We start from the raw sequence: 286,896 nt of genomic DNA, 5'->3' as shown, positions 1-286,896 counted from the left end.
GGGGACCCGCTGGGATCAGCCGAGTCACTGTCTCAGCTGATGGATATCTTGAGGAACCGTGAGAACTACTTGGGATCTGGGAGCAGCGGGGAGAGGAGGGATAGTCAACTACATATGATAGAGGGCTTCCGCCATCCTCATCCTGCCTTCTGAGCTAGAAATGCAGTCCTGCTGCCAGTCCCCTCCACCAGCCCGCATGGGCTTAGGGCCCAGAGAGCAGGCCTGAGAGCTTGAGGAGAAGGTGACATCTGCAGCCAGGAGTGGATTTTCTGTTTTTACAAGCCCACCCAAACACTACTTGGCCGCCATCGCCGATGAGCTTTCCCAAAGTGAAGAAAGAGACGGGGCACAGGGGGACCAGGCAGACTCTGGAACCCTGTGTTTTCTCAAAGCATCACAGTAGTCCACATGACTTTGGGTTTGAAAGCAAAATACCAGCACAGAGCGGATTCCTGACGAATGTGGCCCAGATGTTTCTGAGCGATTTATTTTTGTTGATGGAAAATGGCTGAGCTAATAATCCTTGGAAGGCATTCCTGGAGGGAGAGCTGAAGTCTGCTTTGCTTCTCTGCTCCTTGTATTTGCTTGTGGTTTTTCTTTTAGGGAAGAACAGAAAGAAACTGGATGCCAGGAAAGCCCAGTAACAACTGCGTCCATTTGACAACTGATGCCCAAATCCCAAACCTAGATTTATTGACCTGATTTATATTGATTATTGAACATTTACTGAGGTCCAAGTACTTCTCATCATTATCTCATTTACTCCCGGTCATCAGGAGGAGACCAAGGCTCAGAGAGGTGGGGTGTCCTGCCCAGAGTCACACAGCCAGTAGAAGCAGGGCTGAGAATGAAACCCCAAGAGTCAGCCTGTAGAGCAAAAACATTCCTACCACATTGCTGTGTAGGGAAATGATGGGAGTGTTTAAGGATTAAAGGGGAGGTCTTTGAATTGATCCTTCTTTTTGTCAGCTTCTCTGTTGTATATTCTGAATTTAGTCAAGAGGTCCTTAAAGGAGAAGCACTGCTTTTTGACACACACCTCCCCTCCTCCCACCGCCCCCCCCCGCCCCCCCGCAGCACCTCCCGGGTAATGAGTAATTGTGCTGTGGTCCAAAGCCGTACTTGTGATCATGTGGAAATGGCTCTGAAGCAGACAGAATTGCGTCCAAATCTCAGCTTCACCCCTCACAAGCTAAGGGACTCGGAGCAAGTCGTTTAAGTTCCCTGCGTTCAGTTTCTTCATTCTCTCTGGCTCTGGCTCTATGGCTATAGCTGCAGCCCAGTAAAGTGGTATTGTGAGGACAGTTTTGGGCCCAGCACTTGGCACAGAATTGGCTCAGTGGATGGTGCTTGGGCCGGCACGGAATTAACCTGGTTCTCTTGCATCCAAGTCTATTTCTGTTCGGAGGTACAATGAACATTCATTGAGCACTTAATTACGCCCCAGCAATGGGAGAAAACAGAGCACTTCTGGAAGACCCAGGATCCCAAGGGGCTCACATGCTAAATATTTGCCAAATAAGTGCCATCTTACCGACACCGTATTTTTGGAACTAGGGCAGATGGAGGACATGCAATGGTGGACAGGATAGGCATGGCTTTGTCCTTGTGGAGGGTACAGGCTTCAGGACAGACATGACACATCTATGAAAAGTAAATGTGGCAAGTGCTCTAGTAGGGAGACTCCTATAGCACGGGGACTCGGGGACTCGCCGAGGGAGTGTCTCTCTGGTGATGATGAGGCTTCCGAGGGAGCAGAGCTGGACAGGGAGGGAGGGAGGGAGGCTCTGAGCAGGGGCTGAAGGGGAGAGACCAAGGACCTCTGAAGAACTGGAGGACATTCAGAGAGCTGGAGGAGCAGGTGGGAGAGGGTGTGGGCTTAGGTGAGACTGAAGAAGTGAGGAGGGTCATGGGAGCCTTGCAAGAGAGGTTAGGAGTCTGGATGTTTTAATGAGGCCGGCATCAAACCTTCAAAGTGGTTTAAGCAAAGGATTTACATCTTAGAAAGATTACTTGGCTGCAATTTGGAAAAAGGATTTGGGGTGAGGGAGACACAGAAACAATTACCAGTAAAGTAATGCAATTGATGTGATGAGGTTGGGAGGATATTCAAGATGTTTAACAATGAGTACCCAAGGGCCATCCACCAAATGGACTGGAGGCTATTGAAGGAAGTCCTGAAGGACCTCTGCCAAGCCCAGCATCATCCCGAAGGGCACCAGCAACGGGCTGGGCTGCTGGATGGCAGGGAGGCGGCACTCATGGAAGGGTCATTGGTAGTGTGGGCAGGAGCGCTTGACCAGTTAGCATGGACTTACTTCAATATTCCAGCCATTGGTCAGGTCATTGTGATACATTCCATTGTGGATGTCAGCCGGGGTGAAGGGAGAAGCGAAGTGGAGCTGGAGGAAGACTCCACAGGTTCTATGCATTTCACCCATGAGCCAGCAATCAAGGAAGGACCCGCTCAAGCTTATGGTCTGAACACCTTGAATCCGGGAACTCCCGGTGAGACCACTATGACTTGGAAGAGGATGTGCCACACAGAAGAATGGGGACACTGCCACTTTGAAAGGAATGTGGTCTCACTGTGAACTGATCACAACCACAGCTGGAGGGAATGTCCAAATCCACTTGCCATAGTCAAGCCAGCTCGGTCTTGGGTTCATCCTGACAACTCCCACTCTAGAGATTCCTACATCATCCCTGCTGTCCTGACCCTGACCAGGTTCTTGGCGAATATGGCCACTCTGTTCATTTTTCTGATTCTTCTTCATTCTTCTGGTTTTGTCCTGGATTCTCCATAAACAGCAGACCTTCCCAGCTCCATTTTACTCTCTGCCTGTGTCCTGCAGTTTCTTCTGCTTAACCTTCCAGCTCAGTGCACACTCCTCATTCTTTGATGGTAACCCCCGTTTTTCTCCAGGGAGACCATGGGATTTAGTGTGGTGTTTGTTGCTTTGCTAACTAAGATAGTCAAATTAGTCAAGAACTTAGTCACTCATTCAAGTTTTCCTGCTGGGAGCACAGTAAACGCTTGAGAGGTTCATGGCTGTTACCATAGCTCCACACTCTGCCTGGGGCCTACGATGCCCTCAGGAATGACTGAGACACATCTGACTGTGTGAATGCTATGAGCATCCACTGTGCTGTGGCTGCTGAAAAATATGGTGTCAGATCAAACTTGAATCTGTTCATTGGTTCATCCTTAAGTCATTCCCTCAGCCATTTAGGGCTGAGTGCCCAGTCTGCGCCAGGCACTGTGAATAAGAAGCAGTTTCTGAGCTTGAGGAGAGAGGAACGAGAACAGAGAGAGGTGTCTTTAACCAAAAGATTGTGTCACCCATGAAAAATGAAGACTGGAATTAAAACCAAAGTTTGTAAAGCTCTTTGAGCATTAGGTATTGATTTTGGCAAGCAAGTGGAGACTGGGTGGTCCTCCTTGAACGATGAGGCCTTAAACCCTAGGCAAGGGTTTTCCAAATCCATCTCGCTTCAGAGGTTTAAGTCTAATGGGGCAGGAGTGTGGGGGGTGCACTTGGGCTTGGACAGCTGAGTGTGAGCCAGAGCTTGAGTTTATATGTGAGACTCATGCTCCACAAAGAACACGCTTGGACCCTTGGCGGCTCATGCAGGCTCATTTGCATCGGCTCTCCCCTCTGGCAAGATGCAAAGCCTAGGACCAGAAAAGGTGTCCCCTCAACACCGTCACAGCCGGACAGATGAAAATATGCGGTGTTAATCTCAGTAAGCATTTATGAGACTCAAGCCTCTGCATGCCTTCCTCATTCAAAAAATATTGAGTGAGGCCCTGTGAGGACCAGGCACTGTATTAGGAGCTCACTGTGTGGCTGAGAGGTAGTCCCTGCTATCTGGGACTTCACAGATGGATGGGGCTCCCAGGGTTCTAATAAACCATGTATGGGTGTGGAAACTGAGGCACAGAGAATTTAACTAACTTGCTCTGAGATAACTGGAAATATACATTGGTCTCTGCCCCTGGTTCCTGGCACAGAGCTCCTGAAAACCTGATTTTCCAAGTGATAAGAGCACTAAGAGCATCTTTGTTCTATTGAGGTAACTTAGGTGGGTTCCTGAGTAGCTTCTGGATGGGGGCTCGTCATCAGAAAAACCAAGCTGAGATTAGAAACCTGGAATTTTCAGCCACACACCCCCACACCCCCTTCCTCTAGGAAGAGGGGCTGAAGGGCCCCTGGTTTGATTCCCTGTCAGGGCACATGCCCAGGTTACGGGCTCAATCTCCAATGTGGTGTGTGCAGGAGGCAGCTAATTAATGATTCTCTCTCATCATTGATGTTTCTCTCTCCCTCTCCCTTCCCCTCTGAAATCAATCACAATATATTTTAAAAAAAGAAAAAGAAAGTATGAAAATATCCATGGAGAATTACCTCCCAACAGCAACCTGGACAGAGCCCGGGCCGACCTCGTGGGGCGCTCTAGAGCAGCAATGCTGGGCCAGAATGCTCTGTCCTGGTGGGAAAAGGCCAGGCCTTCCTACCCTCCCTCAGATAGTCACCAGATGTCGGCCAGCTGGGAGGATGTGCCTCTGCCGAGCCTGCTCTCCACAGTGGGCACGAACCCTGCAGGAGCTCACGGACATGGAAGCCTTCCTTGGCCTTGGACCTGAGTGGTACATGTCTATGTCTGCCACAGCAATACACGTGAACATTTTCTCACATCGGGGACTCCTTGCAGTTGTGTGTTATTTCTGATTACTCGAATTGACGAATACCCCAAGGTTGAGCATTAGGTTATTATGAACTTTCTGCTGTTCCGAATGATGCCATGCATGAACATCCTAGATTACAATTTTGTACTCTTTCCTGATTTCTCTCCTTAGGACAAATTCCTAAAAGTGGGATTCCACAGCAAGGTGTTTGGGTATCTTCAAGGCTTTCGGCCCAGACCCCCACACTGGCCTCCATGGAAGCTGTGCCAATCCCCACTGCCCCGCAGTGGCTGGGTCCTGTTGACACTGATTACCCTGACTCCTGGAAGTCAGCGCTAATCTCATAGGGAAAGAAAAGTATTCTGTTTTTGTTTTTATTCGCATTTTTTAAATGCTGTGGGTAAACACGTTTTCACATGCTGTTTGACCGCTTGATTTCCTGTTTTTCTGAACTGCTTGTTTATATTCATTCTTCATTTTCCTAATGCAGCTTTTTCTTTTCCCTGATTGGAAAGACTTCTTAAACACATAGGTTCACTCTTCCTATCATCTATGCTGCCATTATCTTTCCCAGTTTACTGTTTGCCTTTCGTCTTGTTTACAGTGTTTCTGACATGCACATGTTTATAGTTTGTTAGGGCCAATTCATCAATCTTTTCCATCTTAGCGTCTGTCCTTGTCATTACGATCCCAATGGTTGATTCATCTTATTATCTCGATGCTGGACCTTGATTCTCCCCTATTAAATGTGACCCAGTTAATTTCAATTCACTGTTGCAGGCTGCCTGGATCTTTTAGAATCTTACATCACCCCGCGTCTCCGCTCTCCCTCCCAGCTTTGAGTCAAATGCAAATTTGATCAACGCTCTTTCTGTGACTTCATCCAAGTCGTCTATCACCCCCCCTTTTACATTTCTCTAATGATGCTCATTCAACTCGTCTGAAAAGGAGCCAAATGGAGCCTTCTATATCACCAATGCAGCAGCCAACTGGCGCCAGGCCCCGACGTGGGAGAGGAGATGATCCCTGCCAACTGGACACCTGGCCAGGTCCAAGATGCCTCTTTGGATCAGTGTTTTCAAGCACCTGTCACCCTTAGAACCACTGCTTTGTGGACATAATCATTTATTTATATTTTCTCCTCCCATTAGCATTCTACTTTTTTCCTTTTTTAGCCAACTGAATGCTTTGTGGAATGACAAGGGACATAAATATGTAGAAAATAATCATGTGTTAGGTGACAATGATGAGGCATGAATGGCAGAACAAATAGTCCAGGGTCACACTGGACAAGACATTCAAGATTATCTGGTCCACACCTTCCCACCCTTATCCACCTGATGCTAACATCCATTTTTCCTCATGAAGGTTAATTATAGCTACCATTTATAGAAACCATCTGGAAACCAGACAGTTTTCTTACATGATCTCTAATCCTTTAAAAAAACAACAACAACAACAACACTTTGCGAAACAGGTGTTTTCTCTCTTCAAACACAAGGAAAATAGAGGTCTCTAAGAAGTCAAGCTCTTAGTCCAAGATCACACAGTGTCAAAGTGTTGGAGTCTGGTTTTGAATTTGTATCTCTCTAGATCCAAATCCCATACCAAGCTGCCTCCCCAGCTGATGTCAATTGCCCTGCACTCTTTAAACACCATCAGGGCTGGATCACTCCTGAAAATCAGGAGTGCCATGAGGGGAAGAATTCTGGATATTGGCCTAAATGTCCTTTTCTGTATCTTCTGCCTTTTGAAGACACACAAATTAATCTTCTTGTCCCTCCTCAAGATAGGACTTCTAAGCATCATCTCCTCCCTGTCCCCTCTTCTCAGATCCTTCAACAGTTCCTCATACGATAGAGATGGGACACCTTTCTGGGGATCAAGCCTGCAACCGAGATACATGCCCTTGACTGGAATTGAAATCACACCCTTTCAGTCCTTGGGCCGATGCTCTAACCGCTGAGCCAAATCAGCTAGGTGCACTATATGACTTTTTAAAATCAAGGTCCCATCCTTGCTTGAATGTTCAAAGAAGGCAGGAAGGAACTCCAGGGTAAGACTGGGAGGTAAGAAAAAGCAGTCCTGCCTCTTGATGCCCTGAGGGTGAGAGACAGATGGGTGGGATGAGGAAAGCTCAGAGTTCCTGGGTGAGGCCTCTAAGGTGGGAAACCATCTAGCACAGAGCCAGGAGGGCTTTTTCAAGAATGGCTGGGCAAGTGGCCGGCCTCTCTGCTGTGGATGTGTCTTGGAAGGAGTTGGAAAGGGGGAGCTGCAAAGGTGACATCCAAAAACACGGAGGCGGGACAAGGGAAATATATTTCAACACCCTTCCATGGTTCTGTCTCACTTCTGTTACTGAACTATGTCTTCTTTTTGTGTTCTGAGCCCCGCATGCTCATTTTCCTCATTCCTAACATGAAGATAATAATATTACCTTCCTTGTTGGTTTTTTGCATGAGAATTAAATGATATAATCACTGTGAAGCACTTAGAACAGTAAGTGCCCCACAAATGGTGGCCATTATCATTTTCAGCCTCGCCCTACATTTAATTATTTCCATTAACCAAGCACCAGGCAGTGTGCAAGGATAACGACCTTACTTTTTGATCTCTTGCTTCAGAGCTTTCTCATACACACCTCATCTGAGCCTCACACAACCCTGGAGAAGGGAGCACAGCAGGCCCTCACTGCCCTTCCCGTAAGGAGGGTACAAGGAAGACTTGGATGATGAAAGAGGAACACCAGAGTTTGTCCAGGATCCATCACCACTTTCCCCCCACCATCCTGTTTTGATTTTACTATGGATTGATGACGAGCAATAAGGATCGACTAAGTTGAGTCTTAACTTACATTTAACAGCTCCTACCCCCCTTTCACTCTTCCTTTGCCCCCCTCAGTCCCACATCAGAGACCTGGCAATAGCCCTGAGTTTGAGTCTAAGGCTTATCCCAATGCCTGAGCTGACTGTGAAAATAGCAGGAAGTGACTCAGCCCTGTCTGTTTCTTCATGGTTTTGACCTTCACTACCAACTCTGGACTCAGCCCAGCTCTCGGCTCTGGAATCCCACGCTGCGTTAAGAACTGTGAAGGACCTTGGATTTTACCCTACCTGAGATTTAACAAGTAAACCTACTACAATTCTCAGGTCTGGCAGAAGATGTGAAACGCCTGGGTCAGAGACAAAAGACAGCTTATTACTCACAGTAACATTAGTAGCCAGAATGCCATCACTGGTGCTGGTTCCCTGAACCTGTTCCCCAGGGGCAATGACGTGGGGGCCAGGTAACTCCTCTACACACAGCAGGTTTTGTTACTGGATAGGAATCCAAAGCCTAAGAAACTCCAATCTTTTAAAGGAGCTGTAAGCCAACCTGCCTAACCTTTGCCCCGGAGAGAGACATGACTGGTCAGCAAACAAATCAGCCCTCTGGCCCAGAGGGAGACACTGTGTCGGTGCTCCAGGGCTAGCTGTTATGCAAACAGCCTTGGAAAGATGGTGGCAACAAAAGCTTTCAGTGCCTCTGCTCGCAGATGTGCAGACACTTAAAGAAAGACCCCTGGAAAACTGACTCCTAACACGACCTACCTCTGTGTTCTGTGTGATTATTCAGGTCATAGTTTCTGGGATACCCAATAGCCATGGCCTTCCTGGGCTCATCATAGCAATATTATGGAGGCAAAAGCCAGGTGATTTTTAGAAGGTTAACATGCCTTGTGCTGCGAGCTGGTATAATGGACACAGGTGATGTGCCCGGCTCCTGGAGGAAAGGTGAAATGTGGTCCAGTATGCAAATGAGTATGAAATCTTGGATAGATTAGAGGAGACACTGGCACAATTCGTATAATGATGTCCTGACCCATTTTTCTAATGATGAAAGTCGGCGTGTCTCTAATAATGAATGTTAATTAACTAACTGCAAGGTATAAGCCGTTAGCCAACGTGGACTCTCTTGATGTCTGTGTTTATAGTTTGAAGTTTAGGAATACAGGTGAACAAACACCTGGCTCATCTAAACATTCCTTCACCCTCTTACCCATGAGATGAAGAGTTACTGTAGGGCTTCCTATGGGCTGGATGTTTTAAGCTTAAGTACTGGCCACCACAGTACAGACTGTACAGCACTGTGAGCCTGGCTACACCGAAGTGACCCGGCCTGAAGTGCCTACTGCTCCACCAGGGCTTTGGGAACAGGCACACCCTTTCCTCAAGTAATTCCACATCTAGGGACTTATCCCAGGGAAGGCACCAGAGATGAGCAACATGGCTTTTCTGAGGATTAAATAAGCTAATACAAAGTGCTAAGAACTGTAGCTGGCTCAACGTATTTCATTTACGTGCTCAGCTCAGTTTTACTTATAAGTGAAAAGCAATGACATAACCCAAACCTTTAACAATAAAGGACTCTTAAAGTAAATTATGAAATGTACCTAAAATGAATTGATATGGGTGTTAAAATCGTACTGTAACTGGATTCTGCTTATGTTTAGAATGTAAAAAGTAAGAAAGACCATTGCCCTCACTGTCACAATAAGGAAGCACTGATAAACTAAAAAATGTCACACGCATCTAGGAATAAATTAAGAGCAGGTGTGAAGATCTCTACAGTGAAAACTACAAACCATTGCTGAGATAAATTAAAGAAGTTTTAAAGAGAGACAAAAAGGAAAGACATACTGTATTAATGTACTCAAATATTTAGTTTTGTTAAGATGAAAATTCTTCCCAAGTTAATTTATAGATTCAATAGTGTTCCAATCAAAATCTCAAGAGTTTTTTGTAAACATGAATAAGCTGGTTCTGAAATATAGATGGAAATGGAAAGACCCTACAATAGCCAAGATAATATTAAGAAGAAGAGAGTTGCTGGCTTATATTAACATATTTCAAGAGGTAGTTTTTTGGTCCAAAGTAACTCCATAGTGTGTCACTGGTCGCCTGGTACTCACCAGGAGAGCTGTAGTGGCTGTTTTTGGCTAGCATCTGTTCCAATTAATGAGAATCTGAGTCAGGTGGGTTTTATTCATTAATTAAGCACATATTTACTGAGGTTGTATGTGCCAGGCAAGGACAGATTTGCAATGAAGCTAACCAGTTGTAATGGTCAGGGCCTCTCCTTGGTATGGGCCTCCTTCCAAGAACTCCCATAGTCACAGGTATTTGTAAAATATACAAGAAAGATCTTCACCATGATTGGTTAAGACCACTGTCTCCACTGTAGTCTTCCTTCCTTCCTACTTCCCTCATGTTGACTGACATGGGAGTAATTGCATCATTGGGAGAATTCAATTTAAGTTGAAATGTGGATTTATTTAGTGTGACTTTGATAGGATATATTTATGTGGCTGCAGCCACTTCCAAGGAGGGTTACCTTATTTCTAGCTGTTCCAGAAAGGAATGACTATCAAAAATATTCCTACTGCCCACTAAGCCAACCCACCCAGAGTCATGACACAATGTCCCATGCCAAAAATTGTTTATCAAGATATAAATGGTTTCTATGGTACCTGGCATCAAAAATACGGGGTAACAGAGAAAAATTGAGGTACAAAAGCAAGTCTATGGAAAATCCTTCCTAATTTTATGGCTCATATCTGAAAGAAATTTGATAGATCTTCCCAACTTGGACATGACAAATAGCAGATCGTGAAGGCAAAAGAAATGTTCCTGAAACATTACCAATAAAAAAGCAAATTTCAATCAACCACCGTAGAGAAAAGAACCCAACTGTCTTTATATTCTCTCTATAAAAAAAAATATTGTAAGATTTACTGAGAAAAGTGTTAAAGTTTCTCACTCTGATAGCAAATTTGTGTATTTTTCCTTGTAGTTCCGCCAAATTTAACTTTATACATATTTAAGACTTGTTATTAAGTGTACGCAAATTCAGAGCTGCTATATCATCCTGACAAATTGAACCTATTTTTATTACACAATCTCCTTTTTTATATCTCGCAGTTCTTTGCCCTGAAATCTGCTTGGCCTGTTATAAATATGACGACAGCACCTTCCTTTCCATTTCCCATTCTTTCACCCTAAATACAGTCATGGGCCATCACTCCAAATGAAGGCAGGGGGCCAGGCCTCCATCCTGCTACTGTATGACTCTTGCATTGACCGGTCATTGGGGATGAGTTGCTGGGAGAGAGCGGGCATGGCCTTGAGCCACACAGCTTTCTAAGGCAGGAGTGACGCTTGGGGAGGAGCTCAGCTGTGAGCCATCCGCAGACAACATGGGCAGCCGCCAGACGACTGAATGTATTGGTTCCGAAGGGAGATGGGACAACACCCCAAGGCACCCACCATACACAGTCAACCTCCAATCAAGTTGCTATGGAAACAGACAGACTCTCAGGAGAGAGTACCGGACTGTTAGATCTGCTTACTAGAACCAAAAACCCTAAATATGTTGAATCGGAAAATGGCAACAGTGTGGTTCTCAGAATCTTTGAGCTGGAAGGCACCTCAGACCTGTTAGAGCTCGCCCTCCTCATTTTTACAAATGAGGTGACTGAGGCTCACATGTAGTCAGTTCCTTTTCCTAAGGCCAAGGAGCCATCTGTGGCTCTGGCAGGACCAGAATCATGAGTTTGCTCTTTTGACTCATAATTTATTACACAACTCCAGCCCTGCATTTATTTGGCAGACATCTATGGCTAAAGAATATTATGCATAAGTCGTATAATCTATATTTATGATGTTTTAAATAAGTCTGAAAAAGTACCCTCAAGAGTCTCTTAGTTGTCAAGACTTTTGCATATACATTTTCCATTAGCATAATTGATTAAGCCATAAATGCCCCTATAAAACTAAACACAGTCTTTGTTTTCTAAGTACATTTATAAGCTCCTGACGACAGAATGATGGAAAATTTGGGCGACCCAACTTTTATTTGATTCCAAGTAAGACCACGGATAATGGTTTCATCTGGGTAACCAGTTCATGGTCATTAGTACATTATAGTCTCATAGTTCTGTAGCTTCCGAGTTATCTCATTTAATCCTCCCAGAAACTGTGACGTGGGAAGGGAGCAAAGTAGTAGCTCCAATTTAGAGATGCAACTACATAACAAGTGAAATGGCTCACTGAAAGACACACATTTAGTCCATGGTGGTTTCAGGGCAAAATTCGGTCACTGTCTCATAACCCACTGTAACAAACACACACTACATTGCCCCTTGCCCCCACAAAGAGTCATGCCCTTGTACAATTCCCTCACCTTTGACTTGCTTAGAATATGGGCAGGTGATGGGATATCCCTACCTTGATTAGGGTAAAGATGGTTGTGTGGTTACATTTTGTTATGTAAGACTCTTAGCTGAAGAGAGGCACTACTGCTGACCTAACAACCTGAGTGAGCCTGAGAGCAGATTGTTCCCCACCCACACTTCCAGGTGAGAACACAGCCCAGCTGACACTACACTGCACCTTCCTTGTAGGTTCCTGAGCAGAGGGTCCCTGGGTCCCCATTCACATAAGATATACCCTGACTCCTGACCCACAGAAACTGTGAGATAATAAATGTGTAATGTTCTAAGTTGCTAAGTTCATGGTAATTTGTTATATAATTATAAAAGACTAATATCCCTAGTATTCCTCTCAAGATGGCTCAGTTGAAACCACATATATCTACCTCATCGTACTCCCTGGACTCAGGGGCCAACCTTTTAAAGGCTGAATAATATTACACTGTAGGTTTGCATATACTAGTTTCTTTATCCATCCATCAGCCAATGGACATGTGGGTTGCTTGTACCTTTTGGCTATTGTGAACAAAGCTGCTATGAGTACTGACATGCAAATATCTCTTCAAGACCCTCCTTCAGTTCTTCTGGACAAACACCTAGAAGTGAAATTGCTGCATCATATGGTTTAATTCCAGTTTTAATTTTTCGCGGGCCCACTATACTACTTTCCATAGCAGCTGCACGTTTTCCATTCCCACTAACAATGCACAAGGGTCCCAATTTCTCCAGGGCCTCAGAGGAGCTAGTGTGGACCCTTCTGAAGTGGATGTGAAGGCAGGACAACTGAGTGGAACTGTCCAGGAGACACTGACCACGACTCAGGTGACACGATGGTACTGCCGACAGACTTGGAATTTATCCAACAGGAAATGAGAGAAGCCACAAAAGATAAAAGAGTTCACTGATGGCAGTGGAGGGAGGAGAGCAAAAGGTGAGGATGAAGCCTTGGGCAATGGCCCCGTGGGGCTGGGCGGCACATTCATTCACAAAGGGCAGGGGCTAATTGCTTTTAAAAAGCTCCTGCTCTTAAGTTAAACATTCCCCTGCTGTCCCTGGATTTACTTAGCAAACGCTTTTGCATATTAAATACTAACTTATCTCAGATGGAGTTACCCAAATCAAAATTAGAGACTGCAGTGATAGTTACCATCTGTAGAGGTTTTTAGTTTTCATATATGTAACAACCCTGAAGGTAGACATGATTATTCTTACTACAGTCCTCGGGGGGAGGAGGGGGCAAAGCAATTGAGCCTCCAGGACGGGGACATGCTCTCCTACCCTTATTGTTCGCTCCCACTCAGGGTGGGAATTAGAAAGGACTGATCAGGTCTCGGGCTCTGGGGGTGGTGTGTGCGCTAGTTGGCAGGGACACTGTGCATGTAGAGTATATGCACAAAGATCAGTGGACTTGAGAGTAAGGTGAAGAACAGAGAATTTTTAGGGCAGAAAAAGTACTCTGTATGATACTGTGATGGTAGATGCAAGTCATTACACATGGGTCAAAACCCATAGAATGGGCCACATAAAAAGTGAATTCTAATGTTAACTATGGACTTTAGTCGTGATAACAAACTTGTAAGTAGTGAAGCCAGCACCCAAACTCAGACCTTCTGACCCTAGAGTCTACATGCTTTCTATTATCCCACCCCACTTCTCTAGACAAATAAGGCGTTCTTTGATACCTATTTAGGAGTTTCGAATTCTCTATTAAATGGAAGTCGATTAAAGCGCTCACACATGACATTTGAGTCTCTTGCCCCCAAATCCTATGTGTTTCCAGCTTCTTAAGTCAAACGTTTAACGTGCGGCCAGACAGTGTGCCCAGGGCTAGCCCTATACAGAGTCATAGCAAGAAACACACCAACCACACCAAGGCTAGGGTGAGGACAGGGACATTAAATCACAGGGATATCCAGGGCTTTACGTCCTTAAAGACCATGATCTTTTTGTTTGTGGAGGACCAATAGGTGAATTCAGTCATTCCGTAAACACCTGCTGGGGCCTTGGGAAACAGATGAGTAAGACACAGTTCTTACCTTCAGACAGATCACTTCGGATGGCATGGGTAAGGTGCGTTCACATGTAACTACACACAAGGGTAATACTCTAAACACGTTACAACTGGAAGAGCATGGAAGGCAACCAATCGGAATGGATAGTTCAACCTTCCAGAACATACTCCAGCCATAAACCAGCCACCTGGACATACCTGGACTAATACCTGTGTATTAGTCAGCTCAGGCTGCCATAACAAAATACCATACATTAGATGGCTTTGAACAACAGCAATTTATTTTCTCATAGTTCTGGAGACAGAAAAGTCCAAGATCAAGATTTGATTTCTGGTGTGCACCCTAGCCTAGCAGATAGATGCCTTCTCACTGTGTCTTGGGTACCAATCCTATCAGAGTAGGGGCTCACCCTTATGACCTCATTTAACCTCAATTACCTCCTAATGACCTCATCTCCAGATACAGTCACACTGTGGCAGGGGTCCCTTAACCTGTGGGGTCTGTGCTAACTCCTGTTAGTGTCAGGACTAAATTGCATTATGGGATACCAGCTGGGGTCAGAGAGATTCATGGTGACAGAAGTGTTGGGAGTGTGGGAGTAGAGGAGAAACAGAAGTGGTTATTCCAATTCATCATCTGTAAGATGGAAATACGCATCACCATTCCTACCTCACTGCTTGCTGTAAAGAATAAATGAGTTAGTGCTTAGAATAGTACCTGACACAGAGGCAACATTATCAATATTAGCTGTTATTACCACAGAGGTCAGGCTCTTAACCATCATGCAATATCATTTTAATTTCTCATTCTGATCATGCAAATCAACAATGCATTTCTCCCTCTGTTCAGCCAACCTGAGACTCAATGTTGAGGGTTCACCAATGGCAACTCACTCTACAAATACCAGAAATGAGTACTACTACTAATAAATATTCACTAATATCTATGAATTAGAAAAATGGCTATAGATAGATAGATAGATAGATATGCATTGAAATAAAATGACAAAAATAGACTCCCAAGTGATGACACAGCCTGGTAGGGCCATGAAGGGATTAAGGATATTTTATCTCTTTTCTTCTTCCTGTTGTTCTTGTGTGGTTTTTGTTTGTTTTGTTTTCTTGTTCTCCGTAATGAGACAGTATCTATTTCGTACTCATAAAAGCAATTATAAAAGTTATTTTTAAAATCCTATCTGGGCAAAGGATCTGTGAGCCCAAAGGAAACAGGAACGCACCCCACCCTCGTCCTTTCTCCTTTGCGTTCAGCTCAGGGGATGCCCTGGGGAATGAAACCGCACCAGCTCTTCACCACTGTCCCAAGGTGCGGTCACAGAGGGATGACTCAGAAGTGGCTTCTGGCACCAGGCAGCGCCAGAGCCAGGAAAGAGCAGGAGAGCTGCAGCTGCCAACCAGCCAGCTCTGCAGAGAATCCTCGCTCTGAAGGGGGCGGGGGCGGGGGGGGCTCACAGCACATTCCCACCTGAACCGCGCAAGGCCAGACTCGCCTAATTAATCATACTAATTGCAAAGAAGGAGTCTGAAGCAAACAGGCAGACCCAACACATTGCAGAATTAAAGAATATCCAAGCATAGGAACCCCAGTCAGCTCCTTCATTAGGCTGCTCCACATTTTATTTATTTTGCAATAGAGATAAAAAATGCTCAGCATCAAGACTTCCTTTGCTTCGGGTCCCCCCAGAGCCCTGCATGGACCCAGGTACACAGGAAATGCTGTGCTTTGATTATTTTAATCGATATGTCTTGTTTTCCCTGCCCAACATCCACTGCTCCTTTTCCAGGTAAAACACCTCCCAGTTTCCATTTGAGGAAGCACCCCTCTAACACTCTTGGTGAGCCTGTCAATCAAGGTGACCTTCCCGCCCAGGAGGTGGGCACTGAGCCCAAGATAAACCAATCAGATGCTCCCTTCTTTGAGTAGGGGCAATGGATTACGCCAACAAGCCTTCTCATTGGCTCAGATGGTACCCACATCCCTAAATTAAAGGTAGAGCAGCCTACCAGCTTCCTGGACTGAGCCCTGAGTCACTTCACAAGTATTCCAACTCTCTCACCTTGCCACAGCCCTGTGAGAACTGGCTCTTATGAAGGGTTTGAGGCTTGGAGAAGGGAAGTGCCAAACCCTGTGGCAGACCCTGGAGGAACTTTCCTACTGGTCTCTGTTCTTTCCCATCCCCTCTCTGCTCACGGAGACTGGAGTGAGCTTTTCATTATTCTTAAATTGTGATACAACACACCAATCATAAAATTCACCATTTTAATCATCTTGAACCGTGCAGTGTAATGCATTTAGCACATTCACAGCGTGGCGCGACCATCATCACTACCTGGTTCCAGAACATGTTCATCACCCCCAAAAGAAAACGCCGCACCCCATCAGGCAGTCACGCCCCAATCCCTCTCCCCCAAGACCCTGGCAACTACTATGTTGCTTTCAGTTTCTACGGCCTATGCTAGATCTTTCATATAAACAGACTCATACATACGGCATGTGATTTTCTGTGTCTGGCATATATGACCCAGGACTCGGTCCACAGACCTTTCCTCTTGTCAACTCAGACTCACTGCCCGGGAGATCTCATCTAGTCCCATGGCTTTCAATTCCATCTCCCAACTTTCTCCAGGCAGGTGTCTCCCCTGATCGCCGCCAACTGAGCATCTCTAACAGATATCACCAACAGGTGTTGCCAACTTCACTCCAAAACACACTGTTGTTCTCTGCCCCTCCCCTACGGCAAACGAAAACGCCATCCTTCCAGACTCAGGCCAAATATCTGAGTCCTCGACTTACCTCTCTGTCGCCCCATCCAGTCAATAAATGCAGCCGACTTTGACTTGAAAACATATCCAGCATCACACGGCTTCTGGTCCAAGCGACCACAGCCCCTTACCTGGGTCACTGCAACAGCCTCCCGGTCCTCCCTGCCTCCGCCGGTGGCCCCTTCCATTGGTTGTCGACACAGCAGCTCCAGAGATCCTGTCCGAATGCAAGTGAGATCACACCCTGTTAAATCTGTGTTTCAGGTAAACAAGAAGTCACTGTTTAGTATAAGTATGTCCCATGCAATATTTGGGACATTTTTGCATAGGGCACACTTATACTTTAACGTGATCTGTTGTGCCGGTCTAACCGAGTTCCTGTATTTTTATTTGCTAAATCTGGCAGCCATCATCCCAATCCTGGTAAACTCCCTTTCCTGCCTTTTTTTTTTCTCCTTAGCATATCGCCATCTAACGTATCTCATGTGTTACTTTATTTATGTCTACATTCACTGGAACTGGGCAGTCTGATAAAGTAGCCACTGGCCACACGTGGCTATTGAGTGTTTGCAATGAGTCCCACAGTAAATTAATTTCAACTTTAAAACGCACACACGAATTAGTTATTGGGAAGCTTTTAAGTGTGTTTAGATAAACCTGTGTAAGGGAATTTACTTTTTTTGACTATACGTTTTATGAAATCGAAATACAGATCCTGTTTTTCCCATGAAACCTTAACATTCCAATTGAGATGCGCCCGAAGTGCAAATGACACATCAAAAAAAATGTTGGGGTTTTTTTGTTTGTTTGTTTTTTGCGAGGTAGCACCTTTCAATTCCTGGAGCCGAGCCGGTGGAACCCAGGGGTAAAGGACGGATTCTGAGTCTACTCACCAGCAAGAGGTACAAGAGGACAGCTGGCCTGGAACAACGCGGATCTGAACTGCTGGAGTCCAATTATGCATGACTTTTAAAAAAAAAATAACCATAAAGTAGGCCCTCCACATCTAGGGATTTCGCATCCGTCAATTCAACCAACATTGGCCTGAAGACGCTAGGCGCGGTCGCGGGTCCGCGGGCACAGAGGGCGGCTGCGTGCACTGCTCCGCTGCCGTTTCATAGACGGGCCTGGTGGGGGGGGGCGGGGGGAGGCGCTGCAGCCAATCCCCACACACGAGGGCGACCGCAGCCACGTTTTTGCTGAGTCCAAATTACACGGGATTTTCCACGGCGCAGGGACTGGCGCCCCTGGTCCCCACACTGTCCAAGAGGAGGGAACGGCACTAAAGAAACGACCAGTGCCACTCGGAGACGCGTCCGCCTAAATTACCTCCGAAATCACAGCGTTAGCGACCAGAGGCTGTGGCTGAGCCAAAGCCCGAGGCTCCCGGAAGCCTGTCTCACCGTCCACTTCCCAGGCACGTGGCTAGACGACCATTTCCCAGCAACCTTTGCAGATCAGCTGAGGCCATGTGACCTGTTCAGGCCAATGGGCTATAAGCTGAGGCCATGTGACCTATTCAGGCCAATGGGCCAGGAGAAGCTGAGGCCATGTGACCTGTTCAGGCCAATGGGCTTTAAGCTGAGGCTATGTGACCTGTGCAGGCCGATGGGCGGTGAGGGAAGGTGCTGTGGCACCATGGTCTTTCCCTGGCTGTGGAAGCCCTGGGTTGGGGTTGGTGGCATTGCCAGCCGGGGGCAGGGGCCCTGCAGATGGCACAGCCGCCCTGGACAGTCGCCAGACCGTGTGCGAGGCAGAGAAGCAGGTGCCTGCAACGTAAGTGAGCCCAGCCCGCTCTGGACCAATCAGAGGCTTTTTTTTTTTTTTTTTTTTAACGGTGGCATACAATGCTCAGGAAGCCTTGGTAGTTTTAACATTATATAGTCCAGCCCTAGCCGGGTTGCTCAGTGGATAGAGCGTTGGCCTGCACAGACTGAAGCGTCCCGGGTTCGATACCGGCCAAGGGCACATGCCCAGTTGCAGGCTCCAATCCCCAATAGGGGGAGTGCAGGAGGCATTCGATCAATGTTTCTCATTACTGCTGTTTCTCACCCTCTCTTTTTCTCTCTGAAATCAATAAAAATATATTTAAACAAGTAAGAAAATAAATAGTAAAATTATATAGCCCAAGTAAATGGGAAAACGAGATACAGAAGAGAGGTGACGTTACTCCTGTACGGGCTTGACCTGAGCCTCGGTTTCCTCCTCTGTAAGGGGAATAAAGATCACACCTACTTCAGCAGGTGCCATGAGGTTTTTAAAAAATAATTTAACAAACACAGGGTACTTACCATGGTTACCAACATTAACACACTCACTCCTTGTATTCGTTTCTTGAAGCTGTTGTAACAAGTTGCCACAAACTAGGTGTCATAAAACAATAGAAATGTATCCTCTTCCAGGTCTGGAGGCTACACGGGTGAAATGCAGGCGTCAGCAGGCCCCTGCTCGCTCCTCAGGCTCTAAGGAAGGATGTGGGGCTGAGGACACTGGGATCGGAGGTAGGAGGAAGATTTGTTTTTTATTGTGTGCCTCCCTGTGCTGTTTAAATTTCCTTTACAAGGTACTCGCATTACTTTTTTTTTTTTTAGCATCGACAATAAGACACATGTAAAAAATAAACTCTAACAGTGAAAAAGCAGACTCTCTCCCAAGTGGAGGGCGTTTCAGGAATCAGCAGTAGTTGCAAGGGCGTGTTTGTTTACTTGGCTTTTATTTAGCAGAGGGGGAGGCGAGGCAGGGATTCCTCAGCCCTGAGCTGCTTCACCTACCCAGGAGGTTCCCTGGACAGCCTGTCTCATGGGATGGACATCTCTGGCCACAACTTCGTTCTCTTCTGACGGTTTGTTGGTACAGAATTTGGGGATGATATGTAATTAGAGATGGCTGATTATTTGTTTCCTAACTTGCCCTCTTCTCGCTGTCTAAGTATCTCTCTGCCCACAAAAGACCCCCATGCTGTCACCTTTTTCCCCGGGGATGAGCAAGTTTTGTGTCTAGAAGGTGTTTGGGGCGAATTCAACGCAACAGCAGTGTCCCCATGAATTATCACTGTCCTTGGTGCCTTGGGAGAATCAAGGCTGGACACTGGGACAGCAGCAGGGCACTGTTGTTGTTTTGTTAATCCTCACCTGAGGATAGTTTTCCACTGATTGTTAGGGAGAGTAGAAGAGAGAGGGAAAGACAGAAACATCGATGTAAGAGAAACACATCTATTGGTTGCCTCCTGCACAAGCCCTGACCAGGGCCAGGGCCAAGGCCAGGGAGAAGCCTGCAACCAAGGTACGTGCCCTTGACCGGAACGGAATCCAGGACCCTTCGGTCCATAGGCCAACGCTCTACCCACTGAGGCAAACCGGCTAGGCCTCAACAGGTGCCCTCTTTTATGCCAGTGGCAAAGCTCTGACACTTTGGGTCTGTCCACTGATGGCGCAGCTCAGCCGAGGCCAAAGCAGGAAGACTCTTTCCATGGCATTAAGAATACCGGCTCTAGGGCCAGAGAGATACGCCTGGGTTTCCACCAGCTCTTTTTCCAATGACGACTCACAGTCCCTGTGGTTATGGAGGTTCAGCAAGCTCATGCTAACAGGGTGCTTAGCGCAGTGCCTCTCATGCGCCAAGCGTTTGGAGTCAGAGATGATATTGCTGCTCTGATGGTCATGACTTTGATGATATTGAGCTGGTCCCTTCCTTTTCACTCTTCCCATAGCCTTGCACCTGTTGCCATAGGGCTTTCACAGCGTGGCGTTAATCGTGGAAAACAGAGTTTTCCTGTGGCTGTGATGGTGGTTTTGTTATGATGGATGTTGTTTTAACCTGTAAACAGTAGCTTTCCTGTATGAGGGAGAAGCACCCTGTGGCCAGTGTGTGTGGTGCAACAAGCACCATCTGAACGCAGACAGACCTGGGCCCTAATTTCAGATAAGCCACTGGCTAGTGGGGTGGCCTTAGGTATATCGGTTAATAATTCTGAGCCTCAGTTTTCTTTTCTGTAAAATAAGCATAATGATCCCCAATTCAATTACCTAATTTGTATTAAGTTTTCTTAGGTGCTGCATACTTTGCTAGGTTCTGAGGCTACAAGGGCAGGGAAAATTCATCCCTCACTTCAAAGAGATCACCATCTGGAATTCTCTGCTCCAGAGAACGGTGATTAAGAGCTTGAGCTTTGGAATTAGACAAACCTGGGTTTAAATATGTACTCTGAACTCACTAGCTGTGTGATCTTGAGCAAGTTAATCACCTTTGCTGATCCTTAGTTCTCCCTGTCAAAATGGAGATGGTGGTAACAGCACCTGCATCTTGGGTGGTTTTGAGGCTTCAGGTAAATCATAATGTGAAGCTCTTAGTTCGCCCCGCAGGCACCCAACAAAGGTTGGCTGCTCTGACAAAGTGTACTCAGATGTTGCTGGTGCCATGCAGGGATGTATACTGGTTTCAGTGGATAATTATACACAGAGGTCAGGGATGTGGGAATCGGGAAAGGTTTCAAGGAGACCATGATGTCTGGACAGAGTCTTAAAAAATGAGTAGATATCTGGCAAGAACATAAGGGAGAACCAAGGAATGCATCCAAGAAGCTACAGCAAGATCAGAATGACAGGAACGTGATGTACAGGGTTAGCAAGGCCCAAGTGCGTGGACCTCTTACCGAGTGGCAGTGGTGTAAGAGATGGGCTGGAGCCGGATGTTGGCAGGAGCCAGAGCATTGCAATTCTTAAATGAAATTCCAGGGAACTCATAATTTCATTTACAGGAGACTGAGGAGCCACTGAGTGCTCTTTAGAGTAGAGCAATAATGACATTAGATTATCATGAAGAGACAATGATCTATCATATCCATAGAAGAGTTCTAGGAAAGGCAGAATGGAGGAAAGTCCTGGAGGGGGGCAAGCCTGGTGGCCAGGAGCCCAGTGAGGAGGTGTCACCAGAGCCCCAAAAGAAATGAGGAAAGGCTGCACCTGGGCAGCAGCAAGAGTGGGGAGGAGCCATATTGTGCAGCCTCCCCGGTGAGCGGTGCTGCTTGTGAAGGCTCATGCACTTCCTATGCACTGTTTCTCCTTTCTCCCCTTCTCTGTCGCCTCCCAGTGTCTCCATGTCCTTCGCTCCCATGCCTCCTCACCCCTTCTCTCACCACTCTGTCCTCTCTCCCTCCTCCTCTCTCTTGGAGCTTTGCTGAGAGCAGGGAACTGAAAAACCCAGTTGTGGTTTGATCCAGATGTGCAACATCTCAGGAGGCTGGAGCAGGACTGAGAGAAAATAGGACACGGACATTCACTCCAGTTCAAATTTCTCTTTTAAAAAATCCCTTTGGGCACCAGGACAAACCCCACGGGAAAATTTAGCAACCCTGTCTCGTGATGACTTTGCCTCCACTCACCGCCTTTGGACCTCACTTTGCAGGCTACGTCTGTAGCCAGAGAGCTGGATGTCTAACTGGACGGACACAACAGCCACATCTTCCTTCTCTGCTGGGTTGCCATCTTCAATCTTACCTTCTGGCTGCAAAACATGATGATAAGCTCATGGTAGGTCAGGAACTGGGCAGGCGCTGGACAAACCGGAACAAATGAGCCATGGCGCCTGCACTGGGGAGTTCAGGTCCTATACGAGAGAACACATACACAAATAATTCCAACACAGTGCAGAAAGATCCATGCAAAACCCTGCAGGACCGAGATCATAAGCACCAACTGATTGAGTGCTTACTAAGTTCCAGGACCAGTGTGAAGCCCTTCATGTGACGGACTGAATCAAAGCCCCAGGATACTCTGCTGGCACATGTAGGCACTCAGGCAGCTCATAGATGAGGAGGCTGAGGCTCAGAGAAGTGAGATCTCTGGCCCAAGGTCACAGAGCTGGTAGCACAGCTGTGAATCCCACCAGGTCTGACTCAGCCCATGATCTTGACTGCTGTGCCCTCTGGTCATAGGAAAGAAAGCGATGCATCATCCTAAGGAAGGATGTGGTCGAGAGAGGCTTTCCAAGGGAGGTGATTCTTGAGCAGGCCCTTGAAGAGCAAGCTGGACAAGCAGAGGAGGGGCGTCTGGGAGGGGAAGGTGGCAGTGAGGGCTCGGTCTCCTGTGGCTGGACATCAGCTGCTGCTGGAGAAGCGACAGCAACAGAAAAAGCCAGAGAAGTCAGGGGCAGGGGGCAGATGATCCCCCGGGACACAGATTCTCATCTTCTCCCCTCTACTTCCTTTCTGTGGCTCTGGTCTGGAAGGTTCCTCTGAGTGGTGTAGGCGGATCTTAGGCCTGCGTTTGATTTATTTTATAGTTGGAGTTCCGGAGCTTTTGTGGTGGCTGCAACGTATAATGTGGAATTTCCCTCCCGAGCAATTCTTCATCGTTGGCAACCCAGTGGAGCGTGAGTCTGGCATGCTCTCCCTTTTCCTCTCTCTTGGAGCTTTGGCGGGGGCTCAGCTGCTGCAAGCCCAGGACACCCCACGGCTGCCTTGCCAGCTGCTCAGCCAAGGTTCCCGGGTCCTGCGAGAGGGCCGAGCCTGCTCCCTCCCTGGTGGTGGCATTAGTACTGTGTCCTGTCCATTTCCCCCTTTTCCTTTGGGTCTCTTCCATTGAGAGAGGGAGAAAGTGGGACAGCCACATTTGTTTGTGTCTGTTTCCATCACTCCTGGTGTGGCTTCATCTCTGCTGGAATGAACACACGTCATCTTCTATCTTCAGGTCATGAAAAGGTCACAGGCTTCTGAATCAAAACTCAGTTGGGTTCCAGTCCCAGATCTTTCAGACTGACTTACTCTAGGACCTTGGGGAAGGAGCATTTTAACCTCTCCTAAGTACCAGTTTCCTTATCTGCAAAATTGTAATGATAGTGATACGTGTATCAAAGGGATGTTATGAGGTTTAACAATAACCTGTGTAAAGCATCAGGGGTAACACTTAGCACATAGTAGGTGGTATGACCTGTATGTTGGCATCTCCTCCAAATTCATATGTTGAAGCCCTAAGCCCTTTCTGATAGTATTTGGAGATGGAGCCTTTGGGAGGTAGTTAGATGAGGTCATGAGGATGGGGCCCTGGTCCATTGTGATTAGTGTTCTTGTAAGAAGAAAGACTAGATCGTTCTCTTGCTCTCTTTCTTTCTCTCTCTCTCTCTTCCTCTGCCCCCCTTTCCCCCTCCCTTCCTCCCCACTGTCCTCTCTCTCTCCAAACCAGAGAGATAGCTATCAATAAGAACCAAAGCAGTTGTTGCTTAAGCCACTCAGTCTGGCATTTCCTTAGGATAGCCTGAGCTAAGACAGCAGATGCTCAAGAACTGCCAAATCATTGGGCAGCCGAGAGCCTGAAAGTGCAGAAATGCCAAATCTATGACATCACCAACATCCTCAAGAGCATCCAACTCATCGCCAAGAAGTCCAGGAACCACATCCAGTGGCTACGCAGCCATGCAGTGGTGGGCGTCAGTGGGTCACTTGAGGGGCTGCCTGCAGGAGACTGAGCAGCAGCTGGACCACGGGGCTCACATCTGTACCATGCACCTGCAGCTGCCTTCTGAGGATGCCACAGCCAGTGATGTCCTTGGACTTTCTGGAGGGCCGCCATGGAGGGCAGACCTGGCAAGTTGGGCCGCTCCCAAGTGGGACGAAAGAGGTTACGCCAGGCCCTGGACTTGGGAGAAGGCTCTTGCTTTGGATGCAAGTCCTGGCTCAGCATCTATTCACTGTGTGACGGTGGACAAGTTACTTAACCTCTTTGAGGAAAATCCAATCTCAGCTTTATCTGAAAAGGGAGGGGAAAATCCAATTTCGAAATTGCACAGATTAAAACAAGAAAAGCTAGTACCTGCGATAACAAACATTAAGCACAGTGGTTCAGTACATGGCTGTAGCTTCAGGGCCAGAGATAACAGCTTCTATCTTCATTCACAAAAATAGAAACTTTATTTTACAATAAGCTTTTTAAAAAACTTTTTTGTGAATACCCAAATTATCTTTATAAATTTTGGAGACAACCATTAATTGACACCAAGATTATGGGTGAGAACAAACAAAACAAAAAAGGAACTACCAAATTATCTTACTCACATCTCATCTCCATTCCCCTTGAAGGCAGGATCCGTCTTAAATCTTCCTTGTCTCCCATAATGTCAAGTTAGAGTGCCTTGTGCAAATTAGAGACCCACAAATATTAGTTGAAGAATTAGTGAGTGAGGGAAAAGTGCAAGTGAGTATATGAATGGAAAGGCAGAGATGCAGCTCAAGGAACCCACTGACTCAAACGGCAGATTCTCTTTCCTCCACATCTTCTCAGGGCACAAACATGGATGCACACAGTGGATTGGCCTCCACAAGCCCCTCCTGACTCTCTCGGAGCCCTGCAGGATGGCCTAGCCTGGACACGGCCAGGCTCCTTGCCCAGTGCCAAGCACAAGGCCCTGGAGCTCTTGGTGTGGAAAATGGGGCCTCCACTCAAGCCTAATCAGGGTCCCACACCCTGTGTCTAAAAGGAGGGAACCCTACTCATGTCTAAACAGAGGGGACCTCCCTCCCCGCCCCAGGCCTGCAGAGAGGCGCTCTCACTAGAAGACAGACTCGCTTAAAGAAAGCCCACAGAATAATCAACTGAAAACTCGCTGGAAAGAACCCTGATAACCTGGGACGGGAAGTGGAGGCCACATACAGACTGGTAGGAAGGGTGGAGGCGTGAAAGGGCTGGACAGGCCCCCACAGACAGCAGCTGAAGTTCCAGAGAGAGATCTCAGCCGTGGGGGGTTGCCATTGAGGACTCTGGGATCTAATCCCCAAGCTGGCACCCCCAGCAAAGAGCACCAGAACTGAGAAAGGTGCCCACGTAACATCTGGATGTGAAAAGCAGCAGGGGCGCTGTCTGCCAGGGGAAGAGCTGGAAATGCAGTCGCCCTCTTAAAGGACCAACACACAGAATTCCATGTGCAGCCACTCACCTTGTGCTCCAGCAGCGGGAGGGCAGAGTGAACTGGAACTGTGTGAGCCAGGGTTGGGGGCTCTGGGATTAGAGCTCAGAAGGCAGACACCCCAGTTTCCTGTGCGGAGGTCATCTTTCTCATGAAGACATTTGCTATCCAAGCGGTTTTCCCTGGGGGGAAGATAATTGACCTACCCTATTGCCCCACTGTGTGGAGTTCCTGAGACCTATTAACACATTACGTACTGCATAGAAATCTCTAAGACATACTCCAGGGACAGCACGTTTTTGGGCAAACTGCACGTTATTTAAATCATCATAATTCACTTTAGGTGTTGTTTTTCAATAATTATAACATTTTTATTTACAAAAACAATTAAACAATTAAAGTTCCTAGTACTTTTTTAACATATGGTACTGCGTAAAACATTTTCCTCTATGAAGAGGGACCAAACAAAATTTACATAAGCATCTAGATCCGCTCCTTTTTCCATGGGCATGAAAAACGAGAACACTCGTGAGTGGTCCTTAACAGATGGCGCGCGAAACACGAGAAAACTCCTGAGCAGTACGAAATGTGGTAAGAGACCTAGAATAACAGCCTCCAAGCAGAAGCAATTGCCCCACCCTGTTGGAAATACTCTCGCCACACCTGTGGGAGAACATATTTGGCAAGATACATCAGTTAAAGGGTTAATATCCAAAATATATAAGGAACTCATACAACTTAACAAAAGGAAGACAATCCAATTAAAAAATGGGCAAAGGACCTAAATAGACACTTCTCCAAAGTGGACATACAGATGGCCAAGAGGCATGAAAAAATGCTTAAGGTGTGTTCACCTATTTTAGTTTGAAAAGGTCCCCGGGTTCCCGAGCCCGCCCCACACCCTGCCAGTCAGAGCATTGGCATCAGGTTGTTGGCCAGAAGGCTTCATTTATAAATGCCTTTGTTTTCCTGTCCCCCGCTATCACCTCCTTAGCCCCCTCTCCCTCACCACCCCCTCCGCCAGTTTGCACAAAAAACACCGTTTGTGGGAGCGAGACTCCCAACCCTGGCACAGAGCCACAAAGTGAAGTAATTGTGCAATTAGGACTTAATTGCTGGATTTAATTTCTTTCTTTTTTCTTTTCCTCTGCCTCTCAGTTGTTGCAAATGTGTAGTTCTGCCTTGGGATGTCTGATGAGTTCCTTGTGTCTTGCCCCAGGAAGGGATGAGACTGGGGAAGGGAGAGGCAAAGACAGCTGGCTGGATTTTTCTCCTCAAAGAGAAGTTACAAAGTAAACCTTCCCCAGCTGCTGAAAGCCAAGGAGGAAGACATTTAACTCCATAATCTGGTGGCAAAGGATCCCCACCCCCACACCCCCAACCAGGCCGGACTTCCAGTGACCTTCAGCAAAGGCTGTGCCTGAGCTTTGGCAGATGTGTGGTGTGTCATTGCATTAGGCACCAATCCACAGAGCAGGTACCGTGGATATTCTAGGCAGGTTACATCCCATCTAAATCCTCCCAACAGTCCTACTATTTCAGTGGTTCTTTAAATACAGTTCCTCATGTTGTGACCCAACCATAAAATTATTTTCGTTGCTACTTCATAACTGTAATGTTGCTACTGTTATGAATCGTAAATATCTGATATGCAGGATGGTCTTAGGCAACCCCTGTGAAAGGGTCGTTCGACCGCCAGAGGGGTCGCGACCCACAGGTTGAGAACCGCTGCATTAAATGGTCGCTGTCCTTCTTGTTACATGTAGGGTAACAGGTTCAGAGAGGTCCAGCTACTTGCCCGGGGTCACACAGCCAGTGAATGCTGGTGCTTGAAAGTGAAGGCAGGAGCTAGCTTTTTCAGCCCCTTCTACCCAGAGGGCCTAGCACGGTGCCCCAGGACCCACTCCAGAGAATGGGCTCCCTCTCCCCTCTTCCCTGCTCACGAGCAGAGAGGCTCTACAGTCTACGCCCTCTGCGCACAGCCACTCACAAGCTGCATCACAGGCCTCACTGCTCTGCCCAGTTGTTCTGGGGGCAGCCTGTCCTGTCTCCCAACAGCCACGGCTGCTGCCAACACGTTCCTTCTCGGCCCCATGACCGCAGGTTTGGGGTCCCAGCACCGCAAACCCCACCTGCCTCCCGGGGCGTCTTCTGAGGACTAACGGTGTGAAGAGGGCGCCCCACGCTTGGCTCAGGGACTGTCCCCTCCTGCCTTCCCCATGCACTGGTGGCGGACACCTCGGAAGTCCAGGCACTTGGTTGCTGCCGACAGCAAGAGCTCTTGGAAGGGCGTCTATCTGCACGCTAGGCTCAGAGGACTCGCCTTTTTTGTGCTTAAGGTGCGGCCATGAATGCTAGTAGCCCTGGGGGTTTGCTAGATGAAGTGCGCTCCTCAGGAACCATGCTACTCACTGGGCCCCCTTTTGTTCTCCTCACATTTTCCTCCCCTCACGGTGAAGTCCGTGCATGTTTCAGCACACAAGCCCCAGCTTGAGTCTGTTACGGGTCTGCAAACCAAATCCAGCTTGCCACTTGGTTTTGTTGTTGTTGTTTGTTTGTTTTTTTAACCCTCACCCAAGGATGTTTTTCCATTGATTTTTAGAGAGAGGGAAAGACAGAGAGAAATATCAATGTGAGAGAAACACATGGATTGGTTGCCTCCTGAACACGCCCCAACCAAGATCCTGCAACTGAGGCACGTGCCCTTGACAGCATCGAACCCGAGATCCTTCCGTCTGCAGGCCGATGCTCTATCCACTGGGCCAAACAGGCCAGGGTTGCCACTTGATTTTGAACCGCCTTTAGCCTAAGGATGGTTTCTGCAGTGATTAAGGTAGGGGAGTGAAGGGATGGGAATCAAAAGGAAAATAGTATTTGCAACACGTGAAAATGATCTGAAATTCAAATCTGTGTTGATAAAGTTTTATTGGAACACAGCCACACTCATTCATTTGTGTATCCTACGCGGAGCAGTTGTGACAGAGACCATATGGCCTGCAGTGCCTGAAATATTTGCCATCGGCCCTTAACAGGGAAAGTTGGTTAACTCCTGGTCTGTACCATGCGACTCACCTCTTAGAGCAACTTTGTAGCCCATTTGGGCACCTTCTTTCATAACCCACTTCTCCACCCCATCTGACAGGTACCCGTGGGGTTCTGAGTTCAGCCCATCCACAGTAACGCCCTGCCGTAGGGCGTGGCATCCGAACAGGACACTGATTGACCCAACCTTTGCCCAGTCCCTGCCAGCAGTGACAGTGGCCCATCCAGGGAGTGGCAGCTTGCAGCTTAGACCCCTGGGTATGAATCCTGGCTCCCCACGACCCTCACTCAGTTCCCTCCCTGTACACAGGGCGTAATAATGCCCACAGCACCAGCTCGATGCAAGGATTAGCTAAAAGGATTCAGGTAAAGAGCTTACCACAGTGCCCATCTCATGGTAAACGTTCAGTAAGTGTTAAGTTGCTGATGGGTTGAGCAGGCCAGAACGTGACCCCAAACCCTTTCTCAGAAACCTTTCTCCCTTGGTGCTTGTAGCTAATGTCATTTCTCCAGTTCTGATAGCTACTTCCCCTCCCTCCCTCCCTCCCTCCATCCAGTGCCGGTCTTTTTCCTAACTAGTGAGTAGTATTTACAGCTTCATGGGTGCCCTTGGCTGTCACTTAAAATGTCTTGCAACTCAATTTTTCTGACTGTAAAACGGGCATAACATTTCCTCCCATGTACTGGACAGAGCTGCTGAGCAAATGGAACAAGAGAGAGGGTCTAGAAAATCGATTAGATGTTACTCATGACTTAATATCTCAGAAGCAAAAAAAAAAAATTGAGTTGAATAATGTCCCCCCAAAAAGATATGTTTAAGTCCTAGCCCCCAGTGCCTGTGAATGTAGCCTTATTTGGAAATAAGGTCTTTGTGGACATGACCAAGTTTAAGAAGAAGTCATACTGGACTAAGGTGACTCCTAATGCATTGACTAGTATCCTTAGAAGAAGAAGGAAATTTGGACACAGAGAGAAAGAAGCAGCCATATGATGGGGGAGGCAGAGGCGGGAGGGATGCAGCTATAAGGCAAGGACTGCCAAGGATTGCCTGCAACCATCACAGACTCGGCAGCGACAGGAGGAATTCTTCCTTAGAGCCTTCAGAGGGCACAGCCCTGCCGACTTCCACCTTGCAGCCTCCAGGACGCTGAGAATAAATTTCCGTTGTGGTGAGCCACCAGGTTTGTGGTTATTTGCTATGGCAGCCCTGGGAGGCTAGGACGGAGTGTAAGGGAACTGCTACCGGCTAAGCCCCCAGAGCACCCACGGTGGTACCCGGGCTGCTTACTCTGACCAGGCCGCCTCCTTGCCGGGTTCCCATCACGCAGCCCCCAGACCATAACCCACCACCAGCACACCCAGGTCATGTTTTCCTCCCCCTCAATGCTGTGTCTTCACACCGGCGCTGGTGTGACAAACACAAGGCAGCATGCTGCACCAGGATGATGCCAGGTGGCACGGCTGCTGATGTCGCCGGGCCCCGTGCCAGGGGGTTGTGTGTGAGCAAGGCCTTCCTTGCTGATGGCTTTGTTTAGTTGCCAAGGAGAGAAATGGGAAAGAGCCCGTCCCAGTCAGGGCCGAGCTGCCGCCTGGTGCTTAGATCTCATCAAGCCCTAATGAAACTCAAAAATGATCTCTCACATCCCCCCGGGCCGGAGTTCATCTGTGATTCATAAAACCCGCCCCCAAATCCAGCTCAGAGGAAGGAGGCTTAGTCCTTTATTCTTTTAAAATATATTTTTATTGATTTCAAAGTGGAAAGGAGAGAGAGAGAGAGAAAAACACCAGTGATGAGAGAGAATCATTGATCAGCTGCCTCCTGCAAGCCCCACACGAGCCCACAACCTGGGCATGTGCTCTGACCAGGAATAAAACCATGACCTCCTGGTTCATAGGTCCAGGCTCAACCACTGAGCCACACACGCTGGCCATGCAGTACTTTTTGTTTTTTGGTTTTTTGTTAAAAGAAAGTATCTGCCACTTCCCTGGCATGCCTGCCCACTTCCCTGCCTCTGCCATTCTGTTCCTTTCTCTGAGAAGGTCCCTCCCCAGGCCCAGATGAATCCAGCTCTAATGCCGCCACCTCCATGAAGCTTTCCAGGATCCACTCCAACCAGCACTGTCTCATGGACATGTGTCCTATTGCAGTCACACAGTCCTCTAAATTCAGAAGGACCCACATTTGGGTTAATGCTCTGCTGTCTCCATCTTGAAATTCTTAATCAATGTTGATCAAGCACACTTGTGTCTTCATTTTGCACTGGGCCTGGAAAATTATGTAGCTCAAGCATGACAAACTCGCATGCTTTGTTTAAGGCATGCGGCCCACCGGCCACGAGTTTGATGTGGTTGAAGCTGGTCCTGAGTCCAGCCCTCTCTAGCCAACCAGACGGAGCACTCTCTCCTCCCTCTGGGCCCTCGTGGTACTCTGCTGCTTGGTAACGCCCTTCATTATTCACTCCAGGAGTAGTTAGCAAGCGCCAGTTGGGGTGTCAGACACTTTTCTGGGCAATGAAGAGTCAGCAGCACACAGGACAGGCCTGGTCCCTGCTTTTATGGAGCTGACAGTCTAGCATGAGGGAGACACACACACAAGAAAAGCTCAATGCAATAATGGAAGGTTCAAAATCCCCTTGCTTTCTTGAAGTAATCATCAACTTCTACTTGTGTGTTAATTTCTATACCCTTGTCACTCCTCCAAAGCTAATAATATTTCAGTAGCTCCTAAAATAAGGACCCAAATCCCTACATTGGCCTGGGGGCTGACCCCTCCACACCCTCTGTCTTAACGCATTCTGTCCTCTCTGGGTCTCTCCAGGCCTCTTATACTCTGTTATTCTGCTAGAGCTGCCGTAACAAATACCAGAATGGGGTGGCTTAAACAACAGGCGTATTTTCTCACAGTTCTGGGGGCTGGAAGCCCAAGATCAAGGTGTCTGCAGGCTTGGTTTCTCCCTGCTGCTTCTGTTTCTGTTTCTCCCCACTCAACAGGTGATGCCCTCACCTCCCACGTGATTCCTTGCCTGCGCCCTGGCTGGCTCTGTACCACCTCTAAATACCAAGTCTTGGATGCAAACTGTTCTCCTGTTGCCCCGAGGAATGGTGCAGAGACTCTGGAGAAGGCTTCCCAGTGCAGAGCAGAGTATGCTAATTAAGTGGCTGGGTCCCCACCCACAGCCTCACTGGCTCCCCACCCACAGCTTCGCCCCCCTCCTTCTGTGCCATAGACAGCCGGCTCCTCCCACAGACTGTGGGAAAGGGAGCTGAATGCCTGAGAGCCTGAAATGCCAAAATCTGCACTCCACGGTGCAGTCTGGGAGCTGAAATCCTGCAGCCACAGCTGAAACCCCGCCTGGGGGCTGTGTGTGCGCATGGGCGTGTACTTCTGTAAGGAGGTGCGTGCATGTGTGCGTGCACGTGTGCCTGTGTGTAAGCCTGCTGTCATTACCAGTCCCAGGGCCTAAGCCACATTCTCCACTGAAGCTCATCACATGGCATTAGTGCAGAGGGGAGCCCCAGAGAGGCCAGCTTTGGGCTCCCTTCAAGGATGCATCTTTCTTCTGGTGAATTAACTGAGCTTGCGTCAAAGCTTCTTCCACCACAAAAGAGCAACAGGTAGGAGGTGCCTCTGAGGATAGTCACAGCAGCACCTGTGAAGTAGTCTCCCCCAACATTAAATTCCAATTGGGTTAAGCCTCTCGGTCTTTAAGTGTCCAATAGAAGTTTTTGCACTGATGGCCATGTCCTGTAGTCTGTACTGCCCACGTTGCCTGAGCGCCTGTTTTTACAGCTGGGGTTGGGGGAAGGGCAGCCCTAGGGACCAGAACGGGTCCAGAAAATGAGCAAAATAGAGGAAGCCTGTGGCTCCGGCCCTGGCACACACAGACATGCCTCCTTCTCATTCCTCCTCGTCTCCCAAGCTCTCAGAATGTCCCCACCATGACTGTCCACATCCGGACCTCCTCCCTCATCACAAAAGCTCACTAGAGCTCAAAGGCTAGTCCCAGCCCTGCCGCTGCCCCGAGCCTGATTTTCTCTCTGCAGAGTAAACTGGTGGGTGGGTGGGAATAGATCAACCAAAGAACTTTATGCAAATATGCATAACCCATGGACACAGACAATAGGGTGGTGAAGGCCTGGGGCAGGGAGTGGGGGCAGGCTAGGAGGGGTCAATAGAGGATAAAGGGGGACATATGTAATACTTACAACAATAAAGATTTTTAAAAAAACACACCCTGTCCTGCCTACCTCCTGGTGTGGGTGTGAAAACCACTTTTTGTAAACAGCAATACAACCAGGAGGAGTTTAGGCAGCCGATGGCCCTCCGGCCACAGCAATTGCACTGGAAATGCTGCCTTCAGCCCTCTGGCCAGCGGGGCCTGAGTGGCGCTGTGCGCCTAGAGAGCGATGCTGACAGACTCTCTTCCTGTCAACTGCATCCAGGGTTATGCAACAGGCTCGGGGGATGGGGATGAACCTCCCTGGGTCTGTGAGTCTTGGCTCTCAGCCCCAGAAGCAGAGCCCTGCACTTCCCAGGAAAGAAAAATAAGTGGTAATGGCATTTCTGACCAGCGCCCTGGGGCCTCCGAGGGCAGGACTGCTTTCTTCCAGGGAAAGCTGGTGGAGAAGAGCCTTGAGAGCCATGGGCAGACGCTGGCTGCAGCCACCGTCCAGGTCCAGGCCTGTCCGCCTGCCACTGCCAGTCAGCAGCTCCAACTCTTGAATGGGTGTCTGCAGGGCCAAGGACCCATCTGCTCAGATCTAGGCAGCCACTTCCAAGTTCCAAAGCATTTCTGAAAAGGCAGTAACAACAGGTTGGGAGCGGGAGATGTCTACCACAATTATGAGAGTCAAGGATGCTGTCCTTGAGCCAATTGATAAGGCAGTCATTGAGAGTATGCAGGGACAAGTGGACAAGGACATGAACAATTCCCAGAAGACACGGCCTTTTTATTTAGTCACAGTTGCTCAGTGTTCTGCAAAGAGCATTGAGATTGCTTTGGCAATCAGAGAATTATTTTATTCATCCAGACAGCTGTTTCAAAAGATGCCCAAGGTGTCCTCTTTGCTGTCGTGTTCTTAGGTGCACACCCCATGTGCACTTAAACATCAGAAGCCGGCAGGTACTGGGCACATAGACAAGGAGCCATCCTGGGCCTGGAGGGAAGGCCACTGGAGGAGACAGAAGACAGAACCATGAAGGGAAAGAATGGTGGCCATGGCCCAGGGTCTGTGGTCAGATACCCTAGTGTATGTGCCAGCTCGGCTACTTAGAAGCCGTGTGACCTTGACCAGCACACTCAGGCCGTCTAAGAGTCATCACCTTGTCTATAAACTGGGGGCCACAGTGCGTACCTGTCGGTGTTGTGAGAAGTCACTGAGATACTGGTCTGTGGAATGGACTCAGCCTTGTGCCCGCACATGATGAGTCTTCCTTAAATGGAAGCTTCGGTTTACGCTGTTCTCTGGTTGAAGAAAGCTCATTGTGGGTAGGAAAGAGCATCTGAGATGGTATTTGAGGCCTAGTCTGTGAAGTTACCTTGAGGCCTTGGGCAAGTCATGTCACTCCTGGGTCCCTAATGATCTCTGAAGCCTCTTCTAACCCAGACATTCTAAATCTTGTTCTTAGACCATCTCTGCCGGCCTGCTTTAAAAAAAAATTTTTTTAATTGATTTCTAGAGACAGAGGAAAGGAGAGGGAGAGAGAGAAACATCGATGTGACAGCTAAACATAGATCGGCTGCCTCCTGCATGCCCCACTCCCGGGCATGTGCCCTGACCAGGAATCCAGCGGGCAATCTAACGATGCCCAGCCAACTGAGCCACGCCAGCCAGGCCTTGGCCTGCTTTTTGTTTGGGCCCCTCTGCCATTTCCATGGCGATGAGGGGGCCGAACAAGGTATTGAAGTCCTTCCTTCAGGAAAGGTCTCCTCCCCTCCCCAGGGAGCCTGCATTCCAGTGACTCTGTTTCCTGGATCCACTGAAACCAAAGGGATTTCCCATCCCAGCCGCCTCTGGGGCATTCTGGGCAAGGCAGCGGGGCCAGGCGGCCCTTTGAGGTGCCGCCCTGGGGAGCTGGTCCAACTCCAGTGCGACTCTGTCTTCACGGGCAGCTTTCCTCTCTTTGGCTCCAGATCCCGCCTCTCCTGCAGGTACCTGCTTGTCCTGTAGACAGAGGAGGAATTTCCCACAGTCCCTGCTCACAGAGCTAAGCCCTCAAGCTCCCGAGGACAAAACCTCAAAGAGAAGGCCTGGAATGGATGCCTCTTCTCTCAGCAGAGCTCAGACTATGAGGGCCACACAACCACCGGACAGGGCAGGCCTCGTGCCAGTTCCCAAGGCTCCATCCTGACTCGGGAGCAGTGCCCACCTCGGGCGAGTCCCCACATCACAGTGCTGCCTGGGTTATGCTCTCCTAGCTCCTCTCTGCACCACTGAGCCCTCCCTTGTGCCCAGGGCCACTGCATGGCCACGGGAAAGCATGGCCATTAGAATCTTTGGTTTAAGTACCAGGTCTGTCACTTACTATCTGGGTGACATTAGGCAAGTCATTTACTCGAGTTTCCATTTCCTCGCCTATAAATAGAAACTGCATCATAGAGTTTTATGCATCCAACCTATCCTTCCTGAGCATGTACTCAAGTGCCTGGCATTGTTCCAGGTGCTGGGGACGACACTGTGAGCAAAGATTACCTGAATTCTTATCTAGCTGGTGTGGCTCAGTGGTTGAAGGTCAACCCATGAACCAGGAGGTCACAGTTCCATTCCTGGTCAGGCCATATGCCTGCCTTGTGGGCTTGATCCCCAGTAGGGGACATGCAGGAGGCAGTTGATCAATGATTCTCATCATTGATGTTTCTCTCTCTCTCTCTCTCTCTCTCTCTCTCTCCCTCTCCCCCTCTCCCTCTCTCCCTCTATCCCTCTCTCCCTCTCTCCTTCTCTCCCCCTCTCCCTTCCTCTCTCTGAAATGAATAAAAACATATTTTTAAAAGACTGGGGCCTTGAGTGGTTTGACATATAGTGCACATGCTATATTTTTCATCTATTTTAAGTGTATGAGGCAGTGGTTGTAAGTGTACTCACAAATATGTGTATTTTTTACGGTGTGTGAGTGTGTGTGTGTGTAAGGCTGGAAGTACATGCCCAGGGCTCACAGAGGTAGGACAGGCACTTACGCTGTCCCAGGGCCTCAGGGCTGCAGGTGCGGACCTGCTGCATCTCTCGTTGGTTTGGGAGAAAACTCGGAGCTCTGGGGTGCTGAGCATTTCTGTACAGGACGTGCCTGCAGAGATGAAATAACTCACAGGTGGCTGTTTGCAACAGAGATAGGCTCTCCAGAATCTAAAGAATGAATTCCTTTCTGGTTATGTTTCTCCGAGCCAAAGGCCAAGCTGCTGTCATTCCAGGGTCTCCTGGATCTGGCCCTGGTGTGGCTTCCAGGATGTTTCTCTAAAACGGCCTCTTCACATGTTCCCAAACAGGATCCTGCTGGTCCCCCTGCCTGAATGAGCCCCATCTCATCTTCATATGACTAACCCACCCACCCCCTGGCTAGCCCTCCCATAGTCTCCTGTTGCACTTACAGTAAAACCCAGGGTCCTGCCTGTAGTCCAGGGGCCCCACCTACCTCCCACCCACTTTTCCCTCCATTCTGCCTCAGGCCTTTGCACCTGCAATTCCCTCTGTCTCCCATTCCTTCCCTCCAAACCCTTGCAAGATTGGCTCTTTCTTACCCTTCAAGCCTATCCTGATCACAGTCTAAAGCAGCCCCCTGCTCTAGGCACCATGCATTGCATTAACCTGTTTCATTTTCTTCACTTATTTTATCCACATTTTCCTGTTTGTTACCAGTTCATTTGTATTTTTATCTGGCCTCCTTATACCAGTAGATATAAACTCTATGAGGGCAGTCTTTTCTGCCTTCCCCAGCACCACCTGTCTCCAGCCCCGGGCAGAATTCACGTCCCCATAGCAGCCATATACTAGTATTTGCTGAGTAAATGACTGAGAAGCTCAGTTTAGGTGGAACCGTCCACAAAGCCTTGGCCTGTTCCCAGGCCTGGAACTAACCTCCCTCCTCTGAATGGCAAGGCCACACTCCCGCCCTCCCTTCAGGTCCTCAGCACCGTCTGCCTGTGCAGTTATTTGTGGATTTTTCCCCTCCCAGACCTCAGGCTCCTCGATCCAGCTCCAGGTCTAATCCATCTCTGTGTCTCCCGCCTCTGCCCAGCCCTCAGCGAGGCGCCTTGTGCACCTTCGCTGCTCCATCAGTGCTGAGTGCGTAGCGTTGACCGTCGTCATGGACACCTACGAGTGATTTAGAATTCCATGTCTGCTCATACCTGCCACCGTGCTTGTCACTCTGTGCAAAATGACTCTGACTTTATGAGAACAGGGTTTCCGAAGATGAATATTGCTGGGCGATAGAATCGAGCCAATGCAGGGCTCGGCTGGCAGGTTGCCCTGATGACAGTTCCTCCCCACACTCAGCGTCATCGGAGGGCTGCACCTGGGCTGTTCTGCACCAGCTCTTCGAAGGAGAGCCGTTAAAGGCAGAGGAGAGGGGAATGAAAGGCAACAATGAAGGGAATGGGAAAATGACAGACGTCTCAGGGTCTCTGTGAGGACGCAGTGCAGAGAGGGGCCTTTCTCAGTGCCGATTGGAACTTGACTTCAAGGGGCTTTGAAGGTTGTAACTTTGTTGCCTGTCTAGTAGGTTTCCACCACCAGCCTCGCGGCTGCATTAGCTGGTCTGCAATTTGCCGGAGTGTCCCCCTGGGCTTTCTTGGTCCACGGAGATCTTATCAGTTGTTACCCAGCAGTGCGTGGATTTGGGGATTGTTTTTGCTTCACCAGGAGAAACACAGCTCCTTCTGACACCCACTGTCCCCTGAAGTCTCTTTTCCCACTCTTCCCTGCGGGACCATGTTTCCCAAGCACATCACCTTCTCTTCCCACCGTTAGCGCTCACAGCTCCTTCCAGCGGGGGATGCTCTCTCCCACCACTCCTTTCCACATCCTTCCACCAGACGGCCTCATACCCACCCCTTACGGCCAGCTCCAGCCACCGGCCTCAGCGAGGCCTTCTGGAATTTCACTAGATCTTGTTCTTGCCTTCATCATAGCAGTTAACTGTGTCCATCTGCCTCCCCCACCGGGTTCTGAGATCCCAGAGGCCAGGGCTGAGTCTGAGTTATCTCTGCATCCCTCACACCTAGCACAGTGCCTGGCACCCAGGAGATACTCAATAAATGTTTGCAGAACACGATATAGGACTCGGGTCAAACTGTCCACTACCGCCCGGGAGAGCAGAGTTGGTTCAGGTCCATGTCAGTGGCCCTGAATCCATGCAGTGTTCTCCTCCTCTAGCATCTGTCCCGTGGCTTTCTTACTCTTGGTCCATTTGCCATATTCCTGCCAAATCAGGGCCGAATAATTGTGTGCTGAGTGAATAAGCTTGTATCTTTAAAAAAACAAAACAAAAGGAGTCGTAGTCAAAAGCATGGTTGGCATGTCTCGGAGACAAGGGCATGAGGATGTGGTCTGAAAGTTCAGAGACAAGAAACACATTGATAGTGAGGGGGAGCTGGGAGCTCTCCGAAGACTGGGGAAGGGTGGGATGTGCCCTCCCAATCGGAGGACGCTCCCCTGCCTCCTGTCCTCGCTGGCCACGCAAGGGATTCCTGTCCTATGCGTGTTCTGTTCCACGGGGCTTTGGGTTCTGTCTGGACCTCCCTCCGCTAGACTGTGAGCTCCTACAGGCCAGGGGCCCAGTCTGAGTCAGTCTATGCATCCCCAATGCCTGGCACAGTGAAGAGAAGCGGAGTAAATGCTGGCTGAGCTGAATGGCTGAGCTCAGAGGCTTAGGGATTCCGCCTCACCTGTCTCCAGTCAGGTCTTCCTTCCCTGCCAAAGCCAGCAGGCTCCTTGTCACACATCCAAGGTCTGAACACGGCCCCGTGTGCTTTGCAAGTGGGATAATTTGCTTCTTGTTAGGAGATCTTGTCGGCCTCATCTTTACGGAGGTGAAGTTTAAAAAAATCTTGGCAGAAAGGAGTCCAAGTGGAAAGCGACTTGGAGGGAGGTTAAACAACAATCCAAAAGGTGTCTCTTCCAACAACATCTTACCTGTGTCTCCAAAAATCCAGTGTAACAGCAAGTGCAGGTCACTACCATCTTCCTCTGCCAGGGTGTCATTCAGTTAGCTTTGTCAGTGACCGCTGGCCCCCATGGACTCACAGAGGGTCCATTCATTCCAAAGTACGTTTAGCACAGGAGTCTGTCCTTTGCGGCCACAACCCAGGCAGTTTTGTTTTGTTTGTTTTTTTACTACCCTTTCATCGGTACTGTGTGCCAAGGGTATAAGGTGGATGTTTAATAATGCTCATTTTGCAGCTGTAGGATTGAGGCTCAGAGAAGTCAAGTAACTTGCCCAAGGTCACACAGCAATCAGCTCAGCCAGCATTCACAATGTGCATAACCTGTGTTCCTAATGGTTACACACTGCCCATGGTCCTCACTGACCACCAGCCTTCCCAAGTCCTGTTCCCTGTCTTCCTGGTAAGAAGTCAACATGACATCTCTCAGACCATGGTCTTCAAAGATGGAGGCTCTCTAAAAGCATATGGGTGGAAAAACATTTTTCAAATCATTGAACATGTAACAAATCAGCTGTAAGTGTCTAATCAAATACCCTGCCACTGCCAACAAGTAATAAAAACAGGGAACATTGAATGTCAACTGTAGTTGAAATACAAAATAAAATAAAACAGGGGACATTTATTGAGCACTTATCCAGGCATTATTATATTATTCTAAATAATCATTCAGTGATGTGGGTACCATTATTATCCCCATCATACAGATGCAGAAACTAAGTAAATTTCCCAAAGTCACAGAAGTGGTCAACGGAGGAGCTAGGATTGCCTCTAATTGCCAACCCCATATTCTCTTCCTCTCCTCTCCTCTCCTCTCCTCTCCTCTCCTCTCCTCTCCTCTCCTCTCGTCTCCTCTCATCTCCTCTCGTCTCCTCTCATCTCCTCTCGTCTCCTCTCCCCTCCCTTCCCCTCCTCTTCCCTCCCCTCCTCTTCCCTCCCCTCCTCTTCCCTTCTCTTCTCTTCTCTTCTCTTCTCTTCTCTTCTCTTCTCTTCTCTTCTCTTCTCTTCTCTCTCTCTCTCTCTCTCTCTCTCTCTCTCTCACACACACACACACACACACACACCTGGTAAAGGTGGTGACCTAGAGAGATAGTTGGTGGTAAAAGAAAAGAAGACCCACCAGCTGGTTCCGAGGGAGCCACAGAGTTCACCTTCTGGAAGATGGGTGTGTTCTGAAATAACCTCCGCACCCTGAACAGCTCCCTCCCACCCTGGGACGGTGCCCTGTGAAGCCACTGCAGGAGGCTCCAGGGCCTGGGGAATATCCCCAGGGCCATCCCCTCCATTCTCAACAGGCCTGCTCTGCATTTCATGCTCCCCACCCCCAGTTTCCACCTCGAACCCCGCCTCTGGGTACACGTTTCCCCTGTTGCTTCTCGATGCTGCTTTTCAGCCATAGCTGGACAGAAACAAGTGGGCCCTCAGACAGGCGAAGCATCTCATGCCCCTACAAACGGGCATTCTTGGAGGACAGTTGGCAGTCTGGGAACTTTGAGGAGATCTCCCCTGTAAGTCTTTTGTCGAAATACTTCTTACATCATGTGCTGTATTATTATTTTTTTATTTCAGAGGGAAAGAGAGATAGAAACATCAGTGATGAGAGAGAATCATGTATCGGCTGTCTCCTGCACACCCCCCACGGGGGATCAAGCCCACAACCCAGGCATATGCCCCGATCGGGAATCAAACCATGACCTCCTGATTCATAGGTTGATGCTCAACCACTGAGCCACACTGGCCAGGCATGGACTGTAATCTTCTTGGAAGGAGCACAGGAATAATGGTTTCTTTCATCTTACGTCCCAGCATTGGATAGTTAAGTTCCAGTGCCTGGCCAGTGGATCCCTCCTGCCTTCCCATCTCTCCAAGCTCTAAACTGGGTCCCTATGCTGGGGCCCAGGCTGGGAACAGACTTTTGGAGGCCCCACCTAGGCATAGGAGCTCCCAGGGTTAGAAAGGGCGCTCCAGCAGCTTTATTTCCACAACGTTAACATTTTCGTGATGCATCTTAGAATCAATGTGAATGTCCAGTGCGGCGGTACATCTGGTTGTTCACCCAGAAGCTGTCCCTGGGTCAGAGAATAGCTCATAATCAATGGCGTCTTGGGAGCACTGGCAGCCTTAACGCAGACACCGCCGCACAGCGCACACACCCGGACGGAATCTGCTTGTCTTAGCCCTTTCCCCACAGCACTTTCTGTGCCGGTTGCATAACCCCTGTCAGGGAGCATCATCGCCATGTGTCCTTGTGTGTCTCACTCACTAGACAGCGCGCTCCTCAAGGGCAAAGCCTGTCCGTTCACTTCTGTACTCTAATGCCAGCAGTGTGCCCAGTGCCTCGGAGGCACAGCATTCAATCTGATCGAAGGGGAAAGAGAGTGAGTTCAGAAGACTCCTGTAGGTGAGACGCATCCGTCCTGGAATCTAGAGGTTGTTTTCCCACAGTCAGGGTGGGTGGCCATGGCTCTCTCTAGGGCAGGGGTCAGTGCATCTGTCTCGGGATGAGATGGCCCAGGCAGATGACGGATTTTCGGGGAACCTCCCAACCCTGACATTGGGCCGGGATGCAGGGTCCCTTCTCCAATGCTGCGGAGCTCCCTGTCTGGCCCTGCAGCGGGGCCAGTGGGTGACTCACGCTGGAAACGGGAAAGGACAAGATCTTGTATCACAGAGGCCTGGCCGGCAATTGTGCCATTGATCATGTGGCCTCAGGCTTTCGGTAAAGCCTTTGGGGACTTCAGGGGGGTGAGATTTATGAGCTCTGGCGTGAGAAGGAAGGCTATGAGGTAACGCAGGAAAGAGACCTGTAATCCCGTCTGAAACTATATCATTCTCATGCTCCCTGAGGAGCAGGCCAAGGAGATGTTCCAGTTGCCATTGTGAACTAAGAAGGTTGGACGAAATTCACCTAGCAATTTGCCTCTTTTTAATAATGATAATATTGGCCACCATGTGTTTGTGTTTCTATGTGGCACATATACTGAGTGGCCCATAGTAGGCCCTCAGTACATTACTGTGGACAAAATAGGTGAGCGAATGCTCTCCCACAGCTATTCTCTCTTAAAGCTCACAACTACCAGCAGACACTCACATATTAGTCCTCCAGGGCTGCACAACAAAGCTCCTCAAACTGAGTGGCTTAACCAACAGACATTCATTTCCCCACAGTTTTGGAGGCTGGAAGTCTGAGACCAAGGTGTTGGCAGGGTTGGTTTCATTGGAGGCCTCTCTCCTTGGCTTGTAGATGGTCACCTTCTCCTTGTGTCTCCACATGGTCGTCCCTCTGTGTGTTTCATGTCCTAATCTCCTCGTCTTATAAAGGCACCTGTTGGATTGGATTAGGGCCCACCCTACTGGCCTCCTGGGACTGCTGTCACCTACTAATGCAGGTCTTCACTAAGTACCTGGAGAGTTGGAAAATCTTCTCAATTGGCCTCCTCATCACCCATGGTTCCCTCCCCTTTCCCCCTCCCCCCCTTTCCCCAGGCCAGAGTGGCCAGGTCAGTGTGGACTAGATTGGGAAACGCCTTGACTGTGAATGCTGAGGGGCTTGGCTTTTATCTTATGGCAACAGGGGCATCTGGACTGTTCTTAAGAAGGGCCAAGTTGTCTTTTCAGGAACATAACAGGTCGGAAGAGGGAAGATGGAAAAGTCTAACCCGAAGGACCATTGATGAGACTTTTTTGGACACATGACCATCCTTCTGTGGTTTTCTCGTTTGCAAAAAAGGAGCTGAAAAAAGTGTCTAGCTTACTGTGGTGGGGAGTCTCAAATAAGGCACTGCAGGAGCAGTCTGTGAGGCTGCGGTGCAAGCTAATCACCAAAGAATGAATTAGCCTCCTCTTGGGGGACAGATGCACCTCTGCCCAAGACTGGTCCCGACTGGGTCAGCTGAACAAATATGGTAGGAGGAAGGGACAGGAAAGCCAGTCTGATTCCAGTCTGACATTCTGACCAGAAGCTAGTCGGCCTTGCAGGCAAAGACCCTTCCCATATATCCCAGCAAGTCTATGAGCGGCTCCCACAATGCACTGCTGTTGTGGCCACTCAGGAACCTGCAGGGTGCCATGGCCTTGATGAGACATGAGCTGTCAAGGAGACCCAGACGTCAGGGAAGGGTAAGCGAATCCAGAACTGGTTCTCTGAATGTTCATGTTCCAAACTCAGAGGAAATGTCTGCAAACACCAGGCTATCAACAAATCACAAAATTGCTGTCTGGGGGAAAAAAAACAAAACAGAAACCAACGTCAGTGTCTCATCACCCTATTTCAATGAGAAATATCAGCGAGAGGTGCTGTTTTTGCTACTTGCGCAATTTACTGCATTTCATGTTTAAATTGAAGTACCTAATTATACAATTATGAATCATCCTGATTCAAATAAAGTTCACCAAAATAATGGCCTTATGCAACACTATCTTCCAATATACCTGCTCTCTCCATTTCATTGTGTGCATTTATTCCGCCAGAATCTAAACATCTAATTGTATTTTTAAAGCACCCCATTAAACCAATATAACAATTCTGCTACAATAACCATCATGAGCTAGTCATTCCTGACTTATATTCCATTTTGAAATGTCATGCTTTTTTTTTTAATGGTTGTTTTCCCAAGAGAATTTATAGCTTTTTGCAATTAGGCAGCCTTGTAAAAGCATGGCTTTAAATGATTTTAATGTTTTAAACTAACTAAGCATTTCATACACCAATTCCCTTTGCCTTTTTTTAAACTAATAATAATGCCTTCCATGTAGCTTAGTTCTCTGTAATTGACATGATATATCACATTTGTTGTTTCATTTGATTCTTCTTTCCAGACCTAAGTTACATGCTAGGAAAAGGCATAGATCATGGACAAGGCGAGAGACTCGGGCTAACAGGGACACAAATTCTGAGTTTGGTTCATTCTCTTTTTTATGGACACTTGGGTTATTTCTAGTTTTTCGCTATGGCAGAGTTCCTCATTTATGTTTCTCTAAATTTGTATTGCATGTAGCTGCAGCAACTCTGTTTTCTATCAGTGGAAAACAAAGTAAAGATGAGGGTTTCAAAATATAATGTGAGGCCAGAACTCATATCTTGACAAATTACAAATTGCCACACAAATGCACAAACCAAATATACCAATAATTACATTAAGTATAACTGAACTAAATTATACAATAAAAAGATAAAGATTGCCAGGCTGGATTTTTTAAAAAGCAACTATGTACATGGTACTTTCAAGAGACACATTTTAAAGATACAGAAAAGTAGAAGATGACAGGCAGAAAAAGATAATGTAAACCCTCACGAAAAAGAAGCTGGCATAGCTCTGCTAGTATCAGAAAATACGGACTTGAGTTAAGAAGCATTTATAAGAGATAAAATAGGTAAAATCCACCAGGAAGATAGGACAATTCTAAATTTAGAAACATTTAATAATATTGCTTCAAGTACAGGGTGTCCCACCCCGATGTCCCACCTCTGCTGAACGTCCCCCAACCCCCGTCTCTGCTTTTATGCCTGCTCTTTGCTCACCGTCTTGTGTTGTACAATGGGACCTCAGTTTCCCCATCCCTAAAAGAGGAAATTAATTATAAAATCTGCCATTGATTTAATACACTTGGTCGGAAATTAAATGGTGAGTTTCTTTTGATGACACAGACACATTTGAACGAGGGGAAATTAATGTATTTTCTAGAATGGAGACAATACATCATATAAAACATAAAAGGGGCTGTAGCTCAGGATGAAGTGGAGAGTTGGGGTCATCCACTAGCCTTCCCCGTGGTGTTGCCTAGGCACCTTTACAGAACCCTGGTCAAGGCAAGAGGCTCAGGTTTTGGAATCAGGCAGATGTATGGCCTTGAGCTAGTGGCTTCACCTCTGAGCTCCAGGTTCTCATCTGGCAAAAATAAAATTATTCCACTTACATGGGTACCAAGGTACTGTCTTCGGCATCTCCCGTTCGTAGAGACTGGAAGTAGAAGGGTGGTTGCCAAGGCTGGGGTGGCGGGAGGAGTGGGGAGTTAGTGTTGTTCACTGAGATATCCTAAGAATCAAGAACAGTGTCTGGCACGTTATTGGTGCTCAAGAAATATTTGTTGAATGAGTGAGCCTAGGTGATGCCCCATGAGTACATGAATCAGTGGGGGAATGGGTGGATGGAATGATGCTGTCACCTGGTTTACCGGGTACCACTCTCCAGTGAGAGGCCTTTAGAGGCCCCACGGAAGCCCATTCCACACCTGAATAAAGTGAGGCACAGATGGGACTAACGATTCTTCCTCAGTTCAAGTAGAAGACTGACTCAGAGACGATATTCAGAGAAAATAGCAAATCCAATAGGAAAGAAACAGTGGCTCTCGGTGTCAGAAAAACACGAGATTCACCTGCTAATCTTTTTTTAGCATTTTCCCTCAAGGAAAAACTTGTTCAACTTACAGTTTAAAAAATTTTTCACGTTTTCTAGCAGTATCACTGCTAGATTCCTTTCCCTACCCGAAATCCAATTCGTGTAGAATGGAAAGGAACAGGAAACGATTGGGGTGAGGGAGAGAGATGGATTGGGTGAACTACTGGGGTTTAACACAAAACATGATTTTGTAATGACTTTAAAATATATTTTTGTTGATTTCAGAGACAAAGAGAGAAGAAGAGAGAGATAGAAATATCAGTGATGAGAGAGAATCATTGATTGGCTGCCTCCTGCACACCCCACACTGGGGATCAAGCCTGCAACCTGGGCATGTGCTCTGACTGGGAACTGAACCATGACCTCCTGGTTCATAGGCCGATGCTCAACCACTGAATCACACCAGCCAGGCTGTAATGACTTTTTAAAAATACCTTGAAATTATCAGATAAATTTCATGAAAGTACCTCACTGTATTAGGAATTTTGGATTCCACATGATTTCCTGGATGGGGGACTCTCAGAAGACTGGTTTCATTTCTGCTTTTCACAGTTTAACACTCTCTGTTTAAATAACTTTCCCTGTTGGATTTCAGCTTGTTCATCTGAGTAGAATAGGGAGTGGGGGCACAGGAAATGTGGTGGGTGATTTCTAGGGGTGCAGAGCTGTGCTTGGATCACTGTTTCTGCTTAGTTCGTGTTAGAGACCAAAAGCGGCATAGAATTCAAAGGAGGCTTCCATTCATTCAGCCTCTTGACACCCTGTGTTTGGACTGGGGGTGGCTGATGAAGAGTGAAGGGACAGGAGCCCTTGTGGCCGTCCCTGCAGAAGGGGACAGTGGCAGGGGGGGCCTGGTAAGATGAAGGGTGAACAGAACCAAGTGTCCAGTTTGTGGCTCTGGGGGCACTGTCTGGGTGACATCAGTCTGGGCAGGGACTTCGTGTTTGGTGCCTGGTGCTGGGAGCCAGGGCGGGGCCAGGCACCTGGTGGGAGGGCTTGGAGGGCAGAGGACAGCTACAAAGGGCCTAGAGTAGCGGACCCATCGGAGAGGTCTGTTTAGAGACCCTCTTGGGATCTGAGAAATAACTGGGTTGGAATCTGAGGGGAAGGAGGGGAGATCTGCCAGAGTGGACCTCAGCCTGTGAAATCTGAGACGGGACTGTGAATGAGGTAAGGACTAGAGAGGTCCGGATTCGAAATCATTAACGTTTCTAAGAAATGAGTGAAACGATGTGAAATCTATTGAGATGGCTCCATGGCCAATCATAAATATTCCAGACGATCTGAAGTTTTAACGACATTGGTTGATTGCCCTTTGGGCCGACGGAGGAAGTGCGTGGTTAAACAAGTTAAAAAACAGAATGGATACTGGGATTCATTTCGGGATTCAGCAAATGTGGGTCCACGTCATGGAAATACTGACCCTGCTCTTCTCCGCGCTGGTCAGGTGCCACCTGGAGAACGTGGTTGCTTCGGAGAGCCGTGTTTTACGAAGACGTTAGTGAACTGTCAGGGGTCAGACGAGGGCACCTGTGTGGAAAAGGAGCTAGCACTCTGTTACCCAAGAAGACGAAGACCGGGGGGATACTGGCAGTGGGGTATCAGAACCTGTTGGAGGTCTGAAGAGCTGCTGGATGGGAAAGGGCTGCCTTGCCCTGCATTTTTCCGGAAGGTGGAGTCAGAGCCACAGAAAGGGGGGTGATAAGACAGAAGCCGTGGCTCTGTTGAAGAAAGAACTTTCGATCTGATTCTCTCTTCCAAGGAGGCTGGGAGCTGAGTCCTCTGGATCTGTCGGGGGCAGGGCCCATCAGCTCTGGGAGTCTGGGACAGAGACAGCCATCGGGTCAGAGCCACGTCCGTCTCCAAGTGCCAAGACCACAGGCAGACTAGAGAAGCACACGGGAGAGGGGCCAAGCCTCAGGAGCCAGGCCGAGATAGATAGATGGAGAGCTAGCAGCGTTGGCCCAGCCTCAGCTGGCTGTCACCCATCAGTGAGTGGCTCTATGAAATATGCGCAGAGCCATTATCTTAAAGAATCTGGTTATAATAGAGGCCATGAGCTGGTCCCTGGCAACCTCATCGTCTCAGGAAATGCTCCCACCGTGGAGGTATTTATTCGCAAATGCCTGGTGACCATCCATACTTTCGGTGGTTCAAGTCTTCCTGAAAGTCATATTGTGGTAAAATATGCATGATATAAAATTTACCATCTTAAATTTTCTTATACTGTACCACTTTTTTAAAATATTTTTTATTAATTTCAGAAAGGAAGGGAGAGTGAGAGAGAGAGAAACACTGGTGAGAGAATCATTGATTGGCTGCCTTCTGCAAGCCCCCAACTGGGGATCGAGCCCACAAGCTGGGCATGTGCACAGACTGGGAATTGAACTGTGACCTCCTGGTTCATAGGTCGACACTCAACCACTGAGCCACGCCGGCCGGCTGTACCACGTTCAAGTATACTTTCTGTGGCGTTAGGTACATTCACATTGTTGTGCAACCACCACCACCATCCACCCCCCAGAACTCTTTTTATCTTGCACAGCTGAAGCTCTGTCCCCGTTAGACAATAACTCCCCATCCCCCTGACCCCCAGCTCCTGGCAACCCCATTCTGCTCTCTGTCTCTTTGAATTTGACTTCTAAGATACTCATGGCAGTGGCATCATCCAGTATTTGTCTTTGTGTGAGTGGCTTACCTCACTCAGCATAGTGTTCTCAAAGTTCATCCACATTGCAGCATGTGTCAGAAGTTTCTCCCATGTAATGGCTGAATAATACATGTATATATCACATTTTGTTTATCCGTTCATCTATCAGCAGACTATTGGACCGATTGGATTGAATCAACTGATCCAGCATTGGGTCCGTATTGTGTCAGGCCCTCTGGCAGGCACTGCAGTTAGTATGATGACTTGTGATCTTTGAGGACCTCACAGTTAGTCACTGGGAGTGGGGAATGGGCCGGGGGGAGCATGGCAGATATGTAAACAGAATTTAATAACAACTATTGAGTCATAAAATGGCAAAAAGTCTGTACAGGATAGAGTGGTACTGTGGGTGGTACACAGGGAAGGTTTCTGGTGGGACTATTTCTTAAAGAGGCATCGTCTGAGCTGATGAGATAATACTGCTAATATTTTATAATAAACCTTTTTCTTAAAAACTTGCATCTGAACTACCTTGCAGGGAGTGGCTCCCAAATGCTGGATCAGTTGCATCTAACGCCGTGGGACAGCTTTTTGAAAATACTGACCCCAGTTTCCAAGCCCAGAAATACTGATTCAGTGACTCTAGAGTGGAGGGCAGGAGTCTGTAGCTGAAGCAGTCCCTCCTGGTGATTTTGGTGATAGGCTTGGCAGGCACTGGGCAAACATCAAAGGTTATCATCTCCAGTTGACATGGTAGATAAGCCTGACCTCACTTTGGAGGGGGCACGGACTAGGGCTCAAAAAGAACCTCAGGTGGGGAAAGTAGTTCCAGACCATTAGTACAATATCTCATGGACGGGAGATGCTGAAGACAGGCCGTGTGCTGTGATCATCCTTGCGTTTATTCAGGTAACATCTGGTACCCACCTGCTATTTGCTCCCCGGACAGGACTCCACTGAAAATCCCTTCCATTGATAAAAATCTGTATGCTATCGATGATACTGAAAGATGCTTTGACCAATAGAACGTGGCAGAAGTGGGGTCATGTGAGTTCAGAGGCCAGGCTGTAAAAGACCTTTGCAGCTTCCTCTCTCATTCCTCTCAGACCTCCGCCGGCCAGCTGCTATGTCAACATAACTGCTAGAGGAGGAGCAACCACAGAACGGAGATAAGCCATTTCGGCTGACCTGGGAGGTGACCACAAGTGTAGAAGATCAGAGGACATCTGCCCAGCTGATTCCAGCCAAATTGCCAATCCTTAGAATTCAGGGTCAAATGGTTGTTGTTTAAGCCACTAAGTTTTGGGGTGCTTTGTTAGGCAGCAAAAGCTAACTGATACACTCCCTTTAACCCTAGGGCTTCAGTGCATGTTTTTCCCGCTGGTTAAAACACTTTTTCCTCTTTGCTTGCTTAATTAACTCTTACTCATCCTCTCCCAGAAACATTTTCCCTTATCTTGATTCAGGTAAATCCTTCCACGTTTGGCTCGCATCACACTTTTTGCCTCTCTGGTAGCACTGCGGTAGTTGTAAATTTGCATTTATCTGTGTCTATTTAATTATGGTCTTGCTCCTCGACTAGATCATAAGCTTCATGAGTCAGAACAGTGTCTGTTTTGTTCACCGTTACATTCCAACACCAGTCCAGTTCCTAGCACAGAGCAGGTGCTCGCCAAAGATTTGTTGAATGAAGGACGATGTTATAGCCCTGGAGGGAAGGAGACTTTGGGGTTCTTCTTTAAACTACTAACTCTCACAGCAGTCCTCTCCTCTCCCTACCTTGGGAATTAAAAACCAGGCCAGCGGCCATACGAGAATATGTTGTGTGATTTTTAAACGACCGGACCAATGTTAGTTCTCAGTTGTTAGTGCTTTATTCTGGGGTGGCAACAGCTGGATTTGGGGGAATCCTTTCACTTTCTCATTTCCCTGAAATAGCACCAGGCAGTTTCCTAGCGGCTACTATCAGCTAGATAAGCAATTTACAGGTTGAAAGTCTGGCCTAGAGTTAAAACATGGATATGTAAACACCTCTGTGGCTGCAACCTAGCAAGTAATCTCCAGGCTGGTTGGTTAACTGCAGAATTTGGTGGTAACGATACAATGGCTGAGTTCAATTTAGGACCATTTACAATACCACTCGGGGGAGGATTTTCTATTTCTGAAACAGTAGGCGACAACTAGAGGGGCCTGTTACTTTACGGTATAAATCTATGGCTCAGATACACCATAAGCTCCTTAGAGCTGGAGTCTGCCAATTCCATGCCGTATTTTGATCCTCAGAGCTCAGTTTGCAGCAGGAGAGCACGTGGCCAACAGTGAAATGCTCCAAAGATCATCTGTGTGCAACTTTTCTGAGCCTCAGTTTCTTCATCTGTAAAATGTACGCATTAGTAGTCTTACCTCCTAAATTTATTTTGAGATTAAATGAGATAATCACTGGAAAGTGCCTGAGAATCCTTAGGACAGTGTCAGGCATAGAGTAAGCAACAACTCTTACCGGTTATGATCCTCCTCCTTCCTGTTATTAACACACGCAGCATAGCTGCTTCCACCCTGGACATGGTAGGGGCTTGAGAAGGCTGCTCTGAAATCCTCCTCACCCACCTTTGCTTACTCAGGCAGGGAGGCGGTTTTCTCACGCAGCTGATAGTGGCGGTTTCACAAAGCGTGCAGATACTCATCCCTGAGACATGGGCGGGGTGTGCACAGGTGCTGGGTGTGTGCAGGTGAATAAGAGAGTCCCTGCCCTCAGGGTCTGCAGGGAGAGCTGCAGTGCCCAGCACTCATCCCTAGTGCCTTGGCAACCTAGAGGGATCCACCCCACCCCAAAAAGTCAGGGAAGTCTTGTTTTGGGGCTGCCTGGGACTCCCAGGTGGAGAAGAGGGTAAAGCCCTTACTCATTTGACACAAAAGGGAGGAGGGTCTGCCTTCCTTCAGAGGTTGCTGCAATGACTCACTTGTCTGACCTTTTATCACAATGCTCCATTATAGCTATAAATGAAGCTTTTAAAATTAATAACCTAAGGACAGAAAGCACTTTCCCTGATGCTCAGCATCTCCGGAGGAAATGCCATTGGTTGTGCATCTTACAGGACCCAGGGCCAGCTTTTGCAAAGAGGGGGTCTCAGGAACACTGCGATGGGAGAGACCTCATCACAGCTCATACTCTTGTGGCCTGGGCTCAACTCTGGTCACTCCAGGATTGAAAGTGACTAGATCTAGTATGCTGGCCGGGTTTTCATGGGGAAACACCTCCCTGGCCATTAGGAAATCTTGATTCTGTCCCTTCCCAGCTGGCCACGCATGTGTGACCCTTCCCCAGTCATTGACTTTTGTGTGAATTGGCAAGTTCAACGTGAGAATGTTTAACAGGTATTCACAGCTTGGGGTGGGGGGAGGGAAGTGTCATGGCTCACCTCATGCTTCTGTGTGTCCCTCTGCACTGACTTCTTCTCTTGCTCTCCCAACTCTCTCTCTCTCTCTCTCTCTCTCTCTCATTCTGTAGCTTGAAAAATAATAAAAATGCTTATGCCGCAATTAAAAGAAAAGAAAGAACACTAAACAGTTATTACATTCAAGCACTTTTCCGTGGCTTAATTCCTTTAATCCTCCTAACAACTGTATGATATGGGTACTTTCATTATCCCCATCTTATGGCCAGGAAACTGAGGCTTAACACTTTAAGTTCCTAGGCAAAGTCACACTGTGAGTAGCTGAGTGAGAATTTAAACCCAGGCAACTGAGGGCAGTGTATGCGAGTCCCTGTGTGCTGACCCCACCTCTCCTCCCCTTCCCTCCCCTTGCCACGCCCACTGGGCTTTCTTCTCTGCACCAAGGATCCCCAGGTGGTCCAAAGAGGAACCTCTTGTAGTGGACATTGGTTTGGTTTTGATGTCAGTAGCCACTTCCTCTTCCTCAAAGTACTTGGTTTTCTGGGGAATTACCTCTTCCCCATTGGCTCTTGTTCTGTGGGGCTGAAATGGGGATTCTGGCCCTCTCCCAGCTATGGGATAGGGAGTGATGCAGGCTGGAACCTAAATTGTAAGCAGTGAGGGCAAGGAGGTTGGGGACAATTTGACATTTTGTTAAATCCATCTTAGGGGGCACCAACAAATTCAGTAATCAAGATAAAATACTTTAATGCACTATTTTATATATATATATACATATATATGTATGTGTGTGTATATATATATACACATATACATATATATATATATATACATATACATATATATATATATTTCAGAGAGGAAGGGAGAGGGAGAGATAGAAACATCAGTGATGAGAAAGAATCATTGATCGGCTGCCTCCTGCATGCCCCCTACTGGGAGCTGAGCCTACAACCCTGGCATATGCCCTGAACAGGAATGGAACCGTGACCTCCTGGTTCATAGGGTGATGCTCAACTACTGACCCACATGGGCTGGGCTTAATGCATTATTTCTAAAAAGGAAAAATCAAAATAAAAATCACAAGATGACCAAAATATCAAATTTTAAAATAAAGATAGGTTTAGTATGACTGAGTTTTGTCTTGTGAGCCAATGTGGCTGGACCCAGCACAGCTGAACAGTCTCCCTCGTGGGGGCCTGTGTGTCTTGCCTTCTAGACCTTCGCATCTTTGTTCCACTGATGGTGCACTAGGGTGTAGGGGCTCTGCTTTTACTCTGCATGAGAGGCCCTTTCCCTTCTATGCCACCTCTCTGATGGCTCACCCTGCTTCATCGCTGTTCTTCTCTATGCATCAGTGTGTTCATCTATGAACTGGGGGTAGTAAGTAGCACCTACGTCATAGCTTTGTTGTGAGCATTCAATGAGTATTTTTAAAATTTTATTTTTCAATTACAGTTTCCATTCCATATTATTTTGTATTAGTTTCAGGTGTACAGCATCGTGGTTAGGGAGTCGTCCTCTTTACAAGTGGTCCCCTGGATATTTTAAGTACTCCCTGGCACCATACATAGTTATTGCAATGTTATTGGCTATGTTCCTATGCTATTCTTTATATCCCCATGGCTGTTTTGTAACTACCAATTTGTACTTCTTAATCCTTTCACCTTTTCCACCCTTCCTCCCCAAGCCACCTCCCCTCTGTCCACCATCAGCCTGATCTCTGTTTCCATGAGTTTGTTTCTATTTTGTTTGTCCCTTTGCTTTGCTTTTTAGATTCCACATATCCGTGAGATCATATGGTATTTGTCTTTCTCTGACTGACTTACTTCACTGAGCATAATACCCTCTAGGCCAGGGGTGGGCAAACTTTTTGACTCGAGGGCCACAATGGGATCTTAAACTGGACCGGAGGGCCGGAACAAAAGCATGGATGGAGTGTTTGTGTGAACTAATATAAATTCAAAGTAAACATCATTACATAAAAGGGCACGGTCTTTTTTTTTTAGTTTTATTCATTTCAAACGGGCCGGATACGGCCCGTGGGCCGTAGTTTGCCCACGGCTGCTCTAGGCTCACCCATGCTGTCGCCAATGGTAAGATTTCACTCTTTTTATGGCCGACTGACACTCCATTGTATATATGTCCTACAGCATTTTTATCCACTCCTCTATGAATGGGCATTTGGGTTGCTTCCATATCTTGGCTATAGTAAATAACACTGCAATGAACATAGAGGTCAATAAGCATTGATGTCTACACAGCACCTGACTCAAGGTGAGCACTCAATGATAGCATCAACATCATGATCATTCCACAATAACTCGATCAGCTGATGTACCTCCCACCCCGCAAAGGTCAGCGGATGAGAAATGCACAGCTGGTTCCTTGTCTACATTTCTGACCACCTACATCTCAATTACAGACTCCTCTACCTCCAGCTGCTTAGTGAATTGAGGTGTTCCCTGGGGCTTCTGTTTAAACCTCGCTTCTTTTTAAAAATATATATATTTTATTGATTTTTTACAGAGAGGAAGGGAGAGGGATAGAGAGTTAGAAACATCAATGAGAGAGAAACATCGATCAGCTGCCTCCTGCATACCCCCTACTGGGGATGTGCCCGCAACCAAGGCACATGCCCTTGACCGGAATCGAACTTGGGACCCTTCAGTCCACAGGCCGACGCTCTATCCAGTGAGCCACACCAGTTAGGGCTAAACCTCGCTTCTTTCCATCTGCTCTCTCTCCAGGCCCTGCTGTAGATGTCCACCGCCTCCCCTGTGCCCTCTTGTCTGTGACACATCTGTGATGTCTGTATCTCCAGGCCCAAACTTAAATGCTTGCTTCATGCCTCAGCTGGGCCTACGCAGCTACGAACATGAGCAGTGACGTAAGTGACGATCGGAGGCTGACCGTGGGTGCTCCACACTGAGCAGGCACTTTGCATGGGTGACTTCTCTTCATTCTCTCTCTCATTTCACAGAGGAAAGTCACAAACAGAACAGCCTCAACACCAGCAGAGTGATCAGGATTTAAACCCAGGTCACCTGACTCCACAACGGGGATTACAAAAGCTGACCCAGACTTGCACATTTTCAACAAGGGACGTGAAAAGATGATAGGGCAGTGTTCTCAACTGGGTCCAATTCTGCCCCCAGGGGACGTGTTGCAACGTCTGGAGACACTTTGGTTGTCACAACCAGGGGGGCTGCTAGTGGCACCCAGTGGGTAGAGGCCAGAGAGGCTCTGAATGTCCTACAAAGCGCAGGGAGCCCCCACAACAAAGAACTTTCTGGTCTACTATGTTGACAGGGCCAAGGTTGAGAAACCCTGAGTTAGAAACAAGATTGAGGAGCTAGTGAAAAGGGTTTTGGCTTTTAGGTGCTTACTCCCCCACTCACCAACTGTGCAGGTCCCTGTCTCCCCCATTCCCACCACCCTCAACCCTACCACCCCCTCCTCCCCAGCCCAGCCGAGCCGCACACTCTTCCCAGCCACCCACACTGCCTCCCCAGCACAAAGCACAAACAGGAACTCATTGTCTTCCTCCTCAAAGCCTTCCCATCCCCTGCTCTTTGTCACAGTTAAAAACACCACCCACCCCCCTCCTCCTCCTCACAGGTGAGCACCATTGTCCCCACCTTGCATGTTCTCACCCCCCCCCCCCCCCCCACACACACACACACATACCCCTCTCCAACCATCAGTCACCAAGCTGCGCCTGTTCTGGCTTCTGTGTCTCCCCTGCTCATCCTCTCCTTCCTACTTCCCTAACCTACTTTGGGCCAAAATAGCTTCTTATGCTATTTCTTTTCCAGTGATGAGGCTGAAGTCACTTTTTATTCATCTACATTTCAATGAATTCATTTCACCCAGCGCATGAGTTTCATGAAGAATTAAACGAGGGGGCCCTTAAGAGCCCACCTGACTCCTAGGCTATAAGTTCAGGGTGTGATCATGAGGGAACTTGAGAGTTCTGAACCTTTTCTCCCTCTGGCCCTCTTCCGGTCCAGCGCCTGTCCCCGCCTCCCCACTCTAGATCCCATCCCCTTGCACCCTCAGGACCTGTCCCATCAGGGACCCGCCCTTCCTCCTCAACCTCCCCCTCTCTGGGACCTTCCCGTCAACCACAGATGCTCACTCGCCCACCCTCTTCAAAGCCTCCTCCGCCCGCCCTTACCTCCCACCAGCTAGAGGGCCCATTTCTGCAGAGTTGTCTACACTTGCTGTCTCCCACTCGGTCCTCAACCCACTGCAATCTGGCTTCCAATCCCCCCATTCTCCTGAGACGGCTCTGGCAAAAGTTACCAGCCTTCTGACTGCCGGATAAAACGGCACTTGCTTTCTAATCCTCATTTGATTGAATTTTCTGGGGCATTCGAGCATGTTGGCCATTCCTTCCTTTTAAAAGCAATTTCGTCCCTTGACCCTTGGTTTTCCTCCACTTCCTTTCTCTGACCACTCCCTCCCTTCAAGGGCACCTCTTCCTCTGCTACCTATAGTGTCCCTCAGGGTTCAATCCCTATCCCAGTACCTTCTCACTCTCCACCTCCCCATGGGTGAGCTCACTGTAGCCTGCACCCATAGCCTTGACCGCCAGGAAAGGAAGCAGAGGGTGGTGGTTACAAGGCTGGACTCCAAAGCTCCTCTATGCACTCAGTGTCTGGTCTGGGGCCAGTTACTCAACACTCCTGTGCCTCAGTTTCTTCAGCTGTAAAATGGTGCAAAGCTTTTTAGTCCTGTTGCTTTCTGTGTCTGAACATGCACTGTTTCCTCAGACTGTGCTGAACCTCATAGAGTTACCCAAATATATTATCTGTCCATGCTCAGTCTTTGCTCAGGCCCACAGGGGGTGTCTGGTCAATATCTGTGAATGAATGAATGAATGAATTCTGTCCTGGATTGGGTTTCCCAGAAACAAATCTGGAGGCAAGGAATTGGGTGCAGCTGGGTGATTTGGGAGGTGATTGATCCCAGGGAGAACAAATAAGGGAGTGAGAAAGTGAGGCGGGGAGGAGAGAGAACGCGTAAAGCGTGAGCTACGGGGTTACTGCTGGGATCCATCTGAGGACTGTGCTGAAAGTGCCGTAGGACTGTCCCCCCTTAGGGATGGGCAGCTGGGACATTTGTCCACTGATTGGTTGGGGGCGCCCCCACGGCTGTTGGGCAGTTTGGCGAAGATCCCACCATTTTAGAGAAAGGCCTCGGGCAGAGAGGAGGAGCAGTGCATGCTTCGGGGGACAGTTCCTTGGACAGATGGCACCAATTGCAGCCACAGGTGAGCTCTGAGGTGGGCGCCGGGGACCCTGAGCGGAGCAGCCCCGGCACAGGTGGCTTTTGCTCTGGCTGGCAGGCCTGTGCCTCCTCACCTGGCTAGATCAAGCTCACCTCTTCCTTGAGTCCGAGTTCAAGAGCTCCCACTTGCTTGGAAGTGGTTTCTAATCTCCTGCTTGTGCCCCTCCCACCAATTCATATGTTGAGATCCTAGCCCTCAAAGTGATGGAGTGGGTGAGGCCTTGGAAGGCGGGTAGGTCACGAGGGGGAGCCCTCATAAACGGGGTTAGTGCCTCAATGAAAAAGACCCCAGGGAGCAACCTTGCCCTTGCCCCTTGCACCACGTGAGGGCACAGTGAAGGGAGGCTGTCTGTGAACTGGGAAGCAGGTCCTCACCCGGAACCAAACCTGTCCACACCCATGCCTGACTTCCCAGCCTCCAGAAGTGGGAGAGAGAAATGTGTGTTGTTTAGAAGTTGTTCCCTCTATGGTACTGTTACAGTAGCCTGAACAGGCTAAGACCCCCCTCCCATATAGGAGCCCTCCCCCATGCTCCACACAGCCCATGAGCCTGGACACACCTCTTACACAGTTATCACCTCTCTGCTTTCTTTTGGAGAGGGAAAGACAGAGAAACATCCATGTGAGAGAAACACACTGATTGGTTGCCTCCTGCACGTGCCCCGAGCAGGGCTCATGCCCAAGGAGGAGCCTGCAACCAAGGTACATGCCTTTGACTGGAATTGAACCCAGGACCCTTTGGTCCACAAGCCGACGCTCTGTCCACTGAGCCAAACCGGCTAGGGCACCTCTCTGTTTTCTAAACAGAGCTTTCTTGTCTGTCTTTCTTAGAGAGCAAGATTATCTTTGCTGATCGAGTGCCCAGAAGGTTTTTGAACCCATCACAGGCACTTCACCAAATAGCCTTTTCATGAGTTCAAATCCACATCGCCCAGGGCCCCGCTCAGAGTAAGTGGTCAATAAGTACAGCTCCTTTCCTTTCTCTCCAGCACAGTTTGCCCTCCGATGCAGGCAAGCACTCACTGAGCAAGCATGTAATGCGATAAATACATTCTTTAAGCGAACAGAAGTGCTGGGGGAGCACCAAGGAGGAGCCATTAGGGGACTGTACCAATGAGATGGCACTTAGGTTGGCTGCCAGTCTTAATTACTTACCGTTTTCACTTTCCAGAGCCACTAATAAAGCCGACAGGCGCTTCTGCCATTACACTGGACCTTCCCATTTGAAAGCCTCTCAGCAAAGCAGAAGCTACAGGGAGCTAAGGGGCAGAGCGAACTTGCAGCTCTCATCTCCTTGGCCCCCTTATTCACTGGACATGTCTTTCTGGTTTTGTTTTTTACTAAATATATTTTTATTGATTTCAGAGAGGGAGGGAGAGGGAGAGAGATAGAAACATCACTGATGAGAGAGAATCATTGATCAGCTGCCTCTTGCACGCCCCACACTGGGGATCAAGCCCACAATCCGGGCGTGTGCCCTGACTGGGAATCAGACTGTGACCTCCTGGTTCATAGGTCGATGCGCAACCACTGAGCCTCGCCTGTCGGGCTGGCCATGTCTTTCTCAAGGGTCTCCTATGGGCCAGCACTGCCTTGGCACTGAGTGATGGCGACAAGCTGCAGTCCTGCTCTCATGCAGCTTGCCCACCCAGCGGAGACAGACAAGAAACAGGCAGCCAGATAGACAGGGAAAATGGATCGTGACGAGGGCCATGGAGCAGTGAAGCAGGGCACGTGATGTGGAGAGAGGTGTGGGCGGGAGTAGAGGTCCAAAGACAAGGAGCTCAAATGACCAGGGAAGCCCCTGGAGAAGCTGACTTTTGAGTTGTGGGCTGAGTGCCAAGAACAGCGGAGGGAAGATTCTTCCAGGCAAAGGGCACAGCAGCTGCCAAGGCCCTGGGGCAGGACCCTCTACTCCCAATGCCAACCCAGAGCTCCCACTGCTTCTGGTCACCGAAAAAGAGGTGCAAGAAAGAGTTGAACCCGGGTCTAAAACTGGTGTCTGGTCCGGATACCCAGCCCACTTTCAGTTCCTAGCAGGTTCATTTCGAGCTTTGGTTTTTGCTCATGGGCACATTGTTCCCTCTTCAAAGACTGATTGGGTTTCAAAGGAATTTGAAACACTTACAGCAAAACCACCAAGCTGCATCCTCCACACGGAAAACCCCCGCATGTGGCATTTCCGTGGGGAACTGCAGCGAATGGCTCCCGCTGGCCGCCTAGTCCAGGGCTGACTGCACAGAGATTGACTTTGGTCTTCTCCGCCTCTGTAGCCTCCCCAGACTTCTTCACAACCCCCCCCCCCCCCCCTAGTGTCCTGACTCAGGTTAAGAACAAAATCCCCAGTTCTGTGCGGTTTGCTGAGTTTCAGATTTCACCAGAAGAGCGTCTGCATAGCCACTAACCTTTGCCTCTGCTGAGGGCAGTTTCTGAAACGCTGCAAAGAAAAATAATCAGGTGGCGATTCGGAGGGAAAGGAAGTCCAAGGCTTTGTGCGTAGGCATAGATGGGCACTGTGCGCAGCCCTCCGTGAGAACCCTCCTCTCTCTGAGGTCTGCTGGGAAGAAGGACCCATGGCTGCCCTGGATTGGAGCATTTGCAGGGTGTCAGTCCCTGTCTAAATATTGGGTTCCCAAATGAAACCTGTGAGAGCGGTATTCCCTGCTCAGTCCACATTTGAGGGTAGGGAGGTTCCGAGAGGTTCCGTGACTGACCTAAGGTAACACGGCTGGAGAAAAGGCAAAGCCCGATTCCAACCCGGGTCAGAGTCCCAAGCCCATTCTATTACCGTGGCACTCGCTATACTGTCCCTGGCCCTGGGCAAAATGCGAGGAAATTAGCAAAGTGGGAGAAGGGGAGGGGGCAGACAGGTAAAGTCATTTCTTTTATTGAAAACACGGGAAGGAGCTTGGAGATTGCAAGTTCATCCTCTGCAGGATGGGGGAGAGAGGCCAAGGCCCTTTCCTGCAAATGGGGGTAGGGAGGGGGGCTTAGAAAGGCAACTACCTCCCAAGGCCAAGGTTTTATGCGGACACATCCCATGGCTTCCACCCCTGGGCCAGAAGGAGGCAGGCTGGAGGGGCAGTGAGGCGGAGGGGAGGGTGCCGGCCCCCGGGCCCCCGGCCCAGCTCGCTCGCGGGAATCCGCGGTGCCCCCCGCCAGGTGCCAGCGCCCCGCCTGCCCTCCACCCCCACCCCCGCCTGCGTGCCGGCGGGCCAAGGGTTAAGCGCGGCGGGAGCCCCCGGCGCAGAGCGGGAATGCTTAGTCAGGATCCCGATTTCCTGTCGAAGTGTTTGGATTTCCTGAAACCCGCGCCCTCCGCCGCCGAGCGGGATCGTCCGAGCCGCGCGTCGCTGCGGCCTCCTCCCCTCGGCACATGGTCGCCCGCCCCTTCCTGCGCCCGCCGCCCGCCGCCCCGCGCTCGCCTCCCGCGCCTCGCCTGGCCGCCGCGGGCGGCCACTCCGCGCTCGGGCAGCCCGGCCCGCCCCGCCCCGCCCTCCGCTCCCCGCGGCGCCCCTGCGTTCCGCTCCGAGAGCCGCGATCGCTCGGCCGAGGGGGCCGGAGCGCGGGCGCGTGCGCCGCCGCCGGGGAGCTAGCGCGGAGCCCGCGATGGAATAATGCCCAGCGGCCCGCCAGGTCCCGGTGAGTTGCAGGCGCCCAGCCCGGCTCGGCGGGGTCGCCCGGGGTTGGCGGAGCCCCCGCCCGGGCCCGCGTGGAGAAGAGCCGGGACCGGGCGCTGGGCCGGCCCCCGGCTGCCTGCCCCTGTCCGCGGGGAGGGCTCCAGACCCAGGCTCTGCAGGGCCCCGAGGAGGCGCCGAGGGGGGCGGGGAGGGGGGCCCGGGGTGGCTCCGCACGCCCTCCGAGCAGGGCCGGGACTGCGCGCCCGGTGGCGGGGCGCCGCCGATGGGGGCCCTCCCGGCGCGGAGCGCGGCCCGGGCATTGTCTCCCCGGCGCGATGCAGGAAAGTTCCCCGCCGTTCCTGGAAGCTGGCCCGGGCTCCCGGCCCCCGGCCCGCAGGTCCCCGGACCCCGGTCAGGCGGGGACGAGGCGCTGCCGGCAGACCCCAGGCCACTTGCTTAAAGCAGATGAAAGCCAAGAGGGGAAGGATTCCCGCTCGGGGCTTGGTGTTTGCTCCCAGGAGCCTGGGAAGTGGCTTGTGATTGAACGCGTGTGCATTTGGGGACCTGCTGCATTTTCTAAGAGCGACTTGAAGTTTAAAAGAAAAAAGTCCCCGGCGTCTGGCGTTCTGCGGTTTCAGCCATCCCGAGCATTCCTGACGCGGTTTCCTTTCATAATTTATTTTTCCACTAGGCAGGGGTTGGGGGTGCAGGGCCGAGGCCAGATGATCGTTAACGCGACCTCTGCTTTACCTGCACCAATGAGAAAGAACAAGAACTTTCTCCCGCTTTTCCCACACACTCGGTCAGGTTGTCTTGGCATCGTGGGTTCTGGGATGCCGGGCAGGGCAGGGCAGGGCTGGGCCGCTGAGTAATTATTGTTGGGGATTGCAAAGCGTGACCGAGTACTGAAGCCAGTTTTCTCTCCCTGGCAGCCTTTACCCCAGGGCCTTTCTGATTTGCAATTGGAGGGTCAGAGTAAAGTAGGAAGATGCAGATCTTCTGGAAGCATCAGATTTCAACCTCTAAGGAAGAAAAAAGGATCTTAGAGAACAGCTGTTTGAGCCCCTTCTTGTTATACAGATGAGGCTGGGAGAGGTGCAGTGAGGTACCCAAGGTCACATGGCCTCTCTCCTCTCACTATGTCGGTTTGTGATCTGTCAGACATGAATCACTTGGAAATGTCTTCTTTATATTATCACCTTTCTTGTTTAGTGTCTTCTCTTGTTCTGTCGTATCTATTACCGAAATTTTATAATATAGGCTGTTATCTCAAACCACATATTTTGAGATAAAGAGTCAAAAAAAAATTCTCTAACCCATGCTGTTCAGCCACTAAATGGATTTGGAGATTCAGCCACCAAATGGATTTAGAATATAAAAATGGGTGGCTTATTACATAGGGAATTACTTTTCTTGCTCCCATTCCTTTGTGAAAAATAGAACCTTCCAGGTCCAAAAAAAAGGGCAGCGTCTCAGCACACAATGTACCCTGTGATATTCTCCAGACTTGATTCTCAGCCCTCCTGTATCTTGTGAGCGAAGCAGCCCATCTATTTTCCTCCGAATGGCTGGGTTTTCAATTTTAGTATGTGATAATGTTGGAGAAAAAGGACTTTTTCACAAGCTTGCCATTTGGTGAAGGAAATTGAAATTCTCTCCACCTCCCCAATCCTCACCAGCCACAGTGAGCCAGATTTTCAAAATCAGCCGGAGCCTTTCAGGCCCCCAGATGACTGTGTGCATCCAAACGGGGCCCTCCCCGATGCCTGGGGAGGCCCCTCCTGCCGGTCGGCATCTCCAGGCTGCACCCAGGTGGCTGAAGTCCGGAGGAAAGAAGTGACTTTGCCTAGACCCTGCCTCCCATTCTCATTTTCCCCTCCTGTGTCGCTTCCTCCCACTTCTCTCCCACCCACTGTATCTGCCACGGGCTCGAGAAGAAGCCTTTTCTATGGGATGCACGAGTCATTCCCACATAAGCAATAGTAACAATGACAGCTAGCACTTACGGAGCCCTTGCTGTAAGCCCTAGACATGTTACCTCCTAAGTCCCGAGGAGGCAAGGGAGCCCCTTTGGGAGACTTGCCCAGAAGGGACAGCGTTTTTCAGATTCATCTGGACCGGTCATGCTCCCGTCACCCAGTGTGCATTGCTGAGTGGCTCCCCTGTGGGAAGTGCCAGCTGTGCAAAGATGGATGAGACCCTGGGTTCAAGGCCTTCTATTTCCAGCCTCATCTTTCAGTGTCAGCCTCACACTTTCTCTTTTCATTAGTCTACTCCACATGCTGAGCAGTGTGGGAAGTCCCGACGAACCAGGTAGGCCTGGCCCTACCCTCATGGAGCTTGTATTCCAATAGAAGAGTGAGGCAAAAGTAAAGAAGCAGGTACCTTCTAAGAGATGAAAGGCTGTGATTCTTATTATCGAGGAAACACATAAGGGATCGAAATCATGACCGACGTGAAGTGGGGTGGGAGTGGTCCCAGTTTGGCCAGGGAAAGGCTTCTCCAAGACTGAAGAGTTATAGGAACTGGCCAGGCAGAGAGGTTGCAAGAGAGGGATCAGGATGTGCAAAGTCCTCTGTGCACAGAAAGCTTGATGTGTTCCTGGGAGTGAGAAGGGGAGAAGGGGGAGAGCAGAGTGTAAGGGAGCGATGGGGAGAGTGGCATAAGGTGAGGTTTTAGAGGGAGACAGGGACCAGATGACACAGCGGGTCCTAGGCCATGCTGGGGAGGTTCCTCCCACCAGAACAAAGGGAAGCCTTGCTGAGAGTTGGCCCAGGAGTGGGTTTTGATTGACATTTTTAAGAGATTACTGCTTGATGAACTGTTGATCACAGAGGATGGAGAGTAGAAGCAGGGAGTCCAGCTAAGAGACCATTGCGCTAATCCGGGAGACATGATAAGAGCTTGGGCCCAGCCGAAACCGGTTTGGCTCAGTGGATAGAGCATCGGCCTGCGGACTGAAAGGTCCCAGGTTCAGTTCCGGTCAAGGGCATGTACCTGGGTTGCGGGCACATCCCCAGTAGGAGATGTGCAGGAGGCAGCTGATCGATGTTTCTCTCTCATCGATGTTTCTAGCTCTCTATCTCTCTCCCTTCCTCTCTGTAAAAAATCAATAAAATATATTAAAAAAAAAAAAAAAAGAGCTTGGGCCCAGTGTGAGGGGAGGAGGTGGAGAGGTGTCACCCGTTAGACCTTGGAGATAGAATTGATGGGATTTGGTGATGGATTCAATGAGGGTGAGGCCGGGGGAAGGGCTCCAAGATGATTGTGGCTGGAACAGCTGGGGTCACTTTGGGAGACAGGGGCGACTAGAGGAGGAACGTGCTCCTGCAGAGAGCGAGGCTCCCTTTTGGCCATGCTAAGGCATCCAGGTGGAGTCTGCAGGCACGAGGGCATGTGGCTCTAGATCCCAGAGGAGACCTAGGGGCTGGAGACACGAATGCAGAAATGGTCAGCCTGAAGCTGAGCACCAGGGTGCTTGCCAGCACACGCACTGCGTCTCATTTCTCTTAGGTTCTTCCCCCTGCCTGCGATATGCTTCCTCTCTTCCAGGCTAACTCCCACTCACCCTTTAAAATACACTCGTGTCTTCATCCCCTTGAAGATGCCTCTAACTCCCTCCCCCACTCCCAGATCCCTGTGCCTGCCTTCATCCTAGTGTTCCATGGAAGTGACCTTTTTATAGTATCTTGCATCTATGGAAAACTTGGTAAAACTCTTGGGAAAACTCTGCCACATGGTAAGTGCTCAACACACGTTAGCTTCAGTTACTAGTATCATCATTACTGAGGGGAGTTAGATAGGCATATAATTGAAAATTATGTTAGGACAAGTATGATGACAAATGGCGTATTCGTTTCTTCTTGCTGCTGTAACACGTTAACAAATCACCACACACTTAGTGGCTTCACCAACACTAATTTATTCTCGGACAGCGCCGGAGGTCGGAAGTCTGAACTGAGTCTCGTTGGGCTAAAATTAGGGTGTCGGCAGGGCTCTGCCTTCTGAAGGCTCAAGGGAAGACTCTGTTTCCTTGCCTTTTGTAGCTGCTAGAGGCCTGCATTCCTTGGCTCATGGTCTCTTTCCTCCATCTTGAAAGCCAACAATGTTGGTCTTAGTTTTTATGCTCCTACCTTTCTGGTTTTCCCTTTGGGCTCCCTGTTCCACTTTTAAGATCTTTTATATTATATCAGGCCACACTCCCCCCTCTCCCGGACTTCCCTCACTCCCAGAAACACATCAAGCTCTCTCTTTATTTTTTTTTTTAAAAAAAATATTTTATTGATTTTTTACAGAGAGGAAGGGAGAGGGATAGAGAGTTAGAAACATCGCTGAGAGAGAAACATCGATCAGCTGCCTCTTGCACACCCCCTACTGGGGATGTGCCCGCAACCAAGGTACATGCCCTTGACCGGAATCGAACCCGGGACCCTTCAGTCCGCAGGCCGACGCTCTATCCACTGAGCCAAACCGGTTAGGGCATCAAGCTCTCTTGTGCATAGAGGACTTTGCATTCTCTGGTCCCTCTGCCTGGAACGCACTCCCCATGTAAAACGATGTCCTTGGTTTAAGGTCAACTCATTAGCAACCTTACTTCCATCTTCAGCTTAATTCCCCAAGGCCATGAAGCCTAACGCATTCGCAGGTCCTGGGGACTTGGATGGGGACATCTTTGGGAGCTGGTAAGGGAAGGTGTGCTGGGAGCGCTGGGGAGAGGAGGCCGGGCAACTCTTCACAACAGTAGTGATGTGTGGGAGGGGTCAGTCTCCACCTGTATCCTGACTGTCCTCCCCAAGTTCATTCCTTCACTGCGATGTATTCATTCCTACATTCAAGCTCTTCTCCACCCTGGGCTCCACATGAGGAGTTGGAGTTGAAGATTCATTTCACTGCACTCTTGGGGCTGCAGGCCAAATAGTTTACTTTCAACCCAGGGACGCCCACTCTTCTCACTCAGACTCATGAAAAAATGAATTCACCAGCCCATGAAAACGCTCTCCTGGCCCACCCACCCTGTGCCCACTCCCAGGACCGAGTAGGGCACGTGATGGGTTGGTACTCCCGTTACATGTCTGCTGTGGTTCATTTCCTGCACATCGTGAATCCCACCACCTGCACATTTTGTCCACCTAACACCTTGGTTCCAGAGCCTCTGCCGGCATCCTCAACCTCAGCCAGCCCTGACCCCCAACCCAGGAGAGTCAGGAAAGTGTGTGCCTCTGGCAGGACAAACCCATCCTGACCCTTAGAGGGAAAATAGCTGGAGAGTGAACGGCAGGGAAACACACCATGCCCAGCCAGCATGGATCACTGGTTGAGCAACAACCTATGACCCAGGAGGTCACGGTTCGATTCCCATGCAGGCACATGCCCGGGTTGTGGGCTTGATCCCCAGTGTGGGGCGTGCAGGAGGCAGTCGATCAGTGATTCTCTCTCATCATTCACGTTTCTATCTCTCTCCCTCTCCCTTCCTCTCTGAAATTAAAAAAAAAAAATTTTTTTTTTTTAAAGAAAACACACTATGATGTGTCATGTAGACGTGGCGCTGTGAGGGCTAATTAAGACCAGGTTTCGAACATCCTCTCATTTATCTGGAGAAAATGGGCTTCTGTTTCAGAGACTCCCCAGAAACAGCCGGCTCCCTGAGACCTCAGGCACTTGGAGGGCCACATTAGCTCTGTGGACCACCAGTGGGCTGGGTTGCAGACTCAGGCCCCTTGCTGCCCAGGTCCCCCTGCCAGCCCCTTCCGTCTCCATCCCTTGGAAATGTCACAAACCAGCTTGTCTTGGAATATTTTTGGCGTTTCCTCTTCCTCTCCTCCTCTAAGGCAGGAAATGAGAAAGTGCACAGTTAGAAAAACACAAAAGTTAGCAAGCAGTGCATTTCCAACGGAGGGGTCTCCGTTGGAGTCAGGTTAAACGCAGGATAAAGAAGAGTGGCCGTCAGCGCTTCGCTTCCCTCCAATGCGGCAGGGAGTTCCGGAGACCAGGCGGGTGCAGGCTGCCCCTGGGCAGAACAGGAAGCAGAGAGCGTGGCTTAGCTTGCATTTCCCTCATCAGGGCTAATAATGAATTTCCCATTAAGGATGCTGCCTTAATAACACCCTGTGTGTGGCATACTGGGTGCCTATTTCATTGTAGTTTTGTGTCTAAACCAGGGGTCCTCAAACTTTTTAAACAGGGGGCCAGTTCACTGTCCCTCAGACCATTGGAGGGCCGGACTATAGTTTAAAAAAAAACTATGAACAAATTCCTATGCACACAGCGGCGGCAAAAACACCTGGCGGGCCGGAAAAATGTTTTCGGCGGGCCGCATGTGGCCTGCGGGCTGTAGTTTGAGGACCCCTGGTAAACAGTTATCCTTTGGCATAGAAATGCAGAAAATGATCTAGCAAAAGCCCATGAGAGATGCAACTTGCCCTCCAGTGGATCCAAAAAAAAAAAGATAAATATTGTAAACATTATATGTGAGTGAGAATAAGAGAAAAGAGTGAATGGAGTAAAATACTAATCATAGGTGAACGTGGCATATTGGGGTCCTTTGTGCTATTATTACTCTTGATAGAGAACAGGATGGGTGAGTGGAGTGGCTGGTGACAGGAAGCCAGAGGTTCTGGGGTCCCCCACGGACCCTGCCTTTCCTCCTCCTCTTGCCCTTTCTGTTCCGGGCAGAGAGGATGTAGGGAAAGCCTACCGCACACGGATCCCATTCTCCTCTGGAAGTGCCTTTGCTCAGATGGTTGCCTCACCTGCAGACTGAGCATCTTTTAAGGGGGTTGGGCCTAGGAGGGGAGGGGCTCTGTGTCATTCCTCTTGCCCCCTTGTGCCCGGCACATGCAAATGACCACGTGCCTTGGCTTCCCTTGCTCAGCTGCTTTGTCACATTTGTTGAATTTTCTCATCATTGAGTTTTTAACGCCTCTCCAACTCTGTTTTACTTCTAGAAATGTTCGTTGGTTCTCTTTCAGATCATCCTGGCCTTTCATCCTTGGGTCGAATTCTTTCATTAGAGTTTCTCATTCTTACTTTATGTTTTTGTTTTTTTGTGTTTTTAAAAATACATATATTTTTATTATTTCAGAGAAGAAGGGAGAGGGAGAGAGAGAGATAGAAACATCAGTGATGAGATAGAATCATTGATGGGCTGCCTCCTGTACACCCCACACTGGGGATCGAACCCACAACCCAGGCATGTGCCCTAACCCAGAATTGAATCGTGACCTCCTGGTTCATTCATCGACACTCAACCACTGGGCCATGCGGTTGGGCTCATATCTTGGTTCTGCCCAGGCTGGCACCCTCTTTCAGATTGCTCTGTTAATCGGTTCTCTCATTTCCTGCACCTTCTGGTTTGGGCATAGTGGTGCATACCCCGGAGAGTGTCACTTCTCCTGGGCCCTGGACAAGTTTCTGTGATAACTTTCGGGCTCTGCCCCCAAGCCCAGGGCTTGCTCTAACCGAAGGGCTGCTCTTTTTGTCGGTCAAGAGTTGGGCATCAGGGAGCTGCGCTGGTTCCTGCCTCATGGGATGTTCTTTTCCTCAGAAGGCCCCTCTGGAATCCCACAACTGAGGGCTGAGCGGCAGCTGAGGGCCACTGGGGGGTGGAGCTGGTGAATGGCATTGCCTCTGACCCTTGACCTTTTGTCCTCTGAGGCTGCTCCCCTGGATGGAACTTGGGAGCCTCCAGTGATCTGTCCTTTCTTGCCTGAGGTGACCTGGTGGGTGGAGGGTAGAAGCATTTGTCACGATGCGATGGGGAAACAACTGACTTTGGAGTCAATAAAGAGAGCTAATACTCATTGTGTATTAATACATGTCACTCAGCAGTTTTTGTGCAAGCACTCATTTAATCCTCATAATAACCCTGTGAAGTAGGCATTATCTTTATCCTTATTTGATACACAAGGAAATTGAGATGCACAGAGGCCAACTAACTTCCCCGCGGTCAGGTGACTCATGGGCAGCAAGACTTGAAGCAGTTGGTCTGTGTTCAGGGGCCATGCCCTTGACCGTGATGCATTATTATCTCTAAAGACTTGAACTTGAATTCCATGCCCTCGTTCCTCTGTGGCCTTGGGAAGGGTCTGCCCTCAGCCTTTTGCTTGGCCTCCTGAGCTTCAGCTTCCTTTCTGGTAAATTGTGTGAGAGCGTGCAGGTTTCTGAACACGGTGTGCAATAAAGCAGGACAGTAAGCGGCTGAGTGCCGGGCATGTAATTGGTCCTCACAGAAGTGAGTGGCTTCCTAACAGGATAAGCGTTCTCATTCGCATGATCAATGGGCAGCGGAAACATGAAAGGACGTCAACGTCAAGTCTTCATTGCACAGACCTTTCCTGCTGACCCGCCTCTGTGCCAGGCTCCTAGGGTGCAAGGATGAAAAATTGAGGTCCCCACACATTTCTTACAGGTGATTGATTAGAAGAGAAAGACGTGGAACTGCTTATAATTTAGGACCGATGTCCACATCATGGGAAAGTTACAGAAGAATAGCCACGCGTGTTGCAGGGAAGGGAGACAGTGATCCCGGAGGGGTGGTCAGAGGGGTGGTCAGTTCTGGGGGAGGAGGTACCCGGGAGCTCACTCGTCCCCGGTGGGCAGGATCTCAGTAAGTGGACCGAGTGGGGAAGGTCATTAAGGCTGAGAATAGTCGATCAAAGACTGTGGTAGGAATGTGCTGGTGGTTATCTGGGAGGTCCAAGGCAAATATTTGTCCAAGGGGAAAGGTAAAACTCTGAGTTGAGCCCTAGCTGGTTTGGCTCAGTGGATAGAGCATCAGCCCACGGACTGAAGGGTCCCGGGTTCAATTCCGGTCAAGGGCATGAACCTTGGTTGTGGGCTCCATCCCTAGCCCTGGTCAGGATGCATGCAGGAGACACCCAACCGATGTGTCTCTCACATCGATGTTCTTTCTGTCTGTCTCCTCCCATCCCCCCTTCCACTCTCTCTGAAAATCAATAGAAAAATATCCTCAGGCGAGGATGAACCAAAAACACACATACAAAACTCAGTTAAAATAAAGAAATAAAGTGCATTTGGGGTTTCTCTCTGGAATAGAGTCATCCTTGCTATTTTCTACCTCTTCCCCCCAAACTCCTGATCTCGAAGAGCGAACTGCGTGCGGCATTGTTTGTGGGTCTTTCCAGAATAGCCTGTCGCGTGTTTCCTCTCCAGGACACTTACTTCCTCAGCCCTAAAATAGACCGCAGGAGGGTGGAGCTGTAGGATCTTTGCCCGCTCCTCTCTGTTGAACGGTGCACTTTGGAGGCGAGTGGGCAAGAGGGTGTAGGGGACGCTGTTGGTTGCTCATCGACGCCCCCTTCCCCTTCTTCCCCGCCGCCAGAACACTGATCTTCAGCCGTCCGGTCCCAGCCCCACGGGGAGTCACTGCGGTCCTGTCCCCTTTGACGGTGACTGGTTTAGACACAGTGTCCAGGCTCTGAAATATGAAGGAATGTTTGCTGGAGGTGGTGGGGAAAGAGCTTTTCTCCATTCTAAAAAGAGACATTCAGACACAGCCTCTCCTTTGCTATGGGACACGGTGGGGTTGGCGTGTGATACCTGGCACTGTGGTTGCCGTCTTGGGACCACGAGGGTGAGCATGTTGAGCGCGTCAGAGCAGAAAGGTGGCAGGAATGAGACACCCACCACCCTACCTTTACACTGTTCGGAGTTTTCTGTTACTTGTAGCCCCAAAACTGATAAGCAGTGGGATGGCCACTTCACTTGACTTCTAGAAGATTCTGGGTCCCTGCACCCTTCCCACTCCCCCTGCTTAGCCACCACTGTGTTAGAAATCCACCACCACATCATACACTTTTACAGTCTTGCTCTTTTTAAAGAAAAATTTATTTTTATTGATTTCAGAGAGGAAGGGGGAGGGGGGAGAGAGAGAGAGAGAGAGAGAGAGAGAGAGAGAGAGAGAGAGAGAAACATCAATGATGAGAAATAATCATTGATCGGCTGCCTCCTGCACACCCCTCACCGGGGATTGAGCCCACAACTGGGCTTGTGCCCTGACCAGGAATCAAACCGTGACCTTCTGATTCACAGATCAATGCTTAATCACTGAGCCACGCCGGGCGGGCCAGTCTTGCCTCCCCTCTCCCGCACCTGAATTGCCCTTTCCCTACCTTCCCTACCTACGCTTTCTGTGAAGTCTTTCCTGATACTCCCTGTTGTACTTACTGTGTTCTTTGTGTCCCTATAACACTTGTTACCCTTCCCTCCCTCTCTCCCTCCTTCCCTCTCCCCTTTCATTCTTTATGAAGTGCCTACTGTGTGCCAGCTCCTTTGTGAACAGGACAGACACGCACAGCTAATCGTGAGCCGGTGTGTTAGTGCGCTCACCTGAGAACATAAGGTGTTACGGGTGCTTACGAAGAGGTGCCTGACCCCACCTTGCAGGGCGGGTCACAGACTTGCTACAGGGTGTGTCCTTGAGCTGAGTCCTAGATAATGAGTAGGAATTAGCCAGAAGAAGGGCACAGGAAAGGGAGGGAAATTCTAGGTGTGGGGAATCACCTAAACAAGGACGTGGATGGTAGAAATAGCACAGTTTGTGCTGGGAACTGATATGGCTGGACCCCAAGGCTTGAGGTGGGTGCATTGGGGCGGAGAAGAAGGCGGGAGCCACATCCTGAAGCTTGGGCTTTAATTCGAAGCCACTGAGGGGCTATTAAGGCTTGAGGCAGGCGAATGATCGGACTCCTGCCCTTTAGAAAGATGGTTGAGGATGAACTTGTGGGAGTCTGGGAGTGAGTGGCCAGGATGGACGGGGAGTTCCCTAGGCAGTGGGATGGGCTTGTTTGGGGATTGGACAGATGCGGGGCCTGGGAGGAGGGAGAGCCCTTGATGACCCTGAGTTTTGGCTTGTCCTCCAGGCTGGTCATGTCTGTGTCTGACAAGACTGCCACGCCCCTGGGGTCCTGGCACTGCCAGTCTGTGCATCCCCTCGAGAGCTGGCTTCCAGGTCCAGTGCAAGACGGGGCGACGGAGAAGCGTGTCTGTTCCTCTCTCCTTTCTTCCTTCTCCTCCCACAACCTCAGCTCTGCCGTTCCTGTGTAAGAGGAGGAGGAAATAGAGCGGTGACGGGTTTCCCTGGTCTTCCTGCTTCCTAGGTCTGAGCCTTGAGCAGACGGAGGACTTTCTCAGAGCCTGTTGCCCATGTTACCTGGCTTTTCTGTTGGTTCCTCTCTCAGACCAAACCAGTTCTGCATCAGCCTGGCCCAGCATCCTCAGTCCAGTCCAGTCCATCTGCCCATCCCCACAGTTCCCGCTCAGGCCTGGCTTCCAGGTGACCTCCCCTGAGGCATCTGTCGTTTCCCTAACTCACCGCCCTCCCCTTAGTCCGTTCTCCAAGCCACTGCCAGGGGGGCTCCCTAAAACTTCAGAGGAGGGTCACCCTCATGCTCGACAAGCTTCAGCCCCCCTTTCCAATACCTGGGTGGTCAGATGAGAAAGAAAACAGCTGGCTTTTCAGTAGCTCAGACCTGGGATCAGCCTGGACTCTCGGTGTGCTTGCTGAGTGCTCTTGGACAAGTCATTGAACTTGCTGAGCCTCTCTCTCTTCACCTGAAGGGATGAGTGATGTGTGCGTGAGGAAGTATATTAAAGTGCCTGCCTGAAACACACACACACCCCACAGGTTTTCTTTCTCCCCTGCAGTCTTATTCATTTCAGTGAATCCTTAGTGCCTGCCCCACAGTAGACCAGGTATGTATCTTTTTTTAAAAATTATATTTTTATTGATTTCAGAGAGGAGGGGAGAGGGAGAGGGAGAGGGAGAGGGAGAGAGAGAGAGAGAGAGAGAGAGAGAGAGAGAGAGAAAGGGAAACATCAATGATGAGAATCATTGATAGGCTGCCTTTTGCACACCCCCTACTGGAGATGGAGCCCTCCACCTGGGCATGTGCCCCTGACTGGGAATTGACCTGGGACCTCTTGGTTCATAGATCGATGCTCAACCACTGAGCCACAACAGCCGGGCCAGATGCATCTCTTGTGTTCGATGAGTGAATGATTCCTTCCTTCTCTTTTAGCTGAGAGTTTGACAGCCTCTTTTTTGATAAATTTGAGGAATTCTTTCAAGTTGTCCTATAAGGACCAGAAGGAGTGGGGCCCTGACACTAGGGGGGGTTTAATGTGGAGGATGAAATGGAGTTCAAGACTTTAAAGTGGCTTCCTGACCCCATGGCCCGCCCTATGACTTCCTGGGCCGCCAGGAGCCACCTCCTGGGGCAGGTGCCAGGGTTCCCGGATGTATCATTCTGCAAAAGGGTGGGAGCCCTCCACACAGCTGTCATAGACAAACAGTGGATTCCAGTGTTTGCATAAGTAGGGCTGCATGAGTCAGTCAGTGAGGTACACATGCGTTTTTCTGGATGAATCTTAATGGACATAACATATGTATGTGTGGGGTGTTCCCATCCTGGAACAGGCTGGGAGCGGGTTGGGGTAAGCTGAGTTCAGTGATGATATTTTAGACTTCGAGTCTGAAGGAAGTAACCGCGCTGAGCATGTGCAGAAGGGAGTTGTGTTGGAGCTGAAATAGAAACGGTGCAGAGGGTGGTCCCATCACCGGGAAACAGCTTCTGGGGTGTCGACCATTGGGTAAGATTCTGGGTCCTGGATTTAGGGTTAGTCCTAACTCGGCCTGTTAGTGGCTATTTGCTGACCTCGGGCAAGCCCTGAGCCTCTCTGAGCCTCAATTTTGCTACGTGTCAAATGGAGAGGCCAAGACTCTCACCTCCTGGAGGTGAGAACTCCATGTGGTGGTACCTAGACGGCAGTGGGAATGGTGACTACAAGGGAACTACAAGTGGAGATGTGAGCCCGGCCTCTAGTGAGGATTGTTAGGGGTTGAATCGTATCCTCAAAAAAGTTCAAGTCCTCATCCCAGTGCTTTAGGATGTGACCTTATACGGTCTCTACGGAGGAAATGAAGTTAGAGTGATGTCACTAGGGTGGGTGGGGCCCTAATGACTGGGTCCTCAGAAAAGAGAAGTATGGACACAGAGACAGACACACACAGAGAGAAGATGACTGAGGACAGAGGGAGAAGTGGCCATGGGGTTGGAGTGATGCGTCTCCCAGCCAAGGATTGCTGACAACCCCTGAAATCTAGGGAGAGGCAAGGAAGGGTTCTCCCCAGGACATCAGGGAGAGTGAGGTCCTGCCGACACCTTGATCTCAGACTTCCAGCTGCCAAAACTGTGAGAGAATCCATTTTTGTTGCTTTAAGCCAGTCATTGTTGGTACTTTGTTATGGTAGCTCAAGCAAACTAATGATGATGATGATGGAGATGAGGGTGATGATGAAGATGATGATGATGATGATGATGGAGGAGGAGATCATCATCATCATCATCTGGCCTAAACACTGAACAGAAAGATGGTCACACATGTCTGACTGATAGGCTTGTGGCACTAACTCGGCGAACAATGGTGTGGATATACCTTCCACTTCTATATTCTGTATCATTAGTCTCTAAGGGTCAATTTGAGGCACAGAGGGTAACAAGTGCAAAGGCCCTGGGGTAGCTGCCTGTGTGACATATTTAAGGAACGTCAAGGAGGCCAGTGAGGCTGGAGGGGAGTGAATGATGGGGATCCATTGATAAGGGGGAAAGGTGTTGGGGTAGGAGTGACAAAATGCCTTTTTTTGGGCATTCTGAGGACTTTTGCTTTTACTCTGAGTGAGAAAAGAAGTGCTTGGAAGGTTTTGAGCAAAGGAGTGATATGATCTTGGCTTACCTTTTTTACCAGGATCCTACTGTCTGCTTTGTAGGGAATGGGTTTGAAGAGGGCAGGAATAGAAGCAGGGACAGATTGGGAGGCTGTTGCAAGAATGTAGGCAAAAGTCCAAATATTTACTGTGACAGATTTCTACAGGTAGAATTTCTGGGTCAAAGGGTAGGCATATTTTAGTGTCAGATAGTACCAAACGGCATTCCAGAAAGTATTTTTATCTCTTTATGAGCCATTGTTTTTCCTCACTTATGAGTTATTTGTATAGGCCTTCTACTCATATTTTTATTTGATATCTATTTTTTTCTTGTTGATTTGTGGTAGTTCTTTACATATGAACATTGGCCGCTACCTCTTCAGTACCTTATTCTGTTATATATTTCTATTAAATATATTCTGAATTATTTGGAGAGAACCAGCGGTTAGTTTATTTGATGGTTAGCATGAATATTAAGTGGGGGGGAAAACAGTGACTAAAAACAGAAATCTTGGGTTTGCATCCTCATGTTAGCGCAAACCAAACTTGTATCTTTGGGAACACCATTTCCCCCTCTCAGAACCTCAATTTTCTCATCGGTATAAAGAGAGGGTTGGCTAATGAGATCAAATCAGAATTCTATGATTTTATTATAATTGTAGCACTTTGGGTCCACCTGCATTTATTTAGTATCATTGAGTTAAGCATTCTGCAGTGCCTTTAAATATCAGAATGTCATCAACCTAGTAGAAAGTGGTATGAGTATGGACTGTAAAGACTGTTGCCAACTGGCCTAACAGCGCACTTTCACATAGACTCGGGTTCTACATTCGGTTTTGCCGACAACTATGGCCTCAAGCCGCTTGCTCCACCTCTGAGGGCTCGCATTCCTGTGTGAGGGAGGAAAAGCAGTGGACACTGAGGGCATTTCTAACGTCCCCTTTATAATTCCTTGTTAAGAGTAATAGAATGAAGCAACAGTGAGGAAGTTGAGGCCTTTGCCTGCCTATGGACCTGCTTGCGGTGCCAGAATTAACAAGCAACCTTTAGATTTGAACCCAGGCGCAGTGCCTCCAAGCTCTTTCCCCAGCTCCAAGCCCTTCTATGGACAAGGAGCCCAGATGCCATGACCACTGTCCATCACCAGGCCACTCCCACGGTGCTGGGAATCCCCTCCCAGAGGCTGAGCTGTGGGAGGGAGTTTCGGGGACACAGAGAAGGAGGAAGGGCGAAGATTACAGGGCAAATGTCGGGATTTCTAAGGACAATGGGGCTGGTGGGCAGAAAGAATTTAGGAGGAGCCGCAGAGAAGCCCAGCATAAGAGAGAACATTGCAGAGAGAGAAACAGCACACCGGGCAGGGGGCAGGAGCCAGGAGGTGCTCTGTACGCAGATGCTCAAAATCACCTTGTAAATTAGAGTTTGTGAACAACAGTGGTTATCATCCACATTCACACCGCTTTCTATTTAGTTATGACATTCTGGTATTAATACGGTATCATCAGCCAACCCTCTCATTATCCAAATGAGAGAACTGGGGTCCAGAGAGGGGAAAATGACTTTTTTTCAGTGACTGGCTTTATGCATTTTATTTCTAAAAACCAGAGCTCAAGGGAGGCTGAGCTGGTCCGTGTGTAAGATGAACCCACAAGGCTTCCCCGCCTTGGGTTAGAAAACAAGGCCTCGTCTGGAAAGTGCTAGTTCAGATCATGTTAATTTTTCTCACACTTTTTCCCCGACACAGGCCCCCACATCTTTGCTCAGGTTGGTCCCTCTGCCTCGAATGCCTGCCATGTCCACCTCCTTGATGCACACCTTCTCCTGAACTTGAGTATCTCCCCTTCCAGGAGGCCAATCCTGAGCGTCTCCTTATTGTCCCTCACTCTGTCCTGCAAAGGAATCCAGCCGGGGACCTCTCTGTCCACAGGCCGACGCTCTATCCACTGAGCCAACCGGCTAGGGCTGAAGTTGATATTATTAGCACTATTTTACAGACGAAGAAGCTAAGATTCAGAGAAGCTGAGGCACTTGACTGAGGTCCCAGCCTCAGTGACTGAGTGGGTATGTCAGTTAGGAATTTCCTGCTGCATAGAACGAGATCAGAGCAAATGAGACAACCAGGAAGTGCGTTGACCCCCGTAACTGCCAGTGCACAAGGGGGGGCAACGGCGCTCAGTCCCTGTCCCCCCCAGACACCCACAGCACCCTTGAATTAAGAGAAGTCAAGAAGAATTTCATAAAGGAGTTTTCTAAAATTGAGGTGAAACTGACATGAAATTAACCATTTACCATTTTAAAGCATCGGAGTCAGTGGCGTTTAGTACATTACCTCATCCCCCGCTAATAACAACCCTTCACCCATGAAACAGTCACTTCCCATCAACCCTCTCTTTCCCCCTCTCCGAGATCCAGCGACGACGAGTCTGCTTTCTGTCTCTGTGGGTTTATCTATGTTGGATGTTTCATGTCAGTGGAATCACACAATACGTGACCTGTGTCTGGCTTCTTGCCCTTGGCATCATTTCCTGAGGTTCACCCGAGTGAAGCACGTATCACTGCTCATTCCTTTCTTTGGCTAAATACTGTCCCATGGTGTGGATGGGCCCCGTTTTGTTCATCCGTCTGTTGTGGACATGTGGTTGTCTCCACTTCCGGCTCTTGTAAGCAGTGCCGCCGTGAACAGTCAGCTACAAGTGTTTATATGAAGACCCCTTTCCAGTCCTTTGGGGCATGTACCTACCGATGGAATTGATGAGCCGTCTGGTAGCTCTATGTTTAACATCTTGAGGACCTGCCAGACTTTCCAAAGTGGCTGAACCATTTTGCATGCCCCAGCAACGTATGAGGGTTCTGGTTTCTCCACGTCCTCGCCAACACTTGTTATTGGATGTCTTCTAAAGTCTTAGTATTATGGCTGACCTAGTGGGTATGAAGTGGTAGGTCACTGTGGTTTTGATTTGCATTTCCCTCATGACTAACGCCTTGGAGCATCTTTCCCTGTGCCTGTGGGCCACACGTGGGATCCTTGGAAGGTGTGGGCAGGTGTGGTGAATCTCTGGGGCTGTGCAGTGGCCAGGGCAGGTGGCCCTGGGCTCCTGTGACACATCTAGTTTGAGGGCTAGGAAGGAACAGTTACTGGAACCTGGAGGCAGCAAGGATTGTGCACAGGGGCCCAGCCAAAGCTGGGAGTTGAGTTCACAGTGACCCGCAGAGAGGGAGCGGGTTGGGGGGATGTCAGGGAGACGCAGACCTCACTCTCCCCGCTCTGTCGCCTGGTTCTTGGCTAAAGGTGTCCCGCAAACCAGAGGGGTATGGAGCCCTTGCATCCTTAGTCCCTAAGGGTCCATTTGAGGCCTGGAGAAGGGGGAGACTGGGGAGAGGGGAGCACGAGGGGCGTGCGGCGCAGGGGGGTCCAGGAGCCCGGCTCCCTTTCCCTGAAGTCCTTGTGTCCGTCCTTCCTGGGCTGGGCTCCTGGAGGCTGGTGTGGTGGCACCCGCTGCCGCCTTCTCGGGTTTCACATCTCCATTGCACCGTCCAAGGAGGAAGAGAGAAAAGACCGTTTCCAGAGAAAGAGCTTTCCCAGAAGCCTCCAGCTTCCAGTCTCATTGACCCACCTCGGGTCACGAGACCTCTGAACTAATTCCTGGCAATTACTGGGAAGGTTTGAACCAGTTGGGCCGCAGCCAGGCGCTGTAAGAACATGCGCTTCCTGGGAGAGGGAAATCCCAGATGCACTCAGGAATGAGGAAGGATGCCGGGGGAACCCGCGGTGGCCCGCCCCGAGGCTTCCTTGGAACCGTCTGTTTCATGGAAGCCCACGATTTTTCCACCAGGGACCATGCCGGGGCGAGGCCTCCTGGAGTGACTCACGCCCTCGCGGCTGCAGGGCTGATGCTGGGCCTCGCGCCTTCTCCAGTCCGTGCTGCCCTCCCAGGCCTCCTCTGAGGGTCTCCGGCCCCTGTCATCTCTCCTCTGGCTCAGCCACCATAACAGTCTAGGGAGGGAGGCCTGACTCCATTAGAACCAGAGGCCTGAGCTTGACCGGGAGCTCAGGACACAGGGTCTATCTGTAGATGATCCACAAAAGACAGAATTTAAAAATCCCACCTATTGTATGACGCCATATATATGCCATCTCCAGAACAGGCAAATCTATAGAAACAGGCAGTTCAGAGTTCTGTTTTGTTGTTTTTATTGCCAGGACTGGGTGGAGGTGGAATGGGGAGTAACTGCTGATGGGTGTGGGGTTTCTTTTGGGGGGCGATGAAAATATTCTAAAATCTGATGTGGTGATGGTTGCATGACTCTGAATTATTTTAAAGCCATCGAACTGTATACTTTAAGTTGATGAATTGGATGGAATTTGAATTATATCTCCACAAGGTTGTTATGAAAGAAAGGTACATAAAAGCTTGGTCTGCTTCTGTTCGTTTTGTTTTATTTAAACTTGAAGTTGATTGCTACTGTATTCCCTAATAATAAAAGTGATCTATAGCTTACACCATGTTTTCTTTTTCTTCCATTCTCCTTCCTTCCTTCCTTCCTTCCTTCCTTCCTTCCTTCCTTCCTTCCCTCCTTCCCTCCTTCCTTCCTTCCTTCCTTCCTTCCTTCCTTCCTTCCTTCCTTCCTTCCTTCCCTCCCTCCCTCCCTCCTTTCTTCCTTCCTTCCTTCCTTCCTTCCCTCCCTCCCTCCCTCCCTCCTTCCTTCCTTCCTTCTTTCCTTCCTTCCTTCCTTCCTTCCTTCCTTCCTTCCTTCCTTCCTTCCTTCCCTCTTTCTTTCTTTCCTTCCTTCTTTCCTTCCTTCCTCCTTCCTTCCTTCCTTCCTTCCTTCCTTCCTTCCTTCCTTCCTTCCCTCTTTCCCTCCCTCCCTCCTTCCCTCTCAACCCCCACTCCCACTTTCCTTTGGGAGCTGTGGCCTTTGGTTCTGCCATGGGGTTCCCCTTTTCCCCTTCCATTTTGGCTGCGTATCACAAGCCACCTGAGTCCTGCTCATGTAAGATTTGCCGTGTTTGTAACAAGGTGGAAGGGCCCACGTCAGCAGCCTGCTGTGCGGCCAGAGCCTCAGAACTCAGGTCTCTGTCTGTTCCGTTTCCCTGGAAACACAGCTGTTCCGGAACCCGGGCACTGTGAAGCCAGAGGCTTTCAGGAGCCAACGGCCTTTTCATTCGATGGTTTTGTCTTCAGAGCCGGTATCACTTGCCACATCTTGGAGACAAGCAACATTGAAATAGAAAAGATTGTGATTTTCCTCAAAAGGAAGGAGTCCTCTCCTGCCTTCGGGGAAAGCGTATTTTCCAAAGAACCTTGGAGACATCGGCTGATCCTTGTAAATTCACAGGTAGTAACATTCCCCAGAAGCAGAGACGGGTTTCCAGAAAGCAGCTGGAGGGTTGGGACTGCCCCAGCGCAGCCATGGGAGCTCCCTGCTGGGGCTGACCTCCTTTCCGGGCAAAGCCCTTTCCGTCCTGGTTCCCTTTTCCTTGGGCGGTGGAGGTAGACCTGGGGGTGCTGCTCCCGCAAGGTGACTTCGGGCCTCAGTATCCTCCTGGCTGTCCCTGGGGCAGTGCCCGTGGACAACAGGATGACCAGCGATAGGAGCCACATCCATGGTGCCAGCCTTGCTGAGTCAGGACCTGGGGCTGCCGATGTCCTTCCTAGTTGTGGGTTGTCACGGTGGTGGCAATTGGCCACCACCCCTCTGCTCTGTGCTAGCATTTCTCACCTCCTTGCCTGGGGACTGTACCTCGGATCATTCGGATCATTCGTCCCTGGCCCTTCAGCCTGCCCATGGTGGCCGAGAGCAAGCTCTCAGGCGGGAGTCTCAGGTGAGAAGTCTCAGGCGAGACTTCCGTGGGTGTACTTGGCCTTTAATGGACTTGTGAGCATCAAGACAATGGGTGTGGGCACTGGCATAGTCTGCTCCCATTTCCTTTTTCCAGAAGGTGATACAGGCTCAGAGCGGCGAAGTTCATTGCCCAGGGTCACACAGCCATTACCTGGGCGAGCCCGTGTGGGAAGGTATGTCTTCCTGCCCCAAAGGCTGTTCTCTCTCCACTGCTCGGGAGACTCCCCCAGCTCTAGGCCGCCTTCCCTTCTCACAGTGAGCACAGGGGAGCGGCTCTGTGCTCAGCGTGCTCACCGAGAGTACACGTGTCATGTGGGGAAGGACCTCGACCGCGCTATTGAAACCGTTGGGCCCGGCCAGCATGGCTCAGTGGGTGAGCATGACCTATGAACCAGGAAGTCATGGTTCAATTCCCTGTCAGGGCAGGTGCCCAGGTTGCAGGCTTGATCCCCAGTGTGGGGTGTGCATGAGGCAGCCGATCCATTATTCTCTCTCATCATTGATGTTTCTATCTCTCTCTCCCTCTCCCTTCCTCTTTGAAATCAATAAAAAAGTATTTTTAAAAATGAAATTAAATAGTTGGTAGCACAACAAACCCTAGGCAAATCCTCAGAGACTTCACATTCCCCACTTGCAGCTCTTCCCGGGGGGCCTGAAGAAAACATGCGGTTTGTAGTGGCATAGACTGTGCTGAGTCTGCTGCTGGCTTGAGTGGGGCATGTGACTGGTGAGTGAGCCTCGCTGGCCTCCCTGTGCCCGGTGCTCGGGGTGACTCGGTGGTTTTCTCCTTGTGTCCCCGAGGCTGTTTCTCAGGCCTTTGCGTATTTTAAGAATCACAAAATTCTCAGGATGCGACTTTTTTATATATATATTTTATATTTTTATTGATTTCAGAGAGGAAGGAAGATGGGGAGAGAAAGATAGAAACATCAGTGATGACAGAGGATCATTTATTGGCTGCCTCCTGCACACCCCACACTGGGGATTAAGCCTGCAACCCAGGCACATGCCCTGACTGGGAATCAAACAGTGACCCCCTGGTTCATAGGTCGATGCTAACCACTGAGCCACGCCAGCCGGGCAGGATGCAACTTTTTACAATGCTGAGGATGTACTTATTACCTCTGGTGTGTAGGTTCCTGTGGCACCCAGCACCTCACCTTTTTCTCATCACCTGTGAGGTTAGTTGACTGAAGTCTGGTTCTCTTCAACACGGGCTTTACGCAGAGCCCATCTCTCTTGCTAACCCTCAGGAGATCCTTGATATTTAGCTTCACACATATTTTTTCAGTAAATGAGCGGATGAGCGGATGCGTTTCCCCAACAGAGTCTTCTCATTCTGGGACGTTCCAGCTGGGTAAGGCCCTTACCACATGTTTACGAGGCAGGGCCCAGGACACTGTGTCCACACCCAGATTACATCTGGGCGAGAGTTCATCCTGTCTGTTGTCTCTAAACCTGTTTCCCGCCCCCACTGGACTGTCAGCGCCACCTGCTCGACTCACCTCACTGCCCGGCCCCGCGTGCAGTACAGTCAGCGACAGGATGTAAGGCGTGAGGTCAGTCGTCATGGCTTAGCAAGACGGCGGCTCTGGTGTTTCTGATCACGGGTCCTTCACAGTGGTCTCTTCTTTGCAGAGGAGAGACCAAACCATCTTTGATTGTTGTTGTTTTGTGTTTGTTTGTTTTTTGTTGTTGTTAATCCTCACCTGAGGATATTTTCCCATTGATTTCTAGAGAGAGTGGAAGGGAGAGGGAGAGAGAGAGAAACATCGATGTGAGAGAGACACATCAATTGATTGCCTCCTGCACGGGGAACATCTAACCAAGGTACATGCCCTTGACTGGAATCGAACCCAGGAGCCTTCAGTCCTGGGCCAGTGCTCTATGCACTGAGCCAAACCAGCTAGGGCTGATTGTTATTTTAACCAGTGGGTGAGGCAGGGGCGGGACCCCAGGTCCAGGGGTGTGGGCGTTGCCAGGCAGAGCACGTCAACCTTTCCTGGCTTTGGTGGGTAGGTTTCTGTGGGGTCTGCTTCCTTCTGTGCCATATACCTGGGTTGGGTCATCCTGGGCAGACGGAGTCCGTAGGAGCTGCCCTTCCCGAGCACTTGCTGGTGGGCGGGTGAAGGGGGGTTGGGAGAAATGCCACGAGTCCAGAGTTACCTGCACAGAGGCCACAGGTGCCTAACTTGGGGTTCCTCCGAGCAGGTAGGGAGGCAGGACTTACTGCTTGCTAGTGGGTATGGAAACTGAGAGGCCTGAAAATTGGTAGGAAATCCCTGTCACCCACGGGACATCTCTGGATTCACCATTCAGGAACGCCACAGGAGAGGAGGTTTGACTCAGATGTTTGATACAATCAGAAAGGAATACAGAAGGGGATGTACTCAGTCATAACCCAGCTGCCTTGCTTAGCGTAGTGAGTAAAGCTTCGAGCTTCAATGTCAAGCCGTTCCAAGTCAGAACCCTGAATGTGCCCTCCAACTAGCCTGTGACTTGGGAAATGTCACACCACTTCTGGGAGCCTCGGCTTCCTTATCTGTAAAGTTCAGACAATCAGTTCCTTGCAGGCTATGGTGAGGATTGGATGAGATAGTGAACACGCCCAGGATGGGTCTGGCACCTAGGAATTGCCCAATAAGGGGTCACTGTTGTTATTGTTGCCATTATTAATAGAGTAAGAGATCAGAAGTGGATGGATTGTTGGGCTGGGAAGTTGGAGAAAGCTTTCTGGAAGAAAGGGAATTTCAAGGGGCGGGGGGCTAGACAAGTTGGGCCGCGGATAGATAAGAGGGAGATTGGTGTAAATATGTGTTGGGCTACCTTCTAAATACAGTTTCCATGGAACAGGAAAAAATCACACCATAAATAGGAAGACAGTTTGCCGTGATGTTATGGGAAAAGAGAAACGGTCCAAGCCGAAGCCAGCTGCCGATGACTCAGGCGCCCCTAACATCCTCTGCGAAAGGATGCGAGTCCCAACATCCGCAGAGTCACGCCTGTGAATAAAACTCAGCACCTATTCGGGGGTTTGGCAGCAAAGACGGGTTTGTGCACCAAATGATTTATGCCTCTCATTTCTGCCTGGCACGCAGGCAGCGCTGTCCTGACTGTCACACCGCAGGTCACAGAGGAGAGCCTCAGTGGGAAAGCAGAGAGGTGGGTGGATAAAACACTTGGTCTTGACGGTGATGAATCCTGGTTCGCTCAAGCAGGTAGACACTTTAAATCTCTCATCGCTGGCGGCAGCGGGAATGAGAGGGTGCAGAGAAGACCGCAGGGGTTGGGATCACACCCTCACCGATGTGTTTATTGAGCATTTAGTTACAGGCGCTGTGTGTTCCCTGCCTGTGATGTGAGCCCAGCCCAGAAGGCACCGATAGTGCCTGTGTCTCAGGCAGGCTTTTGGAATCTGTTTGAGCCCCTCCCCTGGCCATGCCCAGGCATGGGTGCATAAATGCCCCGGCTTCTCCCCTCCCCCTCCCCCCCCTCCCCCTCACCGTGTGGCACAGTTCTGAGGTGTGTTCTCCACTCTGAGGGTCCCAGGTGGGATTGTCCCTAGGCTCCTAAGAGGAACCTATATGACCTAGGACAAATCCCTTCACAAACACCTGCGTTTCAGCTTCCTGTGGGGTGGTTGTGCGGGTGACATGAGATAATACCACCACCACGCGTGCCATTTATCCATCTACTCCTGGGAAGCAGTCATTCTGCTCAGTGCTTTAACTGCCTTCCCTTATTGATGCTCACTGGGACTGGATGAGGCGAGAACTTGAGTTATCCCAACTTTTGTGACGAGGGAAGGAAGCAGGAAAGGATAAAGACCTCACCAATGAGCCAGGATCTGAGGTCTAACCCATGGGCCTTTGTTCTGAGGGCCAACTTTTAATAATAAGACAAAAGGTTATAGTGTAGGGTCTAGCAAGAAAGCTGTTGGTGTTATCGTTGGTGTTATTGCTATTGGCATTATTAGCAAGTGCCCAGCATACAGTAGGTGCTCCATATTTGCTGAGTTAAAAAGGCAGTGAATGGATGGCTGTTATTTCCTTGAGATCATGAACATCCTTTTGATATTGGTCCTTCTTCAGGCATCTAGAGGAGTCCCTGCCCTAGGATTGGTACAAGGCAAATACTTATTGAATGATTGAATGAATGAATGAATGAATGAATACAAATGGATTTTTCTTAGTTACCGGTAGTTCCCTGGTTCTATGAAAATCATTTTAATTGAAATGCATTATTTATTTCACCCTGACAAAGTCCCAGAAAGGAAATAACCTTAAAATCCTAACAGTATTTATCTCTAGGTGTTGGAATAATAAAATACTTTAGCTTCGTGCCTTACTATTCTTTGTGATGGACCTGGATTACTTAACTGGAAATAAATTATCTGTTTGGGGGGAAAATCAGTCTCAAAGTATAAATGGGGTCCCAAAGCAGTGGGGTGCGATCCTGACGCATACATAGAAGCTGATCTCATTTGAGTGGCTTCAGTCTCGGGAGCAGGGTGTGAGCTGACTTTGGTGTCACCGCTCACACAGTCCTTTCACACCATCTTCCGGAGGTTCACGCCCGTCTAGTGACGAAGGTGGGCTAAGGTTAGCAGCCTCATCTCACAAACCTCGGGACCTGAGAGCTGAAGAGGTTCACCACCCAGGCCATGGCTCTGCTCAGGGTGGAGCTGGATTGGAACCCAGAGTATCCGACTTCAGTTCAGCCCAGTGGCCTCTGCACTCTGTCCTGGGAGCCTCTCATGGAACAAGGGGGTTGGGGAGATGTGGATCAGGGACTCATGGGACAGCTGTCTCTGAGGATCTGCAAGACCCTTTTATAGAGGGAGAGCCTGGCTGGGACTCTCTGAGTTGGACAGCCTGGGTTGGATCCCACTTCTGTCACTCACTGTCTGGACACAGTACAGCACTCCTCGGCCTCGACTTTCTCATCTGTAAAGCTGGTCCAGCATCTGCCTTGCGGGATTGCTGTGAGGGCATCACACCTGTGGTCTCTGTGTGCCAGGCTTTCATTTCTTCCAGCCCATGTGGATGCTCATTGGTGCCCATCAATTACTGTGCCCATGTGTATTAGTTCATTTCTGCCAAGTAACAAACACCGCAGAATTGCACTGGCTTGCTTGAGGGTGTATTCTTGCTCGTGGTTCTGTGGGTCAGTTGTGGTTTGGCAGGTCTTTGTTGGCCTGGGCTAGCACAGGCTGGACTTCAGGGTGGGTTCAGATCTGTCCCCCCATCACACATCAGTTTGGAGTCCAGAGTGAAAGGCAGCAGTGGACAGGGGCTAGGGAGATATATTCACGTCATGGCCCATCCTAGGAGAGCGATGGAAGGGACCTGGGACCCACACATTGGCACCTCCCCCTTGCATTGGCTAAGCAAGTCGATGAATCCAGTCCAGAATCCAGGGGGACAGAGAAATCACCACCAGTTGTGGGAAGTGCTGCAAAGTCCATGACAAAGGGGATGGAGTGAAGAGTTAGGAGAGTGATCCAGCCCATCTGTCCACATCTCAGCTTGTGCATGTGCATGAAACAGGGAAAGCAAGAGGCATAGTGGCTGGGAGAGGCTGGGACTGTTTTTTCAGTGACAAGGCCTTGCTTTTCGTAGCCGTGTGCTGGGTAAAGTCTTGCCCAGGAGGTGACTGTCACAGGAAGGTCATGGTCTGCAATTCTTCTGGGGAGCACCCTGTGTTGATTACTTAGCTTAGCAGGAGGTTTGGAAATTGGGAAATCTGAGTCCTCCAACATTGTTCTTCCTTTTCAAGATCGTCTGGCTCTCCCGAGTCCATTGCTTTTCCATATGAACTTTGGGATAAGACTGTCAGTGCCCCATCTAATTTAAATACGTGATTCACACTGTCATTAAAAGATTCAGTCAGTCACCATTGGCATCTAAGTTTGAAAGAAGTGGTTCAATCATTTATCTGACAAATATTTGTTAATATTGTGGAAGGCGCTGTGTGATGAAAGTACGGGAGTTAACAAGGAAAAGAGGGTGAGTGAGGGAACCTCCCAGGAAAAGGAGATGGTGTGTGCAAAGGACCTGGGGCAGAAGAGCCATGGCAAGTCCCAGGATCTGAAAGAAGGTCATGTGTCTGCAGCAGTGAGCCCGGGGGGACAAGCAGAAGCCAGACACGTGGGCAAGAGTCAGGCCTTGTTCAGTGATTTGGGTTTTTATGCTGAAGCACTAAGAAGCCCCTGGAAAATGTTAAGCTGGGGGTGGGAAGGTGGGGAATGACAGTCAAATTGGTGTTTTCAATTTTTCATTCTGCATATCATCCAGTTATAAGGTGTGAACCTCGTTTGGATCTGGATTTTTAAAAACGAGTGTTAAATTTTTTAACATTCATGAGACTATTAGAAATTTGAACATTGAGTATCTGGTGAATTGAGGAACTGAACTACCTTTTTAGGTATGACAGTGGTATTGCAGTTATATTTTTTTTATAAAAGACCTTATCTTAGCCATACATGCTGTACTATATATGACTAAAATAATAAAATGGCTGGAATTTTTTTTGAAATAATAATGTTGGGAGGGAGGATTAGGGTACGGATGAGGTTGGATAGATTATGAATTGATGGTGATTGGGGCTGGGTGGCGGATACATGGGGTTCTCGGTACTCTTTATTTTTGTGTTTACAAACATCTCCAGAATAAAACATACATAAAGAAAACAGTTATTCTCGCTTCCGTGTGGGAGACCAGCTTTCCGAAGAAGAAATCAGTTAGGCAGCTGGAGCGGCCCCGGTGAGGATGATGGAGGGATGGTGGTTTGGTCCAGGGCTGGGCCAGTGGAGACAGAGAGAGGGAGATGGGCTGAGAGATCCTTCGGGAATTAGGGAGACAGGGCGTGGGGATGGATTGGATACAGGGGTGACGGAGGTGGCGGGTCAGGAGTGTCCCTGTGTCAGGCCCCAGATGGAGGAGCCGGGGATCTGAGGTGGGGCTCCCTGGAGGAGGACCCCGCAGGTCCCTTCGCTCATCTTGTTCCCACAGCCCCACCTCGACTTCCCATCCATCCTGCGAATCGGAAGCGGTTCCCTTATGCAACACCTTTCATCCCAGACTTCCCGCACTCTGCAGGCTCAGCGGTTAATTAAGCTTCGATATGCACGCATTAATTAAAATCCTCTCTCGGGTTCGGAGGAGCTGAAATGTGGATCTTCATCTCTGTCTCCCTCCTTGCTGGGGCTGGTTCCCTTTGCTGGGACACCTCTGCTGTCCTGTGGGCACACAGCTGTCTGTCTGTCTGTCTGTCTGTGGCACCTGTCAGCACCCTTTGATTTCTTGTTTAGGAGCCTGGGTCTAGGGAAGTTAATGACTTGTAAATTGCTCTGCACTGTAGAGCTAGAAATAGAACGCAAGATGACGATTCCCGAGCCCTCGCGCACTGAGCGATGGCGGTGTCAGCCCGAGCGTGGCCTGCAGCGACGCGGCCGCCTGGCTGTGTCCCTGCACGTGCCTGGGCAGCCCCCCGCACTGGGAGAACACTCCGAGACGCTGCTCTGCCCAGGCCCCTGGATGACTCTTGTCCCTTTCTCCCTGCCCCATGCAGGTCGTCTTCTGGTGCGTGTGACACCTGAGACATGAGATCGTCAGCCTGCAGGCTCTCCAGTTTTTCGAGAGACACACTATGGAATCGGTGAGTGGTCTCAGCCCCGCTGCCGGAGGGCCCGGCCTGGGGAGTGTGGAGGGATTCTTTGGAGGGGCGGGTGGGGGGTTGAAGTGCACAGTGTGACCCAACTCAAGGCCTTGGATGTGAGCATCACGGTGAACAGATTGCTGGGGGGTACTTGTCTACCTGTCGACTTACCCAAGTGCCTCGGGTCACCTGACCTGTCTCCTTTATTCAGAAGGAAAGGTGGGAGGCGGAGGTACCAGAATGAAGTCAGATGTAGGAGCAGCCAGGACCCCGCCAACAATTATGGGCACTATTCTAGCCGAGTGACTTTTCAGAAATATTCCCTCCTCAGCCCACCCAGCGCGCCCACCAGGTCTGAGTGACGCCGTTCATTTTCAGATGAAGAACGTGCCCAGCTGGAACTGAAGTCAGTTTGTCCTGACTCCAGATCTCCAGCCTTTTCCCTCGATGCCAGGCTGCCTCTTGGTAGAAGTATGAATCGCCCCATTTTGCAGCTGGGAATACTGAGTGTAGGGACATATGATGGAGTCTAAGGACTCTGACCTCAGTGGGTGGAGGTCTGGGTTAGAAGACGAAAAAAATTACACTGGACAGGAAGATCCATGAAAACTAGGCAGAGCAAGTGCACGGAGCCTGAGAGGGTCTTAAGGTCACCAGGGCGCCCCACACAGGGTTGAGGTGCTGTGGCTGGTCTTCCCCGGGAGTCAGTGGGGGGTAGAAAGAGTATGGGTGCTGGAGGGGGCTCTGCCACCAACACTCCATCGGACCTCAGGTAGGTCGCTAACCTTCTCTGCACCTTCTGTTTTCTTATCTATGAAAGGCGGTGGTTTTTATTTTTCAGGTTTTGTATGGATAAAAAAAGGTATACAGCATAGCATCTTCTGTAAAGTAGGCACATAAAGTATTGTAATTATTCAAGTTTTAGGAGAAAAGCAATTTTTAAGGATGATTAGCCCAGCAGAAGTGCCCAGAATGGGTGGGAGAGGTGAGTGGCCGGAGGGAGGGAGACCATCCTGAGAGGCTGTGACAGGGGACTGTTACCACCTTCCAGGATGAATGAACTGCTTATCTTCCGAGATTGGCGTCTACAGGGTTACCTGGAGTCATGTCGTATTTGGTTTTGTTTTTTAAATCGAGAGTCCAACACAAAGGTGACATTGATCTCGCAGGTGTCTCTTTTGGGGACGTGAATTATAATTGCAATAACTCAGCGCATGACTCAGGATGAGGTTTTGCTCTGAATGGTGTAAAATCTAAAAGAACATCGACTTAAAGAAGATACAGGTCTATTTCTCTCTTACCTAAACATGCAGACACAGGTGGTGCAGGGCGCTCCAGCGCTGTCTGCGAGACCCCGGCTTTCCTGGGGCAGGGGGGCAGTACTGCCCTGCACAGGGAGTGCGGGAGGCAGGTGGGGGGGCCGGGCTCCGGAGGTTCCGGGTGCCAGTTACATGGTGTAGAAGTTAATTCCTTGGATGGGATACTTATGACATAGACCATTTTATGTACAGTAAGTCCTCACGTACCATTGTCTTTGAGTTCTGCAACTTTAAGCAAAACAACATAAAACAAAACCAATTTCACCATAAGCTCATTGATGCAAATAAGGGTCAAGTTCCGGCAGCATCTCATTAATGTCCTAACAAAATGCCATTAACTGAGGACCTATTATATTATAGTGACATATATTACGAATACAGCAAACCCACACTCTCTTAACTATGACAAAAAGCCCAACACCTTTATCTCAGATGTTTCTTTCTTTGTTGGCTGATCCCTATAACATAGGTCAAGCAATTGCTTATTACTTATGTGCGAGGGACTGGGCTAGGGTGCTTGCACACATGATGCCAGCAGCAGACGGGCCCCGTCCTCAGGGGACTGTCTGTCTAGAGGAAAAGGAAAGATGTCAATCATACAGACTGACAGCCACTGGCCGAGGCCCCGTGTGGGACGCCCTGGGGCACCTAGATCCAGCCAGGCGACTAACTTCTATTTGCATCTCCCCCCACTCCGTGATGGGAGAAGAGGTGCAGTGCCAGTGGGTAAGACTGTAGGCGCATGATGGCTCCTTCCCTCTGGTCTCCGTTAACCGGCCCCGAGAAGGGGTCAGCTTTTCCTTCCCTTGTTGGTCACTGTGACAGACCCCAGCCTCCACCTGGCGTCCTGGGAGCACCCGTGCTGGAGCTCGGAGCTCCAAGCTGAGAAGGGGAACCCACAGGAGCAGAGACTTGCTCCATCATCAAGGCCAAGTCCAGGGGCCTCTTGCGTTGTTAGGCTATTAAAATAAGTGCATGAATGAATGAATGGTTGACTGAATGAATGAAGGAATAAAATCACATCCACAACCATGCAGTTGTCATCCCTGGGGAAGCTCAAGGTGTTTCCTTTATTCACCCAAAATGCTACCAGGCCCAGGAGAGGCGGGGGATGAGCAGCAAATGGAAACTGAATTGAATTCTGAGCCAGCAGTAGAATTCAGTTGGCCTTATTTTTAGGGATTTTCTCTGTAGGTAGAAACGAACTGATCTAAACTTTAGACGCGCCCACACCAAGCCCAGGAGCAACCGTTGTGACTGCCCCCGCCCCCCACCCCTCCACTGCCTTTGCCTTTCCCAAGCTCAAGGCGGACGCCCTGTCATTAGTGTGCCGCCAGCTGTCAGCCAAATTGAATTTCCCTGAGCACAGCTGATGTCCCTCTTTGGCCGCAGGACAGGGGTCAGGGAGTGAGCACTGCACATGGGCGGGAAATGTGTCCCTTGCGCTGACCTCTGAACTCCGAGCTGCATTTCTGACATTGTTGGGAGGGCTGGGTGGGAAGCCTGTGACTTCTGGATGTACTAGTAGAAGGAAAAGAAACGTGTTTTAGAAAAAACACTAATATTCCAGTTCTACCGAGAACGCACATTCACTATAATTGAGGCTGTTAATTCCAGGGCATCGGCCATTCCTCAGTCCCATGCAGAGAGGAAGACGCTTCTGCAGGGACAGATTGGGAAAGTGTGGTGATTCGGGTTTGTTTCCTGCTGTCCTTCCCTCCCTCCCTCCCTCTGTTGTTTCCTGCCGTCCTTCCCTCCCTCCCTTAGCCTTCAACGTGTGTGGAGCAGCGCCCATGTGCCACACCCTGGACGCCAGGAAAACAGATGAGTGAGGCTCATTACAAAGCCTTCCTGAGCTCTCCTTTCATTTCATTTTATTTTTTATTGTTTCAAATGTATTTTTATTGATTTCAGAGAGGAAGGGAGAGGGAGAGAGAGAGAGATAGAAACATTGATGATGAGAGAGAATCATGGATCGGTTGCCTCCTGCACGCCCTCCACTGGGGATCGAGCTCACAACCTGGGCATGTGCCCTGATGGGGAATCGAAGCGTGACCTCCTGGTTCATAGGTCAACGCTCAACCACTGAGCCATACCGGCTGGGCTCTCCTTTCATTTTAAAATGTTTATTCTACAAATGTGTATTGAGCATCTAATTCGCTCCAGTCTCTTAGTAGAGACCAAAGACAGTCCCTCCTCCTGCCGAGTTTATACGTTATTAATTGTTTCGCTCGCTCACTCAGCAAACACTTTCTGGGCACCTGCAGTGAGCCAGGGATGGGGCCAGCTGCTGGGATGCCGAGATGAACAGAGCGTAGCCTCTGTTTCAATGGGGCTGAAGGATGAGACAATATTGTGCTTGTCTCCTAGGGCCCCAGGAACTAAGTAGCTCGGACTCAGTGGCTTAATCGAAATGTATTGTCTCGTAATTCCGGAGGCTGGGAGTCAGGTTCTGCTGTCTTCCCAGCGAAGAGACGAGCTCACGGGGATTGGAGAGCTGTAGGAGGCCCGTGGCTGGCAACTGGCAGGAGTGGGATTCAGTTGCAGGGAGTCTGGTCCTGGAGCCTAGAATTCCCACTGTCCTCACCCGTTATGATAACGTCCCTAGGCCCTAAGGAAAGCCTTTTAAGGTAAGCCCCCCCCCCCCCCCCCCCCCGCCCCCAGTCTCAAAGCTTTGGGATTATTTACAATCCACTTGGCTTCCAGGAGGCATTTGACCCAGCTGACCGTTTCTCCCTCTGGCAGCCCACCCGGATTTCTCCTTGGGACTCTGCCTTCTGTCTTGGTCTCAGAGTAGGGTGCCCCTCGACCCAGACAACTCCAGATGTTGTTGAAAACCCTCTGTAGGCTGACTCCTTCCAGATCCGACCTCCAGCTACACCTGCCCTCTGAGTTCCAGACTCGAGTGTCCCACATGCCTAATTATATCTCCATCTGGAAGTCCAGCAGGCGGCTCCAGCTTATACATCCACCGTGGGTTTTTCTCCCAACATCTCCTTCATGAGATGCTAGGCCTCTGTTGGAAGCCATCTGAGGTCCCAGCGCCCCTGCCGCCTCACCTCCAATGAAGTCCAGATTCCTCACTGTGGCCTGCGAGGGCCAGCGTGACCCAGCCCTGCTCCCTTGTCTGCCCGCCCCGTTCCCTCCCAGGCGTCAGCCACTGGCCTCTTCCTGGCCTCGGGACTCTGCCTCATGTTGCTTTCTGCCTGTGGGGCCCCTCTCCCTGCACCTCCTGTCCCCCTACTCCCTGCTCCCCACAGGAGCAACACCCTTTTCGTGTAGTCCCAGCCTCAGTTTCCTCAGGGGCCTTCCCTCCCCACCCCATCGCCTCCGTGGGCCGCTTCCTAGCCCTGGTGACAGTCTGGAATCATTTGTGTGTTCACTTGGGCCTGTCTATGCCCCTGTGCCCTCCCCACTCCCCCCAGACCACAAGCTCCCAACAGACAGTGTGGTGACTGCTTGTCCACTAACGTTACCCTGGAGCCTGGCCCAGAGCCTGGCATGTAGTGGCTGTTCAGTAACTACATGTGATTGTTGAAATCAAATCAGTGGCCCTGCTAAATCCATCATGAACATAAAAGGCCAATTCCAGGCCTGTTACTTGTACAAGAATCCTTTCTCAAGCAAGGCGGGACTGATTTGGGCGTGCAGGTGACTGAGAATTGGGTGGAAATGAATAAACAAAAACAAACTCATTCTACAGACCACCAGATGGTGGGTACCAGAGGGGAAGGGGGACGGGGAGAAGGCAAAATGGGGAAAGGGGTCAGATGTGTGGCGACGGCTGGAAGTTAGCCTTTGGGTGGCGAGCACACTAGAGTGTACACAGATATCAGATTACAGGGCCGTCCACCTGCAGCTTAGGCAGTGTTGCCACCCAGTGTTGCCTCAGTTTACAAGAGGACGGGAGAAAGAAAAGATTGGGTGGGACCTGGGCTTTTCTATACTCCCTGGTCTCTGTTTTCACGTTTCTTCAAAACATTAGCACTTACAAAGGTCATCTTAGGGAAAACAGCAGCCTGGGATATCCGATCCACGCTAGAGTTGATTTGATTTGGGTTTAAAATGGAAACTATGATCTAATGCAGTGATGGTGAACCTTTTGAGCTGGGCGTGTCAGCATTTTGAAAAACCCTAACTTAACTCTGGTGCCGTGTCACATATAGAAATTTTTTGATATTTGCAACCTTAATAAAACAAAGACTTATATTTTTGATATTTATTTTATATATTTAGATGCCATTTAACAAAGAAAAATCAACCAAAAAAATGAGTTCGAATGTCACCTCTGACACGCATGTCGTAGGTTCGCCATCACTGGCCTAAGGCATTTTACAGAATTGAGTAAAGAACCATTTTCTTTGTAAAAGAGAGAGAGAGAGAGAGAGAGAGAGAGAGAGATGTGGGACGCTCCGTGGGGGTTACCGTCGTGCCCAAAGCTCCTGAAAGGGATTCCAGGCAGATGTTTGGGGTTTGATGCTCAAAAGCTACTTCACAGGTTTCCTGAGAATCGATACCTCCCCCCCCCCCCCCCCCCCCCAGCCACCGCAACGCCACCGCCTCCCCCGGGAGGATGTGCTTGGCAGAGCCAAGCGGAGGGGGCTTTGGCTGCAGACGGGCCATTAGCAGGACTGGCTGCGTGCGCTCTGCCGGGCTCCTCACCGCGCCGCCTCCCCATCCACAGCATCGTCATCGACTGTGAGAGTCTCAGGCCACACACCTTGACCGAGGTGTCTGCTTCTGGCTGCTCCTCCAGGGTGAGTCAGGGTGGTCAGACGTTCCCAAACTGGGAATTTGGTGACAGAGAAGATTGGAAATGGAGTTTTCACCAGGAGATTGCAAGTGGCCGTCCAGTGTCCACCGTGGGCAAGGCTCTGTGGCTGGTGTGGTGGCCCAGGCTGCTGTCTGAATTCCCTTGTGCCCCCACCCCCTCCTCAGCACCAGATAGGAGGTGGGTTCTCTGGGTAGCAGGAAAGGGGAGGTGACCATTATAACCCAGAATGAATGCTTGTCTGCAGACCCGGTTGTAAATTACACAGTGAAGCCGACGGCTTTGATGTTGCACCTGAAAAGCTGTAATCGGCCCATCCTTCGTGCCGGTCTGTCCCGTGCGTGGAGGAGACAGTGGGTCCTGTCTGTATTTTAATCAGAGAAGCCCTTCCCTGCTGGCAACTTGAGATCAGTCCATTTGGTCTCAGAGTGTGTCCTCTGGTTTGAGTCTCCGATCGATCGCCTTTGGATTGCCTTTATCTAATTTGGTGTTCAAGGCCTCACAGGACCTGGAGGGGCATGATGGGAGGTTGACTTACCCTGTGTCAGCTCATGCAATCTTAGAAGATTCTAGTTCCCTCCCCAGGGGCTCAACTGAGAGTCTAGATGAGTGTAGACAAGTGTGGCCTGTGCACGAGGGGCCGTCTTTACTGGGAGCCGTAAGAGGGGGGTGGCCTGTCGGAGGGGAGCCAGGAGACTGGTACCCAGACTGATGGGGGGTTGGGCAGATCCTCCCGCATCCCTAGGGTACTGTTTCGTGTCAGTTGGGCGTCTTTCAGTGGCATGCAGTGGGGCAGAAAGGAAAGTCCAAGGTTAGAGCTAGAGCTGACTTCAGGCACTCCTGGATCCAGGGTCGCCACTGGGGTCATCTGCACTCGGTCCCTTCGTCAGTTACGGTCCTTTGTATGTCAACACCTCCTCGCTCTGGGACCTTGGGCAAGCCACTAACCCCATGAGCTTCGCTTTCCTCCCGCAGCGAGGATTGAACGAGCCGGTTCATGAAAGCACCTAGCACAGTGCGGGTGCAGCCAGTTGTGTCGGGAGAGGTGGACAGTTGCCTCAGCTTTCATTCCAAGTCCTGGGAAGCCATCACTGTAATCCCTTGTCTGCCTGAGTCAGGGCTCCTCGCTGCTGCCCAAACACTGTGCCATATGGTAGCCACCAGCCACAGGTGGCCACTGAAGACTGACAGCTGGCTGGCTGGTCCGAATGGAGATGCCCTGTGAGTATAACGCAGACCAGTCTTTAAGACTTTGAAACAAAAGGATATCAACTGTGATAGTCATAATTCACGGTGAAGTAGTAATATTTTGGATATATTGGGTTAAATGATACTTATTATTAAAAAGAATCCCACCCGTTCCTTTTAACTTTTTAAAATGCAGTGACTGAATTCTTACAGCTATTTCCTGCCCATGTACCTGGGATCATTCCCTGGAATCCTTGTCTCAGGCTCGGCTTCTCGGGGCCCCGCCTGAGATGCATAGATGCCTCATAGAAGGAGAAACAGGGGGGCAGCTGTGCAGCACGTCCCTGGGACACGTGTGCGTGAGTGGAGGGACGGGCTTCCTGACCAGACGTCTCCAACCTTTGGACCTGTGAGCCAGAGGCCAAGGGGCGAGGCCTCTGTGCCCAGCGTGGGCCACAGTGTCTGGCTCCCAGCCGCCACGCCCAGAGCCACAGTGAGTCAGCAGCTGAGTCAGTGAGGACAGCGCTGCCCAGATGAGCTCTGCCCGGTGCGATTCTGCCCGTGGCTCCTGGGAGTGTCTGGCCGCTGCAGGGAGGAGGGAGAGAGTGTCCAGCACATGCATGACATCGAGTGTTTATGGGTGTGATGTCCTTTTTTCTCTAACACCACCTCTGACCCCAGGCAACTTTCCAACTCTCCGGACACCAACGGGGTGTCCGGCGATCAATTCAGTTCTGACACTAAGTACCCGGAGTGAGCACAGACCCACAGGTTAGGGGCCCAGCTCCACTGGAGTGCTCCCTCCTCACACGCCAGTCACAAGTCTCAGGGGTGCTTCTGATTGACAGCCTGTAAATTCAGAGGCTTCCACAGCCCCTCATGTTCAATAATTGGTCAGAATGACTCACTAGACTCAGGAAAGCACTTGGCTTACTGTTACCAGTTTATTATAAAGGATACAACTCGGGAATGGCCAGTAAGGGCAGGTGTTGGGTGAGGAGTGCACAGTTCCCTGTCCTCTCCGGTCCCTGCCTTCCATCCAGCACGTGGATGTGGTCACCGACCAGAAGCTCCCCACCCCTGTAGTTGAGGGACTTTGTGCAGGTTTCATTACACAGTCACCATTGATTAAACCATCAGCCATCGGTGGTTGAGCTCCAGTCTCTCTGCCTCCTGGGGGTGGGGGTGGGGGGTGTCTCTCTGGTCACCATCCTGAAGCTATTCAGGCCCCTACCTGGGAGTCATCTCATTAGCATACAAAAGACCCTCTTGCCTTCTGCAGATTCCAGTGGTGTTAGGAGCTCTGTGCCAGAAACCAGGGACAAAGACCAAATACATGTTTTATTATTCCACAATGGGGCATAATATTAATGCGATCAGATGAGGAACATGTGGGGAGACCTGTGACTGGTGGGTTGCCTGGATCGTGGCATGTGGGAGGGAGGGAGGGAGGGAGGGAAGGAGGGAGGGAGGGAGATGCTCAGTCTCGCTGTATAGAACTGCTGGTGTGCGTCCACTCTTCATTAAGCATGCAAAGCACCTACTGTGTGCTCACGTTGTGCCAGGTCAGGACCAACATTGCAGCCAGATTGAACCTTCACAGCATCAACCCTAGCAGCTCAATTTGCTTTTAAGGCAACGTCCAGTCCTTGGCATGACATCCAAGGCTTTCCCTGGCAGCCCTGCCTTTCCATCCTTGGCTCTGATCCCTGCCAGCATGCGTCCTTCACTCTCATTGCACTGAGGTATTTGCAGGGCCCCACATCTGATGCACCTGCCAGACCTCCACCCACTTGTACTTGCTGTTCCCTCGGCCTAGGACACCCTTTGCCAGCCGTCCAACTTGCTCACTCTTCCAGGAGGCAGCTCAGCATCAACTCCTCCAGGCAGTCCTTCAGGATTTTCTCTGCCATTGCCCCATCGCTTCTCCATGTCCCCTGTACTGATTTCTCCTTGAACTTCAGTCATTTCAACAGACACATGTTGGCACTTACTATGTCGAAGGTACTGCACATTAACTCTAAGAATCCTCTGCTATCTGTCAGCATTGACGAAGTGCCAGAGGCCCAGCTAACCAATACGCGTATTATCTGACCTAATCCTCATGCTGCCCTATGAATAGGCACCAGTGTTAACCCACTTTTCAGGGTGGAAGCTGAGGATGGAAGAGGCTCACAGATAGTAAGTGATGGGCCAGGGTGCACCACACCAGCACTCGGACCCCAGGGCTCTCGTACTTCGCGGGGAAACAGTGCTCTTATTGCATTATCCCGAATCCTCTGCTTTCTCTGCCTCCCAGGTCAGTCTGGGTCCCAGCATTAAGCTGACAGCACATTCAAAATCGGATATTTTGAGCAGAGTTTAATAAAGGGCTCATCCGAGGTGTGGGTGAGGGGCGGGGAGGCGTATGGGATGGTGGGGTGCTCCCGGCTTCTCCGAAGAAGGTTTGAAGGGGTGAGGGAGGGGATGCCTCTGGCAACAGGAGGCAGAGAGGCTGTGTAGGGTCCTCAGACAGCAGCTGAGCAGCAGGAGCCGGAGTGGGAGGCACCCCTCCCTGCACGTTCTTAGTCCTCCAGCTGCCAAACCCAATCCGAAGCCGGAGGACCCAGGAGCCCTGTGATGTGTTGGGAGCAGATCAGGCGCCTGGGGTCTGGAGCAGGACAGGGAAGGCAGTCAGTGGATGGGCGTGGCGGGCCACCTGCACAGTCTCTGAGTGTCTGTGGGCTCCTGAGGGCCCAGCTCAGCCTTGCTCTGCAGCCAGGTGCTGGGGTGTGGCCCAGGAATCAGTAATGGTGACTGAGCTTCAGTGTTTGCTTGCCGACCATGTGTGCACTTGGGATTCTGAGTGTGTGTGTATCTGTCTGTATTATTTCTGAATGTGTATGTATGTGTGTGTATCTGTTCATGCTATTTCTGAGTGTGTATGTGTGTGTGTGGGGGGGTGTCCATGTTATTTCTGAGTATGTGTGTGTATGTGTGGGGGGGCATGTTATTTCTAAGTGTGTATGTATGTGTGGGGGGGGGAGGGGAGCATGTTATTTCTGAGTGTGTGTGTATGTGTGTGTATCTGTTCATGTTAGTGTGTATATGTGTGTATGTGGGGGTTCCATGTTATTTCTGAGTGTGTGTGTGTGTATCTGTTCATGTTATTTCTGAGTGTGTATGTATGTGTGTGTATCTGTTCATGTTATTTCTGAGTGTGTATGTGTGTGTGTGTGGGGAGCATGTTATTTCTGAATGTGTGTGTATGTGTGGGTATCTGTTCATGTTAGTGTGTATATGTGTATATGTGGGGGGGTCCATGTTATTTCTGAGTGTGTGTGTGTGGGGGGGTTCATGTTATTTCTGAATGTGTGTGTGTATCTGTTCATGTTATTTCTGAGTGCGTGTGTGTGTGTGTATGTGCATTATTAGGAAAGGAAAGAGAGTAAAAATTCCACCCAAGGTCTGGAGGAAGGACTGTAATCCATTATAATCTGAATTCTGTCTTTTCACTCACTTACACATACACAAATGCTGCCTGTAATACAGAAGGACAGTAGAATTTTTCACCCTCATGAAGACTGTTTGGGTTATGAGCTCTAGACATCCACAGTGTATACAAAATCAGATACATTAGGCAATGGAATCAGTGAAAAATATTTTCTTCCTCCAAATGTTTTGTCCTTACTTTTGTCAATGTGGCTTGAATTCTTAACCCTAAATGGAAAGATGGATAATGAAAGAAAACCCATTCTTGACCAAACAACACAGTACCAGCCTGCTGTCAAGTTATACATAATACATTGACTAATAAATATCACATCTACCTTATGTAAGTAAATAAACAACAAAACTCTGATTCTATTTCAGCTGTGGAAAGGCCACTGCATTTGTCTTTCTAGCAGGGAAAACAATTCTGGAACTTTAAGGTTGCCCTTGAAGGATGGGGCAGAACATGGATGTTAAAGCACAGCATTCTTTGAGCTTTATCATCCTACTTCCGGTTTGGAATCTGCCCTGTCTCTTCCCTCTTAATCAAATTGTTCAAAGGTTGTATGTAAGTAAAGTTGCTTCTTCAGAAACCCACGCACGGAGCCTGTTGGCTCCTCTGTGGCTGTATTTCTGAATCAATTCCTGAGATGACATTTAAGTGCTCCTAATATGTATTGTCTGTACTTGGTAAATTGAGACCCATCTTTTCAGTGATTCAATAACTTCACAAAATAAGCCTCGGTGACTGTCCTTGGAATAATTCAGTAGACTTCCTAAGCCTCTGAATATAGAATCTAAAACATAGAGAATAAGTTGGGGAAAAGGACTGATAGAATTCTCGTCATTTGACCACTTCTGAGCTTTTTTGTTGTTGTTCATTCTTAGTTGGTTCAGCATGTTCATAGGCCCAGCAGAAGTTAGAATTAGATTTCAGCTGCATATCAACAAAAGTCCAAATAACATCAGCAGTTAGAGTTTTTTCTTCTTTTTCTCAGACTAATGAAGTCTGGAGATAGACCAAAGTCAGGTGGTGCCTCCATGGGCTATCAGGGGCCCAAGCTGTTTCTGTCTCTGGTTTTGCCATCCTCATCATATTACCTGTTGCTCCAAAGTGACTGCTGGAGGGAGTGTCAGCCATCACATCCACGTTACCGGCAGCAGGATGGAAGAGGAGGGGAAGGATAGCAAGGGTCTTTCTCTTGACGAATTAGCTCTTTTTAAGACACTTTCCCAAAAGTCCTGCATCGCACTTCGGCTTGCCTCTCTGTCCCCGGCTGGACTTGGGCGTGCAGCCACACCAGCTGCAGTGGAGGCTGAAGGTGAGTCTTGTAGCCGAGCACATTCCTGCCCTACATCAAAGGAGGCTCCGTTGGTTACTGAAGATGGGGCGCGTGGACAGAGGGTCATGGCTAGGATCCCTGCCGCGTGCAGCAAGGTACTGCTTATACAGACTGCAGTGTGGCAGGGGGGGCTTGCCCTCTGAAGTCCCCCATACTTGTGGGTGGATCTTACTCGGCTCCTCCAAACACAGCTGCAGGGCCACTCCTCTGGGCCTCCATGTCTTTTCCATGGAACAGGAGGGGAATAATCGCCACTTTTGTAGAGTTGTTGTGAGGTTTAAACAAAATCATGTCTGTAACTGTCTTTATACACAGCCGGTACTAAGTGGTAGCCATTCTAGTTGTTATTAATGGATACCTTGGGCCTTAAACCCGTATTACCATAGTGATTATTGTTTAAATTGAGGTATAATTTACATAACATAAAATTTACCCTCTTGAGGTGTACAGTTCAGTGGCGTGTAGTATATTCACCAAGCTGTGTAACCATCACCACACTCCAATTCCAAAACATTGTCAGCACTCCCCAAAGAAACCCCTACCCACTGACAGCCATTCCTCCTTCCTCCCTCCCCCCACCCCCGGCTCTGCGGCTCTGCCCTTCTGAACATTTCCTATAAAATTTCCTATCAATGGAAACACAGAATGTGTGACCTTTGTATCTTTCACTTAGCATAACGTGTTTTCAGGTTTCATCCATGGCCTGTGTCAGTACTTTATCCCTTTTTCTGTGGCCGAATGATATTCCGTTGTGTGGATGGGTCGTGTTCTGCGTGTTCATTCATCTGTTGATGGACATTTGGCTTGTTTCCACGAATTAACTATTAGGAATAACGCTCCTCATAAGCATCCACGTACAGGTGTTTGTGTGGGCGTGTGTTTTCATTTCTCTCCGGCATATACCTCAGTGGGGTCCTGCTGGGTCAATGGTAACACCATGTTTCACCTTTTGAGGAAACGCCAGCTTGTTTTCGAAGCTGCTGCACCATCTCACATTCCCACCCGCAATGCATGAGGGTTCCAGTTTCTCTCCATTCTCTCCAACACTTGTTTTCCGTGTTTTTAATTACCGCCATCCTGCTGGGTGTGAAGTGATGTTTCATTGTGCTTTTGATTTGCATTTCTCTAATGACTAATGATACTGAGCATCTTTTCAAGTGCTTATCCATTTGCATATCTGCTTTGGGAAAATGTCTATTCAAGTGCTTTGCCCATTTTGAAAATTAGTTATTTGCCTTTTTATTGTTGAAGTATAAGAGTTGTATATTTTAGAAACTAGACCCTTATCACATATGTGATTTGCAAATATTGTCTCCCATTCCGTTATGTGTATTATCTGACTGTTTAGAACAGTCCTCTGGGTCGGATATAATGATTCCCATTTGACAGGTGAGGCAGTGACTAGTTTATCCAAGGTAACATATCTAATAACTGTGAAGATGCTACTGGAACCTAGAAAAAGATTAGCCAGGGCTCTCTTAGTTTTATTGCTAGAGACACATCTTAGACCAGCGTATGCTAATATAGAAGTATAGTTGCTCACATCCCTGGGGAGTCCACGGCTGGACCAGCATCAGGGTGGGATAGTTCTGTAAATCTAGTGGTTCAAGTGATGTTACCAAGATTCTCCTTTCCTCTCTCCATTGCTTGCCATCCTTTGGTTGGCATCACTCTTACTAAGTAAGCTCTCTCCTGTATGGCAACTATGGTCACCAGTAGCTGAAGGCTAGCTGAGTCCTTTGAGCTGGACGTTCTAGAAAAAGGGACATTGCTCTTTACCCCGGCATCCATCTCAGACATCCATAGAGCTCCCTGATTGGCCTTGCTTGAGTTAAATGCCTATTGGAAGACCCATCGATGCTGCTTTCAGGAGTCTGGGATGCTCTGATTGGACAGCCTGGGTCCAGCCCTCTGGTTGGGAATGCGGAGATATATGATTGACAGTCTCTAGAGAATCACACGGAATCAAGGAGGGAGGGTATAGTTCCTAAAAGAAGGGGATGTGTAGGGCAGACAGAAAATAGAATGGATGTCCTACAAGTTAAGTCTGAACTGCTAAGTTCAAGATGCTGAAATGAGTTGGGGGTAGGAGAAAAGTCAGTTTGTTCACAAAAGAGAAATGAAAGATATTGAAAACAATCACCTGTAGATCCAGTCAACACTGAGTTCTCTTCTGTCCATTCAAATATAGTAATTTTATAAATTAGTTTGTATAATACTTCTGAATCTTAACGGCCAGAGCAAAAAGACTAAGTTTTCAACCACAAAACAAAATTAAAAACCTGGAACAGCCTGGCTGGTGTGGCTCAGTGGTTGAGCATTAACCCTTGAACCCAGAGGTCACGGTACGATTCCTGGTCAGGGCACATGCCTGGGTTGCGGGCTCAGTTCCCAGTAGGGAGCATGCAGGATTCTCTCTCATCATTGATGTTTCTGTCTCTCTCTCCCTCTCTCTTCCTCTCCGAAATCAATAAAAATACATTAAAAAACAAACCGGGAACAGAAGCTGGATGTGTCTGTCAAAAGGTTTGCTAGCAATTGTAGAGGCAATTTTTTTTAATTGGAACCCCTAATGTGATTCAGAATGTTCACATCTGAGAAAGACGTTAACCAAACAGCGTATGCTAAGAGAACTCTACAGAGGGTGGGCAATTTTCCTTTTGCAAATGGACCATGCCCCACATTTGACAGAATTGCGGGGAAGATTCTGTTATAATACAGCTCATTGTTATGTAGGGTGAAGTACATTTGCAAGTGAAAGTGTGTTTTTGAAAGGCAACAAGTGGACACTGGGACAGATCATATAACCTAGGGGGCCCCTCTTGGGGGCACAGAACTGATGACCTCCAGACTGTCCTTGGTCTGCAAGCAGCTCTGGAGGCCACACTGGGCGCCATGTGGTGTTTGGGGTTAGTTAACCCTTTGAGTGCCGGGGAGCACGATGGCGCTCCTCCTGTCTTTCGCCAAAAGTGCCGGGAGTGCTATGGGCAATTGTTTTTTCTACTAGTATTTTATAATACAATCAGCAAACAATATATGTCAAAGATGAAAACAAATGTAGTAAAGGTTTCCTTAAGTTTTTGAATATGTAACTTCATTTACTTGCGATTCATAATTTTTTTCCTAAACTGCTGTAAAATCAGCAAAAATGCCTTGGCAATTTTTAAAAAAATATATTTTATTGATTTTTTACAGAGAGGAAGGGAGAGATAGAGAGTTAGAAACCTCAATGAGAGAAAAACATCAATCAGCCGCCTCCTGCACATCTCTTACTGGGGATATGCCTGCAACCAAGGTACATGCCCTTGACCGGAATCGAATCCGGGACCTTTCAGTCCGCAGGCCGATGCTCTATCCACTGAGCCAAACCGGTTTCAGCTGCCTTGGCAATTTTAGCATAGTTCCTAGGATATTGGTTGGCACTCAAAGGGTTAACACTGGTGCCAAAAAAGAATTCATCGATGTCAGTGGCCTAGGACAGACCTCCCAGACCTTCTGTCCCGGCTCTGGTTTTAACTGCAAGGAATGGGAAGCCAAAGTAGGTGAGATGGTTCGGCTGAGGAAAAGCAGTTGAGCTCGCTGGCATCCCATGTTCCAACTCAGTGCTGACGTCACAGGTCGCTGCCACTCATGCGATGTTTCTTATAGACCAGTGTTTCAGGTGATCAGCAGTTCCAAAAAATGCTCACGCAAATAGGTCTGACTGGGCTTTGGGCAGATAAAAAAGATCTCCATACATGGAATGGCCCGTTCTTTGGACTTGACACTCACAGGTCACATATTTGAAATGCACATTTATTTTCTGTTTGAGTTCTCTGAGCACTTCATCAGTTCTCCTAACAACTTGTATGTCTGCCTGCATGTGAGGGCAGGGCTATGTCCTGTGTATCTTTTTGGCTCCCGAAGAGTCTAGCACAGGATGTGTATAGAATACAAATAATGATATTAGGAACTAATCTTTCTTGATCATTTACTATATACCAGACACTGTGCTAAGCATCTCGCATGGATTATCTCATTTATACCTTACAACAACATTATTAGAGAGAGAGAGAGATCTTCTCATTATCCCCCCTTTTAAAGGTAAGGAAACTGACATTAAGTAACTTGCCTAAAATTAGCAATCCCTGTTAAGTAGCAGAGCTGGGATTTGAACCCAGGCAATCTGAATCCAGATCGAGTACTCTTAACCACTGGAAAGGTTATAGGGCTGCTTAGTAATATGGGATGGAACTGAACTGATGGGTTCCAACCTAATTCCTCTGCACCCACTGGAGAATGTCCTCAGGGACCGGGAGACCATGATCTCCCACCTGAGAATGCCCAGTGGGGAAGACCTTGCTTGTCCGGACAGGAAAGTGGGCTCACCAAAGGAGGCACCCTACCTATGCTCTGCATGTGCTGTAGAGCTGCTGGGAGTGGAGGTAGGATAGCGTGTTTACAAAATAGCATGACCGACCGGCACTGTTAAGGCCACAAAATATCTCTCTCCTTACTAGTATTTCTCCTGACCTCTTATCTTTTATAAAGGGGCTCTTAAGGAAGGGCAAGGGGTGGGATGGAGGACTTAGGAGACCCTTTCACTGGCATTAATTGCCCTCAAGCACCCCAGCTTCATTGGCCTTGGAGAGCAAGAAAGAAGAGAACAAGACGAGAGAATGAAAAAGGAGGTGGGAGCACTACTCCGGTCTCACTGTACTCACAGTCTTCTTGCTGAAGATCAGGGCCATCAGTGAGGTTTAAATAGCAGGCAAATGTCTATGAGCATTCCTTGATACCGTGATGCAAAGACTACATGTGATCTGCTCTTAAATGGAAGTTTCAGATGTTTCTCTGAAGACAAGGTCTTTAATCCCTTCCTTGGAATGTAGCTGGGAAAGGTGACAGCGTGGGAAAAGCTTTGGGAACCAGGATACCTGGGATCCGGCCCTGGTTCCCCACATATCTGCTGGGGAGCTCTGTGCAAGTCATTCAGCCACTTGAGAATCAGTTTCCTCATCTGGAAGATAGAAGGACTGGAATCCACATTATCCTGCAATGTCTTTGAGGCCCTGGTCGTTTATGATGATGTTAGATGACGGAAGAGACTCGAAGAACCAGGATTCCTCTTTCTAGTTCTCCTCTCCTGAGTCCTCTCACACGCCTCTCTCTATAAGTGTTAGTTTGTTCATTTGTTCATCCATCCATTCATTCACTCTTCCTTCTGTCTATTCATTAATTATCTCTTAAGCACCTGGGACTTCGGGCTGTAGCAGTGGATGGGTAGCCCCCTGGTCTCAAGGAGCTCACAGTCTAATTGGAGAAATAGAAATATTTGGAAAATGGTCCGAGGGAGAAAAGGGCTATATAAGAAGGCATGTTTTCAGTCTGGAGAGCACAGAAGTGGGCATGGCTAAGTGTGATAACTAAACTGAAACCAAAACAGATTCATCAGGAAGGAAGGAAGGAAAGGAAAGGAAAATGGGAAGGGAAATGGAAGGGAAGGGAAGGGGAGAAACCTGGATGTTCTATAAGTTTTTTCTCATTTTTTCAGATTAATGTTTTCCAGAAATGAAGTAAGATTTAAAAGCCCTCGCTCTTATAGATGGCAGGCTTTTAGGAATCCCATGTCACACCATACTTTTTCTTCCCTTTACTTACGCTAGAAATGATGTAGCTCATGGAAAGGAGTTGGTTCCACATCCCACTTATTGGGGGTTCCCAGGAGACCTGCAATAGGCAATACCTTCTACAGGAAAGGAAGAGCCTGCAGGGCTGGGATTCAGACTGGCTGTGAATAGCCATTCCCCACTTATAAGCTGTTGACCTTGAGTAGGTTGTACATGTCTTTGAGTTCTCTCAAGGGCAAGCATGGTGCCCCCTAGGCTACTGGGGAGATTTCAAGAGATGATGTTTGTCACGGCCAAGCCTGGGCTCCAGGAACCTCCTGTCCCTCCTTCCGTTCCTGGGGGATGGAGGTGATGCAGAGACGGATAGGATTTGTTCGCCAGTGCCCTGGAGGATTGACACTGGGAATTCTGTAGTGCAGGTAACTTACAAGGAAGATCTGAGCCAAGCTCTGCCACAAACAGAGCTATTTGGCCATGTGTACACACGTCTGAAGTCCTTCTGAGCCGTGCCGACATCCTCCACTTACAGAGAGGGAGGCTGTATGGCAAACATCCGTGCGAAGATGAATCCCATCTAGAGGAGTGGGGGCGGGGGAGCGCGGTCCAGACCAGAGGAGCTTGCACTGGAGTTGGGCTGGTAATGAGTTCCCCAGGAGGAAAGAGTGTAACACGCAGGCTCTGACAGAAACCTAACCACTGTCTTGTTTGAGCATCTGCAGCGCTGATCACACGGGCTGTGAACTCTCACTGGTCAGCCTCGCTCTACCATCTGCCAAGGTGACCTCTAAGCTCCAGGTTTCCCTCACAAATGAAATGGGAACAATACGGGTACCTGTTTCACTTTATTAGTTTGTTTTTAAATATATTTTTATTGATTTCAGAGAGGAAGGGAGAAGGAGAGAGAAAAAAAACATCAATGATGAGAGAGAATCATTGATTGGCTGCCTCCTGCACGCCCCACACTGGGGATCCAGCCGAACATGTGCCCTGAGCATGTGCCGACGTTCAACCCTTGAGCTACGCTGATGGGTGGGTACCTGTTCTATAGTGTCCTGAGAGATGGTGCCTGCCATGACTCAGAATAGTGCAAGGGCATATACTGCCCACAGCGATGGTTAGTTGGTATTACTCTTTTATGGGACAGAACAGACATACGTTCCTGAGTTCATTCAGTTGATATTTACACTAGGAGCCGAGTCTCCTGGGTTTCCCAGTTCCCTGCCTGCCTCTCCCTCCTGACTCCACCAGCAGGAACAGTCAGGGCGCAGGGAGGTAAAAGGGAGTGGTTTTTGCCTCTCCACACAGACGGTGTTCTCCTTATTTTCTGAGAACACTCTACACAGCCCCTCTCCCGCTGCATTGAGTGCACTTGGGGCTAGACTTTGTATTATTAGTTTATGTGAAACTGCACGAGTGCACTTGGGCGGCACTCACAAGTCTGACCGTAAAACACGTGGCAAACACGTGGTGTCAGATTCATCCTGCCCCCCCCCCCCCCCCCCCCCCCCCCCGCAGCGCTTTCCTTCCCTCTGTGACTTCACTGAGATGACAGAAAACGAATTCCTACGTTACCAGGTGAAATAAGGAAATGAGAATCCTTTCTTTGGTTGTCTGGGTTGGGAAAAATATCTAACAGAGAAGCACAACACACGGTGTAATCAAGAGACCGATTTTGCTGGCGGTGGGAAAGGCCTGGATTTAGTCCGCCTGGCTCGGGGACATTACCTCGCTGGGAGACTTCATTGTGTCTCCGTTTCCATTACTGTAATGCTCCCATGTCGGGACTGTTATGTGAATGAATTCAGACCCTGCTTGCATAACAACCCGTGCAGTGCCTGGCGGGGGACTGGAGCTCAGAAAGTAGGATCCTAGACCGTAGTAGCCTCAGGTTTCTCTCTGGTAAATTTGGGATAATTATTCTTACCTTATGAAGTTGCCCTGAAGTTTAAAGCAGGGCATGTGTGTCCAGAATCTGTACTTAGCAAAAGTGTCTGTTTATAGCAGAACATCAGAATTTTTATCTCCAGATAAGGTTTCCAGTATCCCAGAATATCTGAAAGGTATTGCCCACTTATGTCTCAGACCCTCCTAATGTGCCTAGGCTCATTGAATTCTCAGACATAGGGACCCTTCATTGCCCCCATTTTGCAGATGTGAAAACTGAGCCTCAGAGACATTAGTTACCTTGAAAGGCCTAGTAGCCGAGAGAAGTGAATTGCTTTTAGTGAGGCCTAAGGGCTAAAACGTGACAGAGATGGGAGCCCAAGTCTTTCTCCTGCCAGAGTCAGCCTGTAACTGATGATCCTGCGAACTAAATGCCCTGTTCTATCCTCCAGAAGTTGCCTTGCTCAGAATAGCCTTCTGAAAACGAGGCTCTTTATATTATGACTTCAGCCCACTTCTGCTCTCAGTGTGTTAGCCTATTTCTGTAGATATTGTTTATTTACTTCCCAAGTCCCAAACCGTCTACTAATGGATCCGTTTCACAAAGGATATGTACAAGAATCAGCCAGGTCTCGGAAAATGATTCCCTAATCCGAGATCCCAAACACTGGGAATTGCTGTGCAGCCTCCCCCTCCCTCTCCTTTCCTCCTCCAGGTGACTAATTTAGAGACGTTTCTGAGTCCTGGAATGCCAAGCGATGTATTTATAGTCCAACTTCACAAAGAAAGGGAGTTCAAAGGGAACTAACCCTGGTTGATTATTCACTGTGCGTCAACTGTCTTAGCCACATCTTCTCATTTTATTTCATGTAACAACCTCCAGCATAGTTTTGTTACTACCCTAATGTTGCAAATGAGAAAACAAGGCTAAATAAGTGACGGAGGAGAGATGCCAACCGAGGTCCATGTAACACAAAGCATATTCTCAGCCTGCACTCCCCATTGCCCTGTCCCATGAAGACATGGGGACCCTTTGACGAGGGCTGTAATTCCATCCCATCAGCCGGGGACGCTGGCGAGCACTGTTGATCAGGGCAACAATAACTCCTCTGGGTTTCTTGCACCCCGAGAGCAGCCTAAGCTCCCACCCCCACTCTTCACTCCTGGTACATTGTCAGTCAGTAAATGCACCTCCTTGGTCATTGGTTTGGCAGATGGGTGAGGGACGTCTGCAACTAGAACTATAACTTAGCCAATTCCCTGATGACAGTGGCATCAGTAGTGCAACCACTGTCCCTGAGAATAAGCCACCGCTGTTCTCATGGCCTCTTTTCAATGAGATGAAAACCATTCTGCAAGGACCACTGGCTTGCCCCGTCCACGGCACTCAGAGTAAAGAACTGGCATGAAGAGTCCAAGGTGCTGAATACTCTTGGATGGGGATTGTGAAGATGACAGGGAGATGACACCTGCTTAATACAAAGCCGGGCACACACAAGTATTTGTGTGTGTGTGTGTGTGTGTGTGTGCGTGTGTGCATGTGTGTTTCCTGGCTCTGGAAAGGATGATGTCTGTTCTGAGCAGCTGCACACACCAAAACCCAGCATTTTAAGTTCTGTCCACATCAGACTGTTTGCTTCAAATACCCAGGCACGGTGTTCAGGGCACCTGAGGAGAGGAGAGGATTATGGCCCATGAACCCAGATATGATGTGAACCTTTGAAATCGAACTGCAGACCAGGCGGAGGAGGTATAGCCTTACCGGGGCACAGTATCACATTGCTCACACGTTCCTTTCTTGGCCGGAGGAGATGGGGAGGAGGAGCAGATACATAACATAATCTTCTAATGAAAGTGAAACACCAGTTGATGGCAGCAAGTTTGGGCTCTGTGGTGAATTCAGTCAAGAAAGAAATCCCTGGCTGTTTACCATGGCAGTTAGCTTAGCTTGTACGCACCTTTATTTCCTGTGTCTGCAGAGCCGAGGGTATGCACAGACTCAGCTCCAGCTGGGAGGGATCTTTGTCGTCATTTTGACACATCCCCTTTGTTGTACAAGTGATGGCACCAAGGCCCAAGGTGACAGCATCTGTTATGAGGAGAGGAGGCTCTGGAACCCAGGGCTCCTGGAGTTGAGGCAGTTATTCACTTACTCTAGGCTTTAATAACAGCTCATAGTTACTGAGCCATCGTATGGCTTTTAGGGATGGGAGGAGCTACCAGCCCAGCAGAGGTGACCGGCTTTAGATGACAAGTTGGAATAGAGGGAAGAATAGAAGAAATGCAAAGCCAAAAGTCTGAATTGATTTCCAGCCTAGAGGAAGGCCCTCTTGGAGTGGATGGAAATCTAAGTGTCAGCTGTTGCGCTCTCACCTGCTCCATGGCGCAGCGTGGGGTTGCTGAGACTCACAGGACTTAATTAGCCCAAGCTCGATGGGGCCATGTTTGCTCCCAGGCACAGAACCTTCAGCTGCAGGAGACAAAACACCTCCAACTCTCATAATGGCTTTCCTGTGCACAAAGCACTTTCTCATCCATCATCATTCAACAGCCTCGTGGGGTTGGCGCCCTTATCTTCCCTCTGCATATGAGGCCACTGAAGGCCAAGGTCCCTTAGCCAACGGGATATCAGTGGGATTCAGCCCGTCAATTCCTTTTCTGCTCAAGAGGTCACCGTATCACAGAGGCCTCGTCTGAACATTCCGCACACCTCCATCACTTTCTTACTTTATATGTGATCCACTTTATCTGGCATTTTTAGTCTGTCTGTTGCCCTACTAAGGTAAGCTCACCAGTGTGGGTCTTGTCACCACTGAATCTCCAGGGCCCTCAGGATTTATTTGTTAACAGTAAGTGAGTTATGCATTTTCATTTGACAACCTTTTGGCTATGACCTGCCCCAGGCCCAATGCAAAAAGTAAGGCCCCTTGCCTGGGGGCCTTGCCTAAGGCCCACTATAGTTGGGGTTAAAGACCAGAGGACACACTTAATGGATCAAGATAGCAGCAACTCAGTCCTGGGGGTGGCCGCTGGGCCAGCCTTCTGCCCTCAGGGGGCGCATTAGCGTGATTTTGGTGAAGAGGTGTTTTTTAGGTTTTTGTTTGAGAGAGAAAGAGAAATATTGACCCACTGCTCCCCATTTATGCATTCATTTGTTGCTTCTTTGGGGGGGGGGCTATTTATTTATTTATTCATTTTTAACTTATCTTTATTGTTGAAAGTATTACAGATGTCCCTTTCCCCCCCATTGACCTTCTCCAATACCCCCTCACCCTAGACCCCCCCACCCTCCACCCCCTCCTGCTCCCTCGGTAGGCCTTCACTGTGTACTGTGCATGTAAGTTCCTTGGTTAATCTCTTCCTGCAACCCCTCCCTCTGAAATTCATCAGTCTTCAATGTCTCTGGATCTATTTTGTTCATTTTATTTTGTTCATTAGATTCCACATATAAGTGAGATCATGTGATACTTGTCTTTCTCTGACTGACTGGCTATTTCCGCTTAGCGTAATTCTCTGGTCTGTGCCCTCGCCCCAGATTTAACCTCAACCTGGGTTTATGGGGATGACTCCGCTAACCAACTGCTCTCCCCTGCCAGGGCTGAGGTGAGTTTTCAGGTGGCTATAGAAAGCTCCCACTGGCTGCAATGACAGGAGCCAATCTTGTGTTGCTTCCCAAAAGCCTAGGTTTTTTTTTTTTTTCTTTTGAACCAATTTCACTGGCAATCAATGGTGAGAAATTAAATGGATTCATTGGACTAAGTAGATTGAGCTAGTGAAAAAAATAGCCATCTGCCGGGGCCGAGGAATGAGCAATCTGTTGGTACTTTTCCCGCAGAAATTTGGCATCTGCTTAGCATTGTACACCATTTGCACCTCGGGAAATGCGTTTTACACCCCATGACCCCGGTCTTTCCTCCGGGTTAAAAAAAAAAGGGGGCAACGAAATATTAGAAAATAGTAAAAAAAAAAATCAAAACCCTTTCATTTGTTTTCAGCTGGTATTTTAGCAACTTAAGCCAACTGCACAAACTAGCCTTGCAGTGGCGGCGAGAGCCCCGCAAAGGGAATGCGGACGGGAGCCCGGCCAGCGGGCAGCTGCAAGCCTGGCAGCCGGCTGGCTCCTCGCTCGGCCGAGGCCGCCCCGCGCCCCCCGCGGCAGGAGGCGACTCTCCCCGCTCGCTTCCGGCACCCACGCGGGACTAAAAAAGAACGCGCACAACTTTTTTTGGTGCCGCTCCTCGCCCATCGCTGGCGTAACGAACGAGCCCGCTGGAGTCAGCGCTGGGGGCGGCCCCGCGGCGCCCGCGTCGGAACTTGGCCTGGGAGGCGGCGCGCGGGCGGCGGGGGCGTGGCCGCGGGCGGCGGGGGCGTGGCCGCGGGCGGCGGGGGCGGGGCGGAGGCCGGCGGGAGCGGGGGGGGGGCGGCGCGTGCGCAGACCACTTCCTTGTTTGTCCCCGTGACTGTAGCGGGAGCGACGCCGCCCGCAGCTCGGCCACCCGACCGCGGGAGCCTGTGCTCAGTCAGTCGGTGTCCTCGCCGCAGCCTGTCACAGCGTCTGGGGAGGCAGCGCCGGCCGCCCCGCAGCTGCCCGGCCCGATCCCTCCGCATCCCGCCGCCCCGACCCCTCCCCCGCCGCCCAGGAGCCGCCGCCGGCATGCGCCCGGGGAGGCGGGTCCTCAGGAGCCCCCTGCCTCGCGCGCGGCTCGGAGTTTGAAGGGCCCCGCGCCCAGCGCCGCCGCCGCCGCCGCCTGCTGCTCCCGCCCGCCCTTCCTCCCGCCGCCGCCGGGGCCGGGAGCCGCGCCAGGCCGGGCGCGGGTGCGGGCTGCGCGGGGCGTTCATGAGCCGCCGGACGGCCCGCGGCCCCCGGAGCCCGCGCCCTGACTCACCCCGCGCCTGTGTCTCGCCCTCCCGGCAGGATGCCGGACCAGATCTCCGTGTCCGAGTTCATCGCCGAGACCACCGAGGACTACAACTCGCCCACCACGTCCAGCTTCACCACGCGGCTGCACAACTGCAGGAACACCGTGACGCTGCTGGAGGAGGTAGGTCGCTGTCGGCGCGCCCCGCAGGGACCCGCGGAGCCTCCGCTCGCAGCTGCTGCCCAGCTTGCCTGGCATCTGATCGCCTGGATTCCTGAGCCGGGGATGTTTGGGGCTGCAGAGCCACACCCCCTCCGGGACCCCCGCTCCCGGTGAAAGGGGGACCTGGGGTGTGCAGCCTCCGCCTGCCCCCCATGCCCGGGTGCTGATCCCCGGAGGCTGGAAGTGGCTCTGGACCCCCCCCACACGCCCCCCCCCCCCCCCCGGGAAGAAGAGGGATGGCCTCTCCCTATCTGTCGCCCTTCCTGGGTGTCGGGCAGTCTGCTAGATGCTTTCCACATCATCCTGACCCTGTCATAACCCGAGAAGGAGGTGGCGCCAGGCCACCGAGGGCAGAGAGAGGGGAAGCAATGTGGCCAAAGTCAGCAGCAAGGGGCAGGGAGATGGTCAGTGAATGCACTGCTCCAGGGCTTGGCAAGGCTGAGGCAAAAATCCTAAAGGAATGAGAGGGGACTCTGGCTGGGACTGCTCCCCCCGCCCTCCTCCCCCCCCCCCCCCCCCCCCCCCCGCCCCCCAATCCCTGACCTAGTCCGGGGCCTACAGTCCTGGGTGGAAGAGAGATCTGTGCAGGCAAGCCCCCACCCGGCTTCCTCATCGGAGGGTTCGGTTATGCCTGAGCTGCTGCGCCAGCAGGACCTGCCTGCAGGGCACTCAGAGCGGTGAACTGAGGCCAGAGGCCCTTGCTGCCTGCAAGTGTCGGAGCTGAGACCAGAGGCTGCAGAAGAACAGCTCCTCCTAGGCAGACCCTCCAGAGAACCTTGTTGGGTGTCTGGGGACGGGGCCAAGGTCGGAGTGGTTTCCTTTACAATGTTAAGTGAATTAGTGATAGGGTGAGAGGGGTAGGTAAGGGGGGACCCCAGGGCTGTGAAAGCCTCTGAACCTCCATGAAAATAGGACATTTGCCCTGGAGCTTGGCACCAGCTGTAAGTGCCGTAAAGCACCACTCCCCTCCCAGCGAGCCATACCTATTTCAGCTGCAGAAGACAGCACTGGGGGAAGTTAGGGAAGCAGACCGTGTTGTCCAGATGGATTCTTCTGGGTTGGCTTATTTGAGACTTGGGGAGCCCTCTTTAACATTGAGAAGCTTGGGCTTCTGTGGGCAATGCTCTTGGTACGGGTTTTTGCTGCTGGCTCTTCAGACCAGGTTGCATGTAGCTCTGGTCTTCTGAAGCATAACTGCAGGAACGCATACGCTGCTCGAGGAGGTAGGTCCAGGTAGGTGGTCAGTGCCCCACCCCTGCCCGTCCTGGGACCCCCTCCTTGCCTCCACTTGCAGCTGCTGCCTGGCAGTCAGAGTGTCTTTTTTTTTTTTTTTTAATATATTTTTATTGATTTCAGAGAGGAAGGGAGAGGGAGAGAGAGAAAGAAACATTAGTGATGAGAGAGAATTATTGATCATCTGCCTCCTGCACGTCCCCCCATTGGGGATTGAGCCTGCAACCTGGGCATGCGCCCTGACCTGGAATCGAACCTCGAGCTACTGGTTCATAGCTTGACGCTCAACCACTGAGCCATTCAGAGTGTCTTGAGTCCCGAACTGGGGATGTTTGGGGCCAGGGAGCCACACCCCCGCCGCCCAGGTCCTAAATTTTAAGAGGAGAGATTTCTGCTGGTACTGGGGCCCATCTTGCCTGCCAGGTACTGCAAATTAGTCTGAACGTTTTCTGCCAGTTGAGGATGCTTTCTAGCGTTCTTTCTGAAGTTAATGATGGTGATGGAACTGAATTTTGAAATTCAGTTGGAGAAATATCACCAAACTAGGTGTGTTTGTAAGCCAGAGGTAAATGGATCTTTTTTTCTTTTTTTCTTCTTCTTTGTGAACGGTCAGCCTTGTGCTAGCCTGATGCTCAGTGTCCAGGATTACATGGAGTTGCCAGGCATTCCACCCCATGAGGGCTCAGTCCTTCACTTAATTGTGATGAATTGGAACATGCTGATACCGGAGCATTTTGCATCCTTTTTTCTGTACTAACTGTACATGCCTCTAAAGGATGTCCCATTGATTAGACTGAGCGGTTATTTTCCTTCTCGATAACTTTTTCAGTGCCTGCTAATAGCACTGTCGGTTGTTTTAACTTTCCCTGTCTGCACATTCAGATACTGTTACTGCATTCTGTTTGGGGTGTGATAAGGGTAAGTAGTTGGAGATGCTATTTGTAGGGGTATGTGCCCATAATTTCAGCAACCGCAGAGGATACGATAAATGTTGCTCTTGGTCTTAGTTTTAGGTAACTAAATTTAAAAGCAAATGCAAGGCGGGTGTGTATGTGTGGTGTGTGTTACTGTTTTGCAAGGTTAGAAAAATAGATCAGTCATAATACAAATGTGGTTATCTATGAACTTGAGAAGGAATTGGAACCAGGCTAGAAGTTTAAAAGTGTCATGTTAGAGTACATTGATAATACTCATGGTCTCAAAAATATAACACTAACTGTTTCACTCAGAATGGCACAGTAATTTTGTAACTCTCTTTTCTGAACTTGAGTACAATACTGGTCAGGAAGTCATTGTCCCCAGTCTGTGTCTTTTAACTCTTGAATCATACATAGTCCATGAAGTTGAACTCATAAGTGATTTTCATTTGCATAAATGTGAAACATACCCTTTAGTTTCTTATTGATAGACTAGTGGCCCGGTGGACAAATTTGTTCATGTTGAAAGGAAATTAATTAGAAGAAATATTTTAATATCGCTATTCACCCTTTCTCTATAATAGAAGTGTCAACCAAATTCACGATCGACAATGACAGATGGAAACACGCATGCGATTGGTGCCAGCGAGAGCTTTATATGTATTGTGCATGCACAAGTCATCTTAGCCTTTTATATACATAGAATAAACTTGCTTAATTAGACCTGCTTTCTGTTGTAGTTAAATTTTTTCCAGCCCAGTGAAGCACCCCAACTCCTCTTTCAGGTAATTGTCAGCAACACAGCAGTAAATATCAACACAAAGCAGATTATTATTGTAGATCATGCAGGGAGAACAAAGGGTAAAATATTTAACTACAGCAGTGTTTGACTGTATTCTGCACAGTGAGAAAACCTGAAGTCATTTTCAAGGTCCACCATTTCTTCTTTTCAGTCGGGTCAAGTTTCTGAGCTTTCTAAATCTCCATTTTCCGGCTAATGAAAAGAAAATAGAATTCCACTGAGTCTCCTACCTACCTATTCCAGGACTTCTGTGAGGATCAAATGAGATGAGGCATGGTAAAACACTTCACAGACATTTGGTTAAAGTGTGAACTGTTTGTTTGCACCTCGGTATAAAGCAAGTTATGTTCCTGGGCTGAAGAAACTGCAAGGAGGCTAGTTGCTAGGGAGAGGAAGCTCGGTGAAGCCGTGACATCATTACCCGGACAGACACTTAGCATATTAGCCTTTTATATATATAGATAACCACAGGGTCGAATTCCCCGCCCCGCCCCCCCCACCCCTGCCCCAAGTTTACTTGTATTTCGGGGGTACATTATTGCACATATCTTAAGTGGATCAGAATTCAGCTCTTAAAAAATATGGGCCTTAAGAATATTAAAAGTTTCAGAGCAAACCACCAAATCTTGTTGGTATGTGCTTTATAAGTGAGATACTTGGGACCTTTGGGACAGCGGTCGCCAACCTTTCGGACCTCACAGACCACCAGTTGGCGACCGCTACTTTAGAACACTGTTTGTGTTATCTTGTGGTTATTCTTAGGAATAGAACTTTTGGGTGCTTTTTTGGTGATGTGGAAACTCAGGAATAGATATTAACTTGGGCAGCTTGGAATTATTTCTTGTAAAAAAAATCTTTTCTAGTTCTAGTAATTAAATGTCTTTCGGTTCGTTTACTATTTTGCTCTTTGGGTTCCTAATTAACATGCATAAGTCTCAACTAAAAACCGGTATTGAGCTCCAAGCTTGGAATCTGCGTTTAACCCACTCTCTCTCTCCCTTTTGCTACGTCACTGGCAGAGAGTGTGTTTTGCAGATGTCGGGGCCTTTACTGAAATCTCTCCGTACGAGCACTGTAGGAAGGGGGTCAGAAATACGGTAAAAGAGGCAGAGTCTCCTCTGGTCTTCGCCTCTGGGGGTGAAGGGTCCCCCGGGAACCTGGAGTCAGGATGTGGCTGGCACGCAGTGAGTGGCTGCCTTTGGGAAGCAGGAGTGGGTTGGCTGCCAAGGTTTCATCCTGGTGCGAGAGTGTTTTCCAAGCAGGAAGCCAGTGTTTTGCTTATTCAGCAGCCAGAGCACACTGACGTGCGCTGTTTCACTCGTGACCGTTTGGAAGTTATGAGTAAATGACTAGGAGGCGAGGAGAAGACAGTTTTCCTGGGGATGGAGCAAGCAGGCATTCCAGGACCACTGTCGGGGGAGGCAGTAGGAGAGACCCTCTGTTTAAAGGCTTGGATTGGGCCCTAGCCGGTTTGGCTCAGTGGATAGAGCATCGGCCTGTGGACCAAAGGGTCCCAGATTTGATTCCGGTCAGGGGCACATACCTTGATTGCAGGCTCTTTCTGGGCCCAGGCCCTGGTCGGGGCTCGTGCAGGAAGCAACCAACCAATGTGTTTCTCTCACATCGATGTTTCTCTCTGTCTTTCCCTCTCTCTTCCACTTTCCCTAAAAATCAATGGAAAAATATCCTCGGGCGAGGATTAACAAAAAAAAAAATTAAATAAAAAATCAAGGCTTGGATTGGTCCATGCTTAGTGCTTGGTGAAAGGGAGAGTCCAGCAAAGGTGTGCTTGGTTACTTAATATTGAGCCAGCCTTTTATCCTTGTACCGATGGAGGAGGCATGTTCTGCCCATTTATTGAGCAGCTGCTCTGTGCCAGGCCTGACGTGGGCAGATGGCATGCATGCTCTCATTCAACCCTCCTATGGGCTGTAGGAAGGAAGGGACCATTGTATATCTCCATTTTACAGGGAAGAAAACTGAGGCCTGGAGATGAAGTGATTTGTCTCTGGGGTCCAGTGGCTATAAGTAAATGGAGTTGGGAAATCCTTACGTGGTTAAGACAGAGCATAGACATTCTGAATGTCTGCAAAGACCTATTTCACTGGCTTGGGGGAGGACATAGGAGGCTTCGCTTTCACGGCACCTTCTAATTTCCGTCTCATGCAACAGCGGTGCCTAAGTTGCTAAGTGGCTTAGTTTTTCCTCATGTTCACATTCCAGGAGGTTCTTAATGGCAATACTTAACTACACCATGTTCCCCCACTGCTTTCAAATATTTACTTACGGTTTTTCAGATTCAGATGTGGGAACTCACCTGGGTGTCAGTACATTTTTGGGGAGCACCTGCTATGTACACATCGCTTTGCCAAGCCTAGCTGAGGTATTGGAGTTGTTATCTGGATTGTGTTACGGGGAAACTAATGGCCTTTGAGAAGGAGATAAAAAGGGCTGTCGCTCTTAACGAGGTAGAAAAGGGCAGTGCATAGGAGAGACCAGGGCATTCACCCCAGCAACACAAGCTCGATCACTCCACTGAGCATCCAGTCCCTGAACACGGTGCCTGTGATGTGCCCAGCAGTGTGCTAGGCCCTGGAGATACGCAGATCAACAGCTTTGCCCTTGAGAAGTGGTCTGAGTTTTCTTCAGGGGCCAACAATCAAGGGTGGGCCTTGCGTTAGAGGCTCGCTGGGCTTCATGTGTGCAGGCCAGGTGTGCAGTCTTTCTGGAAGGCATGGGATTTTTGGCTGAATGAAGAACGAAGGTGTAGCATGTAGATTCACCTTCAAGATTCATTCTGTCACAACAACAGTAATTACCAGTTATTAGCTTTCCTACTACGCGCAAGCCCTATTCATATTTAACACTTGCATTCACCCTACTATTATCATTGACCACCCCCCCCACCCCCCCAGCAGATAAGTCTTTGCCCAGGGATGCACCACAGTAAGTAGTGGATTTGGGAATTAATCCCATTCTGTGGCATCTTCCTGCATGCCAGTCAGGCTTCCTCTGTGCTTCCTTTTTACCCCGGCTCTTTGGGGCATCATCCATGCTTTCAGGTCCTCCAGCGTCATTGCGTGGACTCTCACCCACAGGGCCTCTGTGGCCAGGGCTTGAGGAGAGATCTCGTTCCTCGGCTCCCAGTGTTCTGGAATGTAAGCTCTTTGGTTCTCTGAAATGTTGAAAGTGATAAACCTAATAGGAAGTGTGTATTTATATAGCAGCTGCTTGGCTAGGGTGCAGACCTGCTGAGAAAGTGGCCTCAGGAAGGCTTTACAGAAAATGCAGGTTGGCCCTGCGCGTTGTTTAAGGTAAAGACCATGTCCTTGGCTTATCCCTGATCTCTGGAAGATATAACAGCAAAAGGTGGACAAGCCTGCCCTTGGTACACAGTCCCACTCACAGCTCTGGGCTCTGGCCCCACCCTCTGACCCCACCCAGAGATCACCAGCAAAGGTCAGCCCGGGAAGATGCATTTGCCTGCAGAAGCCAAGAGAGAAGGAACTGAACTCAAGCTCTTTCTAAAACAAGGCTGAAACCTGTTGGCCACGTATTCCAAGCTAATGCTATTTGCCCTTTATATGCCATCTTTAGGCTTTAAAAAACATCTTCCATGTCTACCATCCAGTGTCTGATTGCATTCTGTCATTTTCTTACATATGAATAAACCAAGGCTCAGAGAGAAGACCGAGGCCTAATGATGGGAAGAAAATTAGATCTGAATGTTCAGGGGTCCTGACTCCCAGCCCTGGCTCTTTGCACTCTGCTCACAAAGGCTGTGGAGGCTGGAGTTTTTGCGGGGGAATGTGGGGGACTCTTCCCTTGCTGCTCTCTAGAACTTGCTTCCAAGTAGGATGGGCGGAGAGTGAACTTGAATTTAGGAACCTGATCTTGCAGGCCAGCCTGCTCTCTCACAAGACGTACTACGATCCGTGCGAGGCCACAGCATAGATCACAGGACTCCCTGGTGTCGGGCTAAGGCTTTCACTGGAAGCACTGGTGTGGGGTTGGACATTCAGCCACTGCCCAGATCGGTGCCCTTATGTCTGTGAGTCAGGGGAGCCTCGGAGAGGTGGTTTCCATTTACGTAACCTAGTCCCTGGGGACTGGAGCCAGACCTTGGCCTCAGCCGTTCCCACATGTGTTACTTAAACATGAGTAAGTGATGGGCTGGGGATCACTTTGCAGCTAAGCCTCGGTTTCCTCATTTGCTAAATGGAGTTGTTCTGAGTATTGAAGGAGATCATGCAGGTGAGGCACTCAGATGGCTGCATTGCTGGTAAAGTGCGGCCTGGTGCAGGGCGGGGTCCGAGCAGTCACATAGTCAGCCCCCTCCTGTGGGGCGGGCATGGGGGAGGGCAGAAGCATTCCTCCGTGGGGAGATGGCAGTGGCAACATTTGGGTTGAGGAGGAAGAAGTTAATTGCAGGGTTAATTGCAGCCCGGTCACCTCCCAGTGTGTGTCTTTGTTTCCTCTTAGAGTACCTACCTCTTGGTGAGTCAGTGTCTGCCAGGTGCTTAGAGCAGTGCCTGGCACAGTGAGTGCTCAATAAAAGATAATTCTTTTTTTATAATATGTTTTTATTGATTTCAGAGAGGAGGGGAGAGGGATAGAGAGATAGAAACATCAATAAGAGAGAAACATCTTCGATTGGCTGCCTCCTGCACGTACCCCTATTGGGATCGAGTTAGCATCCCGGGCATGTGCCCTGACCAGGAATCGAACCAGCAACCTCTTGGTTCCTGGGTTAACGCTCAACCGCAGAGCCACACCAGCTGAGCAAGATTATTCTTACGTCCTCATTGCTGTCGCTGTTTATTGCTACTGGACTAGACCCTTGAATGTGTAAGTGTGAGGAGGAGACTCGGTGGACTCATTTCCGAAGGTGGGTGGTGAGTCAGGTGGCAGAGCCGGTGTGTGCCGTCAAGCACCTGATATCGGAGGCGCAGATATGGGACTAGAGCAGGGGTGGGCAAACTTTTTGACTCAAGGGCTACAATGGGTTCTTAAACTGGACCGGAGGGCCGGAACAAAAGCATGGATGGAGTGTTTGTGTGAACTAATATAAATTCAAAGTAAACATCATTACATAAAAGGGTACGGTCTTTTTTTTTTAGTTTTATTCATTTCAAATGGGCCGGATCCGGCCCACGGGCCGTAGTTTGCCCACGGCTGGACTAGAGGCACCACTGAACACTTTGACCTTTCGGGGTCATGGTCAAAGCCAGTTTGATCTGAAACAGACTGTCAACTCGCTTTTACTGTATACTCAGTCCTTGTGGGTGCTACTCCCAAGTAAGAGGGTGCGTCGCACTGTCCCTGCTTCCTGTGTCGCTGCCGATTCTTTTTGTTTCCTCCCCTCCACCCCTCCACCATGTCCCTTCCATTGGTGCATCAAAGCCCGGGCAGTGCTGGCCCCTTTGACTTCTGCTGGGGCTTCTGGGTAAGGAGCCACCTTCTCGGTTGCATAATGAATGCAGGTATTTGTGGTTATTTGTGGGCAGGCGCTGGGGGTGCATTTGTGCCTTGGCCCTGGCCATGGCCGCTGGCTTAATGTGCCTTCCCGATTCCAGCGTGAAGCACTGAGACCACAGGAATTCTGTTTTGGTTTGGAGGCAGTGCCTTAAAGTGAATAGGATCTATCCTTGAACTTGAGTCTCTATGTGCCTCATGACTCTTTTCAGTGTCAGTGGGCTGAGTTTTAATTATTTGTGGGGCAGGGGGCAGGTCAGACCTGGGGCACCTGATCCTGTTTGGTCCTCACAGAATCGGGAGTTCACGGCGGGCTCTTCCTGCCTGGAGCATGTCGAGCAGCCCCGGACGTGGTGCCGTTTGCGTCCACTTATGTAAGAACCGAATGTTAATGCGGAGACTGTGCTATAATTTTCCCCAAAGAACTGCAGTATAGCCCCTTGGAGAAGACAGCACCCACTTTAGCCACCCAGGAGCTAGGAAGACAGAAGCAGAACCTCCAGTGCCAGGGAGGAAAAGCCCAAAACACGATGGCATTTTTGGTACCAACTATTACGGAAAGCGGAGTTGGCTACGGTGAGCTAGGCCATCTTTGTTCCTGCCAGATGTGCTTCGGATGGAGGGAAATAGAAGCTCTTCCAAGCTCTTTCTGCTGTGAGTACAGCCCGGGTAGCTTGGATTCTGTAGCACTGTGCTCAGAGGCTGGGCAAGGATGGCCATGTCCCCAATGCGCAGCCTGGCACCTGGCACGGTGACTCTGTTATTACGAAAAACTCGACAGAGCTGGGCAGGGCCTTCGAGACCATCCGTCCATTCCCTCTTTTCTACGGGGAGGAAGCTGAGGCCCAGAAAACCTAAGGGTGTTGGGCTCCTTTGTTACGAGTAACAGGCCCCACCTCACCCCAAGAAAACAAAATAGAGCTAAATCAGGCAACATGAGGGTTCATTGGAAGGACTTACGGAACGTGAGTGGCAAGAATAGGAGGAAATGAGGGTGTTCTATTTGGGGGGAACGGCAGAGGATGGCAGCCCCAGCCCTACGTGCCCCCAGCCCAGTGCCCCACTCCAGCCGAATCTCGGGGAGGATCGTATGGGACCAGCTTAGGTCAGGAGAGCACTTGGCCATGTTGGCGGGGTTAGGTGATGGGCAGGGCTAAGCCTCCCCTCGGGCAGGGACTGGGTGTGGGGGTCGTCCACCCAGAGCACACAGCCAGGCTGGGACGAGGACCGAGCTCTCTGGCCCTGTCATCCTCATCCGTTTTCAGAGTGACAACCTAGTGGAGAAGCCGTGGGCCTGGCCCCCAGCCGCACTGGGAGCGCATTAGTTTCTCTGCCCCCCTCTCTGCAAGTTCCCCCCCTCCCCCTCCCCTGCGCGGTACTCATTTGGGCACTTTGAAGGGCTGTGGTCAGCCCTGTGCCTCTAGCTGCAGCTTTCCTGATGTGGTCAGGAAAGACCAACATTCCGCACAGGCTGTGGGCAGAGGAGAAACTCCCCGTTGCCGCCTCAGTCCACAGAGAGCAAAAATAGCTTTCCGTGGCCGCGAGGTGGACGGAGATGGGGGAAATGGGCCGGGTTCGGGGCCTTTTCTGGTTTGCCTGGCCGCCTCTCTGTGTGAAGTAACAGGCGCTGCTGAAAGGTCTGCCGAGGGCTAACGGCTTTCCTCCCCTAAGTGGCTTCTCCGCTGACCAGTGACATGCAGAATAAAATGTGAGCGTCTTCATTTTCTCAAAGTGTGAGGAGTCTTCCTTTGTGTTTCATTAATCATTTTTTTATGAAGCCCATTTCCTTTTCCTCGTAATGTTTATTCGCATTAATAGCACTTACATAAAATTAGATACTCCCTTCTTATTTGCACAAAGTGCAAAGCAAAATAAGCCTTCACTGCTGGCCCAGCAGCTGCTGCCGCCTTAATAACTGAGATTTTCACAGCCGTGCGGGTGAACACGCTGCCTCCCGGTAAGTATAGTGGTGCCAAGTCCCATCACACCATCACCATCCCAGGCATCTGCATCTGGGAGGAGAGTTTGAGCAAATTCAGGTTATGCGAACACTACAATTAAGCACCTACTGTATGCTGGGTGTTGTGCTGGATGCCCGACACACATCATCTCATTTAATTTAATCCAGCAATTCTGCGGGCCGGTGCTTTCCCCCTGCTGACCGATGACAAGCCAGGCTCAGGAAGGATTCCCAGCCTTAGAAAGGATTCGGCCTACCCTATGCTCCTTCCACCTCCCATGGGGCCTCGAGAAAAAATGCTTGTGAATAGAAGAGTAACAAAGCAGAACCATCAGGGAGTAGGCTTTCGGTGAGGCATGAGGTATTTAGGTTAGAGTTGAATAAGAACTTCCTGGCTATTAAATACCACTTGGATGGCCACAGAAGTAGCATTTCTTCCCTCTGATTGTCATTGACTGGCTAATGAGCTCAGTTATGTACTTATTCATGTTCAAACCTGTCTTCAGTTTAGTACATTGACATTGAAAGTGCCTCAGGGCCATGGATTGCTCCCTCCCTCTCTTTTTTTTCCTTACCTAGTTGGCACTCATAAATTTGACTAAAATGGTGAAGATTGTGGTGAAACGGCATGTGATTTATACTTGTTGAGGGCAGCGCTGGTAAAGGTTTTCCGGATACTGCTGTCTACCTCTCTGGACTTTTAGTTACATGCCTAGCGATTACACAGAGCAGTCGGAAAACCCTCAGTTACTCAATTTGTAAGACATCGGATCACAGACTCATGGCAAACCCAGATGCCCGGCCAAGTTCTTGGTCTGCCTTTCGGGGTCTGCATCCTGCCGCCTGCCACTGGTTAGCCGTGTCTGGGACCGTGGTAGCTCCCGTTTCTGAGTCCCAGCCCTGGACCGAGTCCTTCACATGGGTTGTTTCTAACTCACCCGTCACCCGGTGTGATGGAGCCAGGAATCAAACCTGGGTCTGCGGGGCTCCATGGCCCACACCCTCCCTCCGCCGCCTCCCCCGGGATCCGAGAGTCACGCTTGTTTACTCTCCCAGTGGAAACACACACACACACACACACACACACATAGTCTTCTGCAGGTGGGAAAGGAAAATATTTCCCCCCTGACTTGTTTCCTGCGTGGGAGGCATTTGAATGTAGGTCATTTATAGCTGCTGTCCGGGCAGCCAGTTCATGAGGTGGCACTGGAGGGATTAATGAGAGATTTGGTATTTCAGAGTCGGCTCTCTGGCTTTCCTTTGTAGACGGTGAGCAGTGGATCATATGATTTTAGGAGCCCTGTGCTCTGGGTTTGCTTGCCAGCAAGCATTCTGCTACGACTTACAAAATGCTTTCCTATCACTTGACTCATTTTATCCAGACAACACTTTGTAAGGCAACAAAGCCACCATTTCCTCATTTCACAGAGAAAAGTGAGCCTCAGAAAGTTACCATGACTTGTCCAAGGCCACAGGGCTGACAGCGGCAGGCTGAAGCTTGTGGTCAGTTCTGCCTTTGCGTCTCACATGTCATCCCCGCCTCACACTGCCATAGCTCACCATCGAGAGACAGACTCTGAGAGGTTTTGTCAAGTAATTGCTAACTTAAAGAATACCTTTGGCATTAAAAAAAAAAAAAAGGCTTTTATGATTGGATAATTTTGTAATACTTTGCATTATTAGTATCCCCCATACACATGCATGTACCTTTCATGGTCTTTTTTTCTTAGTGGCTCAGCCCTTCAAGTGGTTTTTCCCTTTGGGCATGCTCCTGTTCTGGTTTGTCGGTTTGTTTTTAGCTTTTACACGTGCACAAAAGTAGAGCGATGAGTATGCATCTCTCACACTTGTCACTCAGCTTCAGCACTGACCTGCCTTGGCCGGCCTTGAGCTCCTCTCTGGCCCCACCCCTGATTTTCCTGAATCAACCCAAGATGGTTTCATTTCATCCATGAATATTTTAGGATGTGTCTCTAAAAGATAAGAACTTGAAAAACAACAACAACTGAACCACAGTACCATGATCACATTTAAAAAAATTTTTTTTGAACATGTTCTCCATATCACTAAATATCAGGCAGTGTTCAATTTTCCCCAGTTGCCCTTTTTGTAATGATGGTCTTTACTGAGACGTGGCACATGGTTTTTTTCAAAGCCAAGTTGTGTTTCAGATGTCCTTGAGTTGGCCCCATCACTGTTGTGCGAATTGGTTACAGGATGGGCTCCTGACTAAGGAGGTTTTCCTGGGCTAACCTGGAACCCAGCCGCAGTGCCTTCTGGGGTGGTGCTTTCTCAATTCCAAAGGCTTTGGAGAGACCCACTGTCAGGTCTGAGACGTCCTCTGAGTGCACTGGGCCTCCGCTTCCTTAGGGAGTCCGATCGGCAGACATGGCTTTCTGGAGCCGTTTTCCAGGGGGATTTCAGCTCAGAGTGGGTTTCTTTAAGTCGGGCTCGACTCTTCGTAGAATGTTCCGGGTTCCAGGCTGAATACTTTACAGGTAGTATCCTAAAGAGTCCTCAGAGAATCCTGAAGGGAAACAGTGCCTACTTCATTCTGCAGATGAGAAAATTGAGTGTAGAGAGAAACGGTGAGGTGACCCAGGTGTGCAGTGAGTGGGAAGCTGGAGTTTGTGTCTCTAAGGCCCATGGTCTTTCCATGATTGGGATCTTCCCTGCCCATTGGGTTCCCTTCTTCATCCTCCTTGTCCCTTTACGACTTCTTGTTTCCTGGGAGGTTCCAGGCCATTCTCCACCCCTCCACCCCACCGTGATTGCCCTGGCTTAGGACCCATATCTTCCTCAGCAGGGTGTCAGCTAACTCTCCTGGCGGAAAACTTACGATGGCTCACTGGGAGGTATGAATGCCTGATAAGGTGCCACAGCCCTCACCTCTCCCAGAGCTGTGTGCACTCTAACAGTGCTGACTCCCTGACCCAACAGAACCAGCAGAGCGTGGGCTCAGGCTTCCTGATGAGGCTTTTGGGAGGTGGTTCTGGGGTTGAGCAGTGTGGCCGTCTCTCCCCATGGCTCAGCCTGGTGAGCCCTTAGAAACAATGCCAAGTTCAAGACGTTGCATCATTTAATCTTTTCATCAGCCTCCGGAGGTGGATGCTCGGGTCCCAGCGTGACCAGTGGTGGAAACACTGGGAATGCTACCAGGCTCCGGGCGTGTATTTTATCGTCAGTCCTCACAGCCTTCTGTGATGTAACGCTTGAATTTTCAGATGAGGAGCTTGGGGCTTGGGGGTGGGCATTTTTCCCAGCTCAGGTTGTACTGTTGAAGGGAAAAGACCAAGATCCAGCCTGGGATCCGTGTGTCTCCCAGGTCTCCAGGCGGTTTGTAGTTCTCACCCAAGGTCTCCCAACGGCTGCTTGGTCAGGTCCACTCGTGGCGCTAGACGCTGTGGGCGCTTCACCCAGACTTACTCTCACAAGCATGAGTGATGGATGGGAGCTTGACATGGATGTGATTCTTGACTCACACATCCATTTTGGGGAACAGGGTGGCCTTCCTGGGGCCCTGCGCCTACCCAGGCCAGCTGGGGTGGGGGCTGAGGATTTAGTGTCAGATTCACTTCCTGCTGTAATGCATCGTCACTGGACTCTGACTTAGGTTTGATCTATCAGCACCCCCGCAGTCATGTGGCATTGCTAGATCACATGAAGTAGTGGTTAAAAACCCCCACTCCATCACCCCCCCCCCCCCCCCCCCCGCCACAATAAAGGCAAACCTACTCTTACTATGGAGCCTTCTGGAAATGTTTCAGCATTCATTCCCACGCTGCAAATCTTGAGAAGCATCAGGAGCCACTACAGTATTGTAATAGCCACAGTTTATTAAACTGCTCTGTGGCGGGTAGGGCTGTATTAATTTCTATACATATTTCTAATCCTTGCAACAGCTTTGCAGGAGCTTCTCCACTTTTTAGGGAGAGAGTAGGTGCTTAGAGCCGATCAGTAAATGTTCCGACGGTACAGCTGGCACACAGTAGAGCTAAGCTGCAAACCAGACCTGTTTGGCTCCTCGCTGTTACGCCACTGCTGGAGGCATTGTAGCCGCTGAAAAATAAATGCATAGTTTTAATATATGTGTACATTTTATGCATTGAGTCCAGGAGTATGAGTTCCACATGTTACCCATCAGAGAGTTCACTTCTGCTTGTGCCCTTCCCCTGGCAACGTCAGTGTGAAGGGAGATCCGCCCTCGCCCAGCACACTGTTACCCAGGGTGAGTTCATTTGTGTTTGTTTCTGAGACGGCAGTGGTTGCTTCCTGAGGGCCTAACCTCGTGGGGCAAATCGCTGTGTCAGTCTGTGTCCTGACTCTCAGCGGAGACCGAGCGGCTCTTCATTCCCTGGGAAGTTCCCCGTGGCCTCGGAGCCTCCCATTCTTCCTCCCAACCGTGCGATGCTTGGAAAACAGGGAGCCCCTGGGGTCAGTGCCTTCTCCAGCTCAGCCTTTCCGTCACAGGACCTCCAGGCTGAGACGTGGGTTCTGAGTCTGACATGTTGCTGTTGGGAGGACAGTAGAATGAACCACATGTGGACGAACAAACGAGCACATGTATGCACACACACATGCACACACGCAGTGGGGTGGCCTTGAAGAACTTAGGCAAAGGTGCACCGAGGAAGAATTGAGAATATGGAGAGTCCGAGGACCGGAGGGGGAAGGGGGGACACCAGGACTTGTAAGGGTTCGGGGGAAGTATATAAACTTGCCATTTCAGAGCCAGAAGGAGCGAGCCCTAGAGAGTGTGGAGGTCAAACACCTACCTCCTTTGGATCTTGAGATTCCTCATCAGCCCTGATTCTGTAGCCGCTGCCCAGGCTGGGCAAGGACCAGGCAGACCTCTCCATTGGTGTTTCCATGGATAGAAACACTGATGCGTCAGCACATTATGTTTTGTGTTTTTGGTCATTGGTTTGGGTTTGAGCCCTGAGATCATTTTGTCAGGAAGGAAGACAATTTTAAAAAATCCCAGAAATGAATCAAAAGGAACACTGCCTTCGAGTGGGAGGGAAGTGCCCCACGCTGACCCTGTGACAGCCACGCTGGCCTGCCCGCCCTTCCTCCTCCCGCTTCCTTCTCAGTATCTTCCCCTACCGCCCCTGCTCTGTTCACAACACTTTTGCACTTGCTGAATCTTCAAACTTGTTTTTACAAAGACTTAAATTATCTGTCCGCATCTCATCCACAGCCCCGTCCTTTAACAGCTGCAAAGGTTGCCGGCATATTTTATTTGTCAGCACTCTACAGGGTCAAAGACTTATCTTACTCCGAGGGGTTGATGAAGAACCATAGCCCAGAGAAGGGAACTCGCCTAAAGCCTCAGAGGATGAGTGCTGGTGAAGTGTTGATTCCCGGTGAGGTGACTCGCTGCCTGTGGTTTTTCCATGACAAAGACCATATATATAGACACACACTAGAGGCCTGGTGCATGGATTCATGCACATTGAAAGGAAATTAATTAGAAGAAATATTTTAGAGGCCAGGGAGGGACCATGGGAGATTGGCCAGCCAGAGAGGGACCACAGGAGGTTGGCTCCAGGGTGTGTCCAGCCCGTCTTGCCAAGTCCCAATTGGCTGGATCCCAGCAGCAAGCTAACCTGCTGATTGGAGTGTCTGCCCCCTGGTGGTCAGTGTGCGTCATAGCGACTGGCCAAATGGTTGAACGGTCAGACACTTAGCATATTAGGCTTTTATTATATAGGACACATACATATATATACACACACAAACACATATATATACATATACATATATACATATAGTCTCCCCAATGAAGCATCTCTATCTGTATCTGTTAAGCCTACTTAAAATTCTTTGGACTTGGGGATTCGTTTTCCACCTTCTCCTCAGGCACTCCCTGATTGCAACCCTGCAAGACTAGGGAGTAGGAGTTCACTGGTACAGGGGTGTTTCTGCTCTCTGCTCTCTGCTCTCTGCCCCCCCACCCCCACCCCCCACCCTGTGAGCTCGCTTGTGAGGCCAGCAGTCCCAATTCTGGAGCCGGCACTCAGCAGGAAGAGCCCAGCTGTGTGTGGGGGGGGTTGGGGTGGGGGGCGCAAGGGGTCTGTGATCTGCTGGAGCCATTAGCCAGCCGAAGCAGCAGCAGGACATCCGTGCTGGTGGGCAGGGACATGCGATTGACCTCGGTTTGCAGCTGAGGAAATCCAGGCTCAGAGATATGGTGCAGCAAGAAGGTGGTGGGACCGGGCCCTGCCAGCCAGCATGCACGGTTCCCCACCCCCACTGCGTGCCTTCCATAGCAGGACTGAAGAAACGTCACAGGTCTGCACGACCAGCTGGAGTGTTGGAGGTAGCGCTGGAAGTTTGCTTGGGTGGCTGTGGGCACGAAAGCTATTCAGTATAGTTGGAAAATGTCCTTACGTACCCGACACATCTGTGCTGTGCTGTGCTGGCTCCTCTTTGTGGCACACTTCCTGTGTGCGTGGTGCTGTGAGCAGCTCATTTCCATCGAGTGCTTGCTGTGTGTCAGATGCCAGTCTGAGTGACCCGGATTCACTCATTTAAAGCTCGAATCCACCATTTAAGGTGGGTGCTATTTAGTACCGGCCACTGCCACTTACTAACTGTGCCATTTGAGGCAAGTTTCTTAGCCTCTCTGTGCCCTGGGTACCTGCTCACACCATCACCTGCGAATATGTGCTTTATTCTCGACCCTTTGGGTTCCTTACGACTTCTTGTTTCCTGTGAGGTTCCAGGCCATTCTCCTCCCCTCCACCCCACCGTGATTGCCCTGGCTTAGGACCCATATCTTCCTCACCAGGGTGTCAGCTAACTCTCCTGGCAGGAAAACTTATGATGACTCACTGGGAGGTATGAATGCCTGATAAGGTGCCACAGCCCTCACCTCTCCCAGAGCTGTGCCCGAGGTGCCTCAGCTTAGTTATACTCTTCTCCTGCACAGGGCGGCCGTGAGGGTGAAGCGAGAGGAGGAAGTGAAGCACCACCAGGGCCCCAGGATGTGATCGAGGGCCAGCCCCTTCAGCCCTCTCAGCCTGTTTCCTCATCTGTGAAATGGGTATAACGTCTATTGAAAGGGTGGCTGTGAGATACCTGGTAGGCACCTGGTGCTCTGCATCGGTGCACAGGAAATACTGGATATGACTAGTAGCTGTGGAGTCTTACTGTCTCCATGGGGAGCTGGTCTTCATCCTTTCGCGCGTAGGTTATAGGACCAAGGAGTCCTGTTAGCAAGCCTGGCCAGTGGCCACTGGCTGCTCAGACTCAAAGCTGAGAATGACTTGGTGAAAAGGAGAGATTTCAGGTTGGGGGTTGCACAGAGTTCAAAGATTTTTATCAAAACCAAAGGAAATACAAGAACAGAGTGGCAGAGAGGCTCTCAGAGACGCCATGGTGGGTCGGGGCAGCCTTTAGTTCTTTAGTTTCCATGGGATGGAAGGAAGCCGCCCAGCAGCGCCTCCATCCACACCCAGCTTTTATTTCCTGACAGGATTAGATTTCTGTCTTAGTTCAGCCTCTGGAACAGTACCTCAGCATGGTGGCTCATCGACAACCGGGATTTGTTGCTCACTGTCTGGAGGTTGGGAGTCCTGGTCCGAGTGCCAGCGTGGTCCAGCTCAGAGCACCCTCTTCTGGGTTGCGCACTGCCAACCTCTCCCTGTGTCCGGCATGGAGGAAGGGCAAGGGAACTCCCCGAGACCCCATTCATAAGGGCACTAATCCCACCTGTGAGGGCTCCATACTCTTGACATAATTACCTCCAGAGGCCTCACCTCTGGTACCATCGGCTTGGGAGGTTAGGATTTCCACATGAATGAGGGAATGCAAACATTCAGCCCATTGCAGTCACCATGCTTTGTTCTGTTAATTATCATGGACACGTTAGGATTTGATCATTTGGGGAGGACTAGCGTGCTTAATTAGCATTCAGAACTTGTAATTCATCCTAGGGGTTATGATACACTCTCTTTGGACTCCTGTGATGGCATCACCCTCAGACAGCTAGTTAATGTGTGTTCTTCAGTTTGGAAAATTTTCTCCATTTTAAGTTCTCTTATAGTCAATACCAATGGATACAACGCACTTTCTGACAGTAGCAAACCTCTTGGGGATTTTCTAATTGTTTAAGAAAGGGATCCTGAGACTAAAATGTTTGAGAACCATTGCTGTGCTGGGCAGAGCCCTGGCCAAGGTGCCCACCTGGGCAGAGAGCATCCCGGCCACTTCTCCCAGCACTGGCCGGCAGTCACCCCAACCTCCGTGTCCTGCACCGACCGCCACGCCCATCTCTCCTGGACACAGGGGGCCTTTTCTTTGTAGATGCAGTGGCTGCAGCTTGTCTTCCTTGGGGCCGCATCTTTTTTGTGAGATACCTCATTTCAGTTACTTGCAAAGAATCTGGAAACAGAAGGACCGGGTGTAGTGGAGTTGGTCTCCTTCAGGCAACTGTTTCGCAAGAATTGTTTTCAGAATGAAAATAAGCGAGGAAGTGAGGAGTTAGCAATTTTCTTCAGCAAGCCAGTGATCCATCCAGGAGATGATGTTGGCCATTGCAGTTCTGGTGGTTTTTATTAAAGAACTTTAGAATTCCTCCATTGTGTGGGCCTGGCCTGCATGGTAGACTTTCAGTGGCACCAACTGCCCACCAGACCCTCTTCCTTTTTCCTCCTTCCTCCCAGGGGTTTGCCATGAGACCATCCCTCCCCCGCCACCTCCACCCCTTCTTTTCTGGTCTGAAATCCTTCCTTTCTCTGACACATATTAGATGTGTGGGCCACAGGGGAGGGCAGTGTTCCCTGTCATCTTCCATCTGATACGATTAAGGGACGCCTTCTCCTAAAGGTGAAGAGATTGAGAAGTACCAATTGGTGGTTACAGAGTCGTCACAGGGATGGGAAGTACAGCCTAGGGAAGATAGCCAATAATATTGTCGTAACTATGTACGGTCCCAGGTGGCTACTTGAAATATTTAGGGGACACTTTGTAAATTACATGTTTGTCTAATCAGTGTGTTGTACACCTGAAGCCAATACAAAATAATATTAAATGTCAAAAAAATGGAAAACACACACAGAAACAGATAGAGACAGAGACAGAGAGAGATATGAAGAGCTGGTTCAGGGTCTCTACAAAGCCCCCCCCCCCCCCCCCTTCAGCTTCCTTTTCAAGCTCAAACCTGTGCCCTCGGCAAACATCAGGGCGCCCCCCACCCTCCGTTTTTGTTGCTGATTTACAGGCCTGTCTTTGTCTAGACTGAAATCTGCAGAATCACTGTGTCTTGCGGCTTTTGTAATTTTACTTACTCGGCTCCTTGGGTACGTGTTAACCAGTGACCTCTTTCTCCAAGTGCAGGGCAGCCTGAGGTAAGGGAACCCTCTCAGCAGCAGCCTCAGAGAAAGAGACCCCTCAGGACTCTTGTCCTGAGCAGTTCTGCTCTGGCCCCAGCTTTCGTACCTCACTCGGGCAAACAAGGCCCTACAGGGGTGAGCTCACCTTCCTCGCAGAAGGCAGGTCAGCGACAGGTGTTAACCTGACATGTCCCATGCAGCGCTCATCGTCCTACAGAGAAATTAAATTACCCTTTGAACCTTCTCAGCTCCACTTAGAACTCCTCTCTGGGAGGATACTAGGATGTGGTTTTTTCCGTGTGGTATATTTTAGGGCTCCTTTTGCATGTCTGCCCTGAGCACTGGTCCGGGTGGCACCCTTGTTTGGGGTCAGCCCCAGCAGTGACATCAGAGTGCCCATAGACATGGATTGCAATGATTGTCTTTGTTTCTGTTTACCTTGTTTCCTTCCTGCATCCTCCCAGCGTGTCTGCTCCCAGCCCAGCACCCGTCATGTAAACAGTTGGATCACAGCACAGACCTAGAATGAATGAATGTACATGTGTAGTGCTTGAGAGCATGGACCACATCCAGGCTGTTCTCCTTAGCACATCAGTGCAGGAAGTTGATCTGATTAGCTGTGGGGCGCCTTAGGGCGGGAGACCTGACCCTGAAGAGAAGACAGAGGACATAGGAAGTCTCTTCTGGATGAGTAGAGTGGGGAGGGAGCAGGAAGAGAAGACAGAGGACATAGGAAGCCTCATTTCTGGATGAGTAGAGTGGGGAGGGAGCAGGTCCTAGAGCAGTGATGGCAAACCTATGACACGCGTGTCAGAGGTGACACGCGAACTCATTTTTTTGGTTGATTTTTCTTTGTTAAATGGCATTTAAATATATAAAATAAATAGCAAAAATATAAATCTTTGTTTCACTATGGTTGCAAATATCAAAAAATTTCTGTATGTGACACGGCACCAGAGTTAAGTTAGGGTTTTTCAAAATGCTGACGCACCGAACTCAAAAGGTTCATCATCGCTGTCCTAGAGCCTCTACCCTCAGGGGCATGGGCCATAGTATCTTTTGTGTGTGTGTGTGTAGATCTATTTTTGGTTTTTATTATTTTTCAAAATAATTTATCTTTATTATTGAAAGAATTACAGATGTTGCTTTTTACTCCAGGGACACCTCCCCCCCGCCCCGCCCCCTGCAGGCTTTCACTATTGTCTGTGTCCATGGGTTATGCATGTAAGTTCTTTGGTTAATCTCTATTCTTGAGGGGAAGAAGGATATTTCTGCATTTCTGTAGTTCTTTCTCAGATCTCTAGGGCCTTGTTTGGGGGGTCTCCCTCCTCCCTATTATCTCTTCTTTCTGATCTGGGTGGCCTTGTGTGTCACAGTTGTCTTTGTTAACTGATGGGTAAATTCTAGGAACTGCACAGAGCCCAGGAGCTTAGTATAAGTGGTGGAGCTGGAAGTTAAACTCTCATCTCGACCCTCCACTCGGTTTTCTTTCCATTAGCCCAGGGCTGAAAGCCAGGAGGAGAGCCGACTCCCTCTCCCATCCCCCAGGGCAAAGAATGCCTATTTGGGGGGAGACGCTCTGTCCACTGAATCATTTCCCTGGAGCTGGCCTCCGAGTTTGCTGCCATATGTTTAGTTGCTAGTGGCTTCTGTGTGGGTGATTTTTCCAGAAAAATGTTTTTGTTTGTTTTGAAGATCCAATGATTTTATGTTAGAAACATTGTGAATTTTCCTGTTCTAGTGCCCAGTTGTGGACTCGGATTAACAGACAAGCTGTGCATTTTGGGTGTGCATTGGCTGTTTAAAAAAAAAATCCCGTGATAACATTTTTCAAGCCACCCACAGGCCATATTTCAAGCCCCTTAAAGTAAGAGGGAAGCTCCCTAGCCTAGTTCACTTATTGCATTATTCATTTCAGCGGAGTGCTGCTTAATTATTGATGTTTTGTTGAAGGCTGGTTTGGCCGACTTGACTGGGAAGAGGCCCCTTTGTCCCATTGCTGGGTCAGACCCATCGGTGCCGTCCCTGCCCGCTCAGCGGCTGCCTCTGAGGGTCACTGGTCAGCTCACTGTGTCCTGTTCTCTTCTGCTGAGACGGGAGGGGGTTTTTGCCTCTAACTGGAAGTGTTCAATAAAGAGATAGTTCCTCTTCAGTGCTGTCTGGTGGCTGCATGGGTGCCAGCTGTTCTTCTGGGGCTCCTGTCTGGTTTGGGTGCAGAGTGAAATTCCCCATTCTGCCCCCCTAGAATCTTTCACTGAGGTTGCAAGTAGCTATTTGTGTGTGTTTCATAGACCGAGGCCCGTTTCTCAAACTGCGGTGTGCGTGCAAAATGCCTGGGGAGTTGGATGAAGTGCCAATTCTGACCTGGTAGGTTTGGGGTAGGCCCAGTCCTCTGCATTTCTAACTAGCTCTCAGGTGATGCCGCTGCTGCTGGGGGACCAAGCAAAGCACTCTGTGACTAGCAGGGATGAGAACCTTGATCTACACGCAAGCATGTCAAACTCGCAGCCGGCAGGCCCCATGCCTCTTTCAAATGAACGTGGCATGTGGTCCGCCGACTGCAAGTTTGACATGCTTGAAGCCTTACACAGGTGCACACACACCTTTGTTTCACTTGGCTGCCTTTCCCCGACTGGGATTAAGTGTGAGGCAAGAATCACTGCCTTGGTTGATGGATCGTTCTTTCAGCAGACATTTATCTTGGGTCATAGGGGGAGGCCTGGTTGTTTTCAGAGGGCTGTTTCTGAGGCTTCTTTCTGTCGTATCTTAATCCCAGATGGGCAGTGATCGGAGTCGAGTAGTTTCCATTGTACGCAGCTTGCCCCCATCCTGGGCCTCCATGCCCAGTGTGTCACCTGGAAATCTCATTTCCCAATAATCACATTTCATAATCATTAAGCTGCCTGGAGTTAGCGATTTTTTTTAACATCCTGAAAACTTATTGCAAGTCGTTGGACTGACTCAGCAGCACCACAGAAGCAGTAATAGTTTCCGTAACAGTTTGGCCAGCAGCCTCGTGGGTAGGCTCTTGCTTGCAGAGCGGTCACCCTGTGTGTTTGCGGGGCTTTCTCAGGAGCTGCGTTTCCCAGCCGACCTCCAACTGTCTGACTCTGGCCAAGGAGCCCCAGGACTCACCCGAGTCGGGTAGGGGGACACATCCCCGGCGGAAGGGTCTGCTCTACCTTTATCCCCCTGAGAGGCAGAGTCAGGCCCAGAACCTGCCTCTGGCTCTTTCTTTCCATCACTTTTCACGTGGGTTTCTGGCCTTGGATCACAGTCCTTCCACATCCCAACATACATGGATTGGGTGGTTCCTGTCATTCACTTGGCCAGTTCTGAGTAGAAGTGTGGCCATGGTTTGAATCGGAGGATCCTGGCCACCTTGCTCACTGTTTGTCAGTGAACTCCATCTTTGTGTGCCCCAGTTTCTTTCAGCCTCAGTGTCTCCATCTGTAAAATGGGCTCCAACACTGACCTTGGTGAATGATAGGCTGAAATGAAGGAGTCTATTTCAAGGCCCGGTGGAGGGCCTGCTGCATGATCGGGGTCCAGTTAGTGGTCATTGTGATGGCGAGCATGAGGTCAGTGTCATCGAGTGAGAAGGAAGAGAGCACAGTCTGAGATCATAGTTTGGAGAGGAGAATGTTCCCAGGGGGTGGGGGAGGGGGGGCAGTAATGGGCAGGAAGGTGGTTTCAGTCTCTGCACCCCAGTCCACTCTGAAAGGGGGAGAGGGAATCAGCCATCTCTGGGCTTCTCGGGTCAGTGATGGAGGAAGCAGTGTGACCGAAGAGTGAGCACAGGAGGTAGCGGCAGAGAAGGCAGAGGCTCCATACTCCGAGAGGGAGGAGTGAAGATCTGGTGTGTGTTTGGATAATCTAAAGGGAGGTTTATTAATGAAGTGCTTTGTTAGTGGAGTGATTGTTCCTGGTCATATTGCGGTTTTATGTTAGTAAATGGAGAGCTGTTGGTGCTTGAGAGATGACCAGTTTTTCTGAGTCTGAAAGGGGATTTTTGTTGATGTTGTAGCATAAAAAGTACTCTGTGAGTGCGGTGCCGGGCTGCCAAAAGTGTGAAAGGAACAGGAAATCACTACACATAGGAAATATAACAGATCTTCCATTCATTGTGCGATCTGTTTCCTCCAAATTGTTAAGTAAAAGTTTATTTTGGGCACACGCTACAGCTAGAAGCCATTTCTAAGCTGTCACAGTGGTTGTGAGAACTGGTGGAATCGTATCAAGATAACTGTCTTTGCGTCGTGGCATGTTCTGCTCCAGTTTGGTTCCTTGTCTTCTGGTTTAAAAGTAAGAAACTGAGGAAATGTGCTGTGTGCTGAACTCTGGCTGAGCGAGTGGAGTGCGGGCCAAGCCCTGGAGGGCTGAATGAGGAGCTGGACGTTGGGAGGGCGTTTTCTGCTTCCATTGCCCAGGAAGCGGACTTGATACACGGATTCTTGTTACCTGGTAATGGAGGTGTAACCCTTTAAGTGTGGGGAGCTTTCCATGGCTTATGGGGTGTGTCCCTTCTCAGCAGCCACGCCTACAGACTGTTCCTCTGCCTTCCTTTCCCGCTGCTCGAAGGTGCAGATCAGCTGCAAAGCATCTTGCTGTTTCGAGGTTCCTTGCTCCCCCTTAGCAGACGAGCCCTGGTCTTCCTGGGTTGCGCTCAGATGTCACCGCTTGGAGAGGCCTCTCCTCACTGTTGTTCTCTGTCCCCCGTCCTGTGCCTGCTCCACCCGTGGTGCTTCGTGGGACTTGCCCGTGGCTGTGGGTGACTTCTGTATCCCAGCTTCCGTGCGATTGCCCAGCACCATGCCCGTCGAATAACGGGCCCTCCAGAAATACTGCTGAGTGAGCAAATCCATGGAGCACTGTGAGAGTGTCATTTTATCAACGTGCTCAGTGAAAATATTGGTCGTTGATTATTGTGACCATTGGGGGTAAACCTTTCTGCTTCAGGATGGGCAGTGCCCTGCCCTAACCTATTCTCTTTTTTAAATATATTACCATTGATACTAGAGAGGAAGGGAGGCGGGGAGATAGAAACATCAATGATGAGAAAGAATCATTAATCTGCTGTCTCCTGCACGCCCCCACTGGGGATCGAGTCCACAACCCCAGCAAGTGCCCCGACCGGGAATCAAACTGTGACCTCCTGGTTCACAGGTTGACGCTCAACCATTGAGCCACGCTGGCCAGGCCAAAAAGAGTTTTTTAATAAGAAAAAGAAAAGTTCTTGCATTCTGGAATACTTCCAAAAATACAAGTGAAGTAAAAGTGAAGCCACGACTGATTCTGACTTGGGGGGAGCTTAGAAGGTCCTTTCCTACCTGGACCGTGGGGGACAGGTGAGCAGCGAAGTCCCAAGTGGGAAGGTACAGGGTGGGATGGCGACTCCCATTGGGTCGGGGGTAGGGGTCCGCATCCCCGTGGCAGCGCTGTTGGCTTTATTTCCTGCCGGTTCGGTTTGATTTGATGAAGCCGTCGATCTCTCTCTGTCTTTCTCTGTTAAACGCCTTCTGTGCTTTATATTTTGTTGGGGGTGCATGTGGGAGACATTCATTTCCAGCTGGGTCCGGCTGCAATGAAAATGTCCTGTTTGACAAATTGAGGAATTAGTTTACAAGCGTCTCTCCCTGAAAGCCGGGGCACGAGCTGTAACATCAAACATCCCTCCCTTTGCGGGCAGGACAGGCGGGAAGTGGTGATTTAGGGCTGCTGGGTGTGTTGACGCGAAGATTGTTAGAAAAAACAGGGCTGTGTTGCTCAATTGATTAATAAATGTGGGTCCTCGCAGAGCCTCGTGGGTTTTTCTCCAGGGAGAAGCGGGATGGTGCGATCTGGGGCTGCCCCAGTGCGGAAGTGGGCAGCCAGCAGGTGGTCAGAATTTTTTTTATGGAAAGAATTGATGCATTTATGTGACGTGCTGTTTAGGCGCTATTTCAGAGCACTTGTTTTTCTTAAAATGTGAAGGACTCTTAACCTTTAAAGTTTGAAAGCTTCTGGAGTTCTGGGTTAGCTACACATTGAAGATGAGCCAGTCGCATACTTGCCTGGGAGAGCTGGGCTCGGACCAGGGGCACTGGTGGCACCTGAGCGGTTGCATAGCCACCCTCCCAGGCCATTCGCGTCATCTGTGAGGTGATGTGTGTGGGCCAGCTGACCTCCAGGGGCCCCTCACACAAGAGCCCCTCGGGAGCGGGAAGAATAAATCCCAGGTCCTGGATCCTTGCTCTGCACTTGGCAACGTCACAACTGTGCGAGTTCACACAGTTGTAAGTGACAGAGACCGAGTCAGAGCTGGGAAGCCCTGTGGTGTCCTCAACAAGGGAGGTTGCCAGCCAGGTCGGCACCACCGCTGGATGCCATGCATGTATTTTGTTTGTTTGTTTGTTTATCTTCACCCAAGGGTATTTTTCCCATTGCTTTTTGAAGAGAGTAGAAGCGGGGAGGGAGGGGAGAGAAAGAGAGAGAAATATCGATGTGAGAGAGACACATCGACTGGTTGCCTCCTGTACCTGCCCAACCAGTGTCCTTGACTAGGACTCGAACCCATGACCCTTTGGTGCTCAGGCCACTGCTCTAACCACTGAGCTCACCATCCAGGGCCAGGTGCATATTTTGAGAGGAACAACAGAGCTCAGCATGATCACAGAGCTGGAAGTCATCTTGCAGAAGTGGCTCAGGGAACTTGTGTCGCCCAGGGAGGAGTAGTGATGGTGGCACTGGGAACACACTGGCCTTTGCCCAGGTGGAGACCCCACACGCCCACAGTGACTTCACTCTGAGGAAGAGCCGCCCGGTGTCTGCTCTACATGGAGATGAGGTTCCTCGGAGAGCAGCGGGGGCCTCTGCGGGAGGATTTAGGAAGATACCATAGTCCGATGCTTAGAAATCGGGTCAAGGAAAGTAATGCCCTGGATTTCCAACCAGCCCAGGAGCCTTGCCTCTTCCAAGTGCTAAGAATCTCTGCTGTCATGACTGACTAATTGGGTTTTTACATGTGTTTGTCTTAATACCGCCCATCTCCCTCATGGGAACAATTTGGTGCCATGTGGTGTGGCCAAGGTGTTCATGCCCAGGGCCCACCACTGAGGGCAGATACTAGAACTTTGTGGTTTTGTTTGGCAAAATTCTAAATCTTCGTTTTCTCCATAATTTGGAAAATTAACACAGGAGTACTATAATAAACATACAAAGGCTAAGTCTCCTCTCATTGCTTAGAAGCCTGCTGGCCACTGTGTTTTAGGCACCGTGGTGAGGAGGGTGTAGGCTCGCTCTGATCGTGCTGGTTGCGAGTCTCATGCCACCACGTATGAGCTTGGTCGGGTCCTTTGTTTCCACATGTCATGGTCATTTCCTCATCCGTCAGCATCGTCTCAGACAGTTGTGACTGTGGATGAGAAGTGCAGGTAAGAGACTCACCAGAGTGGCCATTGGGCAGTTCAGGTGCTCCGTCAGGTTGACCAGCTGGCCTCGTGGTGGTGGAAGGAGAATCGGCGGAAGACGATAAAACTTTGAGTCTGTGAGGTTTTTTCTAAAGGTGGGATTCATTCATCTGTCTTAAAACCTGCCTTTTTTCTTCTTAATGTTATATATTGACCATTTCTGTCATTAGTCTCCCAAGCTATCAATTTTTATAACAGCTTTATGGTGATAGAATTCACATAGCACACGTCATGCATTTAAAGTGTACAATTCAGTAGTTTTTAGTCCATTCACGGAGTTGTACAATTAATTTTAGGACATTTTTATCCCCCCCACCCCCCCCACCCCCCCCCCGAAAAAGCCCTGTACCCATTAGCAGTCATTCCCCATTTTCCTCCCAGGCCCCAGTCTCTCTGAATGTGCTTTTTCTAGATTTAAAATGACCTATATTTTTAATGGCTGCACAGTGTTCTGACATGCGGATGTACATCCCAATCCCATGCTGTTGGACATTCAGGTTATTGTCATTAATACAGGTGATGTTCACACTGGGCCTCTCTCGCTGTTTCAGTAGAGGCACCGGGAGTCATGTACTTCTCATGAGGAGGTAGCGTGAACTCTCATTCGTGTGGTGCTCAGGCCTGTGCTGTGAGCTGCTCCTGGACCTGCCAAGGAAGACTGGCCCGAGCCCCACCACTCTGAGGCCCCCCCTGCTGTTCAGGGGACAGCAGCAACAGTCGGCAAGGGACAGGGAACGACCCACTCACTGAGGGAAGCTGTTGGAAGGCAGACCAAGCACAGGGCCGTGGGTGTCACCAGCTCTTCAAATGGTGCCACGGTCTCAGGCCCAAGGACACATCCCGGTGGAACCAGAGGGCAGGGAAATTACTTGTTACATCTGCACAGAAAGACAGCTCCTGGATGCCTGCCTCTGGGGCATCCATCACTTCCATCTAAACCAGGGGTGGGCAGACTTTTTGACTCGAGGGCCACAATGGGTTCTTAAACTGGACGGAGGGCCCGAACAAAAACATGGATGGAGTGTTTGTGTGAACTAATATAAATTCAAAGTAAACATCATTATATAAAAGGGTACGGTCTTTTTTATTTTTTTAGTTTTATTCATTTCAAATGGGCCGGATCCGGCCCTTGGGCCGTAGTTTGCCCACGGCTGATCTAAACCATCTCCTGTGATGCAGACTGATGGGCAGGGGGGAGTGAGTCTGATGTGCCAGCGTCTGCTAATAAAGGGCTTACGTGGAGGTGACTTGGGGAGGAAAGATCCTGGAGCAACAGGCCATCTCTGTCTCTGAGTCCGCTGTGGGATCAGTTTCACGACCCAGGGCTGGGGAAGGGGCTGTGGAAAGATGCATTCAATTCATGCTTTGCTTTCAAATGCCGGGATTATCATAGGAGAATCTGTTTCTGCACATTGGCCATCTGGCTATCTTAATCCATTCGAGTTTAGAATAGTTTACCTTCATTTGTTGTTCCTGGTGTTTTTTCTGCCCTTTGCTGGTCTCAGATGTACAAACTGTTAGTTCAGTTAGATCAGTGGTGACTGGGTTGCTCAGGCCTCTGTCGGGGAAGGTGGAAATGAAAGTTGTTGCAACAGCAGCTCAGCAGCGTTGCACGGCGACCGTTCATAGTACATCAGTCTGTGTATGCTGTGCATAGAAACTTGTATTTTATTTGGGGTGGAAAATTGCTCGAGGCATTTTAGCTTATTTATACTTAAATTGGGGATGCTAGTGCAGTGTTGACTGTTTTATAAAATCAAGGAATGAAAGTAGAAAAGTGTGGACTTTGCAAGCATCCGAATCCTCAGGCTTTGCAAGCAGGCGCAGAGGACCGTAATCATGGCAATGACAGCAGGCCTGTGAAGCAAGCTCCTTGTCACGGTGGGCGGTGCGCGGGCGAGTTGGGCCTTTCCTCACTGCTCAGGCCACAGCAGGAAGGGATGTGCTCTCGGGAGTGGGCAGGAAGGCACGGCACCTGGTGGCACATGCCATCCCTCCTCAGGCCTCCTCTGATACCCACACCCTCCGCCGCAGAGAAATGGAGAAGGTGGTGAAGGGCACATGCTGTGCAGGCAGTAAGGCGGCTCTGCCGTGTCAGGTTCCTTAAATTCTGTCCGTTTCCTCTTTCGTGAATCTGGGATAATGATAGTACCTCGCTTTAAAGGGTTGTTGTGAAGATGGACTGAGAATTCCGTGTAAGGCGTGTAACAGCACAGTTGCCGGCATACTGAGTGCCCCACGTGGCCTTGGTTACTGCTGAGCTGTTTGGTTTAGAGCCACTCAGACCTCTCTGAGCCTCAGTGTTGTCCTCTTTGGTACAAGGACAAACACATTGGTCTCCGCAGCAGCTTTGTGAGGAGTGGGTGACATGGTGCTGGGAAAGCGTGAGCCACTCCCGACTCGTGTCGGACACTTGGCACGTGAGTGTGTGGTAGTGACGCTTCCTCTGCTTTATGTCTGTACCTAGTGACTGCGGTGGCGGTCCCCATCACGAAACTGGAAGCAGAGGCTGTGCTTTCATCTTTGTCTGTCCCAGAATGCCTAGCTCGACACAATAGCGAGTCAACAGATGGCCGCTCAGACAGGTGTGTTTGAGCTCAGGGAGCACATAGCCTAAGAACAGGTATCTCTGATGTGCCAAGGGAGAGCAGAATGCGATAAACGGCCTGATGTCTTTCTCTCAAAAGGATGCTTGTGGTGAGGTTACCCCGCGCCACACAAGGTCAGCGGGGGCAGCCTTGGCCCCTCTCACTGTGCACTGTTTGAAGTTGGCCTCAGAGCCAGAAACCCGTGTTCCCTGAGCCAAGGGTTAGACGTTCTGGTTGGCTTTGGAATGCTTTGAAAGAAGAATTCTCCAATGTGTCTAATCCCCCCAGTTAAAAAGAAACCACCAGACCTGGTCCCAAAAAGAGCTAGATGTGAACTCATCTAGCTTTTCAGAAAAGGCAGGGTTGGAAGCCCACACATTCACTGATTTGCTGGGATTCCCCCAGCTCTTCCTCCCACCCCGGCACATCTGGAATTCTGGCCCCTAAGTCAAGGTGAAGGTCCCAGATAGGAAGGGATAGCTCACCATTGGAAGGGCCTGGGAGCAGGGCTGCCAGCCCCAGCGGCCGGGCGTGTAGCCTCAGCTGTCAGCCTGTTTTCCAGGTTTCGGTCGCTTTTGCTTGCCTTTGCAGAGTGCAGGGTCCATTGGACACGCCTCGTGCTTCTAGCATCATTGCCCACACTTTGCCGCCACCAGCTAAGGAAGCACGTTTCCACTAGCCCAGGGCTTTCTGTTCTTTAAAGGGGACGCGTTGCAGACGGAGTGGTGAGGATGTGGGCCCTGTGCGTGTTTGTTACAAGAATCTTAACCACCTGGTGAAAACAGATGAAGTTGTGAGCGCCACTGGAACTTCAGAGCCCTATTCAAGCATCCATAGTCAGAGGCCTGCATTTTCACCGATTTTGTGAATTTTGCTTCCTAAATTGATGTAGCGCGGAAAGGCTATAATTAATTCTCCTCCAATACACGAGTCATGTGGTGCAGGTGCGGTCAGCTCCTGGCAGTCTGATGTCCTCGCTTCCAGCCAAGTGACTCCCAGTTCGTGTCACCGCACCTCCATTTCCTCTTCTAGAGAACAAGGGGGTCTGACTTAGCACATCACAGACTTTTAACTGTAGCTTCTTAAAAATTACTTAAGTGGCACCAGCCCCCCAGTTGGGTGCGGGATTCATTCAGCCTCTTGATCCTACCAGCTTTCTGGACAGCCAGGGGGGCTCAGCTGCTCCCCAGTCCCCCTGGTGCTGGCCCCTGAGGCTCACATCCTCCTGCTTCTGGAAAAGAGAAGCTAGCCTCGTATTTCTGAAAGAAAAGGTTAACAAACAGCCTTCAGGACCCGGAGGGATGCCGCCACTGGCCAGGTCTTCCTGATCGGATGCTCCCAGCCCTTCCAGAAAGCTGGATTCTACTGATCGGATGATTGGCCCTGAGGGTTTGGTTAGTTGGCATCTAAGAGACCTGGCAGGGCAGCGGGGAGAGGTCCCAGCATGTTTGAGCCCCTGGAGGAATGAGGGAGGGAGGCATTGTAAAGAATCAAGGCAGCTCTGGGAGCCCCAGGTAAGAAGGGAGAAGCTCAGTGTTTTTGGGTCTGAATCAGATAAGTAGGGTTTCTGCCTGGGGCTTTCGTAGGCCCTGGGATATAAAGTCAAAAGCAGGCCCTCCAGGACCTCACAGGCCAGAGGGACAACACCCACCTCAATGGAGTGCCCAGCATGGTGCTGGTGCCTTCTCTACACATACGACTACCTCATTCTAATACAGCGATGAGCAGTTCACATGTATGACACAGCAATGAGCAGTTCACATGTATGACACAGCAATGAGCAGTTCACAGCAGGGGCTGTGGGAACATAGGGAGGGAGGAAGCATTCTGGCTGACGGCAGATAAAGGGATAATGGTTCACGTTCCTCCCCAGCAGCACCGGGACTTGCAAGTAGAATGCGTGCCATTAGCAGAGTATTTGTCTGACAGCGCGGACAAGCTGATGCTGCCGTGTCCCGTGTCCCAGGGTGGGCTAAAGCTCTCCCAGGTTATCTGTTGTTTTCAGAGAAGTGGACCCAGTTGGGTAGATTCCCTCCTCCCAATACCTGTGTTTACAAACACTGTAGCGTTTCCACCCCTTCCTCAACCGCCCTCCTTGAATAAGTGTCCAAAGTGTAAAATCACGCTTGCATTTGCTGCAGCGTCCGGAGACGTGCCCCCCGGGCCCCGGGTGATGGGCCAGAAGAGCGTTCTTGGTGTTACCACGTTCTCACCAGGAGTGGGTGGCTCTTGGTGTTTAAGGAGACACCCGTGTTCTTCTGTCCTGGTGCAGTAGTTGTCATTCACAACTCTTCTTTGAAGCAGATGCATTGATACTTTCTTTGTGTTGCCCTTTCTGGTCTTAGTCTTTCTCACTGAGTTTGGTTCCACAAATACCTTTGTGTCATGAGGTCTGGGTGGTCCTGATCCGATGGGAAGTGTCCTAAGAAAGCCCCGACACAGGTGCTGTGTCCTTGGAACGTCCTCCATCTCCCTTGGCCTGGAAATGGCCTCTCCCTGCTTCTCAGCATCACAGGACTTTGTAGCTCTCCTTTCGCCCTTCTCACGTTGTACCCTTCGTTGCTTATTTATATGTGCTTTCTGTCTCTCCTAGCAGATTGTAAACTCACCTTGGCAAGGACTGTGTGTTCTATATGTTCTTCACAATCCCCAGCGCGGGCATTGGCCATAATCAGCGCATTATAAATATTTGTTGAACTGAATCCAGGCAGCGTTATTTATTCTGAGCTAAGTCCTCATCAAGTCCAAAGGCATTGTTTTTAGAAAGGCCAATATTTGCTTTCCTCTCTCCGGTGCCTTGCCCTCGGGTCTATATTTAGTTGGTTATGTGTTCCACCTGCATCCTGAAGAATGCGGCAGCGGAAAGATTCGGGTACCAGGTAAAATGAGACAGTCGGGCATGAGATCCACATAATACGCCTGTGAGAGGAAGCAGGCACCGGGACGCCTGGTTTCGGCAGATTGTATTAACTCCCTAATTTACTTGCAGCTACGATGCTTAGTTACAGCATTGTCACTTTTTACCCCAGATGGCACCGTCTTCTCGGCACTAAACTTGAGAGTGAATTTTTATGTCTTAGGTTCTTACATAGTTTGTCACTGTGCATCCCGACCTAGTCGGTCTCCCTTCAGAAGTTGTTTCATTGAATTGTTTTGTCATTTTGTTCCAACTGCTGCATCTTGTGTCTCCTCCACGCCTCATTTTTCTCAACAAGAAACTGAAGCGATGAAGCACTGTGTCAGCAGATCGTCCCCAATGCAATATGTATGGTTTGCTCGCCCCGCGCAGGGCGGTCTGCTGCATGCTTTCAAAGCAAGTTTAATTTGATAAAGGAAACACATCCTTTGGATTCAGATTTTGCTTCGATCTTTTGGCCATCTATTAGGAGCCGGGCACTTGCACATAAGTTACTTCATTTTATCATAAAAAGTTATAACGGAGAAAATTCCGTGATTATTAAGAGCCATGTTGCCAAAACCGGTTTGGCTCGGTGGATAGAGCGTCGGCCTGCGGACTGAAAGGTCCCAGGTTCGATTCCGGTCAAGGGCATGTACCTGGGTTGCGGGCACATCCCCAGTAGGAGATGTGCAGGAGGCAGCTGGTCGATGTTTCTCTCTCATCGATGTTTCTAACTCTCTATCTCTCTCCCTTCCTCTCTGTAAAAGATCAATAAAATATATTTAAAAAAAAAAAAAAAAAAAAAAAAAAAAAAAAAAAAAAAGAGCCATGCACCTCGTGCTAGGGAGTGAGCTCTCCAGGGGTTTATGCAATAGACTGGACGAGGTGGCTGATGTTACAGGACAAGCCTGGGGTACCTTCCTGAAGCATCAGATTGGCGGGGGAGGGGGACGGACTCATATTTGGGCGATTTACATTACCAGTTGTTAAGTAGAATTTCCCCGGGGGGAGAGATCAGAGAAAAGGGCTGACAATCCCAGTATTACTACATCGAGGGTTTATTAAGGGAACTTACATACGAGGCACATTTTGGACGGCGGCCTGATGCCATGGATATGCTCCACGCCACATGGCAGGTGCTAAAGCAGTTGTTCTCAACCTTCCTAATGCCACGACCCTTTAATACAGTTCCTCATGTTGTGGTGACCCCCAATTTCGTTGTTACAAACAACATAATTAAAGCATAGTGATTAATCACAAAAACAATATGTAATTATATATGTGTTTTCCGATGGTCTTAGGCGGCCCCTGTGAAAGGGTCGTTCGACCCCCAAAGGGTCGTGACCCACAGGTTGAGAACCGCTGCCGGCTAAAGGGTTATAGAGGACGGGGCAGGATGGAAAGGGGTACCGGGCTGTGACCCGCCCCAGGTAAGGGAAAACTCCTTACTTGCTTGCCCAGGACAGGGCAAGGGCCTGTTTCAGGAACCAGCATGTCTGGGGCACAGCGGAGGGGTCGGCAGTCTCTGTTCTAGCTGGACCTAGCAGGAGGGTCCCGCAGCCGGCACGTCGAGGAACCTTCTCTCCTCCACACCAGTAAAGTATTTGACATGAAAACCATCCTATTTAAGGTAGAAGTATATAGAAATACAGAGGAGAAGGCAAAGCATGCATGAGTATTGGCGATAAATCAGAGACTTTATTAGGGTTCTGTACGTAGAGGAAGTGCTTGAGGATGTACCCGCTGGAAGGGGTACACTGTGGGAGAGCGGGAGGGACCCTGATCCAGTGGGTCCCACACCGAGGTCTCAGAGTTCACGTCCCTGTTGGCTGAGGTGGGACTTGCACGCCCAATGCAGCGGTTGTCCTTTCGACCCTGCCCCATGGCCTGCTTCTCCCCACCCATCAGAGGCTTGAGTGCAGGACCTGAAATCTCTAAGCTCAGATGGTCGCATGGAGCTGAACTTGAAAGCCAGTCCTACTCACAGAGGCAGCACAGCATCTTAGCAACAGGAGGCCGTCACCTGTCTGTAGCCACAGGGGCTTATTCTGTATTCCACTATAATCCACGCGTGTTTGCAGGAAATTGACTACCCTTTGGAAGACGTAGCTGCTCCTCTAGGACCACCTGGCTTAATGTGCCAGAAATTAAATTTATGTCTTGTAATCACAGGGCTTAAAAATTGAAAGGGTTCTTCAGTCTTCTAGGCCAACATCCTTGTGTTATATATGTATGGGAGGGGGGTCATAAGGTTTTCTATTTGAATTAGACAGGTAGCTGGCCTGTTAGTTGCTTACTTATTTTACTGTCCTGGTGCCTTTAACTGAAGACTGGGCGTGCTGCTGTCTCTGGCGAAGTGAACTAGGGCGATGGTGTTGATGTCTGCTGACCCGATCGTGTCTCCGGGTAGGTAATTTTACTCCTTTCCGTAGATAAATTTCCATGCAGAGTGGGCCGCGAGCAACTACGAGAAGCTATGAATTTTCTGTTTTATGACCTGACACGGAGAGGAAAGATACTTGTCCTGTAGTGTGGAAGCTGGAACTGGTTGGTTACCATGTTCTTTTTAACCCCTCCTGCTTCAGACAGTCCTCGTCTTCTCAGTGTGTAAGTCTGGGTGTCACGTCTGTTTCTCTCTGTTTCTCATGACCACACAGCCTTGGAGCACGTGGCATAGGCTCATTGATATTCCACTTGGGCCGTGAAACCAGACTGCTTGATAGGCAGGATAAATTTGGTTGCTGCATTAAAATACGTTGGCTTTCCTGATTGCCAAAGTACTAATCTCCTTACTATAAAAACACAGAAAAATATAAAGAAGCTTGCATACCACAATCTTGAGACTGCCGGTAGTATTAACCAGACAGGAATATGTTCAGATTTACATTTCTGTGCATTACGGAGTAATAATTGGGATATGTATAGCACGTGTAATAATTACTGTATGAGTAGTTATAGGGCTGTGTTATATCTACAGATTTAGTTCTTCTTTCACTTACCGAGTTTTTCCCTCATCTCATTAAAAATGTTTAGCCTCTGTGTTAGTGGCTGCATAATATTCCATTGTATGGATATATCTGCTTTATTATTCACATTCCCGTTACTGATGTTGAATTTTTCATTCTTCTGCTATGATAACGCACGCGTTCCTCTGCTCCTCTTCCCGGGGACCCCTGCAGGAAGCTATCTCTGGTGCTGGGCTTAAGGCTTTTGTGACACGTTGCCAAACGCTTCCCAGAAATATGACATCAGTCCCAGCAGGGGGTACGAGTGTGTCCCCTCTCCACTGGCAAGGCAGGCTCGGACCCCCATTCTTAGGGCGTGGGACTACTGGCTCTGTGCTGGCTGCCCCGGTGTTCCCACACCCCTGCGTCCCAGTCGCCATCACCCTTAGAATCGCTGCTTCCTCCCCCTGGCTTTTTAGTCTTCGTTCACTGATAGCTTCATCTGTACCAGAAGTGCCAGGGATTTTGCTTAACATACTCCCCCCACCACCACCTTTTTTTTTAAGGACAGAAATAGCTGTTTTAAAATTAGGCTCAGCTGGGGGCCGTTCTGGCTGTGGGACCCAGTGTGACAGCGACTTCAGTGTGGTGCCACTCTCTCTCTCTGCTGCGCAAGCTTGCTTGCCATCTTAGCCTCTTCACCAGGGCGCTCGGGGCCCTGCAGCTTCTCTTGCGCGTAACCGCAGCTGTTGCCACAGAGGAAGCGGAATTGTAAAAACACCTCGGAGCCGGTCGTGCAGATTGTAGGAGTAGCTGCTCTTAAGTTTTTACAAACCGTGTTCCTTTTCTTACAAATTTCGTTCAGATGCAGCAGGAGCCGGGCTTTGAATTCCCCTTTTCAGTTGTAGAGCTGCTTGGTTCCTCCCTTCCCACTTCTCCTGAAACTGGCCCGCATGCCCTGGGGAGACCCCGAGCCCCGTGGCCCCACTGCTCTGACCTGCCCAGCTGCCTTCCACTGGCCTGCTCTCCCTCCGGTGGGTGTGGTTTGACTCCATGTCTTATCTCCTAGGAGAGAAAAGGTTTATTCAAGCGTTTGGTCCTTATTTGAAGTTTAGACAAACATGGGCTGATCCCCAACCCTACCACATACTAGTTTTTGTTGGTTTGTTTGTTTAATTGTGGTGGACTTGACATGGTTTCAGGTGTACAGCATAATGATTCAATGCTTGTCTACGTTACAACATGATCACCCCAGTAAGTCTAGTTAACGACCATCCCCTTACTAGTATATTGTTACAATAGTGTTTTGTTTTTTCTTGTGATCAGACTTGGGTTTTAAGACTCTGGGAAAGGAAGCTGACTTTCACTTGCCACGTCTGTAAAAGGAAATGACAGTCCTGCTCGCTGGGCTGCTGGGGGGTTAGCCAGCGCCGTGTCAAAAGTGCACAGAGTGAGCAGCGACCGTCTCCCTGTCATTCAGTTGCCTTGCAGTGGGTCGTTTCACCTGCAGGCCGTTGTCTTGCTGACGATGGATGGAGATGCCCAGGCAGTGCCCACCAGATGCCTGCGTGGAGTAGGCATCTCCTGGTCACTCCTCCTGCGCCCCTGCCCTCACCCATGACACAGCAGGTGCTCCACACAGAAAACCATCTGCTCCATGGATTCCATTAAACTACCAAGTTCTGTGCCATTTCATCTCGCCATAGAAACGGCCAGTGGGTGCTTCCTGCACACCCATTTGCAAACAGTTTCCTGTTCCTTATTTTAGCTGCTTCTGTAAAAGTAACTAATGGTGCTGCAACCATTTCTTCACCAGCCCTTCCTCAGCTCTCCTCTCGGCGCACCCCTTCCCCACTGTTAGAGGGTCTTTTTTGCTGCTGTGTCAGCGGGCGGCTCATCGGTTCTTTGAGGAAGGGCCTCCTGCCCCATGTCCGTCTCCTCTGTGTGCTCTGGGTTAGCAGCTGTCGCTGCTAGACTGAGAGCTGATGTAGAAAGGACGGCACTGGGGCAGAGTCTCGGGGGCGTGCTGCCTGGATGGCTCACTGATTTAGTCATCATGCCTTTGCCCACTTAGCAACCATTTGTTGAACTTCTGAGTGCCAGACACTCTTAGCACCAGTGTCACTGACAGGGAGGCAGCAGGGCCCAGCCACAGAAGGACGTAGTAAAGTTGGCCGGTTTCAAGGTGAAGTGCACTGAACTGTGGGAGGTGTGAGGGTAACACTTGTACGGCTCCGGAGGAGGCAGAAGTGATGGGCTTGACTTTTCCGTTTGGGGGAGGAGGCTATAAAAAGCCTTCATGTAGGACATGGGCTCATCCTGGTTCACAGACTAGGCCTAGCCCTTCACTGCTAACTGTGAATTACTCGTGGCAGAAGCATGGACACGGGCAGCTGAGCTCAGCCCTCTCCCTGTGTACTGTGTCGTTCAAACCCTGGTGGTGGATTAATGCGTTTTGGGTGATTATAGCGATGGTTTTCCCCCTGCAAGGGTCACTCTCTCTTGCAGGCTGAGAAAGGGTGTGTGTATTGTGACCCTTGGACTGTGTGGAGTTAGCATGTATGTCAGGTGGGGGAGTGAAGACTAAAATGAATCCTCACTTGCCTGGGTCGTATTCATTTGAGTTTTATATGAGAGGAAATTCGGAGTTTACAAACACATTTTTAGGTTTCTTTGTTTTAACGTATTTGTGGTACTTTCCTAAAACATTATATTAGAGACAACCATAGGGATTTAAAAGGAAGAGAGAGAGATGATGCAGCAAATAGGAATGAGTCTGCAGGTGTAAGATGTTCCAAATGATGGTAGGTCCTGGAATACGCAATAGGGTTTCCGCTCACACTGTAGGGTTTTCTTCCCACTTGTTTCTTCATTGTGAACATGGTTTGTAGGTAGCCCTGGTTTTGAGACTTGCCCCCTGCTCGAGGCCCCAGTTCCTGGCTCTTACCTCCTGGGACCCAGTTCACCTTTCTGTTCCGAGATCTCAACTCTGCTCCCAGACGGGGGATGGTAATTATTTTACATGGTGTGTCTTGCTTACATGCCAAGGGACTGGCCATTTTATGGAGGATTCGCAGACATTCTTTTGTTCCTTTTTACGTAAGTCCTGGAACGACCCCCTGTGCCACTAGCATGATTAGGGGCTGCCCACCTCTTCCTGATACACTCCCCCTCCGCCGGCCCAGCGGCTCTGTGGTCTTTCCACGCACTGCAGTCATTCCTGCACATGTCCTCCTCGGAGCCTCCCAACAAACGAGGTGGGAGCCCGATGTTACTTATCACTTGTTATTATCAGGGGTCGCCCATTTAGCTGCGGGAGACTTGGGGTTGGAGCCCAGGCTGTCTGTTTCCTTTTCTCAAGTGTAGAGGTTCAGCGTAAGCCGGTGAGCACAGATTCCTGGCCTGAACAAAATCTAGTCAGTCAGTCTGCTGTGGCTCAAACAGTTGTCTGCCTATCCCGACCACATCTAAACCAGTCTTTGATTGTAAATGTTTGGTATTGTCTGGGGCTCGGCTCTCTTCCATTTGTGCTAGCTAGAGCATTTTGTCTGTCTAGCACTTCCATCCTGGCCGGACTGAGCAGGTTTTTATGCAGGTCCCAACCTCACGGGGCCACTGGGGAGCACACCCTGCCATCCTGCAGAAAGCTGGCCAGGCTCGCGCTGCGCAGGCGTGGGTGTGGGTGGTTCCCAGCATGGGTGTGAGCTCTGTTACCCTGGGCAACACCACTTCATGGTTCTGGGCCTCTACTTCCCCATTGTGGAGTTGGAGTAGACACATGAAGTTCTCGGACCATTTCTTACCTCTGCAAACCTCAGTGGTCTCATCTATAAAATGGGTATGATGATACCCACTTTGCAGCGTTATAGAGATTAAATAAGCTAGAGCTCTGCACCTTGTCTAACAGGGCAGCTGGCTCTTAATACTTGTTCCACCTTCTTCCTCTTCCTCTTCCTCCTCCTCGTCATCTTTTCGGAGTGCTTAGAGAGGCTCATGAAAGTGATGTGTGGGTTAAAAAATAAAGTCCAGGCTGTCATGATCTGAACGCCTTGCCCGCTCAGTAGCATGGTGTGTAAAGTGTGAGTGTAAGGAGCAAGCTTATCTTTGTGACCCAGAGCGAGAGCTTTGCAAATGACTCTTTTCTGAAAAATGGCCTCTCCTGACGTCTTGAGAGAGCCACTGAGGGTGACTCATTCTAGCCCTCCACTGATAATGCTCGTGCACACGCATCACTTCCATTTTCAAGTTGACTTCCCGTCACACTGAGTTGGTTGGTGGGCTGCCTGCCATCCGAGGGGTGGACCGCAAAAAAGTGTGGCAACGAAGCCAGCCACCTGCAGGGCTGTACTGACGTGAGGCGAGAGGAGGACCTGGGGACAGACATTATGGCTAGTGAGGTGGCATTAACTGCAGACAAGATTTCTTCATATTGGAGGACCCCTGTCCCTTTCCCTCCGCAAAGACTATTCAGTGGTCATTGGATAGCGTTAAGTCAGTTTTTTACTTTACTTGGAATGTGGGCAGTGTTTAAAGTAAAAACTCACAAGCTTTGAAGATTCTGGGGCTGATAGTTTCAGGCAGTGAAGTTCATTGTTTCTTCACCCGAATCCTCCTTTTCTTGAGGACATTGATTTTGGGTTCTGCCCCCTAACAGAGCTTCCCATTTGCCAATTGCAGCCCCTGGGTGTGCAGCATAATTGTGCTTTGAGAGCACCACGAGGCCAGTCTGTTACTCTGCAGATAACCCTGCAGTACATTTGCATGCAGCCATTACTTTAAGACTGTTTTCTTTGATCCATGATGGCAAAGCAAAATAGCAATTTCCTCTCTGAGGCAAGAGGTTTGGGAGAAAGGATAAATGTATGTTATCTCACTGAGGGTCAGCTCAGCAAAGGTGAGGAAAGGGAGTGGACCTTCCAGATTTTCATTTTATTTTTTGTGGAGGGGGCAGTGGGTAGGGATGGATGCTATATATTTTGGAGGACCTGCCAAAATTACTTAAAAATTATCTACAGGGCATAGAGGGTTGTTTATTCATCAGTCATCAACTTGGCACCGAAGTAACACTGTCCTTCTTCCCTTCCCCACTCTCTGGGTTGGAAGTTAGTTATTTCCATGCCAGGTCCACCCAATTTTCACTTTAAAGAACGGCCTTTTTCAAACCGAACGAGCCAGTGGTCCCCAAACGTTGGTGTGCAGCAGAATCACCTAGAAGGCTTGTTAGAACACCTTGCTGGCCCCACCGTCAGTTTCTGAGTCAGGTCTGGGGTGAGGCTGAGAACTTGCATTTCTAACAAGTACCCAGGTGGTGCTGGTCCAGGCACCACGCTCTGAGGGCCACTGAAATAAGCAAAGCAGAAGTTTGTGAGAAATCATCACTGTATGAGGCTCATGACCAGGGGTCCTCAAACTATGGCCCGCGGGCCACATGCAAATACAAATATTGTATTTGTTCCCGTTTTGTTTTTTTACTTCAAAATAAGATATGTGCAGTGTGCATAGGAATTTGTTCATAGTTTTTTTTTAAACTATAGTCCGGCCCTCCAACGGTCTGAGGGACAGTGAACTGGCCCCCTGTTTAAAAAGTTTGAGGACCCCTGCTCATGACCATTTAAGAGGATCGACTCTTGCAGCTGAGAAACGGCAAACAGCTGAATGTTTTGAATTTAAGGAAAAAACAAGATAGAAGGGATTTGGGGGGAGAGGCCACATCTCTCCTCTTTAGCCTCATTTTGAGCACGTGTCCACCGTGGCTGTTACGTTGGCTTGTGAGTTTGTTTTCATTCCCCTTGCGATTTTGGCAGAACTCACACATCTACATCTATGTCTATAATTTTTTTTTTTAAGTTTTTATTTTGGAAAATGTCCAGATACACAAAGGCAGAAGGGGAGCCCGAGCCCCCTTGTATTCAGCACCCAGCTCTCACAATACAAGAAATGATTCTTTCAGGAAGGAGCTATAAGACCTTCTAATCCGGGCCCTGGGGCCCTGAGAGGGGAAGGGACGTCCTCAAGGTCACACGTTGCATGAATGTCCTGTGCTGTGCACTGGGCTGGCCCAGAAGGCATCTCTAGTAACTAACACCTGTTTATTCTTGCCAAGGAAAGGCCACCTCCTTTTCCATGGGGACTGGAACTTACTCAGAGCCCCGAGGCCTAGCAGCAGGGGTTGGCCTCCTGCCACGTGAAGGGTAAGCCTGAAGGGTAAGCCGTTTGGGCAAGTGAGCTCCAGTGGTGTTGGCATCCCAAAACATGTGAGGATAGAATAACACCTTTTCAGCCCCTCAGCGCCTGCAAAAAGAAGTCAGTGTGTCTCTGTCCTTCAGCTCAAGGTCGTTAGCAGGACCAGGTGCCGTGTTACCGGGTGCCCTGGTCAGCCAAGGGTGGAAAGAGCTAGAGAGACGGGTGATGTAGTGGAAAGAGCACTTTCTTATCTCAGCTTTGCTCCTTTCTCCTCTTGGCCGGACCTTCGGCTCTTGTGTGAAACCAGTGGATGGGGCCGGAGCTCTGTTGTCTGACCTCTCTGAGACAGTGTTCTCATGTACGGGGTTGGGAGGCTGGCTGCCTGATTCCACGCTAACATTCTGAACTCCATTTGCACGTGAGCACACACACACACACCAAGAAACAAGGTAAACGAGTTCGGGAATCCAAGTGTTTGTAGCCCATGCTGCCCCCTTGCTAACTCCTTTGGCTCCAGGCTTCCTTGTAACTGATATGCAGCTTAGAGGTAAAAAGTTAAAACGGCAAAAATGGCTGTGAGCTAGAATATTTGTGATCGGTGTGATTTTTCAGTAAGAGTGTGAGAAATAATCTTGCAAACCATGAGGAGGGAAGCCGCATCCATTGGGACTGGAGGAGGCCCCAGCCTTCCCTAAGCGCCGGGCTAACCGAAGTGAGACAAAGGGACAAGGCAAGGGGGAGGCAAAGAGCCGTCACTATGACTGGAAAGGTGTGCTGGGGGGCCTGGCTCCTGTCTGCGGCAGGTGGACATCCCAAAATTGCGCTCCAGGACTGGAGGCCTGAGTCCAGTGTTGGAGAAGCAGGACAGAGGTGAGCAGCTCACTCCCGAGACGGTGCTGTGAGCAAATGACTGGGCTCTGGCCGCTCAGCTTCCCTTCCCTCTTGCCTCTCTGCCTTCCCCTCTGGGATGGCGGGAGTGCGGGAGCAGGGGAAGGCAGGGCATCCCACCAGAGCGGCACCCTCGATGGAGGGAGACCTCTGACCAGAGAGGGGACACCGCCCTCCGGCAGAAAGGTGTAGCCAGCAGCCTCCAGGCTCTCCCTGTGGTCTTCCCTGCTAGTCTGGGCGGTCTGTGTGCGCCCCCCCCCCCCCCCCCCCCCGGCACCCTCCCAATTGGAAGGTCTGTGTTTGCCCAGCCCAATGATCTTAAGCCTCTCGGGAGTGAGGTGTTTGTTAATGAGGCTGTGTGCGCTAGAGCAAGAGCTGTTTTACTTGGGCACTGTCTTTGCGCCAGCCACTGTGACATAAGCATGTCATACTAGCACACTCTCATTGACTCCTCACTGCAAAACAAGGCAGTAGGTGCCATTGTTAACCCCATTCTCTGGATGAGGAAACTGAGGCTTAGCAAGACTAAGCAGAGGCTCACACAACTCGTAAATTAAGAAAGCCACACCACTTCATTCCACTCTGACCGCGTAGTGCGTGTGTGTGTTGCCCTGTGCTTTAACACTTGGAGTGCGGGTGAATTTCCCGCCAAAATATAAGATGGCTCTGTCTTTTGGTTTTGTTCCATCCACCAAAAGGGTGGATTACAAACAAATATTTGGTAATACGCAGTTACAATCGGCCCGAGTTTACACGTTTCCCGCACTCCACCGCAAATCTATATGAACCGAGTTAAGACGGCTCCCGCGGAGTACGCGCAATTCACGCGAGCCGACTTAACTCGTTTCCCGCACTCCAAGTGTTTTAAGCCTGGTGTCGTGGGGCTCGGGAGGGAGCTGAAACAGCCCCAGGGTGAAGGGACACCTCAGCACCACCTGAGAACAGCCATTAGAAGAGATGGTCCAGGCCAGTGGTCGGCAAACTGCTGCTCGCGAGCCACATGCGGCTCTTTGGCCCCTTAAGTGTGGCTCTTCCACAAAATACCACGTGCGGGCGCGCACGTACAGTGTGATTGAAGCTTCGTGGCCCATGCACAGAAGTCGGCATTTTGTGGAAGAGCCACACTCAAGGGGCCAAGGAGCCGCATGTGGCTCGCGAGCCGCCGTTTGCCGGCCGCTGGCGGTGATCAGTAATGTTAGCCCTGTACATGAGCAACCCGTGCTTTGGGTCGGCCTTGAGGTAGAGATCCAGTAAAGGTGAGTACACTGATACCTGCTGCCACTTACTGATGGCCTGCCAGGAGCCAGCGCCCGTGCCAGGTGCTTTACATATGCTGGGCTCTTTGAAACATTAATGTGTTTCAGAGGGGCTGGAGACAAGGCCCCATTGCTCTGCCGTAACTCTTTGAATCGAGTGTACACACCGTGTCATGTGATTGACACGCCAGCCTGTGTCTTCCCTTGGAAGTGCTCCTAACGCAGGATGCTCCCCTCACAGAGAGCCCCCGGGGAGCACAGGTGGTGCTTCTTCATAACCAGAGCTCCAGATGTTTTCTCTCCCTCCTGGTCGTCGTGTCGTGTTCTGTTTAAGTGCGTTCGATGAAGTTTTGTTTTAGTCTGGGTAGTGCTCAAGCCCCCTTTCAAAGGCACCATCCATGTCCAGGGCCAGGGCTCAGCACAGGTCCTGCGGAGTGGTGGCCTGGTCCCTGGGCATGTCGCCTCCATCTGGCAGTGGGTGGCGGTCATTTAGAATTTGACAAGGTGACTAAGCAAAACTACCTGCACATACATGTTCCAGACTGAGGGAGCACAATGAATAGCAAATCCTACGGGGCGTTTGAAATTACCATTGTTTTAAAACGTTGCCGTTGTTAGTTGGAGTCTTAATCATCTAACTTGGCTATGAGCACTTGCTTTTGTAACTGTAGGTAACCTAATATATATTGTTAATTTTGCCCTTTTAAAGTAATGGTTTAACAAACTTAAAAATGCATGTGCATTCCAAATAGGCCGGGAAGGGCAGAACGGTGTCAGTGCAGGTGATGGAATTGGCCGTTGCTGTTTTAGCCTTCTGTGCTTCCCACGTTTTCATCCATGTGGATTCTTAGTTTTAATTTGGAAAGGTCGCCCCCCTTCCAGCGCTCGGATCACCGCAGCTGCATTGGGTGTGTGGGCCCTGCTGCCACTTGCAGCTGAGCAGTGACCCGGCTTCACTCCTCAGCCTGTGACCCGGTCAGACAGGCTGCCCTTGTCAGTGTTTCCACAGAGCCGCTGCCCTCCCCACAGGAGGAGCCCCTGCCCCATCCAGCGAGCCTCCTCACAATGGAACCTCACCCAGGACGCCGATCCCGAGGGCTGGTTCCACCCGCACAGCCAGGTGGAACCTACACCCGGGGTTGGCAGCATGTGCAGCCTGTTTATTCACAGTGCAGCTCAGGTGCACGGCGACGCGGGACAGCGTCTGCGCTGAGCCCATCAAGAAAATGTTCTGCTGAGTGTGGGGAGAACTTAAACAGATTCCTTGCTGATTTCCTCTCACGGGCGTGAAGCAGCCCTGTTTCACTTGCCTGTTCAAGGAAGTTGTCAGAGTCTTTTTTTTCCGACTGAGGAATGCGATTTGGTGATGGAAACTATAAATAAAGTGACCCATTTTTAACTCGATTGTGGGTGTGCTTTTCAGTAGGACTTTGTGGCTGAGCTAATGAAATCTTCCAGAGGTGATTCTCGGAGCCTTCTGTCTCGTTCTAGCACCACTGCCGCTTTTATGGCTTAATTGCCTTTGTGGTTTAATCCACTTCATGACACATCCATCACCATGACGGTTACACTCTTCACCCCTGTCTGTCCTAGCATTTGCTTGATGGCTCCTGGGGTCAAGGAGAGGCTGAGAGGTGGTTTTATGCTATTAAAAATAAGTGGTTGTTTGGTGTGGGCAAACCTGTCTTGTTTAATTAAAAGAGCCCTTTTAATTTTATTTAGTGCTTTGAACCTACTTCCTTCTTCTGATGATTTGCTGTGCCATGAGACGTCAGCTGAGCTTATAAACAGTTATTTCTCTCATTTGTAGAGAATCAGAATTTGTAAAAGCTTTTTATATCCTATCCTTTTGATCACTTCCACATTTCCCTTCCCCAAACCCACTGTGGCAGATATTATGATCCTCATTTTGCAGATGAGGAAACTGAGGCAAAGACATGATAGGGAGAGAGTTCCGGGTCATTATTAGCAGATGGCACAACGGGGACCATTCTAGGGTGGGAACTAGACAGGTGGGCTGTCACAGCTCAGGAAGAGCTCTGTTTCATTGCTGTCCGTTATCATTGGGATTGCCCTGGCGTTTACATCTTAATCACGTGTTTGAAGGCCCATGTGGAATTCTGGATTTTGAGATTTTCAGCTAAACCTAGCAAGTTGGCTTGGGCACATCTTCCATTTTTGTGGCTGTGGCCATAAGTTCATGGGGCAGTGAGTCACTAATGATAGAAGTCTGGTTTGGGAGGAACCAAAATATGTTTTCCTTGCTTCCTTTAGAGCCAAACTCTGACTGCTTTGAGCCTTCCCACTTTCCTCCCTTCACGAACGTGGAATTAGGAATTTCCAGGCGGAGCCCAGCGTCCATCTTCCTGTCCGTGCACTCTGCACGCGGAGTCGGTGGTGGCAGCGCTTGCAGAGTGACAGCCACACCTCTTGGCACAGCCCATGGGGCCTCCTGGCTGTGCCCCGTCCCTCCACACCTGACTGCTGAATGCCTCATCCCCAGCAGCAGCTACCCACACACTGTGCTTCACCCGGGATGTGTTCATTCACGTCACCCAGCTCTTGCTGTTCCCCTCCCCCATTCTCCTCACTGTGAGGAGTCGGTCCAAGGGTCAGAGCACCCGAAATCTCCCCTCACACTTCACGAGCCATCGCCCACCTCTCTCTCACACTGCACCGGGTTAGCCTTTCTCCTCTCTTGCATGTTGGAAACTTGTACACCTGAGTTTTAGGACACACCTGTGTTGTAATACATACTCCTTTGAAATATATTGCTTACCTGTCTCTCTCTGCCCATCATTTTACCCACCAAGACTGAATGTCTTAAAGTCCTAGCCGGTTTCGCTCAGTGGATAGAGCGTTGGCCTGTGGACTGAAGGGTCCCAGGTTCAATTCCAGTCAGGGTTGCAGGCTCGATCCCCAATAGGGGGCATGCAGGAGGCAGCCAATCAATGATTCTCTCTCATCATTGATGTTTCTCTCTCCCTCTCCCTTCCTCTCTGAAATCAGTTAAAAAAAAAAAGAATATATATTTATATGCATTTGTATACATAGGGACTGCATCCTAAAGCAGGCTCTGTATTTTTTAAATAGCAGCCACTCTAAGGATGGGTAGTCCCAGTCCTTAGCACACTCACCCCAAGGCAGAGTAGGTGCTTCCGTAGATGATGCTTCCTGACCCCTTAATTCTCTGCGTGTAAGTTACCAGGGGTGTGGTTGTCTGTGGCAAATGTAGGGAACCACATGGGTCCCCTTTCTTTGACTACTCGGGTTGTAGACTCCTTTCCCTCCTTCTGCGCACACATTCACGCCTTGTTAGTTGATGTGTACTGAGGGACTTGAAATTATTTTTACATCTGTCAAAAAAATATGTATTTGAGGAATGAAATCTATTGCCGAAAAGACCTAAAAATGATTTCTGAACTGTCTGTATTTGGGATTTCCTTCCTCCCTTTCTTCCCTGTCGGGAATGTTAAATAAACTTGACGACCTTGTGTCGTTTTATCAAAAGATCTTGCACTTAACTGATTTTTTGCTTCTGACCCCACAATAATTTTTAAAAGAACATTTGTATCTTATTCCAAAGGGTTCAGTTATTTCTGTATGTAGACACACACATGAATGTTCAGTTTGATTTCAGTCTATTTGATTCACAGTTTATTTATTGAGCAGTTCGCTTCACCCCTTGAGTCTGCCTGTATTCAGACTTCTCATTTTGATCATAACCTGGGCTTGGTTATTTTTGAGTTTGAGTTTAGATTCGAGAATCTATTTTTATAACGCACTTGGAGAAAACCTTCTAGGATCTTAGATTTTTGAATTGGGCAATTGTGAAAATCTTAGCTTTGGAATATCTTTTAAGTTTGGAGTAGAATTTTAAAGCTGTGACTTGTCAAGCTTATTAAGATGGATAGTTACATGTGTTTAAAATACTTCTGTACTAATTAAAGAAGCTGGTGATAGCATTGCAAATTCAGAATGTATTGCTAGGAGCAAATTGAGTTATGGATTTAAAATTCGAACATTTCCTAAATTGATTCTGAGTCAGGAAGTGGAGACAACTTTGGAGGGAAGAAGCTGCTCGCTGAAGCTGTGCTAATGTTACTTCTCTCAAGTGTATTTTAATACTAACCTTTTTTAAAAAGCCATTTTATGTATTTGGAAAGGCAGCTTACAATAGGAGGAGGAGGGAGCATTTTGGAGCCAGAAATGCCTGATTACAAGTTCAGCACCGCACTCACTCCTTTGTGACCTTGATCTAGTGTTTCTACTTCCCTGAGCCTCTTTGGCAAATTAGAGTGGGAATTGGGAGATGGGGATGCTTATCCCCTGTTCCTCCTGCCTCACAGGCTATTAGAAGATCAAATGAGAGGTGGAGGGGAAACGTGGATTGTGGAGCACTATTCATGTATGTATGTATGTATGTATGTATAGTATGTATGTATATAGATATAGATATAAGAGAGATAGATATAGATAGATAGATAGATAGATATAGATAGATAGATAGATGTATCTTTTCCATAGAGAGAAGGGTGCATATTGGGTGTTGGGAGGAAAAGAAAAGAGAAAAACCAGAGGCAGCAGCAGATAAGATTTACCAGTTTGCTCAGGACTTCCAGATCCCTTTGAACCACTGGAGAAAGAGGCCGCTAGCCACTCCTGGTCCACTTGGTGTGGCTCAGACCTGAACCTCTGGCTCATTGCCATCGTATGTACCTGCCATGAGTCAACAGCCCCCAGTTGGGGACCTTCTTTACTTTCTGCCACAGGATCGGATAAAAATTTGTGACCTTCAGTTAGTTAAATGTGACTGAACACTCACTATAATTATTCATTCAAGAAACGTTAAATTGAGCACTTACTGAATCATAGTACTTGTCCTAAGTGCTGAGGACTGCAGCTGTGGGAAAACACAGACAAAATCCCTGAATTCTCAGAGTCCGTTTTAGAGGGAGACAGACAGAGCAGACGAATGTTAAAGGTCAGTTTAGGTGGTGATACTGCTGTGAAGAAGACAGCTCGGGGCCTCGATAGAGCGAAGGTGGGTGGTCTCGGTGAGGATGGCCCCACAGTGCTCTGAGCATCCAGGGTAGCTGGCTGTCATGAACTGCCTGCTTCTAGCTTTGTCTGGCTCTGTGCTCTCTGCCCTGAAACTTAAGTTTTAATTGGAGGAGAAAAAGCACCACTGAGATGAGACTATAAATAAATGCTAAGTTACATGGTGGGTGCATGAGTGCTAAGAGATTTACGTGGTGCGTTCGAATTTATTCCAAGAAGTGTACTGTAAGTGTGTGTATGCAATAGCTTTCCAGCTCCAGGCCTCTATCCTTGCACCTGCTCATTTAATCTTGTGCAGAGAGCTGGCTTTGTTCCTCCTTGTGCACCACGCTTCCTGGCCTCTATCTCTTGGTCTCTCTTGTTCAAAGTTTACAAGGAGATGAAGGACCAGGTCTGCTCAGGCCTTTGACCGATTGATCATGTGAATTCTCTGGGGCTTTGCGCTAATGACAATGGATAAGGTTTTGCCTTTGCTTCTGAATTGATTTTGTGTGTGTTTTTTTTTTTTAAAAACAGGCATTTATCAAAGGCTAAAGGGATTGCCAATGTGGGGAAAGGGACATTTAAAAAGAAGCCATTATCCAAATGACTGGTGGGAGGGAGTCACATATGATGTACATTTGCAGTGACTTGTTAAATAATGACACTCCTAATAAAGGCTGACGCATAGCAAGTGCTTGCTCTTTGCTCAATTCCCTGCAGTACTGAGGCCTTTCTATACCGAACTCCCCTGAATCCTCCAGGAACCCCATGGGGTTGGCATTATCTTCGCTGTTCCTCAGGTGAGAACCCTAAGGCCTAACTAATATTGACCTCCTTGTTGGAGGTCTCATGGTCAGTCATGGTGGCTGAATGGAACTTGGACCCAGGTCTTTTTGGCCTGAGAGTCCTGCTTAATCATGACAAGCAGGGCTTCCTCTGATGATATCAGGACTGTCAAGCAGAGGGCTTTGTGGAAATGTTGTCTGGGGGGAAGGGATGCATCTGAGTGAGGAGATCTCTGTGAGAGGAACCCACACAGCTAATGAAGGGCCTTGAAAGAGCTACGGAGGGCCTACTGGTTGTGAGGTTCTTGGTGATGATCCTTAGGGTACCGCTCTGAGGGTGTGGCGGGGGCCAAGACAGCTTATCATGAAGTCCATTTATTACCATTAATACATCATTATTAACCAAAGTCCACAGTTGACATTTGAGTTCACTCTGTGTTGCACATTCTGTGGGTTTTGCCAGATTTATGACATGTATCCACTGTTACTGTATTATACAGAATGGCTTCGCTGCCCTAAAAACCACTGTGCTGCTCTTATCACCCCCCTCCCCCTCCTCTCAGATACCGGGAAACCACTGATCTTTTAACTGTCTCCATCATTGTTGTGCCTTTTCCTGAATGTCATATGGTTGGATTCATACAGTATGCAGCCTTTTCCGATTGGCATCCTTCACTTAGCAACATGCATTCAAGGTTCTTCCATGTCTTTTCTGGGCTTGGTGGCTCATTTCTTGTTATCACTGAATCGTCGGATGCACCACAGTTTGTTCATTCACCTGCTGAAGGACATCTTGGCTTCTTCTCTGGAGACGTTGTTGGTGGTCATCAACTTGGAAGAAGCCAGAGATGCTGCTAAACATCCAGCAATACACAGGGCGCCCCCGCATCAAAGAATTATCCGACTCAGAATGCCAGTAGGGCTGAGGGTGAGAGGCCCAGTTCTAAATATGTCATAAGGGGTAGAGACAAAGTACTTCTTCAACCAGAACTTTGAGTTGGTGGGCTAGAGCATCGCTGGAAACCTTCCAGCAATCCTCGGAGCCAGGTGTATTGTAAAGCATTTTGTGAGTGCAGAAACAGGCCCAGAGATGTCAGTTACCGGCCTCGGTCATTCTGTGAGTGACAGGCCGGAGCCGATTCAGATCACAGCTTGTCTCTAAGCCCAAGCACAATGCTTGCACCCAGTGTATCAGGTACTGTTGGGGTCTTCCCTTCTGCATTATTTATGGATTCTTTTGTTTTCAACCCAAATGCTCTTCCTTTTCTCCTTGGTGGCTTAAATGTCTTGTCATCCTTCCACTTCAGTTCAGTGACAGCCCTCTGAGTGCACGGGGTCACTCGGGGTTCTGGCCTCAGGGAAACTTCCATCTCTGTCTTCCGGTTTCTCCTATCTGCATTGTTTTCTCCCCTTTGGGGTGGTTGCCCCAGAAGATAAAGGTACAAGGACATGTCCTCTGGTGACTCAGCTTGTCCTGGTCTCAGACCCCAAAGCCAGTGTTCTCCAGGGAGCCGTTTGCTTAATGAACTAGCTGTCCGCACACCCGCCCCGGTGGCGTCCGTCTCAGGGCTGGCCGCCACCTCTGGGCTTCCTGTGGCGGTGAACTCGTCCCCGCAGATGGCCGCTGCTGTGGATGAAGGAGTCGGCTGTCCTCAGTGCCTGTCGGCCGCCTGCCCTCTCGGTCGCTCTTCCTGTTTCCCTGAACAGCTGGCAGCGCAGCGTTGGGTTAGAAGCCAGCATTTTTATTTGTTTGGGATGTTTGCCTGTTCATTTTTAGCATTTCTCTCTCATCTCTTTCGACTGTGGAGATGGCTGTTCACAGTGGCAGATATTCCATATTTGGGGGAAATGAGCCCCACCCCCACCCCAACACCCTCCCTAACCCTACCCTCTCTAATATATATATATATATTTTTAGCAGCCCTGGCTGATTTCCATTATGTTATTTAATCTACAGAGAATTTTCTTACGCAAGGTTGGTACAATGCCTTTTACTGGGTTAAGGGGGACAGGTATGCGTGGTTTTTTCAAATTTTGTGCAGTGAGACCTGGCCGGTGTGGCTCAGTTGGTTGGAATATTGTCCCATACACTAAAAGGTGGCAGGTTCTATTCCGGTCAAGGCACGTGGGGGAGGCATCCAATGCATGTTTTTCTCTCTCATCAATGTTTTTCTCTCTCTCCCCTCAATATCAATATCAATAAAAAAATTTTAATTTTGTGCAAATGAGTGTCAGTGTGTGCATGTGTGCATGTGTGCACATGTTTACACAGTGTTAGATCACAGCTCTGGGCAGGTCACTTACTTACATGCCTTTCTCTCCCTTGGAATGTGGGCTCCTGGAGCACAGGGATTAGTACATACTAGTAGCTGAGTACTTACCCAGCAGCGGCCTCTGTGCTCCAGGTGTGGGGGAGACCTCTGCCTTCATGGAGTCACGGTCTTCTCAGTACATCTCTGACTCCGCCATTCTGCACTGCGAATTTTATCCTGTCTGCGGGCTTCATCTAGAATTGGGGAAACGGAGATGCTCCCACAGGCCAGCGTCAGTGAAATCTCTGAATGGAGTGCAGTGACAACAGCGCCCATCGGTACCCATCGCCCTAGAACATTAACCAAGACTAGTAAGTGAAAACAGCAGGTTATGAAACAACACAGGAAGGACCATCCCGTTTTATGTTCCTGTAAAGAAAGAATGTAAGTGATACTCTCAAAGTGCAGCACTGGGCACCTCTGGATGCCGGAGTTTCAAGATGGTTCATCTTTTTCCTAGTGAACATGTGCTATAAGTTTAGTCAAATAAAGAAACGGAGCAGGAGAAAACACCGGTGTGCTCAGGCTCCTGCCCGGGAGCAGCTCCTGCGAACAGCCGTGACCATTGCGTGTAGCAGGTGCGGGTCCGTTATTCAACTGTATCTGGAGCGGCAGCTGTAACCCAGGCCCTGTTCCAGAAGCGCAGGCCACAGAAGTGAACACAACAGCCAAAGCCCTTGCCTCCTCAGAGCTTCATACTAGAACGCAATGTCCCTTCATTTCTGTCGGATAATGGAAATGTGTATGAAATGCTACTAGATGACAGGAAGGAGCAGCAGTGTTTGTGGATTAGAGTCACCCGGGAATGTCTACTTGCAGAACACACAGTGTGGGTTGTGGTGGAATAAGGAAGCCGCCATGTCCTGTGTGCACACCGAGAGGAGGTTTTCTCCAGGAGGAGGCATTGCTGCAGGTCATTCCGTAGTCAGGAGGTGGAGGGAGGTAGCCTGATGTGTTATGCAAGCACTTACATTAGGATGGTCTGGGTAAAATGTAAGGTGCTATTTTGTGTCATGGCCTGTGTTTATGCTGGGTCGCCGTGCACTCCTCTGAACTAATGGGCTTTTTGGCATCATCCCCTTAACTGCATCATAGGGAATTAACGTCTCCGCTAAAGAAGCCCGTCAGGCAGGGTTTGATTTAGCGATAGCGGCACTCCGTGCTTTGCAGCGCAGGATGGCAAGGAGGGAGGCCCCCCTTTGTCATCCCTGACAGATGCTCTGCTGAGACCTGGGCCCGGCAGAAGGTAAAGGGTTGGATGGTGTCTCCTCTTCCCTGTCTCGGCCGAGGCCGACCGAAGGGTGGGCTTTTATTTTAACAAGCCGGTTGTTCAGGCAGGGGGTAAATAAAGCGGGGAGCGGGTTTTCTTTATGGAAAGTATAGCGAGGCTTCCTGCTAGAACGGTCGAGTCTGAGTTCTTTCAACCTCATTATCTGTTCCAGAAACAGAGAACTTGCCATGCTAACCTGAGAAATGCTATGCCTGTGGCCCCCCACCTCACGTGCACAGTAGGCTCATGCCGGGAACAATTAAAAACCCCAGGCCACACCCTGGACCAGTTAAATCAGAAACTCTCCGGCCGGGGCTAGGTGGCAGGATTTTATTTTATTTATTTTATTTTTTTAATCCTCACTCGAGTATATTTTTCCTTTGATTTTTAAAGAGAGTGGAAAAGAGAGGGAAAGACAGAGAGAAATATCGATGTGAGAGAAATACATTGATTGGTTGCCTCCTGCACCTGCCCCAACCAACCGAGGTACGTGCCCTTGACCGGAACCAAACCTGGGACCCTTCCTTCGGTCTGTAGGCCAATGCTCTATCCACTGAGCCAAACCGGCAAGGGCAGTTGGCAGGATTTGAAACCACCCAGACAGAACTTCTGCAAAATGGTTATACAAGCTACTCAGGGCAGAGGCTTACCTTCTAAAACGGAGAAAATCGGGGTGGTACAGAAACAGCATCCTTCTCTTTAAAGGAGAAACATGTGACAGGCTGAGTGCGTGTAGATGCCTGACGTGGCTTGGTTGTAAACTCCCGCATTTCATTGAGGCCGAGAGCCGCATCTGCTGTTGGCCTGTTTCATGCCCATCACTGGGACATTCTGGGAGCTTGTAATTCTTTTGTGCTGACTGTGCGTGCGTGCGTGCGTGCGTGCATGCGTGTGTGTGTGTGTGTGTGTGTGTGTGTGTGAATTTCTCTTTTTCTTCTTTGGCCAAGAAGCTGTATGTGTTAGAGCTTGTTTGTTTTTCCTTCTCTGTTTTGGCTCAGTTGTTTTTCAAGGAACTGCCTGACTCCTCGTTTAATTAACTCCCATTTCCTGCATATGTGGCTCATTTCACAGTCCACCCTCTCTGTTAGTGCTTCTTTGTTCCACTGGCAGCGATCTGCGTGAAAAATTCCTCCCTCCTCTCCTTCTACTATTTGTTGTGCTGGAGCACATTACTTCTGATCTTGCAATGTCGTGCTTTAAATGTTTTCTAACAGGAGTGTGCTCCCCCCTGAACTGCCCGGCTTGCTGCTGTTCCTTCCGACCTTGAACTTGCTTTGCTCTGGAAAGTTTCGGTGACAGTTCCATCTTCTTGACTACTGTCTCTTTAAATCCTCAATGATTTTGCACTTCCCCCCACTGTTGAAGTGCCACACGTACTTGTCACATTTATGGGGTGCGACAGCAGTGTCTATTTAAATCATAGAGTCACCAGACCCATGTGTTACCCTGTCCTAGCAAACGTCCTGTCTGGATATGCATCCTCTAAAAGGGGTTTGGGCTGTCATGCTGGCACACGACCCAGAGGCGGGGGATGTGATTTGTTAGTGATGCTCGGTCACCAGTGTTGCTGAGTTCTTTTGTGAACTCCCCTCACGCCACCAGTCCCCGTGCTTAGCAGCAGCAGCATTATAACGTGTTCTCGTTGCCGACACCTGGAAACGTTGGGAAGATGACTAACCATCTCTTCAGGGCCCCTGAGCCCCACGGAGTGTCGAGTGGGCACATCTGCACACAGCACTGTGCACATTTGTGCCCCTGCGACCGCTCATGTTCTCACCCAGCCGCTGGGCAGATGTGCAGAAGCAGACACACCCAGCTGGACTCCCCCCCCCCCCCCCCCCCGCCCTTAGCCCCTTCCTTTAGCCGGCCCTCCGGCCCCACCCTCCACAGTTCCCTCAGTGGCAAGGCCATTTGTTTCATCAGCAGAGATTTTTGTTTGTTTGTTTCTGCAGTTTGTCCTGTGGCTCAGGCACTCTGCTGGGTGCTGGGAGGTAACTGAGTACAAGACAGGCGGTTCCGGCCTCCCTGGCCCTGCAGGCTGGTGGGGAGACAGACAGGGAAGCGGGAGTTTACAGCGCACTGCGGTCAGTGCTGTGAGGGGGGGAGCGCTGGTCCTGGGCAGGGCCCACCTAAGCCACTGAGTCACAGGAGGGAGTCAGAAGAGGTGACACCTCGGCTGGGGCCTCAGGGATAGAGGGGGAGAGAAGCTACCACTGCGAGAAAACGCTTGTTAGAGCTGGAGCATGACGGGAAGAGAGGGGCTATCCCGAGAGCCACAGAAAGCCTCGGCTGGCAGCAGGGGCCGGGACGCTCTGGATTAGCTTTAGAAGGACCCCTGTGCCTGCAGCGTGGGAGTGATTGGAGAGGGCAAGCACAAGTGAAGGGCACCAGGTGTTTGCAGTCTCTTAAAGATGACCCACGGGGCAAGTGCTCACTAGAGAAATAGGGACCATTCTCCTTAACTAATTAACCTGCAGATTTCAATATTATATATTAGGAAGTCAGTACCGTGCCGGGCACGTAGTTGACGCTGAGTCAGTGGTAGCTGTGTTCACACTAGACTCTTGCTCTCTGTCCCATTCCTGTGGTTCCCCAAACCACAGACCTAACCACCACGTCCCTGCCCTCCCTGCCCACCACCGATTCCTTGATGGAGTTTCAGGATGCGAGATCTTTGCCTTCATCCTTCAGGGTGATGGAAGGACCGTTTGTAGATGTTGAGCCCAGGAATGAGAATATTATTCTGGAGTCACAGCCAATCGTTTGCAAGGCTACCAGTTAGGTCCCATTTTCTCACTTTTTAATGCTTGCCACCTATTGTAAGCCACAGGTTCCAGGCTGAGCAGCTAACTGTGTAAAGGTGCATGATTGCTGATGGAGGCAATGGTCCATTAGCGTTAAAGGCAGTTTTATATACATCCTCTCCTTCGATTCCACAGTCTTGTGAGAGAGTCTTAGCTCTGCTCTCTAGAGAATTAAACGGAAAGCACAGAGAGGGTGTGTGGCATGCCCAGAGTCACAGTAAAAACAGTAGCAGTATTTGAACAGAGGCTTAAAACCATGTTCAGAGCGTGCTCCCCCCTGCCCCCTCCCCCCCATCATCTAATGTGTCCACAGTGAGATACCAGGAACCCTCCGTCAGTGCCTCTGCTTTTATGTGGCTGTACTTGTGCACACGGGCCGATGGGAGGTGGAGAAGAATCTGGATCAGGAATGGAATTCTGCAGTAATCAAGTTTTGGGAAGTTTCGTGGCTGTTTCTGATTTAGAGCCTGGAACAGTAGTAAGCGACTTCCCTCCTGCTCCCGGCTTCCCATCCACCTCCAGCTCTTCTGTAACGCCCAGCTCCGGGGACCCCTGCTCTGTAAAACCTTCCGGGGGTCAGAGAACTGGGTTCTCCCGTGGAGTTTTATTCAGGCTTTTGTTACAAGGCTCATCACTGCGTCTTAACTCCCTGCCGTGTCCCCCACCTGCCCAGACAGCCTGTAAGCTCCCTGCGGACCTGCGAAGAGTCCTGTTCACCGTTATAACCCCAGAGCCTGGCGCATGTTGGCCCTCCATACGTGGTGCATGTTTGAATGCATGCATGCATGAGCCAGACTCTGCCCGCCCTTCTCTTCCGCCCATTGTCTGCTTTTTGTGGATTTGTAATAGCATCTGAAAGTGGGGCTGGGCAGGAAGGGTACCGATGAGAGGTAACACTAGGATCTGTAGCTTGGCTCCCCATCAGCAGCTCAGGGAAAGCACTGGAAGGAAGGGGAGCCTCGCTCAGGGCTTGTGATGATCTGGGCCATCACAGCGAATGAACCAGCAGCGACTGCGGCTGCGCGCACGTGCAACACTTGCACGGTATCTTTCCTCCCTGTCCCCTTGTAAGCCGTGGAATAGAACAGGCGACCTTCTAGGAAGCCCGCGTCATCAGGCTTTTCCACAGTTTGGAGAACTTGAACCTGAGGTGGCTTGGATCTAAGGAATTCATTCACCTGGAAATGTTCGTGGGAGTGACTCTCACCTCCTGCTGAGCCATTGGGGGCTTTGCATGCTGTTTCAAGGTGTGAATGAAATGTATTCACTTATTCACACCATTCATTTCCTTACTCCTGCACTCATTCATTCATATGTCACACTTACCTACCCCATCTCCCTCTTCTGCTCCCTCCTCATCTCTGTTCTCACCGGGACCCTGTGGGAGATGGGAGGACAGGAAGTAAGTATGTTTTGTGTGGGCGGTACCACCTCAGACCTTCCCTTCTTGTTTCTCAGGGGGAAGTGGGAGGGGATCGCTTTCTGCAGACCTTTTCGTTAATGAGGACAGTGCAAGGAGGCAGCGAGAGGCGGGGGGCAGATGAATAAGCAACCCTTTGACCTGGGTCTCATATAATTGCTTCCCCTGGAATAAATCCACTTGGAATATATGCTCTACCGTGGGCTCTCTGGCTTCAGCACTCTTTCTCTGGGTATCAATCCTGGTTTCAGCTCTATGAGTTTTTTCCGGAGGAGAACTTGACATGCACATTCTAGGAGCGTTCTGTAATGTTTCCATTTACATACCACTTTCCCCCGTTTTTGGCTGGAGGGGTATATGAGTACATACCAGAATCTGAGGTTCATTTTTAGCTGCGGCAGAGGCAAGCCCCAGGGGAAACGTCAAGATAACTGGATTCCTGAAATGGCAACTTGGCAGCTCATCTTTGTTCCTCAGCCTGCAGAGTGTTCTCTGGTTTTAGAAGATAGGCCGCTCCTCCTGGTGAAGGTCTTAGGGGAGTGACTCATTATAAGAGCCCTTCTAATCCTGACTCCCTCTAACTGGCGACATGTCGCCAGCTTGAACGCGTGTCAAAGCAAGGGAGGGAAAATATATTTGATATGGTACTAAAATTGGTCGGGCCTTCCTTCCTGGCAAAAGGAAGGAGAAGTAGCATCCTCTGTGTTAAAATGCAGATGTTGCTGTGGCTCACAGAACCTGCAAGGAACTGGCCCGAGGCAAAGATCAAGAAGAGGTTTGGGGTTGGTGGACAGGGCTTGACATTTTCAAAGGCCTCATGAACCGGGATGACCACCCTTGGAATGAGGAATAGCTGGAAGGACTGAAGGGGTGTTTATGAAGTTAGGTCCACATCCCATGTGGATGAGGCTAGTCTAGGGCATCATGCAGCCCTGGCTCAGGTATGCCCATCTCCAAGAAGGCTTCGCCCGTGCCGTGGAATCCTGTGGTTAAACCTGGGAAGGAAGAGGAGTCCCGGATGGATCTCTGAGTAAAGGTGGTTAGCGTGTGTTTGTTGAATTGATATGCAGGCCAGACTTCTGAATGCCCCCTTTCCCCTGGACCTTGGAGAGCATGTATGTGTAAGAGCTGGCTGGGTTCTGTAAATGCAGGAACAGGGGTAGGACACTGCAGCTCCAAAGAGACATTTCCTGATACACATCAGCAGAGGTCATACCTGTCAGAGGATCTCTGTTCTCTCAAAAATGGCCTTTAGATTACAGTTGTTTCAGCAAGGGACATTTTTCTATAGTAACTGTTGCAAAAGAATGGCATTATTCGAAGGATTAAGTTCTGGCAAACAGAGTCTACTGGTGCCCTGGAAGTCAGATACTAGAATCAAAAAGGTTAGAAATAGACTTAAAGTCTCAGCTTTATCAGAAAAAAAGCACCAATGAGAAGTCTCAGGCAGATTCCAGCTTGGTTGGGAAGATAAGCTTTCCACATTCGCATTAATTAGCTCTGATTGGGTGGTCAATGAGGCTGGGGCTGGCACAGGGGAACTGGAGCAGAGCCTGAGTGCCAGCTGGGCTTTGGGATGTCTCTGTTGCTTGGTGCTTGATTGACTGTGTGGGAAGGACCTGGGCAGGAGGAAAGTCATCGCAGGGACCCAGTAGGACCACAGAGTGCACGTTTGAAATTTTCGGGAAACGCCAGGTCAATTTATCAACCCCTCTCTAAGTCCCTCCTGTATGCTAGGCTGGGTGCAAACGGCCAGGGGTTCAAAGTTGACAAGATTCAGACATGGCCCTGTCGGGAGTTGACTCAGTTAAAGAATGCAAAATAGCTAGTTAATGCTGCTCTGTAAAGCATGACATGATAGTGTCAACGCCCCTGTTTCCAAGAAAGCTCTGGTGTTTGTGAGATAGGCCTAATTCCTAGTTTGCACATTTGAAATGCAAATGCAGAGGCCTGGGGGATTTGCCCACAGCGCTGGGTATCGGTTCTGGCCCTTAGTTTATGTCCCTATCACTGCATCGCACTGTTTTCCTTGGGCTGGAAAAATCAGTGTAACTAGGTTTCCCCACAGAAATCAGCTGGAAGGGTGATGGGTGGATAGATGGATGGATGATGGAGTATGGAGGATGGATGGGTGGGTGAATGGATGATGCATAGATGGATGGAGGATGGATGGATTGATGGATGGATGGATGGATGGATGGATGGATAGATAGATAGATAGATAGATAGATAGATGATGGATAGATGATGGATGGCTAAGACTGATTGAACGGCATGTCAGCAATATTCACCAGAGGAGGGTGTGACCAAATGAGTGAGTGCATGTCACCCTCTGTGTTGGCACTTGTTCTATCTGTCCGAGGTCTCACTAATCTGAAGTGACCTCACCTACCCCATCTTATCTATTATTATTCCCCAATATCCTCCAAGTGGTCCTTCCATCCACCCAGCCTAGATTTGCCTGTTCAAGCACTATCTTGGGTAGAACTATACTGAGATGATGCGTGAGGCTCGGTGTCTCTAGGTGCTTATGTGATCCAGCTTTGTTAGGTTAGAATAAAATAATTCTGCTCAGCAGCCTCTGCAGCCTCTGCTTTCCCTGTCATCACTCACCCCGTGTCTGTCTGTTCCTTGCGGTCCCATTACTAGGAATGCACTCCCTCCTGCGCCCTGCACTGCCCTTCCCCTTGCCTCCTGCAGCCCTTCCTGCATCTGTAACCTGCAGGCCTGCGCTCTCTTGAGCTGTTTCATCACAACGGTAGCCTGTCTGATCTGGGTAATAAGTGGGTGCCTGGCTTAGTGTTCCCCGAGGGCGTAGACTTCTGCTTCCGTGTCATTTCATCGTAAGGGTGTTGGCTCACTTGTGCCTTCAGTTAGAACCTTTTAAAGTTCAGTAAATTTGCTGGATGCTCTGAGTCTTGATCACCCTCCTTGGTCCATGAAGGGGAAGGCGCTGACCCGCCCGGAGCACTGACCTTGTATCAGGCACAGTTCCTAGCTCTTTCATCCTTACGGCCACCCGCGTTTACCGAGCAGGAAACAAGCACACAAGGTGAAGCATCTTGCTCAAGCAGGATTACAACCTCAGGAATCCTGGCCTCCAGACACGCTCTGAAACCATAACACCGTCAGTGTCGGAAAGAGCTCTGCCTGTCGCGACTCTCGGTTTGGTAAATGGTGTTTTTTTTAATATCAAACTAAGTGATGGGCTTAAACTGTGAGCGGAAGTGGCATCTCATGTACACAGTGAGATAAACATCAGCGCGTGAGAATAACTCCTTTTGTAGCCGATTTTTATTATGGCCCCTTTTCACCAAAGCTCATCGAAGCCCTCCGTGGTCCTGGTTTCAAAGTCTCACTCTGCCCTTGGATGCTGTGATACCTGGAGCCAGTTACTGTGCCTCTCTGAGCCTTGTTCTCCTCGTCTGGAAAACAGAGGTGGTAATTCTGCCTGGCAGATTGCCGTGTCAGGGAAATCACACACACGTTCTCTACCAGGTCCACGCCTGGCCCATGGCAGGTTTTTAATAACTAAGGGCTAAAAGCATAGGTATTTCAGAAACCTGTCATTAGCAGGCAGTGATTTCGTCTTCTAGGCCAGGCCCTGAATTATTTATTGTACTCGTGCCACTAAGGCCTTGGCTCCTTATTCTGTTTCTGTTTCTTTGTAATCAATATTCAGAGCATTATTGTGCCTTTCTCAGCAGAGACAAAACATCGTGAAGTTAGAGCCGAAACCAGAGGCAGGAGACCTTCCACTGTGAGAAGCTTGAGCACATAGTTCGTGTCGTTAGAGGAAGTCTGTTATTGCCCAGACACTGACGGCAGCTTTTTCCAGCAAATGTGACTGCAGGGTCACTGAGCGAGGATGCCTTCCCAGAGCTTTCAGAGAAACCAAGTCAGCCTGCTGTGCGGGTCCCGTTCCGGAGCGCTCGGGGTTACCGTTGGCTGGGTATTTCAGCTGTTTCTCATATGATGACGTCTCCATTTCAGAAATGAAAACAAACTAAAAAAAAAAAAAAAAAAAAGATGGCTCTGGAATAGATAAATATGATGATCATTGCACTTCCCCTTGGTTTTATGCAGACCACCAAAGATGATTCGAGTGATAAGGTCATTTTGTGTTGGCCGGGCACCTACCATTCTCTTCATTCATGAAATTCCATGTCCACATGCTCACAGGCTGGCACCAAGTCAGTTATTTTTTTTGTTAACTTAATGGTTCAAAACTCCTTGAGTCTTCCATTTGTATGTGCGTGTGTTCTGGAAGTTCTGCAAGGAAGATGGGCTGGGCTGCCTCAGTATTTCCTTTGCTAATCCTTTCCCTTGATGCTCCGGGTAGGCAGATGAGCAGGCTGCCAGGCCTTTCTTTTCTTTTGGTCTAGCATCCCCTGAAGTCTTAGTAATCAAGGAAGACCCAAGGGTTCAGAACCACTAGGGCCATGCTTTTAAGAGACTGGTCTCTACTTTCTTGGGTCTTGACTAGGGGTGGGCAGGTTCTCAGGCATGGGGACCAGTCTTTGTGCTGTGAGGAGTGGGGAAAGGGAGTGGAAAGGAATGAACGCTTTCATTCCCTCCTAAGGAGATCCCATTGTCTTTATGGAGGAAGGGGATATCAGGAAAGATGTTCTGTTCTTTGCAAAGCTGTCATGGCCTGTCAGTCGTTGCTAAGATACTTATAATTGTATCGCAGCCCTTGCATCCTCCATCTCAGTCTATGTGTGGTCACCCTGGTTCATTGTCAGTGGTTCCCAAGCATAACTGGAGGAAGCCATTGTTCTCACTGAGAGGTGATGCTTGTCTTCATAAATCCCAGCTATACCCTGGAATCGTTGATTCACAAACCCCTGTTCTCAGGAAGCCCTGGTGTAATTAAGAAACCAAGAACCAAAGAAGGCTCCCCTCCCCCAGGAGTGAAGTTTCCAATCCAGTCAGTAAGCATGCACCAGTCTTTCTATGGGGGAAAACCCAGAAACCGTCAAGGCATTGACCATGAAGAGATGCGTAAGGCCTTAAAAGCAGGAGGAAAAGCCATAAGCGGTAGAGAAACATTATTTTCATTGATCTGTAGGTCTCTGATACTAGTAGGCACCTTTTATTGAGTGGTAAGCTTGCTTATTCCTTCCAACAACCCTTTGGGGTGCATATCATTCTCAGTTTCACAAACGAGATACTATTGTGGTGACATAACCAATCCAATGTCACACGGCCCAGGGTGTCTGACCCCGTCCTTTTCCCCCATTCAGTACTGCCAGCAGGTATGTTGTATTTCCTGTGTGTACATAGTCTAAACCTGTTGGTTATTTGGAAAAATAACACATTGTTTTTTATGTATTAATTGGAAAAAGTGACTCCAAAAATGTACATATTCATTCACCCGTTCTTAGACAAACCAGTGACTGCTATACCAGGTGTATTGTGGGTAACTTTAAATGGAGCAATGTTATTAACACTCAGACATAGCAGATGACTGACAAATTCACATTTCCTTGTTTTGTTAATTTCAGTAAAACTGGAAATGTGGTTGAATTCCAACGCAGAAAATTAAATTCACTTTTGGTATTTTTCCCAGCTTTGAATAAGTAATTGTTCTGAATTCTAAGTAACCGGATAGTTTTTGTCATTTTATTACAAAGTTTTATTCTGAAACAATTTCTGGAGTATATTTTTATTGCCTTGGATACATAACTCTCAACACTGAAAGAGTTCATTAGAGTGAGTCGATGATATTGCATGAATCATGCTCTAAGGAAGTCCTTGTCCAGGTACTGAAAATGCTGACACAACTGACCCTGATCTATCAGTCATGGCAGAGTGTACGTGGAGAACTCCTTCCAGTAATAATGCTGATTGGTTGTCAGAAGGCACCATAACCATTATCACAGTGAGACCCTCTTCTGCAGCTGTAATCACCATTGAGTGTATGGCTCACCACTCTCTAGGCCAGAGGTCAATTACCATTTTATGCTGATGGATTCTTCTGATATCCATAGATGAGGAACAGAGAAGGTGGAAAGGGGACAGCAAGGACTATTAGAAAGAGCACTGGTAAAATAATCTCTATTTCAGTCTATCAGCGCTACGCGCTGGCCTTGTGGTCTTGTTTTAAGGTCCTTTGATCCCTTAGAACCATGGTTGCCGTGTCCACAAAATGAAGGCAAGAACATCAGCTCTTTTCAAAATATTGATTGAGAGAGAGATATCAATTTGTTGTTCCACTTCTTTATACATTCATTGGTTGCCTCTTGTTCCACTTATTTATGCATTCATTGGCAGCACCACATCACTGGTTGCCTTGAACCTGCAACCTTGGCATGTCAGGATGACGTTCTAACCAACCGACATTCTACCTGGCCAGGACCACTGCCTGTGTCTTCAATGACCAAATGAAATAAGGAACATACACATGCCAGTTTGAGATACTCTGTTAACAGTGCAAGTTACTGAACTAAGACACAGACTCCTGTTTCTAAACTCATGTTCCATCATTGATGTTCACTGAAAGTGAGTTCCCACCTCCTTTTTCTAGCCTTCAGATTTATATTGGTTATTGGTCATTGGTTCAAGAGGGGCAGTGGGTTCCACCATTAGTTAGGAATACCCCAAACTCCTCAGCAGACCAGCTTCTGCCTACCCCCCTCTGCTTCTCCTTCCTGCCTTCACTTCTGGTTTTCTTTCTCCACTGCTTCATCTCTGGTTCTTTCTGATGTTCCTTGTAGAAATTATACAACATTTTTACAGTCAAGCACGATCTAGAAAGCATCTGGCCACATCTGTTTATTTTATAGACGAGGGTACTAAAGCCGAGAGGCAAGTTTTGCTCAGAGCACACAGCGAGGGAGCAGCCAGGCTGCTGAGCCCATATGCTTGGTTTCGAAAGCAGACCTGTTTTCCACACCACACTGCTTTTTGAGCTTTGTTGCCATGGGATGGGGCTCCCCCACCTCCACTTTAAAATACAGTTACATATCACTGCAGAAGTGGTTTTTAATACCTGCCCTTGGCATAGGCTATGGTGTGAGCCAGGTCCCCCGGTTCGCTGGCTGTCAGGTTCAAGGCACCATCGCGGGGGACGCTGACGCCCCTTGCAGAGGAGCGGAGCGTGGCAGGAGTGGGTGCATGACTCAGAGCTTACAGGAGAAAAGAGTCATTTCCTTCGCCTCCCCCACGGACTTCTGGGAGAAAGCGACCACAACGTTCAGGGAAGGGTGTAGGACTTGTGAACTTGTCAATTTTCCCCCTCTCAGTCTCATTGTGAGTCAAGTGCTGGAGGTTTGGGCGTTTTGCTCTGACCTGACAAGCAGATCCTGACAGAAACCTGGATCTGTTCCAGTCCTTATGAGCTGTGTGACCTAGAACACCCACCTCGCTTCAACATTCTCATCCATGAAATGGGTTTGAGGGTTCCTGTCTTGTCTCAAAGGGATGTTCTGAATCAACTAATGGATGAGGAAGGACTTTGGGAACGTGCCAAGGCCCTTGAATTGTGAGGGCTTTTATGAAGAGACTTTATAGGATCAAAGAAAGACCTGGACTTGAGTTCTGGTTCTGCCCCAAACGTGGTTCCCGGGAAGGGTGAACGGATGCTGGCAACCCCAAAACAACAGCTGCCTCTCCTGTTTCACCCCTCCCTGTTTATATTTAGCAAGTTATTTTGGGTCTTTTGTCCTTTATCTCTCATCTCTTTTATCATGTGTGTCAGTCTAATATGTAAACAAAGAAAGAAAGAAGACAAAAGAAACGTTCATTTGCATGGAAGACTCTTGCAAAGGTTTTCTCATTGGCAGATATTTTCTTCATGTGTCTCTGATGAAACAGAAGCCAGTGGGTCTCTTCTTTCTTTGTTTCCACTCGGACATGGTGGATGTCAGCAGAAAATGCCATTTGTTGTTGGAGAGGGTCGTTTTCTTTCTTCGTGGGGCACAGGAATGGCGTCTACCTGCCATGTCCCTCTGAAATAATAAACTAGCGCTCGCATGTGGGCTGTAGACCTGGGCTCAGAACATTCTTTTGGAAATGCTCCTGTAGCTACAGTGACAAGCATGCATAGAGCCACCTGGAGTTCTTCATCCTGTTGCTCCCTCCACACTGTCTACTTAGCATCCTATGGAGGTAAGGGCCCGTCATTGCAGGATTTTAGTGGTTATTTGCATATGTTAACATGGCCTTGGATTTTTTTTTTTCTTCAGGTTTTCAACACACTCATTAGACCCTGTCTCATGGCAGCAGGAAGTAACTGTTCAGCCTCATTGAGAACCAGGATTTCTTCCTTTCCCTGCTGCGAGTTTATTTATTGGGCCAGTTGAGCCCCACCCGGAGGGGACGGGCTTCCTCCCACCTCTGTGAAGGCCATTGGCAGTCTGCAAACAGCTGCCACGTTCCGTGCAGTGGGCCCACAAGGCCAAAAGCTCGCAGTCAGCGGGCACGACACACGCAGACAGGCATTCCTGTCATCTGGGGACACGTTTGGAAACTCCTGTGAGAGATCTCACGGAAATCATTTCCAGATTTGAGCTGATGGCTGCCCTTTGGTGCTGTTTCCTAAAGTACATTTCTGTGTCTGTACTTCCTCTGTTCCCCCCCAGCACACTCCTTTTTGGTGCCACGCTGTCAGATTTTGAGTACTGTGACACCGATTTTGGATTTCTGTCATGAGAACACTTAGTATCATTGATTGTATGTAAGTCCTTTTGGTTTAAAAAAAAATTGGGGCGGGGTGGGGCTTACATTTTTAAAGATGGTGTTGTCTAAACATTTTTTCCATGTTGCAAAAATGGAACTGGTATTTTTAATTTGTTTTTGTTGTATTGAATTGAATTTTCTGGTTCTTTCACCGCAACTTCAACTGTTGTATCTTTTTTGTTGTCTTAACCACATTGGCCAGCGTGGCTTATGGTCACCGGTGGTTTTCTCTTGCTGTCTGCAGCCATTGTCTAGCTGCCTCCTTACGAACAGTGTGATTGACTGTAGACACCAGCTGTACATTATACCTCCAGAACTTACTCGTCTTGTAACTGGAAGTTTATACCTTTCACCTTACCCTCTCCCCCTGCCCCCTTTTTTATACATGAGGAGCTGGGCCCTGGGACTTGGCTGTGTTTAGGGACACTGTGCCCTACTAATAGCAATGCAGGCCTGGTGGCCGGGCCCTGGGACTTCTGACACCTGTTAGTAGGAGCATCCATTCCTTTGAGGAAGGGCCTGGTCTGAGTCTCTTACTGTTTCCTCCAGAGACGCTTGCTCTAGGGAACTCGCCTCTGTCCTTACTCACTCTCCTTAGACCAGCAGTTCTCAACCTGTGGGTCGGGACCCCTTTGGGGGTTGAACAACCCTTTCACAGGGGTCACCTAAGACCATCGGAAAACACATATATAATTACATATTGTTTTTGTGATTAATCACGATGCTTTAATTATGTTCAATTTGTAACAATGAAATTGGGGGTCACCACACATGAGGAACTGTATTAAAGGGTCGTGGCATTAGGAAGGTTGAGAACCACTGCCTTAGACGCTCCTGTGGCGGAGCCCCTGCCGAGCTCATCTTGCTTTCACTTGGTTGTTACTATCTCTGTCCTTTTGCTGCTGGTGCTGGTGGTGTCGTTCATATAAAGTTTTCCGCATGCCTTTTCCATTGGCGAGTTAGAACAACAGCGCAAGCGAAATAGATCTCGTCTGCGATGGCTCCTTTAGTAATAACCACTTTACTGCTCAGAGCGAGCACTTAGCTCTGCTCGTTCTCTGGGTAAGTGCTCTCTGGCTCCTCTGCAGGCTCGCGGGGAGCATCTGCGCGCCCGCAGCCAGCATGTCCCCGCGGGACTGTGATTGAGAGGCGGGCATTGACCTGCCGTCATCCGCTGGATGTGCCTAAGTGGGTGGCAGCCCAGAGCCATTACTGCTGCCTTCCAGGAACCTCCGATAAATGAATTAGTGGGCTTTCTGTAGCTGATGGACCTGTAGAAACCCCATACGGGCTTCATTTGTTCACCCATTTATTTCCTTTCACTGGGGCCAGAAATATAACTCCGTACGCGGAAACCTCCCAGCCATGGGCTTTAGGCACTTGGGAGAGGAGAAGGAGCCACCGGCTGTTAACCATCTCTCTGCGTGCTGGGGCTCCCTAGCCTCTCTGATTTCCTGTTCTAAAACCTAGAGATGGTTATGGTTAACCCTTCTTCTTTTATAGATGAAGCGACAGTCTTAAGAAAGTTAAAAAAGAAAAAAGAAAACTAGCCTAAGATCAGCCTGCTACAAAGTGCACAGTATTTGAATAAGGATCTGTGGTCTCAAGAGTCTACGCCCCCATGCCTCTCCAGGCAGTCTCCATTCCAAGCTGAGGGTGAGGGTGGGAACTATGGGGAAGAGAAAGAGGTTCCACCTCCAAGTGAGGGGAAGAAGAAGTACAGTGGGCAGAGCTAAGAACCAGTCAGATTCTGTGCTGTGTCGAGGTGGGCCTTGCGAAGCACGTCTGACCCTTTCAGTCCACTTCCGCGCACATCTGCTCTGCACTGAACTGCAAGGAAAAGATGTGCATTGCCATCCATTCCTCTTGCTCCCAAGGAAATGGACTCTGCCCATCAGACTTGAACAAAATAAAATATCACATCATCAGGTGTGAATGCCCAAGGCGCCTCCCTGAGAGTGAAAGCTGTAGGCGGTAGTTGGGAGAGAGAAGTTGCCATGTCAAATTGATACCCACTGGCACAAGTAGGGGTTAAGCATCTCTTTCCCTCTTGCCATTTAGGAAACTTGGGCGTAATGGAGGTAAAGGACAGTCCAAGGTAGATTGAGTGGCCAGAGCAAGGGTTCAGGCCAGACCCATAGCTTCCTGATTCTTCACCTGGTTCTTTCTCAACTAGATACTATCTTCTCTCCACCAAGGAAAAGGATGTACCCTCCCCATTTCTCTGCTACATCCCACACCCCAAACACCCCCGTGTCCAGTGTAAGTGAAGACTTACACTGTAAAGTACTCAGAAAAGAACTCAGAAATGCCCGCAAGGCCCATCTTCCTGCGCGGGGGACAGGCACGTCACCCCTCCGTTCTAGAGTGACGAACTCAAAGCCTCTATCATCGCAAGACCTGCCGTTCTGACCGGTCCTCCCCAACGGGAAGCCGTGTGAGCAGGAGGTGCACATTACCACGGGGAGAATAAATCATGGCTAAGCTACTGTGAATTACAGAATTTCACACCTACAGGAGTGCTGCTGCAAACATTTCCTTTTTATAGAGGGGACGCTGAGGACCAAAACAGATAAAGTCCTGCCAAGGTCTCCAATCCAGTTAGTGGCTGAGCCAAGGCTAGAACCCAGGTCTCCGCACTGAGGTTCAAGCTCTGCCTGCCTCCCCACCCCCTTTCTCCCATGGAGGGAGCTGGGGGTCATGGCACTTTGAACAAGTCTCAGCGGTGAGAATAATGAGCTCTGTGATGAGAGCGGACGGGATCAGTGGGTTTCATCTGTGCCACCTGCACCCACAGAGGGCAGCGTGGGCAGCCCTGGCTGCTCCCTCCCCGGCAGCTGGGGAAGCCTGGGGTGCAGAGCCAGCAGGCGGATCCCCCCTCCCGCCTTGCTCCTTGGCAGGGGCCTCTCCACTTCAGGGTTTTAGATGGCTTTTGATGTTTTTCTCCTTCAAAAAGGAAAGAGCTTTAGAATATAGGCTTTCTTCATACTAAGTTTAAAGCAGTGAGTGATGATTATAACGCTGAAAGGAATCCTTTTAAAAAAACATAAGCCCTATATCAGCGGTTCTCAACCTGTGGGTCTCGACCCCTTTGGGGGTCGAACGACCCTTTCACAGGGGTCGCCTAAGACCATCGGAAAACACATATATAATTACATATTGTTTTTGTGATTAATCACTGTGCTTTAATTATGTTCAGTTTGTAACAGTGAAATTGGGGGTCACCACAACATGAGGAACTGTATTAAAGGGTCGTGGCATTAAGAAGGTTGAGAACCACTGCCCTGTATTGATTTGTTGCTGAATGAGTGGTAGGATTGTAGCTTTCTCCATTAGGCCATCCCTTTTTTGAGGTTAGTTTATGACGTCATCCTTTGCAGCCTCACGAGAAATACCGCGAGGCACCCGCACCGAGCACAGCAGAAGAAGTCTCTCCACTCCCCCCGCCCCATGTGCGGGGTCCCAGGCAGACGCACTGCCCGCTGTCTGCGGCGTTCTCTAAAAAGGGAAGGACAGCATTTCTCCCTTCTGAGTTGTTTCACTTCTGGCACATTTACAACGTCACAGTAGTGACTTTTTTCTTTCTGTGCTTCTTACAAAACAAGCAAAGATGGATGCACTCTTGTGGTGTGTAGTAATATTCCACAGATAAAGAAAACAATGTAAATGAATGGGCAGAAAGCACCCCTCAAGAACGAACAGGTGCAAGAGCCATTTTCATCTGACCCCTTTTAAAACTTGAAATGTGAAAAATTCACATTTTCAAGAAGAAAACTGCCCATGTCCCTCTTTGCTATGTTTGTGCAAATCTCGTTTGCTCGCTGGCTGTATTTGGCCTCGGGTCACTGGTTTTATGTGAGGTTGTAAGATGAGAGGCGGTGTGACGCCTGGTAGCTTGGAGAAACCATTTTTAGAGCGATGGGCTTGGTGACTTCCTCCCCTTCCCAGCCCTGCCACCACAGATGACCCTGTTGTCGGGTTTAAATAAGTGTGATTGTTGTTACGTTACTTCTGTCTTTACGTTGCTCTGGTACTGCATAAAGGGTTTGTGATATGCATTCTAAATTCTGTACAATGGTGGAGACAAAAGGATTTATTATGGCAGGGAATACTGGACACCATCAATTAGCTTGATTTTCTGAATGTTGGAGACTGAAGGAAAAACAAAGTACTGGAAAACAAATAGAAAAGTGATATTTGAATGTACAGCCGACTTCTGGCAAGTCACTTAATGTCTCTAACTCTGTCTCTTCATGTAAAATAAAAGTAGTGTTATTAGTTCACAGGGAGAACTATTTAGGGAGATTATTTATGTAAAGAGCTTGACTTGTAAGATTGAGGGTAGGGTAAGAAGAGGGGGTGCGTTCAACAAATCTTGTTGAATATGAATGACCGTCTGGAATCAACCAAAGGCCTGAATCTGTGCTTTGGGAGGAAATGTTTTTGTTGTTTTTCTGAAATAAATCAAGCAGTTGCATGAAGTACATAAAATTGGCACATACTTTCCTCCAACCAACCAAGAAGAGCCACTGACAACAAAATCAAGAATAAGAGAAAGCTAGACCTCCAATTGTTAGATCATTAGGAATTTAGTTAGTAACTCGGTAATTCTTGCTGTTATTCCTCCTTCAATATAAAGACATGCGGCTTTTATTCCTGTGAGGATTTTATGCATTGTAAAAATAACAAAGTGGAAAAGAATGAAATCCAGACAAAATGGCACATAGTGGTTGTAAACAGGAGACAAGAGTGGTGGCGTGAATTTAGTCATTTACCAGGGGAGATAAGCAGGTGAAAATGCATGTGTTCACTGGGACCATTACCTAATGATATGAAATCCCAATAATTAAAGCAACTTCAGCTCAGTGGGTAAGCCACCTAGTAGTTTATAGTTTGTTTAGTTCCACTTCAAAAACCTAGTAGCTTCTACCTCATTTCTGAAGGAGGCAAAAAGAGAAGAAGCCGAGGGATACGGGGATGTGGGTCAAGCAGGGTTGCAAGATGAACTTCAGAGTTAGATGAATAGCCCCGGAATCTGAGCTTAGCGTGCAGAAATGGGAGAAATGCTGCTATAGATTTTGGCATCCTTCCCTCTTTCTCTCTGAGGTATTAAGTATTCTTTTTGTCAAAACTATAAGAGGTATAATTTCTTAGGAAAGGAAAACAAGTTTCTTGGATTTTTTTTTTTTAATCCTCACCGAAGGATATTTTTCCATTGATTTTTAGGGAGAGTGAAAGAGAGAGGGAAAGACAGAGAGAAACATCGATGTGAAAGAAACACATCGATTGGTTGCCTCCTGCACAAGCCCTGACCAGGGCCTGGGCCAGGGAGGAGCCTGCAACCGAGATATGTGCCCTTGACAGGAATTGAACCCGGACCCTTTGGTCTGCTGATGCTCTACTGAGCCAAACCAGCTAGGGCTTTGGACTGTTTTTAATGGAAAACTTTGACTATTTAAGGAACTCATCTGTACAGCTAATTTCACCTAGTGAACCTCTTTAATGAGGGAAGTTGTTTTTTTATGCTTTACATACAAAGCCCCGTCCGTCTGTGTTGGAGATCACAAGTAGGACTGAAAAGTGTTAACAATCAAGCGAAGTTCTGCGAACTCAGAAATACTCTAGTCAAACTACAGAGCACAGTGCGTTAACAGGTCAGGATATGAGTCCTGTGATCAAAATCATTCCTCTGACTGGAGGGGGAAGCCTGGGTCCAAGTGGGGAGGGACTTAGTCTAGAACTTTTGTCTTAGATGTTTGATAACTTCTACTTTGAAGTAATGCCTCAAAACCTTGTGATTCTGGGTGGGCTTGGAACAGACACTTGGCCTGTTTATCTGATCCAGAGACCAAATGCTGCAATGACTAAAAATAACTCTGCTTTGAATGCGGAGACCTAGGCTTGCAGCCAGTGCCCCTACCTTTATGTGCGGTTCCACTTCCCCAGGAGAGTGACTCAGCTGACGTGACCCTGTCCCGGTGGGGACCTATCTGTGTTAGGAAACAGATATCCCTGGCACACGAGAAGGAGAGAGCCAGTCAACACAGTTATCCAAACCAACACTATCGACACAAAGCTGAGATGATCACCATCTATCGCAGTGAAACTTGGAGAGGGGACTCTGGTAGGTGGCATATACGGTTGACCCTTTAAAAGCATGCGGTTGCCCGGCTGGCGTGGCTCAGTGGTTGAGCATCAACCTATGAACCAGGAGGTCAGGGTTCGATTCCTGGTCAGGGCACAAGCCCAGGTTGTGGGCTTGATCCCCAATAGGGAGCATACAGGAGGCAGCCGATCAATGATTCTCATCATAGATGTTTCTATCTCCCCTCTTCCTTCCTCTCTGAAATCAATAAAAATATATTGTAAAAAATATATTTTAAAAAAATAAAAGCACGGGGTTAGGGCATCTAACTTCCACAGAGTTGGAATTTCTAGTCGGCACTCTGCGTACAGGATCCCCAACCTCCAGGTTGACCCATGGACAGTGTGGGTCTGAACTGTGCAGGTAGCTGAACTGTGCTCAATTGAAAGAATTCTTAAGTATAGACACGCGCAGTTCAAACCGGAGTTGTTCAGGGTCAGCTGTGTTACCTGAACTGTAGTTTAGCGTGTTGGCACACGTTGAACCTTCTTGTTCCTTTCCTGCTGCTGACCTTGCAAGCGTGTGTAAACACTCATTTGAACTGTCACTACCTGTACTCCCAGGACATCCTGCTAACAATTTTGTTGTCCGCTTCCTTGCAGCTAGAGGTCCGCTCAAGGTCGCACAATGGCTGTTTTATTTGGAAACCGTATCACAGAAACCTGCATTGCCATTCCGTCTCTGGCTGTGTGGGTAATTCTGAAACCTCGGATTTTACTTTCAAATTCACCCACAGCTCAACCACACTCTGCCTTTCCCTAGGTCTGAAGAATGCATCCCAGACAAAAGGCCAATTTCGGTTGACCTTAATTCTCCCTCCGTGGCATTCCTTTAGTTCTGTGTGTTTGAAATTCAAGGCCTGTCCTGGCTTCAAGTGCACTTTTTAAGAAGTCTGAGACAGAAATGTATTATTGGACCGATCCTGCGTCGTGGAGGCCAATGATGGTTTTATGCATGAGCCACAGTACTTTTCTTGTTAGTGGTTTCAGAGCCTTTGACTGTTCCTTCCCCTCCCCTCCCTAGTCCTCCCTTGGATTTCTTGAATCACGCTAAGGAACTCGATATTGCTCTTGTCCTGCAGAATATAAGCTAACGTTGGCAAAGTTGTCAGGGGAAAGAATTCAGTTTGACAAACAGTAGTGTCATTTTGTGGAGACTGCAAATGATTCTCCTGAACTGGAGACTCACCAAGAAGCCACATGCCTTTTTAAAATGTATTTATTTAGCATACATCTAACAGTAATGAGTTTTTTAAATATTTGGAGAGTAAAGATCACCCTTCATTCCCCCAGCATAACCTAACTATTTCATTTACTACCATTCCGTCTTTTTTAATTGCACGGGTTGTTTTAAACTGTTTGCTTTTTCGCTTTAGAAAATAGCACAAACACTGCTGTTTAGTTTTGCCATCTTTGGTAGTTTAAGGGCCACATAATATCACCATGTAGGTTTTTCTTAATTTACTGAACCGCTTCTATATTATTGGGTCTCCAAAGATGGCCTGCATATTGGCTGAGACCCTCAAGGCAATAGTCCACTTGAATCACATGCCATGTTTTCCTCTTTTGGGTGCACTGCTTGGGATCAAAACCTACATTTCCTAAGGAAGCGGAGATGATCTTCACATGGAAGTAAAACCTGGAGCGCGGACTCTGGTGGGTGGCATGGAGCGCCATCTCCTGGAACTTGTGCCTCCACGGTGCTCTGTCAGGGTGCTGGGCAGCTCCACCAGCCACACAGAGACATGGTGTTTGGAAAGACTGCATGTGAGCTGCTCTGGCCAGCTCAGGGCTGTGACTTCTCGGGGTTCTGTCTAGAGCAGTGGTTCTCAACCTTCTGGCCCCTTAAATGAAGTTCCTCATGTTGTGACCCAACCATAAAATTATTTTCGTTGCTACTTCATAACTGTAATGCTGCGACTGTGATGAATCGTCATGTAAATATCTGATATGCAGGATGGTCTTAGGCGACCCCTGTGAAAGGTTTGTTCGACCGCCAAAGGGGTCGCGACCCACAGGTTGAGAACCGCTGGTCTAGAGAGAGGGCCTTTCCCAGTCTCTCCAGACGCCATAGGGGAGGTTTCACAAGGAGAAAACTCTGTCAGTCATTTGAATTCACTGCTCTTGTGAAGGAGATGTATCCACAGAAAGATCCCCTTGTGTTGTTTTGGAGGGGAGCGAGGTTACCACTCGCCTCACACAGCAGGAATTCTAGTCCACGAAGCAAGAAGAGCCCGCATAGGAATCGTAACTCCTGTACCTGCTTGGCCTCTCTGAACCTCCGTGTCCTCATTGTATGTGAAGTATGAATAACGCCTGCCTTGCCAGGCTGTTGACAGAAATGATGAACTTGATCCCGTGTCTGTATGTGCCTGACTCATAGAAGGCACTCAGAATGGATCGTTATTCTGGAAAACATATAGCCTGGAGCGAGACGTAGCTGAACTTGGTTCTCTGATCTTGCTATGTAATAGCTCTGCGGTCTGCAGAGGCTCGTCATACTGTGGGGTTCTGAGATGAAGTAGCAGAGAGCGCCGTGTCAGCTATGCTCTCTAGTGAGCAGGGGCTCCCTTCAACTTACTGCAACAAGGTGATGGTGAGCGGAGGTGGGTGGGGCGGGGGTTAGGTCCAGACCACCTGGCGAGCTCTCAGTGACTTCTCCTTTAATGCGTTTCTGTGTTGCCTTCTGCTCTCACTCTTGCCTGGCCTGGACTTGCCTCAGCTTTGTATACCTTTTCTCTACTGCTTAGTCATAGTCTGAGTCAGCATTAAGGCACCTACCTGGCCCATTGTGGCCTTTCCGCTGTCACTTTCTCTTTTCTCTTTTCTAGTTTGAGTTGCTGAGAGGGTCAAATCTGATTGCCCAGCTCATCTTTTCTTTCCTCCAACCACTTCATGGGTTGCTAGGAAACCCTGGTCAAGCTCCCTTCCCTGGTCCTTTCGCAGTAGCCAGAGGGAAAGTGCGTGGTCTCTTGCTACCAAACCTGGCTCGCTCTCTCTCTCTCTCTCTCTCTCTCTCTCTCTCTCTCTCTCTCTCATGTGATCTTTGAGTTGCGCCTTCCTGGAGGTAGCTGTTGTGATCCACACACATAATCAGACATTATATGCCAGATAAAGTATATTGATAAACATGGTAAGAATTGGGCAGGGGATCTTTTTCTGTTCCCATGATACACAAACGTGGAAACATTCTTGAGGCAAAGGGTTAAGGATAACTTTTGGTTCCGGAAGGATTTCTCCTCTCTTGATGCAAGGCAGAGCTTGGGCGGAAAGCAGCGAACTCTGGCTCAGTGAGTCAGGACTTCCACGGGTCGCATTTTTCATGAGCGTGTCATTCAAGGAAATCCTGGCCGTGGGGTCACGGAACAGGCCTCTCTGTTTACCCTTCTGCAGAAGTAAAAAATGTGAAGCATTTCATAATCCATCTGAAGATAAACTTGTGCCTGAGGTCTGTTCTCCGGAGCTTCGGGGTGAATTTTCAGTGGAGCCTGTTTTCTAGATATTTTCAAATTTTTGTGATAGCCTTTATCCCAACATGGATCATGGAAAGCGAGGGGTTCCAAATATTCGTTAAAGACATTTGAGAAACTAGAAGTTCCAGCTGACACTCCAAGACTACTTTCTTCAAGCTTAAGAAAGAATTATTTTTCATCCGAGTCCTCACTGAGAGCGACAGTGACTAAACCTATAACCTATTCGCAATCCCACATGTATTTTTTTTTAAGCAGCACTGGGGACATGGAGACAACTTATGAAAAACATCTTTTTCTCGCGTGCTGATAGATAGCTAATGAGAAAAGCATGTGTGGTTTATATTGTCTGGGTCTAGCTATTTCGTTTATTTCTGAAACATACAGTCCTTTTTTTGTAGTAATTCCAAAGTTCATTTGTTTTTTTCCCCTTTTATACCTGTTAGCCGTATTTATTTATTCATCTACAAGTGTTTATTGTGCATATACAATGTGTGAGAATTGTGATAGTTGCTGGGCACTAAATGTCGGTAGTCGTGGAACTAAGAACAAAAACTAAGGGGGAGAGAGAGGTCCCTTGACTGGAATCCCGTCCCCTCCAGATTCCCCTTCCCCAACTCCCCTGGCCTCCTCTACACGTAGCATTGAGATTTTATTGCCCAAGGTTCTTACTCTGTGTCAACTCCATGGCTGCCTGAGGGTCCTTCCACCGGAGGGGTTATCAGCGTCTGATTGGACAGACCGGAGGGATATTAGACATCCCCTGTGTGATGCCTGGCAGTCTTCTCATAATCAGAGATACCCTAGGCTCCCCCAAGCCTGCCCCACCCCCCTGACCCTACCCACATGCATGCATAGCACCCCATCCCTCTACACCTCTTCCTAGTCCTTCTCAAACCTGGAGGAAGGGCTCATGTAGGTGAAAGTGGCATAAAGGCAGGAACCCCCTGAAAACTGGGAAGATCCCAGGCTCGTGGCCACCGCACCCACTGCCCTATGTGTTTCTTCCCGTTTCACTGTCTGTTCATTCGAGCACCAGGTGAAGTGGGTGGCTTGCGTTTAGGAAGACACTGTCCAGATGTAAATATTTCCCCCCCGCCCCCTTCCTGTCCCTTGTCAGAACCTGAAACCTGGGAATTCACGTGAGGCCACGTGGCATAGCTGGTTAGAGACCGAGCGTGACACGATAGTGACGGTTCACTGGGTTTTATTTAAGGACGGCACTTCTAATTTCTGCCGATTTTGTTTGAAAATCTTGTGTAGTCATCCCCAACCCCTGCTGGATCTGAGCCATGCTTGCTTTGTCTCGTTTGCCATCTACTCCTTGGTCTTAGCGCAGGTGGGAGCACACAGTCAGGCAGCAGGAGAGGCCTCACGTCCCGGGCGGGGCCCCGTACGGCCCCACAAGAGGTCTGGCGGGGCTTAAAGTGAATTATCAGCACTCAGACATCCACCCGGAGGTTTTCTTTCCTCGGCAGTAACTCGTGAGAAATGTCTTCAGTTACCGGCTGAATTGAAAGAGGACACATTTAAACGGAGTGGAAAATACGAGGGTGTTTGAAGCTTGTTGGGAACAAATGGGAGTTTGGGGAAAATCCCAGTGGAGCATTCTCCCCTACTGAGTACTCCCAAGGCAGGAAGAACCCTCCAGCCATCCTAGTGCGTGAGTCATCACCTTATTTCTCTGAATTACAGGCAGATCGCTATTTCTTAAATTAACTCAGGTCATGGATTTTGTGAACCGTACTCTGTGGGGAGACTTTTTTTTTTTCTTTCTTCTTACCCCTGGCCTTCAAGACATTCAAAAAAAAATTCCATAAGTAAATGGGCAGATGTCCTTCTGGAATTTATTTTTCAAATTGATGGGACAAATAGGGAAAATGCTTTCATACCACTTACCCCAATATTGAAACAATGAAAGGAACAGGAGAATTGAGACGAGGATATTTGGATATTTCTTGGTGTTTTCAAGGAAGAAATCAACAAGTCAGTCAGTAATCATCCATTATCTGTATAAGCATGAGGACCAGGACCATTGCGTTTGGAATATAACTGTGAGGGAGACAGCCATAATCGCATGGAGTTCCATTCTCAGAACTAAATGTACCACTTATGGGGCACCTACTGTTTACCAGCACTTACTGCCTCCCGGTCCGCCCATTGGCTCTGTGACATAGCATGGCCATCCCTAGGGAGCTTTGTTTGAAAGGGTGCATGTTTGGGACCAACTATTGTGTGTGAGAGGTAGAGTGGGGGAGGGGGAGTTAGAGTGGAGGATGGTGCACATGAACCATTGTACCTTTAAGGTGCCTACACTTTGCGTTAACCACTATCCTGAATTGTACTCAACTGTAATTTGCAAGAGGATTCCTTAGATCTTTGTGACATTTCTGGCATGTGATAGCTTTTTAGAAGTCAAAAACCTAAGACCATTTGTCAGTGTTATGACTTGGGGGCATGTGAATTATTAATACACTAGAAGGTATCATTAGTGCCTGCTGGTGCTGTATAATCAAGTTTAGAAACATCCGCAACTTAAAACTGCCCTTATTTCAAAGAAACTTGATTCTTTGACAAACTTGCCGAACAGGTGGTCTTACAAACAATAAATACTTTTATTATGAAAGTGAAAAAACTGGCCATTAGGTTAACTCTCAGTAACAGGAACGGATAGGAGACAGATGACATCCCAGAGTGCTGGGATGCTAGGCAGCGGAATTGTGTTAAGTGAAAAAAGCAGAATACAGACCACATGTGAAACCTCCCTTAGTGACATAGGAATCGTGTACATGAAATCAAGATAAAATTGTTTTAGAGTCATGGAATTATGGGTAAAGTTTACAATTCTTACTTTTCATTTGCTTCGTATTATGTTAACCAAAACCAAAATGTTCTGAAGTTTTCCTTTTTGCCAGTAAAGCAGACGTTCTGAGTGCCTTGTGGCAGGAGACATCAGCTTGGGGAGAAATGTCTACTTTTATTGCTTTCAGCAGTGAAGTCGCATTAAGGTTATGGGACACCTGTGAACAGAATTATGTTTTTAAGTCATTGATTTTGACTTGGGAGGCGTGAGGTTTGAGACAATGCTCATTACCCGGATGGGCTTAGGACACGTCGCCTGGTCTCCCTGGGCTTCGTTTCCTCAGAAAGGAAAGATGGTGATGGCATTTGGGCAGCTGGGCACGTCCCGTCCGGTGCAGACAGTAACAGTGAGAAGGAAATCGGAATGCTGTCTGATTTGGGAGTGACGTTAATGCCACTGGATACTGCCCCAAAGCACCGATGGCTGTGTTGGTGGCTGTAGAGTGGTTGCTGCTACTGAAGAAACACCCATGGGCGACTGTCAGTGTCCTTCTGAGCACTGGACAGTGCGGTCATCTCTGTACAGACAGCAGACAGCTCCTGGGCTGCATTCCCGCCGTCTCAGTGTGCATTTCCCACAGCGCGGTTCGTAGCTAAGAGAAGTAATACCTAGTGTCCGTGCACAGCAGTGGTTTTGCGCATCTCATTTATAAAACCTTTCTGAGCATGCATTGCATGTACACACACACACACACACACACACACACACACACGTTCTTCCATACTAATATTGTATAATTACAAAACAGAAAATACAAAGAGAAGTTTTAATGTTTTTCTTCCCACACCACCGTGGGCTGTTGTGTACATTCTAGGGCGATTGCCGATCTGAAGAGGGGGTGGTTCTAGAGCTACACATCCCTTTCCTTTTCCTCCCAGAGTAACACCAGCAGCCATGGAAAGTGGTTCCTGCTAACTCCATGCCTCCTGGGAACCTTAGAAAAAAATAGATCAAAGTGTCTGCCCTGCACATTCTAGCTGAGGTGCGTCGAGGGTTGCCTCTGTTCCACGCACCATCTAAGCCAGCCGTGGGCAAACTACGACCCGCGGGCCGGATCCGGCCCGCTTGAAATGAATAAAACTAAAAAAAAAAAAAGACCGTACCCTTTTATGTAATGATGTTTACTTTGAATTTATATTAGTTCACACAAACACTCCATCCATGCTTTTGTTCCGGCCCTCCGGTCCAGTTTAAGAACCCATTGTGGCCCTCGAGTCAAAAAGTTTGCCCACCCCTGATCTAAGCTCTTCATTTACGTGATTAGCTCACTTAATCCACGTAGCCGTGAGATGGGTTACTGAGGAGGAAACTGAGGCACATGGGCTCAGTATCTGGGCCTGGTCATGTGCTTAGTAGCGGAGCCCCAAATTCTGTGCTCTTAGCCACCATGTTTAAATCCCAGCACCTGGTCAGCAGTCACGTGATTCTTGGTTTTAGATAAAATTGTGTGATTAAGCTTAAGTGACGATAAGTCCTCAGTACCATATTGTGACTCATTGGGTCAAGACATACAGGTTTAGTGGGACATTATAGAGCCTCGGAGCTGGTAGGGAGCTAAAAGACTAGCTCATGGTTCCTCATCTGTTGCTAAAAGACTAACTAGCTCATTGGTTCCTGTTTGCCAGCAAAAGCTGTTCTATTAGGAGGTGGGATAAATTCTAAAGATCCTGAAAAGATGTGACTCAGGAAACTCCTTTCTGGTCTAGGTTTTAATTCTTTTAAGGAACTCTCATTATGATATAATATGGAAATGGTGTATTCATAACTTTTTTTGGTCTTTAAATACCTCGTTCTACCTATAATTATTATTTTCCTAAGCATGGAGCTGAAATTGCTTCATGATGAAAAGGCCGTGGTACTTGTGGGTGGGTGTGCCACGCCGAACTTTAGAACTACAGCAGAAATTAGAGGTTCCCAAGGTAATTGCTGTGATTACTGTTTTCTATTTGGCCCAGACAGGAGCTCTTGAAACACAATATTCTACTAATTTTTTAAATGTACAGTTTGCAAGGCAACAAGGAAATTACTGAGAGTATGTACTATTTCTTCCTCATTTTCTATGAAAGTTAACATCTTGTTGGGTCTCTTGCAATTGCTGAGGAAAAAGCAGACATTGACTGTGTTACAAGATATTCTTTAAAAATTTTAACACTAAGCCAACCTTATGATATTGTATAAGGGAATTATTTTAAAAGAAAATAATTCTCTAATTATAACAGTCCCAGCTAACAACTGCTTTTAAACATCTCTGTGTATCCCTCTAAACTTTACATTGCTGCGTAGTTCATATCTTTATAGTATACTAGAGGCCCGGTGCATCAGTAGGATCCCTAGGCCTGGCTGGTGATCAGGGCTGATCTGCAAAGCAACCTGTGTTTGGAGGGGGGCGGGGCTTGGGGGGGCCCCCCTGCTGGCACCCGCCTTGGCTGGCCTGAAGCCTGCAGGCTGGAAGCAGCTCCTGCGTTGAGCGTCTGCCCCCTGGTGGTCAGTGCACATCATAGCAACAGTTTGTTCCGCCGTTCGGTTGATTTGCATATTAGGCTTTTATTATATAGGATGTGCTTTTAAGTTTTAAAGGTGTTTCATAGCATTTGCACATATTGCATAATAGATCCCTTGTAAACGGCAGTTCTTACCTTTCTAATTGCATATATAATTTTTAGGGACCATATTCTAAGCCCCCTATTTGTTTCCTGTTTTATTTTGCCAAATAATTGGGTCTAGGTTATTTCTAATTTTTTATACTGTAAAACCTGCTGACGTGTTTTGTAGTATCTCCTTTTTGTTTCTTATTGAGGGAGGGAGGGTGGTAGTTTTGACAGGAGCGAGAGGGATTACTGGGTGAAAAAGAAGAGCAGTTTTGTGACTGGGATACAGTTTGTCCTTTCTCTGGATTGTGATATTTCTCTGAAGTATCTCCATTCCTTGTTTTTATGACTTTTCCTGTTTTTCACAGCCATGGGAGGATAAAAAGACACTTCAATATTATTTTAGTTGGAATTTAAAAATCATCCGTGTAATTGAAATTATGTTCGGATATTTACTATTTTCAGTTTCTCGTGTTGATGTCTTTTGTCCGTATTCTTCTAGATCTCTATACCAGCAAAGTAAGAATTCCACAAACTAATTACAGATGCAACTTTTTCTTTTGTTTTTGTTGCAGTTGTGTTTTCCTCTTAGTTCTTCTAGCTTGGTTTTGTTAAATATTGATTGAAGTAATTTATCTTTTTCCTGATAGTATCTGTTGTTGACATTAGAAAATCATTAGGTCTCGTTAAGTGATATACCCAGTATAGTTTTTTAGGTTTAACTTTGTTCAATTTCTTTTTTAAATATAGAGTTTGCTGTATTGATGCCCCAACATTGTTCTGCAGGTGTGCAAAAAAAAAAGTATTCTGATTTGAATTAATCATTTGAGTTATTTTGGTTGTGGCTTGTTGGGTTATAAATTGATACCCATTTCTTCGAACTCTCGCAGTCCTTCCTATTCGCTGTGCAGTGGGCACCCGGAGGAGAGCTGTAGCCCGCATATGGTGTGCTGCACAGATTAGTCTCCGCCTCCCTTTTCTCCAGCAGACTTCCCAGCCTCTCTCTGAAACAGTTTCTACAGCTCACAGGATCGGAAATGCCACTGTAGTTCACCTCATTGTGTTTTTAATAGTAAATTAGTCTTTTCAACGATCATGTTTTTCATGGGAAGCGATTCTTCGTTCTTAGAAGTCTCCGTGCAGATGTGCTGCTGGGGTTTCCTGGTCTCCTCTGTGGAATGAAGTCTGTCTTTCTTAATAAAAGGCAGCACTTAATGCTGACCAGACCCGCAGGCAGCAGCTCTGAGGTTTCCTTTGGAGAACACACAGGAGGCCTAACCTCAGCCGAGACACAGACGTCACCAACGGATCACGACTTGTATTCCCTTCCCACTTCTGTCCTCCGCAAACCGGGAGAGGGCCCACCTTACAGAGCTCAGCGCCTGGCGTGCTTGGGCATGATAATGCGTGAAGTGTGTTTTATAAATGGAGAGGCCATCAGGTGTGGAGTTAGACTTCTCGGACTGGGAAGCTGGCTGTGGTCTTTTACTCGTTTTCTGGCCCTGGGCACTTGCCCTGGCTCAGTTTCTTCACCTGCAAAAAAGCATTATTTGTGCCTGTTTATATGCTTGATGGGGTCTTTCGATACAACATGCAAGGTGAACTTTTGGAAATGTGTCTTGGAGGACAGGATGTGACAAAGGGATGCAGAAGTGGCTGGGATTAGAATGTGAGGCCGAGCTGTGGTTGACCCTTTTTGCATAGCGATCGTACATGTACGATCCTTCCCTGGGGGCTCTCACTGTTGATGCCAGCTGTGTCACTTTCAGGAAATTAAAATGTCTTCCATCGGAAACAAAATCTAACCTGCTAACAGGCTTGGCTGAAGCAGCGCACATAATATCTCTAAGACAAAAAATGTTTGATTTTCAGAAAATCAGAGCCAGGAGGGACTGCAGATTGGTCCCATTTTCCAAATTTACAGATCGGGGAGCTGGGAACCTGCCAGGTCTGAGGAGCGGAGTCGGATTGGGGTGCCCAGTGACCCCGATCAGTGAAGTCCTGGGGAGGAGTCAGAAGGCTGGCTGCACAAGGGGGAAGGGAACTGAGCAAACAGGTAGCATCTTAGAAGGCGATTTGCTACCATTTGTCGGAGGCAGGAATGGAAGACACAGTCGTTGGGCATGAAGAGAGGTGTTCGCAGCGGGAAGGGGAGGTTTTGCGGGAGACATGATAAAGCCCAGTCTTGCAGGTTGAGCCTGGGTCTGTAAGATGGGTAAGGAGATGGTGAAGACAGTGCCAAAGGCAGGAGTGCTGTTGAGAAAAGAGAATTCCAGCTACTGGAATCAGCACAGATAGAGCCACAGAGGCCAGAAGGCAGCTCGGGGCGTGGGGCACCGTGAATTTGGATCTAAAGAGAAAGGTCAGAGGACACGATCTGCAGAAGGGAGTCTGTGAAGCGGTTGGGGTGAGGTGGGGACGGGCTTTATCATCTCTGGGTGGGTTTTAAGTGGAGGGAAAGGCGACTCTGACGGGTCTGTGGGGCGAACATGGGAGCAGCCCGGGGGTGGAGCCAGGCTCTGGCTGGGCCGCATCAGACCCTGAAGGCAGGCACTGTTGTGATGTCCTGAACCGTGCTGGGAGGGAGAATTGGCGGATTTAGTGGCTTGTTGGGTACAGCGGGTTAAGCAAGAGGAACGTGACCTCGGGTCTGGCCAAGCTTCCTGATCCGTCCACTGAGTACTGCATGGGTGTGGAGGGGACAGGCATATTTTTGGAGGGAGCCTGAAGATGGGGGTGTGGTCCAGGCGGAGGAAGTGTATTGAGCCACACAGAAGTTCTTAAGAGAAGTCCTGTTTGTGAAATACCCAGCTTGTGGGCTCTTCCCTGTCCAGCCTTGTTCCTTTACCTCCCATTCCCAGCGCATCAGCAGAGTCACTATTTTGAAGGTAGGTCAGGACTAGTCACCTCATTCTTCCAAAACCCCGGAGGCTCTGTCTTCACTAACCATTGCCTTCAGAATAAAGCAAACTCCTGTCCACGCCTCTCCTCCCAGCATGACCTGGCCCTGTCCATCTCTTTATCTCCCACGTGGCCATGTGCTCCAGGCATCTAGTCTCCTTGGTGCTTCTGAACACCAAGCATCTCTCTTCTCGGGATGTCTGTGTGTCCTTGCTTGGTTTCTGTCTCCCACTTTGAAGAAGGAAAGTGTCTTATCTTCACCAGGTATCTCCGCAGCTAGTGGGGGCCTCGGCGTGTGGGTGCAGGAGATATTGTGAACGGACCAGCCCAATCTGTGGGTGCTCCTCTCCACCTCTCAGCCCTTGGCAGGATCTAAACACTTGAGTGACCTGCTGTGGGCCAGGTTCATTTGACTGACATTGCTGAGCCCCTGCTCCGGGCCTAGCGTGGTTCCTGCCCTCCAGCTGTGCACACACCCACCGGCAGTGCCTGCGGAAGCAGGGAAGGGACTCCTGTGAGTTACCGTTTTCTGTGGCACCTTTTCTTTGGTTTGGGGAGTTTGATAGGTGGGTGGTATTTTCATGCCTGGATGGAATCTGTCCTCAGAATGTTCCAGATGTGTTTCTGAAGGTGCTACATGGAATCTTTGCTGTGAAGTAAGTTCTCTATGGGGCCCATACCTTAGTAGGTCAGCATCTACAGACCTTCGCTGTCTGTAGGTTAAATTCCACCCTGTGCAACCATGCAGCCATAGGTAGCGTCGAGGACCAAGATGTTTCTGATTGAACCGGTGTGGACACAGGAAACCCTGAGTCTTAAGGACCCTTTGTAGAGTCTAAAATAGCTCAAACGGCTTAAAATCCGTATTTGTGGATGACACGTTAACTTTCCATTTTTTGGTTTCATTATGCAAATCAAAAAAAAATTTTAGGTTGATCATTTCCCCTTGTGTAGCAGCCTCATTCGGTTCACATTCATCTTGAAATTCACAAGCGATAGCATCTTTACTTCCTTTCCTGTGAGCTGCTGCTGCCTGTCTGCCTGTCTACAGCTTGTCCCTGCTGCCCCTTTGAGACCGAACCTCCGGTGATGCTGGGTTGCACAGCTGTCCCACGGTCGCTTCCCAGCACCCCATGCACACGTCAGCTTCGCAGATTCACAGGGGCTCTGCTTCCAGCATTGAACGGAACACTGAAAAAATAAAAAGGGGGAGCGAGAAGGAGCAGGCCGGGCCCCTTTAGATGTGGGGGGAGTTTTGAGAAAAGGATTTCAGCAGAAAGGTCAGCAATTGCAAAAGCTCCGAGGCGGGGACACACTGGATGGGCTGAGAAAAACTGTGGGTGTGGATTAGACTTGAGTGGTGGAGAGTGTGGGAACAGAGGGCAGAGGGCAGCAGGCTGGACCCCAGCGGGCCTGGCAGGCAGCAGTGAGGACCTGGATTTTATTCTAGTAACAATGAGTCCATTCACCCTTTCTTCCTCGTGTGTGTGTGTGTTCCTTTCATTCAATTCAGCAAATTCTTACTGAGCATCTTCTATGCAAAGAAAGAAACACACATAGTATTATCCTTTGAGAGCTTCTAGTTTATTGAATGGGGAAGAGACAGAGGTACGCAGACCTAAAAGATACGGCAAGTGTGGATAGAGCCCCGGGCGAGCAAGGATTAATATTTTATGAATAACTTATTTTTTCATCGATCTTATCAAGAGCAGTACAGGCCTCCCACTTAGTATTCTAGTGAAGGTTTTCTTGTTGTTTTGCTGCAGCAGGTGGAGGGGGGCCATGCAGCTGGGGAAACAGAGGTAGATGCAGTGTTTGGTGTGCACACTTAGGCCAGTGCCTGGCAGGGCTGTGTTCTGTATATGCCAGGCACAGCTACTAATATGAGTAAGCAAGCGAATGATACAAAAACCAAGTTTGCTGATCCTCAGAGCAAGTACTTGCATGGTTAGCCCGAGCCCTCCTCTCCGCTTTGTGGAGGTAGCGGTCATATTTCCCTGTCATTCTCTCTTCTGGCACCTTTATTCACAATGCTCTTCCTTATCGCATTGGATTATTCTCTGGGCTAATTTCTGATTTACATTATAGTTATACACTTACACATTGTCGTGTGTGGGGTCTTACGATAGATAAATTATTTATTTATTTGGCTGTGAGGCTGCGTGAGTACGTGTCTCTGTCTCCCCCTTAGAGAATGTGAATTAGGCACCTAACCGCTCCAATCACCGGGTAGCATGACTGCCCAACAAGCCAAAGGCCGAAGCAGCCAGTGTCTGAACCAAAATGAGGCCAAAGTTCTCTGCCTTCGTTTCCCCTTTAAGAGAATCCACTTGAGCATCCACTTGAGCATTTGCTTTGTGGTGACTTGGGGACAAATGCAGATTTTAAGTTTGAAAATTTCGAACTTACCTCTCTGAGTGCAACAGTCTATAATAATAAAAGCGTAATATGCTTAATTAGACCGGACAGCCGGACGACCTTGGGGGCCAAGGCAGAGGCAGTTAGGGGCAATCAGGCAGGCAGGCAGAGTGGTTAGGGAAGATCAGGCAGGCAGGCAGAGTGGTTAGGAGCGATCAAGAAGGCAGGCGAGCGGTTAGGGGTGATCAGGAAGGCAGGCGATCAGGAAGGCAGGCGATCAGGCAGGCAGGTAGGTGAGCAGTTAGGTAGGAGCCAGCGCTCCCGGATTGCGAGACAGTTCAGGCCAGGCTAAGAGCCCCCTTCCCCCGCCCCCGTGCTTGAATTTTGTACACCGGGCCTCTAGTAAAGTAATAAAATAGAAACGCTCCCTTTTTTCCCAAGTGAGTGAAAATTCTTCTCATCGAAGAAATCCCTTTGCTGGTAGGAGTACTTGTCTGGAGACATTTGCTGTGACCGCTGCATGGGTTTTAGGGTTCCTGTCTCAGGAGCCCCTCCAGAGGGAGGGTAATGCTAGCCAGAAGGTTTTGAGCACCTGCTCTGCGCAAGGCTTTCTGTCAGCCTCCTCCAGGTCCATTGATACATTGAATGCTCAGCACCCTGGAGGGTAGGTGAGATGTCTGTCCACCTCGGCGTATATCTGAGAAATCCTGCCCTGTTATTTTATTGTCAACCCATTGTTTCCTTTCTCTAAGTATACGCATAACATCTAGCTCCTGACATTCATGCTTATTTTTAAAAATCACATCTACCCAGAATAAGAGCAGCCTTTTCTACTTGAGTATATTGAAAAGGAGGTGCCATAGACTTAGTAATTCTAACATTGAACATCTTAATGAATAATAACAATAGGATTGCCACTGCCTCTTTAATATAAGTATTATGTCTCAATAAAATGTTTGTAAGCAGTTGTTGAATACCAGTCCTAAGGTAGAAAACTGACTGAAAATGTATGGATTTTGTCTATGCTATTGAACAATGTACAGATGCTCCAGGGTGACCAGGAGGCCTCGCGGAGGAGGGGCTCTGCATCTGAGGCTGCATGAGGAGACAGAGCCTCGCCTCGGAATGGCTGAGGGAAGAGCTCCGGGCAGAGCAGTCAGCGAGTGCAAATGCCCTGAGTGGGAGCAAGCGCCGTGGGGCTCCTGTGGGTCTCTAACAGCGTTGTAGTCACCTCGGGGTCTGAAGGAATTTTTCATCATGGTGTCTTCTCTCTCGCTCGCTTTCTCTCTCTCTCTCTCTCTCTCTCCTGCTTTTATCCTTTTCCTGAATCCTTCTAGTTGCCAGCTCTCACATCATGCTTCTGTCCAGGTGGTTTCTCTGGTACCCTCTCTCCCAACAGCCTGTGTCGTCTTTGTGTGTTCAGATGACCAAACTTGTGAGGTCTCTGCATGAAATAAAAGCCAGAAGTCTGCCCTGGCCGGGTGACTCAGTTGGTTGAGACATTGTGTCATACACCCAGGTTGCAGGTTCAAGCCCTGGTCGGGGTGCGTAAGGGAGGCAGCCGATCGAGGTCTCTCTCGTGCCTCCCTCTCCCTCTCCCTTCCTCTCTCTCTAAAATCAGGTTTTAAAAAAAGGGGCATAAGTCTCCATGTCAAAGCTGGAAGCCCCCTCCTAGGTTAAATCCCCTGCTCTTTTGTCAGGAGAGAAGGTGACATTGCTGTATGGCAAGGTTTTAAATAGGGATAGTGTTATTCTGTTATTAGAGCTGAGCATACGCTCCTGGAAATTAGTTGTTAATTTATTATTATTATTATTATTATTATTATTATTCTCCCCCTCCTCCTCCTCCTCCTCCTCCTCCTCCTCCTCCTCCTCCTCCTTCTTGTCTCCCCCTCCCCTCTTTTGAGTTCACCTTCAGATTGTCAGCTTAGAAATGCCAGTGGGGGTGACATACCTGCGATGGGCTGAGATCTGCTAATGTCACAGCCCCTGTTATCCACCACTTTTCTCAGCTGCTATTTAAGGTGACATTTGCTGGCCCTGCAGGTGTTGCTCCTCGGGCAGTTGAAGGAATGGGCTTGGTTGCACATTTAGGCTGTTGTTTCTGGAGGGCGTTGTCCTGAGTGATTGAGCGACAGTGTCCCTGGGCGCTCTTAAACCTCAGCCCTTACAAGTGCCTTTTCCTTGGCTGCTTCTGCCAGGGGCCAAATACCGGAGTGTGAAAAGGGACGTGTCACCCGCACTTAACTGTGATGGAGCTGTCAAACTCGGATGCTTTTAATAACTTTTAAAAGTAAGTGCGGCCCTAGCCGGTTTGGCTCAGTGGATAGAGTGTTGGCCTGAGGACCGAAGCGTCCCCGGTTGATTCCAGTCAAGGGAAGGTACCTTGGTTGCAGGCTTCTCCCCAGTCCAGGCCCTGGTCGGGGTGCATGCAGGAGCCAACCAATTCATGTATTTCTCTGACATCAATGTTTCTCTCTGTCTTTCCCTCTCTCTCTTCCACTCTCCGTTAAAAAAAAAAAAAAAGTGCGAACTTGACACCCTATTAGTTTATAGATGAGTTGGTAAAAATTCAGCATAAATCCTGAGGCTTTTCCCAGGGGAAATAGAAAGGTAGTGGATAGCTGGTCTCCTAGAAGGTCACGGCTGAAATCTTCCACAGCCCTTGGCTCATTTGGAGTCAGGAACGCTAAGTGTGCATGGGCATCGATGCCCACTCATCAACTCTCCTTAAGCCCAGGAGCTGAACGGGTGGTTATTCTCTTCCTGAGCAGACCTTGTTTCCTCTCTCAAAAGGGGCTGAGGGGGTAAGCGCAGGGGGAATCATGGGCGAGGCTTCTGGAATGCCGGGCTGAAGTGGCAGGGGCGGGACCAGTTCTCTGACTTGGTGTGTGACCCGTGGCAGGCTGTTTCACTTCTCTAAGGCCCGGGCTTTCATTTAAAAAAAAAATGGCAATAACACATCTATAAAAAATAAATGGTGACCACTAGGATTTTTTTTTTAATTGATTTTATTTATTTCAGAGAGGAAGGGAGAGGAAGAGAGAGATAGAAACATCATTGATCGGCTGCCTCCTGCCCGCCCCACATGGGGATCGAGCCCACAACCCAAGCATATGCTCTGACCATGAATTGAACTGTGACCTCCTGGTTGATAGGTCGATGCTCAACCACTGAGCCACACCGGCCGGGCGAGGATTGCTTTGTAAATGACCTTACCATCGCTTAAACCTGCGTAGTTGCATTTCTCTCTTTCCCTCACACACTCCTGCAACCTACATGTCTTGTCATTTTCTAACCTGGACTCGTCTCTTCAAGCTGGTGGTAGTCCCCCCTTCAGACGAGACTCCCTTAGTGCCTGTGCGTTGCAGGTGCCGTGGGCACGCAGGACCAGGTCGTGGCTAGATCAGGTTCAGGGTCATCCCAGCTCCGCCACACTGGGCCGGTTAGACTTCCTCAGCCTCTGCCTCCTCATCTCACAGCGCGGGTGGACTGATGTCCCGATTCATCCTGTGAGAAACCACTCAAAGGCATTCCCCATGCTGTGCTTTCTTAGTAAACAGAATTTTAAAACAAACGGGTATTATGCCTTAAACTTGTTTTAGCACTAAGAGATCCTCAAGTTTAAAGTGCGGTGAAAAGCTCTCGGGGCACTCTTGTTAACAAACTCTGAGTATTTTCTTTCTGGCTGAAGTGACCATCAGGTGATAAGATGTGTTTTGTTCTCGGGTCTAAGTCATCCATTTGTTGAGCCTGCTTTTCTCCCATCTGGGCTGGAAATGCTGGAAATTCTCGGGAGGAGGCGGGCGGGCGGGTGTTACGGTTTCTTAGGTGCCGTGTGTTTTCTCTCCTGAGCTCGGCTTAGAATGATAACCGACCGGCTACTGCACTATCCACCACCCTCCACACTGAGCTTTGTGGAAGGACCGTGCATTTACAATGCTTCATTGTTAATAAATACGTCAGCTTGCTGTTGCTATGGTACTCGGCAAAACAAATGTAGTTACGAATGAGGTTTTATTTTTGAACTCACCACGTTTTTCAACATCTTTTTTCCCCTGTGTTTTCTCTTTCAGGCGCTAGACCAAGATAGAACAGCTTTGCAGAAGGTGAAGAAGTCTGTGAAAGCAATCTATAATTCTGGTCAAGGTAAGTACTCGTCAAAGCAGATAACATGAATTATAGGCAGTGTCTGCAGTTTTCTCTGTTGTTTGTAAGATGCTGAGGTTATGGAAGGCTTGCTCCAAATGGAAAAAGCAGTAGGTTAAAGAAGTGCAGTTTCTCTCTTTTTTTTTTTTCCCCTCAGTCCAACCCTGCTACTGTTTCCAAAGTAAAAAGTAAAACATGAGTTGCAGTGGATGATATTATACATTTAAAACTTAGTAGATGGTGGGTCACTTCGAAAGTTATATAAACGTCTAACCACCCTCCTGTATGCCTGAAAGTAATATGATGTTGACTGTCAACTGTAATAAAACATTTGTTAAATACTTAGTGCAATTATAGGTAATTTTGCCACAAGTGACATAGGAGATATTTAAAATCTCTGTGTCAGTCTTATAAACCAGTGGCCTCAGTTACACACAAGGATCTTTCTCTCTGGAGGGTACCTTCCACATTTGAAAATCAGTGAAAGTCTGCGGCCATGCTACCCGGGATGCATCCGATCTTGTCTGATTTTGGAAGCTAAGCAGGGTCGGGCCTGATTAGTACTTGGATGGGAGAAAATCAGTGAAAGTCAGAGAGGGGCGGGGGTGAGGGGGGATGTTAGATGGAGCCCTGGACGCACCTCCGGCTACTCCTGCCTTGTGGCCGAGGGCATGCCAGGTAACCTGTGTAGCCAAATGTTTTCACTCTGGGCCAGTGACTCTGTCACCTTGAAGATAAAAGCGTGTTGTCAGTGGGTAAGAAGGAAACCAAATTAAAATAAGCTGCGGGGAACCAGGGAAGTGAATGGTAGGTCCCAGCGCCCCAGGGAAGGAGAGGCTGGGAACAGAAAATGAGTTTCCAGGTCTCTTCCCTCGCATCTCTTGTCAGTATTGCAGTGCCAGCTTGCGGACCCAGAGGGCAGTCTCCTACGAAATCTCTTCTCTGTAACATAACAGAACCTGAAGGGAGGGCAGCAGGGTCTGATGGGAAGGGCACCGGCTCGAAGGGGGGCACAGGGAGCTTGGCATCCTCGCCCTGCCCCATGCGGTCACTGCACTTTTTGAACATCCATTTTCTCCCTGTAACCCGGGATTCGCGGCATTATTACAAGGTTGTTGAAGGAACTTAATGAGCTCATATCTGCAAAGAGCCGGCCGCCTCATGGGAGTGCAGTACGTGCCATACACTTATATTTCATATACATTTTATATTTTATTTACACGATATTCATCATCATCATGAGATTATAGTGCTGGAAGGAACATGGAAGGAGGCAGAACTCAGCCCCCGGCTGCTTTCTCGCCCTGCTCTCCTTCGGGCTGGGAACCCCGCCTCCTGAACTGGAAGCCTCGTCTCTGGCCCTGAGAGCCCCGAGGCCTGTGCACCGCTCTATAATCTTCCTGTTCACACTTTTCACACCTGCTTCCTTGGTACCTCTCTCTAATTTCTTATGTCCAATAAAACACTAACTTCTAATTAAGGTAGTAAATGACAGTTGTCTCCTTAGTAGTGACCAAGTGTTGTTTTAAGGCTTGGCCCGAATTACACACCCAGTTTATAACTCCTGTCTTCGCTGCATGTGTGACTCCCACAGGGTGGCAGGCCTCAGAGGCACTCGCTGTCCGGGAGGAGGCGGATGGGTAATTTCGAGGCGGCACAGGGGCCTCTGAGGTGCTGGCATGGTTCTGTTTCTTGACTTGGGGGTGATTACATGATTATGTCTACTTTTTGATCATTTACCAAATGCTTCACTTAGGATTTATATACCTTTTCATATGCATGTATGTCTGTTATGCACTACTAAACGTATATTTAAAATTTATGTACAAGTTGGTTCATCAAAACATTTGGAAAAACAGAAAATAAACGAGGGGGGTTGCTAAATACACAAGTATATTATAAACAGAATGCTATACACCCTTTATTAAAAAAAAAAAAAAAAAGAAACCAAGGCAGTGTAGACCTGAATTTGAATCCTTGCTTTGTCACCACTTGTTAAAGGCAAGTAAATTATTAACTTCTCTAAATCTTAAACTGCTTCACCACAAAGTGAGAAAATAATAACTGACGTGCAGAATATTATCCGGGCAAAATGAGGTGGTATTTAAGGCCTCTGACGAACTGCCTGCTGCATAGTAGGTGCTTATTAGCACCTGGTGATGGGGGACTGGCAGCGGAAGCAATAGCATGGTCCCTCTGATTAATTCAGACGTTCCACAAATGACAGGGGCCACTGTGATGTTCTAAAGAGCTTAATGAGCCATCATCTGCCTCAGGAATAAGTGTCACTTCTCTGTAATGTTCCCGTTTGTGCTCCGGGCGCTCAGCTTGTGAGCCGGGAGGAAGGGAGCCCCTGATGTGCAGCTGGGCGGTGCTGCCCCGTTGACTGCTTGGAGCTCCATGCGACTCCTTTTTCCCAAGTGTCCTTGCTGAAGACACACTTCCTCCCGTGGCCACATCAGTGAGCGGCTCGCGCAGGCTCTTCTGCTCGAGGGCTGTGCTTTTGCTTTCCAGCATTTCCTTGGCCACCGCTGCCCTGGCTGCAGGAGAGGAGCTCGTCCCTGGCTGTGCAGGTGGAGAGTGCAGGCGTGTGCAGAGTCCGGTTGCCTTTCTCCTTGTGGTTGGGGCCACAGCTAAGGGAGCTTTGACCACCACCCCCTCCACCCTCACCTGGATTACCTCTGTGTCCTTCACCCTAAGTCTGCACTAGCTAGTAAATTAGCTTCTAGCCACATACGGCTTTTTAAAATTAAAAAGGGACCATTGCAATCATAATTTAAAATTCAGGTCCTCAGTCTCAGTGGCCACCTTCTGTGCTCAGCAGTCACCTGTGCCCAGCCCTGCGGCACTGGCATCTCCACCCCCACACGCAGGTCTTGCTGCTGCAGGACATGCAACCCATTGTACTGTAACTGTGGCCCAGTCTCTCCTGCATGAGGCCAGGGAGTCTCAGCTCTGGCTGTTCTTTAGCATCGCCTGGAGAGCTCTGAACACACAGAAGCCGGGGTCCCTCAGGCCTACGCGCCTAGAGCTGTTCCACAGCGGGCCCCCCGGTATGGGGATGAAAATAAAACTCCTCCCTGGTGACTGGAATGTGCAGCTGGTCTGTCAGCTCCCTGATGAGGACTGTCCCGCGTCCTTCATCTTTGTACTTTGTGTGCTTGTCAGTGTAGCTTATTAGTTTGTTCAGCGGATGTTTATTGGCACGGCTACTGTTCTGGGTGTGGGTGTGGTGGACAGTCAGACCGGATCGCTGCCTCCATGATTGTACAGCCTCAAGCGAGGGAGAGGTGTGAGCCAGGTCCTCCAACAGAAGGTGTCATAGTGAGGGACTGGGAAGTGCTGCGAAGGAAAGCTCCCAGGACACAGGGGAGTGACGAGAGGGATCCGATGGAGCTTGAAGAGGGTCCTCAGGAGGACCTCTCGGAGGACATAGCATTTGCTGGGGGTTGATGCTCTACTGAGCTAAGCCAGACAAGCCCGTGAGGTAGGTCTCCATTACCCCCATTTTATCGATGTCGAGGTTGAAGCTTAAAGAGCCAGACTAACGTATGCAGGTGCCACACTGAGCAAGTGATGCAGCCAGAGCCTCGCTGGCTCCACGTTAGCTCTTTGCAGGTGCTCGGTGCCCACCTTCTACCTGACACAGGGCGGGGCTCACCACGTGAGGAACGAATTGCTACTTGTTGGCTGGATGGATCCCTGAGGAGCTCTCCGTGAACGGCTTAAATATTCACGGATCGTGATTATTCGTGCACGCTCCCAGCAATGTAATCCATGGGACGGACTTTGGGAGGCGTGGACATGTGGGGACAGACTCAGATCTCACGGACTGCTGGAACCTGGCGGTTTCTGCTGTCACCAACGACTGTAACACACCCGGGGTTTGGCCAGCTTGTGTGGGCAGCACTAGGACATTTCATTCTTACAAAATAGCTGGATGAGTAAAACAGCGGCCCGGCAGATCTTTCCATGAGACAGGCTCCGTGGAATCCGCCCGGTTCCCGGCCAAGGGCTTTGGCCTCGTCCAAAGAAGCCACAAGAGGCTGCACCCTGGTATCTGTTTCCCAGTGTGTTTTCATAATGTTCTTGTTTTCTCACAGTGCTTAAGTGACACGAAACCATCTGATGCTCTTTAAAGATGTAGGAAGCATGTCTGTGTTTCTGCTCTGAGATTACAACCTCTTGTCTCCCCCACCCCTTTGGATGATTCAAAAGATGGTGGAGAAGGGTGGAGGGTCTTACTCTTAAAAGATGTTTTTATTGATACACATAGGCCTTATCAGTATTATAACAGCAGAAATCTTATTAGGAAAACCAGTATCTCCCTGGAAGTGCTTTAGTTGGAAAATGGCTCTGGGAGTTTGTCTCTTCCTCTTGCTGTCCCTGCTGTGTCTGAGGACATTTTAAAAACAAAACATGAGTTCTGTGGACTCTGTGGATCAAGGGAAAATTCTCCAAGCCGTTCCGTTTTTCTAAGTTTTGAAGTCTTAACGTTACTCATCTGAGAAGTAGCTTGTCATTTAGAACAGTGGTTGCCAACCTTTCGGGCCTCACGGACCACCAGTTGGCGACCGCTGATTTAGAAACTGCGCCTTGGTGTGTGTCCCTCGCCCCCCTCCTCACTCCCCCACTCTCTTCCCTGGTAGCACACGATTTTAAAAGCTAGGAGTTTCTTAAACACGATAGAGATTTTAAAATAAGTTGCAGTCATTGACTCTTTTTCTTTCAAAAGATGGAGCCTAATTTGCTTCCCCTTGAACGTGGCTCCAAGTGGTGGTTTTAAATATTTTGTCCATCATTTTTAATTGTTATTGACAGGAGCATTAGTCTGATATGAGTTACTCTTGTCAGATTATCAACTACAGACCTTTAATTATAAGAGTTACATGTGAGTGATTCACTGATGAAGCCCTCACTGAGCATGTAGCCATAGGGGATTGACAGAACACTCTTGGCTCACAGGGAGGTGATAGTATATGACAGTGTCTGAAAGTGACTTAAGAAAGGCATGTCCTTGGCTCGGCTTGGGGATCTCAAATACCTGAATATAGCTCATTGGCATTTTATATATTTGGTCAAAACTATATATGAAGTGCTGGGGAGCTGAGTAGGTAACAGAATTAAAAGAACAGCAGTGATTTCTGCACTCTTCAATTTACAGTTCATCGTAAAGTAAATAAATGTATTTACCTTCCAGCCACACTTTGAAGTGAGGTTTTAAAGTCTGCATGTATAGAAAGCAGCCCATGGAGTCAAAACAACCCTTGAAAGTCCTTGGCTTGCCAATTGAGTACACTTCAAATATCACTCCTTTGGTACTTATGAAATACCGACACTCCTTTAGGAGCCCTGGTATTTCACACACACACACACACACACACACACACACACACACACACCTTTAAGTCAGTAATCCTTAGTCCAGGAAGAAGCTTCCCCCCCCCCCCCCCCCGCCCGCCCCGCCACCCCCCCACACCGTAAGCATGTGAAGAAAGAACAGATTGCCACCAGTTTTTCCATCCCCCCTGCATCCCCAACCGCCATCCCCCACCCCCAACTCACATGCCCATTGACTGGAATGGGGGCCCCAGCTGCTCTTTACATTGCTTTTGCTCTCTTGTTCTTTCAGAAGTACTAAGTTAAAGCTCATCAGTTAAAGACACCATTGTGGTTTTCAGTTGTTCCCAACAATCCTTTTTGCTATAGTTTCTTTAAGGACCACTCTTCTTGAACAGACCCTCCTTAGCAATTACCGTCAAGATTCTAAGGCAGCGGTTCTCAACCTGTGGGTCAAGACCCCTTTGGCGGTCGAACGACCCTTTCACAGGCGTCACCTAAGACCATCCTGCATATCAGATATTTACATTACGATTCATAACAGTAGCAACATTACAGTGATGAAGTAGCAACAAAAATAATTTTATGGTTGGGTCACAACATGAGGAACTGTATTTAAAGGGCCAGAAGGTTGGGAACCACTGTTGCCTACACCTTGCTGCCTCTTATTGCAAATTGCATTTGGACCTCACTTTTGATGGCTTTATGTCTCACCAAACTAGGCTTGTTTCTTCCTATATAAAAATGCTGTGCTTAAAGTATAGCTGAGAGCGGAGGGACGCTGGCCTCGGGCTTTATCTCTGTGTGGTGTTCTCCCCGGGTTTGCTGCAGCCTGACCTCTTTTGCACATGCTCTCCTCACCACGTGGAGCATACGTAGGAAGCAGGCCCATCACAGGTCTCCACACAGACACATCTGAAGGCAGCCGTGCTCTGTGATCATGCTGTGTTGAATCGATTTGTGCTTTGGATGTGGCCACGCATGTTAAAGTGAAAGCCTGCTTCTAGGACTGGAGGGACTTGCCGGCTGAGTCTTCAGCCAGAAAGGTAACTGCTTACCGATTCTCTGACGCCCTGTTTGGGTATGGAAATCAAGCCCGTGGCTATTGATGCTGAGGCGCTTCTCGTGGATAATCGATGCTGTGAGACAGACAGATTCGGGGCTGACGGGGATGACTTGGCACGGCCAGTTTGTCACCTGCATTCACGGATGGCAGGAGGGTGTTCTCAGGTCTCCGTGCTCCGGTTAACTGCGCACACCTGCTCTTGTTCTTTCTGCAGAGCTGCAGGGGCTTCCGCTCTGGGACACCCTGGGAAAATGGCATTTTCTGTTTGTTTGCTTTTTTATTGTTCTCATTGTGAAGGTAAAATGTTTATTAACACACTTGCTGTGTGATGAGCTAAAAGAAGAAAACACTAATTAGCCACGTTTCTTTCAATTGTATGTATTCTGAATTACAGACGGCATGCTTAGGTGGCATGGCACAGAAGTTTTCAGTCAATTTTAGGGGATTTTGGAACCATTAATTGATACAACTAGTATGTTAGTACATGATCTATGCGTGTAATCTATACAGTATTAATACATAATAAGTGGTTAGTAAATCAGCTTTGATTGGAAAGGTGTGCTTTAAAATGATTTGCTGACAGGTGTGCCTGAGCCAAAACTGTCTGGAGAGACGTGCAGAGGTGTCTTCCCAGGCCAGGCCCTGCTCTAGGCCAGGAACTCGTCTTTAATGGGTTCTTTACTTACTTTATAGACCAAGAAGCTGAAGCTGACAAGGACTGCAGGGGTCCTCAAACCTTTTAAACAGGGGGCCAGTTCACTGTCCCTCAGACCGTCGGAGGGCCAGACTATAGTTTAAAAAAAAACTATGAACAAATTCCTATGCACACTGCACATATCTTATTTTGAAGTAAAAAAACAAAATGGGAACAAATACAGTATTTGTATTTGCATGTGGCCCGCGGGCCGTAGTTTGAGGACCCCTGGACTAAGGCATGTACCCAAGGCCACAAACCTAATGAGTTAAATAACCTTTGTCTCCCAGCATAGGTGCTTGGTGAAAGCTTGTGAATTAAACATAAAATGTGGGGAGGTGTTTTTAAACTGCACCATTGAAAAGCAAGCGTGGCTCCACTGAGTGATGGGGGTCATACTGTGGGAGGCCAGCATCGGCTAGGAATTGGTTGTTTCCTTTCTAGCTTTTGTTGGGGGCCACCAGCAAACCGAAGTGTGATGTGGATTTCACCTGGCAGTTAGGAAGCCCGAGGGATGGAGCCGGAAGAGGGGATGGCCTGGCCGTAGCAGAGCATCTGCAAGTGCCTGTAAATGCAGGAGCAGCCCTGGGAGCTCCGCAGGCATCGGTTCTCAGGGTTCTGTTAGTGGATTTTGTCAGTTTCTGCAGAAATGGAAGTCTGCAATGCTGAGCTTCAAATAACAAAACACCCTAGGATTTGGGGCAGATTCTTACAGAGGCTGAGCTAGAGTTTTGACCTGCAACCCAGGTATGTGCACAGGTCGACGCTCTAACCACTGAGCACACTGACCAGGGCAGGAACATTCTTTAATGTCAGAACCCTTCCTCGTGCTAAAGAAATACATTACATTGGATTGAAGACGTAAATGTGTGTTTTTTAAATACTAAACATTAGAAGGTTTAGGAACATAAGGCAGGAAACCCAAGTCTTTTCAGTAAAGATTGCCCAGGCCAACGATAGTCAAGTTTTTACATCCGATGACATTAAAAAATGATATCTTTGTGCTGGTGAGATAATAGAGAAAGAGACCCTTTCCTATTGTTGCCATTGGGGATATAATGGCTACAGCCAGCTGCTTTGGAAAGAAACATGGCAATATTAATAAAAATTTGAAATGCACACCTTACCCCTCACCATTTCTGCTTTTGTGAATATATCTTTTCAGAGATAAAGTGGCCGCATATAAGAGTTTGTGTATAAGGACATTTATTGCAGCCTTGTTTTTTGTTTGCAAAAACTGGAAGTCATCTCTCAGGAGGTGCATGGTTATATAAATTGTGGTAGAGTTTGTTATGGAATATAATCGTGGTGAAAATAATTCATTGCATTTAATTGTACTGAGTTTCTTCATCTTTGTTCACTAGGAGAAAAGGAAGCCATAGAGTCTTGTAATATCCCATCAGTTTGTTTGTTTATTAAGTGAGAAAAGGGGAGAAAACCCTTATATTTGTGTCTGTGTCTGTGTGTATATTTTTTAAGCATTCAGAAAGTTCTGAGATTTCACTCAAGATGATCAGCTTTGCTTATTTCAAGGAGATGGGATTAGAGAAGAGGAAGGGAAATAATTTTTGTCTTTCCACGTCTTAGGATAATGTCAGAATTATTTTTGTAATTTTATTAACAAATTTCATTAGAATTTTTTTAAAATATATTTGATTGATTTTTTTACAGAGAGGAAGGGAGAGGGATAGAGAGTTAGAAACATTGATGAGAGAGAAACATCGATCAGCTGCCATCTGCACATTCCCTACTGGAGATGTGTCCACAACCAAGGTACATGCCCTTGACCGGAATCGAACCTGGGACCCTTCAGTCCACCGGCCGATGCTCTATCCCAGTGATGGCGAACCTTTTGAGCTCGGTGTGTCAGCATTTTGAAAAACCCTAACTTAACTCTGGTGCCGTGTCACATATAGAAATTTTTTGATATTTGCAACCATAGTAAAACAAAGATTTATATTTTTGATATTTATTTTATATATTTAAATGCCATTAATCAACCAAAAAAAATGAGTTCACGTGTCACCTCTGACATGCATATCATAGGTTCGCCATCACTGCTCTATCCACTGAGCCAAACCGGTTAGGGCTAATTAGAATTTTAAAAGTGGGATTAGTACTACACAGTATGTGTAGAATAGTATAAAAGAACGTATCACTTCCCCCTCTAGCCTGGCGCTATAATTCATGGCTCGTATTACATGGCTTTACTATTGCAGTTATAGCTCATTGTATTTTATGTGCCTGGCACAGGGCCAGCGCTGAGTATGTTTTGAAGGAAAGAAAAAGACTTGTTCGAAGAGACTTCACTACGTGCGGTGAGCATTTTACTGAGCACTAACTGTGTGCCCAGCCCAACGCTGGCACCTGGGTATACAACAGATTCGCTGACGCTGGGGACCGCGCACTGCAAAAGGCACAGGAGAGAATGATAGCAGGTGTGCCCAGGAGGTTGCACTTGCATTTGATCTTGAAAGAAGCAGTGGCGAGAAGATGGGGCTTGGAATCAAATGAAGCTAAAGTCTAATCTGGCCTCACCATTGAGTTTCTCTTTTTTATCTATAAAACTGCCTGAAAGGTGTTTGGGGCTATTCACAGGGACAAGTGCCACTACACGGGCACTGCTGACCAGCGGCAGTCATAATTACAGTCACAGAATCACAGACTAGCCGTTGTCGCCCTGTTACTGGAAAAGGAAGTCACCGTGTAGTTACTGCTGCAGGGTTAATGCTGGGACCTGTGTGTGTGTGTGTGTGTGTGTGTGTGTGTGTGTGTGAAAGCCCTTCCACCTGAGGGAGCATGTCACGTGACTAGTGCAGGGGGCTCGTCTCCCCAGAGCAGTTGAAATCCTGACAGAGTGGCCCTTTCTGGTTTGGTTGGTAAGACAATATTATTTTGTCCTTTTTTTCAGATCTGAAAGGAGTCCCCTAGCTCTTAGAATTATCTTACCTTCTGCAACAATCCCAGGAATGCCTGAACTTGCATACAAATACTTGAAAAGCACGGATCTCCACAATTGGTGGCTCAGATCTCTCCATCCCCACCTACTTTCTCCCCAGCCCCCACTTGACCAACCTCCCACAAGGCCCCTGGCAGTTGGATGTAGTGGGCATCTTAAAACAGCTCTGTCCTGCTCTCTGGAATGCCCTGAACTGCTCGGGCCACTTCCTGCCTCCCATCCAGTCACACCCATGTCTGTGACAGCACTTCCCACCCTGCAGCCCCACCAAAGCCCTGTATTTTCCTCTTCTTTGCTAAACCCCTGAATTTACATTCCATTCAAATTGCTTACTGTGCTCTGTAATCCTCCCCGCTTCCGCCCTGGGCTCCCTCTTCTCTCCACCAGCATCCTGGATCCTTGCCCTCACTGAGCCTGTTGGAGACCTGCTTGGTGAACCTTAACTTTGTACAGAGGGATGTGTGTGTCTGTATCATCTTCCCAGTGAGTTGTCATTCTTAGATCTGTGATGCAGCCCGTAAGAAAAATCCTTAAAATGTGAGGCATAAGTGGCTATGCTGGTTGATGTTAGATACATCTCGCGGTCAGCATAGGTGTAGAGGTAATGATGTCTGATATACATGCCAGGCCCTGTTCTAAGCAACTTACATTTAATTCCCAACATTTCTACCCTCAATAGGATTATTAGGATTATTTCAAGATCTAGTTCACTGAATTAGCTCTTGTATTTTAAAATATGTTTGCACTAGGAAGTTTTATATAGATATGTGTACATACATATGTGATTAATGTGTACACACACGCATGTCCATAGATACAGATATGGATATTGACTGTATGGTTATTCAGTTGTGGAATTAGCAGAACGTACAGGCTCCCTGCCCTAGCCTGTGCTTACATACCCAGTCTCCGTTTCTGCTGCTCTCAGACCACATTTATGTTTCATCTGCCCAGGATCCCTGTGCAGAGTTCTGGGAAGGTTCTCTGTGACGCTGTGAAAGGCACTGGGTCAGAAAGGGCTCTTAACTGGTTGGTAGGCACATGGGTCTTCGGTTTTCCTTTGAAATATTTTATCATTTCAAGCAAACACACCGAAAACCTGATACTTTATTGACCACGGAGACCCTTCTGGTGGAAGCAGCTGGCAGGCAGGTGGCCGATTCTTCTCTGTCGGGTGTCGGGTGGGAGTCTCCGCGAGCGGAAACGCTTTGGCCTCCAGCAGAAGGTGTCGCGGTGGCGGCAGCTCCAGAGAGAGACCCACTACGGGAGCCCGTCTGCCCAGCCCATGTGGCCTTTCCTTGGTGTGTTTCTGAGCCTCTTCTCTGCGTGAATGCCGGCAGCGAGCAGGGCTGCGTCTTCTCTGTACTGTCTCAGCCCGAAATGCTGGCCTCCACTGCAGGCGCCATGAATGTCTAATGTGCTGCTGATTGGGAGGCTGCGGCCACGTTCCATTCCCCGGCGCAGACCGTGTTCCGCTTCTCCAGTGCCCGTTGCCCTCACGCTGTGATTGACGGGGGTCTTCCAGAGTGAAATATTTTTTTTAAAATGTTCATTGATTTTAGAGAGGAAGGAGGGAGAGGGTAAAGAGATAGAAACATCGATAAGAGAGAGACATTGATCAGCTGCCGCCTGCATCCCCTACTGGGGATCGAGCCGGCAACCCGGGCATGTGTCCTGACCGGGTATCGAACTGGGGACCTCTTGGTTCATGGGTGGATGCTCAGGCACTGAGCCACACCGGCTGGATGAGAGTGAAATACTTTAAAATTTCATCTGGATTATCGAACAACCTAGGAGGCTTAAGAAGGGAATGTGTCTTAAATTCCTGAAAAGGAAATCAGCAAATCCAAGCCACTGGGCGCTTCCTGAGCCTCCCACGGAAAACCCGCAGCGCTGGCTGTTGGGCGGGGACGCAGAGGTGAGCCGGAGGCCATCCTGCCTCTCGCGGTCCGGGGCTGGAAGAGCTCTACTCACACAAACATGATACGACACGCGGGAAACACCACCGAGGAGGCTCAGGGGATCACGGGCAAGGAAGGCTCACAGCCCACTCAGGGAAAGGCTTTATAACAAGAAAGGTGTTGAATTTATAAGCCTTTAAAGATAGGGTCTTAGTAGTTAGGATTTTGTTAGGTACATATTTGTTCATTTATTCATTCAGTAGGCATTACGCATCTCCCGTGGGCCTCTACAAATCCACGCCTCCCTGTCCTCGAGACAGAGGAGGAAAGACGTGGAGAGTGAGCGTGGCGTCTGGAGCGCCCCACAGGCACGTGCTGCCATCACCTCGCGCACAGCCCTGGGCCGTGCCAGCCCCTCCCACGCTGCAGGACTCCTTCCCGAGGGTGCCGGGTGTGTAGGCCCCTAGCACGTCACTTACCAGTGCTGCCCCTCAGGGCCTGCGCTCAGAAAACATGAAAGGAAAGTAACATTAGTTGCAGGGAGATTCATGTTAGAACACGAGGGCTTGGCTTTGGCATTCCAGGGCTGATTTTTCTAAGCAGAATTTTCTCATTTCCTGGTCATCGTCGTTTCTTAATTGCTTGGAAGTATGATGATTACCTGACCCCTCAACCTGTGGGGAGTCCATGGGTTGATGGGGATAGAAGTGAACTAAACGCTGTGATGGCGAAAGGGAGACCCTTCCATTGTGAGAACACTCAGTGCCCCGCTAACCACCCCCTGGACGTGTGCGGTAAATAATAGATGGCGTTTCTCCCTGCTGCTGGGAGTTTCCAGTGATCGATCAATGTTCACAACAGCTCGGTTCTGTGGCAAACAACAGCTCAGGCTCCTCTGTCGTCTTCTTTTTCAGACCATGTACAAAATGAAGAAAACTATGCCCAAGTTCTGGATAAGTTCGGGAGTAATTTTTTAAGTCGAGACAACCCAGATCTTGGCACCGCTTTCGTCAAATTTTCTACTCTTACAAAGGAACTGTCCACCCTGCTGAAAAATCTGGTAAGCCATTTCATAAGTGATTTTTTTTTTATTAATTACAACCAAACAGCTTTTGAGTCCTAAGTATGGAGTCACAAGTAAAGAAATGCCATGGTGAGACTCCTGGAATTTGTACCTCCCGCCCAGCTGATAGCGGATAGATTTGTAGAGTTGGAGAGAAGCAGGTTGACCTGAATTCCTTCCACCTTCTACCACTGTTTTGTCTCTGTCTCGGATGACTTTTAGCAGCTTTTGCCTTTTCATTGGTTGAAAGAGTGATGATGCTATCTGTGTCGGACACACACGTTCCATCTCACGTGTGTGCAGATGACCATGCATTTTGATCCCTGATTTACAAATTAATTAACCTCTCCCAGTGCCCCTCATCCTTATAACCTGCTACCAAGAAAAAGATTTTGAGGTTCAGGGAATCTGGGGTTTCCGAAGCATCCCTAAGGCCTGGGCACTGCAGCTGCTGACCCTGGGAGGAGACACGGAGTTGGGGGTGGGGACCTGGTCACCAGGCGGTACTGTCTGGGCACCCCCAGGTTGTGCCCACCAGCCTCACACTGTGCCACACTGAGAAAGGTCCGCTCTGTGAGCTGATTCAGTCGGGTCTCATTTCTCCGGAGTCCCGAGAGGCAGGAGCACAGGGAGGTTGGAAGGTGTCCCAGGAAAAGCTCTCCATGCTTTCCCCAGCCTTTTCCGGAGGAGGAGGAGGAGGAGGAGGAGGAAGAAGAGGAGGAGCTGGAGCTGGAGCTGGAGCTGTCCTTTCCCTCCCCCGTCTCTCGCTAGTGCGCCTTGGCCTCCTGTAAGGATCCAGATCTCACACTCGATGCCTTGACCCTGATACTCACTGTGGCCTCACGAGAGAATCTTGGGAAAATGAAACCTTTTCTGTAGAACGTTAACCTGAATAGTTGACACATCAGAATATTTCTCCCCTACTGTGCTGGATAAATATACGTGTGTATGTGTCTGTCTTCCTGCAGTTTAACTCTAATTGATGATTTAGGCCACTGACTTAGTCTTAAAGTGACAATGAATCTTAAAGAAAAGAAAAGTTGAAGATAGAATATGTCTTATTTTTAAACACTCTCAAAGGATCATTTTGATCTTAGCACATACATATTTCTATCCTTTGGGTTTTTTTGATAAATTCATGATATTCCTGTAAATCTTACATTATTTCAGTCTCTATTCAGAAGGGCCCTCTCATTTCTCCTTCCTCTGGGCTTCACCTGACTCTTTGCTGGTGGCATAGCTCAAAGAGAGGTGCAGTGGGAAGAAAGGAAGTGACAGCAGATTGACGATTCCCTTGGTGGTAACTGGTGAGAGCTGGCTGGGCAGGAAGCTCTGTTTTCCCCAAGGTCGCTCTTTTCCCAGGGATATCTCACCAGCCTTTCATTTCCAGGAGACCCCATCTGCTTGGCTTCAGCCAAGAGTCATCGCTTCCACGTTTCCCGGACCAATCCATTCCCACTCTTCCCCACACAGCGGGTCCCTTCGCGCTGTGTGAATCTGCCATCCACACGAGCCAAAATCCCAACCTCACTTCTCTGCTGTTCCTGCACCAGCCGTCTGTAGTCTCTCTTCCTTTCGCTGGGATTTCTCCCTCTAGTCAGAGCCCTCTCTGTGGTCAGCGTCTCGCAAAGGTGAAGTGGTGAGCTGTTTCCTCCCAGAAGTGGCCTGTGGAGTGTGGCTGGGGAAAGCCGCCTCTCAGTGGGGAGAAGCCACAGGATCGTGGACATGATCTGGTTCATTGATGATGTTTACAAGGTTTTGGTGTCAAGGTTTTAAGTGCATGGCTTTTGGTTGGGGGTATATGCTAGGTGACCTTAGCATCTTAAAACATTATTATCAATACTCCTTTCGTTGGCTTACCAGTCTCGCTGAACCCACCCTGCCTCCAGTTAAGGATGCCTTTCTAGTCAGCCGTCTGGGTCTGCGGACACAGCATTGTTTGTTTAACTGAAGCAGAGGCTATTCCTTGTTTCCAGGCCTTCGTATCTTCTGGTTTTCTGCTTTGAATGCCCTTGTGTAGTTAATGTATTGATGAACGAGGCTTTCTTTGCAATGCAGCTTCCTTGTCTTTAAAAAAAACAAAAGGAAAACTAAAGAACAAAAAGAAAGGATGCTGTTGAGTTTTAGCTGTTTCCAAGTATGTTTTGTTATTCATGTGATTAACACAATACGGAAATTATTTCCCGTCCTTCCTTGAACCTTTTCAAAGAAAGCAGTGAGGCCATTGCCTGGGCTGCTCTGTTCCCAGTGTCGGGCCGCATGGCCTGCGATGCTGGCAAGGCCGGGAGTCAGCCCATTGCCTCCGTTCAGTCACCAAACCACAGAGCGGGGCGGGGAAGGAGTACCCGTGGGTGGAATAGATTCTCCATGGGCAGAGGGAAACGACTGGCCCCAAGAGCCCCCGTGGAGCAGTAGTTTTAGAAAATGTATGTGAACCCTGTTTGAGATTAGTAGGCGGGGCCCAAAAGGACCCTCTGCCTCTGGCTCTGTGGTCCCTGAGCCTCTGCAGAGCAGAGCTTGCCTAAGAGCCCGAGCGCCCCCAGCAGCTCGAGGGCGGCATTGCTTCAGAGCCGGTGAAGCCCAGGGAAGATTTCTCCATCAGCCTGGCATTTCCTGTTTGCAGTCTCTGGCTGCAGGGCATTGTGGTTTGGGGTGAGGATGCTTTTGTCTTTTCTTTCTTCTTCTTTTCTTCCCCCGCAAAGAGAAGAGCTGGAAATGCACAGGCTGGATGTAGATGGCTGGCAGTTTATTTCTCAAGTTCTTTGAAACACTGCCGAGAGCTTGGGTATGCTCAGCGGTGAATTGGCAGCCACTGGGTGCCTTGGGCTTAAGAAACCCCCTCTTTTCGCAGAATGGCGGTGCATCATTGGGGGGTCAGTGACCCCAGACACCCCTCGTGTCCTGGTGCGGCACTGCCCGCTCGTGTCGCGGGTTGCGGGACAGTCTCTGGAAAGCCGTCCAGCCCTGCAGGTGGAGGCGGTGAAGAGGGAGGTTTTCCTTTCCCTTCTGTTATAAACGAACATGTTCCACATACAAGTTTCAGAAATAGGGAGTAAATTAAATAAGAAAGTAAAGATCATTGTGTCGCCCTAACTTCTAACTAATGTCCTCTGAGGCAATTATATGCATTTATACACACAGACACTGGGTGTACATAGCGTCCAGTCCACAGTCTCTTATCCAAAGCCCTTGGGGTAAAATGTTTCAAAATTCAGAATTCTACAGATCTCAGAAGGTGACGGATTGCATGTTACGTTACACACACACACACTCACACACACTCACACTGGTGACTTCGTTAGGGCCTAGGCCCTCATAATTCAGCGCAGTTTTGCCTCTGCAGTGAAAGGCGTGAATATTTGCATAAAGTGGGGTAAAGACTGGACTGAAGAGCACCACCTACGATAAAGGGACCTTTCGGGTTCAGAGACCTTTCCTGGCTTCCCCGACCCTGGTTGTCTGGGAAGCGATGTGAATTCCTTTGAGAAAGGCTGGTGTAGGTGGTGTGCTGGGTCAGGTGATCCATTTTACTTCTTTGTTTGTTTCCATCTTATTCCATTTCTCGCCTACACTTCCAGAATTTATTTCTTATTTGCATTTCAATATGGAATGTCTGATATTGAGGCTGGTTGCTTCTTTACAGGTGCCTCTTTATTTTTTATTATTCCACTTGGTCCCTTTAGGTTTAAACATGAAGGAACGGCCTACTCATTCCGTCTCAAACGAGTGGGTCACTAGAAAGAATGGGCCCTTCTCTTGACTGGTTGCCCAACCGTGTTGAGCAATTGGAAGCGCAGAGAGTAGCAGAAACCCCACAACGTTGAAGTCAGATAAAGTGGAGGTCAGGTCTCTGCCCACCATTCTCCAGCGAGGTCACCGAGGCAGACTCACTCGCTCACTCGCACATTCATCCAGAAAACAGGGATATTACGAGAGGCCTCAGGGGCGAGAGACCCCTGGGCTGAGCCACAGATAATGAGTAGATGCTTATGAAACTATTCTCTTGGGCTTTTAGAGGCTCTTTTCCTTAAATAGGAACATTGAACAGCATTCTGCATTGATCGTTAGATACTATACTTCAGTACTTTAAACATTAGAAGAGACTTTGCAGGTTCTGGCCCTGGCTCAGCCAGCATTTAAGTACGGGTTAGCTCTGTGCCGGGCTCTCTGCTGAGCTGACTGTCACATTCGGTCGAAGAGACTGCCGCTACAGAATATGGTCATAGTTTACACGGACGCGCCAGTTAATGTCATAGGGAAGATGGGCATGGGTATAGGGCCAGATTCCTTACGCTTCCTGCTTTTCACCGCCCACAAGTAGAGGAAACTGACTTGGTTTCCTGGCATCACGGCGTATGGTCGAAGGAGGTTCTTCTTCTGCATGGGTGGCCTTGAGATACAGCAAGTGATGGTGGCTTCCACAGCCACCATTTAGATAAATTCTTTGAATTCTAAAATATTCAATGAGGATCAAGTGAAGTGAGACTTCAAAATGTGAAGACATGGCCCAGCACGGGAGGGCCGTGCAGACAAAGGCAGCACAGAAGTCTGCTTTCTTACCCATTAAATGAAGACACAACATCTACTGTGAGGTGTTGCTTTCTCCCAGTACGTGGTAAGCCTGTGCGCTCGTTGATTTAATTTATTACGTTTTTAACTTGTGTCTTGGAGGTGCTTCCTAAGTAAAAGCTTATTGTTGTAAAACGTAATGTGTGATAGAGATGTTCCGTGAAGGCAAGGAAAATGTGATTTGAAGCGTGGTTTTGTTCTAGTTTACACATAACAAATTATACACGACATGCATGGAAGTGAAATTAAATGTCTGAAAATTGATCGCTGCAAACTAAGTGATTAATTATTTCAAACACAATAAAGGAATCTTTAGGGTCGGGATGTCTTTTTCAAACCATAATGAAGCTAGATAGGCTTTTTTTCCTCTTGCTTTCCCGTTTATTTTGGTCTTAAAATCTTCGCTACGCCCCCTGTTCTTACAATTATCCTGAAATGAAATCAGATGCTGCACATAATGCAAAGGAAAACAGTGCTTTCCTTTTCATTCTTGATGTAGGGAGATAACGCTAAACGCAACCCGTCATTGACTGAAATTGAATTCGTCAGAACATAATGCATCATTCTACATTAAGGAAGTCTCGTATTCCCCGATTCCCCTACACCTACCCCATTTTTCTCTGTAAAACTTCCAGGAGAGCGAAGCTTTTCCCTTCAATTCAGTCTTGTCCGTTCGAAGCCTTTGGCACAATAGAGTAATTGGGTTCCCGCCTTTCCTTAGACCTTTCCCAGGACTCCAGAGCAGCCACTCACCTCTGCTCTCTCCTCCTGGTGGTTATGTCTCAGACCACAGGCAGGCGGTCTTCTCTATGGGAACATGGGGCTCCCTTAGGCAGTGGTGTCCAGAAGACCTGCATCATCTCGCCTAGAAAGCTCATTTACACAGGGGTGGTTGCACCTCGCCCTCCGAGCGTGCAACTAGGTTTGAGATTTCTGTTCTAACACGTTTCCAGTGGGTGCTGACAGGGGGGGTGCTGACGTTGTTGGCGGCCTGAGGGCCACATGTTGAGAACCACTAATGAGGACTGTCATTCTGGACAGAGATTCAGAATTCCCTAGGCCTGTAGGGAAGCTGTACCTTTGTTCCTCCAAATCCATTACCTAATTAATTGCTTTTACCTTTATTCACTCCATCTGGTTCACATCCTATATTAAATCAAATCACAAGTTGAGTGAGAAATAGGCTGCTGGTTGATCATATCGCCCTCTTGTGCTTCTGTGTTATACTTCTTTTTAATAACGTTCTAAATACAAAAATAATACCAGTTCATTCTTGAAAACTTAGAAAATACAGGGAAAGGGGGACTAAAATAAAAATCACCAATAACCTCCACCCCTGAGGAGTTGAGATTTATCTATATCTCTGTGTCCTCTAACCATTTTTCAGTTTACACATACATCTGTTTTATATGTATTATTTTAATCCTAAATTTTTAACAACATTGCGTTTATACTGTAGTGCTATTTTATAGCCCAGTTTTCATTTATTTATATATTTTGCAATGTTTTCCTATTTTGTGAAGTATTACATACAGCCCAAAGCCCTTTGTTTAATTAGGAGCATACAGCCTTCAGGAGCAGAGTGGCCTGGTTGAAGGGGAGGGGGTCCCGTTACCAGCAGCCCCTCCCCAGGGTCTGCAGAGCCCACAGGCCCCGCCCCATGCCCGTCATTCCACTGAAACTCACTTCCCCAGTCTCCTGGTGTGAACTTCCCATTGTTCCCAGTTTTCACTGTTTGCAGTTACACTCGAGAGCGTCTGCTGCAGCCTCTGCATGTGTGTGATGATAGTTACTTAGTTGCTGGCCTTCGTCACTGCGTGAGTTCATTTTGTAATATTTGCATTTTCCCTTCCTTCGCTGGTCCAGCTGGTTAGGAAATGGGCAGAAGCTGCCTGTAGCCAGGATCCTGCGGTCTCCTCGCTCGACTCACACTGAAAGCTCTCCTTGCGATATTTGAGACTTTTTCAAAAGGTGGTGTTTATACTGCAGTAAAGTGATGACGTGACCCTTCTAACGCCTCAGCATCACAGGGAACTGTTCCGTTAACGTTTAATTCGTTACTGGGTTGGGGGCCACGCTCTGCCGCTGAGGCAGTGAGTGTGTCCCTGCTGCGGTTTCCCGTTGGTCAGCATTTTTTCCTGCTGTGTTTAATGTGTCCCCAGAGCTCATATTATGTATAAGGTTATAGTAACTGGAGGGTACATTACAGACCTGATAGGCCTGCCATGTTCTCAGGGCCAGAGTGAGCGGGGACACAGCCAGGTGGAGGCATGTCCGGCCTAGAGCTGTCTTCCCAGTTGTCAAAGCTGCTGGCTGGAGGTGCCCTTGGTCCCTCACCCCAGCGTGTCCTGGGAGCGGCTCTCGCCGGCTCATCCCTCTCCAACTTACCCAGGGAAACGGGCTGACCTGCTGGGAGCTGGCTCATTGTTTTAATTGGATCCGCAGCCGCCTAACTTCCAGGAAACCGTCCCTGCCTGTGAAGGGAAGGAGAGAGAACCCACGGGCAGGGGAGAGAGGTGTCAGAATTAATGCAGGTGACAAAGCCAGCCAGTGATGAGTCGCTAACAAGAGGTCATGGCAGGGAGGTGTCGTGGAGGTGCTGCCCTCGCACTGCCCCTCGCCGCCCCTCACCTGGGCTCCTAGGGCAGCTCGGGCACCCACCACAGGCCCACATGGTGGCCAGAAAGCACAGGACAGGGACCCACGGCTGCTTCGTGGCTCCTGCCGTGGAATCTGGTCAGTTAGTGAGCAGAACAGATGAGGCGCCTCCCTTAAGCATCACCTTCTAGAGGGGAGAGATGGGTCGGTATTCAGGTAAGCGAGGTCCTTTCATTGTGGTGAAACTCTAAAGTTAGGTAGAAAAGATCAGGACAGAAGCGGGGTGAGGGGGTAAGGGGTGTGTGTGTGTGTGTGTGTGTGTGTCCATAGAGGAACACTATCTGTGAAGTCATTACCAACAGCCGGGATTTCAGGGGCTATTGGTACCCTGTCTGGTAGTGTCTAAACAGTTGTAAGGAATAAATGGTTATTTTTATCAAAACCAGTATTAATTACAGTACCCCTTTTGCGCAGTGAAAGGCTAGACCTCAGCTTCCTCCCAACTGGTTTATCCCGAATTCGTGGTCAGGCTCGATGGCTGTGCTCCCGGGAGAAACGGCCCGTCTGGGAGGAAGGAAGCGGGCGGCAGTTTGTTTGGGAAGCAGCTGGGTTTACCGCCCCTCAGCGTCATTCCCCCAGAGGGTTGAATGTGCTGGTGGCTCAACAACATGGAAAGGATGTACTTTTTAAAACATGCTCTTCAGCCTCATGTCATGTGGAATCATGTAAAGAACTTGTTAATTCACCATTACCGTGAAAGGAAAGAAAAGGGAGTATAGTTGAGTCAATGGGAATGGAATCAATAGAATTTTAGGAAAACAAATGGAAGATAGCTATATGATAGATTTGAAAGGTTGTTTTTAAAAAATTCTTTATTGATTTCAGAGAGAAAGGGAGAGGGAGAGAAGGATAGAAACATCAATGATGAGAGAATCATCAATTGGCTGCCTCCTGCACGCCCCACTGGGGATCGATCCTGCAGCTGGGGCATGTGCCCTGACCAGGAATCGAACTGTGAGCTCCTGGCTCACCCACTGAGCCCACCATCTGGGCTGTGCAAGGCTTTTTAGTAAAAATCGTTGAAGACAGTGGAGGTGCGACAGGAAGTCTGTCCCCCGTGTTGTCACTGTATTCTGCTGGCTGCTCTGCAGTCGCCTGTGGAGATGCTGTTGTTACACAACAGTTTGCAGGTCTTGCTCAGGCCATGAAAAGTGTTCCTGAGGGAACTAGAAAATAAATCTAACCACACACACACAAAACAACAAACAGGAAAGTCACAGAATCCCCCAACGGCAAAGTCACGGGCTTCCTCTCTGTCCCAGAGCAGTGCCTTACGATAGGGGGAAAACAAGTCCCTCTGCACAGAATCGCCAGGGGAGACTTGGTTGGGCCTCCCAGTGAGTAATTCCTAACCATCTCCTCCTCGAGAGGTGGGCCTGCTTTCTCTGCCGTCTCGCTGTGTCTTTATAATGACAGGTAGGTCCGATTCCCTTTCCACGAACATAGCCTCCTTTGCCAGTTTTTGTCAATGAACCTGCTTTTCCTGGGAGCAGGTTGGGAAGAGTCTGTGAGTTCCGAGTTGTGTCCTTGTCACTGGAGACACTGGATCTATACTGCACACTGGTTTGCCTGCTGGGTTTTTCTTATCAGCCCCCCTTGAGTGTGTGTGGATAACCACAGGAAACTCTCAGCCCCTGAGGCTTCCCACCAGGGCGCCTGCAGCCACCGCCCTGCCCGAGCCGGCCGCCATGACGCCACTGCGAGGTGCAGACATGTGTCATGTGTTTGCTGTGTGGTCAGTCCCTGGCTGGTGAGGGACTCTTCCTTCAAACCCCACGTTCAGTACTAACCACGGATTTCATAATTCTCCTGCCGTTACTTCCTCACACAGCTCTCAGACCAGGGCGGCGATGGCATTCTGGGGTGGTGTTTTTTCTGCTTCATCTCACAGAGGATTTGAGGCATTGGCGACCTGGCATTAGAAATGGTTTATAGCCCGGCCGGCGTGGCTCAGTGGTTGAGTGTCGACCTATGAGCCAGAAGGTCACGGTTCGATGCCTGGTCAGAGCACATGCCCAGGTTGAGGACTCCATCCCCAGTGTGGGGTGTGTAGGAAGCAGCTGATCCATGATTCTCTCATCACTGATGTTTCTATCTCTCTCTCTCTCTCCCTCTCCCTTCCTCTCTGAAATCAATGAAAATATTTTTTAAAAGGAATGGTTCATAATCGCTATCTTTTCATTTTTTGTTTTAGAAGTTTTACTTTTTGTGAGTAAACAATATAGTGCATATTACCAAACCTTTAAAAAGTGCAGAAAAGTACAGAGAGAAAAGCCCCTCTCCCCTTGCCCACCCAGTGTCTGGAGGGACCGGGCCTCAGCAGTTTGCCGTGTCCTTTCAGAAATAACTCAAGCACAGCATACCTTGTTCTCTTTATGCAGAGCCTTTACAAACAAGCGTGTGCACAGCGCTCCCTAGTGGCGGGGAGTAAGCCAGCACTTGCCACGTGCACTGCTCATTCCGTCCTCACAGCAGCCGGCAGAACAGCTTCCAGTGGTTCTCAACCTTCCTAATGCCGCGACCCTTTCATACAGTTCCTCATGTGGTGGTGACCCCCAACCATAAAATTATTTTCGTTGCTACTTCATAACCGTGATTTTGCTACTGTTATGAATCGTAATGTAAATATCTGATATGCAGGATGTATTTTCAGGGGTCTTGACCCACAGGTTGAGAACCGCTGGTAGAATATCTCACTGTAGAGGTGATGTCAGGTGGGGCATACACAAAGCCCGAGAGTGACGTGCTGGCCTTCTCACACCGCCCTCTCCCTCCTCCTCTGCTGCAGCACGCAGGGTTAAGGCGGAAGAGGGCTTGCTGACTGCATTCTGCCTGCGCTTGCCCGTCCCTGGGGTGCGAGATCTCTGAAGGCAGCAGTGGTGTTTTATCTGTCTTTGCCTCCCCAGCCCCTAGGACAGAGGGTGTCCAAGAATAGCCACCTGGTAAATGGTGGATGGTGTCTTGGTCCCATGCTACTAAAACTGGTTTCTCCACGATTTAACAGGTCCACCTTGTTTTAATGCTGACGAGATGCTGTGGGAACCTAACCCTTGTTTATATCAGTTAGCCTGTGGTGTACGTGGGTTCGTGGTCTCATTTCGCTTCAAGGTGCAGAACTCATTGATGCTGTTAGTGAGGGCGTACTGTACTGGGAGCTCCTTGAAGAGTGTACTCTACAGCCATCTCAGTCCTGGTGTTGCCGACTCTGCCTGCACCTGTCCATCCCTCCCTCGGATGGACAAGCTTCATCTCTCTCCTCTGTAGAGTCTACACCATCTTAAATCCAAGAGACCCAGGCACTGGCTCAGAACAGTGACGAAAGCTGCACCCCAGCTGTAGACGGCGCCTCCTAAATACCTTGTCCTTTTCACGAAATCTGGGCGCTGAGGGTCAGTTGTGAGCAGGACAGTCACGGATCTGCCTGCATTGACAGGGAGACAGAACACACACATAAACAAACTGGATAGTTTTAGATCATGGTAAATGCCGTAAAGGAATATAAAAAGGAAAATTTTTTTAAAGAATATAGCAAGGAAGTGAACGCTAGTTGTATAATCTTCTCCTTGCTCTGACCGAGGCATTTGAAGAAAAGTCAAAGTAAGATCTGCCTGCCCGGCCAGCATGGTTCAGTGGTTAAGCATCAACCTATGAACCAGGAGGTCACCGTTTGATTCCGGTCAGAGCACATGCCCGGATTGTGGGCTCCAGTCAACCATTCTCTCCATCATTGCTATTGCTATTTCTCTCTCCCTCTCCTTTCCTCTCTGAAATCAATAATAATATATATTTTTTTAAAAGTAAGATCTGCCCTTTCAATAGGAGGGGCCAGGAAAGTTGTAGCTATGATCCGAGGCATCGTTTGTACAAGTGTGGGTCCCCTGCAGCACCCCGTTCAGAGCACAGGCCCTGCAGCCACTCAGTCTGGATCCAGGCAGCAGCTCCGCTCAGGAGATGTAGAAGGGCCAGCGAGGCCGCCTGATCTGGAGGTGTCCTCCCACAGGTGCCGCGGGTGCTGCCTGGCACCGGTGCATGGGCAGTGCCAGCAGTAGCGGCCTCCTGCCCTGTGCACTCTCCCTCTAACGGCTCCACCTTTGCTTTGTCTTCAGCTCCAGGGGCTGAGCCACAATGTGATCTTCACCTTGGACTCCCTGCTGAAAGGAGACCTGAAGGGAGTCAAAGGAGTGAGTGTCCGGAATCTGATTTTCACTGTAACTTGAAAGGATTGGGGGTTTTTTCTCTTTTAAGATCATAGGGGTACTTGTATTTGAAAGGCACTGGAACATTTTTAGCATAAAAAAAATGTTGTTGGAAAAGGATCACGGAAGAGTGTGCCACTTCACGTGATGTTATTGACCGAGGAACAAGACCAGACACTTGGAGGAAGCGCCAGGGCCCTGGTGGGTGGGGCAGGGCTGGGCTCCATCGCTGCCGGACCCCGCGGGCCCCCTGGGTCCCACATCACTGACGTGTGGCCAGGATGCGCGCCCTGCCAATCTCAAGCCTCTGTCGTGTGATGTGTGTGCAGGTGGCTTTTGTATAAAGTTTCCAGCGTCCCACAGAGGAGAGCAGTTTTGCTAGGATGTTATTTCAGAATTATTTACTCGCCTTTAAACAACAGTACATTTAATTTCAGTTTTGTTTTCTTTTTTCTAAGGATCTCAAGAAGCCATTCGACAAAGCTTGGAAAGATTATGAGACAAAGTTGTAAGTGGCTTTTTTGTTTTGTTTTATATTGTCATGATTTTCCTAAGAAAAAGATTGACTGGGAAAAGGACAGAGCCCTTAACTTACAAGGACGAAAACTTGTGTCGTGCATGCTTGTAAGGGCTAAAGGTTGGCCTGCCTGGCGGGTTCCGGTAAGGGGCCAGGGAGGCCACACACGGAGCCCTGGTCGTGGGCCCGGCGCACCTCCAGCGGAGCATTGCACGTGCCTTTATTATTATGATCCCAAGTCGCCTGACACCGGGCTGTGCAGGGGATGGGAAGAGAAATATATTTTACAGCACTTAATAAAAACCTTGGCTGACAACCCGATAACTATAAACATAACAGAATAAAAGCATTTCCGAAGGCGGCAGTAACAGCAACATGACAAGCAAAAGAAACATTGAGGATTAAATATTTTTCTCCGAAACTACTCTCATGATTGCTGACGTAATAGTAACAACTGCATCGTCGGAGACTTGCTGTCTTAGGAGGACTGCTGTGCACTGACAGTTAGAGATGCAGCTGGGAAGAAAGAGGCTCTGACCGTGGCCCGCTGACGTAGATGAAGGCTGTGGGCCGCCTCGTCCTTCTGAGGGAGGGGCATGAACGCTCACGGGTGGACCGAGCACTGCCCTGCCTGCAAGTGGCGGCGTGCACTTGGCCTAGACAGAACTGAGTCCTGACGAAGGGGGTGTGAGTTCACAAAACGGGAGAAAAATACTTGCTCTGGACCTGTTGTGGGATATAGCTCCTCAGTGGGACGCAGGAACAGCAAAACAAGATGTGCTTTGTCCATTGAAGTACTGCAGATCTGGATGGTACAACAGTAGTTACATAGAAATAGAAGGCCTTGAAGTGTCTGGTGGTCAGTACTGTGAATATCCTAGAACAGTGGTCGGCAAACCACGGCTCGCGAGCCACATGCGGCTCTTTGGCCCCTTGAGTGTGGCTCTTCCACAAAATACCAACTTCTGCGCATGGGCCACGAAGTTTCAATCACACTGTACGTGCCCGCCCGCACATGGTATTTTGTGGAAGAGCCACACTCAAGGGGCCAAAGAGCCGCACGTGGCTCGAGAGCCGCAGTTTGCCAACCACGGTCCTAGAACATAAAGAGTTCTTAGGTGATCCTGCATGTTAACTCTTGTGATCACGTGGTTCTCATCGAAAGGAAGATGTGCGTGCATGCGTACGTGTGTGTGTGCGCGCGTGCGTGTGTGTTAATGGTGGCATCTGCTTCCATTCCAGCACAAAAATTGAGAAGGAGAAGAGAGAGCATGCGAAGCAGCACGGGATGATCCGCACGGAGATCACGGGGGCCGAGATCGCGGAGGAGATGGAGAAGGAGCGGCGCCTCTTCCAGCTGCAGATGTGTGAGGTGCGGAGGGACTTCAGCCACTCGCCCAGAGTTTTGTTAGCGGGGCCCTCCTGCGGGCAGCAGCCTTCCTGCCTGAGAGCAGCTGTGTCTGACCAGGAGAGGAGGGACAGTTACTTAAGGACTCTAATCTCATTTTTCTCCAAGCCTTTGGGATCGTCCCTGTCACTGTTGCCTCCTGTTTTGAGCCTGGGGCCTGTGGGGCTCTAAGCCAAAGCAGGATTCTTTGGTGAGAACTTCACTGTTGCCTGTGAATGAGTGTGGAAAGGCAAATTTTGGTAACATGGGTGAATCTTAGGTTTTACTGGTACAGGTGTAGAGCATGTTTGTTTGTTTTTAACCCTGTGTCTAGTTTGAATGAAAGCTTAAATGCAGGGGTCATTGAGAAAGCCTCTGAGTTCATGAAAAAAATGCAACGAAAAGCATGCTGCCTTCAGCTTAGAGCAGTGGTTCTCAAACTGTGTTCCCACTGGACACCGGCGTCCTTGACCGAGAGACTAGCCCCTTCCGACATTGACACTGACTCATGGGATTCCTTTTGTGCTTTTGGGAAACTATGAAAATGGATAGGATTTTCTCACTTTTAAGGTTTCCTTCCTTAATTTTTCCCCCACCCCAATAAACCTTTGGCTCCTTCTTGAACTTGTCTGCTCATGAACACTCCCACACAATGAGACACGTGAACAAGAGGCAAACAATGTTGGCAGAAATCCTCGGCCAGTTGTGAAAATCAGAGCTTGTGATGTTTGGTGCATAAGTTAATATGTTGTTTCATTTTTAGTAGCAAAAATTCTAACTCGCCTCCTTGGTCTCAAAGTTTTAATGCCTCACGGCATGTCCCTTCGAGAGAACGCTGATTCCCTTGTTTTCAGCAAAGAATCGTCCATCTTGCAGGTCTTGACCCCGTGAACCCTAAGTTTGAGAGCCACTGCACCAGAGGAAATAAGTCAGCTATCCCAGGATGCTTTGCTGTGTTGATTTCTGCTTGTCTAGTAAACTAATCACGGGTGTTTATAACATGCTGACGTGCTAACCAATGTCTACTAGTGCCTGTGCCGATCACACACCCTGAAGATAGCCGAGGCCAGTACCTGGTGCAGATTCACACTGGGGGCTGCCCCCCGAAACCCTGCCCGGAGAGCCCTGTCGGCAATGACAGCATCCACTTCTGTTTTATTCCCACAGTATCTCATTAAAGTCAACGAGATCAAGACCAAAAAGGGCGTGGACCTGCTGCAGAATCTCATCAAGTATTACCACGCGCAGTGCAAGTAAGTGGCAGGTGGCTGTGGTGACTCGGAGCCGAGGAAGGGCCCGCATTTGGGTTTTCTTGCTTCTTTCCTCTGGTCTTCATTCGGTCACTGCATAGTGATACGAAGGCCTCCCACAGCCAGATCATATGCAGCGAGTGGTCTTGTCCGGAGTCAGTGTTTTCTATCAATCAGCCACTCATATTAGTGCAGCTGCTTGGCTCCTGGAAAGGCTGCAACTTAGAAAGGCTGGTGTTACTGTGACGGCCTCGCGGCCCCTCCTACAGACACTGTCCCTGTCACTGGCGAGGCCTTCCCAGTGCCCCACTTCCCTCCCTCCTTCCTCGGCATCTCACCGGTTACAGCGTCATTTGTACCGCATTTTCCTGCTTGGGGTTTTGTGATATTTTTCACCATCTGCATTAGGTGAACGCCATCGTTCGGGCAGTAGGAACACTGCACTTGTGCCTGGGTTGCTGGAATATTGTGAGAGGCGCCCACGGTCCCCGTTTTTGTTGGTTCGCGTGGCCAGGCCCCCTGTTTATGACGTTTGAGGCTCTGCGACACCACATTTGCTTTTTCACTCCTTGTTTCCTTTCCGGGTTCGCTTTTGTGGGCTTTCTGGTAATTTTTATGTGAAAATGTACCTGTTTCCCGTGTTCGATTCTGGCCAAGGGCACATGCCTGGGTTGTGGGCTCGATCCCCAATGTGGGGCCTGCAGGAAGCAGCCCAATCACTGATTCTCATCATTGATGTTTCTATCTCTCTCTCCCTCTCCCTCGCTCTCTGATATCAATAAAGAAATATATATTTTTTTCAAAAATAACACAGTTTATGTGAAGTGCCAAGCGTGCTGGGCGTGTGGTCAGGGCTCAGCCATGCCAGGCTTGCTACCCCTCAGGGTGCAGTAAGGCACCTCTTATGTCCGTGGTAGGATAAAGCCTTCCGGGTCATCGGTGCCCTGACCCCACATCCCGTGCCTCATGTGCGTGTGGGGACTCGGGACATGTGGGCACTGACTTTTCTCCGGCCTCTATTTCTAGTCCCATCCACCTCTCCTTAGAGTGTCCAGTTAGGGTCCATGACACCCCACTAGCTAGTGTGTCCTCCTCTCTCTTTTGAGCTCAAATAAGGCACAGCCAGGGGAGCTGTTCCGTGTGTGGTGACAGCGTGAGGCCACTGTGTGGACAGCAACCGCAGTGCATTGTCTGTGTGATGTCTGCTGGCACGTGTCAGTAGCGCCCAGGCATGTTTGTTGGCACATCTTTTACAAAACACTGAAATCCGTTTTATACGTGTTTTGTGTAGATACATGGTAAGAGGGTAAATTGTATTTTTGGATTTTTAGGTAATTATGGTTCATTTCATTTTTGTACTGCGGGTAAGTCTCTGATGTTTTCCATTGTAGTTTCTTTCAAGATGGCTTGAAAACGGCTGACAAATTGAAACAGTACATTGAAAAACTGGCTGCTGACTTATATAATGTAAGTTCTTTATAAAATACATGCGTTTAACTGCTCTGTAGATAAGTATCAGGAAATGTGAAATCTGTATTAGAAGAGTATTAAAGACAAGAAGACCAGTTAAGTGATGAGTCCAATAAAGACAGATAAACCTTCAGTTTGACTCAGACGTCAGTGATAGAATGTTCCAGAGTGTGTTTGGGGAGCATGGGAGGAGCGGGGAGGAGAGTCTAACGGTTGCTTCTAGATGACTCTCTGTTCAGGGTTCAGTAACGTCACGGTGCCCTTCCGTCAGCAATCGCAAAAGGAGTGTTTTGGTTGTGAAAGGATAAAATGGACTGCCTCTGAGTAGGCAAGTTTATGGATTTGGGGGGCTGGCTTGCTTTACATTTCCTCTCTTTTTTTCTCATATTTAGGTTTTGCTTTTATAATAGCAAAAGCAAACGGAAAACTTCTTTGAGGAAAAATACTAAATGCATATGTATAAATGTCAACCTTTATTCCCATAAACCACTTGGCAATGAATCGTATTGAAAGTATATGTTTTATGAGTGCAACTGCATATGTTCCAATGAGGTTTTTAGCGTTACAGATAATACCGTGTGTCTTTGTATAACTTTAGAAAGTATATAGCTGTGTACTTTTCCTGCTTTTCTTTTAGCGAACGTGGCTCTGGTTGTGATCAGGTTCCCGTGTTTACAAAGCAGCCAGCCTGTGCCCTCGCATGTGCGTGGGCCCATGGGTTTGGTCCTCAGTCCCCGGTTCTCTTCTGGGCCTTCAAGGTCATCGTGGTATCACTACCGCCTTTGGAAAAACCAGAAGCAAATGACTCCATGTTATCTCTTAACTTTGTTTAAAGTGGAACTTTAATTATCTAGCCTAGAGGTATTATTTAATAAGAAAACATGTTGCATTAATTCACTCATTTCAAAACCCACTGGAATCTTCATAAGATGAGAAAATTGTGCCTCTTATATAAAAAATGAGACCATGTGAAGGATTTGAGTAAGGAAATCGGCTATATCATTGAGTAGTTCGATGTGTGGTATATCAGGGTGAATGAAACGCTGTTCATAAACATATAAAAGATAAGTGACAGAAGTAATGTTTTTCTCTTGTAGATAAAACAGACCCAGGATGAAGAAAAGAAACAGCTCACTGCCCTCCGAGACTTAATAAAATCCTCTCTTCAGCTCGATCAGAAAGAAGTAGGTGCTCAGTGTCTCCAGCAGGGCTGGCCCGGCAGGCGGGGCTCCTGGTGGGGTGTGGGTGCCTCACAACCTACAACGGGGGTGCTGACAGCTTCCTGCCAGGGTGAGATGGGACAGGGGAGACACCAGACACGTGTGCACCTACTGCACTGCCCAGGCCAGAAGCCGTGTTTCATTTCCCTTCCCTCCTACGGAAAAGGTGTCCTGAGCCCCGGCCTACCACTCTGTGGCTCGGCTTTCTGTCCTGGCTTTGCAGATGTGTGTTTCAGGCGTGTGTCTTCTCCGACTGCGGAGGGAGAGGCAGGGCAGCGCACACCCCTGTGCTCCTTAGCTCGTCTCTCTTTCTGGCCAGCCGCAGGTGGGGCAGGGGAATAGAGAAATAGTCTGAGGCACAGCCCTATAGAAGTTGTGCCCCCCACTTAGGAAAAAGGAGGTGCGAGTCTTTGGATACTGAGGTGTGGAGTATACGGAGCATGGTAGCTGTTAGATGACTACTCAGATCCTTAATCATAAATCGTATTTGTTCATTTGTTGTGCAAACGTTTAATTAGTACCTACAATGTGCCAGCAGCTGTGCTAGGCAGTAAGTGTTAGTCCTGTCCATTAAGGAGGTCATCATCTGGTAGAAAGTGGAGAGTGTCAGCCGTGTGAACAGGAGTTGTACCTAAAGTGGCGTGGATACTGTAGGAGAGATGCCAGCGAGAGGAAGCTGCAGAGATGCAAAACTGCCTGGCAGCGTCAGCGGGCGACGTTTGGGATAAGGTGGGTGGAGGCGTGAGATGCTGTTTCTGGGCAGAAAACCCGGGATGCCCACTGGAGGGTATGGGCTTCGAGCTGAGAGTAAGTGAAATAGCCCCAGTTGCCACATGGAGAAGGTGGAAACGTGCCTGTTTGGATCGTGAAATTATTACGCATTGAATTTAAGTGTGATCTCTTAAATGCAATATTTAATAATTACAAAATATAGCATTTTTAATATTTTTAATTCCTCATGATATTATCTCACAATGGCCAACTATTTGTCATCTCCTGAAATTTCTGAAAGGTGTTCATGAGTCCAAACAAAACAGAGTGAGCCCCCTCGAGCGTGGGAAGCCTGCCCAGCACCCCTGGTCCCGCGCACCAATCCTGAAGGTGCTCCACTGGGGGGCCACTGGAGCCCTCGCTGCTTCTGCCTCCAGTTTTTACATTCGCTGGGTGTTGTGAAGTAAGAAGAGGCCATAGCCCTTTAACACTGGGCCCCTGCTCACCTGTGGACAGGTGTCAGTGCCAGGGTGACATGTGTGCTGTGCGCTCACATCATGCAGAGCCTCGGCCAGCACCTGCACCAGCCTCGCAGGCCTCCTTGAGGGTGCGATCGCTCAGTGTAAGAGCAATAGAAAGATCCAGATTGTAGGGGGAAGAGGTAGATCTCTGTCTAGAGAAATCTGCAAGGTTTTGTACTGACTGGTACGTACTTAACCACTTCCTTTTGCCACACGGATTACTTCCTACATATGGAAGCTTTCTTGAAAAATTAAAGAAGCTATTGTAGGCTCTTGGTTGTGCATAGAGACCGGTGTATTCTGCTCATGCTAATAACTAAAGGAAAAGTTGCATACCAGTACAAGCCAAAGGAGTGTGCATGCGGAAATGCACACACACGGCTTGATTGATTTTAACTTCGTGCCAAATCGCTCAATGATGAGTTTTCATTAGCACCGTGTCCAGAGTATTTTACAAGTAAAATTGATCTCTCACAGCATGCCTAGTCGATTCTCATGCTGTTTATCACCTCTCGTTGCAAGCTATGTTAAGAAGGTAGTGATTTTTAGTGATTTGCGTTAAACATGAAAGGAGATTTTCGGCCAGAGATTTCTCACCCTAGTTCTCCGGTTTCAGAAGGTATAAAGTCATCTAAAGACTGGCCCGAGAAAGTAAGGCCCAAGAAATCACTGAACAGCCTTACCCCACCACCAGGCTCGAACTCCACTCAGTTAAAGGAAGCCTCAAGAACTTGCGTTGTAACTAGGACTCCCAGATTTGGGGTAGACTCATTTTTTTTTTTCTCGTGAAAATAAAATTCTCTAATGACTGCTGGCAGATGTCCTATGGAATTAGGCATCTTAAGCTTTTATAGTAGCGCAACCTCCCCGAAGAACTGTTTGCTACATGAGTATTTTTTGAGATGAAAATGTTTTATTTTTGAAGATGATGTCCATAAATCATCCCCAAACCCCCAGCTTTGTGTGAGCCCCTCTCGATAGCGCACCGTCCTGGGGTTTGCAGGTGTCTGACAAATCCTGGGCTTGGCTCATCTCTGTCCTCTCAGCGCCTGGCACACTGCCGGGCACCGAAGCTGCTCGGTAAATATTTAGTACACGGAGACAGAAGGACGCCTGTGCCCGCCCCATTCATACAGTAGAGATGAAGCTCCCCTAACAGAGGTCTGTCCTCAGATCGGGTGCCAGAAACTCTTAGGACCCCATTAAACCAATGAGTGTGTAATTGCTTGCAGTTTAAAAAGACTGGAGATTTTTCTCCTTAATAATGCATTCAAAGGTTTTCTAATAAAGTCAGGTAATCTGTGCTGCTAACAGAGAATGGGAAATTGAACTAAAAAATGATACCGTGTTTTATTCTACAGCTTACATTTCTTGGCTCACCTCATGCAATTTCCCCAAGGTTTTATTTTAAATTCATTGTTTTTAGTTTTGTTTCATTTTGCCTGAATGATTTTTTTTTTCATTTGCATTTTCTTTCCTGAATACATGTTGATTTTTCTTATGCTGGCAAAGGATTCAGCACCTACTTCATTCCCTCAATTTTGTTTTCTTTTGTTTTCATTTAGTGTTAACAGTTCTCCAAGGTTTTCTTTCTCAGAAAAGAAAACCCTCTTTTCATGTATCTGGTGTGCCCTGCTACGCAAGCTGAATGACCATTATTTCTCAAAGTGCAGAAAGCATCATTTGTATGACTTTCTTAAGCCATAAAACTCATTAGCAGTTAATTTGGGATTGCTTCATGCTAGACTTCTGAAATATATTGCTTCTTCCCTGTTCGGGTTAATGGAATAATGTTCTGAGGTCAAAGCCTAGGGTTCAGCCACTTCCTTTACCTTTAAAAGCATCTTTGTCTAATGTGAAGCAAGGCCCATGCGATATGTTTGTTGTCCAGAATCTAGAGTGTATTTAGGCTTGTAATAATTATAAGTAAGGGAAGTCTTAATGGCACATTTACAGGATGTAGTAGTTTTCCTAAGTTATCAGCATCTAAATTCTTGTTAAATATGTAAGCACTTTCATTTTTTAAGCATAGGACTTATTTTAAAGGTTAGCAAATGGACTGAGCTTGGAGAGACATAATTTTTAAATGCAAATGAAAAAATCATAATTTTAAATCCCGACAGAGCAGGAATTACGTGGGCAGACACAGAGAAGTGCAGTTTGGTGAAAGGGGGCCAACTTTTAATAAGAATTGGGATCCAAGGAGAGTTTCGATTTTGTGCTTCATGTTCTGGAGGCAGAGAAATGGCGAAAATCCCCGAGTCCAAACCCACAGTGGAGCGATTTTGACGGTTTCGTCAGGTTCAGGCAGCCAGTATCTGGCCTCCTGTTTTGTCCCACACCCTCACCCTCTCCAGCCCCATCCATTCTCTGTCCTAATTGTGTCCCTACTGTGGTTCCCGGGACTGTCACTAGGGGCGCTGTAGAGGCAGGCTGCTCTCTGCTGTCCCTTGGTCAGCTCTCCAGCCAGAGGCCTGGGCACGCCTGTCAGGGAGGCCAGCACCAGCCAAGTCCCATGGAGTCCCAGGCTCTGGTCCCTGGTGAGGCTCAGCTGCAGGGGATCGGGCCGGTTAAAGACAAAGAAGTGACTCGGGTTAAGAGAATGACTGGAGTTTGCAACCTGTTTAGTAGACTCAGCTGCCTAGAAAGGCACAGTCAGCCTCGTGGCCTCGCTCGGGAGAGCACAGTGAGTGGAGAGTGAGTCCTCGCCTCAGAGACGGGCTGGGCTGTGTCCCGGTCAGTGTCCTCAGGGCCTGCACGGTGCCCGGCTGTAGGGGCTCGGGACGCGCTTCTGAGCACAGAACTCGTCACATGTAGAACAGCCTTAAAGGAGCACTGTCCTCACTGAGGCCAGAAAGCGGCTCCTGCCCTCAGGCCTGCTGTGCACCAGCCATCAGTAGGCACACAGGCTCACGGAGCTTCCCCCTCCTCTCCATCCCTTGTCCGGGGTTCCTTAGGGACTGGATATATTAAGTTCTCTTCACTCGGAAAAGCAAAACAAAAAGAATCCTTCTGAAATTTGTTGTGGCTTTTTTTTTTTTTAAATCCTCACCCAAGGATATGTTTCTGATTGATCCTAGAGAGAGGGGGAGAAACATCGATGTGGGAGAGAAACATCATTCAGTTGCCTTCCATACGCACCCCGACCGGAGATCGACCCTGAAACCTGGGTATGTGCCCTGACTGGGAATCAAGCCCGGAGGGACCCTTTGGTGCTCCGGACAGCGCTCCAACCAACTGAGCTGTGGCTCTTTGTAGATTTCCTAAGTAATTCCCACTGGGTCGCACTGGGGTGCTGATTCTCTGTGCACACACTTTGAGGTTTGTCAGCCGTGTCATCTTGGGAACGTGTGCCTCCTGTTTCTCTATTTTGCCTTTTTTCTGTTCTCACTCAAAATTTAACTAATATATTGCCGAAACCGGTTTGGCTCAGTGGATAGAGCGTCGGCCTGCGGACTGAATGGTCCCAGGTTCAATTCCGGTCAAGGGCATGTACCTGGGTTGCGGGCACATCCCCAGTAGGAGATGTGCAGGAGGCAGCTGATCGATGTTTCTCGCTCATCGATGTTTCTAACTCTCTATCTCTCTCCCTTCCTCTCTGTAAAAAATCAATAAAATATATTTTTAAAAAATTTAATTAATATAGATACTTTAGTGTGCCAAAGTTTATCATGGTTCTAAAGATGCGTGCATATGAGTTTGTTCTAGTGTCACCTTTATAATATTTTCTCTGTATGTTATAAAAAGTGCTTAAATTATGAGTGATAAGACTGTCAATGAAATTAACTATATTTTCAAATGTTCTGCCTTTTTTCTCTGTTGCTCTTGCCCTTCCTGATCGAAGTCTAGGAGAGTAAGTCACCGCTGTTTGTGAGAATGTGTTGTCCTATTTCTGTTTGCAACCCGTTTCTCATTGTACAGTTAGTTCCACGTTAGATTACTCCCTGCATTTCCCCAGTAACGGCGGTCTAGTGGTGCCATCTTTACAAAAACCCCGGGAGGCTCAATGGCGCCCCAACATTAAGTCAAGCTCGTTGGCATCCATGTTGTTCTCGACCCTTGTCACCCTTTTAATTACACAATACACTTGTCACTGCAATAGAATCTTTTTCTTTTTCTTTTTTTTTTTTTTCATTAAAAGCGTGGTTGTGGGTATATTTTGCAGAGCACTAGTTAGTTACAGAGCAAGAACTTTATAACAGTTCTTACTACCTTACTCAGAAGGTGCACTTCTTATCCTGGGTGTTCCACACCCCGCAGAGCGTGCACAGGGACGAAAGGTACACCCAGGGAAGAACACTCACCTTCCGGTTGCATGGGCTTGGATTTGCGGTCCTCTGTGTGCCTGCCTGGCTGCCGGTGTGAACTGGGGTAGCCATAGAATAGTCCCCCGCATGTTTGAAGCCGAGCTGGGACCTGAACTGGCGCTAGGAGGCCCGGACCCCAGGCCCCAGCTCCGCCTTGAACTTGCTTGTGACAGCCGGCTTCCTCCTGTAAAATAAAGGCAAGGACCTGGCCGCCCACAGGGCGAGGCTCAGCGGCAGAGCAGAGGCAGGGACCTGAGAGGCGTCTCCAGCATGTGACTCACCTGTGACTCGTCTCTCCTAGGACTCCCAGAGCCGCCAGGGGGGATACAGCATGCACCAGCTCCAGGGCAACAAGGAGTATGGCAGCGAGAAGAAGGGGTACCTGCTGAAGAAGAGTGACGGGTACGTACAGCCCCTCCTCGTGCCCTGGGTGCCTCACTCCCTTCCCGAGCATCAGGTCAGATTACCCAAGGGCTTTGCCCGCCTCCCATGGGGAAAAGACACTTACAGTGAGTCCCAGATGAGCCTGCTGCTTGAGGAAGCAGTGACTGTGCGATGTCTCTGTGTGGCACCTGAGACTTGGAGCGCGAAATGTTAGGAAGGCAGGAACCGAGGAGGACGTGCAGCAAGCAGGTGGTCTGACTTCTTGATCCCCCGCCCACCCCACCCCCCACTTTTATTCCTGCGGTTTCTCTGCCTGGGGTGCCCACCTGACCGCCCAGACCCCAACCTTGGGCGTCAGCCTTGACTCCTATCTTCCCTCTTCCATCACAGCCCGCTTAGCAGCAGCCCCTTCCATTTCTAACGAGAAACAATACATTTCTTGCCATCTCTGCTGTCCCGCTCCAGGGGAGGAGTCTCCTGTCGGCTCTGAGAGGCCCTCCATGTCCTCTTCTGTGTGTTCATACACATATTTCTTTACCCAGAGAGTCTCAAGTGTTTTTGAGGGAGAGAGCGATAGAAACATCAATGCTGAGGGAGAATCATTGATCAGCTGCTTCCTGCACGCCCCACACTGGGGATCGAGTCCGCAACCTGGGCATGTGCCCTGACTGGGAAACGAAACCATGACCTCCTGGGCGAGGTTTTTATTTTTAAACAATACAGGATCATACCTGAATTATCTTAAAACAGCTTGCATTTTTCAGTCAGCGATATGCCTTAGAAATCTACATAAGTCACATACATGTGAGTACATACACAGTTCCTTCTTCTAAACTCGTGCAGAGTGCTCTGAATGAAAGTGCCCGTGGTGCTTTCGTTCCTCCTGCTCTCAGACGTCCCTGCAGTTTCCCGCTCTCAGACCAGAACCAGTGCAGTCGTGAGCCTCCTGGGCAGGCCTCCTCCCGAGTCCCTTCCCCCTGGAAGCGTGAGGGGCAGCCGAAGCGTTGTGGCTGCTGTGGCTCGGGTGGTTCTGTGCTGTCATGATGGTTACGTATGACGCTGTGTGACCGCATGTCCCCGAGTGAACGGACCCTAACCCAGCTTGTCTGCCTGGCTCTGCAGGATCCGCAAAGTGTGGCAGAGGAGGAAGTGCGCGGTCAAGAACGGCATGCTGACCATCTCCCACGCCACAGTAAGTGTGTCTGCGATCGCACACTCGCCGGCTCTGCCTTTGGGCCGCATGGACTAGAAACTGGCAAACACGTGCTGTCACGGCGCTAGAATGTTCCCCGGGCATGTTTATGTGTGGAGGCGGCTCAGATAGTTGGGATATTGTCTTGTCCTGCAGTGTCGGCCCTGCTGTGTTCTGTCACTCCACCAGGTCTTTATTTGTTTGTTAATCCTCACCTGAGGATATTTTTCCCATTAATTTTTAGAGAGAGTGGAAGGGAGGGGGAGAGACGGAGAGAGGGAAACATCGATGTGAGAGAGACACGTGGATTGGTTGCCTCCCACAGTCCCCCAACAGGGACCCAGGATGAACCTGAAACCAAGGTACATGCCCTTGACCAGGATTCAAACCCGAGACCCTTTGGTCCTTGGGCTGATGCTCAAACCGCTGAGCCAAACCAGCCAGGGCTCCACCAGGACTTTTTATCTGTTCTCCCAAACCAAGTCAGGTCTTCTCTTAGTTGATAATCTAATGTTTTGGGAGATAATACTGGTTGTTGCGAAAACCTACTTTTCTGAATTACAAAGATGGTAGGGGATGTTCTTTGCAGAGCACTAGTTAGGTAATGTAGGAAGTGAAACAACGCGTGTAAAATATGTCCAGTCTTTTTCATTGTTACTGTTTATTTAAATTACTCAGAAAGCCCACCATTATGTTAAAGGGTCTATAAATATAACCGTGAATAATGAAATTGCCTCAATCATGACTCCCCATTTTTTAGTAACAAAGGCAATTTAATAGAAAGTGGAAAATAGCTAAGGCATTATCACTTATATTCTGTTTATCTGCAGATTGTCGGCATACGTGCATACACATTGCATCCTTACAGTTAATGCCTAGAATCTGTCTAGAACTTTTGTTTTTGTTTTGCATCCCCCATTTCCAACTAAAAGTCCTGTCTCGACAAAATCCATACGCTTGTCAGAAAGGTTCCCTCTTGGTGGTAGTCAAAGCCATCCACAGTGAGACCAGGAGTCACAATTTTGCTCCTTAAAATGAGCAAGAAATTATTTTTTAATTTTTAAAAATCATAATGGAAGATGTATCAAGCGGGAATGGAAATGGCAGAGTACTGAGGTCGTGACAAAGGCCCCTGCAGGCGGAGAGAAGGCTCGTGGGTGCGCCCGTGCCAGGCGATGCCCGCCAGTTCATTGCCCACAGGACGTAGAAGCGAGCGCCGAGCCTGTAGTCCATCGGCAGGTTTTCAGTATTCACAGCCGCGTTCCGATTTCCCGCTGTTTGAGGAAGAAAGAAAATACCACTTATTAAAATGCACTCGAGCCTGATCAGGCCCAGCATGTCCTGGGTCCATGGTTCCATGGTCAGCTGTTTCCCGTAGCTGCTTGCTGGCGTGGACCACGTGTTTTCCAGGCGTGCTTAGAATGGGCAGAGGCTTAATAGCTATCTTATCAAATGAATGAGTGGGTGGGGTTTTCAAATAGCCTTCTAAAATTTCTCTTTTCATCAATTATGAAAGTAAATAACTGAGGGGAAATCAGATGACCCGAGAATATATTAAAATATGATATGTTTCTAACCCTCACTCCTCTCAGAAGGAGATGTTCCCACGTGCCTGGCCCCCGCTGTTCCAGGGACAGCGTGTGGCTGGCTTCCCGGGCCTGCCCTGAAGCCGGAGGCAGGATGGGGCTTCGGGCCCCTCAAACCTGGTTCAGGCTCAGGCTCTGCCGTCTCCTTCCTGGGAGCTTGTGGGAACGTTGGTTAACCTCTCCGCCCCCTCTCTTCATCGGAATTAGTGAAAGAAACTGAAAAGACTTCTCTGACAGGTCGTATATGTAAGGCCCTTGGAATGCAATCCTTCGAGAAATATTTATTGAGTGAACAAAACAGAGAAATGTGTGCTTTTAGTGGGAAGAACGACAAGAAGCAAATACGGGGTAATAAGAGCCAGGAAGGTCGTGCAGCAGGACAGGAGGGGAGGCTGGTCAGGCCAGGAAACGCTCAGGACATTCAGAGTCTGAGCCACCTGGAGGAAGGGAGCAGGAGGTGGAGGCAAACAGGCAGAGCTGTGACCCAGGAGGGAGGGAGGCCAGTCCCCCTCCTGCCCAGCAGGGGGAGCAGCAGAGTAAGTGGCCGCAGCTCAAGTTTCAGGAGCCTGGAGGTCACATGCAGAGGTTTTTAGGAAGGTCTTGGTAAATGTTTCCTCGTTCTTTTTTTCTTTCCCGTTTCATCTGAACTGTTTCTGATGAATCCCAGGGCGAGTCATTTTAGACTCACTCTGTTCTCCGCCTGCTGAGCCAGCAGGAGAGGTTATGCCGGCTTTAATCAATATGCCTACAAATTAGTGCTGGACCCCGAGAAAGTGCTTTGAAATTCTGGAAAGTTATACAGATCTGGAATGACTGTTATTACGGGAGTAACAACCCCTGAGCCTCCTGGTGCCTTGGTCCAGGGACACAGGTCGAGCACCCACTCCATTTTCTTATATTCCCGGCTCGGCACTGGCTGTGCCCACTGCTTAGATTGTCAGAAATTGTGTGGGATTTTTTTTTTTGGCTCCTCAAAGTCACACTTGGGGTGATGGTCATTTGCCAGCTGTCTTGGGGGAGAACAAGCACTGTGCTTAGGCAGGCTGTGTCCGTGTCCCTGAAGTTCATGTGGAGGCGGCAAAGTCCATCCCTTGGGAATCCAATCATGAAATGGCTCAAACTGTATCAAGCCCTTATCCTCAAGGCTTTTGGGCGCTGTGCTGTGAGTGGTGCTGTGTGGTTCCCCTGAATGAGTGAACACTGAACTGGAGTATTTTTTCCTTTTCTTTAAGTTTTCTGTCTGTATCTGTCGGTAAGGTTGTTCAGAAACACTGGAGTAACCTGGATTTGGGACAAAAAAGAAACCGTCTAGTTAACCCTCTGCCACATTCAGAGGTGAATGTGTCTAGAAAATCCTTAGGTTTTTCAAAGAGATTTCTCCTTCGGTTCAGAAACTTGAAACCTCTTATTATGCTTCATCAGCTTAAGCTTGGAAGTCCCTCCTTGCGTCTGGCTCCGACCTCCGCCTGCAGTTCGAGTGCCTTTCTTCTTGGTCTGAGCAGATGGAAAACAGCTGCCAACCTGCCCAGCACAGCCCCATGGGCTGGAAGATGGTGATTAAGTCGCTCCCTCGCCATCTTTCCTCTGGACTAAATAGTGCCTTTCCCCATCTTCAGAGTTCCCATTTGCCAGCCCTTTAATCATCTCTCGGTCCTCCCTAAGCTTTTCCACATCCTCCTTGACACGTGGATGCCAAACTGGAGCATAGCATTCCCCAGAGAGCCCATTCCCTGGGATGGCTGCCTTCTCAGGGCATCGGGTACCCTGTCGTCCACCTGGGAATCCAAACAGATGCCCTGCAGGACTGACAGTTTCTGTTAGAGCGGCCGGGCCTGGGTGTGGGTCAGCCGCTGGTGAGGAGTCTGAGGCCGCTGGCAGCCCAGACTCCAGGTCTGTTCTAAGCAGAGCGGCAGTCCCATGGCCCGTCTCCTCCTTCGGGATCTGGCATCCAGTGTGTGTCCTCTCTGGCGACACTCTCCTGACAGGGCTCTCCTGGTTTCCATGTCTACGTCAGCACGTGTGAGGAACCTGAAATCCCTTGGTTCTCACTTCCGCCCGGACAGCTGGCTTTGGAGCCGATGGGCACAGTACAAGGGGCTTGTTTTCTGTGTCGAATCTCATTGAAACCCCAAAGAAGGAAGATCTCGAAAACTGTCCAGAGAGCACAAGAAGGTGGACAGGAGGTGAAGTGTCCGTTGCTCATCGCTGAGACTGAGAACTGCAGCGTGTCACTGAAATCGTCTCAAACACACGCCGTCTCTGTGGTTCAGGGCTTCGCTTGGTCACATTGTGACATCTCCCTACCTCCCCCGCCCTCTGTTTTTTCTAAAAACTTGGGGTGCTTGGGTGGAAAAGTTGCTGGCCTGGGGATTTTGAGAATCATGAGTGTCAGTGGGCTTCCGGTCACTCCCAGCCCGGGCACTCAGATGCTTCAGTCCGTGGTCAGCTCCTGCAGGAAGCAGACAGGCTACATAGGCCAGCGTGTGACCTTGAACATTTGCAGGCGGGAGGTCAAGAACGAGTGTTGACCAGAATGATTGCGTGGCAAGGCTCCACGTAGGCAAAGCCTAAATTGCACACACCACAGGGTCTGTGTAAATTATACGTGTGACCAAGAGATGTGCTGATAAATCTGTGATGTGAAATCCTCGCTACATTTTCTGTCTTCAGATGTGGGGACTCACTGAGCTGTGTCTCGAGAGTGGTAGTTGTCCTTGTACTTGAAAGAAGTTCTGTACATTTCACATTGCAACCAAAACTTGTGGATATCTGGGACACCAGGTTGGGGTGATTGTTGACTAGGGCCATTCTGAATGAATGAGTGAATGAATGAATGAATGAATGAGATGTACTCCACTACATTTCACAGCAGGATGCATTATTGGAAGTGCCGACTCTTTGGCCTGGATGTGCGTGGGGTCCAGAAAGGTACATTTCCATGGGCCGTGCCCACTCCTCATTTAAAGGTGGATTTTCCTGGTTCCATTCTGATTAATCACCAATATAGTATTTATGTACAGCTAACGGACATTTAGTAGACCACCAAAAATTTTTTCTTTTTTAATGAGATTCAGAATCCTGATTGTCCGAATAAGACGATCACATTTGGCCCTGGCCAGGTATCCGTTGGTTAGAGCATCGGCCCAGTGTGCCGAGGCTGCGGGTTCACTCCTCACTCGGGGTACATGCAAGAATCAGCCAATGAATGCAGAAATAAGTGGAACAACAAACTGAAGTGGGGGGAAAGACTTTTATCAAATTTGCTGCCTGAAACCGCATGCTTGCCCCGCAGGACACTGGCCTGGCAGGCGGGGGGGAAGGTGCAGCAGGTAACGACTCCGTTTTCTCTGTTCCAGGCTAACAGGCAGCCAGCCAAGCTGAACCTTCTCACCTGCCAGGTGAAGCCAAACGCCGAGGACAAGAAGTCTTTTGACCTGATTTCACGTGAGTCCCTCTTCTCTCTGGGTCAGTTACTGTGGATCCTGATGTTGCCCATTTCCATTCCCAAGGACTGGTGCGTGCGAGGCTCTTGGCAGGGCACCTGAGCTGGATTCTGTAGCACCTATTGAAGTTCGGAGTCCCTCTGATTTTATGACCAAGAGGTTTCTTGGGTTATTAGTGAGAAGTTAGATTTATAAGATGACTTCAGGAAGCCTAGACCTCTCCATTTCAGAACCTGTAGGTTATTGACCAGTTACTGAACATCCAGTGTGTGCTGGGTGTTTTATATATGTTATTGCCAATCCTCACAAAAGCCCCATTGGTGTCCTGTTTGACAGAAAACAGGCTCAGAGAAGTTCAGTTACTTATACAAGGTCACACAGCATTAAAGCAGAGATTCAGTTGAGACTCTTGGGCTCTACTGCCCATAGCGTGTTCTTGGGCGTAAACACCGTCTCTAGGAGACGGGGGTGTGAATGCCCAGCCTGGAGCGGCCACATAGTGCGTGGCTGGCTAGTTAAGTGAAGGTTAGTTTGACCTGACTGTGTTGAAGTGTTCTAGCAGATTCTGAATTTTAAGCAAGAGCTTCCCTTATATACACCTGCCCAGACTATCGAAGTTAGGCCACTCCCTCCTTCCCTGGGCAGCGGCCTGAAGGTGACCATCAAGCAAGGTCAGGCCTTCTTTCTTGAAGCTGATCCTCGCAGAGAGCAGCCCAGCGGGGCAGCTTTTTGACTGAGCCCTGCTGTCAGAGCTGCCCTGCAAGTTAGGAACTATTTCCAAAAAGGAAAGTCTTTTTTAAAGGAAACACAATAAAAGGCAAGTTGAGAATGAAAAGTAAAATACTGCCTTGGCAGCTGGCACTCCACAGCTGTCGCTGGAACCCGCTCGAGCAGGTAGGACCATCCCCCTCCCACTTCTTTTTCCTAAGTGCCAGGTATCGGCGTGGTATTGGCAGCTATTTTATTGCATTCCTGGGCACTTTAGAAAAATAGTATTGACAACATGAACTGTGTAACTGCGAAAACAAAGTGGCGTAAAAGCAAAATAATTTTCAAACCCTACTTTTACTGTGGGTTTTTGTTTGTTTGTTTTTAGGAACTTGCAAAATTTACATTAGACCTGAAGGTATTCTGCTCTCTAAGGTTTCACGTTCTTTTCTCTTTTGTATTTTAGATAATAGGACGTATCACTTCCAGGCAGAAGATGAGCAGGATTACGTAGCGTAAGTAGTTTTGAGCTAATGGCACCACGCGCCTCCGTCCTGTCTGTACCACATGCGTAAGGATTTCCGTTATGACTCAGCACCGCCCCTGGCGGTTCCCCACGCTAGCTTCTCCCCTCCGGGCCAGCCCACGCCGCTCTCTCTGTTCTTCATTCGCCTCCAAGTTACACGGAGGAAAGTGTCCAGTGAAACTGAACAAAGAAATCACTTCTCACCGAGGAAGGAGGCAGGGGCCGTAGAAAGAGCAGCTGCATGTACGAGGCGGACCGGCCTGACCCCTGGTCCCGGCTCTGCCCTTTTGAAAGTGTTAAAATACAATCATGCATTCTTCTTTTTCTTGCATTTTTTATGCCTGTTACTCTAAAATAACCTAAAGGTTTTTTTTCTTTAATTGTCAGAAATAGCTGTTTTGATTCTCCACCCTTTTGAAATGCAGCCATTCCATTGCACCAAATTTGAATTGTTCCTCCAGAGAATTCATTGTCCTTTATATTCGTATTTTCTGATTTTCATGACAGACTTCTTTATTTCCTTACTTGTCATGAGCTCTTGAATAAAGAGGCAAAAATGGCATAATGGAAGGAACTCTGAGAAAGGGAGCCATTAGAAGTGTTCTTTGTCCCAGTCGGACACCAGTCCACTGTGGACCCAGGCAAGTGGGTTAGCCTCTCCGGGCTTCACGTTCCTCATGTGTAAGGTGTTGGAGGCTCTGGGAGGCGGGATGGAGGATTGCATTTAAAAAATTCTAAGTACTTGGCACATAGTAGGTGTTTGTAATACTAAATAGGCAGGACATCAGAAGGCTTAAGGAAAGCAAAACAGAGACCCTGCAGCCAGTGAAAACTTCAGTAAGCTCAGTGCCAAAGACAGCATGTGGTGTCCGGTCCTATTGAGTCTGGTCTCTTAAACTATTTTTAACAAATCAATTTGTAGTTTGTAACTTGAGACAAAACGAAGAAAATATGCAGTTTAATTTAAAAGGTATTAAGTGACATCCCCCCCACACAGCCCGTCCCTAGAGTGTTGGTTTTGAGGTGTAGTTTTCCACATCACAGTAGAAAAGCTAAAGCTGTGCAGATGCATTTCTCACAACAAACTTAAGGTGAGCGCCACCTAGGGTCAAAGGTATGAATTGCACCTCAGGGACTCCATGTAGTTTGGTTTGTCCTTTCCTTCCCTCCCATTGCTGTCTCTGTGACTAATTCAAAACCTTTTGTAGATAGTCCTTTGTTTCATATCCATTTGATCCTACAAGACACCAAAAAAAATACAGACTCCGCTCTGGACCTCTGTATTCTCTGCTGAGAATAGATATTACCTGACTCTGCAGTCAGTGAGAACAAACTGTGATTGGGAAATGTTTTTTCTTTTCCTCTTAAAAAAATAAATGTGGCTCTTTTTCCTCATCCATGAAAGTGATACAAGCTCCCTATAGATGGAAAATTACAGGAAGGCACAGAGCCAGGCAATCCATCTCTCCATTTTCCTACAGAAGGTCACTCGGGGACAAGCGGTATTAACATTTTATGAATTTCTTTCTAGCCATTTTCCCCCCAAACAAAAATATATAATCCATACATACATTTAAATTTGGGGTTATATTATGCAACAGTTTTTCCTGTTTATTTCACAAAATATTATATTGTGAGCATTTCCCCAAAGTCATTAAAAATTAGAAAAGATTAAATTTCAGTAGCTGGGTTATTTCTGGCCTTAATCAGCCCCTGTTGTTGGGCATTTAGGTTATCATATGCACAGGTTGGTGTCAAATGTATTTTGTTCAAGACATACTGTGATTGTACTGTATATGTCATTTAATAGCCTTCCCTTTCTGTTTTATATTAAAATGCCAGCATGTTTCCATATTAATATACCTTTTTCATAGCATAAATTTTCTTTTTTTTCTAATTTTTATTTATTTATTTTAGAGAGGGGACAGCGGGAGAGAAACATTGATTGGCTGTTCCACCCATTTACACATTCATTGGTTGATTCCTGTATGTGCCCTGACCGGGGATCGAACCACAACCATGGTGTGTGGGGATGGTGCTCTAACCACCTGAGCCACGTGGCCAGGGCTCCTGAGCATAAATTTTCTCGACTTCTAATGAAATATCCTGTTTGTTTCCACGTCAAGAGCCTCACTGAGTTGGCCTCCAGAGGACTGATGCCTTTTGCTGAGCTCTTTCCTGCCTCCTGTCACAAGTTCTTTCTCATCCTCACCTTGGGCTGGTCCCTCACTGAGTCCTCTTCCTTCTGACGTCCACTCTGTTCTGTCCAGGTGTCCCTGCAGGTCCTCGGTGATAGAGACCTCCGCCTCCCTCATCTGTCCTCTCATCTGCCGTTCTCTCTGACTTGCTGCTTTCCATTCTTTCATTCTCTTTCCTTTAGGTTTAATTGCTTTCCTTTTCTTCCTACTTGATTGTTAGGGGGGAGCGGTGTCTCTTGGTGTTCCTTGGTGAAACCAGATTGGTTGCAGTGTAAGGAGAAAACAGTGTCTCCTTCCCCTGTTCTGACCACAGGTGGATATCAGTGCTGACAAACAGCAAAGAGGAGGCCCTGACCATGGCCTTCCGTGGAGAGCAGAGCGCGGGCGAGAACAGCCTGGAAGACCTGACCAAAGCCATCATCGAGGACGTCCAGCGGCTGCCTGGCAACGACATCTGCTGCGACTGCGGCTCCTCAGGTCTGTGTCCCCAAACCAGAGCTGGCTTGTTAAGCGCCTTTTCTCTTCCTGTGGAAGATGCCTGAGCCAGGAATCTAAAACCCTTGCTCCTTACGGACACACCCAACACGGGTTCCCAGCGTGAGTGACTGGGCTGTTGGCTGTACCCAGAAAGCTCCCGCCTGCTCTCCCTACATGGTCCCCAGCCAGAATGCTACCTTTCCTAGTGAGGTCCAGTTAAAGGGCACCAAGGGCAGCATGGGGGAGCACTGGACCTGGAGTCCATCATCCCGGCTTTGGATCGCCAGCCTGCCCCTTGCAGCCTGGACAGCCTCACGCCGAATCCCTTTACTATTCTGATCTTCAGGTTCCTCATCCTAAAAATGGGATCGTAAACCCCAGTTCTTACAAAGACTTAGTGAAATCGTGTAGATGGGGCTGACACGTGGTACATCACTTTTCTTCCTGCCTAGTGAAGCCTCCCAACCTCCGTATCACCTGGAATCTTCTATTTCCAAATAGCATCTGTGTTACCTAGAAGGTGACAGTAGCTCACGGTTATTCAGTGCTTCATAAGGACCCTGCTAGTTGTTTTGCTTATAGTATCTTATTGAATCTTCACAGAAGTTCTATGAGCAAGATGCTAGTATTATCCCCATCTTACAGAGGAGGAAATGGGGGGCTCAGAGGGCAAGTGACTTGCCTAAGGTCACACATCTAGGAGGGGTCAGAACATGGGTGCAAACCTGTAGCTCGTAAACATTACAACCCGTGATGTTTTACCTGTGAAAATGGGCTTCTCTGTCCGACATGGCATAGGCCCCTCGGAGACACGACTCGTTTCCTGCCACTCCCATGATGTGTGGGGTAGGCATTCACTGGTGGAGGACATGGCAGAGGAGTGTAGATGCCCGGGTACTGACCCGTGGAAAGGAAGCTGGCCCACAGAGAGGACCCTGCAGGTTCGGGTAATAGAAATATGTGTTCCTGCTGTTCTAGAGCCTTTCGGTTGTAGAAACAGAGGCCTAAGGTCTCTGAGAGCCTAAGCTCTTACCCACAGGCACTTGTGGACAGGCCGTCACCGAGATGATGGGCTCATGGGAGGTGTGACCCGGGGTTAAAGATGCCTGTAGAGCAGGCATGTCAACTCCAAGGCTAACACGGGCCAAATAAACACGGTCTAAGTGTAATTGTCCGAAAAAAAAACAAAAGCTTCAATTTTCATAGAAACATAGATTTATTTCGATAGAGACATGTTGAATACAAAGGGGTGAAATAAATGAGTCATCGTTAACATAAAATAATAGAACATTTTAATAAAAATAATATTTTTTCTTGAACATTAACTTACCAGACACTGAATAACTGCACAAATTAATAAGGGTAATGCAAATAAACCTATGCTCTTCTTCTCTGAAAGCGAAATATTTCCTGTTGCACACACCAAATAAGTCAGTCCAAGACTAATGACTTGGCCATTGGCTGCTAAAATAGCCGCTGCTAGTGTTAGTGGAGAGAAGTGGTACACCTGCGTGTAAGGCACGTAAGGGAAATGAATGCAACACGATTATAGTAATCAGTAACTAGTGAACATTGTAGTTCATTATTACCAATGATGTATAACAGGATATTATTAAAATTAAGTTACAAAATTTTTATTAAAATGTTTCTTACATACCGTTATATTGACTGGGCGCAAAAATATTCATTGTGGGCCACCTGCGGCCCGCGGGCGGTGAGTTTGACATGCTTGCTGCAGAGCCTGTCCCTGTGCTGGACTGCGGGTCTGCAGCCGTCCCTGTCGGGGAGGTGCTGGTGCAGAGGGAGCGCCCCCACCAGGCCTACAGGTGTGTCCTGAGGCTCATGGAAGTCTTTCCCACACTTCACAAGAATAAAGAACATGTGGCTTTCAATCCAGTATTGAAAGGAAATTTTTTAAAAACGTGTTTTATTACACTTTTTGCTCTCTAACAAGCTATTGGTTTTTATCATAGGCCCTCGGCCAAATGCAAGCATCTATTTCTTCCATTTAAATCTTCCCCCATAATTCTTTCATGTTTTACCGCTGTTGTTTTAGCATCCTCTGTAGTTGGCACACTACAATTAGGTACTTTGTTTGTTCACTGTCTTCACAATCCTCTCCACAGAACCCACCTGGCTTTCAACCAACTTGGGTATTCTGACCTGCATAGAATGTTCTGGAATCCACAGGGAAATGGGGGTCCATGTTTCCCGCATTCAGTCTTTGGAACTAGACAAACTGGGAACTTCTGAACTCTTGGTGAGTAGTGGCCTCTCTTTGGAAGAAAACTTTATACGTTTATTGTCGTGAATGTACTGAGCATATTGCTTTGAGGTTTCTGTTTCTGGTGAGTACATAGACTTCTACTTCCTGAATGTTGTTTAATTTGCATCGATATTTAAGATGTGAATTTTGTGGTATGTAATGTTGACTGTTGCTGTTTCCTGTGCGAAGAGCTGGTAAGTCAGGCATTTCCATACTTAGTTCAGCTACTGGCTCTCTTTCCTGGGTGGGCTTTTTCAAAGCTGTTTTTTCTTTCAGAATTAGTCTTACATGACTCACTATAAAGCACAAAGGGAGGTAAGCGCTGAACTCCCACATTCGCTTTACCTAGGGACACATGTTATCCGAAACAATGACCTAAGAGTTTTTCTCTGTTTTTACTGTTTGTTTCTAAAAGTACTCGTGAATTGCGAGTAGCCTGTTAGCTCCTGTCCTAAAACCAGTCACTCCTAAGCCTTGACTTCGTTAGGTAGTAAGGGAAGGACTATGCAGGTGTGAGCTTATCACCTACCCTTCCCATCATGATTCCCCCAAATTTGGAGCCTTATCGGGTCCCCCCAGTACATAGATCCAGTCGGGAAGGCCCCCTGGGCATCTCCCAGAATGCCTGTGGTCAGAAGTCCTGTCTTGCAAAATTTGAACCTGGTGGCCTGGGATTTATACTAACTGGTCTTTAACAATGAAAGCGCGTGACGTGACATAGGCTCCGTCTCAGACCCAAGGCCCTTGAGCAAACCCTGAGCAAGCCTGGGCCCCACAGCCAAAAGCCCAGCTCCTCAGGAGCTTGTCCGGTGCACAGCACCCCAGAGTCAGGCCCCCAGCCGGCAGCCGTGTCGTCTGAGCACCCCGTGAGCAATGGGGTCTGTCTTGGGTGTAGGAGCCCCTCGATTTAGGAAGCAGGGAACTTAGGAAGTATTCTGATACCGGCTCCCCAGTCACTCAGGACTGGCGGGGAGAGGCTCAGGGCCAACACCTGAAACTTTCTCCTTTAGTGTGGAAATGGCATCGCCCCATCTCCTTGACTTGATTAATGAAGCCCAGGGTGATAGCTGGGAACAGAAGAGTCCACGTGCTAAACACTCGCCACCTGATGAGCTCAAGCCTCTCCCCAGAGACGGCTGTATGAACGTTCTTACACTTTATATTGATTCTCTCATTATCTGAACGACCAAAGGACCTTCAGGATACATTTTTTTGTAAGGTTCTTGAACCCAGAAGTGTGGAGCTTCTTCATTAGTTGCCTGTCGCATCTTTTTTTTGTTGTTGTTTTAATCTTCACCTGAGGATATTTTTCCGTTGCCTTCAGATAGAGTGGAAGGGAGGAAGAAAAAGAGAGACATCAATTGATTGCCTCCCACTTATGTCCTGACGGGGGGGCCAGGGAACAAACTTGCAACCCAGGTATGAGCCCTTGACTGGGAATCAAACCCGCAACCCTTCGGTTCGTGGGCTGACACTCCAACCACTGAGCCCCATCAGCCAGGGCCGCATCTTAATTTGTATCCCAAATATAAAGGAATTCTAAATTCTTTTCTGTCCAATTAGAGTAAACCCCTCAACCAGAAGTGAGGCACGTAGTAAGTGCTCAGCAAATGCTTGTTGACCGGATGGATCAGTGGTTCTCAACCTGTGGGTCGCAACCCCTTTGGGGGTCGAACGACCCTTTCACAGGGGTCGCCTAAGACCATCGGAAAACACATATATAATTACATATTGTTTTTGTGATTAATCACTATGCTTTAATTATGTTCAATTTGTAACAATGAAAATACATCCTGCATATCAGATATTTACATGACGATTCATAACAGTAGCAACATTACAGTTATGAAGTAGCAACGAAAATAATTTTATGGTTGGGGGTCACCACAACATGAGGAACTGTATTGAAGGGTGGTGGCATTAAGAAGGTTAGAACCACTGAGATGGATGGATGGCTTGTATCCTGAGTCAAGTGAAGGAAGGTACGTACTCAGCAATAATAGGGAACTTTTAAACCAGTAGTAACGAGTTTGCTATGTTGTGTTTATGTTACAGCTGGCCAAGACTATTGGGAACAATAGTTTCAATGATATTATGGAAGCAAATTTACCCAGCCCCTCACCAAAACCTACCCCAATGAGTGACATGTAAGTACTTCTAACATACTGAATTCTTTACCATCTATCATTGTTTTTTCAACCCTCCCCAAAAACATCTTCGTGGTTATAGTACCCCCCCTTCCCCAAGAGGAAACCCCATTATGAGGAAAAAGCAGAGCAAAGAAACGTATTTTGCAACATGCTTCTGGAACGCACGGGTTATTTTCAGCATCACCTCCCCCTCGGGAGTGGTGTCTGCTTGGAGGGTAAAGCTTCATGAAGACGATTCTCTAAATCGCACCTGTTGTGATAAATAGGAGACACAACAGCAGTGAGAGACGCCTGTCAGGTTGGCAAAGGTCCAGATGTGTGACAGCCCTGCGGCAAGTCTGGGGAAGCAGCCATCCCAGGGTCCCCGGCGCTGCTGGTGGGAATCCAGGTGGCACGCTGCCCGTGAGGAGCGAGCTCGCTGTATTTGTCACAATCAGAAGTGTGTTTACCTGTGACTCGGCAACCCCACTTCTGGGGGTTCATTCCTGTTGTGTCATGGAGGAAGATGAGGGACAAAGCAAGTGTCCTTCTAGAGCAGTGATGGCGAACCTTTTGAGCTCGGCGTGTCAGCATTTTAAAAAACCCTAACTTAACTCTGGTGCCATGTCACATATAGAATTTTTTTGATATTTGCAACCATAGTAAAACGAAGATTTATATTTTTGATATTTATTTTATATATTTAAATGCCATTTAACAAAGAAAAATCAACCAAAAAAATAAGTTCACATGTCACCTCTGACACGCGTGTCATAGGTTTGCCATCACTGTTCTATAGGCATCTGACTACGTACCTCATGTCTGGCTACCTGGCTTGGGGAGGGAGGAGGAGGCGTGGGATTGAGTGCGCGAATCCCTCTGGTCGCAGACATGCCATCCAAACAAAGGAACTGAATCGCGGGCATATTTGCTGATCTATCCCTCACTTTTGAACTCTCACAATTTACTGTCTGGACTCAGGCACCAAATGGATTTGGACAGCGACAAATACATAAACATACGCTTACTTGACATTGTGTTTGCTTGACGAAACCCGGGAAACACACAGCAAACTTACGTGCTTGCTCTGGGTGGTGTGACTGAGACTCCTGCATACACACCTTCTGGTATCATTTTTAGTTTTGAGTCAAGTGAATCTTTAAACCTATTCAAAAATTTTTACATTGACTTTGCACTTGAAATTTGTTTAATACTTTGGGTGACTAGGAAGAAAGATATCATTCTTTCTTCTCCCGATCAGCGAAGGTTTTGTGAAGCAGACGCCTGCCTAAAGGTTAGACCAGCCCCTCCTGGGTGGTTATTCGGGCACCAAGTTCACAAAAGTATTATGGGGCACGTCCAAGGGGCACGTTTCTTCCACTCTGACATCATCAGATCTCCCAGTAGGTCTATAATGAAGTCTCTTAATTAAAATAACTCTTCTCAGAAAGAAGTGTTAGTCTCAGTCCTGGGAAATGACAATGCTTCATCTCATGCTCTGTTTAGGACGGCACGGAAGGAGTATATCACGGCGAAGTATGTGGACCATCGGTTTTCTCGGAAGACCTGTTCATCTCCGTCAGCTAAACTGAACGAATTGCTGGAGGCCGTGAGGTCCCGGGACTTACTTGCACTCGTCCAGGTCTACGCGGAAGGCGTGGAGCTCATGGAGCCACTGCTGGAGCCCGGGCAGGTGAGGCTGCGCTGACATCATCGGGTGGAGAGGAACATGGACAGTCCGTTTCAAAGATGGCTCGTTATTATAATGAGGCTGTAACACACCAAGTGCCCCGCCTGAATCAGGACAATCTGAGAGGGGAGGGGGGCTTTTAATAATTACTTTGGGGTAACGACGTGAAGGAAACTGCTCTAGACAAAGTAGGACATGCGACCACCTGTTTATACTTGCCTGTCCTTTGCAGGAGCTCGGGGAGACCGCCCTTCATCTTGCAGTCCGAACTGCAGACCAGACATCTCTCCATTTGGTTGACTTCCTTGTCCAAAACTGGTATGGTTTCTGTTTGCTCTGAATGGGCCTTGTAAGTTAGCACAGACCAGTCCTGTTAGCAGCCTCGATCAGTAATCAGCACACCCTTCTTAAAGAGCCAGATACTACTTTAGGCTTTGCAGGCCATGAGGTCTCTGTCGCAGACGTTCAACACTGCCATTGCAGTTATGAAAGCAGCCAGGGCAGTATGCAAATGAGTGGGCGTGGGCATGTTCCAATAAAACTTTATTTACAAAAACAAATGGAGGCCCAGAGAAGGCTGCAGCTATGGTTCTCCAACCCCTAGTCTATGTAAATGTAAAATCCTGTCTCTGGGTCCAAAACCTCTGCACTTGGGAGGTTGGGAAAGAAAAGACTTAACAGGAGAGGTCCACAGGATGTTCATTGTAAGACAGCAGTGTATGTGGCTGACTCGGTCGCTGATTCAGACTTGGGACGTGCTAATAGGAGTGTAATAGTCAGCACAGGAGCTTAGGACTTGCTGGATTCTTCCTGGGGTAGATCTGTAAGCCACAGATTTTGAGGAGGAACCGGAGCTCATGCAAAAGAGAGTGAGCAAAACCGTGAGGGCATTTGAACCCACAAGTGACCCAAGCTAAGCTGTGTCAGTGCCCGGGCCCCTTAGAGGTGCAGTGGTCACGAGCATTGGTGAAGAACACACGCTGCCTGCGTTCACATTCTTGCTCCATCATCCGTGTCTTGGTAATCTCAAACGCACACACTGCGTCCTCTCTGTAGTAGCGTCTTGTGAAGGTTACATGAGCTAAGACAGGTGAAAAGCTAAGAGGCAGTGTCTGTCTCGTAGTACACTCAGTCAGTGCTGACCACTGGCGTCCTGTGTTGCTTGTAAATTTGGGTGAAATGTTAGAAACCTCCTAAGTTTATAATAGACGGGTCTGAAATTTGACTCCGTTGTTAGCCCAGACGTAAGTGGTTCGCCCGTAGTGCTGGGTTGGAGAGGCAGCCGTTTTTCCCACTGCTCTGGTTTTTCAGTGGGAACCTGGACAAGCAGACGGCCCAGGGGAACACGGCCCTGCACTACTGCAGCATGTTCGACAAGCCCGAGTGCCTGAAGCTGCTGCTGCGGAGCAAGCCCACCGTGGACGTGGGTGAGCACACGCGCGCGGGGCTCAGCAGCCGTGGCTGGACCTGGGCTTGCCTGCTGCCCGTAATCTGATCATGGTCTCTGCCTTTTCGAGGTCTGTCCTAATCATGCACATGTCTCTTCCCCATTTCAGTGAACCAGGCTGGAGAGACTGCCCTCGACATAGCGAAGAGACTGAAAGCCACCCAATGCGAAGATCTGGTAAGCAGCTCTGGTTGGTGTGGCTCGGTGGATAGAGCGTCGGCCTGTGGACTGAAGGGTCCCAGGTTCAATTCCAGTCAAGGGCATGTGTCCTGGTGGTTATAAGCTCAACCCCCAGTAGGGGGCGTGCAGGAGGCAGCGATCAATGATTCTCTCTCATCATTGATGTGTCTATCTCTCTCCCTCTCCCTTCCTCTCTGAAATCAATAAAAATATATTTTAAAAAAGAAAAGAAAAAGAAGTGGTAAGCAAGCTAAATAGACATCAGCTGCCCTGAAGTGGCGTTGTCTGAAACTGGAACTGGAGATAAAAGAAGCAATTTTTTTTTTAACTTTGGCTAAAGAAATTCCAACAAGCACTCTGGCTGCATTTGAAAGCACAATAAACGTGTCACCCGCCTGTCCTCGGAGGGCAGCTGTGATGAGGAGCTGGGAGGCGGGTGAGAGGCGGTGTTACCACCCGGGCTTATGGGCTTTGGTCATCCGGCTTTCTCTGTGGCTCCCGGTCAGGAAGACCTATCTGGGAAGCCAAATAGTCGGGCAAGCCAAGGGCAGAGTACAATGGTCTTTAAATGTTAAGCACGCTGCTCTCCCCCTCGTGTCCCTGCATGCACTCACCTTTTCTGCTCCCACTGGTCCCTGCTCACAGTTCCAGGCCGCAGCGGAACACGGTGCTCATAACCTGGGGAAGGTTGAGATAGGAAAGGTAGGTTACCTTCCCGAGCTCCAGGCCCCTGTGGCGCTTTTCTATTCCTCTGAGACTCCTCCGAGGAGGTCTGGGTATCCCGCCCCCCGTGTGTGAATAAGAACAGGGGACATGGATTGTACTGGGACTGTCTGACTTGAAAGACCCATCCCTCGCACTTCCCTGACTGTGATTTTGCCTTCCAGCCAAGAATTTGTTGTTTTGAGACTCATTTTAATAATATTTTTTTTTTAAATATATTTTATTTATTTTCTACAGAGAGAAAGGGAGAGGGATAGAGAGTTAGGAACATCGATGAGAGAGAAACAGGGGGTTGCTTCCAAAGCCGCTGCTGGTGGTTAACTGGGACCCGGGAACAGGTGGGGTTTGCTCAGCGCCACTATAATGTTGGGGTGTTTGGCGTTTGAATGACAGTGGCTGCGCCCGCTGTTCCTTTCAGCTTTCCCAGGCTAAGTCCGGAAAGTTCAACCCACACGTCCACGTGGAATACGAATGGAACCTGCGACAGGAGGAGATGGATGAGAGCGACGACGACCTGGACGACAAGGTGAGTGTGAGTCAGCCTCTGGGGCTCTGAGTGCGTCTCCCCGTTTCTCTGCACCAACAGGACTCTGAGTGGGGTCGCTTGGTCTTAGGACCTGATGCACCAGGGCCGTTCTCTTGGCTCAGACCGGGTGCTCCTTTGGGTCCCACGTAGCAGCTGCATCAGTCTGGGATCTGCAGAGAAACGGAGCCGATGGGACGTGTTTCCCTGGAGAGAGAGCATGGAATCTATTTTAGGGGGTTGGCTCACACGTGCCTGAAGTCTGACAAGTCCAAAATGTATGGGCAGGTTGGGAATCCTGGCAATCTTCAGTCCGAAGGCCTCTGGAGCCTCAGGGGGCAGGGTGGGGGGGACCTCAGTCTTTTCTCCTAAGCCCTTCAGCTCACCGGCTGAGGCCCACCCCATTATGGGGGGTATCCCCTTCACTCCACATCTAAATGTTAACCACACTGAAGAACACCCTCCCAGCAACTCCGACCTAGGCTGCTGTTTGACCAAACACCTGGGCACCAGGGCTTAGCCAAGTTGACACAAACAATTAGCCCTCACAACGGCTGACGAGTAAGGAATAAGTTGTTGTTTATCGAGCACTCGCACGTGGACTGGGCAGCGGCAGGCGTGTCGCCCGTGTCCCCCGGTGGTTCTTAGGGACGCCCACTGTGCTCTTGTCCCTGCCGCAGGGGAGAAAACTGACACACGGACATTTTGTGCCTCGTCTGCAGTGTCAGCTGGTGGAGGCGGTCTCGGTCAGACCCGCTTCTGTCCGGCTCCCAGAGGTCGTTCTCAGCGAGCTCTGAGGCTGGCCGCGCACCTTTCACTGGGCGTGTGGGGGCGATGCTTCTTCCCAGGCAGGATGTGAGGAGTGGCCAGAGCTGGCCGGACAAAGGTGCCCTGAGGCGCTCCCACTTTAGAGGAGACATTTAGAGGCGACAGTGGAAACCCTAATAATGGGAATTGGGGGGTTGCTGAGGAGTGCTCGGAGGACACAGCAGTGAAGACCTGTCAAGGACGGACAGTGGAGATGGGCTCCTAAGGTAGGGAGGAGCTTACCGGGCAGAGGAGCAGGAATGCATTCTTCCAGGAAGGGAGAGCAGCATGTGCAAAGGCCCGGGGGTCATGCTGGAGCCCGGGTGTCTGAGGAAAGGTTAGAAGCACAGTGTGTGAGGCGACCTGCAGGTTGGCTGGGCGGAGAGAGGCAGGAGGCTGCTGCAGGGCCAGGCCGCCCAGATCAGGGAGGCTCTGTGGGCCACGTTTGACCTTTCGGCTTTGGATAAAGCCAATGAATTTTTCAAATTAACCACCAGTAGCAGTGAGGAGCCAACAGGGATTTCTTGTGGGAAGGGCATGTTTCCTACCTGCCCTGAGTCTGTGTGGAAAACGTATTGAACGAGACGGAATCGGGCTGTTCAGGGGCCATTGCTTCTGTGGGAGCTGAAGGGTCCTGTGCACACAGTCCGAGGGGCGTCCCTGAGCTCTCCATGCACAGCCGGTGACTGGCAGACACGGAGGGTCCTGACTCGGAAAGCAGTGGACGCTAAAGCTGTCACCAGGATACAGACCCAGGGCACCTCACACGCATGAAAATGGTTTTGAATCCAGGAGGTGGGATGGGGCCTACAGTTCTGAGTCAGCATTGGGTTCAGTCAAAGCCAGGGGTGTGGATGAGGTTATTTCTACTCGGATGCAAGTGAGAAGAGGGGTAGGACTGAGAATCTCGGCTTCAAATGGCTGACCACAAAGGAGTGTTTAATGTGGCCACTTGTAGGCGGGTGGGAATCTGTTCAAATGCTGGTGGCCGTGGCCTGCACCCGGAGGGACTTGCAGATTAAAGGTTAAACCTAACTGGGACCTTACGCTTCTGGCCGCTGCTGACCCCTAACCAGTGTCCCCCTAACATGACCCTGGCAGTGGTGACACGAGGATCGGAAGTGTAAGGTCTGCGTCCTTCCCTGTCCTGTGTGGTCCTCTCGGGCCAGAGTAGTGGGTGCCCAGGTTCCCCCTGGAGCCCGCCCGCAGTGGCGTCGGATGGTTGTCTCACCCTCTGCACTGTTCTCTCCCTCCAGCCGAGCCCCATCAAGAAGGAGCGCTCGCCGCGCCCCCAGAGCTTCTGCCACTCCTCCAGCATCTCCCCGCAGGACAAGCTGGCGCAGCCGGGATTCGGCACCCCGCGGGACAAGCAGCGGCTCTCCTACAGCGCCTTCACCAACCAGGTCTTCACCTCCACGGACTCCCCCACGTCACCCACCTCGGAGGCACCTCCATTGCCTCCTCGAAACGCTGGCAAAGGTACGGGCTTTGAGAAGGGCCTCGTGGCTCCATCCTCAGAACTAGGAGTCACCCAGCCTGGAGGTAGAATTGCCAGGCGCACGTGGGTGGCAGAGTCTGGAGTGGGGTGCCAGCACCAGCAGCCAGGGAGGCGGTGTTGTGGGCACGCCTCACGCATTCTGTGTGAACCTCACGGCAGTCCTGTCTGGGGTGTGCTCTTGGTGCCCATTTTGCAGATATGGAAACTGAGGCTTAGGGAGGTAGAGTGGCTTGTCAAGGTCATGTAGCTGGTAAGTGGTAGAGTTGAGATTCAATCCAAGGTCCACATAGCATCCAAGACCTGGGCTCTTTCCTCTTTCGTAAGGATTCTTGTTACGTAAAAGTGGCTTTCCTCTAGACCAGCTGCCTCTCTTCTGGAGACCGTGTGGCAGCAGCATTAGTTACAGGGGGAGCCCTGGAGGCCCTAGTCCCAGTCTTTCTCATTTCCTGTTCACAGTGAGGGGGGTGAGACAGTGGCTGGCATCGTGGGGACTAGGGGGACAGTGGTTTAGAGATGCTGAGTAAGTGACCTCCGGTCTCGGCTGTGCGGATGCTGACCGGGCCCTGTGTGGCCTGAGCCCACCCTCCTGTCTCTCGGACGAGGCAGGCCGTGTGGCAGAATCCTCCCCGGAGGAGGTGATTGGGCAGGCGTGTCGGATGCCCCCGAGGGGCCAATGCCAGGGCCACCGCTCTGTTCTCCAGCAACAAGTGCTTGTCCTGCGCCCCTGGGTCCACAGAGACCATCCTGCGCAGGAAGTCGGCGTGTTCCCTGACAGGGACGGGGACAGATGAGGCCCAGAAATGCCCACATCAAAGGGTCCCACAGCCGGGGAAGTCGAGAGGCCCCGGGCCGGAGCCTGGGGTTTGTTCTCAGCCAGGGCTCCCCCTGCACAGCGCAGCGCAGCGGGCTCACGCGCTTCCAGGCCTCTCCGCACACAATGCGGGCCTATTGCAATCACACTGGGGCTATTTTCTGGGAAATGTGAGCTTTATTCAAAACAGTGTTTTTTCAGAGCTTATTCTCCATTGAGATAGTGCTATAAATGGGAGCTGTGTTCTTAGAGACCCCGAATGGCCTCATAGATCATAAAGTAACGGAGAAAAGTTAAACGGAGGCTTTGGTGTGAGTAGTTCTCATCGAAGATAACCAGTGACCGTGACCGTGACAGCACGTGTGAGCCAGAAGTTTCACCAGCAGTGTGTTTCTTACTGTTCCCCACGTTTGCTGGCACGTACCTAAGTCAGGCGTCCACGTCCTCTGTAAACCACTGACGATAGATTGGGCCTTAGCCCTGGGCTGTGCGGGCATCATGCTGCTGCTCAGCTGGGAGTGAAGCTCCCCAGCAGGGGAGCGGCCTTCTCGGGAAGCTGAAGGGACCCGCAGCATGGGCTGCGTCCCGCCTCGCCCGGCTCACGTGCCGTGCACTTGGGAAGCTGTCAGGCGCAGAGCGAGTTCTTAGAAGACGTTGTTGCAGATCGGCTGGTGCTCGGTGCGGAGGTGGCTCCCCCTGGCTTGTGGCCCTTACTTTTCCCCATTTCATTCTGTTGAACTGATAGACACCTTTACCTGAAAGCGAGGATGTCCTGCCTGGGTTGCTCGGGCTGCCCACCTTCCGTGGCGCGTCCCGCCGAGGCCTCTGCTGGCAGAGTCCCTGCCCTGAGAGTGAGGCAGGCTCTGAAGGGCGCCAGCTCGGGGAGGCGGAGACGGACACTAAAGTTAAAGTCCCCCAGTCGTCGGACTGAGGGGGAAAGAGGAATCATTCTGAATCGAGCTCAGGAATATTTTCCGGAAACTCCAGCTGCCTCATCAAAATGCAAGGAAGTTTGACTTCATTGCCTCCAAGCAAAGCCCCCTTGTGCTCGGGCAGAGCTGTCAGCAGCGGAAGACTCGTCGATTCAGGGCCCTTACGCCGTCCTGGAGCCTAGACAGGCACGCTGGCGGCTCCCCCTCTGCGGTGGGAGGCCCAGCGGGATGAGGTCAGAGCCGTGATTTAAGTGCAGCTCCCCGCCCCACTGTGCGCTCCTGAGGACTAGAAAGAGCAGTGGTTCTCAACCTTCCTAATGCCGCGATCCTTTAATACAGTTCCTCATGTGGTGACCCCCAATTTCATTGTTACAAATTGAACATAATTAAAGCATAGCGATTAATCACAAACACAATATGTAATTATATATGTGTTTTCCGATGGTCTTAGGCGACCCCTGTGAAAGGGTCGTTGGACCCCCAAAGGGGTCGCAACCCACAGGTTGAGAACCGCTGGACTAGATAGCCATTCCCAGGCTCGCCAGGATCACTGCATCTTTCATCTTTCAGCTAAAATCAGGTCATAGGACCAGGATATCTGAGAGCAAGAGGGCGCTGAAAGGTTAGGCCAGTCCACAGCCCATTGCACAGCGACAGCCCAGGGAAGGTTAAGGGACTTGAGGTCACTTGGTGACTGCGATGGGACAGAGAATTAAAATGGGCCGAGGACTTGTCCGACCAGATCTCCTAGATTCTTCCTCTGCGTGTCGGGGAAGACGGTCCATTCCTCTGCCCTCCTGTTGGACTTGCCATCGGAACCCAGGGAGACCGACCATCCAGGAGAAAGGCTCTAGGAGAGCAGAGCCTGGGCTGCTGGGGGGCTTCTGCTGGGATTGCTGGGCTGCGGCTCTGGGGGCCCCTAGACCCTGGAAGGTGGCGAGCACTATGAGACTGTCCCCCAGAGCAGGCCCTTGAAAACAGACACCAGTGCTACAGCTTAACCGTGTTTTTCAGTAACTGTAAGCTATGGACCTGCCTCTTCCTCCTGGTGTGCGATTCCACGCCTCTCACAGCGGCGGCCAAACTGCAGCTGAGCTGGGACAGGTGTGGACACTGGTGAGGAGGAAGGAGGCATTCAGCTCAGCCTGGCGTGTGGCAGGGCTCCGCGGGCGCAGTGCTGCTGGCCTGGGGCCCCTGCCGTGTGGGGTCCTGGTCGGTCTGCGCCGGGTCCGTGTGTCCGCACACTCCACTCAAGGTGCCTCTGTTTCCCCACCTTGGCACCTTCCTTCCCACGCGCAGTTCCTCTCTGAATGAACCCATTGTCTTTACCCTTTAAAGTAACAAAGTTTCTACTCTTCAGCTCTATACTGTGAAAACCATGGGAAAGTGGGAAAATTGTCATTCGTGCTCTCCACAGCTGTACAGATGCAACTTGTGTCGTTCACACACAGGAGGCGTGTTAGAATTCTGAAGTTACACAGAGAGTGTCAGGGAAAGTTGTAAGCCCTCTTCTGGGTCTTGTTTTCCTTTGAACAAGTTATATTTCAGTTGGTCTCCGCACATGGGAGACCTTGGTTTTCTGTTTGACCAACAGCCAGAGGTATGAGAACTCGGGAAAGGAATCCACCTGGCTTCCACCACAGACCCGCCTTCGCCCAGAACGTGCGGGCAGTGGGAGAAAGGCCTGTGGATCTTGCCCGCAGGAAGCTGAGGGCAGGAAAAGCAGGCAGAGAAGCTAGTGACGTTGGTCCTCGTGAGAGTTCAGAGATAAAAGCAATGGCTCTGGGCAGAGGGCTGGGTCCCAGGAGGCATCCTGAGATGACCTTTGACCTGACCTGACCGGGGAGGATGCTCCCGCAGAAGGGACTGCCACCTTCCAGGAGGAGAAGCTGGAGGCTGCGGTGGTGCTGAGCCGGCCAGAGTCCCTCAGCTGATTCCCTGCAGGGACTGGCTGTCCTCCGCTCCGAGCCGAGGTCTCTGATGGCAATGCGGCAGGAAGGTGGGTTCCAGGTAGCGCGGTGAGGCTCCTGGCTGCGCTCAGGATTCGGGAGCTCCATGGGACTCAGGAATGGAGGGGGAGGTTTGACAGGCATGTTGGTTGGGATTCTAGGAATGAATTTTTTAAGATACCTATATGTGGGTGTAGTTGAATGACTTCAGGGCAGTTTTTCTGGATTCTAGTGGATAGATTTCCTGGCTTTTAAAGATGGAGCCTTATTGGGGGAGGTTGAATTCAAACTATTCACCCATTAGTTCAGTGTTAAATTACTAGATCCAACCTACTGTACACCAGAACCTGTGGCCTGGCGAGCGAGACAGGCCATCAGCACGTAAACAAAGCCGTCATCACAGACGCCGTAGCTGATGGGAAGAAAGGCTGACATGGCATGAGGAACACCGTTCTCTTCCCTTTGAAATGATGATCCCAGAGGCTCAGTTTTGCTCGGTTTGTGGTTACGTACAGGACGACCCTGGCCTGATGGCCCCTGAAATCGCCTGCACACACAGCGTTGCTCGGACATCGCTCCCTTAGCGCTTTGCCTGGAGATGTGTGGTTCCAGGCAGGATTTGGAACCAATCGAATGACCTTTTGGATGCAGTGCTCCAGCGCGTCCCTAGGTGGCGATAGAGATGAACTTGTCCATTATCCAGTCCCCATTTACTTCCAGGAGGAAGTTACACTTCCTCACAGCGCGCGCGCTGCTGCCCTGGCTTTGGGGAACTGCAGCATTGCAGGAGGGGGTGAGTGCCTCCCTGTCCCAGAGGCCTGGGGTGTGGTCCCAGCTCGCCCCGTGTGCCTGTCACCCTAAAGTTTCCAGGTCCCCACTTGCCTGGCTGCATAGCGGGGGCCTAATTCCCCACCCACATACTTTATGGGGCCTTTATGAAAAGCAAGGGGAATGGCCTATGCGGACACTTTGGGAAACTGAAAGCTTCAGACAAGTGCAGGGGTGCAGTAACAGTGACTGTTGCTTCAAAGATAAAGTGGTCCTCAGATTGCCCTGATCTGGGGTAACGGTAGGCTTCGAGATGGAGGGCATCATCGGATTGAGAGAATAAAGTACATAGAGGGCCACTGAATCCCAAAGGCCAAGAGAGTAACCAGTTACCGACTGAGAAAATGGTTTAAGTTGATGTCGGTACTGATCGGTAATTGATCATGGGAAGCATCAGTGCTTACGTCACCAGGCAGAGGCCGGCAGTGACTGAGCTTCCCTTTGACACGCAGAATGTAGAAAGCTCTTTGGGAGCCTTTCTGGATCTCCAGGTACCTCCCGTCCTGTGTTCACATGTGGTGTGGCCGTGTTCTCCACTTTTCTTTGTTTCTCTCCTTTTTTATTGACTTTTAATTTTAACGTTTGCGGGAGCAGTTATTCATGAACACAGTTAAAATGTCCACCTGGTGACAGTCACAGAGACGTGTGTCCATTGCCCGGCAGGTACTGCCTGGCACCCACCAGCTCTTCAGTGCCACTTTCCAGAAACAAAACTAACAACACACTTTTTTTTCTTTCTTAAAACATCAGTTCAAAAAAGTCAACATTTTTGCAGTAATGGTGTGTGTGTGTGTGTGTGTGTGTGTGTGTGTGTGTGTAATACTCATAACATTACTGCTAGCCTGTCTTTGTCTCTGAAGAAACTTGAGTCTTTTTTTAAATCTATAGAAATCGATGTCTAACGTATGTAACCTATTGAGGTTTCAAATATAATAGGTGGTTTATGAGGTCCAGAACAATCATCAGTATTGGAGGAAAAAAGAGGTTTTGGATTTCTTTTTTCTTCTGAGTAATTCTTTTTACTTCAGCATCCTCCATTGTTTATACAAGCCATTAACAACAACTCGGGCCCTGCCAGTGTAGTTCAGTTGGGTTGAGCACCCTCCCATGACCTGAGGAGGGCGGTTCCGCTCCCGGTCAGAGCACATGCCTGCATTGCCGGCTCGATCCTTGGTAGGGGGCAGGCAGGAGGCAGCAGATTGATGTTTCTCTCTCTCCTCCCCTCTCTCTAAAATCAGTAAAAATATATTAAAAAAGAAAACTTGGGCAAAGTTTACAGACTTAAAGGCAAGGCTGTGGCGGAGAGAAGAGTCCTCCTATTCTGTGGCCTCGTGCCTCAGCCTGCGGCCCTCGAGGCGGCGGCCTGTTCTGCTCTGGCTCATTGATTTCCCTGGCGGTGCCTCCTCCTCAGTAGGTTCCGCCACGATTCCAGTGACTTATTGTTCAAAGCGCGTGGTTTTTTTCCCGTTGTACCTAAGTGATCTCAACGCATTGGCATGTCATGCTCACTGGTCTCCTGTTTCTTAAAGACACACACTCACCTCCCCTTTGTTGTCACTGTTTCTCACCAGCAACGTTTAGAAACCCTGTTCGGGCATCCCTGGGTTGACGGGCGCGGCCACCTCCGGCCTGCGCTTTGGTCCCTCCCCTTGTCGTGCCGCCGTCGATGTGTGAAGTGACTGCACACACCGGCTGCTCGATGAGACCCGGACTGAACTTCCTGCCCGTTCGCTGCCTCTCCAGGTCCCACTGGCCCACCTTCAACGCTCCCCCTCGGCATGCAGACCTCCGGCGGCACCTCCACCCTGTCCAAGAAGCGGCCCCCTCCACCACCACCTGGACACAAGCGAACGCTGTCGGACCCTCCCAGCCCACTACCTCACGGGCCCTCCAACAAAGGCGCAGTCACCTGGGGTAAGTCACCGGAGTCGGGGAGCTGAGGTTCGCAGAAAAGGCCATGTAGCCCACTCAGACCCGCTGGCCAGCGGCACGGCTGGAATTCTAAGCCGGCCTGTCCAGCTCCAGCGTGCGCACCATCACCACTCCTGTGAGCCGTGGGCACAGGCGCCAAGGAAGCAGGGAGCGAGCGCAATGGCTGGGGAAGAGTGCTCGGAAACCCGCTTTGGAGATGGGCTTTGAAGGTTGCATAAGAATTTACCGCTAGTGGGAGGGAACAGGTATGCGGGGGAGGGGCCAGGTGCTGCAGGGAGGGGACAGGTGTTGGGGCGGGGGGGGGGGGGGGGGGGGGGGCGGGAGGGCAGGGGCTCCAGGGAGGGGACGTGTTGGGGGGGTGGCAGGCAGGTGAGCAGGGAGGGGGAGGAGAGGGCTGAGTGACAGAGACATGAACACACAGTGTCTTTGGAGGATGGAGGTCACCTCAAGTGGCCAGAGAACATTCTGTCCGGGAGGCCCAGCCCGCCCTCTGCCAGCCCCTCCCTGCCCTGTGGTTCGGGGGCGGGAGTGGCAGACCCTGCATGTGGGCTGCTGGGCCTCGTGTCCCAGCGCTGACCCTCGCCAGCTCCTTGACCTGGGGCTTGACCACTTTGCGTGTGTTTCTTCCTCTGTGAGAAGGAGGGTGGTGGGTTGTATTGTGTGTCCCATGAACAGATCACTGTGAGGCACTGAGCACAGAACCTTGCTCACAGTAAGTGCTCAGTGACCGGTCGTTGCCACGGTTCTGTTACCATCGGGGCGCGGTGGTGGCCACGGAGAACAAGTGGACTTGGGGTCAGTCTTTCCAGTCCCTTCTGGAGCCCCAGGGGTGCTTGTCTGCCAAACCCACATCCCCATATTTCGTTTCTCTGTCGGAGGCTGCAACGCTTCGAATTTTCTTTTCCCTGTAGGTAACGATATGGGTCCATCCTCATCAAGTAAGACCACAAACAAGTTTGAGGGGCTGTCTCAGCAGGCGAGGTAAGCCAGCTCTGTCCTGCTGGGCGTGTGGCTGTGGGGGCAGAATCACAGAGGTGGGCGTTGGTGCCGGTCTCCTCCACGTGGCCCACAGCCGTGCTGGTCACGGCGACAGCCTGGCCATTCGCGGCCCCTCGTCGCCGGGCCTGGCGCTGCCAGCCGGGCTGGGAGTGGACAGCCGTCCTCCATCCGGCTCCAGGTGGGACAGCCATCACGTCCCTGAGTCAGTCTGCCAGAATGAGTTTTATTTTCAGTTTTCCACCTGAAGTCCTTTTGTTCTGATACTTTCCCTCTGGACTCCATTTTGCAGGCGTGGGGATAAAAGGTAGTCCTCCGAGGAACCGACAGCAGAGGTCCTCGAGCTTAGGACCATGAGTCTAGGTGCTTTGGAGCATCGTCTGTGGGCAGCACTACCCAGTCCCAACGCGAGGGCTCCGCTAGAGGCCCGGGCTGAGCTGAGGACACGGGGCCACTTCCAGACCCAAAATCAGGGAGAAAGTCACCTGGTGTGTGTGGGCACTGCTTTCCAGAGTATAGCCAAGGCCTAAAACACAAACCCGCATTTCTTTTTTTTTTTAATATATTTTATTGATTTTTTTACAAAGAGGAAGGGGGAGGGATAAAGAGCCAGAAATATCAATGAGAGAGAAACATCAATCAGCTGCCCCCTGCACACCCCCCACTGGGGATGTGCCCGCAACCAAGGCACATGCCCTTGACCGGAATCGAACCTGGGACCCCTCAGTCCGCAGGCCGACGCTCTATCCACTGAGCCAAACTGGTCAGGGCAAACCCACATTTCTTTAATGCCACTGTTTTTGTCTTGACAACCTGGGAGGTGGGCCGCTTAGCACGGGCGCACTTTTATAGATGAGGGTCACTGGTGGCCGGCGGTCTCAGCGCTGGACGCAGACCCTGGCTCTGCGCACTCCCCGCCCCGGGTCCCTTTTCTGGCGCCCGCCCTGCCTGCAGAACCTGAGGAAATCACTACCCAAACGTGCCAAGCAAACCCGCTGGCATTCACCGTTTCCAGCTCCTGGTGGCTTTATCGCAACGACAGTGGGACCCTGCCCGAAGCGGGTGGGACCTCAGGTGGCCGAGAGTGCGCAGGCCCCGGGGACCGAGGGCCAGCATAGGAGACACGCGCATGCTGTCTCTCTGAGCCCCGGTCTTTGTCTGTTGGCTTGGCTTTCCCTGTTCTCGTAAAGGCAGTTGGGATAGGAGGGAAAAGCCAGTTCTGAGGACATCCGCGGGCAGAGCGGGAGGAGCGGGAGGTAAAAGCAGCTCTTGGCGCGTGGCTGCTATCGCTCTGGGCCCCGGCGCTCCTGTGTCCTGAGTAGCTGCGGCCCCGTCTTAAGCGGACGCAGTGGTCCCAATGAATAGATGCCCCCTGTCCGCCGGCACTTAAAGGCCGTGGGGTTAACATTTGACCACGCGTACGACACTGGCGGCCTCCTGTCACAGGGACCTGGGCCTTTTCCTGCTCATTTGCACGGGCTCCCAGAGGCGCCAAGCCCAGTGGAGGGAGGTCACCTAGGAGGACGTGAGGGCTCTGAGTCCAGCAGAGCTGGGTCTGGATTTCCATGTCCATCACCCACCAGCCTCGCTCGGGGCCTCTGCCGGTCACCACGGTCTCCTCCTCTGACAGTGGGGCCGGCGGGGGTACCTCTGTGTGCCACACCGGGGACAGGACCAACTGCTTTCACAGCCGGTGCCCTGGGAAAAGGCTGGGAGGAGGAGGAGTTAGTCGGAATCATTCAGAAACACCCGCCCAGCCAGGCAAACGTTGACTGATGGAAACTAGACCGTATTCTTTTGCTAAAGGGATCTGGCAAGGGTTCTTAGATGGTTCAGCACCACCTCCAATTTCCTTGAGTAACCTGTCACCACCGATATTATGACACTTTTACGTCCTAACTGATTTTTTTTATTAATTAGCACCGGTTCCGCGAAGTCTGCCCTTGGCCCGAGAGTTCTGCCTAAACTACCTCAGAAAGGTAAGGCCTCTCTTGTCTGAGGAGAGACTGTCTCTTTTCTCACTGCACTCCTTTGCAGCTGTGCGTGAAATATCATTATACATTTCTTATTACAAAAGTGATACCTGTTCATTCTAGGAGATTTGACAAATACAGGTAAGCAAAAAGGAGAACATAAAAACCACCGGAAAATGCAAGCAACTGAGACAAGCTGGTGGGCCCATCCTTTTACTCGCTTTTCTGTGCTTTCCATACGTTTCCGTTTAAATTGATGGTTGTTGCTTGATAAATCAGAAACATTTCACATCGTACATAAAACATATTTGCCTAACGGGTCACTTTTCCTGGCTGCCTAGTATTCCACTGCCTGGTGCTAGGGTATGTTAAGCAGTCTCTGGTACTTAGTGGTCACGTAGTTTTGGGGTTTTCTTCACCATAAACAGTGCCGTGCTGAACATTGTAGCACAGACATCTCGGTGCCTGGCTCCATCCCTGCTCTGGGATGGATTTCTAGGATCAGGGTGCCCAGCCTGGCCCAGATCTCTGCTCTGGGATGGATTCCTAGGATCAGGGTGCCTGGCCCAGATCCCTGCTCTGGGATATATTTCTAGGATCAGGGTGCCCGGCTCCATCTCTGCTCTGGGGTGGATTTCTAGGATCAGGGTGCCTGGCCCGGCTCCATCCCTGCTCTGGGGCGGATTTCTAGGATCAGGGTGCCTGGCCCGGCTCCATCCCTGCTCTGGGGTGGATTTCTAGGATCAGGGTGCCTGGCCCGGCTCCATCTCTGCTCTGGGGTGGATTTCTAGGATCAGGGTGCCTGGCCCGGCTCCATCCCTGTTCTGGGGTGGATTTCTAGGATCAGGGTGCCTGGCCCGGCTCCATCCCTGCTCTGGGGTGGATTTCTAGGATCAGGGTGCCCAGCCCGGCCCAGATCTCTGCTCTGGGATGGATTCCTAGGATCAGGGTGCCTGGCCCAGATCCCTGCTCTGGGATATATTTCTAGGATCAGGGTGCCCGGCTCCATCTCTGCTCTGGGGTGGATTTCTAGGATCAGGGTGCCTGGCCCGGCTCCATCCCTGCTCTGGGGTGGATTTCTAGGATCAGGGTGCCTGGCCCGGCTCCATCCCTGCTCTGGGGTGGATTTCTAGGATCAGGGTGCCTGGCCCGGCTCCATCTCTGCTCTGGGGTGGATTTCTAGGATCAGGGTGCCCAGCCCGGCTCCATCTCTGCTCTGGGGTGGATTTCTAGGATCAGGGTGCCCAGCCCGGCTCCATCTCTGCTCTGGGTTTGTCTTCCTTTATTTATGTATTTTTTAATTTTACGACGGTCTCTCTGACTGAGTTAGATTCTTAGGGTGACAGCTTTTTCGTTGACTCACTCAGCGTGCTTAGTCAGCCGTTTTCTTGCTGAGCCCTGTGTGACTGGCCCCTGCGCCAGGAGCCAGGGCTACAAATGAGTGAAAATGCGAATCCAGCCTCCGGGAAACCTGGCTGACAGTAAGAAGATGCTCTAATGCAGCGGTTCTCAACCTATGGGTCGCGACCCCTTTGGCGGTCAAACGACGCTTTCACAGGGGTCGCCTAAGACCATCCTGCATATCAGATACTTACATTACGATTCATAACAGTAGCAACATTACAGTTATGAAGTAGCAACGAAAATAATTTTATGGTTGGGTCACAACATGAGGAACTGTATTTAAAGGGCCAGAAGGTTGAGAACCACTGCTCTAGTGGGCTGCTGAGAGCTGCCAGCTCCTGTCGGCCAGTTCCTGCTTAGAGTAACTCATGTGTTAGCAGGCAGCAAGGCGAGGCTCAGAGAGGTTGTGTGAGTGTCCAAGGTCACACAGCTGGAAAGTAAGTGTTGGAGCTGGACTCGGAGATGTGTCCTCGGTTCTGAGTTTTCCGGGACAGAGCTGTGCCAGGAGCTGTGGGAGTGGTCCCCAGGCACCCGTCCCAGGCTGTGGTGGGCACGCAGCCCAGCGCCGAAGGGAAGAGGAGGAACTGACTTAGAAATGCACCCAGACCTAATCAGTGGGGAATAAGTCAGAGTTGCAGACAGTGTAGGTGTTGTGGTCCCGTTTATGCTTTATTGTCTTCATATTTATTCATGAGCACATGTACCTGGGTCCCCAAAATGTGATGGGGGGTCGGGGGAGAGAAACCTCTTCCTACTGACGCTAAGGAATTTTTATTAGCTGGCAAATACTCTTGCAACACAGTGTATAGATGAAAGCAGACAAAAGCTTTATGTCTGGAAAATACACTAAAAAGTCAAAAAGGAAATACAAGAAAATATTTGCAATGGCTACAGTTAGGTGATGGACTTCTGGGAACTTTGAACTCTGTCCACTTGGACTCTCATCTGTATTGTTCACGGTTGTGGGGTTTTTTAATCGTGGGCTCGTTTGGACATCCTTTCCTGCGTCACTGAGCGTAACACATGAGTTGTGACGTGGGAGGTTTCCAGGCTCCCGGTCCTGTCTGTTTAACAAGGGCTCCAGGTGCTCACGTGCTGTCGTGCTCAGCAGGTGCCCCCTGTCCGTCCCGTGACCCCCCTCTTTGGCTTGTTCCCACAGTGGCACTCCGGAAGACCGAGACCAGCCACCATCTCTCCCTGGACAAGGCCAGCATCCCGCCCGAAGGCGTCCAGAAATCGGCGCCGCTGGCAGACCTACCCCAGAAGCCCCCTGGAGACCTGCCCCCGAAGCCCACCGAGCTGGCGCCCAAGCCCCAAATCGGAGATCTGCCACCTAAGCCAGGAGAACTGCCCCCCAAGCCTCAGCTGGGCGACCTGCCCCCCAAACCCCACCTCTCAGACCTGCCCCCCAAACCACAGATGAAGGACCTGCCTCCCAAACCGCAGCTGGCGGACCTGCTGGCCAAGGCCCCGCCCACCGACGTCGCCCCGAAGTCGCACTCGGTGGATCTCTCCCCCAACATGCCGGCCCGCGACGCCATCCAGAAGCAGGCCTCCGAGGACTCCAATGACCTGACGCCCGAGATGCCCGTGCCGCTGCCCAGGAAGATCAACACGGTGGGTCTGAAACCGGGGTGTGGGGGAGGGGACTCATGCAGCAGGAGCGGGATCAGCAGGCCACGGAGGGAGAAACCAGGCACCAGGAAAGGTGCTCTTTCTATGACTGACTGTTGACTGCGCTGGGTGCCCAGCACGTCCTCTGCAAGGTCATTTCCCCATTTCCATCTTCCTGTTTGCAAAGAACTGGAAGTTCAACAGATCAGAGCCCAAGTCAAGTTGGTCAAACCTCAGAGCTTTGGGGAAGTGCCCGGTGCTGGGCCAGCTCCTGCTGACGCTGCTTCGCATGAAGCCGGAAAGTGTTTGCGCTGCACATCGAGTGGCGGAAGCTGCAGATGTGCTTTGCATCATGCTTCCCAAATCCATTTTTAGACTCTGCGTCATCCTGGCCTGTGGAGGGGTGGGGCGTGCTGTGTCCCTGGTGGAGCCGGACTGTCCCCTGCCCTCGTGGTGAAAGTGATGGCCGATGCCCACTCGCCCGGACCGGGCTCTCCCCTGATGCCAGGGGAAGGGACGGGGACTGTGGCATCTTGAGATGTCTCGGTACACGGAGCCCATGGCAGACCTGCTCCGCGTTCACAGCAGAGAAACTGAGGCTCAAGGGGGTCCCGCCCCTGCCCACGGCCAGCGAGCCCTGTGCTCCCTTGGTCAGGCCTGGCGGCTAACAGCCCGTCTCTGTGCCGCAGGGGAAAAACAAGGTGAGGCGCGTGAAGACCATCTACGACTGCCAGGCCGACAACGACGACGAGCTGACCTTCATTGAGGGCGAGGTGATCATCGTCACCGGGGAGGAGGACCAGGAGTGGTGGGTACGTACCCGCACCGTCCTTCCCCTCCCGGTTCCCTCAGGCGTGGGCTGCACCCGCGGGGCCCTGCCTGCCCTGCTGAGAGCCGTGCCCTGCACCCTGGGACCCTGCCCTCCTGGTAGGGATCACCTGTCCCTGTCTCACCTGCCAGAGCAGCTGTGGGTCAGGGAGTTCACGTGGGATGCGCTTCAGCCGTGGTCACACCTGGGGGATTCTTCACATTTTCCCGATGCAAACCCAGAGCTCCGGCGTGTGGCAGGTCAGCTTGCAGTGCCAGTCCCGAGCCTGCGTGCTCGGCTGCCGTGGGCTGGACACAGCCGTGCTCCAGGCCCTCTGTGCTGCGGGTCCCTCACGGAGGGACCGACAGGTGGTCTGGCTGGGCTCTTAGAGCCCCTCCCCTCTGTCTGTCATCGGAGCCCATGTGTAGGTCTTGTTACGTTTTCCACGACGGACCTCCCATAATCAGCTCCCACAGACGTAACAGCTAGAAGCTTCTGCAGGTGACAGGCCAAGGCTCAGGCAGCAGCCAGGGAACCTGCCAGGGCCACAGTGCTCTCGAACCTTCACACATCTTCCCCCACAGCAGCCAGGAAACAGGCTCAGTCCACAGCAGCCCTCCCAGGCGGGGCGTTCTCTGTCATCTCACAAGCAGCGAGGGAAGGGTGTTTAACCCGTGTTACAGGCAGGAGGCTGAGCGCGCTGGGTCCCGCTCACCCAGAGGGAGAGCAGTCGAGCCCCTAAGAGCACACATTTCATTCTGTTTCTAACGCACGAGGCCTCTTGGTTTCTCCCCCACCTGTGTGTCCACCACCCCAAGCCAGGTCTCCCTCCATCACCTTTACCCCCTTCCCTCTCTGCCTCCCCCTGCTCCCTCCCTCTGGCATCACCACACCGTGGTCTGTGTCTGTGAGTGTTTTGTTTGTTTATGTGTTTGCTCTGTCCCTTCACCTTTTCCACCCAACCCTCCCCTCTGACAGCTGCCAGCCCGCTCTCTGTCTCTGAGTCTGTGTCTGTTTTGTTAGTTTTGTTCATTTGACTCCCCAAATGCTAGCGATCCTGTGGTGCTTGTCTCCCTCTGACTGACACTCTCACTGAGCGTAGTGCTCTCCAGGTCCCTTCCTGTAGACCAGCGGTTCTCAACCTGTGGGTCGCGACCCCTTTGGCGGTCAAACGACCCTTTCACAGGGGTCTCCTAAGACCATCCTGCATATCAGATGTTTACATGACGATTCCTAACAGTAGCAACATTACAGTTATGAAGTAGCAATGAAAATAATTTTATGGTTGGGTCACAACATGAGGGACTGTATTTAAAGGGCCAGAAGGTTGAGAACCACTGCTCTAGTGGGCTGCTGAGAGCTGCCAGCTCCCGTTGGCCAGTTCCTGCTTAGAGTAACTCATGTGTTAGCAGGCAGCAAGGCGAGGCACAGAGAGGTTGTGTGAGTGTCCAAGGTTGAGAACCACTGCTGTAGCCAGTGAGGATTCCCGCGGGCTGCCGGGCCCTGGCCCAGCGGGCCTGCCTCCACCTGACGCCTCTTGCTTCTCCCCCCAGATCGGCCACATCGAGGGAGAGCCTGAAAGGAAAGGGGTCTTTCCTGTGTCCTTTGTTCACATCCTGTCTGACTAGCGAGAAGGAGAACCCGAGACTGTCCACACCCTTCATGGCTGACGCCGCCTCCACAGCGCCCTGTGCACATGTGTATATAGCTGCTGTTACAGAACCTGACCAGCCTGGGGCGCCCAGGAGGGAGCGTGGTGTGTGTTGTAAATAAATGCCCTGTTATCTTCCGCCTTTGCCAGTATTAATGGGAGCCTGGGACCGGCGTCTTCCTGGTTTGCCAAAGCCATCCTGGCGTCTAGCACCTACATCTCTCTCTGTGCCGTTTTCCAAGCGAGCAGGAGCCTAGGAACCGCCGGCTTTGCACACAGAAGTGGTCTCAGCTGCACCCAAAGGCACAGCGTGGACTGTGTCCAGCGGCGGCGTTCTCCCCGTTACTGAGCGAGCACGGTCGCCGGGCGGCCTGTCTTCTGGGGAGACTCTGAGCTCCGACAGGCCGCCTGCAGTCTGTGCTCACAGTTTACAGCTCCAGCGCCCACCGGGCATCTATTACAGCAAGTGCTCGGTTAAACGTGAGTGTGATCCCTTCAGCAGAACAGTCACGCCCCCAGCCTCGGGGGCACGCAGGTCGGCCAGTGGACTCAGACGTCCCAGGAGCAGTGCCCGCCCGGGACGTTACCTCATTATGCAAAGATGACGTAGCCTTCATGACGATTCGGACAGAAGCTGATGCCCTCGGTGACGTTCCTCTTTCAGGCCCGAGGGCTGCCAGGAACTCAGCCTCCTCCGTGCATGCGTTAGACGCCTCCGGAGCCTGCCTTCCGTAAAGGACCGCGGAGCCGGTGGCCTGCACACTCTAACCTGATTGCCATTAAAAGCAGAGATGATAAGGTTGCGACGATGTTTGTGTCTAGTCAGCCCCGTGGCTTTCTCTCACGCGTGTGGCTCTCCCCGTCATGTTATGAATTAGCCCCCTTCCCGTGTGAAAGCATCTCGTGCGTCCATCCACATTATGTTCGGAGCTCTGTCCCTGACACGTTCAAACCCTTCAGGGGTTAGTCAGGAGGAGGACGGATTAGAAGTCACCCTGCCCTCGGTCTCCCCACCGTCGAACCAGGTGCTGAATCCGACCTTTTCTTCCTCCTGGCTCTTGGCTAAACCCCGATCGTAGGAAGTCCCTGGTAGACACGTCACCTCCAAGTCAGCCCATCCCCGAGGTCCTGGCGCTGCTGTCACCCGACTGTGGAGAAATCTCTTCCCCCCATGAGGCCCCTGTCGGTTTCCTTCTCACCCAGTGCGTGGGTCAGACCAGCAGGAACGCTGCGCCTGTGCTGGCCTTTCGTGTGAGTCAGGAATTTGAAAAGAATACAGCGGGTTCGCTCCCCCACCGATGGGGCTGAGTCCTGACCAGCCCGTGTGTTGTTCTGCCATCGCATTGGCTTAAACTGCTCTGTTGGCAAAGCGCACAGGAAGCAGCTTTCTTAAGCAGATCATCTTGACAGTGAGTGAGGCGTGTTCATTTCGCAGAAGCACAATCCCTCCCGAGCCCTTAGGGAAAGCCGTCACTGACCGTCACTGCGCCCGGCGCCGGTGAATTCAGTCCTGCGCACACGGTCGCCAAGAGAGCTTGGGGCAGCCACTGGGTTAGGAAACCACATGGCAGGCCTGCCGCCCCCTCAGCTGTGACTCCCGCGGCCGGGGCCTGGGGTGTGGCCGGCGGTGTCTGCAGCCTCAGGACGTAGGCCACACTGGTGTCAGGGCAGGAAGTCACCCTCCCACACCCCTCAGTGTCCCGGTTCAGTTACACGTTTTCAGTTGCATTAAAAAACTCATCTGTGCAGCCTACAGTGTTTTAACTGATCTCAAAATAACTGGCTTCTTAAAAAACACACATACACTAGATGTCTGAGATGACGTGGAATCCATGTCTGCTCTTCTTCCCCTTCCCAGCAACGTGAACGCGTTTTTCACACCCTTTCTCCTTTCGGGTTTGTCTCCGTTTCCCAGCAGGAATCTGAGCTCCCTCCAGCCCGCTGACCCTGGGACGCCTCTGCTGGTCTTAGTTGAGTTGATATCTGATCATTGTTCTGAAACTCAGTGAGCCACTATCTGCAGTTTTGTACATGAGATAGTATTTTGAAGGTATGGAACCTTATGGGGAAAAAAATAGCTAATGAGTTCTCTCTCCCCCCAGAGGGGAACGGTATGTTCTGCAAATAGCGTGTCTTATTTTCCTGTTGAACAGCGATGCTATTTATTTTTTTATTGCCTAGGACTCCAGCCTGTTGTATAGCCTCCCATGGACCACTCGGTAAATCCCGACTCCCACCCGGACATCAGTACTCTTGTCCGTTCACGTGTATTTAATGTGACAGTGTTTTTTCAGTACTGTATGTGTTCATTTCTACTTTTTTTAATATTTAAAATTGCTTTTAAATAAACATATTCTCAGTTGATCCCAAACATCTGTGCCATCAGGCCATTCTGTGAGCTGCCCGCTCCTCCTCCGATTGGAGAAGACCAAGACCCCTGGGCCGTGTGGTGAGGGTAGAGCTAACACAGGTCCCTGCAGCTCCCATGTAAAAGCTCAATTTGGATGCAGGAAAATGTGCATCTGGCCCTGGCTGGTTTGACTCAGTGGATAGAGCATCGGCCTGCGGACTGAAGGGTCCCGAGTTCAATTCCCATCAAGGCCACGTACCTGGGTTGCAGACTCTGGCATGTGGGAGGCAACCAATCAATGTGTCTCTCTCACATCAGTATTTCTGTCTCTCCCTTCCCCACTCTCTAAAAAAAAATCAATGGAAAAAAATGTCCTCAGTGAGAATTAAAAATATATATATATGCATCCGTTTCCTGGTCTTACACAACATGGCCCTCCACATCTTGCCTCCCCTTTCCCACTCCCACCTCCCCAGCACCCACATATGGCCCTGTTTATGGGGTGGGTTGCTGTTAGCCTGGGGCCGCCCTGTGGGGAGCAGAACCAGGGCCAGACACCTGCCTGCATCCTCCTCACAGCCCATGAGAGGCAGGAGCCTTCCGCTTCCTGGAGCTGGTAAATGAGGCTCGAGTTCACTTCCGGCAGGAGACGTCATCCTATATTATAAGAGCCTAATATGCAAATTGACAACGGTGGAACGACTCGTCGTTATGATGCACACTGACCACCAGAGGGCAGATGCTCAACGCAGGAGCTGCCTGCAGGCCCCAGGCCAGCCAAGGCGAATGCCAGCGGGGGGGCCCCCCCCCGCCGGTCGCCCCCACAGAGGGAGATGACCGGCGAGCAGGCGGCACCAGGTCCGCCAAGGTGGGTGCGAGTGGGGGACCCCGATCCCCCTGCCAGTCGCCCCACAGATGGGCCCTGATCACCAGCCAGGCCTAGGGACCCTGCCCATGCACAAATGTTGTGCACCGCGTCTCTAGTGGTTAATAAATGCCTGAGTCAGGAGCCCAGACGAGTGACTCTGGCTCCCAGGCCCCCACAGGGATCCTGCCACATGGAGACAGCCCCCGCCTCAGCTCTCTAGCCAGAGACAGCGGTGAGAGCTGACAGGGCCAGGGCATGGCAGGCTGAAGAGTCTGTCTCCTTGTTTCCTTCCAACCAAGTAGGCAGGACCCACCCTGCACATGCTGCCGGGAGGAGGGCTTGGGCCAGGACCGGGAGAGGAACAGGGAGAGACCGACATGATTACCTGGATAATGTGGGCAGCGGGGTGTCCATCTGACTACACAAGGGCACCATGCTGGTATGTTGCAAACCTGGGACAGGGTCTGTGTGAAGTCGATGGACGCACCATTGGAAGGCAGCCACCAGTGCACGAGGCCCCTCTGTCCCCCCCCCGCCGCCCCCCCCTCCAGCCCTCTCCCACGTGTCCTGTACATACGTCAGTCCTCCGAGAGGTAACGTCCTCCTGAGACACGCCTTTGGGTAAGGAGATCACTCACGGAGCTGGAGTGACCTCCCGGTCACAGTAAGTCCTGGGGCAGTGCCAGCCCTGGTCTCCCCCCACTTCCTCCCCAGCCTGCTCTTCCCCTAACCCTGTGTCCCCCCCCCCTCTCTGGGGATGTGGGTGTCCCTGTGGCTGGGAGGGTGGAGGTGATAATTACTAGGGTAATTTCACCTGCTATACTTGCCCCCCACATACACACATGTCCTCATCTGTCCTGAATGGCCGTCTTGTTTGCAGAGTCTGCAGATGGGCTCACCCCTCAAGCCGGGGCTGGCTGAGGGTGTGCACCCCGCCCCACAGGGATGGGTGCCACACCTCCAACCTGGCCTCGCATCCCACAGCCGGGTGAAGGTGAGGTCAGCTCAGCCACACCGCCTACCCCTGAACGTTCTTTCTGCTGAAATGCTGCCAAGACTGTGGGTGCAAAGTCGTGCCGTACACTGGGTTCCTGAGGAGGTTGTGGGTGGGGCAAGGGGGTGACTAAGTAACTTAGGGGGCGGGGAGCTTGCTGGAGGAAGTTGGGTGCGCTCCTCCTAGGCCTGCGGGTGAGCAGGTGAAGGCAAGCAGCTGACGCAGGTGGGAGGGACAGCTGGCGAGGCAGCAGGCCAAGGGCTCTATCAGCAGGGTCGTGTTCCTGGACAACGCTCCGCGGTAGAACTCTAATTTCCCCCATTTTACAGTTTGGGAGACTGGGGCTCAGGGAAGCGAAGGCGAAGTCAAGTTGCTCGTGAAGGGCAGAGACTGGACTTGAACCCCGAGGTGGGAGCTCTCGCGGCTCCCAGCTGTGACCCTGGGCTTCCCTTTCTGAGGAAAAGTGGGTCAAAGCTGGTCACCCTCCCAGGGACAGGTCCACCGGCCAGGGGAGTGGAAACCATGGGACACGGTGGCATTTCCCATTCAGAGAAGGCGCGGCATCTGCCAGATGGGCCGGGAGTGGTTGCTGGACAGCTGCTCCGTGCCCCGCCCCCACCACCACCACCACCACCACCACAGGGAGCCAGAGGGGCTGGCACCGGGGTGTCCTGCACCTGCAGGATGTGACCGAGGAGAGCAGCCAGTGAGCGAGCGTCATCCATGAGCACAGCAGCCCGTAGGCAGACGCCAAAGCTGCTAAGCTCCTGAAAGCAGGAATTACAGCTCAGAAACAGCTGTTTTGCAAAAATCTTACCACACAGCAAACCCGAGCAGAGGCTCAGAGGCCAAACCTGTGACCTTCTGCAAAACCGCCAGGGGACAAGCCTCGTTCGGCTTCACGTTTTTGGGGACAGAATTTTGAGTTTTGCTTTTCAGGTAAGTCCAAGCAGATTTGAGGACAAGAGATGGCAACTGTGTTCCCTGCATCCTGGCCTGAAACCACATCAGGGCCAAGCTCTCAGATTTGGGAGCATCACCTGGGGCCTCGGTATTAGAGTCGGCTTCCTGGGCCCTGCCCCTGGGGTCTCGCAGGGGCCTGGGGTTCGGCCTTTTGCCAGCATCCCCAGGGGAGGCCCAGGCAGCGCGGGAGGCGCAGGTCCTCCCTGGACCACTGCTCAGCCCCTAAGAATCTAGAACTGACTCCAAAAAAGGGAGGGTCACCCAGAGTCCAGAACTCTGCCCGGGGGTCCTTCTAATAATGGTGAGCCCCTCCTTACGGCCCAGCCCCACACACCTCCAGCCACCACTCGCCTGCCACCTTAAGGGGCAGTGACAAGGGTGGAGGACCTGGAGTTGGATAGGCCGCTCCCCTCACCTCCCCTCTCCCTGGGCTGCTTACCAGCAAATGTGTCCAGTGGGCAGGCACTGAAAGGCCTCCTGTGACGGCCCCTCCCTGTGTGACCCGGGGACACTGGTTTCCTTAGACGCACCTCGGAGCGCAGAGGCTATGGCCTTGCAAATACAAACTGCTCAGACACCCACCAGGTGCCGGTGGGGGTGGGGGGGGGGGGGGGGCGGGCGCCCATCCCTAAAAGCCGATGTGCATTTTCCCAGGCTCATCTCTGGCTTCCCCGGTCCAGCCCAGTGTGAGCCAGCAAGCAGGGCCTGGTGCCCACCCCCCACCCCCACCTCTGCCTCCACAGTTCTGCCCGCCCCTGAGGGTGGCAGCTCTGGGGCCTGGCCTGGTGCATCATGACCGTTTGTTGCCCAGGGGGGCAGGATGGGGAAGCTTAAGGGTCAGGTGTGGGAATCAGAGAACCATGGCACTGCGCCCGAAGCCCAGCCTCGGTGTCCTCCTCTGCCCAATGGGATATCGGTGCTCACGTCGCAGAGTGAGGGTGGGGATTCTGTAATAACGAGGCGGCGCCAGGAGAGTGCGTGGCCCCTGATGCTCGACTCCTAGCAGCACAGGGTAGTTCTCAGCACTTGTCCTCTCAGGGACTTTAAACGTCACCGTCCCTGGTGACAAGTGAGAGATCAGTCACCATCTGGTCGGTGCCTGACATGCACCTGTGGAAGCATCTGCACGAGCACCCGCTGTTGAAAGCAGGTGATGGCACGGGGAGCATCTTATTTCCTTCCTCCCTCCCTCCCTCCCTCCCTCCCTCCCTTCCTCCCTCCCTCCCTCCCTCCCTCCCTCCCTTCCTCCCTCCCTCCCTCCCTCCCTCCCTCCCTCCCTTCCTTCCTCCCTCCCTCCCTCCCTCCCTCCCTTCCTCCTTCCTTTCTTCCTTCTTTCCCTCCTTTTCTTTCTTTTTAATATATTTTTATTGATTTCAGAGAGGAAGGGAGAGGGAGAGAGAGAAATAGAAACAGAAGTGATCGGCTGCCTCCTGCACGGCCCCACTGGGGATGGAGCCCACAACCCAGGCATGTGCCCTGATCAGGAATTGAACAGTGACCTCCTGGTTCATAGGTTGACACGCAACCACTGAGCCACGCTGGCCAGGCGAGCATCACACTTTCAAAGGCCCAGGACACCCACCGGCCAAGATTCAGAGCCGGAGCTCTGTCCCCAGTGGCTCTGTCCACTGGAAGGGACAGTGCTGACTCCCGGCCCGTGAGCAGGCGTCCGCACAATGGGCCTCTTTCACGGGCGGCGAGCCCAGGTCCACAAGAACGCATTGTCCGGCGGGCAAGCTCAGTTCCTGCTCAGCTGGAGCCGCTTGGCAAACTCGGACCCCAGGGCTCCCGGCCGGGCCAGCTCCGGGTGCCAGTCCACGCCTCCCCTGCCCGGGCTCCTGTCGTCCCCCGCCGCCGGGAGGCAGCTCTGGAGCCCACGGGGCAGCGAGCGCACCCAGGCTGCCCGCTTGCCCTCCAGACTCGTGCCGGTGGCCTGGGCTCCACGTGCCCACTTTGGGGGTCACGCCAAAGTGGAAGGTGCCAGGTTGGTGACCGACTGGGGAGGAAGGAGAAAGGAAGCTGAGGGCAGGGAGAGAGGCAGAGACTAGGAGCTGCGTCCAGTGAACTTACCTGAGAGCCTGGTAAGCCCCACCCGTGCTGCCCAGGCCGGGATGTGCCGGCCCATCCATGTCACAGCAGGACCACCTGGGAGAGCAGAAACCTGTGAACAGCCCGAGTGCCCATCGACAGTAGGATGGCTGAGCAAATCGGTCTTTCTTCTCACCGTGTCCACAGTAACCAGGACGAACACAGTCGCACCACCCACAGCCGCACGGACAACTGTCCCACACCATGTCGGCGCCAGAGCCAGACTCGAAATAATTCACCTTGGATTCTCCGTACTGTACAAAAATAGGGAATCGCTATGGTTACGGGGCAGCGTTGTGTTTACCCAAAGGGGGGCTTGAAGGGGCTGCTGGGGAGAGGGATGTGCGGGGGACAGATACTGCTCTCCTTCTTTCTCTGGGCGCTGGCCACCAGCGGTTGTGCAAATGCGTGCGCTGCTCACCCCTGACACCGCGCTTTTCCGGACGCCTGTGGCTCCCGGTGTGAATGTGTCCGCGGCCGCTCCTTGTGTTGAGGTCCATCTCTCTGGCGACCAGTGATGCTGAGCATCTTTTATGTGCTCCCTGGCCATCTGTGCACCTTCTTTGGAGACGCCGCCAGCAGAAACTGGGACCGTTTTTGAAATCCTGGTATCGAGTTGGAGCAATTTGTTCTAGGTTCTAGATCAGCGGTTCTCAACCTGTGGGTCACGACCCCTTTGGGGGTCGAACGACCCTTTCACAGGGGTCGCCTAAGACCATCGGAAAACACATATATAATTACATATTGTTTTTGTGATTAATCGCTATGCTTTTATTATGTTCAATTTGTAACAATGAAAATGCATCCTGCATATCAGATATTTACATGACGATTCATAACAGTAGCAAAATTAGTAATGAACTAGCAACGAAAATAATTTCCTGGTTGGGGGTCACCACGACACGAGGAACTGTATGAAAGGGTCGCGGCATCAGGAAGGTTGAGAACCGCTGCTCTAGATTCGGGTCCTTCTCAGCTACATGGTTTGCAAAGCCGTTCTCCCTTCTCTGGTTCCCCCCTCCTTCCACTCTTTGAAGGTGGACATGCCTCCAAGGCGATGGGACTTTCAGAATCACCGCCCCCCCCCCCCCCCCCAAGGCTTCAGAAGCCACGCCAAGAAGCTCAGTGTGCGAGGCGGCCGTGGGTGTTTCCCGGGTAGCAGTGTGGGCCACGCCGAGCATTTCTGTGGCCTCTGGAGTCATGGATGTGGACCTGGGCTCTCTGGCCCAGGGTTCGATGCCGCATGGCCTCTCTGAGCCCCAGTGTGCTGGTCGGTGAAATGTGGGGGCTACTGCAAGGTGAACAGCGAACAGACAACCCAGAACGTGTTTGTTTGTTTGTTTGTTAATTATTTATTTATTTATTTATTTCAGAGAGAAAGGGAGAGGGAGCGAAAAACATCAATGGTGAGAGAGAATCATTGATTGGCTGCCTCCTGCACACCCTGATCAAGCCCACAACCTGAGCATGTGCCCTTGACTGGAATCGAACCCGGGGCTCTTCAGTCCACAGGCCGACGTGCTATCCACTGAGCCACACCAGCTAGGGCCCTCCCGTGGAATGTCTGACTACGTGCACATCTTGCTTTGGTGACTATTTTATTTTTTTTTATTTATTTTTTTTTAAATATATTTTATTGATTTTTTACAGAGAGGAAGGGAGAGAGACAGAGAGTTAGAAACATCGATGAGAGAGAAACATGGATCAGCTGCCTCCTGCACATATCCTACTGGGGATGTGCCCGCAACCCAGGTATATGCCCTTGACCGGAATCAAACCTGGGACCTTTCAGTCCGCAGGCCGACGCTCTATCCACTGAGCCAAACCGGTTTCGGCGGTGACTATTTTAAATAATAAAGTGGAAGACCCAGACCTGGTATACGTTAGGGCGGTGGTTCTCAACCTTCCTAATGCCGCGACCCTTTAATGCAGTTCCTCATGTTGTGGTGGCCCCCAATTTCATTGTGACAAATTGAACATAATTAAAGCATAGTGATTAATCACAAAAAAATATGTAATTATATATGTGTTTTCCGATGGTCTTAGGCGACCCCTGTGAAAGGGTCGTTCGACCCCCGAAGGGGTCGAGACCCACAGGTTGAGAACCGCTGTGTTAGGGGCTCCACACAGGGCAATCCCTCCCTGTGTTTATGCCAGAGCCTGGCCCGGCCCCTCGGCCCTCCACCTCCAGAGGGTCCTGGGGGCTCATAGCAGCAGCGCACAGGTCAGGGGGCTCCAGCCCGCCTCCTCCAGGGCAGCGAGGAGGGTCAAGGCTGCGTGCCGCTGCTCTTGCTTTTTCTATTTTTATTAAAAAAGAGATGCCCGGACATGCTCTCAGCTTCTTGGGCCAATAAGAAATTTACCAACAACTGAAACCAAAGAAAGTGCATTTTTCTCTGCTTTTGAGAGAGAACAGCCCTTGGGCCCAGCAAGTTTCTCAGTCTCCCCCGCAGGACCCAGCACCCCACCCACAGAGGGAGCCCTGCTGTGCCTCCCGGGTCCCGGGAGCCTTGGGGCCTGGACTGCCCGGGGTCCACCATGGAGGTGACTCCCACAGCCAGTGTGTGCCCCAGTCAGGCTGCGAAGGGGCCTGGAGGGAGGGGCAGGTGGCCTCAGATCCTGGGGGCTGGGGGGCCTGGTGGTTCTGAAGCCGGGCTCCCCTTAACAGACAGGTTTACGGGGGAGTCGGGGTCACACAGCCAGAGGCCGAGCTGTGAGTGAAAATAAAAGCGAAACTCCAACCAAGGTTCCTCACTGTGCCCCTGGGGCCCTTGCCGGTAAGCCCCTTCCTGCGTGAGTCAGCCGGGCAGTGCTGACAGCTGCTAGGCGGCACCTGGCCCCGAGACCCTCCCGGAGGCGGATTCCTGGGGCCCAGACACACCCAGCTGGGCCAGGTGCCACTCCCCAGCGCCCCGGATGCCCTCGAGGCAGGAGGTCCTTGGGGAGTCCCCCTGCTCCCCTGCCAACCAACCCATTCGTCTCTGTCCAATCTCTGCATCTTGTTTTTTCTCTGTTTCACCTTCGGGGGAATAAAACAAGAAAGCTGCACGCCTGGCAGCCCGGCCCCAAGGTCCTGAGTCAGCGGTCGGTTGAGGAGCAGGTGGGGCCAGGAATCTGCGCTTGTAGTGCATCCACCAGGTGGCTCAGGGTGGGCGATCCCGGACGGACGGGCCTTCGGAAAGTAACCTTTGTGGGTTTCAATTGTGTGAGGGTTTTAAGTCAAAACAAGATGTGGGCCCGGCTGGCGTGGCTCAGTGGTTGAGCATTGATCTATGAACCAGGAGGTCACAATTCGATTCCCGGTCAAGGCACATGCCTGGGTTTCCGGCTGGATCCCTAGTGTGGGGCATGCAGGAGGCAGCTGATCCATGAGTCTCTCTCATCATTGATGTTTCTATCTCTCTCCCTCTCCCTTCCTCTCTGAAATCAATAAAAACATATATTTAAAAAACCAACAAAAACATGTGGATATTAAAGCAAAAAGGACGCTGAGGTGGAAGTAGCCTGGGTGGTGGCCTGGTCATTGCCACTGACTCCTATCCGGTCGGTGCCTCTCCTCCCAGGAGCCTTGCTTGCCTAAGGAGCATTTACTGCGCACTTACTATGTGCCAGGCCCAGGGACACAGAGGGTAATAAACACCATCCGTGTCCATGTGGCCCCTCAGAGTCGAGTCAGCAAAACCCATGCCCACAATACTTAAATAGAGCCGTTTCCGGGAGGGGGGTTAGTCTAAATGGTAGTAATCCTCCTGGCAATACATAAGAGACACAACAAATACTAGTATTAATTTGCTGACCAAAATCCCAGCTCCTGGGGAATTTTTCCTAAGAAAAAGAAAAGATGTATACTATGCTGTTATTTTAAAAATACATGTGACTAGTTAATTATGGTCCATCCACCCAATAAATTATATGTAGCCACACACACACACACACACACACACACACACCCAGAACTACAGAACACACAAATGTGCTTAATACATTATATTTTAAGGCCTAACCTAACCGCCACCAACAGGGGACTGATTTTTAAGATTGTGGTTCATCGAGGCAACGAAATGCTAACGGTTGTCACAAAGAAGAAGTTGGAAAGTCTCCAAGTGACAAAAGAGAAAGATTTCTATTACGTACATGGATTATACATGGAAAAATTCTACAAGGATTTGAGCCCTGGCTGGTGTTGCTCAGTGGGTAGAGCATCGGTCTGCAGACTGAAGGGTTCTGGGTTTGATTCTGGTCCAGGGCACATGCCCAGGTTGCAGGCTCAATCCCCAGCAGGAGGCGTGCAGGAGGCAGCTGATCAAGGATTCTCTCTCATCATTGATGTTTT

General features: G+C 49.6%; 1 protein-coding gene across 1 annotated transcript; it reads left to right on the top strand.

Moving 5' to 3' along the window:
- Nucleotides 1-60,105: 60,105 nt before the first annotated feature.
- ASAP1 (ArfGAP with SH3 domain, ankyrin repeat and PH domain 1) lies at nt 60,106-275,438 on the top strand. The gene is made up of 30 exons (XM_070392346.1): nt 60,106-60,205; nt 87,323-87,409; nt 111,910-112,036; nt 202,724-202,796; nt 215,671-215,816; nt 227,153-227,227; nt 227,701-227,750; nt 229,002-229,131; nt 230,314-230,399; nt 231,788-231,863; nt 232,964-233,050; nt 238,927-239,027; nt 240,132-240,201; nt 245,144-245,231; nt 246,405-246,453; nt 248,976-249,139; nt 251,266-251,399; nt 253,461-253,552; nt 255,041-255,227; nt 255,457-255,542; nt 256,536-256,651; nt 256,781-256,848; nt 257,993-258,100; nt 260,161-260,383; nt 266,666-266,836; nt 267,766-267,835; nt 269,771-269,829; nt 272,387-272,844; nt 273,531-273,653; nt 275,203-275,438. The coding sequence occupies exons 2-30, from the start codon at nt 87,354-87,356 to the stop codon at nt 275,275-275,277; spliced, it is 3,348 nt and encodes a 1,115-aa protein (XP_070248447.1). The 5' UTR covers nt 60,106-60,205; nt 87,323-87,353; the 3' UTR covers nt 275,278-275,438.
- The last annotated feature ends 11,458 nt before the right edge of the window (nt 275,439-286,896 follow it).

This window comes from Myotis yumanensis, unplaced genomic scaffold (genome assembly GCF_028538775.1).
Source record: "Myotis yumanensis isolate MYYU_CA2020_CCGP unplaced genomic scaffold, mMyoYum1.0.hap1 SCAF_15, whole genome shotgun sequence".
NCBI lineage: Eukaryota > Metazoa > Chordata > Mammalia > Chiroptera > Vespertilionidae > Myotis > Myotis yumanensis.
This window is presented reverse-complemented; position numbering and strand designations above follow the sequence as displayed.

Bases quoted from the DNA above. Each gene is read 5' to 3' on its own strand.
- ASAP1 (XM_070392346.1), top strand. From the start codon at position 87,354: ATGAGATCGTCAGCCTGCAGGCTCTCCAGTTTTTCGAGAGACACACTA. The intron at 240,202-245,143 runs GTAAGTGTGTCT...TCTCTGTTCCAG, and splicing joins TGACCATCTCCCACGCCACA to GCTAACAGGCAGCCAGCCAA. The intron at 258,101-260,160 runs GTGAGTGTGAGT...CTCTCCCTCCAG, and splicing joins ACGACGACCTGGACGACAAG to CCGAGCCCCATCAAGAAGGA.